The sequence below is a fragment of the Halictus rubicundus genome, chromosome 5 (genome assembly GCF_050948215.1).
Source record: "Halictus rubicundus isolate RS-2024b chromosome 5, iyHalRubi1_principal, whole genome shotgun sequence".
NCBI lineage: Eukaryota > Metazoa > Arthropoda > Insecta > Hymenoptera > Halictidae > Halictus > Halictus rubicundus.
In genome coordinates this window covers 21176155-21400884 of record NC_135153.1, presented here as the reverse complement: position 1 = coordinate 21400884, position 224730 = coordinate 21176155, and the positions used below count along the sequence as shown (strand labels likewise).

The 224730-nt window shown below is 43.6% G+C and overlaps 15 protein-coding genes across 44 annotated transcripts; 5 read left to right on the top strand and 10 right to left on the bottom strand.

Annotated features, from left to right (window-relative positions):
* Positions 1–28241: 28241 nt before the first annotated feature.
* Positions 28242–31365, top strand: Arfgap3 (ADP-ribosylation factor GTPase activating protein 3). Of its 2 annotated transcripts, XM_076788818.1 has the most exons (8): positions 28242–28401; positions 28722–28913; positions 29006–29137; positions 29232–29264; positions 29630–29932; positions 30106–30383; positions 30552–30918; positions 31006–31365. In XM_076788818.1, exons 1-8 carry the CDS (start codon positions 28327–28329, stop codon positions 31261–31263), a joined length of 1638 nt encoding a protein of 545 aa, XP_076644933.1. In that variant the 5' UTR covers positions 28242–28326; the 3' UTR covers positions 31264–31365. The 2 variants fall into 2 exon arrangements, with proteins under 2 accessions (XP_076644933.1, XP_076644935.1); XM_076788820.1 differs by lacking the exon at positions 29232–29264.
* Positions 31366–31406: 41 nt separating this feature from the next.
* On the bottom strand, positions 31407–34008 carry LOC143354578 (putative protein phosphatase 2C T23F11.1). Of its 8 annotated transcripts, none has more exons than XM_076788826.1 (6): positions 33880–34008; positions 33748–33788; positions 32832–33034; positions 32415–32620; positions 32116–32341; positions 31407–32043 (listed from the first exon to the last, which is right to left on the bottom strand). In XM_076788826.1, the coding sequence occupies exons 3-6, from the start codon at positions 33016–33018 to the stop codon at positions 31712–31714; spliced, it is 951 nt and encodes a 316-aa protein (XP_076644941.1). In that variant the 5' UTR covers positions 33019–33034; positions 33748–33788; positions 33880–34008; the 3' UTR covers positions 31407–31711. The 8 variants fall into 8 exon arrangements, with proteins under 8 accessions (XP_076644941.1, XP_076644944.1, XP_076644943.1 ...); XM_076788829.1 differs by having other exon boundaries at positions 32832–33025; XM_076788828.1 differs by lacking the exon at positions 33748–33788 and having other exon boundaries at positions 33880–33964.
* A 36-nt stretch (positions 34009–34044) lies between these two features.
* Positions 34045–36041, top strand: LOC143354577 (uncharacterized). Of its 2 annotated transcripts, none has more exons than XM_076788822.1 (5): positions 34045–34228; positions 34407–34621; positions 34687–34790; positions 34920–35254; positions 35392–36041. In XM_076788822.1, the coding sequence occupies exons 2-5, from the start codon at positions 34424–34426 to the stop codon at positions 35847–35849; spliced, it is 1095 nt and encodes a 364-aa protein (XP_076644937.1). In that variant the 5' UTR covers positions 34045–34228; positions 34407–34423; the 3' UTR covers positions 35850–36041. The 2 variants fall into 2 exon arrangements, with proteins under 2 accessions (XP_076644937.1, XP_076644936.1); XM_076788821.1 differs by having other exon boundaries at positions 34404–34621; positions 35392–36040.
* An 11932-nt stretch (positions 36042–47973) lies between these two features.
* Positions 47974–158093, bottom strand: Eip78c (Ecdysone-induced protein 78C). Of its 2 annotated transcripts, XM_076788794.1 has the most exons (8): positions 157782–158093; positions 152601–152683; positions 69131–69255; positions 54213–54354; positions 51664–52079; positions 50592–50891; positions 49592–49988; positions 47974–48323 (listed from the first exon to the last, which is right to left on the bottom strand). In XM_076788794.1, the coding sequence occupies exons 1-7, from the start codon at positions 157871–157873 to the stop codon at positions 49596–49598; spliced, it is 1551 nt and encodes a 516-aa protein (XP_076644909.1). In that variant the 5' UTR covers positions 157874–158093; the 3' UTR covers positions 47974–48323; positions 49592–49595. The 2 variants fall into 2 exon arrangements, with proteins under 2 accessions (XP_076644909.1, XP_076644908.1); XM_076788793.1 differs by lacking the exons at positions 152601–152683; positions 157782–158093 and adding an exon at positions 138041–138444.
* Positions 71198–72145, bottom strand: LOC143354601 (uncharacterized). The gene is made up of 2 exons (XM_076788853.1): positions 72112–72145; positions 71198–72037 (listed from the first exon to the last, which is right to left on the bottom strand). Exons 1-2 carry the CDS (start codon positions 72143–72145, stop codon positions 71553–71555), a joined length of 519 nt encoding a protein of 172 aa, XP_076644968.1. The 3' UTR covers positions 71198–71552.
* Positions 158094–159163: 1070 nt separating the features above from the next.
* Dhps (Deoxyhypusine synthase) lies at positions 159164–161529 on the bottom strand. Of its 2 annotated transcripts, none has more exons than XM_076788939.1 (8): positions 161428–161529; positions 160671–160894; positions 160306–160580; positions 160030–160248; positions 159766–159958; positions 159578–159681; positions 159391–159516; positions 159164–159316 (listed from the first exon to the last, which is right to left on the bottom strand). In XM_076788939.1, exons 2-8 carry the CDS (start codon positions 160783–160785, stop codon positions 159218–159220), a joined length of 1131 nt encoding a protein of 376 aa, XP_076645054.1. In that variant the 5' UTR covers positions 160786–160894; positions 161428–161529; the 3' UTR covers positions 159164–159217. The 2 variants fall into 2 exon arrangements, with proteins under 2 accessions (XP_076645054.1, XP_076645053.1); XM_076788938.1 differs by lacking the exon at positions 161428–161529 and adding an exon at positions 160999–161232.
* A 186-nt stretch (positions 161530–161715) lies between these two features.
* Positions 161716–166963, top strand: Mle (dosage compensation regulator mle). 4 transcript variants are annotated; one of them, XM_076788737.1, is made up of 10 exons: positions 161716–161918; positions 162009–162504; positions 162966–163012; positions 163083–163324; positions 163405–165064; positions 165132–165499; positions 165574–165843; positions 165920–166165; positions 166251–166675; positions 166744–166963. In XM_076788737.1, the coding sequence occupies exons 1-9, from the start codon at positions 161840–161842 to the stop codon at positions 166644–166646; spliced, it is 3804 nt and encodes a 1267-aa protein (XP_076644852.1). In that variant the 5' UTR covers positions 161716–161839; the 3' UTR covers positions 166647–166675; positions 166744–166963. The 4 variants fall into 4 exon arrangements, with proteins under 4 accessions (XP_076644852.1, XP_076644853.1, XP_076644851.1 ...); XM_076788738.1 differs by having other exon boundaries at positions 163420–165064; positions 166251–166963; XM_076788736.1 differs by having other exon boundaries at positions 161718–161918; positions 166251–166961.
* Positions 166964–167650: 687 nt separating this feature from the next.
* Positions 167651–180547, top strand: Syd (JNK-interacting protein syd). Of its 11 annotated transcripts, none has more exons than XM_076788745.1 (18): positions 167651–167941; positions 168714–169030; positions 169645–169819; positions 170340–170747; positions 170849–171043; positions 171126–171161; positions 171662–171679; positions 171785–171842; positions 171921–171977; positions 172085–172420; positions 172754–172933; positions 174298–174499; positions 174747–175636; positions 175720–175939; positions 176310–176595; positions 176672–176869; positions 177151–177240; positions 178720–180547. In XM_076788745.1, the coding sequence occupies exons 2-18, from the start codon at positions 168722–168724 to the stop codon at positions 178854–178856; spliced, it is 3795 nt and encodes a 1264-aa protein (XP_076644860.1). In that variant the 5' UTR covers positions 167651–167941; positions 168714–168721; the 3' UTR covers positions 178857–180547. The 11 variants fall into 11 exon arrangements, with proteins under 11 accessions (XP_076644860.1, XP_076644858.1, XP_076644857.1 ...); XM_076788743.1 differs by having other exon boundaries at positions 167651–168014; XM_076788742.1 differs by having other exon boundaries at positions 167651–168190.
* Positions 180548–180848: 301 nt separating this feature from the next.
* Positions 180849–184841, top strand: Eif3m (eukaryotic translation initiation factor 3 subunit M). Of its 2 annotated transcripts, XR_013082346.1 has the most exons (7): positions 180849–180971; positions 181209–181483; positions 182095–182313; positions 182387–182655; positions 182723–182866; positions 183156–183462; positions 183592–184841. XR_013082346.1 is itself a non-coding variant. In XM_076788796.1 (6 exons), the coding sequence occupies exons 1-6, from the start codon at positions 180927–180929 to the stop codon at positions 183377–183379; spliced, it is 1176 nt and encodes a 391-aa protein (XP_076644911.1). In that variant the 5' UTR covers positions 180849–180926; the 3' UTR covers positions 183380–184841. The 2 variants fall into 2 exon arrangements, 1 of the variants encoding a protein (XP_076644911.1); XM_076788796.1 differs by having other exon boundaries at positions 183156–184841.
* Pras40 (Proline-rich Akt substrate 40 kDa) lies at positions 184023–190102 on the bottom strand. Of its 2 annotated transcripts, XR_013082345.1 has the most exons (9): positions 188689–190102; positions 188269–188442; positions 188041–188164; positions 187656–187836; positions 187368–187575; positions 187137–187287; positions 186040–186179; positions 185345–185657; positions 184023–185222 (listed from the first exon to the last, which is right to left on the bottom strand). XR_013082345.1 is itself a non-coding variant. In XM_076788795.1 (8 exons), exons 1-8 carry the CDS (start codon positions 188809–188811, stop codon positions 185535–185537), a joined length of 1224 nt encoding a protein of 407 aa, XP_076644910.1. In that variant the 5' UTR covers positions 188812–190102; the 3' UTR covers positions 184023–185534. The 2 variants fall into 2 exon arrangements, 1 of the variants encoding a protein (XP_076644910.1); XM_076788795.1 differs by having other exon boundaries at positions 184023–185657.
* A 129-nt stretch (positions 190103–190231) lies between these two features.
* On the bottom strand, positions 190232–194639 carry Eas (ethanolamine kinase 1). Of its 3 annotated transcripts, none has more exons than XM_076788797.1 (7): positions 194334–194639; positions 192267–192397; positions 191691–191828; positions 191319–191584; positions 191030–191256; positions 190704–190926; positions 190232–190539 (listed from the first exon to the last, which is right to left on the bottom strand). In XM_076788797.1, the coding sequence occupies exons 2-7, from the start codon at positions 192384–192386 to the stop codon at positions 190473–190475; spliced, it is 1041 nt and encodes a 346-aa protein (XP_076644912.1). In that variant the 5' UTR covers positions 192387–192397; positions 194334–194639; the 3' UTR covers positions 190232–190472. The 3 variants fall into 3 exon arrangements, with proteins under 3 accessions (XP_076644912.1, XP_076644914.1, XP_076644913.1); XM_076788799.1 differs by lacking the exon at positions 194334–194639 and adding an exon at positions 193226–193244; XM_076788798.1 differs by lacking the exon at positions 194334–194639 and adding an exon at positions 192566–193039.
* A 7750-nt stretch (positions 194640–202389) lies between these two features.
* On the bottom strand, positions 202390–206695 carry LOC143354562 (uncharacterized). Its single transcript, XM_076788800.1, has 2 exons — positions 206407–206695; positions 202390–203127 (listed from the first exon to the last, which is right to left on the bottom strand). The coding sequence occupies exons 1-2, from the start codon at positions 206624–206626 to the stop codon at positions 202718–202720; spliced, it is 630 nt and encodes a 209-aa protein (XP_076644915.1). The 5' UTR covers positions 206627–206695; the 3' UTR covers positions 202390–202717.
* Positions 206696–208228: 1533 nt separating this feature from the next.
* Positions 208229–208754, bottom strand: LOC143354707 (uncharacterized; the record flags this gene model as incomplete). Its single annotated transcript, XM_076788973.1, has 2 exons — positions 208229–208332; positions 208399–208754. Coding segments are annotated over 2 exons (372 nt in total), but the record flags the coding sequence as incomplete, so codon positions are not given.
* A 4671-nt stretch (positions 208755–213425) lies between these two features.
* LOC143354569 (longitudinals lacking protein, isoforms F/I/K/T-like) lies at positions 213426–215184 on the bottom strand. The gene is made up of 2 exons (XM_076788808.1): positions 214109–215184; positions 213426–214035 (listed from the first exon to the last, which is right to left on the bottom strand). The coding sequence occupies exon 1, from the start codon at positions 214976–214978 to the stop codon at positions 214649–214651; it is 330 nt and encodes a 109-aa protein (XP_076644923.1). The 5' UTR covers positions 214979–215184; the 3' UTR covers positions 213426–214035; positions 214109–214648.
* Positions 215185–216903: 1719 nt separating this feature from the next.
* Positions 216904–218984, bottom strand: LOC143354566 (uncharacterized). 2 transcript variants are annotated; one of them, XR_013082347.1, is made up of 2 exons: positions 217542–218234; positions 216904–217025 (listed from the first exon to the last, which is right to left on the bottom strand). XR_013082347.1 is itself a non-coding variant. In XM_076788805.1 (2 exons), exons 1-2 carry the CDS (start codon positions 218919–218921, stop codon positions 216980–216982), a joined length of 180 nt encoding a protein of 59 aa, XP_076644920.1. In that variant the 5' UTR covers positions 218922–218984; the 3' UTR covers positions 216905–216979. The 2 variants fall into 2 exon arrangements, 1 of the variants encoding a protein (XP_076644920.1); XM_076788805.1 differs by lacking the exon at positions 217542–218234 and adding an exon at positions 218788–218984 and having other exon boundaries at positions 216905–217025.
* Positions 218985–224730: the final 5746 nt, after the last annotated feature.

Sequence of the window (224730 nt, the reverse complement as noted above, 5' to 3'; positions counted from 1 at the left end):
ACCCTAACCCTAACCCTAACCCTAACCCTAACCCTAACCCTAACCCTAACCCTAACCCTAACCCTAACCCTAACCCTAACCCTAACCCTAACCCTAACCCTAACCCTAACCCTAACCCTAACCCTAACCCTAACCCTAACCCTAACCCTAACCCTAACCCTAACCCTAACCCTAACCCTAACCCTAACCCTAACCCTAACCCTAACCCTAACCCTAACCCTAACCCTAACCCTAACCCTAACCCTAACCCTAACCCTAACCCTAACCCTAACCCTAACCCTAACCCTAACCCTAACCCTAACCCTAACCCTAACCCTAACCCTAACCCTAACCCTAACCCTAACCCTAACCCTAACCCTAACCCTAACCCTAACCCTAACCCTAACCCTAACCCTAACCCTAACCCTAACCCTAACCCTAACCCTAACCCTAACCCTAACCCTAACCCTAACCCTAACCCTAACCCTAACCCTAACCCTAACCCTAACCCTAACCCTAACCCTAACCCTAACCCTAACCCTAACCCTAACCCTAACCCTAACCCTAACCCTAACCCTAACCCTAACCCTAACCCTAACCCTAACCCTAACCCTAACCCTAACCCTAACCCTAACCCTAACCCTAACCCTAACCCTAACCCTAACCCTAACCCTAACCCTAACCCTAACCCTAACCCTAACCCTAACCCTAACCCTAACCCTAACCCTAACCCTAACCCTAACCCTAACCCTAACCCTAACCCTAACCCTAACCCTAACCCTAACCCTAACCCTAACCCTAACCCTAACCCTAACCCTAACCCTAACCCTAACCCTAACCCTAACCCTAACCCTAACCCTAACCCTAACCCTAACCCTAACCCTAACCCTAACCCTAACCCTAACCCTAACCCTAACCCTAACCCTAACCCTAACCCTAACCCTAACCCTAACCCTAACCCTAACCCTAACCCTAACCCTAACCCTAACCCTAACCCTAACCCTAACCCTAACCCTAACCCTAACCCTAACCCTAACCCTAACCCTAACCCTAACCCTAACCCTAACCCTAACCCTAACCCTAACCCTAACCCTAACCCTAACCCTAACCCTAACCCTAACCCTAACCCTAACCCTAACCCTAACCCTAACCCTAACCCTAACCCTAACCCTAACCCTAACCCTAACCCTAACCCTAACCCTAACCCTAACCCTAACCCTAACCCTAACCCTAACCCTAACCCTAACCCTAACCCTAACCCTAACCCTAACCCTAACCCTAACCCTAACCCTAACCCTAACCCTAACCCTAACCCTAACCCTAACCCTAACCCTAACCCTAACCCTAACCCTAACCCTAACCCTAACCCTAACCCTAACCCTAACCCTAACCCTAACCCTAACCCTAACCCTAACCCTAACCCTAACCCTAACCCTAACCCTAACCCTAACCCTAACCCTAACCCTAACCCTAACCCTAACCCTAACCCTAACCCTAACCCTAACCCTAACCCTAACCCTAACCCTAACCCTAACCCTAACCCTAACCCTAACCCTAACCCTAACCCTAACCCTAACCCTAACCCTAACCCTAACCCTAACCCTAACCCTAACCCTAACCCTAACCCTAACCCTAACCCTAACCCTAACCCTAACCCTAACCCTAACCCTAACCCTAACCCTAACCCTAACCCTAACCCTAACCCTAACCCTAACCCTAACCCTAACCCTAACCCTAACCCTAACCCTAACCCTAACCCTAACCCTAACCCTAACCCTAACCCTAACCCTAACCCTAACCCTAACCCTAACCCTAACCCTAACCCTAACCCTAACCCTAACCCTAACCCTAACCCTAACCCTAACCCTAACCCTAACCCTAACCCTAACCCTAACCCTAACCCTAACCCTAACCCTAACCCTAACCCTAACCCTAACCCTAACCCTAACCCTAACCCTAACCCTAACCCTAACCCTAACCCTAACCCTAACCCTAACCCTAACCCTAACCCTAACCCTAACCCTAACCCTAACCCTAACCCTAACCTCCTAACCCTAACCCTAACCCTAACCCTAACCCTAACCCTAACCCTAACCCTAACCCTAACCCTAACCCTAACCCTAACCCTAACCCTAACCCTAACCCTAACCCTAACCCTAACCCTAACCCTAACCCTAACCCTAACCCTAACCCTAACCCTAACCCTAACCCTAACCCTAACCCTAACCCTAACCCTAACCCTAACCCTAACCCTAACCCTAACCCTAACCCTAACCCTAACCCTAACCCTAACCCTAACCCTAACCCTAACCCTAACCCTAACCCTAACCCTAACCCTAACCCTAACCCTAACCCTAACCCTAACCCTAACCCTAACCCTAACCCTAACCCTAACCCTAACCCTAACCCTAACCCTAACCCTAACCCTAACCCTAACCCTAACCCTAACCCTAACCCTAACCCTAACCCTAACCCTAACCCTAACCCTAACCCTAACCCTAACCCTAACCCTAACCCTAACCCTAACCCTAACCCTAACCCTAACCCTAACCCTAACCCTAACCCTAACCCTAACCCTAACCCTAACCCTAACCCTAACCCTAACCCTAACCCTAACCCTAACCCTAACCCTAACCCTAACCCTAACCCTAACCCTAACCCTAACCCTAACCCTAACCCTAACCCTAACCCTAACCCTAACCCTAACCCTAACCCTAACCCTAACCCTAACCCTAACCCTAACCCTAACCCTAACCCTAACCCTAACCCTAACCCTAACCCTAACCCTAACCCTAACCCTAACCCTAACCCTAACCCTAACCCTAACCCTAACCCTAACCCTAACCCTAACCCTAACCCTAACCCTAACCCTAACCCTAACCCTAACCCTAACCCTAACCCTAACCCTAACCCTAACCCTAACCCTAACCCTAACCCTAACCCTAACCCTAACCCTAACCCTAACCCTAACCCTAACCCTAACCCTAACCCTAACCCTAACCCTAACCCTAACCCTAACCCTAACCCTAACCCTAACCCTAACCCTAACCCTAACCCTAACCCTAACCCTAACCCTAACCCTAACCCTAACCCTAACCCTAACCCTAACCCTAACCCTAACCCTAACCCTAACCCTAACCCTAACCCTAACCCTAACCCTAACCCTAACCCTAACCCTAACCCTAACCCTAACCCTAACCCTAACCCTAACCCTAACCCTAACCCTAACCCTAACCCTAACCCTAACCCTAACCCTAACCCTAACCCTAACCCTAACCCTAACCCTAACCCTAACCCTAACCCTAACCCTAACCCTAACCCTAACCCTAACCCTAACCCTAACCCTAACCCTAACCCTAACCCTAACCCTAACCCTAACCCTAACCCTAACCCTAACCCTAACCCTAACCCTAACCCTAACCCTAACCCTAACCCTAACCCTAACCCTAACCCTAACCCTAACCCTAACCCTAACCCTAACCCTAACCCTAACCCTAACCCTAACCCTAACCCTAACCCTAACCCTAACCCTAACCCTAACCCTAACCCTAACCCTAACCCTAACCCTAACCCTAACCCTAACCCTAACCCTAACCCTAACCCTAACCCTAACCCTAACCCTAACCCTAACCCTAACCCTAACCCTAACCCTAACCCTAACCCTAACCCTAACCCTAACCCTAACCCTAACCCTAACCCTAACCCTAACCCTAACCCTAACCCTAACCCTAACCCTAACCCTAACCCTAACCCTAACCCTAACCCTAACCCTAACCCTAACCCTAACCCTAACCCTAACCCTAACCCTAACCCTAACCCTAACCCTAACCCTAACCCTAACCCTAACCCTAACCCTAACCCTAACCCTAACCCTAACCCTAACCCTAACCCTAACCCTAACCCTAACCCTAACCCTAACCCTAACCCTAACCCTAACCCTAACCCTAACCCTAACCCTAACCCTAACCCTAACCCTAACCCTAACCCTAACCCTAACCCTAACCCTAACCCTAACCCTAACCCTAACCCTAACCCTAACCCTAACCCTAACCCTAACCCTAACCCTAACCCTAACCCTAACCCTAACCCTAACCCTAACCCTAACCCTAACCCTAACCCTAACCCTAACCCTAACCCTAACCCTAACCCTAACCCTAACCCTAACCCTAACCCTAACCCTAACCCTAACCCTAACCCTAACCCTAACCCTAACCCTAACCCTAACCCTAACCCTAACCCTAACCCTAACCCTAACCCTAACCCTAACCCTAACCCTAACCCTAACCCTAACCCTAACCCTAACCCTAACCCTAACCCTAACCCTAACCCTAACCCTAACCCTAACCCTAACCCTAACCCTAACCCTAACCCTAACCCTAACCCTAACCCTAACCCTAACCCTAACCCTAACCCTAACCCTAACCCTAACCCTAACCCTAACCCTAACCCTAACCCTAACCCTAACCCTAACCCTAACCCTAACCCTAACCCTAACCCTAACCCTAACCCTAACCCTAACCCTAACCCTAACCCTAACCCTAACCCTAACCCTAACCCTAACCCTAACCCTAACCCTAACCCTAACCCTAACCCTAACCCTAACCCTAACCCTAACCCTAACCCTAACCCTAACCCTAACCCTAACCCTAACCCTAACCCTAACCCTAACCCTAACCCTAACCCTAACCCTAACCCTAACCCTAACCCTAACCCTAACCCTAACCCTAACCCTAACCCTAACCCTAACCCTAACCCTAACCCTAACCCTAACCCTAACCCTAACCCTAACCCTAACCCTAACCCTAACCCTAACCCTAACCCTAACCCTAACCCTAACCCTAACCCTAACCCTAACCCTAACCCTAACCCTAACCCTAACCCTAACCCTAACCCTAACCCTAACCCTAACCCTAACCCTAACCCTAACCCTAACCCTAACCCTAACCCTAACCCTAACCCTAACCCTAACCCTAACCCTAACCCTAACCCTAACCCTAACCCTAACCCTAACCCTAACCCTAACCCTAACCCTAACCCTAACCCTAACCCTAACCCTAACCCTAACCCTAACCCTAACCCTAACCCTAACCCTAACCCTAACCCTAACCCTAACCCTAACCCTAACCCTAACCCTAACCCTAACCCTAACCCTAACCCTAACCCTAACCCTAACCCTAACCCTAACCCTAACCCTAACCCTAACCCTAACCCTAACCCTAACCCTAACCCTAACCCTAACCCTAACCCTAACCCTAACCCTAACCCTAACCCTAACCCTAACCCTAACCCTAACCCTAACCCTAACCCTAACCCTAACCCTAACCCTAACCCTAACCCTAACCCTAACCCTAACCCTAACCCTAACCCTAACCCTAACCCTAACCCTAACCCTAACCCTAACCCTAACCCTAACCCTAACCCTAACCCTAACCCTAACCCTAACCCTAACCCTAACCCTAACCCTAACCCTAACCCTAACCCTAACCCTAACCCTAACCCTAACCCTAACCCTAACCCTAACCCTAACCCTAACCCTAACCCTAACCCTAACCCTAACCCTAACCCTAACCCTAACCCTAACCCTAACCCTAACCCTAACCCTAACCCTAACCCTAACCCTAACCCTAACCCTAACCCTAACCCTAACCCTAACCCTAACCCTAACCCTAACCCTAACCCTAACCCTAACCCTAACCCTAACCCTAACCCTAACCCTAACCCTAACCCTAACCCTAACCCTAACCCTAACCCTAACCCTAACCCTAACCCTAACCCTAACCCTAACCCTAACCCTAACCCTAACCCTAACCCTAACCCTAACCCTAACCCTAACCCTAACCCTAACCCTAACCCTAACCCTAACCCTAACCCTAACCCTAACCCTAACCCTAACCCTAACCCTAACCCTAACCCTAACCCTAACCCTAACCCTAACCCTAACCCTAACCCTAACCCTAACCCTAACCCTAACCCTAACCCTAACCCTAACCCTAACCCTAACCCTAACCCTAACCCTAACCCTAACCCTAACCCTAACCCTAACCCTAACCCTAACCCTAACCCTAACCCTAACCCTAACCCTAACCCTAACCCTAACCCTAACCCTAACCCTAACCCTAACCCTAACCCTAACCCTAACCCTAACCCTAACCCTAACCCTAACCCTAACCCTAACCCTAACCCTAACCCTAACCCTAACCCTAACCCTAACCCTAACCCTAACCCTAACCCTAACCCTAACCCTAACCCTAACCCTAACCCTAACCCTAACCCTAACCCTAACCCTAACCCTAACCCTAACCCTAACCCTAACCCTAACCCTAACCCTAACCCTAACCCTAACCCTAACCCTAACCCTAACCCTAACCCTAACCCTAACCCTAACCCTAACCCTAACCCTAACCCTAACCCTAACCCTAACCCTAACCCTAACCCTAACCCTAACCCTAACCCTAACCCTAACCCTAACCCTAACCCTAACCCTAACCCTAACCCTAACCCTAACCCTAACCCTAACCCTAACCCTAACCCTAACCCTAACCCTAACCCTAACCCTAACCCTAACCCTAACCCTAACCCTAACCCTAACCCTAACCCTAACCCTAACCCTAACCCTAACCCTAACCCTAACCCTAACCCTAACCCTAACCCTAACCCTAACCCTAACCCTAACCCTAACCCTAACCCTAACCCTAACCCTAACCCTAACCCTAACCCTAACCCTAACCCTAACCCTAACCCTAACCCTAACCCTAACCCTAACCCTAACCCTAACCCTAACCCTAACCCTAACCCTAACCCTAACCCTAACCCTAACCCTAACCCTAACCCTAACCCTAACCCTAACCCTAACCCTAACCCTAACCCTAACCCTAACCCTAACCCTAACCCTAACCCTAACCCTAACCCTAACCCTAACCCTAACCCTAACCCTAACCCTAACCCTAACCCTAACCCTAACCCTAACCCTAACCCTAACCCTAACCCTAACCCTAACCCTAACCCTAACCCTAACCCTAACCCTAACCCTAACCCTAACCCTAACCCTAACCCTAACCCTAACCCTAACCCTAACCCTAACCCTAACCCTAACCCTAACCCTAACCCTAACCCTAACCCTAACCCTAACCCTAACCCTAACCCTAACCCTAACCCTAACCCTAACCCTAACCCTAACCCTAACCCTAACCCTAACCCTAACCCTAACCCTAACCCTAACCCTAACCCTAACCCTAACCCTAACCCTAACCCTAACCCTAACCCTAACCCTAACCCTAACCCTAACCCTAACCCTAACCCTAACCCTAACCCTAACCCTAACCCTAACCCTAACCCTAACCCTAACCCTAACCCTAACCCTAACCCTAACCCTAACCCTAACCCTAACCCTAACCCTAACCCTAACCCTAACCCTAACCCTAACCCTAACCCTAACCCTAACCCTAACCCTAACCCTAACCCTAACCCTAACCCTAACCCTAACCCTAACCCTAACCCTAACCCTAACCCTAACCCTAACCCTAACCCTAACCCTAACCCTAACCCTAACCCTAACCCTAACCCTAACCCTAACCCTAACCCTAACCCTAACCCTAACCCTAACCCTAACCCTAACCCTAACCCTAACCCTAACCCTAACCCTAACCCTAACCCTAACCCTAACCCTAACCCTAACCCTAACCCTAACCCTAACCCTAACCCTAACCCTAACCCTAACCCTAACCCTAACCCTAACCCTAACCCTAACCCTAACCCTAACCCTAACCCTAACCCTAACCCTAACCCTAACCCTAACCCTAACCCTAACCCTAACCCTAACCCTAACCCTAACCCTAACCCTAACCCTAACCCTAACCCTAACCCTAACCCTAACCCTAACCCTAACCCTAACCCTAACCCTAACCCTAACCCTAACCCTAACCCTAACCCTAACCCTAACCCTAACCCTAACCCTAACCCTAACCCTAACCCTAACCCTAACCCTAACCCTAACCCTAACCCTAACCCTAACCCTAACCCTAACCCTAACCCTAACCCTAACCCTAACCCTAACCCTAACCCTAACCCTAACCCTAACCCTAACCCTAACCCTAACCCTAACCCTAACCCTAACCCTAACCCTAACCCTAACCCTAACCCTAACCCTAACCCTAACCCTAACCCTAACCCTAACCCTAACCCTAACCCTAACCCTAACCCTAACCCTAACCCTAACCCTAACCCTAACCCTAACCCTAACCCTAACCCTAACCCTAACCCTAACCCTAACCCTAACCCTAACCCTAACCCTAACCCTAACCCTAACCCTAACCCTAACCCTAACCCTAACCCTAACCCTAACCCTAACCCTAACCCTAACCCTAACCCTAACCCTAACCCTAACCCTAACCCTAACCCTAACCCTAACCCTAACCCTAACCCTAACCCTAACCCTAACCCTAACCCTAACCCTAACCCTAACCCTAACCCTAACCCTAACCCTAACCCTAACCCTAACCCTAACCCTAACCCTAACCCTAACCCTAACCCTAACCCTAACCCTAACCCTAACCCTAACCCTAACCCTAACCCTAACCCTAACCCTAACCCTAACCCTAACCCTAACCCTAACCCTAACCCTAACCCTAACCCTAACCCTAACCCTAACCCTAACCCTAACCCTAACCCTAACCCTAACCCTAACCCTAACCCTAACCCTAACCCTAACCCTAACCCTAACCCTAACCCTAACCCTAACCCTAACCCTAACCCTAACCCTAACCCTAACCCTAACCCTAACCCTAACCCTAACCCTAACCCTAACCCTAACCCTAACCCTAACCCTAACCCTAACCCTAACCCTAACCCTAACCCTAACCCTAACCCTAACCCTAACCCTAACCCTAACCCTAACCCTAACCCTAACCCTAACCCTAACCCTAACCCTAACCCTAACCCTAACCCTAACCCTAACCCTAACCCTAACCCTAACCCTAACCCTAACCCTAACCCTAACCCTAACCCTAACCCTAACCCTAACCCTAACCCTAACCCTAACCCTAACCCTAACCCTAACCCTAACCCTAACCCTAACCCTAACCCTAACCCTAACCCTAACCCTAACCCTAACCCTAACCCTAACCCTAACCCTAACCCTAACCCTAACCCTAACCCTAACCCTAACCCTAACCCTAACCCTAACCCTAACCCTAACCCTAACCCTAACCCTAACCCTAACCCTAACCCTAACCCTAACCCTAACCCTAACCCTAACCCTAACCCTAACCCTAACCCTAACCCTAACCCTAACCCTAACCCTAACCCTAACCCTAACCCTAACCCTAACCCTAACCCTAACCCTAACCCTAACCCTAACCCTAACCCTAACCCTAACCCTAACCCTAACCCTAACCCTAACCCTAACCCTAACCCTAACCCTAACCCTAACCCTAACCCTAACCCTAACCCTAACCCTAACCCTAACCCTAACCCTAACCCTAACCCTAACCCTAACCCTAACCCTAACCCTAACCCTAACCCTAACCCTAACCCTAACCCTAACCCTAACCCTAACCCTAACCCTAACCCTAACCCTAACCCTAACCCTAACCCTAACCCTAACCCTAACCCTAACCCTAACCCTAACCCTAACCCTAACCCTAACCCTAACCCTAACCCTAACCCTAACCCTAACCCTAACCCTAACCCTAACCCTAACCCTAACCCTAACCCTAACCCTAACCCTAACCCTAACCCTAACCCTAACCCTAACCCTAACCCTAACCCTAACCCTAACCCTAACCCTAACCCTAACCCTAACCCTAACCCTAACCCTAACCCTAACCCTAACCCTAACCCTAACCCTAACCCTAACCCTAACCCTAACCCTAACCCTAACCCTAACCCTAACCCTAACCCTAACCCTAACCCTAACCCTAACCCTAACCCTAACCCTAACCCTAACCCTAACCCTAACCCTAACCCTAACCCTAACCCTAACCCTAACCCTAACCCTAACCCTAACCCTAACCCTAACCCTAACCCTAACCCTAACCCTAACCCTAACCCTAACCCTAACCCTAACCCTAACCCTAACCCTAACCCTAACCCTAACCCTAACCCTAACCCTAACCCTAACCCTAACCCTAACCCTAACCCTAACCCTAACCCTAACCCTAACCCTAACCCTAACCCTAACCCTAACCCTAACCCTAACCCTAACCCTAACCCTAACCCTAACCCTAACCCTAACCCTAACCCTAACCCTAACCCTAACCCTAACCCTAACCCTAACCCTAACCCTAACCCTAACCCTAACCCTAACCCTAACCCTAACCCTAACCCTAACCCTAACCCTAACCCTAACCCTAACCCTAACCCTAACCCTAACCCTAACCCTAACCCTAACCCTAACCCTAACCCTAACCCTAACCCTAACCCTAACCCTAACCCTAACCCTAACCCTAACCCTAACCCTAACCCTAACCCTAACCCTAACCCTAACCCTAACCCTAACCCTAACCCTAACCCTAACCCTAACCCTAACCCTAACCCTAACCCTAACCCTAACCCTAACCCTAACCCTAACCCTAACCCTAACCCTAACCCTAACCCTAACCCTAACCCTAACCCTAACCCTAACCCTAACCCTAACCCTAACCCTAACCCTAACCCTAACCCTAACCCTAACCCTAACCCTAACCCTAACCCTAACCCTAACCCTAACCCTAACCCTAACCCTAACCCTAACCCTAACCCTAACCCTAACCCTAACCCTAACCCTAACCCTAACCCTAACCCTAACCCTAACCCTAACCCTAACCCTAACCCTAACCCTAACCCTAACCCTAACCCTAACCCTAACCCTAACCCTAACCCTAACCCTAACCCTAACCCTAACCCTAACCCTAACCCTAACCCTAACCCTAACCCTAACCCTAACCCTAACCCTAACCCTAACCCTAACCCTAACCCTAACCCTAACCCTAACCCTAACCCTAACCCTAACCCTAACCCTAACCCTAACCCTAACCCTAACCCTAACCCTAACCCTAACCCTAACCCTAACCCTAACCCTAACCCTAACCCTAACCCTAACCCTAACCCTAACCCTAACCCTAACCCTAACCCTAACCCTAACCCTAACCCTAACCCTAACCCTAACCCTAACCCTAACCCTAACCCTAACCCTAACCCTAACCCTAACCCTAACCCTAACCCTAACCCTAACCCTAACCCTAACCCTAACCCTAACCCTAACCCTAACCCTAACCCTAACCCTAACCCTAACCCTAACCCTAACCCTAACCCTAACCCTAACCCTAACCCTAACCCTAACCCTAACCCTAACCCTAACCCTAACCCTAACCCTAACCCTAACCCTAACCCTAACCCTAACCCTAACCCTAACCCTAACCCTAACCCTAACCCTAACCCTAACCCTAACCCTAACCCTAACCCTAACCCTAACCCTAACCCTAACCCTAACCCTAACCCTAACCCTAACCCTAACCCTAACCCTAACCCTAACCCTAACCCTAACCCTAACCCTAACCCTAACCCTAACCCTAACCCTAACCCTAACCCTAACCCTAACCCTAACCCTAACCCTAACCCTAACCCTAACCCTAACCCTAACCCTAACCCTAACCCTAACCCTAACCCTAACCCTAACCCTAACCCTAACCCTAACCCTAACCCTAACCCTAACCCTAACCCTAACCCTAACCCTAACCCTAACCCTAACCCTAACCCTAACCCTAACCCTAACCCTAACCCTAACCCTAACCCTAACCCTAACCCTAACCCTAACCCTAACCCTAACCCTAACCCTAACCCTAACCCTAACCCTAACCCTAACCCTAACCCTAACCCTAACCCTAACCCTAACCCTAACCCTAACCCTAACCCTAACCCTAACCCTAACCCTAACCCTAACCCTAACCCTAACCCTAACCCTAACCCTAACCCTAACCCTAACCCTAACCCTAACCCTAACCCTAACCCTAACCCTAACCCTAACCCTAACCCTAACCCTAACCCTAACCCTAACCCTAACCCTAACCCTAACCCTAACCCTAACCCTAACCCTAACCCTAACCCTAACCCTAACCCTAACCCTAACCCTAACCCTAACCCTAACCCTAACCCTAACCCTAACCCTAACCCTAACCCTAACCCTAACCCTAACCCTAACCCTAACCCTAACCCTAACCCTAACCCTAACCCTAACCCTAACCCTAACCCTAACCCTAACCCTAACCCTAACCCTAACCCTAACCCTAACCCTAACCCTAACCCTAACCCTAACCCTAACCCTAACCCTAACCCTAACCCTAACCCTAACCCTAACCCTAACCCTAACCCTAACCCTAACCCTAACCCTAACCCTAACCCTAACCCTAACCCTAACCCTAACCCTAACCCTAACCCTAACCCTAACCCTAACCCTAACCCTAACCCTAACCCTAACCCTAACCCTAACCCTAACCCTAACCCTAACCCTAACCCTAACCCTAACCCTAACCCTAACCCTAACCCTAACCCTAACCCTAACCCTAACCCTAACCCTAACCCTAACCCTAACCCTAACCCTAACCCTAACCCTAACCCTAACCCTAACCCTAACCCTAACCCTAACCCTAACCCTAACCCTAACCCTAACCCTAACCCTAACCCTAACCCTAACCCTAACCCTAACCCTAACCCTAACCCTAACCCTAACCCTAACCCTAACCCTAACCCTAACCCTAACCCTAACCCTAACCCTAACCCTAACCCTAACCCTAACCCTAACCCTAACCCTAACCCTAACCCTAACCCTAACCCTAACCCTAACCCTAACCCTAACCCTAACCCTAACCCTAACCCTAACCCTAACCCTAACCCTAACCCTAACCCTAACCCTAACCCTAACCCTAACCCTAACCCTAACCCTAACCCTAACCCTAACCCTAACCCTAACCCTAACCCTAACCCTAACCCTAACCCTAACCCTAACCCTAACCCTAACCCTAACCCTAACCCTAACCCTAACCCTAACCCTAACCCTAACCCTAACCCTAACCCTAACCCTAACCCTAACCCTAACCCTAACCCTAACCCTAACCCTAACCCTAACCCTAACCCTAACCCTAACCCTAACCCTAACCCTAACCCTAACCCTAACCCTAACCCTAACCCTAACCCTAACCCTAACCCTAACCCTAACCCTAACCCTAACCCTAACCCTAACCCTAACCCTAACCCTAACCCTAACCCTAACCCTAACCCTAACCCTAACCCTAACCCTAACCCTAACCCTAACCCTAACCCTAACCCTAACCCTAACCCTAACCCTAACCCTAACCCTAACCCTAACCCTAACCCTAACCCTAACCCTAACCCTAACCCTAACCCTAACCCTAACCCTAACCCTAACCCTAACCCTAACCCTAACCCTAACCCTAACCCTAACCCTAACCCTAACCCTAACCCTAACCCTAACCCTAACCCTAACCCTAACCCTAACCCTAACCCTAACCCTAACCCTAACCCTAACCCTAACCCTAACCCTAACCCTAACCCTAACCCTAACCCTAACCCTAACCCTAACCCTAACCCTAACCCTAACCCTAACCCTAACCCTAACCCTAACCCTAACCCTAACCCTAACCCTAACCCTAACCCTAACCCTAACCCTAACCCTAACCCTAACCCTAACCCTAACCCTAACCCTAACCCTAACCCTAACCCTAACCCTAACCCTAACCCTAACCCTAACCCTAACCCTAACCCTAACCCTAACCCTAACCCTAACCCTAACCCTAACCCTAACCCTAACCCTAACCCTAACCCTAACCCTAACCCTAACCCTAACCCTAACCCTAACCCTAACCCTAACCCTAACCCTAACCCTAACCCTAACCCTAACCCTAACCCTAACCCTAACCCTAACCCTAACCCTAACCCTAACCCTAACCCTAACCCTAACCCTAACCCTAACCCTAACCCTAACCCTAACCCTAACCCTAACCCTAACCCTAACCCTAACCCTAACCCTAACCCTAACCCTAACCCTAACCCTAACCCTAACCCTAACCCTAACCCTAACCCTAACCCTAACCCTAACCCTAACCCTAACCCTAACCCTAACCCTAACCCTAACCCTAACCCTAACCCTAACCCTAACCCTAACCCTAACCCTAACCCTAACCCTAACCCTAACCCTAACCCTAACCCTAACCCTAACCCTAACCCTAACCCTAACCCTAACCCTAACCCTAACCCTAACCCTAACCCTAACCCTAACCCTAACCCTAACCCTAACCCTAACCCTAACCCTAACCCTAACCCTAACCCTAACCCTAACCCTAACCCTAACCCTAACCCTAACCCTAACCCTAACCCTAACCCTAACCCTAACCCTAACCCTAACCCTAACCCTAACCCTAACCCTAACCCTAACCCTAACCCTAACCCTAACCCTAACCCTAACCCTAACCCTAACCCTAACCCTAACCCTAACCCTAACCCTAACCCTAACCCTAACCCTAACCCTAACCCTAACCCTAACCCTAACCCTAACCCTAACCCTAACCCTAACCCTAACCCTAACCCTAACCCTAACCCTAACCCTAACCCTAACCCTAACCCTAACCCTAACCCTAACCCTAACCCTAACCCTAACCCTAACCCTAACCCTAACCCTAACCCTAACCCTAACCCTAACCCTAACCCTAACCCTAACCCTAACCCTAACCCTAACCCTAACCCTAACCCTAACCCTAACCCTAACCCTAACCCTAACCCTAACCCTAACCCTAACCCTAACCCTAACCCTAACCCTAACCCTAACCCTAACCCTAACCCTAACCCTAACCCTAACCCTAACCCTAACCCTAACCCTAACCCTAACCCTAACCCTAACCCTAACCCTAACCCTAACCCTAACCCTAACCCTAACCCTAACCCTAACCCTAACCCTAACCCTAACCCTAACCCTAACCCTAACCCTAACCCTAACCCTAACCCTAACCCTAACCCTAACCCTAACCCTAACCCTAACCCTAACCCTAACCCTAACCCTAACCCTAACCCTAACCCTAACCCTAACCCTAACCCTAACCCTAACCCTAACCCTAACCCTAACCCTAACCCTAACCCTAACCCTAACCCTAACCCTAACCCTAACCCTAACCCTAACCCTAACCCTAACCCTAACCCTAACCCTAACCCTAACCCTAACCCTAACCCTAACCCTAACCCTAACCCTAACCCTAACCCTAACCCTAACCCTAACCCTAACCCTAACCCTAACCCTAACCCTAACCCTAACCCTAACCCTAACCCTAACCCTAACCCTAACCCTAACCCTAACCCTAACCCTAACCCTAACCCTAACCCTAACCCTAACCCTAACCCTAACCCTAACCCTAACCCTAACCCTAACCCTAACCCTAACCCTAACCCTAACCCTAACCCTAACCCTAACCCTAACCCTAACCCTAACCCTAACCCTAACCCTAACCCTAACCCTAACCCTAACCCTAACCCTAACCCTAACCCTAACCCTAACCCTAACCCTAACCCTAACCCTAACCCTAACCCTAACCCTAACCCTAACCCTAACCCTAACCCTAACCCTAACCCTAACCCTAACCCTAACCCTAACCCTAACCCTAACCCTAACCCTAACCCTAACCCTAACCCTAACCCTAACCCTAACCCTAACCCTAACCCTAACCCTAACCCTAACCCTAACCCTAACCCTAACCCTAACCCTAACCCTAACCCTAACCCTAACCCTAACCCTAACCCTAACCCTAACCCTAACCCTAACCCTAACCCTAACCCTAACCCTAACCCTAACCCTAACCCTAACCCTAACCCTAACCCTAACCCTAACCCTAACCCTAACCCTAACCCTAACCCTAACCCTAACCCTAACCCTAACCCTAACCCTAACCCTAACCCTAACCCTAACCCTAACCCTAACCCTAACCCTAACCCTAACCCTAACCCTAACCCTAACCCTAACCCTAACCCTAACCCTAACCCTAACCCTAACCCTAACCCTAACCCTAACCCTAACCCTAACCCTAACCCTAACCCTAACCCTAACCCTAACCCTAACCCTAACCCTAACCCTAACCCTAACCCTAACCCTAACCCTAACCCTAACCCTAACCCTAACCCTAACCCTAACCCTAACCCTAACCCTAACCCTAACCCTAACCCTAACCCTAACCCTAACCCTAACCCTAACCCTAACCCTAACCCTAACCCTAACCCTAACCCTAACCCTAACCCTAACCCTAACCCTAACCCTAACCCTAACCCTAACCCTAACCCTAACCCTAACCCTAACCCTAACCCTAACCCTAACCCTAACCCTAACCCTAACCCTAACCCTAACCCTAACCCTAACCCTAACCCTAACCCTAACCCTAACCCTAACCCTAACCCTAACCCTAACCCTAACCCTAACCCTAACCCTAACCCTAACCCTAACCCTAACCCTAACCCTAACCCTAACCCTAACCCTAACCCTAACCCTAACCCTAACCCTAACCCTAACCCTAACCCTAACCCTAACCCTAACCCTAACCCTAACCCTAACCCTAACCCTAACCCTAACCCTAACCCTAACCCTAACCCTAACCCTAACCCTAACCCTAACCCTAACCCTAACCCTAACCCTAACCCTAACCCTAACCCTAACCCTAACCCTAACCCTAACCCTAACCCTAACCCTAACCCTAACCCTAACCCTAACCCTAACCCTAACCCTAACCCTAACCCTAACCCTAACCCTAACCCTAACCCTAACCCTAACCCTAACCCTAACCCTAACCCTAACCCTAACCCTAACCCTAACCCTAACCCTTTTTTTTTTTTTTTTTTTTTTTTTTTTTTTTTTTTTTTATCGTGAGGAAATGTTTTATACATACCCCGACTCCCTGGGGGAAGCCGGGGTTATGTGGGATTCTCCCCGGGGGGCGAGCCCCCGGAGACTACCCACTAAAACCTCACGCCCACCTAAGCTACACGGGAGGTGCCTGGATCACGCGAGTACTCAACAGGACACCTCCCAGCTATCATCATGCCCCGGGGGAGGGGTTAACCTCCCCCACTGCCTACGCTATAAGACCCCGGGCGGAGGGACCCGCCCGGTGTCCCCATCCCTGGAGCCTTCGGATTGGGCTTCCCGAGCCCCAGCTCGGTCCACCCACAGCTCCCGGAGTCCTCGTGCCCCGCTCGGGGCCAGTGTCCCGAAGGAACCAGCCTCGGCCAGAGCAAGAGGACGCCGCCACCGGAAGGAAGGGTCGTCGGAGGCGCGATCCGGCACGCCCCGACCCTTCCTTTCCCCAAAAAACCCCCCACGGTCCCCCTCCCCTATCGGGGGGAGGGGGGACCGACACCCCCCACCAACCGGGAAACTATCCCGGGGGGTGTCGGCCAATCACGGGGGGAGCTACGCTCCCCCCCGGGGGCCCGGGTCAGCTCACACCCCGGGCCCCCGAGTTCACCGCCCCCAGTTGTGGGGGCATAACAGGGCGCGGGGAGACTCCCCGCGCCAGCCCCACTCCGCCCCCCACAACCGGGGGCACACGTTGACGCGGGGGAGACCCCCGCGCCCTCCCTACCCTCTCCGCCCCCATCCGGGGGGGCACACGTCGGCGCGGGGGTCGTCCCCGCGCCCACACCCTCCTCGCGGAGCCCGGGTCCCGCTCCCGGGCCCGCTCGGCGGCCTCCTTCTGCTTCATAACATCCTCGCAGAAGGAGGCCACCGCCTTCCACGACCCCACGCTGCCGACCATGTGGTCGACCACGGTCGGCAGCGCGAGGTCCCACCCGCCCACTGCGGCTCGCAGGACACGGCGCGGCCCGGCCCAAGCAGGGCACTCCTCCAGAGTGTGCCGCGCCGTGTCCACATCTTCGCCGCAGTGGTGGCACTGCGTAGTCGGCTCCCGCCCCATTCTATGCAGGTACTCTCCGAAGCAACCGTGGCCGGAGAGCACCTGCGTGAGGCGGAAGGTCAACCTTCCCCGCCTCCCGCACCATATATGAAATATGGGCAGGAGGGCCCGGACAATCGGACGTGTGGAGGGCGTTAACAGCGCCCTCCACTCCGATAAACTTTCCGTCCGGGCCTGGCGATTCTGGCCCTCGAGCTCCTCCTCCTCCTCGCGCGTGAGTTCCACCCCCGGCGGGCGGCGGAAGGAGCGGGCGATGTGGTATAGCTTCGCCCGCTCCGCCGCCACCACAGTGAAGGGTGGAATCACGGCGAGGAGTCCCGCCGCCTCGGTGGAGATGGTGCGGTACCCCCGTATGACCCGCAAGGCCAGCCGCCGCCGCACTCTTTCTAAGAGTTTGCGGCTAGGCGTGCTGGCCTCGAGCGAGCGGTGCCATACGGGGGCCCCATACAGGGCTATAGACCGCACCACCTCCACATAGAGGCGGCGTACTTTCACATCCGGCCCCCCGACATTCGGCAGCAGCCGCGCCAATGCGGCTGCCGTCCTCTCTAGTCGGGGGGCGAGGAGCTCGAAGTGTCCATCAAATCGCCAGCGGCCGTCTATGATCAGGCCCAGGTACCTCATCCTGGGCCCGATCGCGACGGAGGTTTCAGCGACGCGAATCCGGAGATCCTGACCGCGGGGTAGCCGCCACTCCCGAGGCGAATGCAACCAAATCGCCTCGGTTTTTGTGGCGGCCACGGTCAACCCCATTCTCCGGATTCGCCCGATCACGCAGTCCAGGGCGGCCTCTCCGAGGTGCCTGGTCCTCCTCCAATCCTCCCCCTCGGCATAAACCAGGGTGTCATCCGCATAGCAGATGACACCCGTATCCGGGGGGAGGACAACCCGCAGCACCGCGTCGTACGCCAAGTTCCACAGGAGCGGTCCGAGGACCGACCCCTGTGGAACGCCGCGGTGCGTCTCCCTCGAGTGCACAGTACCATACCGGCCGGTAAATACCACCTCTCTGTCGCGGAGATAGTCGCCGACCACCTCCCGGAGATAAGGGGGCACCTGGAAATAGTCCAGCGCCCCCATTATCTCCGACCAGGGCAGGGCGTTGAAGGCGTTAGATATGTCTAACGACACCGCAATCAACACCCTGCCCCGAGCGACAGCCCGCTCACGGAGGAGGCGCAGACGCTCCAGGGCGTCTATAGTGGAGCGCCCCCTCCGGAACCCATACTGGCTGTCGCTCAGGTCGGGACCACCCCGCGACAGGTGCTCGACGAGGCGGGCGGCAATTATCCTTTCGAATAGTTTGCCCGCCTCGTCGAGTAAACAAACCGGCCGGTATGCAGAGGGAGACTCTGCGGGTTTCCCCTCCTTTTGGAGGAGAACCAGGCACGCCTCTTTCCACACCGTGGGGAAGACTCCCCGGCGCAGGCTCGCGTCCATGACGCTCCTGAACGCCGGGGCGAGGACCTCCATAGCTAAGGCCATTATACCACCGGGAACCCCATCGGGGCCAGGGGCCTTCTTGCCCCTGGCCCGGAGCTCCCGGACGGCCTGGTACAGCTCCCACTCGGTGACCCGGAATTCGTCCGACCATTCAATGGCCGGACCCGGGGCGCGTTCCCTCCCCCCCTCACTCAGGGGGAAGAGGGTATCCACTACGCGCCCCAGAAGTTCCGGGTCTAACCGCTCCGTGACCGGGGACGCCCAGGGGCGGAGCTTCCCAAGCACCGCCTTATACGGGCGTCCCCACGGATCCTCACGGAGGGTGAGCAGGAGCTCATCCCAGGCCTTGGCCTTAGCAGCGGCAATCGCACGCTTGAGGGCCACGGCCGCCGATCTGTACTCCCTGTACAGCTCGGCGACCCTCGGCTCCGCGTCGCCGCCCAGAAAATGGCGGCGACGGGCGCGGGCATACTGGCGGCGGGCTCGGCCGGCCGAACTGCGGAGTTCGGCCAGCTCCCCCGACCACCAGTAAACTGACTTTCTCGGGGGCTGAGCTCGGACCCGGGGCATCGCCACGTCACAGATCATCTGCAACGTGCCCCGGATCCAAGCCGCCCCCTCGTCTGCCTCGCGCTCCCTGGCCGAAGGCCAGGCGGAGCCGATAATCGCGGCCCTCAGGAGGTCCCCGTCCAGTCGTTTCAGCGCCCATCTGGGCGCTGACGGGGTGCCACGTCGGAGGGGCGTGTCCAATGGCGAGTCCGAGACCACAGCCACGTCCATCAGGACGTAGCTGTGGTCCGACAAGGTCTCTCCACTCCAGACCCGCCAATTGGACACACGGCGTGAGGCGGCGGCCGTCGCGAATGACACGTCCACTATGGACCAGCCATTCCACCTCACGCACGTAGGCACGGAGCCCCGGTTTAACAACCGGAGCTCCATCCCCTCCGCCCAGTCTTCCAGGACTCCGCCTCGGGCGTTGGTCCCGGGGTTACCCCAGGTGGAGGACCTCGCGTTGAGGTCCCCCAGGACCAACACTGGACCGGCTATATACGGGGCTATCATAAGCCCCAGCCGGTCCAGGAACATCCCTAATTCGGCGGAGTCGTAACTGGGTGAGCTGTAGCACCCCACGACCAGAAATCTTCCCCACTTTACCATAACCATCCCCCTGCCCCGTTCGACCACGGAGCAGGGGGGCACAGTCGCCGAGTGGCGACGCCACCATATCGCCACGGAGCCGTCATCGTCCCCGGACCAGTGTGGGTGGTCCGGGACTCTGTACGGCTCCGTGGCGACGGCCAGGCCAACCCCCCACTCCTCCAGGCATTGGACCATTAGGTCCTGCGCCTGGCGGCAGTGGTTGAGGTTGGCCTGGAGTACCGGGAGAGGGGACCAGCGCGGAATATGGGCCATTAATTGGCCTTCGCGCTGGTCCCCTCCTTAGCCGCCGGTGCGGGTGACGGGGGGTCTTTACCCCCCGCCCCGCTGGGGGCCGCCTCCACCTCCATCGACTCCCCCTCCCTAGGGGTTGGGGGAGTGGCCGCTTTTGCCACCGGGGTATCCGGTGGCGTAACAGGGGTGGGCGCCACACCGCCCGCCCCCTTTTTGCCCTTCTTGGCCTTTGGAGGCGGGGAGCACGCCTTGCTCCCCGCCTTGTGGCCCGCCGGTCTCCCCAAGGCCGCGCACACGACGCAGTGGGGCGGCGCCTTACAATCCACCGCCCGGTGGGTGGCGTCACCGCAGCGGTAGCAGTGACCGCTGCGGTCGACCTCCGCAGTGCACCGCTGCCGAACATGCCCCAGGGCAAGGCAGCGGAAGCACTGCAGCGGCCGAGCCGCCAGCACAACCACCTGGGCGGTGGACCACCCCACGCGCAATCTCCCGGCCTTTTCGATGGCCAGGGCCGCCACGGCCGGGCACTGCACCCATACGGTGCCGAGCCCGCTGGGGGGAGCCTTAAGCTCCCCTACCCTAACGGACTCGGCGGTGCAGCCCCCGGCTTTAGATACCGCCTCCACTACCTCCTGGGGGGTCACGGAAACCTCCAGGCCCGTGAGGCGGAATTCCGCCTTCAACCCTAACCCTAACCCTAACCCTAACCCTAACCCTAACCCTAACCCTAACCCTAACCCTAACCCTAACCCTAACCCTAACCCTAACCCTAACCCTAACCCTAACCCTAACCCTAACCCTAACCCTAACCCTAACCCTAACCCTAACCCTAACCCTAACCCTAACCCTAACCCTAACCCTAACCCTAACCCTAACCCTAACCCTAACCCTAACCCTAACCCTAACCCTAACCCTAACCCTAACCCTAACCCTAACCCTAACCCTAACCCTAACCCTAACCCTAACCCTAACCCTAACCCTAACCCTAACCCTAACCCTAACCCTAACCCTAACCCTAACCCTAACCCTAACCCTAACCCTAACCCTAACCCTAACCCTAACCCTAACCCTAACCCTAACCCTAACCCTAACCCTAACCCTAACCCTAACCCTAACCCTAACCCTAACCCTAACCCTAACCCTAACCCTAACCCTAACCCTAACCCTAACCCTAACCCTAACCCTAACCCTAACCCTAACCCTAACCCTAACCCTAACCCTAACCCTAACCCTAACCCTAACCCTAACCCTAACCCTAACCCTAACCCTAACCCTAACCCTAACCCTAACCCTAACCCTAACCCTAACCCTAACCCTAACCCTAACCCTAACCCTAACCCTAACCCTAACCCTAACCCTAACCCTAACCCTAACCCTAACCCTAACCCTAACCCTAACCCTAACCCTAACCCTAACCCTAACCCTAACCCTAACCCTAACCCTAACCCTAACCCTAACCCTAACCCTAACCCTAACCCTAACCCTAACCCTAACCCTAACCCTAACCCTAACCCTAACCCTAACCCTAACCCTAACCCTAACCCTAACCCTAACCCTAACCCTAACCCTAACCCTAACCCTAACCCTAACCCTAACCCTAACCCTAACCCTAACCCTAACCCTAACCCTAACCCTAACCCTAACCCTAACCCTAACCCTAACCCTAACCCTAACCCTAACCCTAACCCTAACCCTAACCCTAACCCTAACCCTAACCCTAACCCTAACCCTAACCCTAACCCTAACCCTAACCCTAACCCTAACCCTAACCCTAACCCTAACCCTAACCCTAACCCTAACCCTAACCCTAACCCTAACCCTAACCCTAACCCTAACCCTAACCCTAACCCTAACCCTAACCCTAACCCTAACCCTAACCCTAACCCTAACCCTAACCCTAACCCTAACCCTAACCCTAACCCTAACCCTAACCCTAACCCTAACCCTAACCCTAACCCTAACCCTAACCCTAACCCTAACCCTAACCCTAACCCTAACCCTAACCCTAACCCTAACCCTAACCCTAACCCTAACCCTAACCCTAACCCTAACCCTAACCCTAACCCTAACCCTAACCCTAACCCTAACCCTAACCCTAACCCTAACCCTAACCCTAACCCTAACCCTAACCCTAACCCTAACCCTAACCCTAACCCTAACCCTAACCCTAACCCTAACCCTAACCCTAACCCTAACCCTAACCCTAACCCTAACCCTAACCCTAACCCTAACCCTAACCCTAACCCTAACCCTAACCCTAACCCTAACCCTAACCCTAACCCTAACCCTAACCCTAACCCTAACCCTAACCCTAACCCTAACCCTAACCCTAACCCTAACCCTAACCCTAACCCTAACCCTAACCCTAACCCTAACCCTAACCCTAACCCTAACCCTAACCCTAACCCTAACCCTAACCCTAACCCTAACCCTAACCCTAACCCTAACCCTAACCCTAACCCTAACCCTAACCCTAACCCTAACCCTAACCCTAACCCTAACCCTAACCCTAACCCTAACCCTAACCCTAACCCTAACCCTAACCCTAACCCTAACCCTAACCCTAACCCTAACCCTAACCCTAACCCTAACCCTAACCCTTTTTTTTTTTTTTTTTTTTTCGTGAGGAAATGTTTTATACATACCCCGGCTCCCTGGGGGAAGCCGGGGTTATGTGGGATTCTCTCCGGGGGGCGAAGCCCCCGGAGACTACCCACTAAAACCTCACGCCCACCTAAGCTACAGGGGAGGTGCCTGGATCACGCGAGTACTCAACAGGACACCTCCCAGCTAATACATGCCACCCCGGGGGAGGGGGTTAGCCTCCCCCACTGCCTACTCTATAAGACCCCGGGCGGAGGGACCCGCCCGGTGTCCCCATCCCTGGAGCCTTCGGATTGGGCTTCCCGAGCCCCAGCTCGGTCCACCCACAGCTCCCGGAGTCCTCGTGCCCCGCTCGGGGCCGGTGTCCCGAAGGAACCAGCCCCGGCCAGAGCAAGAGGACGCCGCCACCGGAAGGAAGGGCCGTCGGAGGCGCGATCCGGCACGCCCCGACCGTTCCTTTCCCCAAAAACCCCCCACGGTCCCCCTCCCCTATCGGGGGGAGGGGGGACCGACACCCCCCACTAACCGGGAAACTATCCCGGGGGGTGTCGGCCAATCACGGGGGGAGCTACGCTCCCCCCGGGGGCCCGGGTCAGCTCGCACCCCGGGCCCCCAGGTTCGCAGCCCCCAATGGTGGGGGTATAACAGGGCGCGGGGAAACTCCCCGCGCCGCCTCCACTCCGCCCCCCACCACCGGAGGCACACGTTGGCTCGGGGGAGACCCCCGCGCCCTCCCAGCCGTCGCCGCCCCCCTCCTGGGGGCCACACGTCGGCGCGGGGGTCGTCCTCGCGCCCACACCCTCCTCGCGGAGCCCGGGTCCCGTTCCCGGGCCCGCTCGGCGGCCTCCTTCTGGGTCATTACAACCTCACAGAAGGAGGCCACCGCTCTCCACGACCCCTCGCTGTCGACCATGTGGTCGACCACGGTCGGCAGCGAGAGGTCCCACGCCCTAACCCTAACCCTAACCCTAACCCTAACCCTAACCCTAACCCTAACCCTAACCCTAACCCTAACCCTAACCCTAACCCTAACCCTAACCCTAACCCTAACCCTAACCCTAACCCTAACCCTAACCCTAACCCTAACCCTAACCCTAACCCTAACCCTAACCCTTTTTCCCTGGGTTCAGGTTAGTTTTGGAGGGTTAGGGGGGTTAGTTTTGGGAAGGTTAGGGTTAGTTTTGGAGGGTTAGGGTTAGTTTTTTTTTTTTTTGGGAGGTTGGGCTAGTTTAGGAGGGTTGGGGTTAGTTTTCGGAGGGTTAGGGTTAGGTTTTATTGGGTTAGGGTTACTTTTGGAGGGTTAGGGTTAGTTTTGGAGGGTTAGGGTTAGTTTTGGGAAGGTTAGGGTTAGGTTTTGGAGGGTTAGGGTTACTTTTGGAGGGTTAGGGTTAGTTTTTTGGAAGGTTGGGCTAGTTTAGGAGGGTTGGGGTTAGTTTTCGGAGGGTTAGGGTTAGGTTTTGGAGGGTTAGGGTTAGGTTTTGGAGGGTTAGGGTTACTTTTGGAGAGTTAGGGTTTGTTTTGGGAAGGTTAGGGTTAGTTTTGGAGGGTTAGGGTTAGTTTTTTGGAAGGTTGGGCTAGTTTAGGAGGGTTGGGGTTAGTTTTCGGAGGGTTAGGGTTAGGTTTTGGAGGGTTAGGGTTAGGTTTTGGTGGGTTAGGGTTACTTTTGGAGGGTTAGGGTTAGTTTTGGAGGGTTAGGGTTAGTTTTGGGAAGGTTAGGGTTAGGTTTTGTAGGGTTAGGGTTACTTTTGGAGGGTTAGGGTTACTTTTGGAGGGTTGGGGTTACTTTTGGTGGGTTAGGGTTACTTTTGGTGGGTTAGGGTTAGTTTTGGGAAGGTTAGGGTTAGTTTTTGGAAGGTTGGGCTAGTTTGGGATGGTTGGGGTTAGTTTTCGGAGGATTAGGGTTAGGTTTTGGTGGGTTAGGGTTAGTTTTCGTTGAGTTGGGGTTAGTTTTGGAGGGGTGGGGTTAGTTTTGGAGAGTTAGGGTTAGGGTTAGTTTTGGAAAGGTTGGGGTTAGGGTTTCGTAGGTTACGATTATGTTTTCCATGGTTATGGTTAGGTTTTCGATCATTAGGGTTAGATTTTCCGTGGTTAGGGTTAGGTTTTCCATGGTTAGGGTTAGGATTTCCAAGGTTAGAGTTAGGTTTTCGAGGGTTAGGGTTAGGGTGTCGGTGGTTAGGATTAACTTTTTAGGGTTAGGGTTAGGTTTTCGATAATTAGGGTTAACTTTTAGGATTAGGGATAGGTTTTAGGGCTAGTGTGAATGGTTAGGGTTAGGTTTATTGGAGGTACGGTTAGGTTTCCCCCCAGGAAGGGGGCGGAGAGGGTAGGGAGGGCGCGGGGGTCTCCCCCGCGCCAACGTGTGCCCCCGGTGGTGGGGGGCGGAGGGGGTCAGGCGCGGGGAGTTTCCCCGCGCCCTGTTATGCCCCCACAACTGGGGGCGGTGAACTTGGGGGCCCGGGGTGTGAGCTGACCCGGGCTCCCGGGGGGAGCATAGCTCCCCCCGTGATAGGCCGACACCCCCGGGTTATTTTCCCGATGTAGGGGGGTGTCGGTCCGTCCCTCCCCGATTGGAGAGGGGGATCCGTGGGGGGTTTGGGGAAAGGAAGGGTCGGGCGTGCCGGATCGCGCCTCCGACGGCCCTTCCTTCCGGTGGCGGCGTCTTCTTGCCTCGGCCGGGGCTGGTTCCTTCGGGATACCGGCCCCGAGCGGGGCACGAAGACTCCGGGAGCTGTGGGTGGACCGAGCTGGGGCTCGGGAAGCCCAATCCGAAGGCTCCAGGGATGGGGACACCGGGCGGGTCCCTCCGCCCGGGGTCTTATAGCGTAGGCAGTGGGGGAGGTTAACCCCTCCCCCGGGGCATGATGATAGCTGTGAGGTGTCCTGTGGAGTACTCGCGTGATCCAGGCACCTCCCATTTAGCTTAGGTGGGCGTGGGTTTTTAGTGGGTACCCCCTTGGGGACCCCCCCCCCCAAGGGCAGTCCACATAACCCCGACTCCCCCCAGGGAGTCGGGGTATGCGTAAAGCATTTTCCCACGAAAAAAAAAAAATAAAAAAAAAATTTTTTTTGCGGCTACGCATTGTCGATGCTAAACCAATACGTCACGGCGTAGGAGGTCGGAGGGAGTAAGAAAAAATTTCCAAAAAGTGCTTAGGAATAGCAGGAGGATGCTTTTTCTCGGAAACGAAGGATTTTAGGAGAAAAAAGGAAGGGGTCGAAAAGAAGGAGAAGGACGCACAGATCAATTTAAGACTTGTTTGGGAAGATTAGGCCCCTCCTCGGCGCGAAGTCGCTGCATCGCGGCGACTTTGCGCCTCGTCGGCTTCGCCGACTCGGCTTTTATCTCTCCTAGAAGCTAAAAAAAATTAATTGAGAAAAGCAGATTAGATTTCTAAACTGGAGGGGGTAATCCGGGGCGATTCAGTAAGCCGCACAGCGAGAAAAAGAGAAAAATATCTCAGACTCGACTTAAATGAAATAATAATATTAAAAGGTGGACCCTGAGAGGAAAGAGGGGGAGGGGGTTAAGGACTACTGCAGCTCCTAAACGCCCACCACCCTCGAATCGAGGTCAAAAACTAAGGCCAGTCGTAGGGAAAAAGCAGGATAGGTTTCTGGGGTTAAGGTTAGGTTTTAGAGCTAGGGTTTGCGGTTAGGTTTAAAGAAAAGGAAAAAAGATTTCGCAATCCGCAGGCCGTATAGACGTATAGACGAGTTAGGACTTGATTTAGGATTTGATTAGGATTGAAAATCTTTGCGAAAACGAATCCTATCCGGGGTTAGGTTTAAAACTAGCAATAATACGCAATAATATCCCGACCTCTCCGTCAAGGAGATATACGCTGCGCGTATACGTACAGAAACATTATTTTCACGTGTTGCTACTGTGACGTCGCCCTAATCGAAACAGGCGCCATCTCGGTAATAACTAGACATGATACCGCGCGTATTCGAACAGACACGTATTCTATAAGGATAATTTTTAAGAAAGCGCAGTTAGAAAATGTTATGTTAAGTTAAGAGGTCACTCGAGTAGGGAAAGCGAGACGCAAGGAATGCCAGCTGCAAGCGATAACGGAGCGGAACCACTTCTACTAGGACCAGGCCCGCTTAAGCGAAGGACAACGAGGAAAAACAGACCCGAGAGAAGACAGCTCTACAGCCTCCCTCAAGGACCCGGAAGACATAAATTAGTCACCCCCGAACAAGAGGCCACCTACGAAGACATCGAACGGCAATCGAAACGCACGTGGCATGCTACACGCGAGTAACCCCTCAGATTACGTCCCCTTGGGCCACTCCCTCGAGGCCTTACGCATTCTAGGCCCACGCAACTTAGGGGAGGAGACTACCCTTCTGATTGGACCTCACGACGCCCCACTATCAACGCATCCTGGAACCGGAGGTCCGATAAAAGGAACAGAGCAAAGGCCCTCGACACACTCGTTTTTGATCTCGAAAATCACTTTGTCGACCCATCAACATTATTTGAAATACAGTAAAGTTTTCCGACCAAGTTACGTTTATAACATTTTATATCCATTTTCCCTTCCCAGATAAAGCCGCGTTCGGGAGTTTAGTACCTTAGTACTTTGAGGCGTTTGAACTCATGCCGCGAAATTGATAGATTAACCGGTTGTGCCATCTGCAGACAAGTATCGTAATTTCGGGTCCCTAATACGTACATAACACTACAACCAAAGCTGATACAGAATGGAAGTATCTGAAAGTGCTCGATGGCGGCAAGGCAAATCCGCCGCGACTCTCCGAACACGCAGAGTCTAGAGAGGCAACTCTCTCTTGCCGCTCGCATGCGGTTAGAGCCGGCGACGCTAGCGCCACGGCAAGGTGCGGAAACGCATGTAGCCCCTACAACTGTCATAAGCAAGCGATCGCTAGGAATTGTATCGAGACTATTGCCACGCGTCCCAGAATACTTTGCGAGGCCGTTGACAACACGTCAAAAATGGCAGATCCAGCACCCAGTAAAAGTGATATTGAGGAAATTTTCAAAAGATTGCGAGCCATTCCCACAAATAAGGTTTGATTAATTATTCATCGCCTTATTTTACGATATCGAATCGCGATATAATGTTAAAATAGTTGCAAACACGGTTCACGATGATTTCGAAGGCATTCTCAATTTCATTTCCAACCTGTAATTTAGGGAAACTTTCGCGTCTTCGTTCAACTATGATGAATCATGTTTTCTCAACATACCTTCCGGAAAACTTCATATAAATTGCTAAACATTACGCTAGAAGTAATGTTAGAAATGTTAACAAAGACTGCACGACAACTGTTCGAGCTTGACTGCAATACATATTAAATTGCATTTTTATTACTTGGTTTTTCCTTTAGGCATGCTTCGACTGCAATGCAAAAAATCCAGCATGGGCCAGTGTAACATATGGCATTTTCTTGTGCATCGACTGCTCCGCAGTCCATCGAGGACTAGGTGTTCATTTGACATTCGTACGGTCTACTCAACTTGACACAAATTGGACATGGATACAGTTGAGGAACATGCAATTGGGTGGAAATGCAAATGCTGTCAGTTTTTGTCTTTTTTTGTTCAGACAATCGATTTATGCATTATATTATATACATTATATATTATATATTAATTTAATTATATGCTTTAGAGAAAATTTTTTGTACAACATAATTGTACAACAACCGATGCACAACAAAAGTATACTTCGCGTGCTGCTATGCAATATAGAGAGAAGCTGTCTCAAGCATCTGCTCAGGCCATGCAACGCTATGGGATAAAGGTATATTTCCAAAGATTTGTTTATTTACATATCCCCACAGAACATAGACTCTACTCAATCATATGTTTTGTAATTATGAATATGATAATTATAGGTGTTTCTTCCTTCAACAAAAAATAAGAAAATGGTGAGCTGTAAAATTATTTTCACAAAACAGTATCTCAAAGTGTTTCTAACAGTTGCTTTATATTTCATTTGTCAGAAAAAGAATAGTCTCTTGAGGTTGTTGAGTGGTCATATTTTACGTTTATTTGATAATAGTAAATAAATTGCACAGTTCATATACAATGTTGTTTGTTCACTAGCTACTATGTATTGTTGTACTTCACACTTGTCTTATCGCTATGAATTGCTTAAAAATCTCAGTATTATTGTGTATTTAACTCACCTAACATGTGTGTACTTTAAGTGAAACAAGGCATTCAAGTAATTATGTTACATTGTACTTTGCAAACAATTAACTGTCTTTTTTAAAGTACCATCTTCTTCCAGTTGCATTTACATGAAAATCCAGCTATGACATCGGAGGATCCTACTGAAGTTGACTTCTTCAAAGAACACGAAAATTTTGAGTTACATAGCAACGAGTCTTCAACACATATAGAAGGAAATTCAGTATCTCTTTCTAATTCTCTATCGGCCAATGATAACGTAGAAAAAAGTAATCAGAAAGGCACACTGGAAGTAGAATCGAATTCACTGGCACCTACAGTTAAATTATCTGATTCGATCAGAAACTCAGTACCAGAAAGGAAATCAACTATAGGAGTTAGAAAAATTCAGACCAAGAAACCTGTAAGTACATAAAATACCTTGTGCAAAATATTCTAAAATTAAATGGAACATTTTTCTTATAGTGTTCATTATTCTATAGTCTATGATATATATATATATATATAATTTCTAATTAACAGACTATCGATTATAAAAGTATTTATACATTCTATATTTTTTTTTTGGTGAAATAGTTAGGGAAGAGAACAGGAGGTTTGGGTGCTCAGAGAGTCAAAACGAATTTTGATGAATTAGAAAAAAGTGTTATCGAGGCAAATAAAGCATTGCAAGGGAAGGATTCTCAGAATAATGAAAATAAAGAGGAACACGAAGAAATTGCCACCCGTCTTGCCTACCGATATGAGCAGAATTTAAATGAACAAGCTAAAAAAGTAGAAGAAAGAGCAAAGCAGTTAGATCCAGCAAAAGCGACTCAAGCAGAGCGTCTTGGTATGGGATTCAACACACGAGGGTAATGATCGTTCTTTCTGCATAAACTTCTTTTCTTTCTTCTTCTATTTTTTTTCTTTTTTTTTTCTTTTTTATTATTATGAACTCTACTACTTTAAAATAAAAAGAAATACTACGTAATAACAAATTACTAGAAAATATGAAAGCATATATAATAAATACTTCACAGTGGTGCCAGTCATTCTGCACTTGCTGACATGCAAACGATAACACAGGAAACCTCATCGAAGACTGTAACCGCTTCTGAGCCGAGGATTGTCGATGTGGAACGAAGTCTTTTCGTCAGTTTAGACGAATTTTATGATGCCTTATCAATCCCATATAGTAGCAATAACAATAAGAAATCTCGCGGTGAAGAAGTTGTGGTAATAGCCGAGCCAGAACCACCGAAACGAGTGGGTCCACCGGGCCGATCAGGCAACAATAAAAGCGACAGTAAAACATCGACGCCGGAGTCGGAAGCGCAAAAGAAATTCGGTAGTGCCAAGGCTATTAGCTCGGATCAGTATTTTCAAGATAGCAAAGATGACGATTCCGTGAGTGAAATTGTCTTAACTGTAATCTTTTCTTCTCTTTGTGTTTCTGCGTGTACCAAATTAAGTTTTGTGTAATTCGAGCTACAGTGGGAACGTAAGAGCAATCTGCGTCGCTTCGAAGGTTCATCTAGTATTTCGTCGACCGACTACTTTGGCACAGGAAGTTCTACACCAACTTCTCCTACGTCTTCTTTGTCAATGCGTCTCAGTAGTGGAAGATCCGGGGTTGTGGATTTCGACGACGTCAGGGAAAGTGTACTCGAAGGAGTGAACAAAGTCGCGGACAGATTAAGCTCCCTGGCCAACGCGGCCGTTTCATCTTTACAGGACCGCTGTGGACTTTAAATGAGACCCTACTGCATTTTACTATAATTGTTATAATACTTATATCTGGACATTTTTGGTCCATTGTTCGAAATTGTAAATAAAAGCTTATAATTCAGCTTATTTTCTCTTCTCGTGTTTCTTAGCGGTAGAAATGAAATTGATGAGATTACGTTCGGAAAGCATTTAACGAATAGGCGTCGGCAAAGTTATTCAAGAGACTTTCTTATTGCATACAGGGCTTTAAGAAATTGTCACCTTTCGCGCATCTTTTTTGATAATACTTTTAACGTCTACTAGTTATTTGAACTTGTGAATAGACTTTTCCAAAGTGTTCGAAGAGAGATGGAAAAATCTCTTAAAGACCTTACGACTACGACAGAAAATGAAATGTAATTGTTTAATTATGGTGTGAAATGAAAGACAAGCTAATTTAGAAAATGATCGAATTGAGATATTAGCAATTTAACTACGGATCTGTACAGTCGATTTCCTTAAATCGGGAAATGAAATGAGAATATGGTTTCCCATGTAAGAAACAAACGATGATAACGGTCATATTATCGCAGCCAGTACCCATTAGAGTATCTGGAGCAAGACAATGTTTCACGAGCTCTTCGCAAATTTCTTCGGGATCCATTGTATCATTTTCCTGCGTCGTTCCAGGCTTGGGTTGCTTTAAGCGCGTCCTTACAAAATTGATTACTTCCTTACTTGTCATAACGTCCCAAATACCGTCACATGCCAAAACAACGAATTCCCAATCTTCCGTTATTTTAAATGGTTGAATTTCCGGGAAAGCTGTAGATAAACAATATTTAACCGTTTCAAATGGTTTTTGGTATGCGAGCCTTCGTTAACACGCGAGCCTACCAGTCACAATTTGTTCTTGTGGTGGTTTACGGTCATTTCTTTTGAACATAAAATCTCCAAGAGCTCGGGACAATGCAAGTTGACCATTGACTCTGTTAAACTCCACCCAACCACCAGCAGCTTCGATTCGTTCACGTTCATTTTTCAATGTAGGCTTATGGTCGCGACTTAAGGGAACTGTGCGGCCATTAACACTCGCAACTGCCCTACTATCACCTGCATTTGCCTGAAAAAATCCTTTAAATCACTAAGATGAAGATCCAACTTGAAAAGAAACAAATAGGTTACTGTAGACGTACACTATATATAACGTTGTCTTTAATCAAAAGAGCTATGACAGTGGTTCCTGCTTGCTCGTCCCTAAGCACTGTATCATTCAACATAGCTTCATCCAAGTCCAGAAAACCTTGTTGTATAGCTTGAACAATGTTACCAGTGTTATACTCGCTTCTCTTAGTTATGTATTCATGAAGATGTTTTCCAGCATGCTGTGCTATTGCAGCACCTATCAATATCAACCATTATCCTTTTGAGCTTGGAAGCAACTACAGTTATACCTATTTATTATAATTTCCAACTTATAGAAGGTGTAGAAAGATCTGAAATTTTCTCTTACAATAAATTTCCTTAGTTCATTTACAAAATAGATGTTCAAGCGAAGGGTGTTAATACATAACAAGCCTAAAATTTTTAGACTTTTACTTGCACGTCCTCACCTCCGTGACCGTCGTATACCGCAAAGAATGCGGTACCAGGATCGTCTGGTAATGAAAGTATGTGTACATGACAATCTTCCATTTTTGTACGCCACCCTTGCATACAAGCACTGCCAACTCGATAATTGCAATCTCTGCAGCATACCGACTTCTTTGTCGTCACAGGCTCGCTGAGTGTTTGACCCATTATGTTCCTGAAGATTCTAATGTTATTAGTAACACGATGTTATTCATTTAAAATATGCAGTACCTTTTGGAAAATACTACAAGTTGAACTAAAATTAATCATAAAATATCAATTATGTTTGCACAGCTTGCCTGATGTATTTACTAATGAAGCCACTTACAATACCTTGCTTTAAACGAGCAAACTTATGTTCAGAAACTATTATTTTTTTCAAGTATCCTTAAAGAACGTAATTTTTTACTTGTAAAATTCAATAATAGGATTATTAGATGCAATACGATAATGGTTTTGAGAGACAAAGTGTTGGTGACATCATATTACTTTTAATGTAGGAAGCTTTCAATAGATCTATTTGCAGAATACAATTGCAGAATCTGCAATCGCGTATACAATGGATTCTGGTTAATTGGGACAGCTGCCTAATTGGGAGAAATTATCTGGTTCCAATGTCTCCTAATTAACCGGAATCCACAGTATTTATATATGCACACAAATTCTACAGATACATGAATATAATGGAAATAATTAAAATCTAACGTCAAACATTGATGGTGATCTAACCTCCTGTAAAATTTCATACGCATCGCATCTTCCACTATACAAAGTTACGGAAATATCCTTTGAAAATTAATTTTTCTCATATATATATGTATGTATGTATACGTATAGTAGAAGCTATCATTAGCTCTTGATCTATTTACGTTATCTTAATTTGGCATCCGATCTCACCTTCGTGTGCTGTCAAACGAACATGGACAAACCTAACCTTCCTGCAGAATATTGAGTTTATTTTGCGAAGTGCACAAGATCTTGCAATTTCGATATTTAACACTAATTTTTTCTCGCGCGTTCCATATTTACCTATACGAAAGTTTGCTATTATATCTATCGTCGAAAATATATTTAAAAAGTTTTTTCCTCCGAGTACATTAACAGCTGATCAAACTACTATATACATATGGTGGTTCATTGATTTGGTGTACGGCGTACACCCAATTTAAATTAGTCTCACCAACACATGCAAAGGTATACAGTGTACTTGTGTATGGTTGGACAGCTGATTCTGGACACGTGTTTAACGAGTTTGTGCTAAATAAATCGAATAACTGCAAACAATAATAGTATGTTATTAAAAAAAGATATTGTACATATGTATGAAAATACAATGCCAATATAATGCTGAAAGTCAAGATAACAAAGTTAAGCGGCAGTAAGTATTATAAAAGGTTAAGATAATGTGTATTGCTCATATTTTATATCAAGACTTCTTTTACGTTTCGTGACAGAAATTTCTAACGAAATATATAATTATCTTATTTTTTAAAATACTAATGAAATTATCGTATCGTCATATTTGATGCTATTAATGATTTGTTTTGTTTAAGAAGGTAATATTTAAAACATTATGGGGCAAGATAAAAATTCAGACACAGATTCCGTTTCATTTGAACTTGAAAATCGTAAAGTGATAGGATGCAGAGATGTTTCATTTGATGAGGCGAAGAAAGATGAAAAAAGGTATAAATGTATTTTTCATGGTTGCGAGAAGGCTTTCGCTAGGCCGTCTAGACTAACTAGACACATTAGACTTCATACTGGAGAGGTAATTAGATTTTTGTACTTTTTCAAATATAAAGTGCTACTTTTTAAAACTTGTATCGTTTTTAGAAATGCTATAAATGCAATCATCCAGGATGCGACAAAGCTTACACAAATTCTTCTCATTTAAAACGTCATATGGAAACTCATAATCCAATTAAGAAGACATACCGGTAAAAAACATTCTCTCTCTGTCTCTCTGTCTCTCTATACATGTATTATAAGATTTTGCGTTTAAATGGTTTTTAGTTGTAATATTTTAATGTCTTTAATCAAAATAATTGACTTGACTTTGATTTAAGGTGTCCCGAGTGTCTACTATTTCTTAGCAATCAACATAATTTGAAGCGCCATTATAATTTAATGCACAGAGATCGAGACAAATTGACTTGCAAAGAATGCAATCTAACATTTACCAAAAAGTATCAGCTTGCAACACACATGTCAGTGCACACTGGAGAATTACATAAGTGTGACCAATGTAACAAAAGTTTTACAAACTTTAGAAAATACAAGAGGCATACCGCGAGTCATAATGGAGGAACAAAAACTTATGCTTGCACTGTGTCAGGATGTAGCGAAGTTTTTAACAAGTGGCATCAGTTCTGTGCTCATCAAAGAACACAGCATATAATTTGTAGGCACCTATTAACATTTTTATGTATTTCTTTACTTAATAACTTCTTTCGTGTACCGTTCTATGCACAAGGTTTATTAAAGTGTTTTTTATAGTGAAAGCCAATACCGTTGACTCGTTTTCTTCTTCGCTTACAGATCATAAGTGCAAGGATTGCGATAAAGTGTTCTTGAAGAAGTATCGTTTGAGAGCTCATTCTAAAATTCATGCGGAAGATAGAGCAATTTTTCCTTGTCCGTACAACGATTGTTTCAGAATATTCCATTTCAAAAATAATTTAGACACACACATACGAACCAATCACCTGGGACGAAAGTTTCAGTGTGACGTATGTAAGGTAGAAATTTCAACAAAAGCAAAATTAGCGGAACACATTCACAAATTACATATGTCTGAAAAGTTAATGAGAAGAACCAAGAAAGGACAGCGCAGAAAGCGAAAAGATGCTGGCACACGCAAGAGAAGCGCAGTATCTGCATTAGTAGGTGTTAATTTACCACCAAAAATCGAACAAATGTTATTAAAGAGAGAAAAAGATATACCATATATAGAGGAATTCGAACCAACAGTGCCTGATGTTAATCCTGACCAATGATATGCACACTTGATGATTTATCGACAATATTATGAGTAAAGATACGAAAATAAACGAATTTTTTATGGAATATTTATTCTTCAATTATTTAGAAATTTATTTGATATTTACTATCATTTTGCATTCTTTTGTTTCTTTTTTATCTGTAAATTTCCACTAAGTTTTGTTCATTTTTTGCAGCTGTTAGTTCAGTTTTATAGCATATAAATTATATACTATTGTATATTCAAATTTCTAAAGCAAAAATTTTGTTTAATTTTATATTGTAATTTCCTTAATTTTTCAAAGTCCAATCGAAGTGGTAGGTAAATCATTTACTGTTTCAAAATAAACAACACATTGCAATCAGACTAATTAATATATGCTTCAAAGTTTTACTCATTAATTTATTGAATATTCTACCCACCTGAGATTTTGATGACATTCTAGATGATAGGAAACAATTGAAACTACAAGGTTTTTTATATCTCTGAAGAAAATTGGATTTTTTTCTTTTTTATTCAATTTCGCTATAGAAAATAACATTCGCATGAAAAAACAGGAGTTACAGCGTGTAATAGTATGAATTCATTTCTACTATTCAGAATAGTGGAAAGATTTTGGCGAAGCAAGTCGCCGTATCTACATATCTTGTGTACGAGGTGTTTACTCGGCAAGCGAAGAAAGTTAGCTTTCTTGATCTTATGAAGAATTCATTTCGATTTACACGGTTTTAACATTCATTACTGGAACACTATAACAAATGCAAGTACAGATTTATCTACGTTATAGAATCTGATATTTTCCTTAAGAAAATATAAAGCAAAAGTCACATTGACTCTCCATTAGAGCGTTAATATTGTTGTATTTTCGAAATTCGAGTTTTCCGTGAACGTGTGAAGTACAAGTATAAATGAAAGCAAAGCACTTTAACAAAGTCTTAAGAAACTTTCTAATTTATTTTTACGTTTATAAAATCCTTACGAGAAGGAATAAAGTTTTCTTTATAATATGTACTTATATATTTATAAATTACTCCAGAAAAATATATTGTATTTCCCACAAAGGTCTGCAGTTTACTGTAGCTTTTTTTATATTAAAGACAAAAATTGAAGCTCCATTCCGTATCAACGAGGGAGTAACTTTATTCGTATTGCTTTGGAAGATGATAGACCCGGTGAACTACCTAATGTGAACTCTCTTTTTTTTTTTTTTTTTTCAATAACGTGATTCAGAGAAATCTCAAACATGTTTACACTAAATTCCTTTTTAATCTCGTTACTCTCATTTCTTGAGTTCTCACCTAATGTTTTTTATTCATTTCGACAATGTTAGAATACGTAATATTGTTGGAATAGAAGGTCAAAAAGTTCTTTAGAAATCAAATTTTAATAATTGAGAATTTTTCAATGAATCGTTCAGTAGCGATATTACATTGATTCCCGAGGCAAAAAGGTGTTTCCGTGATAATTTATCTTGATCCGTTTGAAATAAAATATTATTTGAAATGAAACGATTAAATTATCTATCGGTAGACCGGCAGTTGAAAGGCGTTAAGAAAGAATGAGAGGTGGCCGGTGCAATTATTTTCAAGACTTCTCTAAATCATGTTGTTTGATAGAAAAAGATCCATCGATAACGGGACACTTTAATCCTTATACAACTCTCCAAGAAATTGGGACATTTATATATTGAGAATTAAATTGGATCACAGTTGACATTCAATTCTGGAAAAATCTAGTTCTTAACTCTCGCGTACAATGTATAAATGTTATCCAATTAATTTGTATATTTCAGCAAGGATGATTACAATTCAAAACAAATGTCTATTTTCAAGTGAAATTGACCGGAACAGTGCACGAGAGTTAAGAGGATCGCGTTAGGTGGTTCATCTTGTATACGTACTTGATAATGCATTACAGTATATTCTCTCCGCAACTGTCGAAACGATCTCTACCGTGACTGTCAAAATTTGATCCCGACCGACACTGGAAGGGGATCTCCTTTGGAACCAGTCAAGGGATGAAGTCGGTGTTCGACGACCGAGCCAGCGATGGGTCGAGTATCGGTGAGAATAACGCAAGCGTTTTAACCAGAAAAACGAGACGAATACGATGGTAAAAGTTTTACTGACCAGAAACACGAAAAATGAAGAAATTCCGATTTTTGAATTTAAAAGGCTGAGCTGGCACGAGTCCTTTGATGTTTGCCATGCTTCTCTACGTTCGGCACGCTACGAAGATTATCGAACTCTTGTATAATTGTCGCTCGACAGACCCGACGGTGCGACAGTTGCGGAGAGAATTCTGTAGCAGGCTTCAAGATTGAAGACTCGCAAACCCGTCACTTGAGTACGACAGTTGATTCGTGCTCATTTATTGAACCATTTGAGTGCAGAGATGCAACAAGAGAAGGATTTTGGGCGAGATGGAGGGTTCGATGAGGAAAAAAAAAAAAAAGAAAAAGAAATGGTACCGTTATATTTTAACACTATTTAAAAAGTTTATTAACTGATACTGATCGAATAACAGTGAATCACGAACGATTTAATCTGTCTGGACGAGAAGACAACTGCTGGACGTGCGATATTAGCGATATTATAGTTGAACAACCATTCCACGCAGCTAGAAACGCAGGAGAAGTGTTCGTCGCGGTTCGGTGTCGGTTTCGGGAGGAGCACGGTGACAGTCCTCTGCACTCTGCACCCAAATGGCCGAGTATGTATATAGACTATCGTTGACAAACGTTGTCCGTGCGCGGTTTTCAACTGTCTGCGAATTCTCCCGTCAATATTATCGCTATTCGTTGCAAATCATATGCATGTATGTACACCCAGTGAGCAATTTGCTGTGAATTTGCCAGCAATACTTGTCGAGAAATTCATAGCAAATAGGGAGCAAATTCTGCTGAAAGCATGGCCTCGGCACCAAAATGACCGCCTTTTGCTCGCGTCGAAGTACGATTACAAACATTGACGAAAATTTGCTCGAAGCAGGTTTGACTAACTGGGACATACGTATATACGCAATTTCACGTTTAGAAAGCCTCATCGACGGTTTTCGACCTCGCAGACGAAGTCGGCTAACAGTGAACTTGGAAAAGTAGCGATTGGGTATCGGTTCGCGGTTTCGCAAAGACCCGAAACGGACAAAGCTTTGCCACGCAGGGAAGGCTATGAATTATTCATCGATTATTGCGACGATGTGCGTGAATAGAGGAGGACACAGTTGCTCGAAAAACTGAGCGTGCATGTATCAACAAGAAAACACCACGGAACGGTTGAAAGATCATTTATCCATCTTCAGAAAGTCAGTGAGAAAGGTAATAAGGTGTACAATGCTGTATTCTTTCTTCTTCGATATCGATAAACACACAGAGTTGAGCTTTTATTTCTAGACAATTAGTCTCGTGTTCTTGTACAGAAATATCGATTGTTTATTCTCCAGTTGATCATGTAAAAAATCGTTTAGGTCGTTATAAACTACACTTAAGATGTTTAACATTCGCAAATTAGCATTAGATACACAGTCTATGGTGAAAAGTCTTATAACACGTTTGCGGTAGATATATCTATATTATCTCGTCTAACAAGATCAAAAGTCGTTCTATTTAATATTGCGGACAATCGGAATCTCTTCTTGTTGTTAGTGCACACACAATTTTTCGGATAGCCGCGTGTTCCATCTTTCCGTATTTCTTTCTTTTTTTTTTCTTTCTCTCTTGGTAATCATAAAATGGCGAACATTTCGGACTATCCCCCTTCGGATCGCCATCGATTTGAACGAGATTCTTCCTTTTCGGTTACTCATTCTCCCTCAGCGGCGGACCGTTCATTTTGGAGCCCTCGGCTAACACTGTTTGGGGCCCTACACGATTAACCCAAATTAACTCAAGTACCAAAAATTTGTATATAATTTATTTTTTCTCAAGTTTTCAATTTAAATCGATTTATGTATTCTGTTTCTTTTTTTTTTTTTTGACCGCGAAGGGGACCCTGGGCTGCAGCCCGTAAAGTCCGCGGGTAGATCCGCCACTGTTTTCCCCTATTAATTTTGTTGAGTGTATGTATGTACAATAATACGAAACGATGAGAAAACAATTCGCGGCGCTACAATTAACTTTTACCTCGCACTTCACAACACGCTCAATTTATTATTTCTGAACCAAACATGTACGCGTGTGTAATATTATATACATAGCATTGATAAAAATAATTTGGGGTAACAAATATTCATTCGTGTATGTAGCGCGCATTAATTGAACGCGAAAAGCATTTCGTTGGAATTAATTCATAGCGGGAAATAGAGAAAACGCATTGGACCGCAAAGGATTAACTGTCGATCGAATCGCTAACGGATATCTCGGATGTGTCATCGACAGAAATGGGCAACAATTTTGTCCGCGCAAAACGTTTTGAATAATTTCGCTGTTGTGCGTCGCATTAAATGGAAATTCCGATCGCAGATTAAAACAACTTATTTTTCTCTTTTTGAATAATATTTATATTAACATTATTTCCGATTATTTGAAATGATCGGTGAAACAAAATTCTGCCCGTTTCTGGCAAATGCTTGAAAATGCGATTGGTGATTCATAGACTGCGGATTTATGACAAAAATATACCAAATACAAAACGGCCTAAAATGTTCGTAGAGTTTGAAGATACTCTTGTACCCTTTCCGACTTGTACAAATGATCAGGAAAAGCAATGAATTTTAAATTTCAATCATAACAATTTTTAATTTTTATTTATGTTTTTCTTTTCAGTCCGCAGTCTAGCGATCAAGTACGTTCACAAGGATAACGTTTATGCAAAATGGGAAGTATGTAATGAGCAGACTGCGGATGTCTGTGCAATTTGCAATTTTTATAGACGAATTTTAAGAAAGTGGAATCAAATCAAATCTTATTTTCAGTGGCGACAGCCTTTGTGGATGTGAAAACAATGAAAATTCTAGTAAATTCTTTCGAATTCGATGTTCTAGCATTCTTTGAAAATGTTTAGAATGCATCCGCAGTCTAGTAATGAGCGTCCGCGAGTCGCACGAAAATGTACACTGCTCGATATGCGATTGAACCAAGCAACGACAATAATAACGCGTTTATTACGGTTGGAGTACAAAGAATCTTGGTAGCTTCTTCGATTCGCCTGTGCCGCATGTTTTTACGAAATAGCGGAGATTAGAAAAATATTTTATATTCTTTCGTTTACTTAATGACGATGATAGCTTTTCGAACGGAGTTTGCCATGGGTTTTTTTTTTGCCGTGGTGTCGGGCACAGGCGGATCAAAGTTAAGAGTATTGTTGCGTCGGTGGAAGTAGTAGGCTCCAGCAAAAGTTCTGGTTTAGTATTACAATCTTTTACAGCCGCGAGGAGTTCATTGTTTCGTGATTGAACACAAAATGGCAATATTATTGTCGCATCTTGTTCAAGTGAACCAACGTTTCCCAATCCGTAGCTTAGAATGTTATGTTAACGAGTTCCTCGTCTTTGGAAATAGACTCTTAGTTTAGCACAATTTTCTCAGGAAGAACAAGCAGTCGTTTAATAAATAGTTACACGTTCGAAGGCAGTTTATAGGTCCACATTCAAGTTTTTCATCTTTCGCGAGCATTCTTACTTTCAAAGCACAGCTTAACACATTATCGGTAATATACGTTGCGTTCGTGTGAAACGAACGTTTTGATGGAAACAATTGTAACGGTTAATGAACATTTGAAAAATATACATATATATGTTGCTTTCAAGTTCATTCGTAGAGCTTAGGATTTATTCGAAGTGATTGGGAAACGCTGTACAATAGAACCTTCAGCACAAAAACGACGAATTTCATTCTGTGCACCTGTACGCACCTGTATTGCTGGTAAGAAGTATACATAGTGGACATACGATTTGCTAATCTTGGTTTCTTTGATTGTTAATCGATGAATGTTCATTTTGGAATTCAACTTGCACTTTTAATTTTATGGCAATGCTACTGTCTAAGTTGTATTCTTTAAATAAAACATAATTCGTTGAACAAATCATTTCCTGGCTTTAAACAGCTAAGAATTTGACACTGGTTTACAACAAATTTTCTCATGAAATAGTTGATTTCTCATTGAAGAGCAAAGCTACTGATCATTGTATGAAAAGAGATTATTTGTTACACGAATTTTGGTATTCAAATACACATTAACGCAATTTCATACTATTCCTTTGTTCAGAAGCTATTGGAAAACGATAGCAATTTGAAAAAGTACAAAGGATTCGATGAAGCTAACGTAGGCTACCGGATGGCAGACTTGAACAAAATTTTTCTTCCCACTTAAAAAGGACTTTCCACAATGAATATCATTGTTTAATTCTTGTTCTAATGAATCTACATAAATGAACAATTGTGAGCTGAAAAGTCTGAAAACAGTCAAGTTAAGCAACTCGCAGAATTCACTCTGTATATCGTATGATTTACACAAGTACGGTAGGAAAGATGCATGTGTGTATACATATGTGTGTGTGTGTTTGTGTGTGTCTTTGAATTTGTGTAACGTGTACGCGCAGTTAGCGAGCGTGAGCATATCGCAAAATTGTGTACGCGTCGATGTGAAATAGGGCCACGCTTATTATGCTGACAGAGAAAGAGAAACGGAAAGAAAGATAGATAGATAGATAGATATATATATATATATATATAGAGAGAGAGAGAGAGAGAGAGAGAGAGAGAGAGAGAGAGAGAGAGGGATTAACAAATAAATATAATTATACGTACATCACGCGCGGGCGTGCGCGCATTAAACTTAATCTCTAACAAATCGGTATCGTTTCTTTCTTTTCTTCTTTTATAAAACAATTAAAATGAAACATTTGTACTTTAGCAGTATAGAGCAGTCGTTTTGTCGTACTTATTTACCTTAATATCATTATCGTCGTTTATATTATTTTTATACATATATAGATAATATTATATTTTTTCTTCTCTTTTCGCATATTTTCCATTGTTTTTTCTTTCTAAAAGAACAATTTCCGCCTCGGTTGGCACGCCATCCATCGTCATCGTCATCGTCATCGTTCGGCATCTCGATATAATCTTGTCGTTACATATCTGTATATATGTAAGCTGTTCCGTAAAATGATCGATCAATCAGAAGAAAAACGGAGAACTCATCGTTGGGGATAAGACGATCCCTCGAATGTTTATAAAATTTCACTTTTGTTCTGTTTAAATCATTCATAGATCGGAAAATGTATAGTAGAACGAGATACCGATTTCGGGATTGTCTTACGCCCGGCCGGATGATCTTCCCGGTTGGCTGCTTTGCAATTTATAAAATGTCCGGTATAGATATAGTATCATGCAGTCGATATCTCGTCTATTATATATATATATATATATATATATATATATATATATATATATATATATACATGTATATATACATATATATAAAAAAAAGAAGGATACGTGTAACATTATGTGATAGAGCGTACGCGACGAGATACACGCTTGAGCACAACTTATCCATAAATATACAATCATAGAATCAATATCAAACAAAATCGTGATTATTGCAGAGTCCTGGCTCACGGGCGGAATACATATGTATATACATATATATTTTTATTTCATATACATGTATATACATACAACATGCACACGCACACGCACACACACGCGCGCTCTCTCGCGTATAAATATATATATATATATATATATATATATATATATATATATATATATATACACATATATATATATATACACATATACGCATTATTCACTACATATTTATCTCTGAAGAAACAAAAGACTGAAAGGAACCGCCACTTGCACGTTTGTAAGAAACGTGTCCCAGAAAAAAATATATATATATATGTATATATATATATATGCATATAAAAAAGATAAGTATCGAACGCGCAAAATCGCTGGACGAATGATAATATAAGCTCGACGTACAATAAAAACGTAACGCCGACCGATAAACCTCGACTATCAACGACAACGAAATAATAAAATAATTATAATAATAATTGTAATCATAGTACGGGGTACGATTAGCTCGAATAATATTAATAATAATGGTACATTGATATACGCAACGATTCCCACAGTATATGTACAGATATAATAGCACCATGACCGAAATATCTGAGGGCTAGAAAAATGATGTGGCGTTCCGGGACGGGGGAGGGGATGATGGAACGTAGGAGAACGGAAATGAGAATTGGCTCGAGGAGGGTGTCGAGAGTGTGAGCATCGGGAGGAAGGGGTGGATCTTGCGCTTCGGTCGGAACACGAGAGAAGGGAATGAAAGAAGCAGACGTACGATTCAGTTGAAAGAATGCTACGTCAATTGCCACTCTTACATATTTTTCGATTGCGCCGATCGATCGCTGCCGTGGTCCTTCCACCAGTCGACTACCGACCACCGATATGAAACACACGTGCCTTGCGATATTTCGAATCGCCTTGGACCAGTGTCGCCAGATCAGGGCAGGAGAAGGAGCACGAATTCAGGGGAATACGTTTATCCTCTCTTTCTCTGCCAGTACCAGATTAGTCACGTGACATTGTGACACATGCACGAAAGAGACGAAACGCGTCACGCGTTTGGACCGTGGCGGACGTGTGGGGGAATAAAACTTCTGGTACTCGAAAATAGTGCCAAAAGGATTCTCGGTTCGCATTCATCCATTTTTCGTTTTACACTTCCACCAATTCTGTCTTTTACATAATCTGGCATCTTAAAGGTACATCGAACAGATAGAGAAACAACAGTAGCTAAAACAGAAAATTAGTGAATTTTCATCCGAGGCACGTTCTACATACGTGATAAGACGAATTCACACTGTTTCGCTTTGGATGTGCAACGCGGATGATTCATCTACAGTGAAAGTGAAAGATGAAAGCTGGAGTATTTATGTTATTAACTGATTCAATCATCCGGGATGACCATCCAAAGGTCATCCAATTGATCATCCAAAAGGTCATTCTAAATGTCGCCTAGCAGCGATAGATCAGCGCGATCGAGCAGTCGTTATGTTACAATTAATAATCGTAATTAAGTATTTGGCCGTTTCGATTAACGTGTTCCATTCAACGTTCACAAGAATATTATAAAGTAACGCGATTGCTTTAACTCGGCGAATAAGTCGTGAGGACTAGAAATTTTGAAAAACGAATCGCAAATTCAAATATCACAGGAGGAAAATGTCGCGGCATTTCTTTTCTTTTGTTTTCGCTCTCCTGGCATCGCCATTTCTGTACCGAGCCGGTGAAGATTATTCGGACAGTCACTAGACTCGCTCGAATTACAGACTTTATACATATACACGAGCTGAAAACAGCTCATACATACATTACACAGAGTGACTCGATTTACATTTCATTGAAATTTTCCTCGCCGTACGTCTCGCGACGAAGAGAGCGAGAGAGAGAGAGAGAGAGAGAGAGAGAGAGAGAGAGAGAGAGAGAGAGAGAGAGAGAGAGAGAGAGAGAGAGAGACAGGCAAAGAGGAAGTAATAATAATTTAAACGATAGCGAGAAACAACTCGCTTCGCGTGCTTTCTATTTTCTCTTTCCTTATTCTTTTTTTCATCACGTCATTTCCTGGCACAGATCTGTTTTGGTAGATCGCACGAGAACCGAGAATTTTCGATCGACCGTTTTTCATCGAATCTTGTCACATTTTGCAAATTCTCAAACTTAGGGAACCACAAATTTTGGCCTTTTTTAATACAATCCTGCATATTTTGACGATAAAATGCGAAAAATTAAAGTTTTAACCGTAGGAATTTACCGATTCAAAAGTCATGCGTGTTTAAAGTTGACCGATTTCAATCGTTTTTGACAGCTAAGGCCACCGCCATGCTGAAATGTACTCATCGTCGCAGGTCGTCTAATGAGCGTAGTCGGGCAGGCTTCACTCAAGTTTGAACACGCATAACTTTCGAACCAGTGAATTTTTAGCGTTAGAACTTGGATTTTAGGCATTTTCTCGTAAAAATCTACAGGATTATATAAAAAAAAGTCCAAAATTTCTGATCCCTTAATTTAAAGTTTAGCCAACTACTCTCTCGTAGGACTTAAATTCGAGAAATGGGACGCTGCGCCATTCTATTTTCGCATACAGTAGTTCTGTTCGTTAGCAGGATTGTAGAGAGATGGCCTACCAGATGTAGATCTACGCTCGTTCAACACAATGCGTTTAATAACTATTCTTCTTGCATATAGATTTATAATCTTCATTTATATATATATATATATATATATATATATATATATATATATACATACATACATACATATATAGACTCATATATATATATTTATTTATTTATTTTTTATATTAAACGATGATATCCCTTCTTTGTTCAATATATTAATTAGGTATGATATGTTTATTCACAACTTGATGTGAGCGCTTAAAGTTGGAATTCTGTATTTCTTCCGTCGCCGGTAAGAGCTGCTACACTCTTACCTTTCTTTCGCTGAACGTTTCCCATCCACCCATCGACAGAATAAGTTAGCGAATGCACCGACGCGCGTTACGTTAACGTTAATTTAAGTACGCAGCTAGGATAAAACATTAATTTCTCTAGTGATAAACTTAGATTCTCTCGTAATTGTTCATTCCCCTCCCACCCCACCCACCCCACCCAATCGGACCTGTCCCCAAATCGACCAAAATCTCTCACGATGAATGTATATGTATAAGTATGTTACATATCGATACGCATTACATGCTAGTCATTGTCAGAGAGTTTTTTATTTAGCGTTCGAAGAGTTCGAAGAGTTCGAAACATGCTCACTTCAGGTTTCCCATTCAACAAAGTTCGCCGCGAAACGTTCCCTCGTCGATGATTTTTTCGTCGACGAACGAATTCAGATCGATCCGATAACAAATTACAACAACTCAACGCAACAAGTTTACTTCTACCGACCGTGCGCGCGGCCTTCCTTCTCTTTTTTATTGTTTTGACGGTCGAGTACCATGCATAGGCGGCAAGTTAATCATTCCCTGCGACGTCCCTCGTCATCGGGATGGCCGTGATTCGATTTGTTCACACGAATATTATTCAGCTAATAACGCAAAACAAAGTTGGCTCAACGGACTCGCAACTTTCCAGCTGTGCAGGGTCCTCGATTTTCATTTACACTACATTTAGAGAAATCTCAACGAAAGAATACAATATACATATTCTCTCCGATTCCGCGGAACACCCTGAAGCGATGCAACAATATCTATCAAGGTAATCCACTATACGCTACTTGTCAAGTAATAAAAATAGAGATTGCATAGATTGAGATTCGTAGCGGATGCATCTAAAGAGACACGATCCTATAAAGATTTATCATCCTCTTGAGCTTTATAGCGTGAAACATTCCCGTTTTTCTGTAATTGTATAATATCTGTATAATATGTATAAGTGTGATACGCGGCCGTGCCAGCGACTTATGGTCGCGCGCGCGCGCGTCCACTATTTCGTCGACCCGTGCTACTGGCACTGTAGGCGCGTCGCGTCGCCTCGCCTCGCCTCGCCTCGTATCGTGTCGGTTCACGGTCCTCCGGATCGAACCTGCGCGGATGGGGAACCCGGCGATTCTATGGACGAACGGAAAAATATGTTTCATCATCGGTTGCGATATGTCTGCGAGTTTGTGGCTGCCGGTCGTTCCCATCCGACTGGTCGCGAGCTAGCCGAGAACCGTCGCGACGCGCTCGCTCGCGCGCGCGCGCGCGGCCCGCAACGTTCGAGAGCCCTCTTTCATCTACGCCGGTCTTCCGTTCGAATTTCTGGAAAAGTTCGCCCCCACCCCCACCCCCTAGAAGAAAAGTTTCAACGAGGGTGCCGTAATAAACGGGACGACGCGGCGGTCCGCCAAGTGATCACGGTTTTGTGCTATCTTTTCTGCGCGGCGCGTGTTCGATCACTGCGCCGCTTTATTGCAACAACGATATGCGCGAGACTAATTTACACGAAACGAAAAGAAAATCGAGAAAAAAATGCTATCTCCTCGTCCTCGTCGACTGAGTATTTAAATGCTTCCTGATCTTTCGACCCCGTTCCGCGGCGAATAGTACAGATATGTTCGTTCGCGTCGTCGATGAAGGTCCTTTCTCGACGAAGCTCTTGCGGTTTTCGGATCCAAGGGATATTCCAAATGATCCTGCTCGCGGTGTAATCTCTTTCGTTACCATTGTTTTAACCGAGCGAACTTTTTACCGAGATCCCCGATCAGAAATCTGTACCGCCTCGCCGCGAAACGATCCGTCTTCCGTTCGCGTATCAACGGAACGAACGGTGCTGGATCCGGCGAGATCGATCCGCCCGAAATTGGTGACGGATCGACGATCCACACAGGCTCCTTTCTGCTACCGCGCACCATTCGCCAACCAGCGAAAACAGATCGTCCTCGAGGCACGTCCGAGCCGGGTTTGTGCGATGACTGCTGACAATCGGAGCGAGCCGTTCGTTTTCGTCGAATTAACTCGATGTACTCTGAAACATTCTTCAAAGCCGATCCACCCGATTAGAATGCTCCGACGATGTCGAGTGCGACGCGCCGAAATTTTTCGAAAAAGTCGGACAAGAATCAGTCTCATAATGATAACACACAAACACACACACACACACACACACACACACACTTTCAGCTCAATTTTTCCAGAAGCGGATGAAACGATTTCAGATTTTCTGCTGGGTAAGGTGGATCAGTTAACTGGATGATATGTAGCGAAAATTTTGGAAAAATTGCGTTTAGTTTGAATTACGCGAAACAGAGTAAAAGTTGTTTTTCACAGATTTTTCATTTAGACTTTAGACGAAAATTGAAAAATTTTTCAAATACAATTCAAAAATTTTTTTCACGATCGACGAAAATGCCATTGTACAGATCGAGATGAGACCTCCTCTTTACGACACCAGATAAATTGACACGAGAACCCGCATCTGATGGGTACGATTTTTTCTTTTCCACGATGACTTCTAGAATCGCGTTTCGGCCCACTGTGGCGGCAGCGGGATTGAATTGCAAATTTCGGACGGATTTCAGGGGCGTGGATGAAAATGCAAACACGAATTTATGGAGCGGGGTGTGTTCCAACTTGGAAAGTAAGTCGAGGTTGAAGTCGCTACGGGACTCGTGCCTCTGGCAACCTAGTTTTGCGTTTTGAGGGTTCGGCGGATCCGCCTGACGTAATTGACTCTGTTTACTAAAGTCGCCTGTAGAAGAGAGGAGATTAGCGAATCCGTGATACCGCAAGCTCCTCAGGAGTTTTCGAAACTCCGAGGAGACTTTTCGGTGCACGGTATCATCTTCCGCAACGTACAGACTGTATAAAAGGCTGGAGACTTTGATAATTTCCCAGGGACTCGAGCAGACTCGTCGAGGCAACTTGGACACTTTCTGTACGCGGAAACTCTTCATAGTGGGCCAAACGTCGAATCGAACTGATCAAAAATCACACCGATCGGGAACACCTTCTGACCGGTGAACTTGTATGGTGGGTCATTTCGAAGGGGAGACTTTAAATGATTAGAAAATTAATAAAACATTTCTTCTGACAGTTGCCTACTTGTATGCGAAAAAGTTTTACTGGGATAATATTATATAAAGAAAAAAGATAAAAAAAAAAAGGAAAAGGAAAAAGGAAAAAGGAAAAAGGAAAAGGGAAAAAGGAGAAGGAAAAGAAAAAAGAAAATCGGAAGATCACTTATTTTTGTGCTCGCTACAGAAGAATCGGCCCGTTGATAGGTAAAAGTATCGTAGAGAATCACCTGTTCACTGAAGATCCTCCTCGCATTTGGGAATGTCGAATATCTCGGCGAAGAGGGGCGGTAGTTTGAGCTTGGTCCAGTTTCTCCTGAACCAGTCGAGGAGATTCGCGTGTCTGGCACCCAGGGCTCTCAGCTCGGGTAGCCTCTGCGAGACGTTGGAGACGTTGGAACAGCCGCCCGCGGAGGTGGCCTCGCCAGGAACTGTGTGATTCCGTAACGCCTGCACCTTCAGCGCCTCCAGGAGACGATCCTGAAGCCTCTGCACCGCCTTGACGTCGTTCAAGCCTGGCCTTTCACCCAGAAGAACCGCGCCGGAGAAGAGACCCAACTCAGTGTCCGACAGTTGATGGCCGTTCAGCGCCGACGTGAATTGCATCAAGGCGGACACAAAGTCCGGCTGTTTTGTTTTTCGAACGATCAATTAAGTAATTGTCGGGGATTAGAAAGGGAGCTGGCCTACCGGGGATTTCGATAGCTGGGCTTTCATTGATTGACAACAGGATTCGGACGCAATCCGAAGGGAGTTTACACAAAGCTATCGTAGCGTAGCCGAAGGATTATAACAGTCGGTTCTACATATGTTTGCCCGTGACGATAGATCGATGCTAATATTAGGTTGTCGGACGAATATTAAGTTCGCGCTGATAATTTTATTGGTCTGCTATTTAGATTATCCTGTTAGCCACGGCGGTCGGTAGACTTTAATCGTTTCAAAAGGTCAAAGATTATTCGTCGACATCATCCGGTGGTTCTTCGAAACGTTCTCTACCGTTTGAAAGTTTTTCCACACATTTGTCTTATAAACGCATAAATTACAAGAGACAGCAAACCAGAGAAAGATTTGTTTGGTTTTCGTATACTGTTAACAGGACCAAAGTAACCTTTTAACGATTCTACTAAGATCCGCATTCTACCGAGCACGCGGTGGTTCACCCGGTATATTTACAGAGACTTTTATCCGTGTCATTGTTATTAATGTTTCGAATATGTTGATTCTCACCTCGTACATCAATTCCATTTGCTGCCTAGTGATATAGGTACCGTCCTCGAATGTCATCGAACTGTCGGTGGTCATCTTTGAGATATGGCTGAGCCAGACCTCGAAGAAACCAACCTTAATCAGGATCAGCTGATCATCTTGCGAAAGCTCGCAAAATCCTGGCACCCTTTTGGCAAACTCCACCACCCTTTGCACCGACGGCGTTATCCTGGTGGCGAACTGTTGCCACAGCCAGATCCTTTGCGACTCGACTGTCTCTGCCGTCGAGGATGCCGCCTCTGGATCCTCGGGACTGGCGGGCTGCGAAGAAGCACTCGCCTAATCAGCCGAATTACAAAAGAAACAGGCCAGTTTCTTGCTGCCAGTTCCAGTAGGACATCTCCGATAGGCAATCAATGAAATTTCGTTTAAAATCTAGCGGCGGATGCGACTCTGGTTGTGTGCTCCCTCCCTCCTTATCATTGTCGACAAGGAGGGATCATCAAAGGGACCCTATGACCTACATAGTTCGTTACCAATGCTGGGCACGTTTGCCTCGATTCAGGGGAAACCATCGTCGCGTCGCGTCGCGTCGCGTCGCGTCGTAGCGCCCACTGTCCCCTTCCGAGTAAGGGTAAGGACTCGCCTCGCCCCTGTCGCGTATTGCTACGAAGGTGGTAGGTAGCTGGTACGTACGGTGGGCCAACGAAGACACGTGACGCTAGCGAACACGACGGAGGTGCGCGCTGCACGTAACAGAGGAAGCCAGCTGGGGGAAGCAACAGTCTTTCAGGGGCCCCAACCAGCGTTGCCAGATTAGGACTTGTTTCCCCACTCTACGTAACTTTGTCCCCTCGACCGATATATGGTAATATCCATCCCCTGATCTGGTCCCAACGTCCCCAACGTCCCAACATCGTGCCCACGCCTGTACTATGGCTATAAGTTTTAAAATAACGCTGAAACAGTTCCGGCCAGGTTTTCGGAGGAAATGGCCCCCACTGTGCGTCGCGTCGTCGCAACCGCCGTGAATGTACACATCTTCGTCGCGTCGTGTCGGTTCTACATATAATGAATTTTTTCTGAAACTCACCGGTATCGTCATCGGTTTCCGAACGATACCCCTCGTCGATTCCTCGGTGAAGCCGCAGTGAGCGTGATGCGCCTGGGAAACTTGAAGTATCACGTCGTACACTGCCAACTGTTTCACGTCAGCGTCCGATTGATCCGCTTCGACCACCGCTGCCGGCGGCACGCAGGCTATTGTGTTTTGACTTTGACTGTTGTTGTTATTGTTCTGGCTAGTGTTGTTGTTGTTGTTGTTGTTGGTGGTGGTGTTATTGTTGTTGTTGTTGTTGTTGTTGTTGTTGTTGTTGTTATTGCTGCCAGCGCCGCGGGGTGTCAGTTGTTGCACACCCGTGGTCGTAGTCGTTGTTGTGGTGGTAGTGGGTACCGCGTCTTCGGGGCCCCGTTCTCTCGAGCGCTTCGGCACCCTGCCGTATCTTACGGCTACAACAAAATCGTTGGTTCTTGAAAATATAAACGTTTATTATTATTGGGACTAAACTTTACAAGTGCCCTCCCAACCTTTGAACAACTGTTTTACGTCGTTCTACAGTTTTCTTTCGATATAAGACGACGATGTTCCTTTCGATATAAGAAAGTCCTCTAGTTTTATCTCCTCTTCGTCTTTCAAAGTTGTCCGCCCGACACCGCTCACCGTTAGAACGAGAGGGTACGTCGTATTCTAACCTCTTCATCCGGAAGAATGTCAAGCCGAATAGGTACCCTGATCTCTCCGCTCCGCAATACGTCGGAAACCGCACCGGGCCATCGTCTTATATCAAAATAGAACTGTATTCAAGAAAAAAATCAATTTTTGTTTGAGATTCGATAAAATCGTTTATGAAAATACGGATTTGCGAGAATACAGGCAGAGTCCATGAACAATAATTTAGTAGCGAAGGATGCAGGCTAATTTAGAAAGCAACCTTTGGGATCGTGGCAGGATCGTTGTTGTTGCAATCTCTTTTGCCGATTATTCATCTTTTAGCGAATTTGTTTTGCGATCACATAAATTTCACGTTCAACTTTCGCTTATTAACATTCCCACGGTAAAGGTTAAATTATGCAGCGAACGCGTGAACTTTGTTCAAAGCGGGTATTAACAAGGAAATGGCGCGCGAGGTATAAAAAAAAATCGTGCGACGATGTTATAATGAAAAGAGAACGATGTTGGGCGATTAAGGCCGGCGCGGCGAACTTCCATTACCGTATACATCAAGAGCTTTCATCCACTCATTAATCATTTTCAACTGGAAACTTAAGCTCGTCCACTGTAGCGTCGAAGAAATTTCTAATTTTCTTGCTGCTTTCTGGCGTTGGCAGACTGTCACGCGAGTATCTGCGTTTTGCACAGTTCCCAAATTACACTTAAACTACACTCGAGGGAGAATTAAACCCACCATTTCTTTAAGAATCAATTCAATCTATTTCTTCTTGCCCAAATAAAAAGATTAGAGTATTTCAGAAAAGACAGAGTGTACGAGCGTTGAGTATATTTTTCGAGTTGCCAAACAGCAACAACTATTTTTACAATACCAGTTTCTAGATTATTCACGCTGTAATCCATACAGTGGGGGGGGGGGGGGGGGGACAAAAAAAGCGTTTCGACCAAAATTGAACCAAACTACTTGGACTTTGTTGGGATGAGAAGAATTTTTCTGCATACTATAATAGGATACATGTTTGCAGAATGCGCTTTTTTAAATGTTCAATAAAGGCCTCGAAAGATTGTAAAAAGCAACTGTTATTCTCCGTCGTCGTTCCGATTAATAATTTCTTCAATATTTCTCTGGCCTAGTAAATCTTTTAGTGTGACTTCGAAAAAGCTCCGGTCGTCTGGTCTGCTTTAAAAGAAAATGTATTCTCTTGTAAATGGTGTGTAAGAGTGCGGGTCACTGTACAAAAATCCGCAATGTTATATTACTCGTTCACTACTATTCTGCCGGCGACATAATCGCACAATTCGAAGATTAATGCACGACATCCTGCATCAGAGAATTATGCCGTCCGATAGGGCATGTTGTTCCCGGACAGTTTTACCCTCTACGGTGTAACGCACCCTTCTCGAAGCGGATCTGAAGGCTGTTAAAGCTTATTACGATTTCGCCGACAATACGAGCGGAAAGCTCCCCTGGAAAGCTGCCTATTACACACAGCCGCATATTGCACTGTGGAACTTTGACGTTTAATTATGCACGTAACTTTGCTTCAGTTTACTTTGCCCTCGCCGTACTCTACCGAGCCCGGAAGTTTCAGAAAGTAAAAGACACCGCGATTATTAACGCGAACGGGCGCGCTTACTTCCTCTGTCAAGAAGCGAGATGAAAAATTGTATACTTGTGCTGCATCGTCTAGTGATTTATTTTTCTGCTATCTTTTTTATTCTTCTTTTTTCTTTTTCTTTTTTTTTTTTTTACGAAATGTCGACGGTGTCGAAAATGTAATTTTAATTCATACAATGAATTAATTTAATTAATTTAGTTCGATAGATCAGAATTACGGTGCCAGGGTCCAAGGAAGGGTTACTATATCCGTGCATAAACAAATTTGCATTCTATGAAGATACTGGTTACTTACAGTCCCTGGACATGCCGACGGCTAGGCACTTCTTAAATCTGCAATACTGGCAGCGGTTCCGACTTAATCTGATGACCAGACACTTGCCGTCCCTCAGACACCTGTACTCTATCTGCTTCTGTATGCTTCTCCTGAAGAAGCCCTGCAAAAAGAAGAACAACGGTCGTGATTCTGATAACACACGTTTCTGTTCCATCTTAGGCAGATTACTTTTCTTTACTTCTGCAGTCGATTATAAGATGATTCGGAGAACTGGAGAACTGGATGAATAACGATGACTTCTGCAATCGGGATAATCGAGATAAGAAGAGTTTTTCGTTAGCAACTCCCTAACAAAATCGCGGAGAACATTTTCGCAAAGGAAAAAGTTAGTTGGAATGATCCGAGAAATCACCCCTCTCGAAGAAGCACAACTATTTTTGGGACACCCTGTGTATATCGCCCGGTTGTTTATCGCTTTCGCTTTCCCAAGCGGTCGCGTAACAGCCGATTAACACGGTAATTTCAACGCTTGGCGGTGGAACGTCCTCCGGACATCGCATCGGGACGTTACACCGGTCGTTACACCGGTTTCAATAGCGAAATAACCGCATCCGACGGAGAAGCGTCCGGGAAACGCTTGAAAAATTGCTGACGATTCACGCGCTCGAGCACGTTCCCAGCTTCAAAGTCACCCGGCGAGGCGTAGTTGCCTCAAAGGGGTTGATAAACCTTTGAAAAATCCCCATTCACCGGCCTCTCCGATTCCTTCTTATTCGATCGTTCGTTCCAGGGCGAAGGGAGAGGGGGTGTAAGAAAAGTCTCTTTTCGCCGAACGATATTACTTCCCATAAATCCGACAAACGTTACGCCGAGAAGTATCGAACGTTTGCTCACCAGGGTCCATCTGTTCCGACTCGATTGATTCTCATTCTATGAAGCACTTTCGGGGACGAATTAACCGCGCCGCACTTTCGATTATTTTTTCTGTCGATCTAGCCACGATCTGGACTCGAGAAATGGTTTCTTCCTGTGGGGACATGCCAGCCTGTGAGCTTAATAAAATGGAGTAAATCTAACATTTTCTTTTTCACAATATAAAGATACTGTAAAGAAAAAAGAATTTGTTCGGGAACATTAAGCAACATTTCAACTTTATTTTCATATTCTTTTTTTATCACATACAATTACAACATGTTGGAGCTGTATAACAAATTGTGTCCTTTGCAGTTTTCGGTTCCTGCTAGTATGTTATCACAGAATTGGTCAGCAAAAAATACTCGCGATAATTCCGACGGAGCGGCGCCTCGTCGGATGGTAATTGACTCACAATCCGAAATAAAAGGGCCATGCCCGGCTCTTGCAACGACGTTCCAGGCTTGGCTTAAAATTAATTACAAGAGATTCGCTTCCTCCTACTCGGCGCAGATAACGCGACGGTCCAATCTCTCGGCGCTGCCTAATGCACAGGATATCAGCGGGCGTGACTCCTGCAGCTATGGCAGCAAGCACGCGATCAGGGAGTCATCGGGACTGATTTTTTCCCACCTTCGTTCCGTTACCTCCTGCGCGCCGCTGATAACAAGCTACCGCTGCTGCTACTTTTCGTAACTATTGCGGATTATCGATTCTCGAAGAGTAGAAGGATTCGAGGACCACCCTCAGACTGGCGATGGAATTAAATATGCTCTCTTAGCTATCGTACAGCAAGGTAGCAAACCCAATTGGAAAGTATCATGATGGTTGAGAAATGTGCAATGGTTGAAAAAGTTTCGAAATTAATTCCTCCTTTAAACAAGTTCTGGCAACTTCAAGAGTGGTGAAGACAGAGTTCCTAACCTGGAAACTCTAGTTTAAAGTATATGTACGCAGTGACTGCCAAACATTTTCCGAAGTCTAGGGCAGGGCTGGGCACGTTAGCAGAGTCGAAAGAGCAGGGGAATTAACTCGAATTGAGAGGAATACGGTTACTCTCTCTCTCTCTTTTTCTCCCTCTCTCTCTCTCTCTCTCTCTCTCTCTCTCTCTCTCTCGTAGATGGGGAACGGTAGAGTGGGGAGACAATTGTTTGTCTCTATTGAGGCCGTCCCTATCATAGGGCCCACTGTCCCCCTCCAGTAGACGTCGTTACCATGGAGAAAGTACGCGCTTGACCAATCAGAGCGCGGCTAACGCCACGCTCTCCTGTAGCCGCGCTCTCATTGGTCCATGATTTTTGTTAATAACTCGCTAACCAAGCCGCGGAGAATATTTTCACAAAGGAAAAAGTTACTTCGAATCACCTCAGGAATCACCTCTTTCGAGAAAGTACAACATTTTTGGAACACCCTGTACACATATAAAAGTTTCGATACGAATACTCGTATCGAAGAGAGAACATTACGGGGGGACATTGAATTGATTGATCATTGCTAGCCGAGACTTAAGCTATTCACGGCTAGATATCTCGTAATTAACATAGTTATCGACGCATGCTTATCATCGAGCTCTCGTGCCGCCATATTAGGGCGCAGGCATAATTAAGCGGAACGTGATTTGAACGCAGTGGAAATTGTTCTTTGGAACAGACACCCAACGAGAAGATTCTTTTCACCGATTCTAGCCAGTTTTATGAGATTGTGTATGCATTATTTAAGACTGCGGATCTTTATGCAAAATAAACATTTTCTGCGTGAATTGCAAAATACTGGTGCCAAGCAAGCATTTCTTTCTTTCGTTGATGATTTGAATATGTTGAAAATAGTGTCAAGACATTCTTCGAATTTCATTTAAATCAACCGTTTTAAATTGCACATACCTATTTATTTTGGTCATAAACGCGCAAAATCCAAAGTCTATCGACCGTTCCGGTAATTCGAACGTTTTATTTACCGAACGTTTACATAAAATCGTGATAAACGAAAAGGTTTGATCGCATAAATCGGTAGGGATACGGGACTCTAGAAACGCTGCACTGCACAGTAATGGCTATACAGTACTATCTGGGTGCTTTCGAAAGCTCGTTTTTTCCCCTATCGATTCTCCCCGCAAACGACATTTTTACGAGCCCTAAATCCAGATTGTGACGCGGAGAATTATTCGCCGATCCTGCGAATATTCGGTACCCTTGAGATCGATATCACCTTCCAGCCACCTCCTTTCTGCCAAACTTTTTACTATAGCATATCATTCTGCATTCTGCTTGCTATACGCAGCGATGTTGAAAAGTATGTCGGAGATGTTCCGCAACAAATCCTCCTCCGATGCAGTAATATCTCCGTAACTGACGCATCGCTTCTGCCGAGCGACAGTTCTAGCAGAGTGAAACACAGAGGCGAACGTTCCAAGGGGAGAGCTCCTTTCAAACGAGAAAATCAAGGGCCAGTTTGTTGTGCAATTATTTTTCGAAGTGTGTACGAGAGCTGAAACCTTGAGATTTATTGCAACTAATGAATTAATGCTTTTGAAACGATTGCATTCCCCAACCTAAAGTATTCGCGAATATTCGAAGAAAACGCGTTGGCATCGATCCGAGTCTTGCAAACAATTCGTGGATATTCGGCGAAGCTGTTGGACGTTTGTACGAGGTCGAGTTAATTGTAACAGGTGAACAGCGGAAGGTAATATGCGGGGAATGTGGGCACGTACCACGCAGCGCGCACGTTACATCGAAATTAACCAACGGGGTTGCTGGCAGGCTGCTCGGGAAGGGTTGTGTTCCGTCGTGGGGGTCGGGGTTGACCTCGTTGCCGACGGCCAACGGGACGGCTCGTTTAGTAAGTGACGTATTATGATTAATGTGCTCAGCGTGGAAACGAGTCGGAACTTTCGTCCAGCGTCATTCTGCCAGTCTCGCTTTACCAACACACAAAAGCTCGATATAATTAATAGTAAAACTGCCGGACCCGGTAGAACGATGCTACGCAGATTTTCTATTTCGCGTGTTCAACTTTTATCATTTGATTTTATTTATTTATTTCATCGGTGCTCCGAGAAGTAATTTCGTTTTCCGTGTAGCCATGGCATTGCTTCTATCTGTAAAACGATCACAGCATAAAAAAAAAGAGTCTTTTCGTTTCCATGCTTTTTTGAAATTATTAATTATTACGGTTATGATTTTTCTATTACTTGGTCGATAAAGTTATGATAAATTACATACTATAATGTTGTTAAATTTAAAGCTAGCACATTATAATTTATTTTCTTAATCACTCGATCATGAGTGGAGTTTCATCAAACATTCAATGAAATATTCTTTAAAAGGTTAACGAGAGCTTATCTATTTTCACAATTTCTGTGATCTTTGTGCAAGCATGTTCGAAATGGATTATATTTCGGTCGATCCCAGCGAATTCTCGTGGTTATTTCCGGAGCAGAAATTCTGTCACGACCTAACTTTATTTTTCGCGTGTCCGAGGTATTATTAATTAGCGATTCGAATAATTTTGAGTAGCGGAACGTTACCAAGATCCAATCCTGTTATTTTAAGGGGGTATTTCTCTTCAGAGTCGTCAACTTTAGATAATTTAAGAGATAAAAATGGTTAGGTCACTATAGGTCAAGTTATGTCGCTTTTCACGACTTGCACGATATCTCAATAGTTGACCAATGTTCTTCAAATTTCACACACACACACACACACACACACACGCGCGCGCGCGCGCACGCACACCAAATAGGGATCCCTTTATCTTGTGAACTAGAGTTATGTGAAAAAGAAACTTTTTAACAAAATGCCAGTCGTATGCCTACTCATTGGATCGTTAGTCCCGGTGAACATTCCGAAAAAAGAATAAATGGCAGGCGAATCTATTTTCTGGCATGACTTTTTTCCAGCTCCATATATTGTGCATTGGGCGCGGCGCGGCGCGGCGCGGTGCGGCCTATTGGTAAACGTTGCGAGGCGCGAGGCGCGACGCGCGACGGCAAGATTCACCGACGACAGAAGAATTTTACGGGCTGGTGGTTCGACGATTTCGGCGATCCATTCACGTGCATCGTGACCCCGAATCGTGCCGCGAGGATCCCGGAGCGATCAACGGGAGCCCGATTGAGAGCATAAACGGGCGTAAATAGGTCGCGGATAAAACTGGCGAGCAGATGGAGTGCCGAATCAGAAGACAGAAAACCAGCGTTTTAACAGGATGACTCGTTCATTATCGGATTCGTCTCGAACGGTCGTTCGTGGCGCGGTTATCCATGTGCATGGCAAACTGGTAAGAGAGACGAAAGAAGAAAGGGAAACACGGAACATGGTACAGAGCGAGGATACGGGACTAAGCGAAATCTCCGTTCCCGATGACCTAGTTTCGGATTAATTCGACGGAAAATCGTTGCAGAATTCCTCCTCCTTCCGACAGTCGCCGATGGCGAATACGTATCACGCACGCTCGTTATTGGCCGCGTTTTTCTGTGACGTTTCAATCGGTACGGCTCGGCGCGGCGCGGCGCGGCGCGACGCGGCGAGTACAAAGTACAGAGAATTCCCAAGAGACCACGGTTTATCGGATTTCTTTTTGGACAGTTGGATAGAATGACAGACGGAAGGTGGCAACACGAGGTGCTGTTAAACAAACCAAATCTCATCAGTTTCCCTGCCCGTCGCGTCGGTGTCCGATGAGGCCTAATCGTTTCGCGAATCCGATAGTTCGGTGAGGTGCGGCGCGGCGCGAGTCACTACGAATTCGACTGCACGGGTCACTTCAAATGGGTTACTTATCCTTTACTTCTAGCTGGAATTTCAGAGTTTCCGAGGGTTTGTCTAAAATCTGGGGGTCTGCTCTTTCAGATAGGTGCCCTTAGAATCGCTGGGAATGTCGGAATCACAACGAATAACCCTCGAAATCTATTTCGGTAGTTCCGTGGTTGCTTCGCTTGACCCGATCAGTCCATTTTGGTCTTTACGGGATCGATAGTTTTCTAGATACGAATCACTCGATACATATATCGTCCGTCGTCTCGAGTCTTCTCTGCACTAATATTTGTCAGGCTCGGATTGATTTGTGCCTGGTCAAATGGATTCAACGGTCGATTCACATAAATCAAATCCGATACGTGATCTATATTTATGTATCGTGTGTTGAGACCGATGTCATCGTCGACTGTATTACGTTGTCATCTATGGCCAATCCATTCGTTAATACTCGGTGTTACACGTATAGTACAATATGAATCAGGATCAGACATAGGTATCGTGCCTTATGCATTCTTCATCTACATACATGGATTAGTAGTGTCTTCGTTGTTGACTCTCGACACAATTCCAGATAAAATAACACCGCTCAACACTGTTTTTCCGTTTTAATAAACAGTAGAGGATGCTTAATTACTATAATTTAATTAATGCACCGAGTCGTTTTTCTTCAAGTTGTTATAAACATTCGAACACGTTTAAGCAATCCTCGAAGAAAGTAGGATGCCTTCATCGCGGTAATTTACTCGAATTGACATTTCTCGATTGAAGCGCAAAAGAAACGTTAAAATTTGTTGGGCAGTGTAGTCGGAGCTACAGATTCTCGATTACTGCGGAGAACGAGCGAATAAATTCGAGGTTCTTTTACTTGCAGAAATATCGCCTGATTTGCCATCGGACAAATTTTACTCGAAGATAGCTCTATTTGCATCCTTAACGCTGGGTTCACGGAGCGCTGAAAGCGACTATCTTCTATTACTCTATAGAAAATAACGAAAATGTATTTATCGAAATTTTTAGCCATATCTAACAAAGAAATTTTGTTGAGTAATTCCTCGTGGATGCAACTTTGGCATCGGGATGGTCGCAAATTAAAAATATTAGAACCCGTCGCGTCGTTCTGACGGGTCCCGTAAACGTAGTGTTAATTATTCGTTATTACGTCTTTGAAATAACGAGGCAAGCGGATATATTTTTGACGTGCTTATTTAGATTCAACGGTTCTCCTGAAATAAAGTAGAACGAATATTGATCGCAGTCATAATTAATATGCGATTTATTCGTGTGGCGTACGTGTAATTTTACATAACGGTCTATCGTCACGTACATAACAGTTTCATCCCTAATTCGAATGTTGTAGTAGCCAGTTCAAGTCGTTAGCTTTTCATACGCGTTAGGTCTAATAAGGAGAGATCTGCGTTGATCTTGGAAAAATAGAGTTAAAATTATGTAAAAATAATTGCTTGAGATAGGTTTTACATAATCTGGCGGCACTGTATACAACACCGTGGTCAAAAGTAGGGCAATTTTTAGGCATTCAGTTTGGGGACTCTAGCTTTATGAATTGTCAACGAATTTGGATTATCTTTTTTTATTTAACAAATACGATATTTTAGAACATGTGTTCGAAATGACCACCTTTACTATAGAAGGAAATAAAAACATAAAACGCGGTAATTTGAAATCGCCAGCTATTTTCGACCACGATGGTATTTGTGTATGCCAATATACTTGGCCAGGGTAGTCGAAGGTCGCATCGCGGACGAACGAAAAAATCCGAAAGCAAAGTGTGAAAATCAGCCTCGGAAACGCAGCGCCGGATACGCGTATTCCAGTCCGCTGGCAGCGTGTAAGCGTATCGGTTTATTGGTCTATTACTGACGGGTATTAATTAACGAAAGCCATACGAGACAACGCGGGGAGGACGACGCGTATCCGCCGCGCCGCGCCGCGCCGGCCGGCCGGCCGGCTGATATCCTGAAACAGGGGCCGCGGCCGCGGCCGCCAGCCGTCCGCCGCACCGGTACCCCCGACGCGACAGTCAATAATACCAGCGCATTCTATACCGCGGCACGACCTCGGCTCGTTGCTAAAATCGATACACGCGACGATGTATCAGTTTGCACCTCGAACGGCGTCGTCGCCACGTCGTTGGCAAATAATAAGCACTTCCGCTCGACGTCTCGGCCGAAGCAGGAACTGCTCGTCCCTTGCTTGTCCTCGAACGGACGGGACACCGATACACGGCTCTCCTATTAAATTTCCACCTTACAAGTTGACCAGAGCCCAGAGCCCGGAATTCCCACAGTGCCCAGAGTACAGGAAAACACCTAATTCGGCTTGACATTGTTCTTGAGCGGGCCGAGAGCTTATGGGTCCCACAAAGTTGTCCGGCAGACCACTAAGTGGGACAACTTCAAAAATACAAGAGGGGATTTCCCTATTTCGGTTCAGACATCGACGCGTTATATCCGAATCAAACAGTATGTATTCTGAAAGCACGGTGCAAAAACTGCGACAGTCCTCCTGTAACGCGTTACCGATATCCTCAGAATATATAATATTATAATATAGGTACAGCGGATCCTACATTCCGTGGACAGCCGATAAGTAATTCTACACGCAAAAGTCAGTCGAAAGAGAAGAATAAAATTGGTTCATTTGGCGCTCCGTTTTCGCGTAAATCCTATTTGAAAATTCAGTGACTGCGCGCGCTTCTATACAGAAGCACAAATACACAATGTTAACGATCGGAATCGCGAGGATACAAAGTAAAAGCCAATTTTTTCGAAATTTTCTTCACCAGTGATTTATCGTAGTATATTAATTCGTCTAGCATGTCAAAGGATCTCGACTGTTTTAATTTGAAGAAGAACCATGTGATTTTTCAATGCGATCCAATACTTTTTGCCATGGGTTGTATAAATGTTTTGTGGAAGATGTTATTCGATAGACCAACATGGAGAACCACCGAATACAACAGAGAGCAAATCACGAAGAATATTTTGAACACAATTACACCATTACACGATAAAACTCGCTCGCGATACGAGATACACAGGTACTCGTCGAGCCGGAGGAATAATCTAAAACGAGTAGAGCAAACAGGATTGGTCGAACGGGTTCCGCAACTCGCAGATTATCCGCGTTAAATGTTCAACGAAGCGGGCACACGTTGATTACGTATTATCGCGGCCAGGTATATCAATTAATCCGCAGGAGAATTTCGACGGACGAGCCGGAAGCTGCAGCGTCGTGCGAGTAATAATAAATGAAACTGTAAAAGGGACAGCGTCCGCTGCCGGCCAGTAGAAAGGCTTACGTTTAATCGGACAGTTGGAGACGAGATTTTTCTGCTCGCCGCCGCGCCGCGCCGCGCCGCGCCGCAGTACGCCAGGAAGCCCGTTTTCTCGACAAAATTCCATACCTTAAAAAATATAAGGGGCTGTAGTTCGCGATGTAGTTGTGTTAGGCGATTCCTCGCCGATTTCAATCACCTTGAAATACATTGTCAAGCTCATCGTTCGGAGCGACCTTCCAGATCTTAGCAAAACCGTTAGGATAACTATAGCGACGCCATTTCAGGTTGTGACAATGAATAAATTTCGTTTTAAAGTGCTCGGTTATTCATTTTTTTTTTTTTTGTCGAGTGTTTGCGAACAAAGGGGTTTTCTTTGAATATATTCATGCAAGAAAATATGTATTAGGTTTGAAAACTGGCGACAGCCCTCGAAGTGCATGTTTACATCGATTAATTAATTGATGAATTAATTAATCCCGGTTAATTCGTTCCCGGCAATGTTATACAATTTAGCCGCGTTGGTGGCGGTTCGGCTCGATGTAATCAACAATCGCAGCAATATTGTATCAGCGATTCCGAAATATTTATATTTGTTGGCTGCAGTGGCGCGGGGCAAAGTAGGAACGTTGCGCGTTGGTTAATCATAATAATGGACCTTTTAATATTAATTGTATTGCTGGTCTCGTTCGTTGAAACGCGCTGCTATAAACACACCGTATTAAATAGGAGCGTTTACAGAAAATTAACGCGTTGCGTGCAACCGGTTACGTGTTACGTGTTAGACCGGTACGGTGAAACGATTTTTCTAGATCAGCGATACGGGCACAGTAGCGACGGCCTTCGTATGGTCAGACATGTGCGTTTCTTTCGTTCTCCTTCTGCAGCCAGACGAAAGTAAACGCGACTCTTGCTGTTTTTTAATCGACTGATAATTTATACATTAATTTCGCTTGTTCACCGGACAACTCGATGTTCCTTTCAAATGGAAGAAGCACAAATTAGTTCGCCAATGAAATTATTCATCTCGATATCATTCTACTTTTCTATTTTCTAGAAAACACCGTGACTGTTCGTCAAGTATATAGTTTAAGAGAAAGAGATCATTTAAATATTCCAAAGAAGCGAAACAGTGTGTTTTGTGTGTTTGAAAAAGATGTGGATCAAGCTTGTGTGGATTTAATGAAATGATTCTTCGATTAAACACAAATATAGATAAATTTGCAAATAGAACAAACATTTCTACGAAAAAACTATAGACAACGACGGGGATCTGTATAATTCGTAAGAACGCGGATAAATATAGTTGACAAATTTTCCAACGGTTCATCGGTCAGTTAAAAATGAATCCGTCGTTCCAAAAGAGCTCGCTTAATCGATTCGATGGTTTTGCTGTACCTATTAAAAATTCGAGAGGAAATCGAGACCGGCCCGAATACAGGGCCGATTGCAATTGGTCAAATCGAACGATGAATTTGTAAATGATTTCACCGGTGAATGTTCATTTTTCAGAATTTGTTTGTAGAGCAGGTTTAACGGGAATTTACGCGTGCTCGAATTCTGGCCCGAAAATTCGCCTGCGTGCTCGCTCCCGGTCTTTTAACTATGTAAAGCCTGCATTTTGACTCCGACCCCATGGCGGAAGCGCTTGCCTATGCATCCTTTAGTCGACTGTGGAGAAAGTTCAATATTTATTGAAAAGGACGCGGTGGGCGATGTGAATTTTTAGTGCAGAACTCGTTCGAGAAATTCCTGGAACAACTTTGAAAAGTATAAATTGATTTTCTTTTCAGCACGTTCGCCATTCGGCGTCACAAATGCGAGTTTTTCGAACGAAATTAATTTTGCACGCATTGTTAGCTGAAATCACAACGCACGGGCGTTGTATTGGAAAAATCGATCACCTCTCGTTGGTGCATTTTGTTCGCATATCGTGAACAGGCAAACTATACAAACGGTTTTGCGTAACCGTGTGAACAAAATATTCATAAGACTGTAATACAACTGTTTGTGGGTTACGGTTCGAAATGATAATTGTCTACGACGTAACAACAACATGGTAGATGACAAGTTTATACACTTTTTAAAGTTCAGCATACATAGTTGGTACGACAAACAACGAGCTATCCAATTTCAATCCAAATGACAGATTGTTGTATCAACCTGAACAAAACTAGATTATCTTGAATGTAGCGTACGATTTTTTAATAATTTTGAGAAATGAGAAAATGACTGTTACATGCAAAAATATCTTTTTCGCTAATAGGAAAAACCAACATTAAACCAACTTTACCATTTTTAAAAATTCCGAAAATTAAAATATTAAAAAAACTATATGCTGCATATAATCTGTTTTTCTTTAAGTTAGTACAACAATTTTTTAGTTTTTATATTTCGGTCACTTTTACCGCTGGGTGCAAGCTACCTAGGTTTTTCTGGACATGGGGTTAGACAATGTTATACAACTCTACGATTTTGTAATTTTATGTAAAAAGAAAAGATAAGAAAATGAAGCCAACATGTTGCTTAAAGCTCCTTAAAAAAATCTTTTTTCTTTTCTTCTTGACAGTATCTTTATATGCAAAAAGAAAAATGTAATTAGGCTCACAGGGTTGTGATACCTCCGTAATAATTTCTTGCGAGTTCAGTCATTGTCTACTGTTAATTAGTAGCTGTAGATTCTCATCTTATTTGTTTCGTTCCAAAGGAAAATTTGTTGAAACAACAATTTTGCCTGATTTCTAGATTGGAGCTATCCCCTAAGTTCAGCAACGTTTTCAAGTCCGTTAGTTCCGTGTTCGGGTTGGTTCGCTCGCTACCAATTCTCGGCTCAATTTCTCAGGTAAACAAAAACATGATCTCCTCGTTTCTTAGCTCGCAAACAGCTTCGCGAGCGGATCGTGCACGAGCGCGGCGCGGCGCGGCGCGACGAGACAAAAAGATGTGGAGACACGGGGAACAGCAAACGCGCATTCATTTTCCAGCCGGGAAATCAATTTGATCATATTGGAAAGAAACGAGTCGACGCGACGCGGATGCGGCGCGCGTTGCTGTCGCGGGACAGAGCGAGTAGGCGAGTAGGCGAGTAGGCGAGCTGGCGAGCTGGCGAGCGCCGATCTTAGTTAGTCCAGGTGCACGGTTGGCTGTCGGTGGGAGCGCGAGAATGTACGAATTCACCGTTAACTCCGGCCTGAGGGCTTCCGTGTTTCAATCCCAGCCGTGGAGCACCGGCGCGGCGGATGTGCATCTCGCAGCGGGATTAAGCCGCGTACATAGTGCTTTAAACTATCGCCGGATTTTAGCAGTTCAATGATGCAAAAATGAAATACAGTAGAATGGACTGACGCATAACGTGATCAAAACACCTGTTTGAACGAAAAGCGAGACCTGTACCCTGATTTGTTTTTCGGTAACAGCTCGTTCACAGAGCCGCGGAGAAGAGTTTCGCAAAGGTGACGGGTGACGGGGTAGGATGTACAACATTTTTGCGACACCCTGTACAGGCTGCGGAATTTATGCATTATTTCTGGAATATTCATTCCGAGATTTAAAGGCCTTTCTTAGGATTTCGTGTACTTATGAAAACAAAAATTGGTAGCTGCAATTTTGTACAGTGGAAACACTGAAGGAACATTACTTTTGTCCTGCTAACAGTATTAAATTGAAAAACAAAGTTTTATTTGGTTTCAGTACCTTATAATTGACAAAGACAATTTTGATTGTGCATGAAGATCCGCAGTCTATTGATTATAAAGGAACTTTGCGACGATTGATATGCGACGTTTCTTGATTAGGACGTTTTATAAGATTTGCTTTCGAAAATCGGACATTTATCTGCAACAACGTAAATAGATGATATTGGTAGGAAAACGAATAAAAAAAAATCAATAGGTACGAAGAATATTGAAGGAGCATTGGCGTAGACAAGTTGAAAGTAACCGAAGCCATTGACACAGGGGTCCAATGAAAGAGAAAAATTGTTTTCTCAACGGCGCGGCGCGGCGCTGGAACTTTCTCGGAGGAAGTGATGCGTCGAAGGCGATCTTGTTAGAGGAACAGTTCGAGATAAAGAAAAGTTTACGATTTATAATTATGCTTCCCGGCGTAGAAAGTTCTGTTCGAGTATCTCTTTCTCGTTGGGTCGCTGCACGGGCATGTGTCTGCTCACGATTTCATAGCCAAGTTCGTATAATCAGTTTTCCAACTTCGTGACTGCAAGGGAAATGTTAGTGCACTATTAAACAAGATGCATAAAGATGAAGATCGTAAATTAATTCCACCGACTCTGAAACCATCAACGTCTCCTTTTTAGTCGAGGATTTCAAGATCGTACTAAATAAATTGCCTTCAGAGTCCTAGCAGAAAGTTCCTTATCTCGTCCAACAGAGGATCACGTCTTTAAATCAATTTTAACAATCGCTGGGACGTTTACGACTGAATTGTATACACGTAGAATTAACGTTGAACAGTCACTTTTACTTGTTACGAGAAACTTTTTCCTCAACTTTTTATTAATCTCTGGTTAGCCGATACTTCCTTGTTCGGTATGATAATTGCTTATACGCATGTATGCAGTCTATTTACGTGTCCGTGAAACTCGGAAATACTGAAAAGACGTTTTTCCAAATTAAGCCAAAACGATTTTCCAATTTGCATAATAACTTATCGTTCCGAGTTGTTTGTGACTAAGTTACTTTTCTTTTTTTTTTATTATTACTATACTTTATTGTACCATATTATATTATTACACTTTGAAACGATTCTGTTATTAGGTAAAAGATTAAATCGAATAAATGTGTTATTAAATTTTGGTTATAGTTAAAGTTTAGGTGTATTTTCGAATAAATGTATGTATATCTGAGATGCGACGTTTCTTTCAGTAGACCTAAAAAGATCTAGGTCGGGCGAGGATTAGCGAGATACAGTCAATCAAGAAAGTCTCCGCATACCCTTTAAAACCGAGCAACTTTTTAGGAAGTGTCTCGAACTGACTATACAAGATGTGCAACAAATATATTAGGAAAATTGAGTTGCATACATAAACTTGAGTTGCAAGTAACACAGTTATAAAAAAAAACAATCTCCACTATTTTTCTCCACTTTTCAAACAAAATTATTGTGCACATGGGGTATTGTGCAAGTGGTTAACGAGTCGTTTAATGAGTGACTTTTTAATGAAAAACAAGTGAAATTGAGATAACAAAAATGTTAAGCAACCTAAATAGAATATAGTTTACACCAATATGGACGAGATGAGGCGAACGAGTTATTCGTTGAATTAAAAAAAAAGGAAAGAAAAGAAAAGAAAAGAAAAGAAAAGAAAAGAAGTGAAAAGTGTCTGAAAGGTGGAAGCGAATTTAATAGGCGAATTAATTCTTCATCCCCAATGATCGGGTTGGAGACTTTTCCGTTTGACTGTATGTTCTGAGATGTGGACGTTTCTTTTATTAGACCTAACAAGATTCGGGTGAAAATGGAGCCAGGTCGGTCGAGGATTAGCATCTATATTCGATGTCTTTGACCCCTGACTTCAAGAATGATAGCAGAAAAATTATTCTGACGCGTTTCAGCGCTATAGGCGCTTCAAAGCGGTTCAAGGCGCTTTTGCTTTAGATACATTGTTGGCGTCTATAGACACCCTTACGTTACGTATATGCAATGATTGCAACGAACTATGACACTAGGTTTAAATGAAAATGGTGGGTTCTAATATCTTTAATGTACCATTATTGAGATAGTACGGATCCATCCTCGAGGAATTGTTCAACAAAATTTCTTTGGATATACCTATATGGAACTATTGAAAAAATGGGAAATGTTACCAATATTAGTTTCTGAAAAATGTACGAAAAATTGCATCGCTCGCAGCGTGAAATTACACAGGGTGGAGGATTGTTTAAATATATCGTTGTTACCGTTCCTCCGTTACGTTTCATTACGTTTCATTACGTTTCATTACGTTTCATACTTACTTTGCAACCCTCGCAACTGGTCACGCCGTAATGGTAGCCGCTCGCCTTGTCGCCGCAAACTCTACAGGCCACGAAACTCTTTGCGGGCGTCGAACTGTTCGAATCGGCGGCCGCGTAGTGTTGTTCTGGAAAACAAAACAGGCGGCAGCGTTATGTAACGTGATCGTGATCCGTAGAACCAGGTAAACGTTGCGCTAAAACTCCCTTCTGTTTCCTTCCCGAAGCAAGAAACCCGTAAAGCAAAGGTCCGTTGGACAAAGAGCTCTTAAACAACGCGCGTCTTCGTTTTCCGCTCGTAAGTCGCATCGCACTGCGTTTCGAATGACTAGATTGCGGATTTTTATGCATTTACGCAGAAATTCACTGGTCGAAATGTAAAATGGATTAGATCAGTCATTTAGGAATGTCGGTGTGTGGTTTTCAGTGTATTAAAGCGATTAGGGGATCAAATCAAACTTTATTTTATTTTCGCTTCTCACAATCGATGCAGAAGATTTGTATTTTGCGTAGAGAGTCGCAGTCTAATAATTCGCACGAACCACGACCGTCCCTCGTGTCAATTTAATATATTTTTCAAATCGTTTATTCGTTCAAAAACTAATAACTTTTTTGAAATTGGACCGAACAAACGGTTTCAGTGTTTTTTTTTCTTTTTCTTTTGTTTTCTTTCTTTTCCCGAACAAAAAGTAAAGGTCACGGTTTTTAAGTGTTTTCTTCGTGTTTGTAATGAAAATTTAGGAGGTGCTTTTTGTAGATCCAAGTAAGTTATACACATGCACAACGTTGCGTCGAAATCGAGCAAGGTTGCTGAAATATCATTTGAAATATCATTCGTTCATCGGGTATACTAATATAATATAAACATATTCAAATATCATTTGAAGTGTAATAATTCATAAACTATTATTCTTATTTTTCAATAAAAGTATCGAAACAAGCGGTGAGAAATCAATTACTTCGAATGGTTACGTACTATTTTCGTACGAAATAAAATTTACCCCGGTCCGGCGCGGTAGCAAACAGCTGCAAAACCTCGAAAATTGAATTTTCTCCACCTTTCGAAAAACTGCAGAGTCGTGCATCGTGCAGCGGTCCGCTCATCGAAAGTCAACGAGCACAGTTCGGTCGGATAACCAGTAACCATTTCCGGCTCGCCGGTACACTGTTAATTATTCCCATCCGTTGCCCGTGTTCTCGAAAAGCGAGAAAAAATGAAACGAGACAAGAGAGACAGGGTGGGGGGAAGAGGGAAGCCGTCGTTCCCCGTAAACAGTCGCGTTCACGCAATTCCAATCGCCACGCAATTCCCTTCGCGATCCAACCGCGGCAGACGAGATCAGGGTCGAATAAAGCCATCGTTCCTCCTAACAACTTCAAAAAAGAAAAAAAAAGAAAGAAACAAAACCGGCGTAGCGCGCGCGTAGGTAACGGCACCGCGGATGAAAACGGTCACGCGTGGACGGATCACGCGGAGGAAGAGGGAAAAAGCTTAGGGCGAAAAAGCGGCGGGGAGCTTATCCAAATAGAGGGAAAGCCGATCGAGGAGATCGAGAAACGTGGAAAGACAGCGGAGGAAGGGGAGTGGGTCCCGGGAACCCAGAGGGCGATCGCGAGATTAGAAAACGATGAAGAAGAAGAAGAAGAAGAAGAAGAAGGAGAAGGAGAAGGAGAAGGAGAAGGAAAAGAAGAAGAAGAAGAGGAAAAAAGGCGGGGAGGTTCCACGGGCAAACCGAGGGAACACGTTCGGCCATGCGATCCATAATGCAACGACGGACGTGAAACACGGAGGAGGCAAGGAGGCTGCCTCGAGGAAGGGAAAAGACTGTGTAACTGCCTCGCCGGTGGTTCGTGTAACGGAAAGGCCGCGTCACCGTTACAGAAGCACGACACGGGAAAGAGAAGATGTTCGCGCAGAGCGGAGCAGAGCGAAGCAACGCGGCGCGGCGCACGGTGCCACAGAGTCGCCAGATCAGGGGAATTGCTTCGAACCGAACCGAACCGAACCGAACCGAACCGAACCGAACCGAACCGAACCGAACCGAAGGGAAAAGGTTACCCCCTCTCTGCCAGTACCGGATTTGTCACGCGACATTGTGACGCATGCACGATGGAGACAAAACGCGTCACGTGACCGGTTCGTGGCGGAACCGTGGGCGAATAGCGCGATAGAAGGGGAAGGGTAGAGTGGGAGGCAAGTCTTGATCTGGCGACTGGGGTCGAAGAGTTCGAGCAAGAGCAAGAGGATCGCAAAGAGTTACAATCTTTGTTCTGTTCCTTCGAATGTTCGCGACTCAACGACAAGGCGACGTTGTCGCTACGCTAGGAGTGGGCGTCAGCCGCGCTCCGATTGGTTCGCGTTTTTCGTTAATAACTCGAAAACGAAACGCTTCAGCGCGAAATGGCAAAGGAAAATGTGTGGTGCTTAGAACCACACCTCAGGAATCGCCGCTTTCAAGGTTCTCGATACTTTGGAGAACACCCTGTTTATTAAGCTTTTCCAACCACAGTGCAGTGAGAAGGATGGAGGACTAGCCGAGAGAAAAGATGACGAGAGTATAGGTGGAGTAGAGTGCGGTTGATTACGGTGTCTGGGAACGGGCACCAACAATATGGCGACCAACGTGATTTTATGACGCCCTTCAGTAGCGTGCTCGAGATCGATGAACGGTATTCCTTCGCCTCGCGAACCGATGACATTGACGAACTCGTCCAGGAGACGAGTCTGCATCCCCGTTACTTCTTCTTCACCTTCTTCCTCCTCCTCCTCCTCCTCCTCCTCCTCCTCCTCCTCCTCCTCCTCCTCCTCCTCCTCCTCCTCCTCCTCCTCCTCCTCCTCCTCCTCCTCCTCCTCCTCCTCCTCCTCCTCCTCCTCCTCCTGCGGCTGCTCTCTTTCCTTTGCCGGGCAAACTGTATCACCGGAAATGCGTCCGTACGATAAGAATGGCGACGCAAGCGGCTGCTGGTTTTTCCCAGCTTCGTACGCGCCGTTTCCACGATCGTTTCAGGTTTTCTCATCCTTCTTGTCACTCCATCGCAAAAAGTCAACGTAGATTACGCACAACGCTGGGGAAACGCGAAGCATTCGCCTCCAGGTTTCCTCGGATTGTGCGGATTTATAACGAATGCTTTGAGTTTTCCGCGTTTTTCTTACCGGCTCACCGCGACGCGACGCGCCGCGCCGCGCCGCTCCGTTCTACTAGATTTATTTATTCGGGACGGTCAATTTTATGGATGGATGTCTCTCCGTTCGAGTGGAGTTTCATGCCGTGTTACCTGTCCGCTTGTCCGGTGTAGAATTCGAGGAGCAGCCTGTATATTTTGCCTCGGCGTTCGTTCGCCGCAACAATGCTCCCCTCCAGCTTCTCGGGTCAAGTGTTTGACGAAACTCGCTGAATAATTACTGGTTCGCCGATAACCGATTCAACAATGCGTGAGACGCGCGTTCGCACGCCAATACATTGTAATTTATCGCGCTCCGGGATAGTGTGTAATTTCAAGGGACGAAGGCGGAAGCATCGTTGCGTAATGCCGTGCAACTGCTCTGCATTCTCCACGCTGCGGCGCGTTGCACCGAATTTTTTTCTCGATGCTGCTCTCCCCATGGGAGAATTCGTTAAGACCACGGCGCTCGACGCGGCGGCGCGGCGCGGCGTATTGAAAACTACGGCTTAAACTTAAACGGTCGCGCGCAAATAAGTTAGCCCGCGCTCCGATCTTCCTTGCTCCTCGGCTTTTCTCGTTTGTTTTATACTCTCGGACAACGAGATTGTTCGCGGGCCGTGCCGCATTCCATATAAACAGGTTCTAACTATAATGTTTTATTTGATTTTATGGAATTTTGTAATGGTGAACGTTCATAATGTTATTCGTCATTTTGATTCAGATGCTGTTTACATTGGCATGTCTGGTTAACTAGAAGAAATTACAGTTGAAAATCCAGATACAATCACAATGATCTTCATGCATAATCATCAGCTAATAAAGACTCTGCGTGATATTGCGAACATTGCGGTTGCGTGAGCCTAAAAATGGAAATTCGTGTTTCAGTATCTTAGATTAGAATCGACAGAATCGTACATACTCGAAACAAGATCTACTTTTAATTTTCCTTGCTTCGCTCACCGCAGTTACTTGTATGTACGTTCGCTCGATTCCTAAACGACTATACATATTTGCAAATACGTGTGCTTGTAATATTATGCTCGATTATGACTAAGCTTAAAGAACTACATACTTGTACGTACATATGTATTCAGAATTACATATGTATTCGTGTCCTTTTTAAGAGAAAAAGTGTAAAGGTTCCCGGGTCGACAACGGATTAGTTTAGAAGTTATTAATTTTCTGCCGACTCCCATAATGGGAACACTACGGCGCGGCGCCTTGAACGAAATTCTCGCTCGCCTAATCTCTCGAACCGGTGCGCTGCGTTATCTTATCCCGCGAGATTTTCCTCCTCGGAGCCGAATGAAATATCCGCGTCGCGGCGCGGCTGGCGCTCTCTCGCGTACATCGCGTCCATAAATTCGAAGCGTTCCCGCGAGGAGAAAGTTCCGCGCAGGCCGAGCGGAATTTACAAGCAGAAATAGAAACCGTGGCTGTATCCGTTCCGCGGTGTATCACCGCCGCGACCGTGGTGCAAGTGAAATGTTAAGCGGCCCATGATTACAAATAGAATATACGACGCGAACCCTAAAAGATTTACGGTCGCGTAGCGCTCGGCTAACCTCTGCCGGGCAATCGTCGCACGCTTGAAAGTGCCGCCTCGCGTTGCCTCGCGTCGCCTCGGGTTGCCTCGCGCTGCGACCAGCGGAAACCCGTGTGACGTGCTCGATTTGTGTCCCGCGCAGTGTCGCCAGATCAGGGGAAATCACTCGAATTCAGGGGAAAGAGTACCCTCTCTCTGCCAGTACCGGATTAGTCGCGTGACAGTGTGACGCGTGCACGACAGAGACAAAACGCGTCACGTGACCGGTCGGCGACGGAAGCGTCAGGGAATAGCGCTGTAGAAGGGGAAAATGGAGTAGGAGACAAGACTTGATCTGGCGACTATGGTCCCCCTAACGCCGCGGCTAAATGGAAAACGCTCTGCACACGGGAACGGGAACGGGAACGGGAACGGGAACGGGAACGGGAACGGGAACGGGAACGGGACGGGAACGGGAACGGGAACGGAAACGAACATCGCGTCTCTAACAAGACCAGTCGTTACTCAACCAAGACAAATACCCGCGGCTGCTTAGCCGCGTTTGCTCCTATGGAGCAATCAGAGCATCGCGTTGTGTCACACACATCAATCTTCCATTTTGAGAAGTGAAATTGTTACATCCCACTAAACTGTTTACAATTATTATTATTATTATTATTTGTATACTTAATCTTATTCCACGTCGCTAAATCATTGTACGTTTCGTGGCTTACACTGCTTTATAACTTTTCAAGGATTTTATTTCAAGGATTGTATCGGGACATTGCCGTAATTGTAACGATCGAACAATCGAGGGAAACCTATTCTCAAAGAAGGATGGAAAATAAAAATCGCCCAATACGGCCTAGCTCGAAAGTGCAAAGGCAGAGCCGAGGTTATCCCGATCTTCGGGGTCCGAGCGAGCTTTCGAACTCGACCACTCGAAACGCTCTTGAATGTACGCAAGCACTCTCGCGAAATTGATGTATCATATTCTCGGGAAACGGGAAACTTCTCCGCGCTGTTTGCCGAGCGTGTGTACCAGGGAAAATAATATTTCGCTGAAACGATCGACGGGACGGAAATCGCTGGATCCCCGATAATGCGACGCCCCATACCGCCATGTTTCGGCACGATTTTCTTCTTTCTACTTTGCCGGAAAGTTGGAAATGGGGCAGGCACATCGCTAGCGCTCTTCTACGGGTTGTTCGAAAAATGCGTTTGCTTGAAACTGGAGATTCCTGAGATGATTCGAAGTAACTTTTTTCTTTGCGAAAAAATGCTCCGCGGTTGTTTTTTCGAGTTACCAACGAAAACCACGGACCAATCGGAGCGCGGCTACAGCGGACGAATTCCGGCTCGGCCAATGCCAACGCAACGCTCCGCGTGGCCGCTGTCGCCGAGTGGGCGTCGACCGCGCTTCGATTGGTCCGTGTCTTTCGTTAATCGCTCGAAAACTAAACGCTCCAGCGCGAAATGGCAAAGGAAACTGTTGCCTGGAACCACCCCATCGGGAATCATCCGTTTCAGGGTTCTCGATACGCTTCGCGACACCCTGTAGAAATTACGTAAGAATGTGCGGAGCTCGCTGGGACGCGGAAAGAAATATTCCGAGGAACGAATGCTCGGCAAACAAAGGAAAATTCAACGAGAATAGAGAATTTCCAGGCGCCGCCATCGTTAAATCTGCTTCCATGTATCGAACGGGCGTAGCGCTATTAAGGTATACATACAATGTATATGTACCAGGTCAGAAGTTAATAGCCCTGCAGAGTGAAAAGAGGCGCTGAACCCCCAAGAAAATATATATTGTATTCTCCGGTTTCCTCGTTGCGCGAGGCTCACGCACAATCAATCAACGTTCCCGTGAAAAGCAAAACGTGGAAAATGGAAACACGCGTCTTGATTGACGGTTAACGTTAGCCGAGGGATTAGAAGAAACGTGGACAGGATTTCCTGGCTGCGAATCAACGCCTCGCTACATTCTAATTCATTGCATAACATTACCTGGCGAATTAGATACTGAAAACGTAATTTTAATACGCTAAATTCCGATTGCCGATATGATCGCACTTTCACAAGTCGGCGTGTTTTAAACTCGTTCGATATTATACAATTACGTATTACGTGTCGATCATTACGCGAATGGATTTCTTTCGTGCCGGTTCTGATCTTTCTTTTAGCGTGTCCAGGAAATATTATGTATATTCGAAGAGAGGACAATCTATTATTTTTACGTCACGATAAATAATCGAATAGTTCGTTTTGCTTATACCGTCATATTACGTGATACTTCGTATTTCGACAAAATTATTAAAAAGACGATAAACGTTATACTACCAAATATAAATAAAATCATAATGTAGATGCATAGTAGAATCTTCATAAAATATAATTCGATGTGATATTATCATTCGGTGTAACAATATTTTCAAGTGCTCGCAATTAGTCAGACATCAAAATTTATTTGAAAGAATTAGCTATTCAAGTTCCAAACAATTTTAATTTTTCATTCAATTAAACAGTTAAACTCGAAAGCGTTTCGCAGCGTTTTCCGCGACCGTTAAATATGATTCGTCGTTTGATCGAAAGTGTTTCACACCGCAAACAGTCGTGCCATTTCGCTCGTTAACTAGGATGACATGAAACTATTTATTGTTTCGCAAGTGTACGTTTACTCGATTTCGTTGTCGAAACGAGTACATATTTATCGTTGCATCGATCGAATTCTAATTCTTACGCATCTTTGGTCAACTAAAATGCCGCGCCGGGGCTATGTTTCGGTTGAAACTCCGTTGGCAGCCTATTAAAAGGGTTAATTAGCGCACCAACGAGCGTGACAAGTCGAAGACATCAGTCAGCATCGTACAATTCTCGTGGTCCGATTACGCAAGACGAAGTGAAAGCCGCTGCTCGACATTTCAGAGGGTGCGCCACAGAATATGTACTAGGAAACCACGAGGATTCGCAGAAGCTTGATTCATTTGTTCGAAATGATCCACGATAGAGTTCAGACGATTGGGTATATTCGCTAGAATTCCTACTTAAAAAGTAAATTTTCGAGGAAAGTTCAGTAAGAATTTTCAACGGTAAACCTACCAAGAGCAAAACATACGATAAAACGCCTTATAGAAATGGGAAGACTAATTTACTTCAACTTTAACACGGTTTTCATTGTAATATGTGGTTAACGTTGATCGGCTACCCTGCAACCACAAACATAAATAAAATCAAAGCAATTCGTTCAGCACTAGGTTTACGGAGCACCTAGGAGCGATTATTTTACATTAATTGAATTATCTTACTTTAAATCGGGTTTTAAGTCTTCAGAGATAATTCCGTGACCGACCATCGTGGGTGACCCGACAGATAAATGCGTTCAACTAAAAGTTGCAAAAATTGAGACTACGGACAGAATGTCGATGCAAACATATATGTATTGGGGAAACAGTGTCGGCGTAGACGTTGTCGAAGAAGTCACTGTCGGTCGAGCATAACCGTTTGATGCGTAACGAAACGAATCTTGTCGGCGCGCGACGCGACGATACCGCATCAGTCGTCGACTGATATCCAGTCCGCCGACTGGGAAACACGTAGGACACTTAAACGATGCTGTTTCGTACCCCTGCATCTCCTCCTCCTCCTCCTCCTCCTGCCCCCTCCTCTGTCTCCTCCTCCTCCCACCGCCCCTTCGGACGCAGACGAAACAGGCGCGTCTCTGCGAGACTCCGACGGAATTTATTCGACGCGTTTCCCGGCACTTAAGGATTTTACTGCCTGGACCCGGACGAGTGGCAGACGGGATTGGTCGTCGGACAGTAAAACGCGAGTCGACTCGCAGGTCAGACGTTACGGAAAATTTCTTCCCTTGCCGTGCCGTGCCGATTTTTTCCCGAGCGGGACATCTACCTGCAGAAGCTGTTTCTCTCAGGGCCCCGGACCTTCGCTGGTGTTTGCGCCAATTAAGAAGGGAGCTCGATGTGAACCGTCGAAAATGAACGAATTCTTGAAATATTAGAACTGGAGGCGGCTGGAACTAACTTTTCTTTTAATTTTAAGTCTGTTTTACTGCGCTCCAGTTAGCCAAACCCTGTACTTTGCGAGAAAAAGTCGGCCATTTTGATTTGACTTTTGGATGCGACTACAAACTGGTATTACATAAAATCAGTTATTTTTTACATTTTCATTGTGCAAGTATCCTAGCATCTCTCGTTGTAACATGTTTGCTTTATCATTTTGTAATAATATTGCACCGCTGAACACGAAACTGTATTCAATTAGCAATTTCACAGCGCAGCGTCGCGATTAGAGAAAAGCGTAGAAAATGCGGAAACTTTGTAGTCGGAATTTCACTTGAAATCCTCCCTTTAAATTTGTCTAAAGAATGGCACATTGAACGATTAACCGACTGTCGAAGCGGCAATCGTTGGAGGGCTAACGAAGCCGCGTTAACGAGGCGGCTTTCCCGAACCGGCTTTTCAAGAACACGAAAATGAAATTCTATTTAGCAGGTCCGAGACCATAGTACCGCGACCTTTCTCCATTGTTATCGCGTGGAAAAGTATTCCGCGTAAATGTTCCAATTACCGTGTGCATTTTGCTTTGTGCTCGAATGTCGTTATCCGAACACTGGTTACAATGAACGCTACGGTACCTGCAAACACCCCGCGCGCGTACGTATTAACGTGGAAATTTTATATCAAAGGGTGCACGATGTTCAAATTTCGTTCCTCCATCGTACAAACAGGGCAGGAACCATTGAGCTTGGACTCTGGAAAGCGCGGGAAAATATTTCGAATCGTTGATCAATTTTTATAATATTTTTATAACATTGTACCGAGTAAATTGCGATATAGCCGATTTATCAAGTCGGTTGGTCCGTTGATAAAAACGCTATTTTGGTTTAAAGTGTGTGCCATTTATTCGGCTGACCGTATGTCTCGTTTGTAACGATAAGATATCACTTTGAACAGAGCAGAAAAAGAATTGGTCAAAGGATTTGTCCGTAAGGACATTCGCAGATTTTCGGCTGTCAGTGATAACGCGAAAAATGAATAGTTGAGAGCACAACGAGACGCTCGGTGCACGTGTCCAGCTCCCTTCTGTACACGCGCAAGCAAAGGAATGGCCACCGCGCCGTTCCGTTTGTTTGCTTTTGAGCTCGATGGCTTTCACACGAGACAGTTTGCCGTTCTTTTGTTTGTCTCTTTGCTCGCCACCCTTCGCGTCTCGACTTTCCGTTTCTTCGCGTACCTGTTCCCGTTTATTTGGTCACTTTCCACGGTGGTTGTTTCCCACTACGTTTCCACCTATATTTGACGCAACGGAAGCGCTCCCGCCGACTTTCCATGCCTTTACTCGCTTCCTCGCTCGTTTCTCTTCTTCTCCGACGTGTACACTGTCATTCGACTGGTTTCTTGCCTCTCCATCCCCTTATGTAATTTTCTGCATCTCGGACGAGAATTCCTTTTCCCATTCTTTTATTTCTTTCAGAAAACCACCCTCGCCCCAACTCTTTTCGCTTCCGTGCACTTTTGTGTGTGGCTCGGAAAATATTCTGCGGTGCAAAGATGCTATCATTCTCTGAATGTTGTCAAGCTCTCTTGTCACGGTACTTGTTCTCGGCAACAAATTAGGGATGGTGCATTTAATTTAGCCGATTGTACCGACGGTTTTGCATTTACGGTGCTGTGAAAAGTCTTAGGCCACGGATAGATATAGATATACAACGGACGGATTCCAGCTGGGCCAATGCCAACGCCACACTCAGCGGGACCCGTCGCCGAGCCGAGCCGAGCCGAGCCGAGCCGAGCCGGAAGCCGTCCGCTGATCGGTCCGTGTTTTTCGTTAGTAAGAACTCGTTAACAAAGCCGCGGAAAACATTCAAGCAAACGAAAAGGTTGCTTCAAATCACTTCAGAAATCAAGGAAGTACAACATTTTTGTATAGGTACTCTCTCAAAACGGATCGATTTAACCCGTTGCCCTATAATATCGATCCAATAAATATCTATCTTATTAATTTCCATTGGACAGAAATAAAAATCTATTTTGGTTTTGTTAATTGTTTAACAGCTATTGGGGAACATGCGGACAATAGATATAAATTGTCTCCTCTTTTTCAGGAAATTACCAACTACGAAAAAGTTCTAACATCTGAAACTGTAAAATAAATCGTATTGCAACGGATTAACGAGATAAACGGAAGATAATTTTGCCCAATACCGAAAACTGAAAGCGTTAGTTTAAATAATAGGTTTATGTCGGTCGGAAATGTCGCTTTAAAATGGAAAGGTCGCGGCTGCGGTTGGATAGAAAGCATTTTCGCATCAATCAATGTCCGCGCGGTTCGTATCGGATATCCGACCGGATATATCAAAAATCCTCTTATAAGGGATAGATAACGAAAAATTTGTCTCGGTAATAGAGACCCGATCTAAACAGTTAATGCATACCATTCGTTCCTCCTGCCTCTTTCAATTCGCTGTTTCAGCGACGTAATATTAAGATATTATCTTAAGTTACTTTTAGCATGGACGGAATTCGTGACGGGATTTTCGAAGGAAATTCAAGGTTGTAGCAGTCCACCGTACAAATTGGCAGACTAATAGAATATCGAATGTTTGACGCGAGAAGAGGAGTATGCACACGTTAAAATTGCTAGGTTATCGAACAATTTGTCGACTGAAATCGGAAAAATTGCCCTCGCCGTATGTGACAATTTAATCAGCCGAAAAGATTAATATTAAAAACAAAAAGAAAAAAAATGACTGACTCGATTTTATTAGGCTTACCTTTGGTTGCGTACCCCCTGAACAAACAGTTTCGGTGCAAGCTCTCGAGTTCCGCCGCAAGCTAAACTGTCCTAAACTGTCCAGCGCCCCCCGGCTCTTTCATCTTTTCTCTTTGACTAACGCGGTTCCGCGTCGAATAGGATTTTCTCACCGGGAACAGCCGAAGCCGGCGCGCAGCGCCAGACCGGGTTCTATAATAATCCATCAAAGTAATAATAAATCGACGACAGTATCGGCGGGTCCGTTCGGCTTTGTTTCGAAATCAACGGTGCGGCGCGGTGCGGCGCGGCGCGGCGCGGCGCTGCGAGAGTCCAGCCGCTTTTGAATAAACGCTGCTATGGGATACCGACGGTATTATCGCGTCGGATGTTATCGATTTCTATCGTTGTGCGGGCTCGTTTCCTGCGTATTTAGCGGAGAATTCCGCGGGCAGACCTCCTCGCATGGGATCGCGTCGGCCATTATCCTCGCCGAAAGAATAACGTTGCGTTCGGAGCAACGATTTCCTTTTTCTTCCGCTTCACATTCGTAATTCTCTCGTACCTCTCGCCTTTTAATTCTTTCTATTCTTCTACCGTGTTTAGAGTATGGTAACAAGTAAATAATGAAATAACATTAATTAGATAAGAAAATAAAATTTGTAGTAAAATGGGGGAACTCGCGCGATCTATAGAAACACATAAACAAGTTTCTGCGTAACTGTTGCTCGGTAATTTGCCATCTCGAGGGATAAACATCAAACTGCTCGAAACTAGGAGATTTCATCAGGGACCTCTTTCACCGTCGAGTCGAGTCGAGTTGAGTCGAGTCCCTCTTTTCATTTTCTCCGGACGCAGCGCAATCCGAAAATGTCGTATTAAAATTTCTTTCAACGGCGGCGGAGTGCCTTAATAAACCGGACTGAAGTCGATTCGCCGTCTGCGCCACCGGAGTTTCATCACGTAAGTGCATCCTTTTCGCGGGCAAAATTAATAAACATTTTCTCGCGAGACACACATTTTCCGCGAAGAAAACCGTCCTCGTCTCCCCGAGACGCGCGCGGCCGCACGAGACACGGCGCGCCGCGCTTCAAATACCGAGAACCGTGCCGCCGCGCCGGTAGGATGCTAATTAATTAAGGGCCTGCGTAATTAATGGGCCCCTGATAGCACCGGTGCACGCTCATGGGAACATTTTCCGGGTATCGAATTCCTCTTCCGTATTAATTCTGTTGTGTAATTTGATTGCACACGTCGATTGCTGTAATCGCGCTTCGCGAGTTTCAAATTACCGGATTCGCGACTCTTTGTCCCGATTATTCGGCTCTCGTTTCGCGCAATTATACCTATCTGTCGCGGCCTGCCGTTCGTCGCAACAATTCGTCGACAACAAATTATTTTGTAACAAATTATACCGTGACTCCCATTCGGACAAAAACCCTTTCATTTTCATTAGTTTATTGCGAAATAGTGATATTAACGCAAGGAAGAATGTTAAGAAGAGGACAGAGGCAAGATAAAAAATGTAATTCGGGGAAAGCAAAGGTATGGTTATTTTGTACACATTTCCCCGCAGTCTCGACATCATAGTCCCAGTCCCGTCGCGTTTATCTGCCGCAGCAGAGAAACGTTCCGTACCTCTCATTCAGCCCACCTTTCGGCAATCTTATCCGCTTCGAATCCGCAATGTACTCCCATTATTTAATCAACGAAACGTCTCGTTAGCGATCTGGGTCACACACGAGCACGTTTCCCGGTCTTTCGCGAGGCAAAACGTAACTCTCTGCCGGGCTCGTTTCTGCTCCTCCTCGATGTGCTGCTCTCCTTCTCTCCTTCTCTCTCTCTCTCTCTCTCTCTCTCTCTCTCTCTCTCTCTGTCTCTGTTTCTCTCTCGCTCGGTCTTTCCTTCAATCTTCGCCCCGTTTCCGGAGTGTCTGGCGTCGTACGCGAGCACGCATCGCTGCTTCCCGACAATGGCTCGTCTTCGATGGCTTTCGTGTACGCGCAGATTAATGTCGCTGATAACGCACCGCGCCGCGAATACGCTTTCCCATTGTGACGGTGCGAGCCGCTATCGTCGGAACCGATCGAACCCCCGAAACAGCTTATCGCAGCGCTGCCTCCGTAGATGATCGCATTCGAAACGTCGATCGACGGAGCCATAGCTATCGATCGTCCAACCAGACGAGAGTACAGTTCACCAACAGAATTATTATTTGTGATTTAATATATGTAGGCACACGATGTCAACAAACTTTAAAAAATTCTACAAATGTCAAGGAAAAGAAACCCCTGTTTTTACTATATCTGGTCTAGTAGAATATGAACGATGATCTGCAAAAGTTACGCATGGTTTTACAAGACCCTATCCCCTATCAAAGTTCCATTAACATATGCGCACGTCGCGTCGCTTTGACATGCTTCCTGGTGATTTGCACTTCCCAGTTATTTTTTACAATAGTTTCGATAACCAGGAAATAATTCGTGGAAATACAACTAACGACCAATCATTTTCCCGTTATTCTAGACGATGAAAACATCGTGTATTAAACATTTTATTTTATTTTCCGTTTACTGTTCGCGACGCACTCTTTCTTTCGTTTTGTAGTGGGAAGGTTCTATTGTTAAGAATGCATTGGAATCTAGAATTACGACCGCAAGGAATCGAGGTAAATGTACGATGGGTCCGAAGTTAATGAGGCTGGCGACGCTGGCGACGGAATACGCTTAATACCGTTGTGGCGCTCCGAACAAAAAGGAAAAACGAATCAGTGACAAATGGCATTCACCCGCGAGTTCATAGTTAACGGTTGCCGCAATTACTTCAACGTAAACGTAACAGCGTACGTTTGTCCGCGTAACGGAACATGCAATTAGGTTTGGTAGTAATAATGGATGTTTAATTCAGCGAAACAAGGCACACCTGCGAGTTACTTCTGCGCATACTTTCGCACGAAACTCCGAGATAAACTCGAGGAACAAGAAACGTTCAACGTAATATTGCAAAGTCCGTTAGTAAACGTCCGTTGCATAGAATATACCGTCCGCGAAGCCGCGGAGAACATTTTCGTACAGGAAAAAATGACTTGAAATCACCTCGAGAGACACCTTTTTCAAGGAAACATTTTTCGATCATCGTGTAGCGATCTTTGAGACCGCACGTCTGCGGTAATATTTCGGCGTCTGTGATCGTAGGTTAATATTGTTTTCGTAGACATCGCAGAGTTACCATTTCTGTTAAAGATTATGCGATCCTTACCGAGTATGACGTATGCCTTGAATCTGATGCATCTGCTATGATCGGAAATCGAGCCTGCTACATTTAGCGGGTCGATATGTAACCGCACAGTACCAAATAGGATTGCTATCGATATAACACCGATGATGGGCAATTTATTCGCTAGCTGCAGTCCCCGCTCGCTAAATATCTTCCGTTCGATTAAATATTCTCGTACTTACCGCGAAATTACCCTCGATCTGTCAAATGTAAAAAAAAATGTAGTCCTTAGCAAGGCGTCTTATAGCGCCGCCGGTAGGCGTCGTTAATAAATAAATAACTCTACATACGTAGCGCGCACGGGAACAAATCAATACCGGCCTTTTCCGTACTCGCCGCGCTGCAATTTGCCTGAAAACGTTCGGTTTCGCATGTTGGCCCACTCCCCCCCCCCCCCCCCCCATTCCGCGCCACGGCGCGGTCGAGTTGTCTTTTATTCGAAACCGAGCGGGGAATTGATAATTTCGCGAGGATTGCCTGTAATTGTTGCGGAATAATTCGGCACTACGCCGCACACCACCCCCTTCCCCCTAGCCTCCAATAATACCATCATTATTACGACACACGCATCGATGAATGGCGTCCCCTGCATACAGCCGCAATTCATATTTAACGTCGCCGTTATTGTGGAACGTTAAATTAATTGTCGAACGATGTATCGACAGTCCGCTCGTGATATCGATCTCGCGAGATTGACACGTATTCACGTTTTCCATTTATATTCAGAAAACAGTGGAAGGAACTGGGTCGGCGCGACGACGATGACGACGACGACGACGACGACGACGACGACGACGACGAGAAAATACGGCAACGAAAAAGACGGCAGCTCGTTAAGCGGGATACGGGACCTCGAGGAAAGAACGATACTCGATGAAAACTGCCCAATTAATTCCTCGTTATTCGATCGTGTAATCCTTGGAAAATAATTCTCGCTTGCCTCTTACGAACCTCGTAATTGCCGTTAAATCGACCGAATCATTATTACACCCCATTTTTCGGTAATATCGTCGTTAGCGAGATAACGTCGAAAGAGCGTATCGGTTTAAGGGGCGGGCTTCTCGTGTAACTGCAGTGAGAACAAGTGTTTTTTAAGAATTTTTTCAGAATAACTATTGGACATGTAGGAGAGGAGATCTTTTGGGATATAGACAGATTGTCTTGAAGTAGAAGCGGTTCTTTCTTAGTTCAATGCTTCTTATTATTTACTGTACGATGCAGAGTTTTCTCGACGCGAGTCTCTATACTCGACCCCGTCGCTAGCTCGATGACTGGTTCCAAGGCGGAGTCAGCCCAGCTGTGGGGATAAAATGTTGTCAGTCAGGGTAGATAGGTGAGGGCCGGGACAGTTACAGAGAGAAATACTATCGTCTCGTCCACGGTGATATGTTTAGCGCGGAAGGGGGGCTTGGTTCGTTAACGAAATTTCAAACGAACGCGAACGGCGCACAATACCGTTCGATTCGAGCGGAGCGATCTGGAGCGCGCGGTGGCCTCGCGAAAAGCTTGACTTCGGCCGAACCAGACCTGGAATTGCTCGGAATGGCTCGTCGTCGTACCAGCACGTATCGGCACTAGAGGCATAGAGGCACACTCGCACACTGCACTTCTGCATGGCGAAGCGCTGTCGGGATAGAACGGGACGGAACGTTCGGATCGACGCGGACGGATGGACTGGCTGGCGGACACACAACCGGCTGGAATACGAATGCTGTGACCCGAGCAAATATATGCGATGCGCGCCACTTCCTTGTAAACAAGGGCTGCTAAATGCCGTCAAGTGGATCCACGGGCTCGGGTCGAGGCCGCGTTCGAAACTTCTCTGCGAACCTTCTGCCGCGAACGATGCACAGGACCGTTGCATTTCAATCGCGTCAATTTCACAAATATTTCATGGCCTCGTTTTCTTCGAACTTGTTCGAAGAATCTAGCCAAGCGATCGTCGTACGGTTCGATGTCAGAAAGTTGTTTCGATCTCACGGAGGAAAATTTTCTGATTAAAAATTAGTGCTCGAATCGTTTGAACGTTAGTGTAGTTTCTGCACGGTGACCGTCCGACTCTCTACTTGGCGAATAATTTCAGTGAATTCAACGATTCGGAATTTTCTGATACACATGTTCGAAAATGGCTGCGGAGTCGACTCTATAGTTGCGATAAAACGTTAATATCGGCACCGTGGGAAAGGATTCGGAGTATTAACGAAGCATTATCGTAATAAGCACTTCTGGGGATAGTTCGTTACCGGAGATTCCCGTTCCGCGGCCAGCCACATCTACGTACGTACCCGGAGAGACGTACGCCTCCCTGTAATGCCGATGTAATGCGATGCAGCACGACACGCAACGTATTTTGCTGTCTGCCGCTTTCACGATCTCCGTGGAAATTTTAGGAAATCACGGGATGTCGATCAAGCAAGTTTTTATTTAAATCTAGCTGTTTCTCAGCAGACAAACACCTATCCTTGGCATCGATCCCATTAAACGCGTTCGGAAAGAAAATAAATTGTTCGCTCGAATTTGTTCGAATTCAAATGGAAAATTTTTATTTTGCATAAAGATCCGCAGTCTAATAATTAAATAACGACGCGTGTCGCATGCTTCGTGTTCGTTCACTGGACAGAACACCGTACTCTCGTTGGAGAATCGAATATTGGCCAATTGAATATTGGTCGGGTCTGCCGAGCGACAGTTCTATCAGAGGTGCTACATTCTTTGTAGCGTGCCGAACAGAAGAGAAGCGATTAATGTATCGGACGAGGACATTTACGGTAGAGGTACAGGAATTCTTAACATCGATTGCCACACAAGTAATTATAATCGTAACTATATCGTGTTCGGGGTTGTTTTAGTCGAAAGAACGAGACGAGTGGGATGGTAAAAGTTTCATAAAAAGGAAAAGAAAAGAAGAGAAAAGAAAAGAAAAGAAAAGAAAAGAAAAGAAAAGAAAAGAAAAGAAAAGAAAAGAAAAAAATAATAGGTTTCGAGAAAACGCAGGCGCGGGATCGTCCCGTCGGATTAGTCGCGAAAATCCCGAGGTCAGGCGAGAGCCACCCGGTAAATGGTTCCACCTTCGGCGTGAGACCGGCCGAAGATATTCCTGAAGCGACCATATATCTTTGGAATTGCGTAACGTGCGCCGAGCACGTCGGAAAGAGAGAAAAAGGCGTCGCGCGAGAGAGGAGAAAGGGTGTGCGCGATGGGACAGAGACGGAGAGACCGAGAAAGTTGGAATCGCGGGATAGGTAGAGCGCGGCAGAGAAGATAGAGAAGGAAATTGCGCTTTGCAGCGCGGCACGGAGCGCGCTCGGCTCTCGTTGCAACGAGAGATTGGCCGTAGAAAGTGTGCATTGGGAAAGCGAACGGGCGAGCGCATAAACGCGACCATAAATTATTTGTCCCGCGGTCGCGTATGTGCGCGCCGCGTGTCCCTTTCCACTCGGCCGGGATTAGCTGGGCTCGTCCTTTAACGATCCCTAGCTCCTTATTAAGCCGAGCCCAGCGGATCCGGATCGAGCTCCGGCAGTTTCACCCGAACTCGCGGCAAGATCCAGATATCGATTACGGTGCGACGAGCCGTTCGGACGCAGACTCTAACTCGAGATAAACGTTCGTCGCTGGATCCTTATGCGATTCACCCGATGTATCTACAAATTTTTTAAAAAATCTGACACATTTAGCATATCGAACCACATATTCGAGAATTTTTTCCGATTTTTTAGTTGCAAACTCTGGTCGTGAAAAACGAAGAGCCCCCAAAAATTTGAGAAAAATACGGTATCGTCATCGACACCATCTCCAATTGTTTTGATATTTTTAGCTAGGATGCGTCATAGTTGAACAAAAGAAAAACTAATTTTTTCGACGTTTTCTCTATAAGAACCAATGTTATAATAAATATAGTTCGCTTAAGCGTGTGACGATCGCGTCGCGTCGCGTCGCTTCCGCGATTGATTCGGTAAAGAAGGGGGGTCCAAAGGAACCCAGGATCCCCGTGGAGAATGTGTCGCCGATTTTATCGATGTCCGAGATCGGCGTGTGGGCGATGGGCGGGAGGAAGAGATTATACGGGCAGCGAACAGGTGTTGTGCAACGAAAACGCGGAAATGCGATGTCGATAAACTCGTCTAAGCGAGAGAGGCCCAGACGCACGGACCGGCGTCGCCAGACTCTCACTTGCCCTCCTCTTTCTTCGCCGTCCGTTCCCCCTCGCAGCGTTACAGAAATATACCGGGAAAATTATGTCACTAATGCGCTGTGGATATATCTCTAGGCGTGGAAACGGCGCGGCGCGGCACGGCTGGAAGCATCCCCGCCGCTACGCTCCGGCTCGAGAACTTTGAGAAAACATCGCCGCAGCGCCAACCAAATAATTGCTGGAGGCTTCGGCGCGGCGCGGCGCGGCGCGGCGTCTAGTTCGGGATGCGCGAAACTTTTGTACCGAGAAACTATTGTTTGTTTTGGGAATAGCAATTTCTCCTATTCTTTTTTCCAAGTCATTCTTTCGACGCAGCTCAGTGTCAGAACGACAGGTCGTGTCATATACTGCCCTTTTCCAGCGAAAGATACCGCTGCTCGGCCGACAATTTTATGGTCTGCCGGACAAATTTATGGGACCCATAAACTCTCGTCGCACTCGAGAACAAAGCAAAGTCTAATATGTACCCTGATCCGAGAAACGGCAGAAGCCGAATCCAGGCCACTGCATCCCTTTCTCGGTACAAAACTGAGTACAGAACCGAGAAGTTGCCACAAATGGAAGCTTCAACGGCCAGAGTTCGCTGAGTTCAAAAATTATACGCGCCTAAAGTTGGCCGATTTCAAGCATTTTTGACGGGTCTAGAATGCCACCATATTGCTTTGCACTTACGCGTTATCCAATCGGCAAAGAAAAATTCATTTCATTCAATTCAGATAACACTATCAATTCGAATTACTACTCAAAAATGGCTGCTCCTACCCGCTTGTGCTGCCACCTAGGGGGTCAACTCGGTAGAAACCAATTATTATGATTTTGCTCGCAACAATTAGTTATAAACTTTCATTGGTCGCGAATTAAGGAACGGATTCGAAAAATGATTACCATACAGCCGATATCATATTCGATAGTTGAAAGTCACACGGCGACTGATATTAGTTACATGTCTTCTCCTTCCCGTTACGATACGCAGAATTATTTTTGCATGCATGCCACGATACGCGGAACACCTCGAGATTTCATAAGCATTTCTCCGTCGGAAAATAGGGAGCGGGTGGGGAGGGGGCGAGAAGAAGAAGAAGAAGAAGAAGAAGAAGAAGAAGAAGAAGAAGAAGAAGAAGAAGAAGAAGAAGAAGAAGAAGAAGGAGAAGGAGAAGGAGAAGGAGAAGGAGAAGAAGAAGAAGGAGAGAAAAAAGAAATTTTCGTAATCCTGGTGGTGGCACCACGCGTGTAGCAGGGAGTATCAAATTTTCGCTTCCAGATTTATAAAGAACGTTCAGTAAATGACTGCGCAATTTTTTATTCAGACGAAAGTTTTGCGCGGGAGAAACCGTTTATTAGAATTACCGTCGTTTCTGCTCGCAACTAGACTACGGATCTTCGTGCAAAATTGTGCGTATCAATTGTAAGAGACGGGAAAATCACGATCGCCGTTCTTTCTTCAAGTCCCTTTAACAAGACAAAAATACTGCAATTGCTTCTTACTTATCGTATTTGAGAAGTAAAAAAAGATAATGAAAATTCGTTGAGAATTCTCGAGTCTGTAAACTGATTGCCAGCTATTTTCGATCACGGTGTAAAGCATCGTTTGGCACAGAAGAAATTCCAACGTCAACAGACTGAAATGCTGCGAGTTTTTTGGTCACTGTTTTCGGATTAGTTTGACCCATTTTATGGTAATGGCCCGCTGTGCGACGTTCTTTCTTGTGGATACTCATCGAAATATCCCCGCGCGCACAGGCGTTTCTGAAACCGTGGCGAAAGTTCCCTCGGATCGGACAGCTTGAAACGCGTCCCGATCGTGACTCTCATCTCGCGAGCGTTTACGTTTACGTACATAGCTGTCTGCATACGTATGCGATATAGTATGCAGTATGCGCGTAGGGAGACCGGTGCTCGCGCGCATTAACGAGAAATCGATCGGTTTCTCAGCCGTGTATCGCGAGAGAGCTGAAAATCTTGCGGCACGATCGCGAATCAACGGTGAAATCGCACATAGAAATTCGTTTCTATCGCACAGCGAAGTATCATGACGTCCCGTGTGTCGTTTTAACGACGTTATTCAAGCACCCATTAACTTTCGAAGAAAAGAATTTTCAATTGCTTTCTCGAATCCTGGTCTCCAACGGTAAGGCATGTCTCGTCCAAGGATCGTCCGTTTACCGTATTTGCGGTCCAATATCAAACTGTGATACGTTCGACGACTGTCATTGCAAACGCTTAGGCCCGAGCGTAAGTAAGGGGTCGGATGAATCTAGGCAAAAATGCCCTTCAGCTTGTAATTGTATAGAATTACTTTTTCCAATTCAACTTTCCTCTATCCACCGTATTATTATGCGGCGCAGGAAAAGTTCACGGTTAAAAAATTTCAAATCGCTTCCACGATTAATTAGCACATCCGTTATCGCTCTCACCGACAAGAGCGTGTCGTAATTCGCGCGGCGAATCAAGCATCGCACCAGCCCTTACGTAAGCGACTTACCAGGCGTGTCTTAACAAATTACATAACAATTATCTCATAACTAAATTACATAAAAGCGAGCACGTCGAACACTTGGCTATCGCTCGCCAGTCTGCGGTAGAAAATGTTGAGACCAGCAATCGAGACCGACGCTCGCTCACAGTGGTCCAGAATCGTAAAGTAGCTGGACATAATTCGTATCTGTATCAACTGTTCGATACGTACGATAAAGAGGACAGTTTTGGGGGTTTGCCGGGCAACTTTACGGGTCCCATAAACTCTTGGCCCGGTCACGAACAATCTGAAACCGAGTAGGTACCGTCGTCCACGATACGTCGAAAGCCGTCCCAAGCCATCGTCGTGTATCGAAGGAAAACTGTATCTAATGTTTTCACGGTGAAAAGCACAGTAGCAGACTGTTACTTCGGCAATAGGTAAAAAATATATGAAAATTCTCGGATTTCACCCATTGCTCGAAATGGACCAATGTGCGATGACGGGGGGTAGACAAAGACGAGGGGACGGGAGCGTTTGCTTTTTGACGATTCGAATGCCAGTGGCAGGAATTCGAATCAGAATTCGAATGTGGGCCGCTGCGCCCGAATCAATTCCCCCTCGATCTGTAAACAACCGTTCAAACAATCCCGTTTCGTTTCGGTTCGCACGCGGACATCGGCAAAAAGAGGAGAGCGAAAAAAAGGCAAGCGAATATTCGCTGGGCCGGAAATCGAAGCGGAACGAGTCGATCCTATCCAAGTCGGAATGAAGAGAGTGGAGGTACATAGAGAGAGAGAGAGAGAGAGAGAGAGATAGAGAGATACTCAGAGGATAGTGGGACCCGCAAAATGTGATATACTATCGTCGAGAAACATGTGCAATTGGTCTACTGCTTACATGATATTCTAGTTTCCGTTCGCTACAGTATGCACAGCGAATGTACATAGATGGTATAGGAAAAATGCTGGCGATGCTCTATTACGCACCGCACAGTACTACACAGAGTAGCAAGACGCGTCAGCAATGGTTAAACCGCGCACGTCTGTACGCGGAGCGGGCGAATGTTTTTCCGCGTATACGCGCTTCTCGCGGCCCGGTCGACGACGTGAGACGTGAGAAACCAAGTGGCTCCGGGCTTCAGGTTCACTGCCACGAGCATTATTACGCAAGAATAACCTATCGTTCGTTCCTCCTGTTACGCCTTAATCGCGCTTAATTAATCGCCCTAATTGCCGACCTGCCAATTAAACGACCTCTGGTGTCGGCACGAGTTGTGCCCGCCGGATCAATTTTCTCGGGCTTATGCATATTCCAAAGGGAATCGGCTCTTCTCCGTTTCCTCGGCGAAGAATCGACTTGCCTTCCATTAAGAAAAGAAAAGAAAGAAAAAGGGAAGAAAGTTTTCGTAGTGGCGCGTAGAAGAATCAGAGAATGGCACGATGATCAAAGAATCGAGAGTGCCGCGCGCATGGTCCGTCGCGACGGTGTTCGCGTTCGCGTAATCTCCAAGATCCCGGAAACGGGAAACTGAAAGCGCGACGTGGGTCCCACGTTCGATTCAATGGAGACTTTAGCGCGACCTTAAGCCGTATACGCAAGTGCAACGACCTCCGTCCGCTAATTATTCTCATTAACGGAAAAGCTGGAATCCATGGTATTGCTAGGAATGCCGGGATCTCGAAGGCGGATACCTTTTATGTACACCGCGCTACGCCAGACACAATTGTAGTAGTTTTTACTACCTGCTGTTACGTTCAACCAACTACTGGGAATGTTATTTTAACGAACGGCCTTATTGAACACAGTCACACGCGCGCGCGCGCGCCCGGCTTAATACGTCGTCTATGATTGACTATTTAAGGGGAGAAGAACTGATGTAACGGGACAAAAAATCGATTTTTCTTTTTGCATAAATCCATAGTCGAAAGAACGTAAAAGACACCATTGTACAATTTATTAGTTAAACCTGTTTGTCCGGTCCAATGCATTAACCTTAACTGTATTGAATTCGAGAACAATCAATTTCCATATTTCTTATTGAGAAAACAAAGATCATTAGCACTATTTGCCTAATAAGTGAACAAACATTTTTAAGTGGCAATTTGAATTAATTAAATTTGCTAATTCCGAACGCGCCCCTATGAAAACTATCAGCTGTAATTTATCTCGCAACAAATTTATGTAAGAGGATGCAATTTATACTAACGTATGTAGATGTTGCGATAAAATTAGAAGGCTGTTTAGATTATCAAAGCAGAATTACGGGAAAATACCGTGGTTTGTGATTGACCGATTAATTAGTTGTCGACAGATTAATCGTTCCCTGCTAGTCTTGTTACTTCTTTTCGTAATAACGTTTTCCGGGTTGGAAACTCCAAATTGTTCGAGGATTCTTTAAAAAGGAAACGATAAAGCGAGACCGAGTTAGGGTTCGTATTCTGCCGACAGAGTTTGGTTATCCTGTTTTTGTATCTACCGTTGATATACCCTCAGGCGGCTCCGGACCGACTAGTATAACCCGACCCTTGACCGTCCTCGCTGGTTAACAGGTTAAGCACTTCCTCGAGAAACGAATCGGGACAAGTTTCCACGAGGAAGAAATATCCAGGAAGAGATAAATAATGGAGAGGGAAACGAACAACGTCGACGAAATAGAGTTAACAACGAGGAAAATGGGAAACATAAATGCGACTGGAAGTTCGCCCGGAGGCGGAACTTTAAAATCATAAAAGCTTTCGTCCGCGGTGCCTGAATCAAGCCAGAAAAAATCCAGAAATTCACGTGCCGCTGTCCAAGGAACCTGGTTTCGTTACTGTTCCACTCTCGAGTATCATCCTCGAGCTCGATACGCCAGCAGCGATGATTCTCTTTTTGCCTTTTCATTCGTTTCATACGAGTTCAATCTCCGAGCGCAAAAATGTTCATCCGATAGCTGGCAAGCACGACACGATCCAAAACCGATGGGAAATCGGCTATGCTGGATGCCCATGTTTAGTATCTTAGGAAACAACAGTTCGTTCGACTGGACTTGGTGCACGAACACCACCTCGTCTTACAAGTTTAAAAGTACTCTTGGAGACTACAGTTTCTACGTAAAATTGATGGGGAGGCTGATCTCCGTGGTACAGTTTTCTTTCGATACAAGACGATGGCTCGGGGCGGCCTTCGACGTATTACGGATGAGAGTGTCAATTCGGCATTGTTCTTGCGTGGGCTGAGAGTTTATGCGTCCCAGAGGGGGACTATATGTATAACAGATACGAATTATTGCAGATAATTCAAATATTTTCCAACAAACTGTAACGTCGAAAAATCGTCAGGAAAGTGTCGAATATAATCGGTGTCGAGCGGACAACTTCAAATAAGAAGAGAGGATACAGACTTTCTTGTTGCGAAAAGACATCGTCGTCTTATGTCGAAAGAAAACTGTAGAGGCTGTTGGGAAAAGTCCAACATTCTTGGATGTTACCAAGGGTTGACGAGTAAGTAAGAGGTTCAAAGGCGTCGTCCATCTAACAGCTACTAGCCAAATAAATGGTTGCTACTCTAACCGACTGTAAACATCATTTTCGCCAAATAACGTTCCGATGAGAGGTTCGGGGGAGGGGGTAGAGGGGGGGGGGTGGAAATCAAACTTCTTTGTAAACAGCGCGATTATTGGACAACATCGATAAATATCAGCTACGACACCGGGGGTCTCTGTGGGACGCTAACATCGAAATATCGATGATAAGGCGACAGTTTTGCATGAACGCATGACATTTGCGCTAGTTGGCGCTCGATGGCGGTGAATAAACGTTTAACAGGTGTAGTGGTTCATTCTACGTGTAATTGATTGAGTTGCGCGCCATAGTAATGATAGACAAATGTGCGGTTTGTCGATCGGTCGGTTGGAACGGTGATTGATGGTATTGTTATGTCATAGGCGTCGTTTGTAGACGTCACTTTCTTCGGAACCAATCGGGAATATACAGGGTGTATCGAAACATAACTTTAGGGATAGATTCGGCACGCTGTAATAAAAAAACATGTAAACGACTACATAAACGATTAAGTGCTTGTCAGAATAAATTTGAATGGGGCTGTATCGTCCATTGCCGTTTCCTTTGCAGCTACAATGGTTAGAGCACCTTTATAAACTTTTTCCTCGCTACTACTACTTTTCCCCTGTGTCGAATATGGTGCCAAATACGGTGCCCTTTCACACGTGCCGAGACATTTGTACCGTAAAAACATTTACAGTCTAAAGTCTACGATATCGGACAAAGTCGAAAATTAAAAAATATTACTTGACATTATATCTGTTAGTATGAGAAACAGAGAACGTTCTGATCCGTGACAATATATGTATATATAAGTACGTTGATCGCGAACGTCTACCTCCCAACCGACTCGGATCGAACCCGCAGAATCCGAGTCTTCGTTCTACCGTGATATATTATGTGCGGATATTTTGCCGGGTATTTCGCGAACACGGATGGCGTGGATTTATTAAAAGCCGTTTTCACGCGGCGGTACACGCGATCGGTGAAAGCGCCAAATACTAAGCGATAATAAAATGGCGAAGGCAAAGGTGCGCCGGAGTCGGGCACAATAAAACCAATAATCCCGCTTCACGCGGCCAATACAACTCGACGGATATTGCATCCCGTAATGTATGTAGCTAGAGGCACCGTGCGTTCGCCCCGACTAACAATGGATGCAGAACGAAGCCTCTAATTCCCTGTTTAATAGGGATTATAGCGACAGCCTCGTTTACTCCGTTCCGCGATTTTCGGCCGAGAGCGGAAGTTCGCGTCGTTCTCCGTAAGAACGGATTTAGCTTGCTGGTGCTTACACGTGCTCTCAAGTTTCAGGCTCGAAATTCTTGCAAATCGTCATTTCATTAAAATTCGAATTTTATCGATTACGTGATAAGTGGACACCCGATAATTATGCTTTTTTTGTTATAACAAGCATGGTCAAAGACAAAGCTGCAAAGACCTCGGAAGGATCGAACGGCGTCATTGTTTTCTAGGTACCTATTAAAATTAATAAAAGTGGAAATAAGTTTTCATCCAACTTTTGTTTCTTACAATTTGACAATCTTTCTTTTTGCATAAAGATCCGCAGTGTAGGAACAAGTTTTCGTAGGAACATAACGGTGATTACTTATACAATGACTATTTCCAAAAAGATTTATTTGCGAAATCTTGTATCACTGGTAACAAGAAAAATACTCGTTTCTATCTACATCTCTGAAAAATCGATTCTTCCCCAGCCCTGGTTATAGCTGGTCCACGTTAATGTCAATTCTATTGTATCGTCTAAATTTGATTTCGCAGTTAATGCGACCACGTTCGAGTAGATTGTGGAAGACACTGTCTCGATAATAAAATAACGGTTCCCTCTCTTACTGGAACAATTTCGCTTCTCCATTGATCGAAATAGCGGCGGTTTTGCCGTGCTTCCCACTCGAAATTCTCTGGTGTATTAGATAACCCGCGGCATCTGAAAAACTCGGGAGCTAAATGCACAATCTCTCTCGGTCGGTATTTATCGGTGGACTGCTCTATTCGCTCGAAATTCTTGAACAATCCATAAAGTACCGACACGGGCACCAAAATTCTCCTCGAAAATCATCGAATCCGATGCGAGGGAACATTTCACGCGGTCGAAGTAGAGAGTGCGGCCGAGAAACGAGAGGAAAAAAAGAGGAAATTATATCGAACCCGGCGAGGGAAGCCATTACGGCGATCTGCCCGAGCGAATTACAGATTCCTCGGGGTTCCCTGTGGAACCAGTTCGCCGTTCGCCGTTCGCCGTTCGAGAGAGAGAGAGAGAGAGAGAGAGAGAGAGAGAGAGAGAGAGAGAGAGAGAGAATTTATTCTTAGGCGGACGGTGTTGGCCCGCGCTCGCTCAAAATTCCTCGGCAAACCGGCGAGAGAGAGAGCCCCGCGGAAATTTTTATTCGGTTTCCAGTGGGCACGTTCCTCGGTCCTCTCCTCGATCACGTACCCGCCACTCTCTCGGGGCCCTGCTTTGCGTACATTCGAGACTCTGGTCTCGTCCCGAGTCAATTACTGGTTACTCGGTTACCCGCCGATGCGTGCTACGCCCAAGCGTGGAGGCACCGAGATCGCGGAGCAGAGCAGAGCAGAGCGGAGCCGAGTAAAGCGCGTCCAGGTTGTGACGCCGCACGCTGCAGCACGCCGAGTATCGTAATTCGCAATTTACCCGTGCATTCACCTTCGAATTCCCGTTATTCGCGTTCCGTATCGTCGTTCTACACTCGACACCCGTGGCACTGCTCCGGGCGACGCGTCGCGACGGGCGTGCACAGCCGCGCACGATCGCGCGGACTTTGTGGTTCGTTCGGTGATCCGTGCTTTTCCGGGATACACCGAGAGCTGCAGTTGTATTTCTCCGTGGCACGGCAGACAACAACCAGTTCGAGACCCATTTATACTACAGTGTGCTCTCTGTAACCGTCGAAAAGATCTCTACCGTAGTAACTGTCAAAATTGTATCCCCTGCGGGGAATCTTCCTTGGAACCAGTCGAGCGGTAAACATGCTCGACCGAGCCAACGAGGGGTCGACTATCGGCTAAACTCGCACTAATGCAAGCAAAGCGAAAGATGAATTATCATTTTTTTTTCTTCTGAAACTTTTACCATTGCATTCGTTTTGTTTTTCTGATTAAAATGATACTCAACACGATATAGTTACGATCATAATTACTCGTATAGCAAGCCAAGTTAAGAATTCGTGTACCTCTACCGTAAACGTCAAGTCCGAAACTTTAATCGCTTCTCCTCGGCAGAGCCGAAGATGCGACAGTTATGAAGATACTAGTGTAATCGTGTGATATAGCGATCCTTGAATTCCCCTTGAGTTGCCCCTCCCCGTAAGGAGAAGATCCTTGCGTTTCGAGTTTGAAAAGGGCTTGCAACGGGCCGATAGAAAAGTATCGGTGATTAATCGTCCGTCCTGGCCGCTCTCGCTCCTGTCTCCGATAAATTATCGATAAACGGTCCGAGTTATTGCACGCCTTATCCTTTTCCGCGTCCGACGATTGTTGCTGGCCGTCCAGCAATTAATTCTTAGCGATGCGGCGCTTTGTAATCGGTCCTTAATAGACGCGCCGGTATTTATCACCGCTTGGTTTATAATTAAACGCCGGCCGCGGGACGATCGGTTGCTTAATGCGAGCCGACGGGTCGCGTTGTATTTATTGCCGGCTATTCCGCGACGGGCATGGCTGTGACGCTATCGCAATCTGCCGCGACGAGAGGCGAGAGGCGAGAGGCGAGAGGCGAGAGGCGAGCGCGGATTTATGAAACTTCGGGGATGCTTTACGTACCCCGAAATTACGCTAGAGCCTCCCGTATCCGAACTCTCGTTATCCGAATACCCATAATACTCATAACCGAACGTTCTGTTATCCGAACAGCGTTTGGCACCGATGTTTGCATACAGGGTATTCACGGATCAACCGACCAGCGTTTTTCCTGTGAACGGTAAATGCTACGGAAAAAGTGAAGTACTGTTTCTTCTAAGCAACGTAGTAGCGCGTAGAGGTTTTTTCTAATCACGCCATTTTTTAAGAACGAGTGACCATTTTTGCGGCGACCTTCAACGGGTCCCGTACATTTAGCGTTCAACTAAATTTTCGAAAAATTTGAAGTCTAAAATCGGACGCATCGTATGCGACAAACTAGTAACAAACGCATGTCGCGGTGCCCCGCGCTGCAGCGTCCAGTGCGAAAAATAAGATTTAAAACATTTCCGTAGGCGAATAAACGTAAAGGGCGTTTAATGTATTTACTGGGAAAATATAAAAGCTTGTTAAACGGCCGGGATAATGAAATTGGACAAAAATAGTGAATTAGCACTTTAGTAAAAGGTAGACGCTTTACGAGCGAACCTCGAGCATTCCACGATATTTCTTGTCGAGGAATAAATTCAATATACTCGGTGGTTTCTTTTCAGCGATTCTCTTTTTCCGAGCGTCGAACGGATACGCGAGTTTCCACGTGGTTACATTTATTTAATTAGCGGCAATTTATCGACGCGTTAAATACGCTGCAACATTTGAACCGGAAAAATGCTATTTCAAAGACTAATCACAAATCGTGATACGCGCCAACACAACATAACAAATGAAACGCTCGCTGTCAGTGAATCATTAGATTCTTTGATTCTTGAATAGCAACTTTTAACGGAATCGAGAACGTTACGACTACATTTTAATTATTCTAATAGGCCTTTATGAAAAGTCCAATACCATTCTGTTGTTTTTTAGATCAATCATTTCATTGTCAAGTTCATTGTTTCAAGGTTAAAGAAATATAAAGAAATTCCGTGATAATTTCTACTTTATTCCCTTCGAAGGACCCCAGGTAATCCTTTTTAAAAAGCGCATACAAAATGTAGCCTACCGATGAGTAATTCGTTGTAAGAATATGGGGAAGCGATCATGAATATTGATGTCCATGTCTTACCGACTACGCGGCGCGGTGTTCTACGCAACTTTAAATTAAAAATACCGCGGTACATTTTAACGAAATCTTAGTCCTCCGAAATTTTGATTTGTGCAAATAATTTGTATACTCGTGCAAATTCACGTAATCATAGACCAGAGTTGGGCAGTAATCGATTGTCTTGTGATTATTTTTGTAATTACGAAAAATAATCATTGATCGATTAATCGTTTGGTATTAGGTCGTGGCTTATCGACATTTTTGAGAAATGCTAGAACGTAAAATTCGATTGAATTCAGTACGATTTTTATTTGTTTTCGATCTACAAAGCCTGTTCTAGTTAGAGCTGGGATTTCATTTCGTTCCACTTTCTTACAATTTCTCTAGAAAAATTCGGAATTGCATAAACAACCGCGGTCTAGCGATAATCCCACTTACCGCCCAACTCTGTCATAGACTTACCAGATCAGGGTTGTTGTTTATAGAGGATAACAAAGACAGAATTTCTTTCGTTGGCGAAGCCGAAACCGATGAAATCAATGCATAGAAAATACAGAATTTAAAGTGCGCTGAAAATCGCCCACGACAGACAATGTCCATGGCATTTCACCTCGGACAGTGTACCGGACGAACGCTTATTATTTATGCAGAGAACTCGATATTGCGTTAAGGTTTGAGCTCTCGGTTTAACAGCGCCATTGTTCGATTCCCTCCAGATAAACGTGCATTTTTCTCCCTCGACTCGTGCTGAACGTGTTCCCTTATCTTTCCCTTTGCGTTATATAACGGAGACAGACGGAGACAGACGGAGACAGACGGAGACAGACGGAGACAAACGGAGACAAAGAGCAACCGAGGGAGAGAGAGGGAGAGTTTTGATTCGCCTCGGAGAACCGCTCCAGCTTAGTCGAGGAGGATCGATCGAGATTCTGGCATAACGAGAGGGACTTTCTACTCGCGGAGTGGCGTACTGCTCGTAAAGTTCAGCAAGGTTCATATAATTTGCGCTTACCGTAGTACGACGATCGGTTCCGTAGCGCGAGGCGTTAAACAATCTCACAAGAGGACGATGCACGCCGTGAAAACGCTTTCTAATGCATCGCCACGGAAACAGGGGGACATTGTTTACGGCCTCCGGTGGATCGTAAACGTTCCGTAAAAACCGGCCCATTCCGCGCCAAAATGATCGCATTTTGTCGTCGTGACGGTCATAGCGATTTTATTCAAAACGATGTCGTGTTGTTTCGAATTTTTCTCGCGAAACGAGCTGCATCGAATAGCGCACAGAAAAATATATACATAAGTTCGCGGCCCGTAAAGCAGATGCCTAGGGAAGAGGCGTCGGGTCTATCGAGAAGAGGCGATGAGGAATAACCGACATTTTTGGGCCGATTCGGCGGGAGCAAGTGGACAGCCGCGAAATTATTCAGGACCCCTCGACCGCGTCTACATAATTGCTCGTTCGCGCGATCTCCCCCGGCGTTCGACCGTCGACCTGCATTTACATCGGTGCACCGATGTAACTGCTTTAATATCGATCTGGCATCGAGAGGTTCGCACCAGAGAAACTTTCCTAAGGCCGTGTCCGCGGCTCGGCGAAGTAACAAGTGCAGCATTCTGTAAACTGGCAGAACCTTTTCCTCGAATCGAACTTCCCAGCGAGGCTTCGTGTCTTTATCTACTTTCTTTATTTACATATCGACGATAATGGCGCCCTTCAGCCTCTCCTCCATATCTGCGTTATTCGTATTTGAAAATTAATCCGATAAATATATAACAATTCCTACGAAACACGAATAGAGACGGGGGAGCAGTACGCTGTCCATCTTCCACATTTATTCTTTGAAAGTATTCTTAGAGTTTCTATCTTGAAGAATTTATTAGTTAAGTGAAACTAGTTACAAATCCAATCGCTTCCAAATTATAACATTCGAAAATATCCACGGTATTCCCAGAAAACGAGGGCTAAAAATAAATCCGAGCAAACATTGATTTTCATCGGTATTTTACAAATAGAAAGAGCAATAAAGTGTGGAACGGGCGAGCTGTTTTATGCGCTTGAGTATAAACTTGATCAATTTTTGCTCAAGTTTATCATTAGCTTGTTCCCATATGAAAAGTCCGACTTGTAACGGTAACGTTATACAAAATAATAATAATAATTTTCTCCTAAATAAAATTTATCGATCAAAGTAAACATATTCTGTCGACAAAATTTTATTTTTTGGTTGCTCACGTTCTTCCTTTACTTTACAATACATCGATATAGAAATTGCTCCGACGATATAAATAATTTTTGTAAAAATAGTCGGAAAAATCCCCTACTTTGATACTTGTTACAACCCCCCCCCCCCCCTCACCCCCCATGACTAGTCGAATCTTTTCTTGATTTTTGTTCCAGTTTTCATACATGTCGTAGCACTGTGGCGGCACGGCGCCAAGATGCAGACGTAGACAGAAGAAAAATCGTATGAACGTAAAGCTTGGTTCACCGGTGGTGAATCGAATGACCGTCGTTCCGGCGAATGTGTTAAATAATGCAAGAGAGCAACAGGCGGTATAGTTCGGAAAAGGAAAACCCTTTATTTAGCGGATCCGCATCTATCGGCATGATCTGACTGCGTCGAGTCAGCCGGCAGCTTTGAAGCGGCGAGATTAATTGCGAACTTATTCCGCGCGTACACGCGGGTAGAATTCGCACCGTCCTTGTACGCGTCCCCGTGTCCGTGTCCGTGTCCGTGTCCGTGTCCGTGACCGTGTCCGCGTCCGCGTCCGCCTCGAAACTATACGCATAATTATCTAGCGTCAAAGGCGTTTTGAACGCGGCCCTCGAATACGACGCGACGGTAGTCTGTTATATTCGCAATTAATTCGCTCTCACATCTTTTCAGCACAATTCGTCTCGAAAGAGATTCTCACTGTGTCAGTGAACTTCAAACTACTGTTCCAAGCATTTGCCATTTCCAGTGGTAAGCGGTTGACAAGCGGCGCTGATTCGAACAAGTGTCAAACCAAAGAAGACGGATATGGCAACCTTTTAACCAGCATCGATTGTACCGAAGAGTCTTCTAAAAATTACTATTTTACAAAATTATTGTCTCCGAGTCGCCACGACGAACACATTTGAACATTTCATTTTGGGATTGTTATTTGATAGAAAACTGTTTAGCTTGATCGTAATGTAGAGCGTCAAGAAGCTTTTAGCAGAAAAGGTATTAATTCTGTTATGAAATTGTAATATAGAAACTTATTTCTTTCCGTTTCGTTTCATCGATTTGTGCTGTTCTATGAAAATTGAAGTTGCAACACTACTTGTGGGCGATGTACAAATATATTATGAATGTGGAATATACACAGAAGGACAGTTAAATATAACTGTATAAACTATGAAACTTATAACTGTGTAAAAGAATGTTCGCAAGTGAATTGTACCTGAAACTTCGTAGAACGCGCCATACCGTCTCATGCGTCTGACCATCGCTTACCTTTTCTACTTATTATGAATGACCGAACGAACGGTTAACATCCATTTTTTGTCACAATTTGAAACAAATTAATAAACGAAAGAAAATGGAACTTATTTGATTATATCGAAACCATGCTTTCACGAAGGCGAGCAAGAAAATCGAATTTTCATAGAAACCGATTTATTTACGAAATTCCAATAAGTAAATCAGAAAATTCTATGTTATTAGCGCATCGCTCGGCACAGCCACTAAAATTTGTTGACAAGCAGATTTATTCTCCCACGTAAAATTCGACTTTTCCGCAAACAAAGACAAATTATAGAATTTGTCCAGATTTTTTGCTTATCCTCGCAAGTGTAACAATACCCTGTCAATTGGAAATCAGCCAAGTGCGCGTGTACTCGATGAACCGGCGAACTTAATTTTCTCGAAAAGCGGTTTCAGCCACGATGCAAGCTTTATTCTACAGCTTTATGAGTAATTTTCGCGTGTAGAATAACCTCCTGTTGATTATGCCACCTGTATTTAGTTGGTAGCCAGCCAAGTGTGCGCGTACTCGACCAACCTCCAACTTAAATTTTCTCTTAAAAGCGGTCGTAAATCAGGCAATTTTATTTTATATTTTCGGCTAACTCTTTCGACGCGATTCCGGGCGAGATTAGGTGACTGTTTCGTATAACGTTATAAACGAGCTATTTACGTCTATTTTCAAACAAGTTATTTTTTTCTTTTATTCGTTTCTCTTTTCCTTTTTTTTTTCTTTTTATTAGTTTCATTAGTTTTATTAGTCTTTTTAGGTGATTTTTCCGTAGACAAACTTGTGGCGGCTACCCGTACGTTCGCCAGCAGATGGACAAATAGTAAGAAAGAGTAAGCTGTTGAATTGTTCTTTTTGTTTTCTGAAATACTCGGTGTTAACGAGAGAAACGCAGGACGAACGGACCGGGAACACCCTGTATAGGTGTAGACGAGACGAGCAAGGATTCGCGACGGTTGGATACCATGAGAAACGGCATCCGATCGAAGCTCGATCTCTGATCAGCCTTAATGAAATTAGCCGGCATCGGAGCGGAGGCACGGATGCGAGGCAGGGGAAGAGACACGAGAGGCGAGAGATTGGAAAAGACCGCGCGAGACAGATCCCGCAGGAAAGTTAGTTACTTTCCGTGGGCAGGCAGATACCTGATATCGGTATTAGCTCGGCCATAAAGCATTCCGCGGGCCCCGTCCACAAAGTGATTGCGATTGCGCCTCGGGCATTACAACGCGCAGATTTATGAACAGGGGGTTGCCTGGAACGTAAGTCAAATCCCCGCGGGACGCGTTCAACAGAAAATCGTTTGCACATACGGTGCCTCGGGCAACGCGCACCGCGCACCGCGCACCGCGCACCCCGTATTCTAACCATGCACTCGGTGTTCTCGATGAATCGTCAATTCTACGTGCTTCTCCCAAAATGGAGAAGATCTGTTTATCATGAAATGTATTGTCGATCGTTTGATGTCTGCTCGATTGTATAATAATTTTCCAACGAGTTTCGAGGCAAGCTAAATTTCATGTAAATGTGTGTGTGTCTTTGCTGATTTACAGTCAGCGTACAAAGTATTCGTACACCATTGAAAAACTTGATGAAAATTTTGGAAAATTCGGAAAAATAAGTGCCTTCGATGTAGGCCTTTTGGCTTTTAAAAATTATTTTAGTGTTCAGCGAACTTTGTTTTAACGAATTCATGTGAAAGGACGTTTCTTTCTTACGACAGTTTGACGGGTGATTTAACTTATTAAAAAAGAAAGTATTAGAAGCTCGACAACTCGAAAACTATCATAGTAGACATAGAAGAAAAGGGTACACATGAAAACGATAAGGAATAATAGGAGTTTTTCCAATATAATTCTGCACAATTGCGTATAAGATACTATAGATAATAATAGTAATACTTGTAATATTTGAGCGAGTTGAAAATTTAATTCATATTTGACTCGAGCCTGAGTTAAAGTTAATGCGGATTTGACGTTGCGATAGATCTGGATTCAGTCGATGTTAAGCTCGCATTGAACTGTGTTAGCGAGGAAGTTGATCTTATCTACTTTCAGAACTGGATTAGGACTAATTGCGAGGTGGATAGATTTTACGTCCGAGTTAGATCGAATTCTACGATAAGTGTAAGTGGGTCTGGTGAATTTGCATATGTATATAGTCGTTCGTTTGATATAATATTTACTCTACAAGTTGATATCAACCTGTAGAGACTCGAACGGAACCGGTTTCGGGTTGAAATCAGAATCAGACTGGGATGAACGTAGAACTCGAACGCGTTAAGTCTGTTTTCGATCTGGACGTATGTAAATGAAAAATTTCTTCTCGAAATTCTTCTTGATTTCCGACTGTTCGAGCCACTGATCTCTACCCAACAGATTTCGCTGTAACGGCGCGGCGCGGCAAGGCGTTGAGAACGGAACACGGTAGCTAGGAACGCACCGATTAAAAATCATTTTACGCTTTCTAAACGGTAATTGCAAAAGCGGGATTCTAAGGAGGGAAGAATGTTGGAGATGTTACAAAGCGAGCACCGCAATGCAGAGACACCACTGGAGGTTTCCGACGCGATGTTCGATGCGAAATTGTTCGTGTGCCAGAGAAGAAGTAAACTGGTTATTTGGCGCATCGATGTAGACAGCAAACAACTGGTCGCTACGGTGAATATGAAACGGATTGATTTCCAAAATTTCACTAGAAAATTTTTACGAAAAAATGTACTCCCTTGAAAGAGGCGTTTCTCGAGATGGTTCGTAATCGGTTTTTCATTTGCGAAAATCTGCTTCGTGGTTTTGTTAAGGCGACATTAACGAAAAACACGGACCAATCGGAGCGCGGCCAATGTCAGCGCCACGCTCTGCTGTAGCCGCGCTTCGAATGCTCCCTGTTTTTCGTCGATAACTCCTTAACGAAGCCTCCTTCTTAACGAGCGGATTATCGCCAAGGGCAAAGGTACCTGAAATGATCCGAGGAATCGCCTGCTTTCTCGATACTTTTCGGTACACCCTGTAGACTGTAGACGATCGCATGGAAGATTGAAAGCGTTCGACCAGCGCGTAATCCGAGATTAAATCCTAATGTCCAGCCGAGATTAAACTTTAGCGTCCGAACAGTCTGAAACGCAGCGGTTGATGCATCGTGGATTAAGTTTCAACAATTAAACGGCGAGCCGGCCATATCCGCGAAGATGAAAAATCCCGTAATCGAATCTCCATTCGTTCCGCTGGCAGATCGGCCCTGGCAGATCTTTCGTCTGCGTCGGGCTCTGTGTACAGCGTACGCCATCTTAAATTACACGTTCGCGGATAAAAGTATCCGCGCGACTACTCGGGGAGGTTAAATAAGCAGTTTACCAAGCTAATCGGCGCAACAGCTCCAGGACGCTTGGATTCCCTCCGCAAAAACATACTTCCGCGTGCGATCGGCAATGGCCGTTCGAAATTGCGCGATCCCAATAAAAGCCGCACGAACTTCTCGGCCGCTCTGTATGCACGCGCACGCAGTCCTACACTGTTGGGTTCGCGCGCACGCGAAACAGATCAGGTGTGTCTGTGCACGTGATCGTTCGTGTTCATTGCGCTTCGGTGCGCAACACGCGCGAACGCGCTAACATTTCCTTGTAATATCCGGATGAACATTTTTTTCCAGATCAAAATAAAATAGAGATAGGTACTATTAAACGCGTTAACTACCGCGTGGGTAAAATGAATAGCGAAACTCGATAAACGGCTCCACTCGGAAAATCTAACACGTTCAGAACCTCAATTTTCACCAAACTATTTAACGCTCCGACTTTTTCCAAAAATTCAATCTCTTCTGCTCGATGTGCTCGATTCTGTACGTAGAATGTAGTTTAAAATCTTCAAAATCAAATTGCAAATACATTTACCAACGCCGATGAACCTGCTACACCTAAACCTGTGTACGCTGCAGAGTTTCCATGGATAGAAGAGCTTTTCCTAACCCGGGACCTCGGACGGTTAGCACAGGAGCTCGCGCGTCAAAGTTCCTGCGAATCGGCCCCTGAAGTGAAATCACCCTAAAGTCCAAACGAAAGGATCGCGTCGGAAGGGGTTCGGGATAGTCGATAGAATTCGTAGAATTAATCCTCGGACTGAAACGCGCGCTCGGGCATTGTCGATCCGGCAGCGTTCGCGCAGTGTTCGCTCGACGAGTCTCGTCATCGATTGGTCGTCGCATCGCGCGTCGGTTCGATCGTCGATCCGGTCTGGCTTCGATCCCTCTTTCTCCGCTCTTCCTTATTCTTGCCTTTTTCTCTTTCTCCTGGGTGCATTGATCCCGGCAATCGCAGCCGCGTAATTAACTCGTTATATCTATCCCTTGCAACTCAGCATTACGTAACGCTTCTCTCTCTCTCTCTCTCTCTCTCTCCCTCTCTCTCTCTCTCTCTCTCTCTCTCTCTCTCCTCTCTCTCTCTCTCTCTCTCTCTCTCTCTCTCGCCATAAAGAGTCTCTCTTGTCTCTTACGGTTCGTCTCGCATCTTCCCCGTTAGCTCGACGCGTTCCTCCCTGCGTCGCGACGCTTCTCAAGCACACCGGAACGCTATCGTTCGCGTTTTTCCTCTCGCGCTACGCCGGATTCCTCGGACGTTTTAAATCTAGCGGAGAGCTCCTTTGTGCCGAGCCAAGTGCCACGGTCGCTGCCCGATTCCACTCTTTCTTTTCGCACCCTTCCGCTTTTCCTCCCTTTCGACGTCTCTCGCTTCTCGCTCGACCAGCCAGCGACTTTCCCTCGGCCCGAAGGGGATACAAGCGGAAGAGTGCCGGGGAAACGGGGGAAACGCTGACCGATCGCGACAATTTCCCTTCGGGGTGGAGCTGCTTCGTTTTGGGGATTCGGGAAACGGAAATGGACCGGTGGAACGGCTAGACACCCGATTCTCGGCTCGCTCGAGAACTAAGTCAAGCCGCGAAAAGTGATCGAAACGCGAAATACGACGAAAAACCGCGTTCCACCGTAAACCAATTCTCCCTGCACTCGTTAGCTCGTGCATTGGCCACCCTGTATAAACAGAAAGACGAAAGACGGCTGGGTAGAAAAAATAGTTGTTTACGCGACTACTTTCCGGCTAGATCGGTGATTCGTCCCGATTCACTGTGCGTCGATTGACAAGTCCGGGGTGATTATTCTAACATTCAGGATATCCCCGGCAATAAATCCTGATCCCTCGGCAATTTCTCCCCCGCGAGTCAGCTGTCCCTCCTTCAGGTGTTTCCTGGCTGTATCCCATGGTTTCTCTATACTTCACCTGGCAGGATTTACGTTCGATCACCGTCGGCATCGTCGTCGCCGGTTTTGTCGTTCGATGACCGGTCCCCGGTCCGCGGTCCCCGGTCCCCGGTCCCCGGTCCCCGGTCTCGGGGCTGGCTGCAGCTGCAGCTGCAGTTTCCTGGATCGCCGGGCACGCGGACGACGATCGCCGAGCAATCTCGGCCCTCTGCGCAAGCCTGTGTACGACTGTGTGCGCGGCCCGACCGGGGCACGTGTGCGCGTGGCCGCGTGTGCACATGTATACGTGTGCACGTACGCAAGCCGGTATGCGCACACACGCGCAACATGTAGAACCAGTCCGTGACGTCACGTGAAGGACCCACCGTGAACACGAGATCGTCCTGATTTCCGGGTTCGGCTCCCGTGCCACGAACGTGCGCCACGACGCGACGTCGATTTATTAAATCCAGCCTACGAGCAGGCTCTAGAGAAGCCTCACCGAATACCCGCGCGAGCCCGAGAGCCCGAGAGCCCGAGAGCCCGAGAGCCCGAACCCGCGCACATCCGATGGGACCACGGTCGAGTTAAGCTAAACGTTCATGCGTGTACCTGTCTACGACGATGATAAAGTCGTTAAGGGGATCGGAGGCGCGTTTAACACGCTCGATACTTGTTCGTACCGAGAAATTGCCGCCGGCAAGGGAAATCGCTCGAACGCGGCTGCTCTTCCGGTACAAGCCGCTACAAATGTTGGATACCGATGCGTTATGCTAGAGGATGTAGGTATGCGACATTGTGCCGCGTTTACTCAAACACGATACTCGAATCCAAATTTTCCCTTCTTTCACTTCTTCCCACCAGAACTTGATTCTTCCAGTTTAACGGTAAACCTACCATAACCGGACGACCGGTCTCTTATTTTACAATTACTGAAATTATGCAGATACCTTCGTGGGAAATTGTTGAAGAGACCTTTTTTTTTTGTTCAAGTAGGTATATAGTTCAAAATGGCGCAGAATCGGCATAAAACCACATCGATTCGATCAGCATTTCATGCAGATGGATAATAAAGAAAATGGTTTGCTAAGAATCGACGGTGTCGTAATTCGGTGTCATTTTTCGATTATCAAGATCGGTAAACAAAATAATATTTTCCTCGAAAAATCGGCCTACGATAGTTTGAAGTTTCATGCAGACAGGCAACCCGAACATTATCCGATCGTAGAAGTTGAGGGGTTAATGCTATCCACGGCAAAGGGGAACCAAGCGAAGGAGAATAAATCCATTAAGAGCCGTGGAAACAGAAATACCATGTCGGGAACGTACATTGTCTGCATAATAGACTGTACACAGTAAAATCACGGGAATAGCGTAATGCTTTCCCAGAAAACATCAAACAGTGTCAGAATCTTGAAATATTTCAGCCTATCGAGTAGAATCAAACCGTTATCCGGAGTTACGTTAATTAATCCTTGTTAACCTGTTTGACGTACCCCGCGTTACGTAAATCAGATAGAGCCCGATGAATCCAATTGAAAAATGAACTTTCACGGTAAGTATGCAACAATGTCGTGAACGCACGTTTTCCAATGCCGAATCCAATCTTCGTCGCGTCGCGCACGGTAGTCGATTTCGTAAATTGAACTGTATACAAATTCAACTATCTTTTCCAAGAAAAAACTAAAATTTACGCGACGTGAAGTTTCATATACACGGAGGTACTTAAAAAACAAAGAAAACTCCAATCAAATTTGATATAAACATTTAACATACAGAGATGGGAGAAATTGTTAAAATTAGAAAAAAATTATTTTACAGCTTGGAAGGCCTTGTAATACCGTACATATCCTATAAAAATCAAATTAATCGGTAAACTGCGGATTTTATGGATTTATGTAAAAGTTGATTTGCACGTTTCAAAACTGTAGAATAATTAAGATAATTCAAAATACCCTTAATCTTCGTGTTGTTTTAAAATGTACCTGCTTATTTTTGCCTTGAACGCGTCAAATCCGGTCGACTAATAAAGAAACGTGGATTTTAATATTCCCCACAATTTTTACTGAATTTTCCATTTTCAATTTGTTTTTCCATTTGTCAAAGGTTCGATTAATTTGATGTTGACAAGCGACGTTTAGTACCGTAAGGCCTTCCAAGCTGCAGAATAATTTTTCTGTAATACCAACGTAATTTACGTTCGCAACGCAACGGACACGTTTCCGAGCTCAAGATCCGTAGATGCGGAGCAGAAATAATCCGTGTCACGAGACCCGCTGTCACGGCTCTCCCATTGTGTTCCCGACGAATTAGGCTGAACGAAAGGGCTAAACGGCTAATTCGCAAGCTGTGAAAGCTCGACTTTATCACGGGAAGAGGTGAATCCGGCAACGGAGCAGCGACGTTCCTCGAGGCCGGTATTCAAAGAGCCCTTTTCGCCCGAGGAAATACCGCGGCACAAAGTGCCCGCCGTGTACAAAGTATCAGCGTATTAAGAGGGTTGCTCGGGGGTTGCTGCAGAGACGGAGGTGCGCGGAAAAAAAAGATGAAATCTGTGGAACGACGGACCAACTATCCCGTGACGAGGAACATACCCCTCGTTGACGAAACTTCGCTTAATTCGTACCGAAAAATTCCATTCGACGGTGGGGAGCTGTTTTTTTGTTTTCTTTTCTTTTAGATTTCATTGCACGAAAACACGAGGCAACGATGAAAACACCCGACATAGGATAAGGGACCCACTTATCGCGGAGGTACCAATTACTCTGCATATACTAATCATACTTCTTTTTCGAGCATAACGAATACTGAGAAAGAGATATTAAATTTTTTGAATATTGACTTTTGACTCTTCGCTTGAAATTCCTGAACTGTTTCGAATTGGCTTGATTCAGTTTTATCGTAAATGCATAAAATCCTCTCGATCTGCCCTAACCTGTCGGAGTTCAAATATGTTTAAATAATTTATTAAAAGAGAAAAAAAAAACACCTACATCTACTGAATTGCGTTTGTAAATTTCGATCGATTCGACGATTGCAAACTGTACATGAAATAATAAAAACAAATTGTAGCTGTAACTATTACGTTTAATGATTGTGCATTGAGAATCGTAGGATTTCAAACAGCGAAATGGTATCTGAAAAAATCGACGCAACAACATTGCTATGTGTTAGAAACGTTTTAAATATTCCACGAACCTCCGATGTTCCTAATATCTGACCGTACAAACCAGTAGTGTATGCACTGTGTAGTCGAGCTCGCTAACTGTTACACAATTAGCGAATGGAGCAAAGTAAAACGGTAGATACTACAAATACGGATCTTGCATTAGTTGAGCCAAGGAGTTATCATGCCATTAGCAATGATAGTCTCGAGCAACTTTCAAGGAAGCGGTACCAGAAATCAATTAGAGCATCGATCAGCCGAGCAAGTTCGCGCCAGAAAGTGTCTTGAATCGATTACTCAACTGGAAATCGTAGCGGTAGCGGCAGGCTCGTAGAAGATCGTGTGTCTATGGGAAAGTCTGCTGCTCCGTCTCTGTTTCTCAGCTATCCTAAAAGGAAAAAAAGGGACAGATCGGAGGGCTCACGCTCGTCGTGCCTGTACAAGAATTGACCTTTGCCCGCGCTAAGTACTTCGGATCCCGTGGAACGCCATACAACATCGGTATATCAGATCCGCGCATACGTATGCGAGAGTTGGTCGAAGCTCTCTCTCTCTCTCTCTCTCTCTCTCTCTTTTTCCCTGTGTGTGTGTGTACTCTGTACTCTGTACTGTGCACGGTTTCTAACCTCTGCCATTTCCCATAGATCCCCGGCAGCCACACCCATAGTATCCATAGTATCCAAGCGACGGAGCTTAACATTAAGCGCGTTATGCCGCATTTGCACCGGGCCGAAGAGACTCTCCGTTGAACAAAGAGAAAGACGGCAGCGCTTCAACTAACGTGTAGAGTCTGGAGACACCAAGAGGAAACCCTCCGCCGACAACCTCCGAGTTTCCGGCATTTTCCGAGTATTGCCGCGGCAGACTAAATTCCCCGCGACTGAATACAGTATTATCTCCGTAACTGTCGGGGACATCTCTACCGTAACTGTCCTCTCCACCACTGCGCTGGCCGGATCCCCCTTGAAACCGGTGAAGCGGTAAACACGCTCGATTCGTACACGCACACTGCGTTCTGGTAAGAATTTTTGTCTTTCTTTTTCTTTTTGGATCGTTTTACGTTTTTCATCCTCACAGCTACTCAAATCCTCGACGTTATCAAATTGTTTCTCCTTTGAACAGATCTCTGTAGATCCCCGAACAATTCTCAACTTTTTTGTGGCTAAAATCCAATTTTTCAATTATCATATTTTCAGTAACCGTTTTCCCTAAAATTTTGTTGAACCCTTTAAAGCTTTAAAATCCCAAATATTGTTCATTGTCGATAATTTTGCAACGAAGGGTAACGTTCTAAAGGGAAAATCCTGAAATCCAAAAATATATTGTTGCGAATACTCGTTACAAAAGATCAAATAACGGTTGGTCAGAGTCGATTGAATTTAATCGAAAAAATTCATTTTTGTGACTAATAAAATGAAACTATCGTTGATGATAATGTGTATCTATGTATACGAGAGTCAGGAGGGAAACGGTAGGAAAATGGCCATTTCAGCGAGTATGTCCAAAGATTCGAAGAGAAAGGCTTTCACCGACCAGTTGCCAAGAATTTGAACGATGCTGTGAGATGTATCGCATCGGCAGACGCTTTTAGAGAAATTTAAGCAGTTGAAACGGAGAAGGTATTTCATACAGAAACTGTATGTTGAATTTAAGAATGGAATTGTCCCACACTAGAATTCGTTCTCGATGAAATTCACTTAAGTTCGTTATCAACGATTTCACTTATATTTCTTTTGGTTTTTCATTTCTTAGAAACAGAGTTTGCAACTAAACAATCGAACGAAAAAATTTTCGAATATGCGGTTCGATATACTAAGTGTGTTAGATTCTTTTTTTAGAATTTTAGATGCGATTAAATAGGGAAAGTGGGGCAAATCTGGATTTTTCTTTGCTCCGTGTAACTACCCTTACAGACGTGGTATGGGACTGAAACTTTGGTGGAAAGGACGACCATTCTTGGATCCCAGTGTGCTGCGCATCCGTGAATATACAATCGACAATGAATAGTCGAAAAGAATCGTGCTCGATCAACTAATCATCGTAGTCCAACTGTCCCGGAACAGCTCATTAAACCTGGATTTATAGCAAAGTATGCGATATAAGTGCCCCGGCGCGGCGCGGCGGGCTCGCACTAAAATTTTAATGGGCAGCTTCCGTATACGTTCCCTGGTCTGCTAGATAAATTTGTCGGGGCTGGAGGTGCTATTACTAGATCTAGAAGCAGAAGTGCAAGAAATTAAGACTCGGTTGAAAAATATTCTATTATCGTCTCGATCACAGGAACAACGGGTAGCCGAAGGACCAGAGCGGAAGGAGGCGAGGATCCTGCCTCCGAGAGACCCGAGAGAGGCGTCGGGCGACGCGCGACGCGCGACGCGCTTCGAAATAACCATCTAATAATGCAATGCGGAACAAGTTATTCTGGGTAGCCGAGGCCCCCTCACTGGGTTAAGCCGAGTGTTTGCCCGCGTTTCTCTTTGCTTCCTTTTGCCTCAGCAGCAAAGATTGGGACAGGCCATGGATCACGACGTAAGCTCGCAGACGTCGCACGAGGACACTAATCACAGCCGAGACTGTCTGTACGTGTGCGGGCTCGTTTCGCTGAATGTACAGGGTACCGCGGCCGAACCGTACCAACTATACCGGAGCAGACCACACCGTTTTCAACTGTTTTTACAGAGCTTGCGTACGCTTCTCTTTATCTTTGGTAAACTAAACAACGTTTTACAACATCGCCGAATAGTGCGCTCGTTTACTACCGCGTTTTCAGCAAACGTACAGGGTGTCCCGAAGCGTATCGAGAACCCTGAAAGAGGTGATTCCCGAGATGATTCCGAGCACCATTTTCCTTTACCATTTCGCGCCGCAGCCTTTTCTTTTCGAGTTATTAATGAAAAACACGAACCAATCGGAGCGCGGCTGACTGTATTCATCGTACAGGTGGAACTATAGGGAGCACGTGGAATGGGACATTGTCGTTATTGGTCAAGATTAACCTTGACTTCCTCCTGCTATAACACGAAAAAGAATAGTTTCCGGAGAATTTTGTCGGGGCCTTCCCGTAGTTCTAGCGTGGAATCGTAAAACGCGAGAACATCGGGCAAGACAGCATCCTCGAGGAACGCGAGTAGGATTGATCCCGTGTTTCCCGCGTACGCGAGGCGGTTGCGTATCGTTATCGAGGGATCGTCGGCAGGACTGCGTCGGCTGCATCGGCTGCATCGAGTGCAATTCCGCGGCACACACCGTGTGTATGGATCCTCGCAGCCGTTCGCGGGCATGTCGCCGCCGCGCTGGTGTGCAGTGCACGCGGGCAAAGATAGAAAGCGTTGCACACCTGCACACCCTTGTTACAGGCCGCGTGGAAAAAGGAGGAAAAAGAGGAAAAAGGAAACGGAGGAAAGAGCGCGCAGCTTACTAGCCACGGAGAACGAGAAAGAGGCAGAGAGAGAGAGAGAGAGAGAGAGAGAGCAAGGGGGAGGTGGAAGACGAGGGTTAAATGGAAAAGGAAGGACAGGAACAGGGAGAGAGGGAGAGAATGCGTTACGTGAGCTCTTCGAGGAGTAAAAGCGGCAAGTGGCTTCTGCATTAGTACAAGATGATACGCTACTGAAATATACGTTCCTACGACGTAGAACGAATGGCAGAAATGGGATACCGGGCGTTTCTTAGATGGATACCTTGATGGATTCGCGTTTCCACCGCTGCTAATGTCGGGATACCTTATACGTCCACGGGAATACCGTGGAGCCGGACTGCGGAGACTTTGCGGCGGTAGCAACGCAACGGATCGGATCGGTCCAGATCCTCCGCTAATGGAGGAAGAGTGCACCGGGTACGCGGAGACTAATCGGTCTTGCGGGAGAGTTTGACAAGCGTCGGACCGCGGCTGCAGAAATGGTAAAAGTTCCAGGGTGTAGGGTTGCTGGGAATTCGATGGAACTTACTTTTGTGCGATGGATCGAGTCGGACGGACGCTTTAAACGGCGCGGCTCCCGTGATGTTCCATTAGCTGCTGCTCGAAGCGTTTATCGAATCAAAGTTTTATCGCACCGGCAACGGTTATTTCAGTAATTTCAGTAATGGCTGACCGATTGATCGAACGAATCGTTGCACAAAATAAATCGTTATTCGTTCCCCTGGCGGAACTGGCGGTTTTCTTGTAGACTTTCGGTCGCGAGGGTTGCACCGGGCATTTTCGCTAGAGGTCCGAATTTTGATCGTGTATTCAAGATACACGTGTAACGAGTATGTCCGATCCTTCTAGTTTTTAATACACGGCTACCCGGATATTTAGATGCACAGGTACTAAAGAGTGTGTATCGGTACATAGAGTGTACGATTTACCTAGACGCGTACTAAAATACCTACAGAATAGGGATCCTCAATTTTCACACGCCCCCTGAATCTCAGCCTCGATCCGTTTGACTGGCTAGCGACCGCATTCCCCTATTCTTCTTCGGTCAGTCATTCCGTCGTGAAAATGTTCGTAGGGACATTTCGCCGGTAGAAGGGACGCTTCGCGTACTTGCAGCTGATCCAAGGGTCTCGAAGGGTTACTCGAGGCAGCGTTTCATGGTCCTCCGCGGATTATTCGAGAACTTTGGTTGTCCTTGGAAGGCTACTGCTTCCACAGTCTTTATAGGACTGTTCTGTTCGGGAAGTTTGATTAGCTTTGGAGGAGTACGTTTGAGATTCGGTGGTCGCTGGAACGTCTTCGTGAATCCTCTGGTAATCTTTCAAGGACTGTTTTCACCGGACCATCTAAGCAGCCCTCGGAGGTCCTCCTAAGTCGGCTTCGGGGCTTCGTTGCAAAATTCCTTGCGACCGTGTGGAACGCACACATAAATGCCTGATTCCGCTCGAACTCCGCTCAAACTCCGCTCGAGCCAGTCCAAGTTGCTTTGCAACGTATTTTCTTTAATCCCTTACCAGACGCTGCGTCACGCATCACCGGATAGCAAGAGAGGAAAAGGGGAAGCAGAAGGGATCCAAGAACGAGGCACGGAAGACCGAGAGTAAAGGAGATATATAAGCGTTCTTCCGTGTTCGTGCGACCACTTACGGCTTATACCGATCGTATATGCATGCCTGACTGTAAACTCGCCACAGCAACGTTGTCTCTTTCCTTACGTAACCATATTCAGCCTCACCGTGGCGACTGGTCTCGATCCGACGCGACGTCACACAGTTGTCGCACGGTTTGTCGGCTGTTGATCGCCTGCGGCACGCAGTTTTCTTTCGATACACGATTAGAACATGTTTTTTCCGCGACAACAAAGTCTACCCCTCTACCCCTCTTCGTCTTTTCAAGTTGTCCGCTCGACACCGCTTGGTTAGTGCCAGACCACTTTGCGGGCCACCCGTAAACTCTCGGCCCACTCGAGAACAAGGCCGCAAAGGCGCCCTCGTCCGAAATACGGCGAAAGCCGTGCCGTGCCGAGCCATCCTCTTGTATCGAAAGAAAACTGTATGCTTCGGGAAAATAATATCGCTGTGTGGCTTCGCGACACGGCAAAGATTCATCCGTTTTGAATGGGTTTCGGACTTTTTCCCCCGCTAGATCATTGGATCGTGTGCGGTGGTTTCTTATCGAAACGATTCATCCAGCGCTGTGAAAGTCGCGGATTCGCTTGGTCGGATTGCGCAACGAATTGTCGCGGGCAGCCACTAATCCGCGAAACTAGTTTCTTTGTTAGACTGCTCGGCTAGCGAACCTCTATCTAGCCGCTTCACACTCCGGACAGGCTATCGGCGCCTCTCACGACGATCACGCTGAACAGCTTCGAATCCGAAAAACAGGATTTTCTACTATCGACGTCGACGCTGGTCGTCCGATTTTTCAATTTTCCATTGACATGCAACTTGGTGCAAAGTGTCGATCAGCGACCACCGTGCGTACTTGCAACCCCTCCTCCCTTAACGACTCCACTAGCAGGATTCCACTTTACCCTTTCTTCCGCCAGCACATCTAATCTGGCACGGCAACTTCTTTTCAGCGCGATCTTTTCATTTTCTTCGGGAATCTCCGAGTGGTCCTGCCAACTATGTCCCCGTCGACATCATCGGTTTCTCGAAACCTGTGGAAATCGTCTCGAAATCGAATTTCGTTTGGCACACGATCATGATGTTAATAAGTTTCGATGTTAATTGAAACGTTGAGTTGTAACGCACGACCCCGTCTCCCCCGTGTTACACCGATTTTGTTAAGGTTGTCGCGTGACGTGCTGTCGCGCCGTAACCGCTTAACTAGTTAAGCAAACTCTGAATAATTAATCCGTCCGCAAGTTCCGCGTGTTCTGCTCAATGTCAAACGGGAAATGTTCTTAGCACTTCGCGGTTCTGTGCCCGAGCTAGCTTTTATTTTATCGCAACAATGCTAGTGCGACATGTTCGCGCGTAGATGTAAACGATGTAGCGCGTGTAACGATCGATACTGTAGGCAGACAAGGTGATCGCCGCTTATCAATCATTTTTTTCAATCGGTAGAAACATTTATTCGAAAAAGAACAACAACTTTGAAGGAGGCAGCGTTTGAACGGGCACATTAATTGGGGCCACGCAAACATGGACGAGCACGTTAACCGAGGGCACACTAATTGGGACCTTGAACCCTTCTTATTTCAATTACATTATCGTGAAATGTTAACATTTTTCAACCTGAAAAAATATCCTAATAAACAGAAAGAGCTTGAGAATCGATACTGAACGGACGAGATTCAAATGAAACAATTCGTTAATTAATTCATGAATTCACAAGTTAGCTTAATGGCACAACTTTGGGTAAGTACCCTAAATCAAACTTTCGGCGAGGCAATACAACGAGTGGCAACGATCGATTTCACGGTGGTCACGAATGTATGGGCACGCAGCGCAAAGTGGTCGTTAACCACGAAAACTGGAAGAAAAATATTTAAAAACTATTTTCAAAATTGAAAATTCATTGATGATTCGTTAATATCTGGTACGCGAATCCCGTTGTACCCGATGGGACTTTCATTGGAAAAATCCACCATGATCGATGGTGAAGTTAAGTCGTAGACAAGAATGATACACAAAATTAACAGGTGTATTCGATTCTATTGTACGCGGACAATTGAAATTTTCAAGCCGCGCTTGATTTTTGTCCTACTTTTTCGTGAAATCGGTGCGGGTGCGGGTGCGAGTGCGGTGGAAGTTCAAAGAGATAAGCGATCGAAAGAAAGACGAAGACTCGGCTACGTTCGCTTGTTAGCCCGATAATAATGCATCGGGTGCATTGGCCAGTGACCAACGCTACGGCAGGTGCATGATTGACCGCTTTGCAACTGTCACGACCGCCGCGGATCCTAGCGTTTATCGTTTTCTGCTCGCCGACGCGACGGATTCGATGATTTCGCGTCGAGCGACGCGACGATGGGAAATGATTAACGATAGAGAGTTCTGCGCGTCTTTGCATGTTACATAATGCACGGGAATACATCGATGATATTGGTTGTTGAGGAAATTTTCGAACCGGCGACAATGCGCGGTTAATTCGATAGAGATCTGCAGAAAAGTTAAGAAACACGAAGATTCTTCGAAAATTACTTATTAGTACGATATCGATCGTCTTGGACGATGTTCTCGAACGAACGATAACGGGTTAATCAGGTTCGGAGGTGGTCCTAGGGCAAAGGGTTAAACTTGTCAGAAAGGCACCTCGGTCCGTGCATGTACTAACATGTGCGTTAAATTAGCAGCAGACCTCTGCGTCGCAGTCCAGCGTGGCGTACCAAGAATACTTGATTCGAGAACTACGTGATACGCCTGTGCAGGCTTTCGGTGATTGTGCGCGACAATTTGAACGAGCTCGCCTCCTCCTTTGTATTCCAAACGCCCCGCGAACCTGCCACCGATAACGCTGCGGACACGAAAGAATAGGGCTGTTCCACGACTGACAGTCGGTGCCAGAAAAGTGAAAGGAAATCGCGTTTCGCGACCCTCGAGGATCGAGCCTCGAGATTAACTACGAGATGTTTCGCGGTTTTCTGAATGCCGAACGGAAATCGTTTACCTGCTCGAGCAAAGTACATATATAATATCGGCTAGCAAACTCTAACTTTTCCTTCGACCGCGCTATTGCCCCACGCTTCGTAGTTCGATGGTGCGCGAGTGACTGCCACCGTCGCCAGATTAACTGACTCGTCTCTCGCTCCAGCCTTCTACATTCTTGATACATTTCAAGTTCGTCGAAAGGAATAATCCTCTAAATAATATGCAACGAAGGATGTCGGTGCGAACGAACCAGTCTCAAACCTGATTAAAGCGAAGATTGGGGTACAGAAATTTTGTTGGGGCCACGAGAAGCCCCACTATGTATGTTCGTGCCATCTTATAGAAAGCGACAAATACAAGAATAGCATCCAGTTTAAGTATTGCCTAGTGCGAGTGAATGCAGGTACATAAATAAATTCGCAACAACTTCAACCGGGTAAAAATAATCCCGCCCTCGCTCCACGAGGATTAATAAATTTGCGGTTAAGGTTAAAAACGACATCGCCCCGGAGTTTCTAGCCAGAACCGGTCGGAAAGTGTATTGGAAAGAATTTCGCTTTCCCGTAAAAAGATTAAGAGGAAAAAGAACCGAGTCCCGTGGGTCTCGTAAAGGGCTGACATAACACGCGAAGAGAGGACTCCGTGGCATCTATCATTGAAAAGTCGCAATCGAAGAACGCAAGCGGCGCGGCGCGGCGGCCGACAAAACGAATTCCTCGACGAAAACGGAAACGGGTCTACAATGGAAAGGAAACGATCTCACGTGGCGCGCGGAACGAGGATCGGCTACGACTACGGCTACGAGGGAATTCGCGTTTCCCTGACCGTCGTCGCGTCGCGTCGCGTCGCGTCGCGTCGGTCCGTTGAACCCTTTAATACATCAACGTCCGTCAAACGCCAAGACGGAAGAGAGCTGTCCGGTGTTGAGCCGCCGTTAAACACGCGGCTACCATCCCGCGAAACAGGACGGGGGTCCTCGACCGTCAAAGTGGACAGTGAACGTGCGCGAAAACCGGCGCGGCGATTCGCACGTCCTTCGAATTCAACGAAGCCGCCGCGCCGGCTTCTTATTCCGCGCGATGGTCCTCGCACGGAATCCAGAGTTCAACGTCTCTTTGACGAGCGTTCCCTACTCCTCGAACGGCGAACCGATTCGCGGCTATCGCATCGTCGCGTCGACGCGCGACGCTTAGAGTCCATCATTCCCCCCACACTGCTTCGGCGACGTGTCAACCGTCAGCGATTATTGAAATCGACAATTTCGAAACTGGTCGCGAGATTATTTTCTAACCAAGCTTTGCCACGTTACTGGTTCATAGAAAATATCTGCAAACTTTGACCATGGCACTCGTTAGCCCATATCTCTACCTACTACACCTGCATACAGTTCTCTTTCGATACAAAACAAGAAGCTCTCTACCCTCCTCCTTCCTTTGAAGCTGTCCGCTCGACAGTGCCAAAACGAGAGGGTATTCTATCCTTTTGCAACGAAAGATATCTCTCGTCACGCTCGACTCGAAGGCCGCAAAAGTACCTTCATCCGAAATACGACGAAAGAAGTTACGAGCCATCGTCTTACATGGAAAGAAAACTATATACCGTAGACTGATCGTAACTTGAGTGATTTTCAAGAAATTTTTTGAAAATAATAATTGGATAAAAAAGAATTATTGCATATATGTAACCAGGCCTTTCTGGGATGTAAACAGATAGTCTTGAAGTACAAGTGTCTTTCTTCTGGTTCGATTATTCGCCTAGATCGCCACGCAGGTCGAAGCATCGAAAAGGTATTATTGCGATCGTTGAGCGACCAGTGACCGCTGCTAAACGACAGTGACCCGACGGTAACAGAGAACGGATACCCGTGTTGTGTTGTGTTGTGTTGTGTTGTGTTGTTGTTGCGTTTGTACGCGATGAAGGATCGCTGCTGTTCGTAGGTGAAACTGCGTCGAATAACTTCCCGTTGATAATCATCGTGGGACAGGGTGGGGCAAATTTATGTGCGTCGGCTCGGTCCGAGTGCGTGCAGGTGGAAAATCAACGGGCCCCGAGGATACCATGAATTATATAACATGTGGCAATTTCAAAGCGATTGCAATGTCTGGACGCTTTGCAATTATGCGCGCCGTTCGTAAAATGTTTCGTGAGTTGCCGAGATCAAAACTTCTCAGCCAGAGGAGTTCTAAAAGCGCCTTGAAAAGAACCTTTTCAATAGGTTATCAATTTCTATACTTGTTATAACAAGCCCAGATACTTCAACGTAATTAACATTATATTTGCTTTTATAATTATTCGTTGTCAGACTGTAGATTTTTCTGCATCTTCCACCGAACCGTATCTAGTGAAATAGAAACTTTAACAAAGCCAGGATTTAATACCCATTTTTTCGAACAATAACGATTCTCGGAGGAACTAGCACAGAATTCCAATTCTCGTTAATTGATTCATAAAAACGTGGATCTCTGCAAAGATCATAATTATTCATTAGGGGGAGCTCTCCGAATACCAGGCACACAAGGTTCTTTTTAAATGTATGTACATGTATAGTTATTATTACATTAAAATTAATTAAGATTAAATAAACGAGTAATTGTGTGGTAAAGTGTCCACTATTTCGCGAAAAATCTAAAACAGAAAAAACCGCTAGGTCGAAGCCTAGTTTTATATGTCTTCGTTAAGCACATTTTTGGTTTTTGGTTTCAGATAAAAATTCTACAAATTCTAGTGATTATCGTTTTTCTGAAAAGCGTCGTACGTATCAGACGCAGAGAGAGATAGAGAGATAGATAGAGAGATAGAGAGATAGATAGAGAGAGAGGGAGAGAGAGGGAGAGATAGATAGATAGAGAGAGAGAGAGAGAGAGAGAGAGAGAGAGAGAGAGAGAGAGAGAAAGAGAGAGATAAGAAGGAACAGTGAGAGAGGGGGTGGGGTGAAGAGGAAGATAGCGAATTTGTGCGGGGGCAGGTTCGAGATGCGTTCAAGTGGGTGGAAAATCAAGGCCGGTGGGTGGCTCGACCGATAACTCACGTCGTTTGCTCGAGGACGAGAGGCGACCCTTCCCTTCCGATTTTTTTTTTTTTTTTTTCGACAGACCAAGCGTGAGAATTAACAGCCAGAAGTGACGCGATACCGTGTAATTTATGGGTCATCGTAACAGAAGTTCTAACTTCCCGTGGCGAGAGGGGCGAAATCATTGTTTTACGACCATCCGAATAAAAGGGTACCTGACATTTCGTAAACACGTTTCTCTTACATCGTTGCATATGAAATGTCCGATTCATAACAATAACTTTTCTCGAAATAAAACTTATTGAGCAAAGTAAGCATCATTGTGATCGTCATAATCTGTGAAAAACTGAGTTTTTCGATTATACTACGGTAACAATGTAGTTTTCTGGTCGATCACTCGTTTATTATTATCCTTTATCCTATTATTGTCCTTTAACCTCTTGGTTGAATACTTTCATAGAACCTACAGAATAACACCTCATCGATAGTTTAGGTGTCGGAGGCTACCCGAAATTTCGTCAGTGTTTAACATTCTCCTTTCGCGCGCTGTTCCCGATATGTAGGTATACCATTTTGTTCTTTACGCGGAAGTTCTTATTTAAGGAATAAATTTTGTTCCCTCTGTGGAACGCGCGCATGGAACTCGATGAAAACTGGATCTCCTTGACCTTCTGAATAAGAATGCTCGCTTAAATAGCGGCTCGAGGATCCTCGTTCTGTTTGTCAGGACGGATGCACCGCAGCGTCGACGTGAATTTATTAACCGACGACGACGCGCGAGGGAAGGCAGCTTTTTCGGCCTTGCATTCGACAAGCGTTTAACGAGAGAGAGAGAGAGAGAGAGAGAGAGAGAGAGAGAGAGAGAGAGAGCGACGCGTGTCATCACCGCTGTGTCGAGAATGGATGCCACAGGATTTGAATACATACCGCGCGCAGAATACACCCCGCGATGTCCTTTTCACCTAGCTATAAGTGCTTCGAGTTACTCGAGCCATTCCTCCCACTTGTGTATTTTCTCGTTCGCACTTTCCCGCCTGCAAGCTGCAAGTTGCTTGCGCAGCCCTGATCATTACTTTTCATCGGATAACTCTTCATCCATCACCGTCGCAACAGCTTTTCGTAGAGAAACAGAATTACCGTTAATATTTTCTCGCGGCAACGTCCCAGATTGTTGTGATCACCGGATTATTTGCACGTGTACTGTCTCGCGTATACATAGCGAGTCACAGTCATTTCCAAACACTTCTAAGAGGACAATAACTTTTGTAATATTGGACCGTATGACTTGGATTGTTTTCTGAGACATTACAACAACCGGAAACAAGTTGGAAAACAATTTTGGGAAAATGCTACAAGTTGACAACTTTTTTTACACGGGCCTATATTTAAGGCTCGCGGACTTACTGCTCCCGTTATGCTTAGACAAAGAGGATAGAAAATCTGTTCGCCAATATAGAATTGCAAACCGACCCCATTTATTCGAAATCTAATCTACAAGAAGTAGTGTTACAAACAAATCAGTTTGTTTCTGTTAAGCAATCTATTTTCATAGAAATAGATATTTACAATTGAAATAAGCCGTACAAGAATTGTAATCTAACTATAATTCTTACGTTCACATGGTTCACATCGGCAACGGTTTGTACTTTGTTCTCTACGACCTTCTTCCTTCCTATTTCGCATTATCACGCGTATACCAAAGACGTTCGCTCTTGAATAAATAAATACGTAACCGTCGTCTCGACATTAAGTATTAATCTCGCACAGCTTTCATCGTATTGACCCTTGTGCCCCGCTCGAGGCAGTTGGATCCCACGAGCGAACATCCCATTTGCTTTTTCACTCCTTCTGCGTTTAAAAAGGTTATCGCCTTTTAAAAACTGTCCGAAATTACAGTGATTCACTGTACGTGAAAGAGTAGTTCAAACGACACCGAAGTTTGTGAAATAAATGAAAATCGCACTAGATTCTGGAATTTTATATTCCAGCATTGTTTGAACATTTTCGGCAGTAATAATTGCATTCGCAGTTAACGTAATAACCAAGATGCTAAAAGAACCTTTTCAGATTCTAAAATAATTTCTTTTCTACTTTTGTCCGAGTTTTCTAGTCGACCAGAGTGTGGCGCGCTCCGTTTTCGCTCGCCGCGCCGTGCTCCATTTCGCGAAGACTGAAAACACCGGCTCGAACAGCTGTTTCAAGCTTAAAGGCAAGGTCGCAGCCTTAGTTACATCCGCGCGCGCGCTCGTTTTCTGCGGCTGTTGAGCCGCACGAGTGCGTGCGTGCGTGCGTGCGTGCGTGCGTGCGTCCGGGGTGCGTGTATTGTGGATCCGTGCACGCTCACGTGCGACGAGTGCAGTGCACCTCGCAATCTCGCAAACGCAACGGTCGCACACGGTCGAACACATCGCACACACCTCCGGGTTCCCCGTTGCAATTGCAACGAGTTGCGGGTTTGCGTCGAGCAGAAAGGCGTACGAGAGTGCGTCGCGTCGGTCTCGCCTGCACACCAGCTCGCGAGTACACAAGCTGGTGAAGGCTCTGCGGGCTCTGCGGGCTCTGCCAGCCCGATCGACCCACGTGTGCGCGCGCGCACAAACGCCTCGATACGCTCACCTATACACAGACAGACGCACGCACACGGCTACACCACCTGCGGATGACCATAAGACCGACCGTGTTCGTGTTCGTGTTCGTGTGCAAATCGCGCGAGCACCGCCGAACACGTTTTACACTCGCAGGGAGAGCCACCGTCGTGCCACCGCACATAACTATAGTTATGCAATCCACCAACTCGTATTCATGGTCAAGGCCTGCGTCCTTACCGCTAGATACGCGGAGAACACACGGACAGGGACATGGCCGTGGCTCGAGTTTACGCACACTCACCTCGGAGAATGTACAGGGTGTTAAAAAGTGCGGCTGCTGTGCTCGCATTGCTGGTGACGCGATTAGGGCGGAGGTTTTCCGTTCGCTCTCTCGGGGGTTCAATTCGGAGTCGCGATCAGGCTTAGGCGTTATCGAAATCAATTATTTCAAACATAATCTTTAAGATAATAATAACCAATTATTTTGTACATTTTCAATGTAGTTCCTCAAGCAAAATAACTATTATACGGACTGTACCACTAGCTACAGCACACTCTGTATAGCATCAAGGTTGAAGCGTATGCATGCGTATGCTTCAAGTATTCCATTTTTATCTTCAAATCCAATAAACCTATATCGTACACGAATATACGAAATAACAATGACGCGTTTTGTATTTGAATAGCCTGTCGCCAAAATTTCTTTAAGAAATACAACAATTATGCAACAACCTAGTAACCTCGGTATCCCTAGTAAGTCAAGTCGCCCTCGTGACTGAAATATTTCTTCGATTTCACTAATTACTTGGATATCCATAGATCCTTGGACAGAGCGATACAAATTGATTAGATACATATATCGATTTGGAAAAAGTCTTGACGAGAGAACGTCGCTGAATGTTCTGTCACTTGACGCGAGCGTGTTGCAGTCGAAAGAACAAGGGACGTTATCGAATCCGCGCGGGACTACTCGCGGCGCTGAGGATCTCTGCCGGTGGACCGGTATGCGAAACCGGATCCCCCGGAAACGCTAATGGGATGAGATCGAAAATCCGATCTCGGTTTGCTCGTTTTGGGAAAGAGGTTCGTGTTTCGTGTTTCGTGTTTCGGGCCGCGAGTGACCGCCCGAGCAACTTCGTTCCGCGCCGCGCCGCGGCTGAAAACTCCGATAAACCCGCGCGTGTAATCGTTTCGATGTTTGCGCGAAACCTGTATCCGTGTAACTTGCAAGAGACACGAACCGCGAACCGGTATCCCCTTTCGAGGGAAGCAGCCGCGAAACGAGACTAGAGTTATCGCCCGGCACACCGCGAGAGGCGTCTCCAGCCGTTTTTGTCGCGTCTTTGCAAATGTCTTCGTCGCGTCGCGTCGCGTCGCGTCGGGGCGACACAGCGAGCGGGTACCGTCAAATAGCTGGACGAAAATCCAAAAATTTCATATCATGAAATGTCATCTTCAAGTTAGATTTACATACTCGGTAGTTTATACTCGTCTGATGCTTATTAGTTTCTTCGTAGGTGGACGCGTCGAGGACTTGTGAAGCTCAACTTTGATTTTTTAAATCTCTACGTATAAATATTAACCTATCTATGCCGAAAAATAGTTAGTTTAGAAGTTATTTTAATTGAAATATTACCGGTTGACGGATAATGACAACGGCAACGGAAGAAACAGTAATAAAAGCGGGAGCAGTGATTTAATATAACCGAGTTGCAGGAAGTGAATATTATTAGCATTCGCTCACTAGCATTCAGTGTGTGCATGTCTCTCTCTCTCTCTCTCTCTCTCTCTCTCGCTCTCGCTCTCTCAACACATACGGATTCGGTGGAAGTCGGTCCAATCTGGACGGCCACGTGTGTCGCGGTTACGCGCAAAAAACAAGTGTACGACAGACCGGACTACAAGCAAGAAAGGAAATAATCACTGCCGATGCGCATTTAACGCGTTGTCGGCCGCGTATATGCATACAAGGGACACGTAATGTGTGTGACGTAACGTACGTTCGTGCACGCACACTTCGGCGGGGAATGCTCGCGCGTGATCACCTCGGCGCGACGTGCTTGCTCGAACAAGTTTTGTGAACGCAACGAAATCGCGAAAGAACTTTCACCCTTCCGATAACGTGCTCGAGGTGCAAGAATGATATCGATTCCGAGGATAACACAGTTTTCGGGAAAAACAAGTTCGAGGACTTCCTACGAAACGTTATATACAGCCGTTTAAAATTGCAGCCAAGTATTATCCAGTATTGATGATACAACCGTGGAGAGTATCAAGTGTAAATTAGAAGAGCAATGTATTAGAAAAAGCACATAGAAAAAAGTAAAAATAGAAGAGAGTGCGCTGGCCTATTCAAAGGGTTTGGAGTCAACGATTGAGAAAGGAGAAAGGAGAAAGGAGAAAGGAGAAAGGAGAAAGGAGAGCGAATTTTGAAATTGCAAGGACGCTGTTCGGTGAGATGGGTAACGGTCGTACCGTAGTCCCGAAAACGGGTGAACGGCTATCAGAAAGCAGAAAGTTGACGGGCCATCCTGGTCGAGGCTCTCCAACTTGGTCTGTTCGCTTCCTATCGGCCTTGTCATTTCCTTCGACCATGAGCAGAGAAAACGAAGCCATCGAGAGTGGTTGACTCGGCTCGGAGCGTTGGCACGTAGGGAATCGCGTGTGAATTATTAAGAGTCGCGCAGAGGCGTGTGGTAAATACTCCTTGGTCCGTCTTTCTCGCTCCCTGTTCACCATTTCGCTGCTCCTTAATCGTGCCTCTTTGTCCCTCCTCGCTCCACCGCGCGTCCCTTTTGCTCTTTCCCCTTCCTCTTCCGCGCTGTACGCGTCTCCGTTTATACGCGTGTCTCTCTCTAGATCACCGCGATGCCGGTTCTTGTCCCCCTCTCTCTTTTTCTCTCTTGTTCGCTCTCCCTCTCTTCGTCGTCGTCGGTTCTCGCTCGAACGTGCACGCGGATGCTTCTCGTTCTCCGTTGCACCTCAAGAGCAATGAACTTTCGGTAGGGTATATCATCGGTGAAGCGATGCTACCAACATGTGCGCGCGCGTGTTCGTGCGTGTGCGTGCGAGTGCATGCGTATGCGTGCGTGTGCGTGCACGAGTGTGCCACGGGTACCATCGCACCTTTTTCTTTTCCTTTATTTTTCGCAGCGTGTACGCGTTGAATAAAATAAAATCACGGGATGCACACCCTGGAATCGGTGCACGCGAGCGACCCGGGCACGTGCACGCGATACACACGACGACCCTAGGCAACCCGACGCGACGCGACGCGACGCTGCGGACGCATCTCCTGTTGTGAAACGATTGACCTTCCGGGTACATTTTAACGAGATAGGCCGCGCGGTAATAATAGCCAAGGCTAGGGCTTTCGCGGACCGTAATTGAAAAGCAAATTTTATTCCTTGCCTAGATACTACGCCGGGCGAGCGACGCCAATCTACTCGCGGCCGCTAGCTTCTTCCTAGCCCGGGACCCGGGACCCGGGAACCGGGAACCGGGAACCGGGAACCGGGAACCGGAACTCGGGACTCATCCTCACCGCTTTGTTTTGGACCCGCGATCACCCCCCCCCCCCCTCCTTTTTTCAATATCGGTCTCCCTTTAGGAAGCCAGACTTCCACTGACTACGATAGCACAACAAAACCAACTAAACGAGAAGGCCCTATTCGTAACACTTATGCGTATATGTATACCAGACACAAGTCGGTACGCGGACTCGCTATTGTGCAACAAGTATAGTTCTCGGAACAATATTCAATTATGCACGTACATGTATCTAATACAGCCTAATCGCGTACTTGAATCTTTAGGAAAACGGGAAATCGTTACACAAAATCACACTAATCTTAGAGCCCGAGGGTAATGGGATTGGGATGGATAATAATTATGACCGTTTGCGTATCTCGGATCTCTCTCATTAGAACTTTCTTTAAAAAAGTACCTACCACATGCAATAAATTCGAATGTAGCCGATGAGAAAGTTCTGGAAGTTTTTCAAACTTTTTCTGCTTTAAAGACACGCGACACAAGATAAACATAAACAGAGAGTATTGTCCTTCCAGTACTTCCAATCGGAACACCGTGGGTCGTGTTGTGGCTAGTGTTGACATTTGTTCCAAGTGTACCAAGTGTCGGTAAACAGGCGAAAGTTTCCAAATACCGAGAAGGAAGTTGGTTTGCTCATTGTAGGTGGTGATACATACAGAGAACGCGCAATGCGACGTCCCGCTGTGAAACCAGGTGAGGCGTTCGCAGGCGTGAATTCGCGGGCGGATCATAGATTGCGGGACAATGATCGGCGGATGAGCGACGGTGAATGGAAAGCCGCAATGCCCCGATGAAAAATCGGAAAATATTAGTAGCGGTTGCCTCGGCGAGCGCTCGGACTCTCGTGCCAGTACCGGACACGTACCGGGTGCAATGTACCTGGATGAGTCACACGGTAACACGGAGCGCGCACTCGCGCAGTCGCACACACGCGCACTCGCTCACACTCGTCCACGCACATGCGTCTGCACGCGCGATTCGCGGCCGTGTGTGCGCGCATCTCGCCTCTCTCTCTCTCTCTCTCTCTCTCTCTCTCTCTCTCTCTCTCTCTCTCTCGCCATCTCTCGCCTTTTCTTCGGCTACACTCCCGGGCCGATCCTCGTCGCTTCGAGGAAGCGAGAAAGAAACGGGTAGGCACGGTACACGGCCGACAGAGACCGGGCAACCGGGTACCGAGCGAGATGGAAGATAAAAATCCAATCATTTCGACCGGTTTTGCATCGTGCCGACGAGCATAATGGAATACCGCGTCACTTTTTGCCGGTGCACGGAATATTTCCTCGCGTTAATATCCGCGCGCTCTGCCCTCTCGCCTCCTCCTCGCCGAGCACCGCGTATACCCGCGCGTACTCGCGCGCCAAGTACGTACCAAATCGCGGCGCGGAACACGAACGAGGCGTTCTTACGTGACTGGCGCCTGCCAGAGTGATCTTCCACTGGATGGATATTCTTGTGTAACATGTCCAAAAAATTCCTTTTTCTTTTGAAAAATATTTTGAAAGAATGGTAGCAATTGCTAGGAATTAGGAGAGAAAATAAGAAAGGGCCACCTTTTTCAATGTAAACGCTTATCACACTTTTGTCTATGATTCGACAAAACTCATAAAAATCGGTTTTTACAAAGAAAAAACTGAAATCGCGATCAAGTCCATATTTCCATAAAAACCGGGAAGTCTAGTTTTCGTCGACAGTAGAGTCGGTCTGTCACGAGCAGACACGCGAGTAGAATCCGAACCAACCGTACAGGTACTCTGAAAACTTTTCAAACTGCAGGCAATTGTACTTTACAACGTTTCTTCGCATACAAAATGTTCTGCTGCCATTCGAATATTCCGTAATCATAATATTTACAGTTTACCGCGTAGCAGCAAATAATCGGGGTTTGTGCACGATTCCCAATTGCACCGGCGACGATCCTCGCCTCCGGTCACCCGGTAGGCGAATAATTACACCGGGGCTACTAATTATACAGCGAAACGGAAATATCGTTCTGGCGCCGTTTATAGCGCGAACGCAAACAGAAGTACCAACGAACCCGGATAATTTATAGGTGCCGCGTAATTTCGTTAGTTAACCGATCGTCCAGTAATCGGGAACTGTGGGAACTGCGGGAATTGTGTTTGACAACCGGTTTCTTCGGTTTCTGACCTAGTGTGAACCTCAAGGGTCATTGTGTTGTACGCGAATGAAATTACGTTGACACACGCTTTCGTGTGATATATATATAATAATACAAAAAAATAGCATTTCGTTCAAAAAATTGAAGGTCACCCTCGTTACCAATAAAATCGTGCCAACACAAGAAAATTAGGTTAAACTTCACCTTAACAACCCAGAAAGTTTTCACTTTTTACCATGTATAGTCTTGTACATCTTGACGAGAATATGTCAAAAATCGAAGTGTTAAGGCGGGCCAGGAATTCCCTGATTCAAAAGTTATGCGTTCTTAAAGTTGAGCAATTACACTTTGCTCTGGGACAAGCTGTCATCGAACAGTAATTAAAATATAGAGAACGATATACGGGAGGTCAAAGAAAATGTATAATCCAAGCTTACTGTAGCGTGAACACCCTGTATATTATATCTGTAAGTTCTTAGCAAGAATAAATCTGAAAATGGTCCTAGTGACTTTTCCGGGTGGAACCGAGGTTGGCACACCTAAGCGCGCCGCGCCGCTCGGCAGTCCAGCAAAAAATTCGGAAACGTATCGAACAGGTAAACACCATACGGAGACAAGAAACGTGTATCTGGCCGCATGAATATTAATAAGCACGTTAAACCGACACACAGCTACGACGTACTTATATTACTCTCGGAAGTGGCCAGCAATTATTCAAACTGTACGACCACGCCAGGAGACTCAACTCCCTTAAATAACCGCGCGTTTATGCGAAAGCTTCCTATTCTTCGAAAGTGATTAACATTCGTGAAGAATTAGCAGCCCCAAGGAAGTCCGAGCATCCACGGCGAAATTGCTTCAACGTGGAATTATTTGTGCCGTTTCTAACAGTATAGCCAGAAATGCCATTTAAAAGTGCAATTCTAATTGCATTGATAACAAGAATTCAAAAAAATCAAGTACATATGTATAACTTGGGTTTTCATAGAAAAAATTGGTCGAATAAATTGGTTTTTATTTTTTTGTTTTTTTTTTTTTTTTGTTTTTAACCCTAACCCTAACCCTAGCTAAAAATGTGAAAAAAATTACATATAGTGTTGATGACGATACCTTATCATTCAATGAATTTCGAGGATGGTCGCACTTACGTTTCACTTAAGTGAAATCTGTATTTTTCCGATTTCTTTCTGGTCTTTCATTTTCCAAAACCAAAGTTTGCAACTAAAAAATTGAAGAAATTCTCGAATATGTGGTTTGCTATGCTAACTGTGTCAGATTTTTTTACAATTTTTAGATGCGATTACATGGGGAAAATGGGGGGAAACTGGGTTTCGCTATGCTCCCCGTAACTACCCTTACAGACGCGGTGCAGGACTGAAGTTTGGTAGATAGTGTCCTTTCTGGGTAAGCTACCGAACGAGCCATTTCCGGTTCAAATTCCTTTTTAGTTAGACTCTTTTCAGGCATTGTCAAGCCACATTCCATATTCTACATAGAATACATTTAGGTTTCATTTCCCACAGAATTGCATTTCTGAATCTCTAATTGAATGCAATTCAAAATCTCCTAAATTGCAAATGTTACCATCCCGCTAGTTTGCTGTTCTAAATCCTCGGCTCACCGAGCAACTCGCATCCTAGTCCAAAATGCCTCGAAACTGCAACTATTTATAGTCGACAAATACCAAAATTAGAAATCATATTCACTGGAAAATTCATGCAACGAACGAGAACTGGTAATGTAAAATGCCAGGACAAGCCGACATTGGAGTGCAACAATCGTATTCGCATTTAGAGAATTCAACAAAATTCAAGTGGAAATATCTGTTAAACTAACAATTTTTCAACGTGCACAGGTTAATAGTTTTTCCTAGAGAACGGGGCGAGCTGCATCGAAAAGTGCATAGAGAAATATGCGTTTCTGTATTAAAAAATGAGGGTGGAAATGAGCCTGGAAATCTCCGAAACTCTTTCACCTAAAAATAAATTGTTCTTGCCAGATCGTAGACCCGTTGATACTAAAAAACTTTGGTTGATGAAGTGAAGTTCCTTGAAGTATTTTGAAAAACAGCGCAGGCAATGGTGTACTGGACCAGCCTGTATAGCAGACGAATCGCTGCGCGAACGGGACACGGAGGCAAAGCAGGAAGCAGGAGGGACAGAGTGAAATGGAAGGCGGTCAGCGAAGTATATTAAGTGACTTTTAAAACGGGGTTGCGTAATCCTTTGGATTTAGTTTACTTTCGTCAGTGTCGATGCCACGCACGTAGCGTGACCGTGGCACTGAACCAGCGGCACGAACTTTCTCGTGGCCTTCGTTCCAGGAAGACGATTTACGTGACACGAGCTGGACGCCAATGACTGCAAACGGTCATCGTCGGTTCCACGTTCGAGCGACGCCTCCCTTCTCGTCAAATCGTCGCGGATACGTGCCTCTCGAACAACGCGTCGTGTCGCGTCGCCACGGTTCCTCTAACGCCCGAGTCCCGCCGCGCCGCGCCGGCTATCGAGTTGCTCGAACATGAATTGTCCGGAACGTATCGGTGAAAGGATTACGTAATGCCGTAAAAATATCAGAACTGGTTCCTCGAACGGGCGCGGTTCGTAATGTAACATATTACACACCGGGTTTTTTTTTTTTTTTGATCCTTTCGTTTCCTGTTACGATCTTCGAACCTCCATCGCGATTTTTATGTAACCCCCGAACACGTAACCGCCGTGCTACCAATCATTGGACGGTTCCTTCCGCGAAAATCATTCGAAAACGCCGATATCAAATGAATTACAATTACAGATCACAATTTCATCGATCGAAAACCTGACGTAAGAGTTTAAAGGCACCAAGAGAACAAAGGCACTATTTATTTCTTCACAGGAACATAAATATTTATTTCTTCGTTAACAGAAATAAAAAGATTTTTCCCACAGAAATGTACCAATCTTTTTTCTAACGCCTTATGCTATTTTTTCGGCCCATACAGAATTACAACAGATAATCTCCTAATTGCCAGTTAAGAGCATTATACCCAAAATTGTTTGACATCGCTCAGCGAAGATCGATATAGATTTCTCATTAGCAACCGTCAAACTCGTAATCTCGTTCGATCCACATTTCAGTTCGAACGAAACTGAACTGTTCGGCCCCGACTCGAAAACAGGTCGCGCGGCACTTTTTCTAATTCATAATCGTCTTTCCTCGCTGGATCCCGATTATACGGTCCGATTCGGCCAATTAAGGCCAATCCTTTCATTGGCGGAGCAACAAAACGTCGTGGAAAGGCTCGACAAAGGGACAACCATTAATATCCCCGTTCCGCGTTTCCGTTGCTCCGCGAGACTTCTGATAAACACGGACCGGATTAGCCGAGTAAAAATATCATTTTACTAATCAATTTATGGCCAGTTTAATTCTTTCGGGAGAGATCGTATACGGTAAAACGAAAGTAAACGTATTTTCTTTCAAAATTAAAAAACATGGTTTCGAGAAACGCGCGCATTATATAATAAGTGATAAGAACTAAACTAGAAAAAAACCGCTTGTCCTTCAAGACTATCTGCTTGCCCAGATCCGAAAAAGTCCTATTTCCCTATACCAAATAGTTATTCCGAAAATAATTCTTAAAAATCAATTGTGTCGTTACACGAGAAGCCCCTCCCCCCTTAAGTAAATTTTTGAGGGATGAACGAAAAGTTCATTGTTCCCGGCGGGGTGTTGAAGGGGCTGGGTTCTCTGGGCGAAAGTTTTTCGAGATTCGGCGAACGAATTACGCGGATGGAGGGCCACGGAAATGAACTGCAGCCAGCGCGGCCCGTTGTCCCGTGAATTCCCCAGCGGAGTTCCTTCTGCGGGTTCCAAGGAAATTTCGCCGCGTAGAAGTTATCGACGAGGCGTGACACGAGCGAACTTCGGGGACGATGATTCTCGAGCGGTGATCCTAGCCAATGGAATCAAGCTCGCCGTGTGCCAACATCTTGGTGGGACCCCCCCCCCCCCCCCCCCCAAGAGGCTCCGTAGTCCTGGACCGAGAGACCCGAGCGAGCCAGACCTTGACCGCATCAGAGATTGAAATTCAAAGTTGGATTTTCGGGAGCTGGGATCAGATCGACGTCGCGGACCTTTTAGACGAATGTATAATTTATACGGCGACCTGGCTAGGACCATTTCCGTCGCTAGGCGACGGAAAACTGATGCTTGTTTGTGTCCGGATGCTTGCCCTCTGGTTATCCGACGACCGCCGCGCCGTTTTGCTCGACTTTGCAATGAAGAACGGAAGCGGCTCGTGTGAAACGAATCAACGCCAACATTTGTCTTTTTTTGTTTTAGTAGTTAGTTTATAGTCGCATCAAAATCATAGGCTGATTATCCATTAATGGCGTCTGAAAATGTTTAAAAAATGCCAGAATATAAAATTCGACAGAATTTACAACGATTTTTATTTATTTCAGATCTATGAAGGCTACTACCACTAAAAACAAGACTTCGTTTGATTCCATTTTCTTAAAATTTGACTACACATACTGAAAATTGCATGAACATCCGCAGTGTAGTTATTGGTAGATTTCGGATTTTAGGTAGTTATGACAAAAGTGAGACTTTAAAACATGAAAAAGATTAAAAAACGTTAAGAGTATTTATTTATTGTTTATTCCAGCCTCAAGGCCAAGGAATGGACTTTGTTTAGAATTTCCAAATGCTTCATCCACACTCGCTCTTTCATTCTTCGCACACATACAATTTATTCTGCCCCTTCTGCAACTTCTAAACTAATCTTTTTTCGGCATACATAGGTTAATACCTTTTGAAGTTTATATTATATTTATTTCGAACGTGGTGAACAGCAGCACACTCTTGAAGGATACGAGTAACTACGAATTCGACATTGCAAGTGAAACATCTTGGTGTTGCTTTGCCGGAACGATATTCTCGATTCGGTCTTTCTGTATTCGTTGACCTTGAGAATGTTTAAGGAAAGGAGGATTCTTGGACGCTCTACTTAGAAAATATTTGTTTGTCGGCGCATCTTCGAGATCGGTGTCGAAAAATCGTTTTCCTAGAGATGTGATTGCAAAGCAAGATATTTGAAATAATTCGTACTATTTTCAATAAATTTTGTTTATATATTTCATATATCTTCCGCGTATATATTTCACATTGTATTTTGCATATATAAATTGTCATATTTGGACGTATAGAATCCACAGGCTAGGTTCCAGCGACCTAACATTAAACAGCGACCTAATTTCCTAGCCTTTCGTTAATCAGCGTTCGAGCAGTAGATTTCTCTAAAACGATAACGGATCTCTATTATGCTTCGAAGATGAAACGTTTCCCGCTCGCAGACTCTAGATTCGAGTTGAAATGTCAGCCAGGTTCGCTCCCTTTGCGAACAGAGTGGCAAAAGACGGAAGGGAGCAAAAGGGAAGGGGAGAGACGAAGCTGGACTCGGATCGCGGATACCCGGGTGGGTCTCGATCCCGATATTTCCTCCAGACAATGGGCTACCAGGGAAAGAAAACTCGATTGAAAGAGAAATCGGTTGGGCCGGTGGTAGCCGCGCTATAGATTTATATTGTGACCCGTGGCGCGGCTAGTATTGTGCGGGTCTCCGAGACGAATTGCGAATATTGCAAAACGCTCGACGACCTTTCCAATTTGTAGCGTAACCTTTAAGAGCCTTCGCGAAAGCTGCTCTTCCCTTCCCGGCGAACAGTGGAAGATTGAACGGCGCGGCGGGCGAGCGCGGCACACGGTTGCGAATCGCTATCGCAAAGTGGAAAAACAATGTCGTTCAGACAATCGAAAGTTTCGCGCGCCGTGGAATATCCGTTCGAGAGGGGCATCGAGGCTTCCCGAGTTTTTATAGTCGATCGAGAATCATGGGTTCCCTTAACTTTCATAATAATAACCACCGTGTACTGTTTCGGACTTGAAGAATTCGTTAGTTAGGGTCAGTACGCAACGAATTTGTGCGCAAAATTTTTGACAGATTTTTTGAACCCATACCGCTGACAACAATAAATGCATATTTAAAATTTGACTTTTTCGTAGTGTCGCCAGATTCATATACATATACATATACATATACATATACATATACATATACATATACATATACATATATACATATACTCTTGCCCCTCTACGACGCCGTTCCCCCATTTTCCCCCACGCATCCGCCACGGACCGGTCACGTGACGTGAGGCGCGCACCCGATTCGCGTCGCGTCCGCGTCTGCGTCGTGACTGACCCGATTACGGCGGAGAGAGGGTAGCTGTACGCCCCTCGACGTCGATTCGAGTCAATTCCCCTGACCTGGCGACACTGCTTTCTCGCATTCTACCTAACAAAAATATCGGATTCTCGCGGCGACGAGAATCATAACCGACGCGCGACGGTATTTTAACCAATGCCCAAACGTAAACACCTTTTTACGCCGCTTTCCTTTTCGTACACTTTTCCTCGCGTCGAATTCTTGATTTCGAAACAACTTTCTCGCACTCTTTGCTACGGAGATACGTCGCGTAGCAAATATTCGCAACTTTGACAGACTGAATTCCACCTCGACCAGTTTGTCAAAAGCAAACTATCCCGCGGACGATCGTCCCGACGATGCCCGTATTCCGCGCACGTACATACGTAGAACGCGGAGATCGGTGCCTCCGCACGCCCACGCATTCACCCAACGTCCAGCAATAATATCGAAATCTGTTTCCAATAACACCAAATACTAGCCCCCCTGCTTCTGCACCCGCGGCCGTCAACCGGAAAATTGAATCAATCAATTACACCTTTCCTGGTTCCGTAATGAAATGCCAGCCACGCTTTTTACTCTGTCCGCTTTCATAACGGCCCGTTCACGTTTTAAATCCGAACATGTTACTAAACTCGGCAACACGTAACAATAACACGGAAACGTTGCGCCATTCGAAGTAGCATTTCTTGCCGCGCGCTCAAAACCCGTCGCACAATAAAACGATATACTTGAAAGCAAATACGGAACAATCTATGGCAATCTATGGTAATCTATGGACAGGGTTCGAAAAAAAGAAAATCACAAAATGAGAAACTCTAGAAGTAAAAAACCGTGAACTGTTCCAGAACTTTTAGTTGGTTAAAGAATTGCCCAAAAATTGTTTACATAACACTTTGTCTACCGAAACCCGTTTAATAAGATTTCCATAAATTGTGTTTTTAATAGGTGTTTCAATAGGAGTTCCAATTTATGTTATTTTATGTAACAATTTCAAATGAAATTATTAGATTACGTTACCGATTTGTTGGTTCACGATTGCGATTGCTGTTGCCGTTGAAGTATCTATTCAAAAATCCTTAGCCATGGACCACGGACTTTCGGAAATGTCCAAATCTATAATCCGTTTCTCGAGAGTAGAAACACACCGGTTATCGTAATAGCTGTTTAACCCGCTCCAGCTGTTTCGAGCTGAAAGTACGTGCGAAAGGAAAACAGGGTGGACAGCTATTGTCCGACTTTGTCCGAAAACCAGTCTTTTGCTGACAATCAGTTTCGCAAACACAATGTAGCGTAGACGTTTCGGAACACGTTCTTCATTCCCAGCAGCCGGCAGGGGGGAAAAAAGTAAAGCGAAAAAGGGACATATATGTATGTGTGATCACGTTTTCGAAAAACCGAACCAAGTCTCGCTTCGACCTGACAAAAGGAGCGAGAACGGTGAACAAAATCAAAATCAAAATCAAAAGAAAAGAATAGAAAAGAAAAGAAAAGAAAAGAAAAGAAAAGAAAAGAAAAGAAAAGAAAAGGAAAGAAAAGAAATGAAATGAAATGAAATGAAATGAAATGAAATGAAATGAAATGAAATGAAATGAAATGAAATGAAATGAAATAAATGAAACAAACCTTGCTTAATGACGATGCCAGAGGGCACTTGGACTATCGGTAGAGCAGCGTTCGGGGGATTAACGGGGATGGTGCCGGGTGTCCCTGGTGGCGGGGATGCGCTGGCACTACCAACGGATCCGGGATCGCTGAATCCCTGTGTGCTGTTCTCCTCCGGTCCGTCGAAGAAGCTCAGATTGAACTCACTACCGGCGTCGAACGACACTTCCGGCGTAAGGGTATCCGGCGCCGGGGCGCTACCCAAACCCGCGCTCAGCGACTGGTCGATTTTGAAAACGTCCATTGTACGGAGAGAAAATGACGCCGGCGATGGTGCACCTCGGTACCAACTGCGGTCACCATTCGCGTACACGCCGCACTACTGATTGCCGATTTCAATCTTGGTCCGCTCGGTTACTCGTAACTGATTGTTATTCGAACGACAACAACGACGACGAGTAACTTCTCCGATGATACGTGCTCGCACGGTCCTGAAAAAAATCTAACTAATGACTCCTTTCGAACAACGATGCCCCGAAGGAAAGCACTGCGAACCCACCGCGAACTCCCGAACAATCGTTACGGCGCGGCGCGTCGAGTCTTCTTTGCTCGATAGAGGATAGAGTATCGGTTATCCATTAGATCCGCAGCGTCGCACGACAGTCTCGAAAGCGTTTCCTCGAGACCTCTTGCTAGCTATCCACGAATCGCGTGTCACATCCGTACACGTACTCGTTTATCTACGACCGGTGGAAGATCCAGTCCACGACGCGATGCACATCCACCTTCGACTCCGTTACCTTTTCATATCGTGCACCGAGCCAACAAAGGGGTCGCGCTCGCTCGCGACGAACTCGCTCCTCGGGACCGTTTTCATCGGTCCTGGCACCACGGTTTTCGAGCAGCTCCCGCGTTCCTTCGTGGGCCGGGGTCACCTCACCGCCAGGACAATTCTCTTCAAGATATCCGAGCCAAGATGGTCCCCCGATGCCACGGTTCCGCGGAAGCGTTCCTCTCGAACGGAGCAAGCTGGTTCGTCGAGGTCGATGACCCCCCGAGGTTTGCTGCTCCCCCCGGTGGATTCTCAATGAAATTGTACGCGCGGCCAAACGATTTCGGCACGTCTCGTCGGACCAGCCTGTTGTTCCGCGTCAGGTAGTCTGAGCAGTCTTCGGGACGCGTCCGGCGGCACCGTATTGCTCCGATTCATACGGTCCCTCGTTGTTCCCAGACACCGGGGACCGGGGCCCGGGGGCAATGGTTCTCGGTGACCTTGAGCCGCGCGCGTCGCTCGATCTCGATACGATTACGCGTGTCGCACACTCTATTACTGGCCCGAGCGACGCAACGTTTTTTTCTATCTGTTCGATGCCGATCGCGAGGAATCCTCTTCGACGCGTCCGACGACGGAGTTTCTTGCGAAACTTTCGCGAATAACGAACGCCACCCGGAACTTTTCTTTTCTATCGATTCCGGAGAACGCGTGGATCGCGAGCGGCGTATCGGCTCAAGGCGAACCGTTAGGGAGGACACGACGACGATCGAAAGCAATGGATCGATCCTTCGGAGTAGACCGGGACGAACGTACTGGCGGACTGGTGGGGTGGGGTGGGGCTGCCAAGCGAAAAAAAGAGACAAAATAAAAATTCACACTTCACTGACACCGTGTCACAACCTCGTGCCGTAGGATACCCGTCTCGTTAGCTCCGTGTTCGCCGCGGGCTGCGAAAATCCGTGGGATCGCGATCTTCGAAAGAGGTTCAGCATTGTTCGAGACGATCTCGTCGTCTTGCCGCGCGGGCATGTTCTCATCGGCGTCTCGTTATCTTCCCTCGTCTTTTCCTCGTTCTTCTTCTCCGGGTTTCCGCTTCGAAAATAAAAACGTCCGGCAACAGGGTTCAACCCATTATTTTGTTTTTTGCACGAGGTCTGGTCGCCGCACTCCGCTTTTCCTTGCTTCTTTCTTTCTTTCTTACCTTCTTTCTTTCTTTCTTTCTTTCTTTCTTTCTTTCTTTCTTTCTTTCTTTCTTTCTTTCGATCCTTGTGTTTCTACGTTTCACATCAGGTTTTCCTCTTTCTCTCCCTCCGTTTCTCCGTCTCCCTTGCTCCCTTGGTTCGCGTCAAACTCGCGTTTACCTCTTTCTCCTTATCCACCTCGCTCAACGGTGCAAGGGGACGTTCTTACGGGAGAAACTTTTTTCGTGTAACGCAAGCGCGACATTTCCCGGCGATTTTCAGTGGATCTGTGGTGCCCTCGCTTACCGCGCTACCCATCGCTGAAAGACAAATCAAAACGAAAGGAAAATCAGAAACAAAAGGGGATATAATGCGCGGTACCGGACGCGACCGTATGGAAAGGAAAGGGAAAAGAGCATGCAGAAACCTTTCTTTGATCTATTTAGCGGATCTCCGTTCGAGAGGATTTTCTTTACGAGCACACAATGTTGATTGTTAATGGTTTTACGTTGAAAGTTACTTCCATTGCGCTCTATTCCCGCTGTTTGTTAGTTACATAGTATCATTGAAAGATTAGAAGCGACAATCAGAGGATTAGGTCAATTGTGTTTGCTGAATATAAACACTTTGTTAACACTAGGTTTACACTAATATCTTCCTAATATTCTAATATTTGTAATATTTTTAATTTACGAACATCGAGATTTGTAAAGATGAGCAGGAATTATTCGACAAATTTGTTTCTTTGGATTCATATTATAAAACGAATGGCTGGAAATTTCGGATAGATTAACTCGTATATTGTTTTCGTACAACAATGTAAAATCATCGCTTTTAGTGCCTCGTAAACCTAGTGTTAACGACGTAATTGGTGTCCCAGAAAGACTTTAACACTATCCGTACCACGACCGCTCGAATGACCGGTTTCACATTTAATTGTTGAAATTATAAAGATGCTTCCGTCGGAAATTATTAAATAAATTTCTTGTCATTTTTATAAAACAACTAATAGTTAATAATATAAACAACAAATAGTGTTAAACACTATTGTGTTGGAACGGAATTCGTAGCGTTTCTAAATTAAAATTCAATGATAAAATTAAGATATACATTCATAGATTTACTCGATAACCCATTTTCCATTGTGTTTTATTACTTTTTGCTAATTTTTGAGGTAACTTATACTATAAATGAATATATTAATTTTATCTTTGAATTTTAATTGAAAAATTGTACTGTAAGTCCTATACTTCTATGGATTTCAGAAAAATGTCTGCTGTGATACTTTTTATCGAACATTAGATATTTTGGTGTCAACTCTGTGATTAATTTCCTTAAAAGATAAAATCTGGTAGTCAATGGTAATGGTGCCAAGGTATTACTATGTAGGTCCACCGTGATTTACAGCCTCGCCATCTTGCTACAAGTCGTTCCACTCCTCAACGACAGACGAAAGAGCCAAGTGAAACGAACCGATCGAATCTGATCAAGATATTGTAGAATAGCCGAATCACGGAGTAGCCTAAACCGGTGAAAAAAAATATCACTGATTGCAGAACGATCTAGTGTTCCCAGTGTGTCCGATCGGATCGTTCGCAAACCGATTGCCGAACATCGCCGAAGACGTCTCGGTATCTGTTATGTTTTCCGCGTACCGAGAGAAACGGGAACGAGAGCCTGGCGAGCGGCGAGCGGCGAGCAGCGAGCAGCGAACATCGAAAGAGAGGAAAAGATCGCGAAAGGAAGAGGACAACGTGCCCGAGTGGAACACGAGGAGGAGAGTGAGAAAAAGCGAATGTCATTGCCGTAATCTTCGGACGTTGACTTCCTCCTGGCTCGTCCCACCTTCCTCTTGGTCGCTAACCCCCTCCAACAACGCGTCCTACCCCCACTCCTTCTTCAGCCTCTCCTTCTTACCTGTGCGTTCTCCTTCGCAATTTCCTTACCTGTATCTCTCTTCCTCTGTTCCTACTCCCCTCCCCTCCTACACCCCTCTCTCTTTCTCTCTCAATGTATTTTTTTGTTTTCCTCTCTTTCCCGGAGGTTCGTTACGCGGCGACTCTCGTAAGTCTCAAATATTTTGCTCGGCGAGCGCGCACGCGAAACTTTTCGATCGACGATCGACGATTTTCATAAATACCGGGCCGTGAGCACCGAGGGAGACGTTATTATGAAATACATTGTACCCGACGCGAAGTCTGACACAATCGCCGCGGAACCACGCTTTGAATTCCGAATGAGGTAGCCACTGACGCGACCGGGCGTAGAATTCATTAAACATTTCAGGGCTGCCGGTGAAGGTCCGCGACGACGCACCGCACAATCGGTTGGAAACTCCTTTTTTCCTGGCCAAAATCGAAGTTTCCGAGTTGTATATTAGGAAAACATTTTTGTGCGCATCGGCTGGTTGCTTCGATGCTTCAAAATACAAAATGTTAGCCATTTCAGACAACTGCAAGATTTAATAGCTATTAGCACCCTTTAACCATTCAATTTTTTAGAAAATGAAGTGGATATCTTCATTAGATTCTGAGGAAACAGCTAGTAATACTTTAGTTTATGCCTCTTGTATGATAAACCTATAGATTACAATAGTATTTCCTGATTGATACACTTCATAAAATTTGCATTCTGAAATCGGTCATTTCATATGCGAAGCAGCATCGCCAGACGAGGGGAGGGAGCACGAATTGAGGGGAAAAAGTTACCCTTTTTCTCTCTCTCTCTCCCTCTCTCTCTCTCTCTCTCTCTCTCTCTCTCTCTCTCTCTCTCTCTCTCTGTGAGTACCGGAGTATGTACGACACAGACGAAACGCGTCACGTGACCGGGCCACGGCGGAAACGTTGGGGAATAGCGCGGTAAAAGGGGAAATTAGAGTAAGGGAACAAGTCTTGACCTGGCTTTTCTCCCCCCCCCCCCTTTCTGTTTGATTTAGATTTTGCGTAACTTTGGCATTGTTACGTGAACCGGGCGGTGCTCGGTTCGTAACTGAGAAATCCTCGAAGTCGGATCCGTTATGTAAAAGTTTTTCTCGCCGTAGAGTGATTTCGATGCTCCGATCAGGTTGGTAATCGGTGAAATGAAAGCGGATGAAGCGAATCGTCGATGCCTACACTCGTACCAGCTCCCGCGATGTTTTGTTCGCATGGAATTGAAATGAATGTTCGCGGAGTTTCGCGAACGCGTCTAGCTTCGACCCGCAACGCGACACGGCTGTATCTCCTAAAAGGCATTGTCTGAACTCTACGTTTTGAACACAGGTAGTATCTTTGGTTCTAGATATTTGTTTGCATTTTTTTAAGCGTTTCTCATGTAACGTGAACCAATGTGGAACAAAATATTTAATCGTTTCTATCTATTTATACTATACTTCTATCTATTTATTAAGAACCCTACGACCTTTCGTTCCAACCCAGCATTTCCATCTCCCTATACCATTTCCGCCAACGGCGTCGCTTTTTTCCGCAAACGAAATTGCCTGACTCTCCGGCTGTTAATTGAAACACCTCGAGGAAGTTCATTCCAACCGAACACACCGCATCGTATCGTGGCATTACGACTGCTTCGCAGCTAGGTAGGCGTCTTGGCGAATAGTCTTTTCGACTCTGTCGGCTCGCGCGCGCTGGTCAAAAGGGTGAAATCACGCGAGCAATGATTCAAAGTCGGAGAGAGTGAGAGAGGGAGAGAGAGAGGGGAGGAGAGAGAGGGGGGGTGTGTATCCCGTAGCAGGATATACATTACCCGCGGTATAATCCGGCGCGGATGATTTATAAATCGAGTGAATCATGATTTGGCACGAGGGAAAAACGGTAATCGGGAATTAGCATTTGCATAGGCACGGGACGGGCCACGGCAAAGCCCGTTGCGGATCGCTCGCGCTCGCGAAATTACGCGGCTCGCGAAGCTACGGGCCGAACGGCGCGGCGTGGCGCGGCGGTTTCGCGGCCCCGGAGACGGTCATTTGTCTCCTGCAACGCCTGCCGGGTTCCGCGTTCCATCCACGTCACAACTCAGTGCGTTCACCTTGCCGCGAGTTATCAAAATCGGATCCAAGGCGATAGCCATCGCGCTTTAGCGATGGGACCGAACGCGGCGACGAAATACCACTCCCGTCCATAAGCAGACCAGGGTAGAAATATTTGAAAAACTATTGGAGATAGTTGATGAAACACTCGTCTTTGTACGAAACAATATTTCAAGATTTAGTCGACGTCGTAGAGATAATAACATGTATCGAAAATAGTTATCTATGTTTTTATTGATTTTTGTTTATCAAGCTTCTCAGCGTTTTATAAAGAGTGTACGTTCGATTTGAGAAAATACAACCATAAAGGCTGTTGCAAAACGAATGATGGACGCGATCGTGTTGAACGTGAATGGAAAGAAAAATTTTTTTAGACTAGTTTGAGGTGATCAATCTAATCTCTCACGCGTCTAATCGATTGGTTGCTGCGGTGTTAGAAAGTTGACTCGAGCTATTACTTCTAAAGCAAAACATTTAATGTTTACCTGCTATCTATTGGGTTAGCGTGCAGCCACAACTTACGTATCGACGCAACAAACATAATTTCTTGATTCGAAAAGAATGATTTCACCGGGAAGATTTATTTCACGAAAATAGAATTCATTGTTCAAACTGTGACCTCGTTCTCACAATAAATGCAATTCGTTCGTCGGGAACACTCTTCCTAAAAAAGACATTGAGCGTATTCTAGACATTGTTCCGGTCTTGCTAATTTCCATACATAAGTCAATTATTTGTCCCTGTTTTCTTTTTTTTTTTTTAATTTCTTTTTTATGTTTACGAAAACTTATTCAACCCACAGATTATGTTGATCGATATTCGCGAGCGTATGCGATGCCTGGTCCCATCGCTAGCTGACACGTATTCTTGGATCTCGATCGCGCCACGTGCTCGGGCCCGTGGAAAACTAGGCGAAATAAATTTATAGTTCCCACTCCCCCTCGCCCCTCCTTTTCGTTCACGTTCTTAATCGTTCCGCGACCGGCCACCAAACTGTTCGTCTTCCGGAAATTCCTTCACCCAGGGAGATTGAAATATCTCGTCTTTTGTCGCCGCGATCGACGTAGTTTAATACTTCCTGGTGGTTCTGCGTGATATACGTTGCCGTTGCGCAAGAATTATATAACGTGTTCAAGAATTCTGGATGAAAACTCCGCACACTCGCGGAACTGGTGAAAACCAGCAGAAAAAAAGAACTTGGTTAATTCATGCCAACCAGAGGACAAAATTATTCTAGAACACATGGATCGTGATCGAATGATCCTTCGATCCTGGCAAGTTAAAGTAACCCTACCAGGATTGCACTATATCCTACGAGCGTGCCACACGGATCCAGGATTTCTGGAACGAGTCGGCGACTATAATGCGCCGCAAATCCACGAACTACGCAAGAACAGATAAACGCCAAAGATCCATAGATGATTTTTGTGTTCTAGCTTCTCGCCCTGTTGCTTCGGCATGTCGACGGCCGGTTCTCGCGCGACACCGAGATCCTCCTCGTTTCGCCGGACAATCGAAAACACGGTGCACGGACAGGCTTTAGCAACTTCATCGAGAGAATTATTCGCGGCGCGGCGAGGCGAGGCGAGGCGACTCTCGTTCGGGATAAAGGGAAGAAAGGCACGAGCGAACGAGCGAGCCACGCTCGACGCGTTTTACCTGCACGGTTCGCCGCTGAAAACACGCCGGCATCCAGCCGGGCGTTTCTCGATCGCAGTTTTCAGCGGATTTAAACGGCCGGCCTTAAGGATCGAGCCCCGTCCTTCCAGGACAACAGGAGGATGATGCGACCAGACACCGGTCGCGGAGAATGACGAGGCCAGAAATCCGCGAAGCGTGACCGGTTCCCGCTTCGAAGCGCTGTTCACGGCTGGGCTCGTTCACCACTAAACAGAATCCCTTGATCCTCCCGAGTCCGCCGACGACGAAACTCGAACTCGAACTCGAACTCGAACGGAACGATCGCCAGGATCGCGCGTCGCGGTCACAGGACGCGCGAGAGGACACGATATCGCGGTCGAATCGATGCACATCGGTCCCTCCGAGGTTCCACTTGGATCACCTCGATCCGACACATTGAACGTCACTCCAGCCCCGTAACGATCCTATTCCATTCGGATCATTGTCCGTGCACGCGAGGAGTCGCGTGTGACGTCGAGGAGGACGACGACACCGATGACGAGGAGGAACGTCGATCGTCGTCACCGACCTGCTCGCTCGTGGTCGAACCCGGAATCGCGGCCACCGGCGCGGCGCGCCTCTTCGCTGCGATCGATGGATCGGCGAGTGTCTTCCTGCGTCCCGCCAACCGCGGGATACAAACAGAATCCACGGCAAACGTGCTGGTGCAGCGGGAACGGCGAGACGACGACGACGACGATGACGACGACGACGACGACGGTGGCCGACGGTGACAGCCGCGCGCGAATATCTCGAAAAACAAAGCGAACAGGGATGCGAGGGCTCGATCGGCGAAAGGGGATGGTACCGGGCAAATAGCCGCGAGCTGCCCTATTACGATCACGTGCGTTTGTCACGAGTCGCGGTGGTGTATACTCGCGAGCTAACTCGCTCGCTCTCGCGCGAGTGACGAGAGCGAGTCCTGTCTGTGTGTTTCTCGATGCTCCGTCTTCGTCGCCCGCGAACCATCTCTCTCTCTCTCTCTCCCTCTTTCTCTCTTTCTCTCTCTCTCTCTCTCTCTCTCTCTCTCTCTCTTCTCTCTCTCTCTCTCTCTCTCTCTCTCTCTCTCTCTCCTTCTTTCGCACGCGCCCTGCGACTTTCCAACTCGTTCGCTCTATCGCCGTGTTCCTCTAGTTTCCTTCCACCCAAACCCTCTCTCTGTCTCTCCCATCCTCCCTCTTTCTCTCTCACTTTCTTTCCCGCTCGCGACCCAACCGCGTTATCTGTCTTTATCCACCGCTGAAGTCATCCTTGTTGCGCGGCCGCTCCACCGAGAGAGCGCGAGCGCGAGCGCGCGCGCGCGGCCGAGAGAGAGTCTTACCTGTGAGGTAAGTAAAACCATCGTTCCGTCGTACGGGTTACGGCATTGCGCGGCTCCGTAGCGCCCCGCGCTCTTCCATTACGCGGGGTTCCGCGGACTGCCGTGCAGCGAGGTAGGGGAAGAGAGCGGGATTGCGAGGTAGGGAAAGAGAGCGAGAGTGCGAGAGAGCGAGTAAAAGGGCGGAGGAGGTGGTGGGCGCCAAGGGAAAGAAGAGGTGGTAACGATGGTAATGCAGCAACAGGGGTAAAGAGAGAAGGTTCATACACAGGGGAATGAGAGACAGGAAGAACAGGCGGACCGGGGAAAAAGAGCAAGAGAGTGAGAGAGAGAGAGAGAGAGAGAGAGAGAGAGAGAGAGAGAGAGAGAGAGAGAGAGAGGACGAAGAATTAAATGACTGGGTCGGAGGTAAGTTCTGGAGATGGTAGGGGCTGTGGTATCGAGGGGACTGAGGGGGTGAGGCACGATACCACGTAGGGGTAGAGAGGGGACGCTGAAGTTGGAGGTGAGCCGTGTCGTTTGTACGGTCCGGTGGGGGTAGCGTGGACCATGGGCACGCTGGTAGGGAGTCGAACCAAGAGGGAGGAGGAGGTGGAGGTGGTTGTGGCGGTGGTGGTGGCGGAGGAGGAGGTGGAGAAGGGGGGCAGTAGGAAACCATGGAACCCGGGGTGGGGGACACGAGTGGACCAACTGGGTTCGCCAGCAACCCGCGGTTCATTGACCGAGAAGTGCCGGGAGAGCCGAACGGTCGGCCGTGTTCGACCCGCTGCTAAAACAGAATTTGTACCGGCACTTTATGCGTCTCATCTACGCGACTCGAGAAACGGACAGAGACGATGGAACGTGTCGACGCGACGGGGCGGGGACACCGGGGGAGATGATGCACGCGAGAAAGAGACGCGAAGAGGGAAACACGCGGGGAAAATTTCTTGATGCACGGAAAGAGTCGTGGCGACCGAACGAGCCGCGCGGTTGCGGAGGGAGATGCATGTGCACGATTGCTCGCGCGACGTAGCGCGGCGAGAACGCCGGGATGGGACGGTTACACGGGGTTGGAAGAATTTCGGTAGTGGAGGACGAGCGAGGAAGGGTGACGAACGCGGCGACGAGGAGAGCGGTGGTTACGATCCCGGTCGCGCTCGCAAATTCTGACGATTCAATTAGGCGAACTTGCACGACGACAACGACAACGACAACGACAACGGCAACGGCAACGACATCGACAACGACAACGACGAGAAGGACGAGGCCCCATCGTCATTTCCTGGTATCTCGATTCGGTTTTAATCGTCTCGCGCGAGAGGAGACGCACGCAGGGAACACGGGGCGCAGTCGTTAGCCCGAACCCAGTAGTGCTAGCGCGGCGCGTCGTCGAACGTAATTACACCGACGTAACGATTGAGCGAGTTAACGCCAAGTTGGTCGAGTTACGTTCGTTTCGTCGTTAACACCGTCGCCGTCGAGAGGACGGGTTTGATAGACTGGCGCGCGCGAACACGCTTCGCCGGAGATGCGGCTCGCGTCGCTAATCTCGGGTATTACAAGTATCGACGAGATAGATGCATTATATTCGACGCTATCCACTCCATTATATCACGGTTGAAACCATAAGACAGAGATATCTTTGGTGGCGGTGCGCGCGTAGATCGGCACACGAGCTCGTGTCGCCGGTTGTACCGGCACGGAAGAGATCCCTGGTAGAGCCCGATCGATCGACGATAGACCATTACATCGATGTTATCGCGAGCAAGGATCATGGTGGAAAGTCCCGGTGGTATCGACCGGAGCGATCGAGTTCGGCCGATCGGTTCGATGACTTATCTCGTTTCAGCGAGGATCGTGCGTTTCCTGATCGAGACCGACCGGCCGGATCGAAGAAGATGGCCGACGGGACGCGTTCACGGGAAAGGGATCAAGTCCCCGTGTAAGTAAGTCTGTCGACTGCCGGTGACCACCACACGGCCGCACACTTGTCGGGAAAGGAGATGCGCAACTCGGTGTAATGAACCTGGGAAACCGGTTACATTCGCGCGTGTATGTATATATACAGATCGGTTCGGCCTGTACTTACGTTACATTACGCGGACTCTGCTGGTAACCCGCAATCCAACGATCGGCCGCCGCAACGGACTGTCGACGAAAACCTCGAGGAGGCTCTTGTGTGTTGTCGATGCGCGACAGCATTCGAAAAGCATTTCGATCGGTGTCGTTCGAACGACCCCCGGCCCGACCGGCACGAGTTCCTAGGAACGGGTACCTAGTGACTCGCGCCGCCAATTAAGAGTAATCAAGTTTCACCGGTGAAATTTACTCGCTCGCGTACGATCGGGTATCCTGGTATCGCAAGGGTTACTTCGAGACTCTACCTCCCAGCTTCCACTACACTCCGTTGACGCGACAAGGATGCGAACAACGGCACCCGGTGTGTTGGTTCAACCCTTATCAGAATTATCAACCGGACCGGCTAGGGGAGCGGCTAGCCGCGACTTTACATTGAGATCGGATTGCTCAAAGCTAGTACAATTGTTCGAGTACGCGCATGCTAATAGGGGAGACTATAATTCATTATTTTTTCCCAAGGCGATGCGTCGCTCGATGCGAACTTTTGATCGACCAGGTCTGTCCGGAAATCTTGTTTGCGTTATAGTTTTGTTCCCACACAAGGCGAACGCTCGGGACCGGCTTTCGCCGTATTTCGGATCAGAAGTACGCGGCTTCGCTTTCTTGCCGAGCAGCGGAAGAAAACTATGTGTAGACGTAACTTTTAGCAATAACAAAAAAGTACCGATTCGAGGAGGCCACGGTTACGGGAATGTCTCCGTAAGGCTAAAATTCGAGCTGCCGAGAATTGTTGGGTAATCGAGTAAGCTCGATCGAGCAAGTTTTGTTAAAACAAGATGATGCAGACTTATGAGACTTTATTAGTTACGGAAACGGAAGGAACGATCATTAAATTTTCGGACGTCTATACGACAGTTCAGAAAACGCCTTTACGCTTGAATAATATTTGTTAGATCATATTTGAACCGATCGATAGTTTGTAAAAATATACACTAGTCAGTTTTGAAAACCAGAGATTCGATTACGGAACATCATTCCACAAAGTTTCAAGCATATTAACCCCCCGGCACTGTAACATCGATGCGATGAAGATTTCGAACAAAATCAACTAAATATATATGTTATTAATTTCCATTGAAGGCGACATATTTGTTTCTTCGAAGTGGCCGACCAGCATGCAAAATAAGTTTCCTCGCTGAGAAATAGAGAAGAGACGATGTCACAAGTGTGTTACGCAATTTCGAGCATCCATTTTCTCGCTCTCCGGCGGCGCTCTCGCTACGTTCATCCCCTGCATACCAGGGTAACTATTGAAAAAATAATAACTAAGCAGCGCATCCGGCGCAGTCGCTAAATCCACTTTATTCATATTCAATTACGCTATCTACATTTGCGTACCGAAATAAATTCCACAAACTCCTCGAGACTCGCAGCCGCAAAGGGAAACAGCAATCCAAGGGGGCGGGGGAGGGGGGGGCGGAGGAACGGTCGTGGAACGCGGAGGAGAGGTAAAAATCCATTCTAAGCACGACATCGCATTTCCCACGAGATCGAAACAAATAAATTTCAAATGAATCGATCCACCGCCGCGCCGCGATGCGCGATGCGCCGCGATGAGCCGCACCGTCAACCGTCCGCAATCGTTGCCCTCGCTCCTCGCCGAGAAAACAAGAACCCTCGCCTCGTTTCTCAATTAGAGCGCGTTCGTCCGGAATCGGTGATTTTCGAAAACTCCGTGTCCGGGCCGGGACCGCGTGGATCCCTTGAATGGGCGATGTTTCATTGTCAAGTAGAAAAGGTTGGATACTCGAGGTGGCGTTAAAAGCGGTCTTCGGGAAGGAAAAAATGTTGGGATTCAATTACCGCGAGGAGGGGCAAGGGGGCAGGGGGCAGGGGGCAGGGGGAAGGGGATGAAACGACGGAGAACGGAACTTCCGGTCGCCGGGATCTTCCGGCTCGGCGTAAACCGTTCCGGCATAAAAGGAAGGGTAAAGAAAGGGAGGCGATAGGAGGGTCGTGCGGGTTGGGAAAGGAAGCTCAGGGGAAAACGGTACACGTTCGCGGGTGCAGGGGGGGATAGGAGGGGCATGGGGGACGCGAGAGGTTGGAACGGAACGAGGGGTTCGGGGTTTAGCGCGAGAAGTAGCAGAGCTAGGATAGCAGAAGGGGAAAGGTAAGAGGGGGTCGGGGGAGGTTGAAGAAAACACATAATAGGGTGGGGCGCTTTGCTGCCGCTTTTGAATCGATCCAACACCGGCTACAGCTGGGGTCTCATCCCACTGGGTTTTGGTCAGCGGTTCTCATTCTCCCTCTCCCCGATTTTACTCCCACCCAGTTTGCGCGGCATCTTCTTTCGTCGTCCCGCGAAAGATTATCGCGGATGTACACGTACGTACGTACACACGTATATAGTGGAACGACGGAGTTGCGATTGGATTTAGATTAACGCCAGCTTTGACAGTGTCGAGAGACCAAAAGCTCCCCCGGGGGTAAACTGGGTCGTGGGTTGGGGCTTGTACCGAGCAATGTACGTGTCGAGCACGGATGAGCGAGCTTCGAGGACACTTGTTAGCCCGCCCAGCGAAAATACACACGGCCGATTATTAATTCGTTATCGTTCCATCGGGCACCGCGACTCCTCGTTCACTCTACGAGAAATCAAAATCGCGTATTATAATCTGACACGTTATTAGCGCGCGGACATGCCGGAGGAGGATATCGACTTCTGTCGAGCATTCCTCGATCAGCTCGCGAACGATAGACCGATGATCGTTGGCAGCGCGCTGCCGCGCCGCGCCGCGCCGCTTCGGCGACATCGTCCGCGGCCCGTGTTCGCAATCGCAATCGGAAACGGTGAATACGCGGGAACGAAAACTAATGCGATGGGAACAACGTTCGACACGCATCTCCAACATCGCAACGTAATTCGCTGATCTAAGGTTTCATCCGGCCGGCTGATAAGCTTGAATCGGGAACTGAGTTTTCAGCGTAAACCAGAGGTCCACCTAAGCGGTTTTATTCCATGATCCTGCGTTCCCTACTACCTTCTGGTTGCAACTGGTCTGTGCTTCGAACTCGCGTCCCTACGGAAAAGCTAAAAACTATCGCCCAACGGAAAAACAAAAAGCCCGACTCGAGTCATCGAGCACCCTAGGCGCCTCGCATCAAGAAATACGAACTCTAACGTCCGACACCGGCGCGCGGCACGGCGTAACTCGTTAGACACAAAGAGATCGAACAGCATCCCAAGCACCCTTGCCCTTGCCCTTGCCCTTGCCCTTGCCCTTGCGCATTGCTCTACTTTTCTGGAAAAAAAATCAGCTTCCAGCGTGAACTAATAGCCAGGCCCAATTTGATCGCGACACGAAACCAGGGACTTGTTTGAATAATATAGCCGGGACAAGCGGAACAAGCAACGTGTCGCTCGCTGTTCATTCGACAAGGTCAGCGTGGTCGCGAGCTTAAATTCGACAAGGTCAGCGTGGTCGCGAGCTTAAATTCGACCGGAGACCCGGACGAGATCATTTATAATAAAGACTCACCGTTGTTGTTGCGCAGGATAGAACCAGGACTCGTCGCCTCGAGAGGGCTGCTGGGTTCTTCCGTGCTCGGCTCCCTCTTCACGCTGAAATGGAAACATCTATTATGTATTCAATCGAAGGGGGAGGAACGGGTGGAGGGACGGGCGTTGTAAGGGCGGCAGGGGGGAGGGGGAGGTGGAACAGAGTGGAAATCAGCCGAAAGTAGTCCAAGATCGACACGAACCGAGTTCTCGACCCAGGGTCGCGCAGTCCTCCGAATCATTTTGTTCGCGGATGCCTCCTTATCGTATGCGGCTCTGTTTGCGCGTAGGGTAGATCCTTTGACTGCGGCCCTGGCTCGATCCAAGCAATCAGGGTTGACCCAGTTTACAGTTCAATTTGCACCGAGAAAGCGCGTTTGGCTGAAACCGGCCGAAATGGGGAATGGACCGGGTGAGGGAGGGGCTGAGGGACGGAAAAAAAAATCGAAGATTAATTGGTTCGGGTCTAATCATTCGCTCTCAGGACATAACGCGACGCACGGTGGAACGAATGGGCATTCTAGGCGGAAAAAATTCATACGTCGTTTGATCTTATTCGTAATGAATTTCATTGCTATGTTAGGCCTTGAAATAAGGCTTTTACAACGATACGACCGTTGAAATAGTTTTGCACTTTAACGTTGACTTTTTCATCCTAATACAACGACTTCGACTACACTGAATTGTATATTTAATTAATGTACGTGTGTAACATATGTTTAATAAGTATTTTAACTGTACCAACTTATCCATGAAACATATAATACAAGACTGCCCGGTGCTCAAAGAACTTGGGAAAATAGTGAAAATCCTCCGTCGCAACAAAGAATGCTTGAACAAGGAACAAAAATATTAGTGATCGCCTGTCTAGATTATGCCTAAGAATACCCCCTGGGATACGCCTATCTATTATGTTCGTTCACTTTTGCGATTATACGTGTAAAGGGAATGTTCGTTTTTAGCATTGTTCGCACAGTGTCGAAACTGTTATCACTCTTTGCGCACAACGGAACAATATGGATCGATACGTTGAAACAAGTTTTTCAAGTGCCAGCGCTGACCATGATTTTAACTGGTACACCGAAAAATAATTTTTTCTAACGACGTCGCAGTTAATATTCGGACAACTTTTAAAACGACTAACATTTCTTTTTCTGTGGTAAACTAATTGATCCAACTTCCGAAGAAAATCCAGGTCGTATGGTTCGGTTTTAAAAAGAGTTATCCTTTTTTCAAAAGTATCCAAATATTACTGTAGCTCGGTGTACGTGATTTTGATCACACTGGAGGCACCCCGAACGTATACGATCTTCTGATTCTAGCGTGTGTTCGTAGAGCTCTTTAGAATGCGGGTTAAGGTCGAGAGCTCGTAGTAGCCAAACCGTGTTTTCCAACCACCCTCCCTCTTTTTCTACTAATTCGTCAGCGCCTCTACACTCTGAACACGTGCTGACATTAAAACTGTAAGAGTATGTAACTTCCGAGTGCTGTGCACTGGTTACCTGATTCTTTATTCATTTCTAATGAAAATAGCATGGACAAACATTTTTTGTTTCGCTGATTTATTCGTTCGGTCCTGGTTCTGTTATTACGAAAGACGAACCGATACGGTTGCGGCAAACCTTATTTTGCACGTAATTAAACAACTCGATACCGAATCGTATTAAAAATTCCAAAAATATTTCATAAATCTGATTTTTGTCGTCGCGACAACGGTCAAGTTCACGATATAGGATATGCCATCGAGACGTAACACAGTTTTCAGTCGCGGGCAGTTTTCCTCTGAAAACCCAGATCCGGGTCCCATCCAGATCAACACGTGGCGACTAATCGACGTACTACATATTCGTAGAGAGTAAAAGACGCTACAAAATGGAGATGACGATCTTGAAAATGAAAATGAAAATGAAAATGAACATGAAAAGCGTGAACGACCAAAATATTCATTTTGCTTATCGATAAATCGGACATTTCATATGCAACAACCTGATAATTGTATAAGACGGCCGGGAGTCGTCGGATCGGAAAATTCTTCGCGCAAATATTCTCCTGGGGTGTTTGAGGTTCCTTCAAAGGCGATCGAAGGTCCATCAATAACCGATAGATCCGAGAGGATGGGACACGGATCGACACCTTCGGCATCTGGAAGGGAACTCCGCTCCCTCTATGAATAGATATCCTATTTCGGAAACCGAAGTACGTATTATCGAGCGGCAAACTTTCTACCGCGACGATGACCGAAACAATCGGTCCATCAGTCGCATCACCTCGCAACAGGATTGAGCATGTTTCATTTCAAACAAGATAGCAAATAATCGTTTCAAATAACGAATTATCTGAAATTCTTTGGTATTTCTATTCTAAACATAACATAAAAGATTTATTTTCATTTCCCGTTTAAGTCGAATAGATTATTTCCAAATAATTTTTCATTTCAATTACATTGTTCAAATAAAATAATAAATAATCTCATCTGCAGAAAAGGTTATGGAAGGAATGAAATTCATTGTTCAATTTAATTGTTCAAATTTGGCTGCATTCGCTTTTGGAAACTGTTCTTTTAGAAATTATAGGAACGGATTAATCGTAAATGTTAGAATTTATGTGTACCGTATTATGTTTATTCGTGCAACCTTGAATTACCACAAGGTCATTTCAAAGACGTATGATGAACTTGTCTTTTTTTTCTTTCTCTGTACTTTCATAATATCGAAAAAAAATATGGCATTCCGTTTGAGAAACAGGACGTGACCTTGCAGTAACCTTGAAAAGATAAAGATAAAAATTGTTCTTGTCTCACAGCGAAATTCTACAAAAACTCCCTCTACGTCTGTGCCCTGTCACGTACCGTTTACCGTGAGACACCCTGTATAAAATTCTCCGATCCAGTTCTGAACCAGCGTCTTTTTTTTCTCTCGAGTCTAACAAGGAATCTGGCGCAAAATCTAGATAAATCTTGCGATGCCGTTTCGCTGCATCCTCCGCTAAGGAAACGGTTATCGTAGTCTATGCTAATAAAGCATAATAATAGAGAACCGTAACGAGCGATTGCTACACTTTTTAAGAGAATGTGCGAGGACAAAGAATCTTCCGCGAGACATCTGTGGCAAAAATATACGCGCGGAAAGGAAAAGAAATCGGCGACGTCGTAAACGCACTTGTTGCAACTGTTATTTTCAATGAAAGTAAAGACAGAATTCGCGAAAACAGAGAAACCAATTAATATCGTAATAAAACCGTGTATCGACGGAAAGCGGATGACGATTCCACGGGAATACGAATTTGCGCGAACGTTTGATCTGCAACAATGCCAAGGGAATTAGCATGCTTTTTAATCGGAAATAATAATTTGTTTCGAAAGAAAATCAATCAGCAGGCCTTGGTAGCATTACGTTTCACCACTTGTATTTTTAACCCGGCTGAATAAAAAGCAAGGTTGGAACGCTGGGGCGAGACGCGATGCTCTTAAAGTTTGCATTATTAAATGACATCCGTACAATTGCATTCAGTGTTGGAAACACGAGCACCGTACGAACAAACCTTCTTAGAATGTCTATTCTTAGGGGGCACTGTGTTATTGCTCACCAGTAGTATATCATCGGAACGGTGGAAACTACAATAAATATACTAGAACAAAATGAAAATAATCATTTCCCTGCGGTACACGAATTTGATTGCACATTCATTCAAAATAATGCGAGGAAAATAAAAATGGACAAGTAATAAAATGAAATGTATATTAGAGTTGCAATAAATAAATAAATTCCATAAATATTTAGAAACGGCGACAACTCCCCTCCTTCCTACTCTAACGCTTTAGCTTCACTGTACTGCGACTTCTCGACAGACTACATATTGCACTTTGCCTACAACCGTCATCTCGTAGATGATTTAATCTTGGCTTCGAGGCAATTATCTGAACCGAGATGTGTCTATAAGCATGTATGGTCGAAGACTTGAACCGTTTCTAATCCTCGTCGCTATACATAGTGTATGCGAAATCGTGGTACAAGCGGTAAGCGAATCTGTTGTACTTGCAAAAACAAGTCGAAAAGAAGGAATAACGTCGTTTCTTCGTTTGACGCTTTATTTTCGAGAGAATTCAGTTTCGAGCGAGCCGTTGGGTTCGCGTGCCCTAGTATTTGCCGGAAGTCGAACCGGTAGCTCATGAACAGTCACATTAGCCAAATTTGCTATTTAATAGCAGGCTTGGGCCAATCATTTGTTAAAATAATATATTATCTTATGTGGCTACGTATCATTTGAAACAGTGATATGTTAGTTTATTTGATCAGCCGAATCGTTTTTCGAAAATGATTTCAAATGAAATTCAAACAATTTTACACCTTTCGTTCGATCAAATAATTCATATCCTCGAAAACTCAATTTACCTGGTGTACTGAAAAACAATTTCAAACGCAGAGAACGCAGCTGAACTTTAATCGTGAAGCTGCAAAAATTAGCATATCTATATTCTTCGGGTGAAATTATTTATTATTTCATTTATTTATTGCTTAATTGAAATAAAAAAATTATTTGAAAATAATCTGCTGGATTTAAACGGCTAATGAAAGTTAATTTTTCATGTTATTTTGTGAAATAGTTCGTTACTTGAAGTGATTATGCATTATTTTGTTTCGAATAGAATTTTCCAGCTCGATTTTCACGAAAACAAGAAACTGTTATTCCCTTTTTCGACCTGTTTCTGCACATAGAATCACCACCCGGCCGCTTCTACCATGATTTCGGAAACACCCTCTACAGAAGATAACAAAGTAACTAAACCTTGAATGAAAAATAATTGCGAATAAATTCAAGTCTCGCGAAGACTCACGGTGATTTTTCTCCCCGATTGGTATGAGTATCTTATGTCCCACTCTCCGTAATTGTCCCGGTTTTTAAAAGATATACGCTTCCCCTATGTCTCCCCCCCCCCTCTCTCTCTCTCTCTCTCTCGAAGCAAATATTGCAAACATCTCAAAGTATTTTAGAAACGGCCGTGCAAGAGAACAGCATTCGATAGAGAAGAGAAAACTCACTCCCGCGAACACTTGCGGGTAACAACTGTTGAACGATTCTTACTGGGATTATCCCGACGTTTCGTCTTCCGGATTCAAATTCAGCGCCCTGTAACCGTCATCGTGAGATTTCTAATCCTTACCTGATGAAAGTTGAGTCCGCTGCAGGACTGGAGGGTCTTGGTGAGGAACTCGCGGTGGAGGCGGTATTGGTTTCCTCCACGTCCATCATCATTCATACCGACGATGACGGATCGGTTCGAACGTTAAAGGTAACGAAGAATTATTTGAGCAACGAGAATGAGAACGGGAGTAACGGCGAGTGGAGGTTGGTTGATTTGTCTGGCCCGCCGGCCCTCTCGACGACCAATTCCACGGGGACAGAAACCATAAAGTATGGGGAGCTTGACAAAGGGGTTGGGGGTTGATTTCGTGCGCCCGTCCACGAGCGCGGACTTACGGAAAACAACTGACAGCCGACCTTACCCCCACCGTTAACAACCATCGTGAGGCGCCTGGAAACCTGCGCCGCCGACACCTGCCGCACAACAAAATTGCCATGGCGCAGGCGCTGCGCTGTCAAATCGCCGCTAGAACCGCAACCGTTCGAACACCACGCGACTAATGAAATACTATCGATACAGTATTCTCTCGGTAACTGTCGAATCTTCCGGTCCGCTGCGCCACGGTTCTAGAAAAGGTAGGGTAGGGAACCCAATTACTTGTACTTATTTTTCAAGCATAATGAATATTAAAAAGAAAGATATTAAATGTGGTTCGTTAAAATTAGTTAATATATATATATATATGTTATACAGCTCTTTTTTTTCTCTTTTTCTTTTTTTAATATTCATTATGCTTGAAAAATAAGTATAATTGATATAGGCACAGTAATTGGGTCCCCTAGCCTACTACATTCTTTGTAGTGTGAGGAACGTAGAGAAGGATAGCGATTGAAAAAAGAAAGAGGGACCGAAGTTCGACGCTTCGACTCTCTGCCTCTCTTTCTTTTCCATTTGCCGTCCGCTTTCACGCCCGAAACTTTAATGCCTTATTCATTACCTAATTGAGTAATTAGAATCGTAATTATATCGTGTTGAATGTTACTTTAGTCAGAGAAAAGAGACGAATGCGATGGTGATCGTTTCATAAACAAGCAATCTTAAATTAGAAAAGTTACAATCTTTTGCTTCGCTTGCAGTAATAGTTGTAGTTGACGGCGCTCCATCGCTGTGACGACAGATTCTCGAAACAGAAAAATTTCCACCCTGAAGAACGTGTTGTATAGAGGTTAATGTGCAGCTAATATATTTCAACTTCGACTTCGGAACTTCGAATGCTTCGAACTGTTCGAACCAGAACCAGATGCTCTGGTTCTGGTCTGGTGAACCAGAGTCCCCACGACCCCACCGCTCCCACTCTACCCTTCCCCTTCTACGACGCTATTCTCCCACGCCGGGCCGATAGGGCCCGGTCACAATGTCACGTGACTAATCCGGTACTGGCAGAGATTGCAAGGAAATGTAAGTGAAGAAATAGTTCTTTCGTTATCAGTTACACGTTTCTATTTTCTATTTTGTTAAACATCTGACACAGTCTTTTCTTTTGTGGAATGATAATGCCGAGCGAATGTTTCGCCTACAAGTAATGGAAAGACCAGCGTTGCTTCTCCACAAATCTAGAGGATTAATAGTAGTGATTAGATGTTTACTGTACTTGAAATATTTCATTTCAATCAAAGTATGCACTCACTTTTACTGGCTTCGCGTCAACTCGAATTTTTCCCCATGAAACGGCTTCGTCCGGACGAGCACCACTATCGCTTCCATCAAACTCTGACGACGTATTTATGAATACAGCGTAGTCAGCACCATTTCTCTAAAATAAAATTTATTTTCGACCGATTGACGATAAATTTTTATTTTGATTTCCGTATTACCATTAAATTTGCGTTACAAATATGATGTTTTATAACACCGCCGCCTATTACAATCATTCCGCTCTTGACTGCCTTCATAGCCATTGTGTTTAGTCGTCTTAGATCTTACATAGAATTGTAAAGATGTAATATCTTATTTCTTGGCTAGAGTGTAAAAGAAAAAAAAAAAGTAAAATTTCGTATAATACCTGATACTATGTCTATCACTAAACCTGGATTTCTGAAAGAATGAAAATACATCATATCGCCAAGGCTTCCATCTGTTAGAGCTGGACTAAAAACAGGAATTTTATTTTTTGTAGCCCAATAATAAATTGAAGCTTCATTGTTAATTTCTTCACCCAATCTGGCTATCACTTTGGATGGTGTCCAAAGGGTACCCTACAATTAAAATTTTCAATTAATCAATATCGACAAAATAAATACCTGCCTTCTTACTTTTAAATATGTACTTTCTCTTTTTGTTCAGTTAGCATTGCGTCTAGTTTAGGCATAACCCAGTCCTCGAACAAACAATAATTATCATTAGGAACTAATAAATTCCCTATTCTATTAATACCACGTTCTCTAAGATGTTTCCCATCCAAGTTAAAATCTCCGATGTACGTAGGTGCCAAACATTTTATTAAATCTTCTTCTACGCCACCTGCTGTAGTAACGATGCAGTCAACCTACAAGATACATATCATTTTAAATTGTAAACAATCATTTTCAATATCTATACTGACCATTTTATGTTGTACAAGAAACCTTATAGTATCTCGAATTCCACAAGAAGCCATATTAGACGTGTACCCTAAAAATACAGTACACGAAGACTTTCTCCTTATAAATTCATCATCCTCTAAATTATCAATTTCTTCATCTTTAAGAGGAATATTTCTAGCATTTATCATTCGCTGAATTTCATCCACTGCTAATCCAAAATTTCTTGCTTGAAATCCAGAAGTTTTATAAGATTGAAGTAAAGCATGATAGTCAATTCCTTTATTCCAATCATAGCCTAAAAGAAGCAATTATTTGTAACTCTTGGTTTTTAGATGGATGCTTAAATTATATGTTATTTTCATATTACATATAAACAAGTGAAAACCTTTTACTGTAGGGGTTCCTATTGGAAGGTCGGAGCTATGAACTAATACAGCATTTCTTACAATTTCTGGTATATTATCCTGCGAATTTTCGTTGACACCATTCATCTTTAGCATAATCTTATTTTAACTCTTCCTTAATTCTTTGCGTTGCACTGTACATATATACTATACGTTTTCACACATCATACGTATTTATGTAGTATTTACATACAGACAGGTTAACCTAAAATGTTAATCTTGGGTTTATTACTATTTTAGATACTGATAAAGTACACATTGTTAAAAATAATTATAATAGATATCTAGTACGTTATTTACTACACGCACATTGTATAGTTGCATTGAAATAATCAATATTTTTTCAACTATTGTCGCATATCATATTCCTAAGCAAGATACGAATCAACTGTATAATTGTATAGCGATTTCGTTAATAAAAAAGCAAAGTATTAAATCTATAAAGTATGTTATGAAAATTAGTTTCTCATGTAGCGATAAAAGTAGTACATCTTATATTAAATAATCAATCATTCATATAAAATAAATCAACATGTTGTACACACACAAATACATATATGTATGTATTTATATGTAGGCATGTGTTTCGATGTAGGAGGTTCGATTCCGATTCGATTCTTCAGAAAATCGATTCTTTGGTCAAAAAGATCGGTCTTTTGAATCGATTCTTTACACCTCGATGTTTTGGGAGAATCGATGATCGCGAGAAAAATGAAAAGAATCGACCTTTTTACTGACCTAGCGATGTTTATTTTTTGAGATCAGTGATAGTTGGTGATAGTTCCAGGTTCCCAGGATCAATCAAATCCAACACCCACGTTTAGCCTGGATCAGATCCATCAGCATTCGACCAATCCGTGTAACGCAACCTGGCTCTAGAGCTCCGCGGACGTGAGACAAAAAATACATTGGATGATTGGTCTACTCTTATACTTCGTCTGTGGTGCTACATATAAGATTCGTCGGTACTTCCGGTTCCGGTGGACGCCATATACAAGAAGTACTGTTGTTTGTATCAGTAGATTCAAGTATAGATTGCAGTACATATGTAGATTGAGTTGAGTTGGCGTGGATTTAGGTTATATGTACGGATTTTGCTGATCAAATCACAATATTTGTAGTATTTTAATTTTAGTATCGAAATCTGAAAATGGGTGACATAAAATCTTTTTTTCACCAATGGTGCGCAAAAAATAGCAAGGAGCCACAATTTGACGTGAGACCAACAGGTATTTTGAGTTCTTCGTGTGAGATTTACGTTTACGTAATTAGATCTACATATGTGTGTGTGTGTTTAATTAATTTTTCTACTTACTCAGGACCAAAACACCGACAACGATTTCTGTGTGAATTACGCGTATCTGGATTTGATTATGTGGGTGCAGGGAACTCGACTAACAAAAAAGATGCTCAGGGCAATGCAGCCAGAGATTACGTTAATTATTTAGTTCGTACAGGACATGTGAATGGCAATGATGTTCCAAAGGATGCAGGCACTACACAACCACGAGATACTGGACCCATTAATCCAGAGCCTTACGGACCATCGAAATCTGTATTTCAAGATGGGATGGGACCCAATGATATAGGTCAAGCGTACAGAGCTTATAACGAACATGGTCAAGGCAATTATACTTATATGGATAGAATAGCAGATCAGAAAAAGGTTGAAGATGCAGAAGATGTTGATGTAAATTCTGGAATACATGGGAATTGGACTATAGAAAATGCTAAATCAAAACTTCATCAATTTATGCAATCTAACAAAATGAACGTTGATTACAAATATACCGCGCTTGGCCCAGATCATACGAGGTATGGGTTGTTTCAATGTAGCTGTTTATTTTTGCACTGGATCGGATTTATCACTACTAGAAACATGACGTTCCAAGTCTGATCATATTAAGACTTTTCCAACGAAAAATGAAGCAATCGCATGAGTGATTTTTCTACCATTTGAAATTGATCAAGACCATTCTGGAGTACACTATTTAATTGTCTTCGATGCTGGTACAAGAGAAAAAAATTGCTTTCTCTTGTGCACAGATAAAGATAATGTTTAACCAAAACTTTTATTGAAATAATTCAGTAACGGTTTTGGTGCGATCGATCATACAAACTTATTACAATGTGCTCCAATGTGGTCTTGGATATTTTCAAGTGGTAAGTTTGAATTTATGTTATCATCGTTATTTAAACAGTATACTATAATCAACCATATATATATATATTTATATATGAAATATTAATAATAAAATTATGCATTTGTTTCTTAGGAGTTTTATGGCTGAAATGACGTTTTATGTCAAACAACTCGGGAGAAGTATGTTGTTACATTTAAATATTTATTAGGATTTATTTATCGCAACAAATATTAATATACAAAACTTTAGATGTTACTGGACGCGAAACTGGTTCGAATAAGCAAACAGCTTCCAAAAGTTGTGCTCTATCTCTTGTACGTCAATTGTACCATCTTGGTGTCATCGAAGCATTTAGTGGTACTCTAAAGAAAAATAAAGATGCAGAACAAATAAAACCGTATCCAGTGAAAATTTCACCAGAAGTGGAAAGGCAAATTCACGATGTTTTGTCAAGCTTAAACGTAAAACCTGTTTCGGTGGAATTATATAAGGTATTTTTCTATGTATTGTAGTTCACAAAAGATTAATGTTTAATATTAAATGTTAATATTTGTATGAATTTATTCTACAGCAAGAAGCCGCGAAGCAAGAAGCCGTGAAGCAAGAAGAAAATAGTCAACCTATGCCAGCTGTATCTTTAGTGACTAATCAAGTGTTGGATGATTTCATTTCTTCTGTGCCCCAACCTGCTGGAGTAGTGAGCTGGTCTCCACCGCAGCAAAATTGGAATCCTTGGACTGGCTGTAATATAGATGAAGGGCCGTTAGCTACAATGACATTAGAACAGCTATCGGACGATTTGCAACACGCACAACGTGAAAGACTCCAGCAAGACGACAATTTACAAAAGAGCATCAAGGACAGATCTTCGTTACCTGTTTTCACGATGAAAAACGAAATAATGAACGCTATTCACGAGAATCCGATAATCATTATTCGTGGTAACACAGGTTGTGGTAAAACAACGCAAGTGTGTCAGTTTATTTTGGACGATTATATTGCATCAGGCCAAGGTGCATTTTGTAGTGTTGCAATTACACAGCCTCGAAGGATATCTGCTGTGTCTGTAGCCGATCGAGTTGCTATAGAAAGATGCGAAACTTTAGGACAATCTATTGGATATTCCGTACGATTTGAATCTTGCTTACCAAGACCTTACGGTAGTATAATGTTCTGCACCGTTGGTGTACTTTTGAGGAAACTAGAAGGCGGATTGAGAGGCGTATCGCACGTTATAGTCGACGAAATTCACGAACGGGATGTTAATTCAGACTTCATCATGGTCGTTCTTCGCGACATGATTCACATGTACCCAGATTTGCGAATTATTCTAATGTCTGCTACAATCGACACAACTTTGTTCAGTAATTATTTCAATAATTGTCCAGTGATAGAAATACCGGGCAGAGCCTATCCTGTTCAACAATATTTCTTAGAAGATTGTGTACAATTAACGAATTTTGTACCGCCTATGGACACAAAAAAACGCAAAAATCGAGATTCGGACGATTTACCAACGGATGGGGAACCAGACGAGAATTTGAATAAAGTAGTCGGTAACGATTATTCTATACAAACGAAAAATGCTATGGCACAACTTAGCGAGAAGGAAATAAGTTTTGAGCTTATAGAGGCTCTGTTAAAGTACGTCAAAGACAAAGGTATTCCTGGCGCTGTGTTGATCTTCTTACCTGGTTGGAATTTAATATTTGCATTAATGAAACATCTGCAACAACATCCTATTTACGGAGGATCGGGTTACGTAATTATACCATTGCACTCTCAATTACCCAGAGAAGACCAACGCAAAGTATTTGATCCAGTATCACAAGGGATTACAAAAATTATTCTAGCCACAAATATTGCTGAAACATCGATTACTATTAACGATGTAGTCTATGTAATAGATTCCTGCAAAGCTAAAATGAAGCTATTCACTTCTCATAATAATATGACGAATTACGCTACAGTTTGGGCCAGTAAAACAAATTTGGAACAGCGGAAGGGTCGAGCAGGTCGCGTGAGACCTGGATTTTGTTTCCATCTATGTTCTAGAGCACGTTTCAATAAAATGGACGAACATATGACCCCAGAAATGTTTAGGACACCTTTACACGAGTTAGCATTAAGTATTAAATTGTTACGATTAGGTAGTATCGGAAAGTTCTTGTCGAAAGCGATTGAACCACCACCGATAGATGCTGTAATAGAAGCAGAGGTGATATTACGTGGTATGTTTCATATTTTAAAAGATGCGGATTTCAAACTGTAAAATAACTGCTGTGATCTTTGTTTTAGAAATGAAATGTTTGGACGAAAACGATGAGCTGACACCACTTGGTAAAATATTGGCCCGTTTACCTATAGAACCACGTTTAGGAAAAATGATGATTCTCGGATGTATTTTCCGTGTGGGTGACGCTTTGTCTACAATGGCAGCAAATAGTACAACGTTTCCAGAAGTGTATAACATGGGTCCTGACACCAAACGATTAACTACCCAACAGAAATGGTTCGCTGGTGCAAGATATAGCGACCATGTGGCGATGTTACATGCATTCCAAGCTTGGGAAGAAGCTAGGGGTGGAGGAGAATATGCGGAGCAAGCATTCTGTGATTCAAAAAATTTGAGTTTGCCTACATTGAGGGTCACGTGGGAAGCTAAGGTAGGTTTTCAAACTTATCGTGTACTTGTAAACTTCTTGGAAAATAATCTGTCTGTAACGTGTTTCCTTTGCAGAATCAGTTACAAGCACTTTTACAAAGTGCTGGTTTCCCAGAGGAAACTCTATGCCCGACACCGTTAAATTATCAAGCCGGGGCCGACGTGCGCCTCGACACTGTAACAGCTTTATTATGCATGGGTCTTTATCCAAACGTTTGCTATCACAAAGAAAAAAGGAAGGTTCTTACTACCGAATCTAAAGCAGCTTTGATCCATAAAACGTCAGTAAATTGCAGTAATTTCGAGCAAAACTTTCCGTTTCCATTCTTTGTATTTGGAGAGAAGGTAAAATAAGATATTCATTTAGATTGATTTATAAATTATACTCGGACGTTAACGTTCGTTCAATTTCTCTCCGTAGATTCGTACAAGAGCAGTCTCTTGTAAACAGCTAACTATGGTATCTCCGATTCATTTGCTACTATTTGGTTCCCGGAAAGTTGAATACGTCGACGGCGTAGTAAAACTGGATAATTGGATTAATTTAGATATGAATCCAAATCATGCAGCTGCGATAGTCGCTTTGCGGCCTGCATTGGAAAGTCTCGTTGTGAAAGCAGCGAAAGAACCGGAGACTATTTTAGAATTAACTGCTAGTGAAGAAAAAGTATTGTTCAATTATGATATTCCTGAAACTAAGTTTACAATTTCAAACTGTCGCAAATCAATGAATATTTCATGATATTTTACAGGTACTCGGTTTAATCAAGACATTATGCGGAATGAATACGTGCCGTTATGAACTGGATCAGATTACGGGTGGTGGTTTTCAATCGCGGAGGCCGCCAAGGGGGCACTCGACTGGTTTCTGTTCAGACGTAACCCCTCCAAAAATGATGCGGGGAAGAGGTAGTTTTCGTGGAACACCTCGCTTTGGCAATGGAGGTGGTGGTAATTTCAGCAATGAAGGTGGCTATGGCAATGGCGGCGCCGGTGGCGGTGGCGGTGGCGGTGGAGCTTTCCCAAGAAATAACAATTTCGCCGGTTTTCGCGGTGGTGCGAATAGAGGTTACGGAACCTATAATTCGCGAGGAAGAGATGTCGGAAACTGGGGTGGAAGAGGAGGTGGTTTCCGCGGTCGTTATTAACGTTGGGTTTGAATAACCCTTCGTTTAAGGCTAGTAAAAATGGACTGTAACATGTAATCGATGTATTAAATGTAAATGTATATTATTTTTCGATTAGGAATGCAGTAGTTACTCCAATAGCGCTTTTGCTTTTAATATCTGGAAGAAAATGCAACAACTGTGGGGATATATTGTATTTTTTCTTAAGGAGAGATTTCTTTTGACAGTGAGTTTTAGTTGGTCTATCGACTTGAATACGTCAAAAGTTAATTAGCTCATTCGAATGTTTATGCACAGGACACGAAACATCAAAGCTACTGGGTGATCTGCAACAACTGAAAATGAGAAATTTTATATCTTTTTCGTTACATTTACATTCTCTCTGACTGTATTATATACATGTATACATACATATGTGTGTAGTATGATCAGTCTAATCTCTATTAAGTGGATGCGTTACTTATTCTTTAACAGTACTACCTTGCAGTAATACTGTTCATTTATAAATAATTTATCGTCTTTGATCGTATGATGCACGAGTTAAGTAAACGAAATTAAGATCTCTCCCTTTTACCTAAAGATGATTATTGTGCAAGTGAATACTGTATTATCCTAATATAAATTTATGCTTTATTGTATCGACATACTCTAATATCACATTTTTCAAGTAAACCATCAATTGTATTACTCCTATAAGTAATAGTATAAATAAAGCTTTACATATTATAGAATGGTTTTCTTTTCATGCGTTGAATATACGTGACTACGTAATCACTAAAGTCCAATAGTGTGTCTACTTGATGAGCAATGCGAGAAGATAGTTGATTATAGGGTCAACTTAAAATGTGCCACGTAGATTACGAATCTACTAACAATAAGAGATAAGGCGCAGTTCTGTGATTATCCAATAGATCCACGGAAATGGAAACGCAATGGAGGTACGGCCATCTACTGGGCGTAGAGGAAATGGAAATAAGTTTCCGTATCTCGATGGTTTCGTAGCTCTATTCGTGAACACGTCAAAAGTGTCAAGAGTTAACGTATATACTTACTTACTTACGTCCGTAGCATTGGTCGGTAGAAGATCGTGGAAAAAAATGGCGAAAGTCTATGCGTAAAGTCGATCGTCAACAGAGTTGACAGAAACTAATGAAATCGGCTAATGTCAAACGTGACAGGCGTGATGTACGAAAAATGTTCACTCTAGTCCGCGCCGACCTGGTGCGTTTCGTGTGATCAGGTGGATTGCTTTGCACAGGCTCTCGAAATTAAGTGCGAAAGCGACTTGGAGGAAAAACGGGAACCAAGAAATTTAGGTGGTTGCGAAACGTCACAGATCACAACACAACACAACACAACTCGGAACGGAACGGAACGGGCCACTTCAAGGCAAGACGTTCCATTTCGTTCTCAGCGAAGGTTCCGAAACGTAAAAAATAGTGATAATGCGAACGACTGTGTATCACCGAGCTCGGAAGTTTTTCGCGATGGTGTCGCGATGACCTGAATCAACCTTCTCTCTCCCTAATTGTGTATCCTGATTTTGAATCGTGTCTTGTGGCAAGGTTATGTGCAGTTATGCGTCTGACATTTGGATCCCTTCCGAACTTTTTTGAAGGCGGATCGTTTCGCCGTATTTGGCAATTAGTGCGACCTCAAATCACGATTAATCTCGAGTTCTTGCTGAAAGAGCAATTTTCGTTTTTCACGATGCCCTGCCGTTCGAATCTCTCGTAAAAGAATTCTCGAAATACTATTCGAAGTAAAGTCGAAGTTCTTGTAGCTGCTTAGAGTTGAGTGCAATAACATCGTTTCTATGTACATACATATATTTTCATAACGCGATCGAAGAAACACCGCTCGCTCGCATTTGCAATACGATTCTTAGCCTTTTTCTACTGTTGGGCAATAATGTTTCTGACGTGTTACAGTTACTATGTGATATTCATTTCTTTTTTGGCAAAATGCCTAAAAACTAGCTTCAAATATATTCAGTTGCATTGCTTAAATTGAGAAATAGAGTATGCGTTTATACTAATTGAATCAAATAAATTGCATAGGTTTTTATATTAAATTGTTGTGTTGCAGGCGTAGAAATGAGTCAAATAGAAATGGATCAAGAAACAGTGTATGGAACGCACGAGGACAGCCATGTGGTCATGTCGGAGAAAGTACAGACCCTGGCTGGCAGTATTTATCAAGAATTCGAGAAAATGATAGCTCGTTACGACGAAGATGTAGTGAAAGATTTAATGCCGCTCCTAGTCAATGTTCTAGAATGTCTAGACATATCTTATACCGAAAATCAAGAACGCGAAGTCGAATTAGAATTATTAAGAGAAGACAATGAGCAATTGGTTACACAGTATGAAAGGGAAAAACAGCTGAGAAAAACATCTGATCAGGTATGAGGATTTTATCTTCTATACCCTATACACGGCCTGGGTAGGTTTATCTCAATCGTGACAAAACCGTCCCCGCCGTAGCATCCACTGTCCCCCCCCCCTTTCAGCAAACGTTGCTACCATGAAGAAAGAACGAGTTTCGTCTTACAAGACGCGAGTAGTTACAAAGGTATCGTTGATGTCTCATAATGTGGTACTCGGAAAGAATGCGGAAGGAATTCGCAAAGAAACTGTCTGATTGGTCAGGTGCAGACAGACGAGTCACATGCGTCTCACTATTCGCTGAGAAGATTACCTGGATTAGAGAAGACTACTACTTCAGGTGTATCGCATCGCGTAACAGTGAGCTTTGCACCCTTTTCCTCTGTGCCATCCTAGGTCCTACGTTACGAGACAGCGACAATACTTACAATGGGGCAACAAAAATACGAGGCACCAGCGAACGCGGCGAAAGTGCGCGCTGCATGAAAGAGAGGTTGGTGGGGGGGGGGGGGCAAGCGATTGAAGGTTCCCAAACGTACCCAGGCCCACTCTACACTATGTATATGTAGTAGATTTTTAAGAAGAAGTAATAATTATTAGAAAAATGTAACACCTATCTCTTCTCCAACTAGAAACTGCTTGAGCTTGAAGATGCTGCAGAAGACGAAAGAAAAGACCTTTTATTAAGAATTGATAGCTTGGAATCAATAGTAAGGATGTTGGAATTGAAGACGAAGAATTCACACGATCACGGTACAAATGTCAATGGCTCTACCAGTCCATTCCTTCACAGAACATCCCTCTACAGTAGAGTAGAATGATTTTTTTTGTTTTATGTTTATTTAATTGTTTAGCTGGTTAAATTTGATTGGACATACTGGGGAAATAGATTTCTTGCATGCCTATTATAAGTCTTCTTATTTTTAAACGCTTTATTTATCTGGCTACTTAATGTGGTGGTTGGTTTGTTATTGTATTATTTCTTTGTTTTATTGTTTAAGGTATTCCTTAAATATCTTATTCTATTATCCAGACTGAAGTATGTTTATATTTACTTAATTTTATTTAGACTTACAATTAGAGTGTGTTCTGTCATAATTAATCCTTACAATTAAATTAATATACAGTAATGAACAAAAGTTTAAAATGACTATACGGTTTTGATGGGTTAACACATTTTATTATCAATACATTTGATTTTGGCTAAACGTAAGACCAATTGAAACTTGCTGGCTACTTAGCACAATATGGTATTAGTTAGCTTGTCATCGTAAACTTTAGTTCGCTACTGTATTAGATATGGAATTCAATTTTTGTGTTTGTCTAGTTGTTCGTCTTGAAGAAAAAGAGGCAGAGTTAAAGCGAGATTATACCCGGCTGCATGAAAGATACACAGAGCTATTTAAAACCCACGTAGATTATATGGAAAGGACGAAGATGTTAGTTGGAAGCACAGAGAGATTAGAAAATGCGACTAGTGGTCGTGGCCCATCCCGTTTACCATCTCTTGGAATGGCTCATATGTCTAGAAGTTCTGGACCATTGAGTTATGGTTTTCAGAGTTTAGAAGCCAGTATGAATGAGGAAGAAATTCAGGAAGAGAGCCCGCCAAATGCTGCTAACTTGAGAACTGAAATGTTAGATAGCAGTAGCGAAGCTGCTATAGAAACTTCTGATAAAAGTCAATTAACGGATAAACCAGCACAAGAGAATAAAACAACAGCAATTTCTAGGCGTACGTTATAATTCTTAACTGTTTCACGTTTTTAATTCAATGCTTACCAACATTCGTCTTTTAACAACAATAATATATGTTTTTATTTATTTTAAACATAGACGAAAGTCCGGAAACAGAAGCACCTCCAACGTTAATTACACCAACATCACCATCAATAGAGAAACTAACTACAATGCCAAGCGGAAGGAGTAGAACTGAAAGAGAACAACGAAGTGGCAATACATTATATCAGGAACTTAGTTTTCAGGATGCTGATGCCTTGGGTGAAATGGATGAAGGGGCAGACATTACAGGTAATCTATTTTGATACGTGTTTACGAAATAGCTTGGTTTGAATCTTTTTTTGTAACTAATACTTCATCCTTAAACTCTTAGGTAGTTGGGTTCATCCTGGAGAATATGCGTCGTCGGGTATGTCTCACAAAATAACCAAAATTTATTTAAATATATCATGGTTTATTAATTTTTCGAATTCTAACTCTAACTAATATGTGTACATAGAAGACCATATCTCATACACATGCCATGTATATGGTCATTGATAAAACATGCATGTCTCATCTTGTACTATCTGCGGGGTTCCTAAAAATTCTGGAAATTCTTCTATAAATTGACATAATTCTCTACATTCTTGCGATTGATTTTTTACTTATATTCGAACTCTGAAGTGTCATTAACGAATCTCGCAAGACAAATTAGCAGGGCATAGGAAAATATTGTAATTATTTGCATGTTCTAATTCAGCATAACTTATTTACTTAGAGATTACTTTATTATATAATCAAATTATTTTTAAGTCATATTAAATATGAAATACTAATGCATTCTGTGTTTCGTTGTTTTCGTTTACATCTCTGCTCGGCGTGGCCACGTTTTGATTAAATAATCGCATGTCATAATAAACCCTTCAGTCAGTGACAACTTTTTCGGTAAGATATTACTACCTTTGCTTTGAAAATTACTTAAAAATGCTCTTACGTCAATTATATTTCTAATGAATTTGGAGTCATTAAACAAAAAATATGTTTCATTAGGAATGGGTAAAGAAGTGGAGAACCTTATTATGGAAAATAATGAACTTTTGGCCACAAAGTAAATATTCGATGAATATTTTATCGATATGTATATCGTTTTGTGTCCCGCACTTACTTGAACTTTTTTATTTTCTAGGAATGCGCTCAATATTGTTAAGGATGACTTAATCATTAAAGTAGATGAGCTTACGAGGTAAACTATGGTTGTATTTTCTAATAGTAATTTTTACTGTTTTGCGATATAACAGTATACGTGATGTGTCTGCATTAAATTACATTCGAGGGGATTGTATTTTTCAGTGAGCAGGAAATATTGCGTGAAGAAGTTCGAGGTTTGCAACAAGCCAGGGAACGTTTACGCCAAAAAGTTATTGCTCTTGAAGAAGAATTGAAAAAAGTTAAAGAAGAGGCCGAGGCAGCAGCGAAAGCGGCCAAGAGCGACGATGAGGAAGACGTGCCTTTGGCACAAAGAAAGAGGTTCACCAGAGTGGAGATGGCTAGGGTGCTTATGGAAAGAAATCAGTACAAGGAAAATTTAATGGAGCTTCAAGAAGCGGTTAGATGGACAGAAATGATAAGAGCTAGCAAGACTGACCCTTCCAATATATCAGGGGGAAAAGGTTCGGTGTGGAAGTTGTTAGTATCATTTATATTAAAATGAAACTTAATATTAAAATAACACAAACGGGGACAAAGTTAAACGGACACCCTTTAAAAACTAATAACTTTTTTAAAAATTCGACCAAACAACTTGAGTTTTGTTTATTAGATGTTGGAAGAATTAGTTTACTAAGTAATGTGCAAAAATGATAAAAAAAAAAGAAGTGAAAGTCATGATTTCTAACTGTTTTATCTGCGTTCATAAGGAAAATTTAAAACAGTGGAGTATTCACTTAATTTTGTCCTCGAATATAGCTGATTTGGTCCTTGAAGTAAATCATAATTTGTTTTCGATCTTTCCGTCTGTAGTTTTAGTAGTCTCTTCACGTCAACTGCGGACCGAGGGACTCTGGTTCGAGGACCACATACATTATCTCAAATTAGGTACAGCGCGCCAACAAATCAAGTTGTTCCAGTACTACCCTTGGACACCATGCGTAGACGTACGTTGAAAGGTCGCCATGAGATTTTCGACCAGGGAGACACCATGTGAGAAATCAATCAAATTCTATACACGCACTTAGATATTATATTATCAGTTTGATACTGAAAACCTGCCAAATTTCTCTCTATCATTTAAAATTAAAAACTCGTTTCTTTATCGTGTAGCTCTCTTTTTAACACCAGTATGATACTGTGATTATTCTATTTACTATGAAAAATTCTATCTTCTATGAGTATTGTGACACAAGTTCGATGCGTAAATTAATTTTATTATTTTAACTGGAGTCGTTCAGAAGACAGAAAATGAGAAAGGATTTTATAATTTCCACGGGACAGAGTGCGATATCTTGATTTTCAAATAATCTTTGAATCGACGTCATCTTTGCAGATTAGAGTCCCCTTTGGTCAGTTGGGATCCATAATCTTTTGTCGCGACTCTCAATTAGTCTTGATCGCTCTTAAGAGATGTGAGTCAATTCTAAATAATTCTTTGCCTGAGCGATTTGCAAATGTGATGGTTGTTTAACAAATTCTTGTTACGATTCCCACCTCACCTGCCAATCTTTTTTAATCAAAGAAACGACTATGGGTGTATTTAAATATAATTAGGAATCCTGATGAGATGCACACAGACACATAATTTTCCTCTTTTTGACAATCTTGCTCTCAAATAGTATATCCATTTTTAGTCCTATTTTTCATACATATGGAAAATTGTAAATTATTTGTATATGTATATTGAAACGATGTGTTTCTAATAATTATATATATATATATATATATATGAATTGCCGTAATCGTTAAATATTTGATTACAGTAAATACAATTTAGTGAAGTAAATTGTCTGTTATTGCAAAGTCAAGCTTGAAAAGCAATAGTTTTGTAGATAAAAGTTTGTACATTTTTGAAAAAAATAATGATACATGATCATCATTGATCAACAAATAAACGAAGTTTTGACGTATTATAAACATGGCTTTTATTTCACTCTTGCTCTGCGCTTTAATGTTTTGTTCGGGTTACAACTTTGCCTCTCCTTCACGGTGTTGTCAAGAGATACCTGGTATTTCTGGTTTTCGGTTGGGTGCTTATTGGCTAGCAGGTAAATCTGTTCTGCTCTATGTCTAACATTCCGCTTCTAAACCTTGGAAATAAGTACGTGTATCAATGTGCAAGTTGTAACGAAGCTGAACATTAGATACATTGGAAAGAACAGTCAATTTAAGTCTTTGTATTGATTCAAGAATATGTCCAGTGATCGAGGAACTCTTCGTAGGAACAAATGGTTGAACAAACAACACAGAGCGTTCAGTAAATCTTACTAACTTCTATAATTAAACATTCTACTTTTGATAGTATCTGTTCTATAAAATTAGGCAATTAATTTATATGTAACACATTTTTTCAGATCTTCCAAAAAACTCGTAGCCAGACGCGCAAACGAACGAAGAGAACAATATCGGCAGGTTCGCGCACATGTTAGAAAAGAAGATGGTCGATTACAAGCTTATGGATGGAGTTTACCGGGAAAACCAAGCGCACCTGTTAGACAACCTGTTCCTGTGCCGGTCTATTGTAGACCCTTACAAGAATCAGAACCTGGCATGAAGGTAAATGTCATATGTATCTTGCTATATTTAAGGATTTATGGGGATGTAGTGGCTAGCTGTTCGCTCGAAAGGAACGTTTAGCGTGCAGATGTTTAGCAAGATTTATGAAGCTATTTTCTGTATTTTTAACCTTCCGAACAATTACATAAGTGTTCTCAGAAATTTTCTGCAGACTTATAGACTATGATACCTTTTTGAACAAGTAACAAGTAGTTTGTCGTAATTAGCTTCATCTTCGATTCCATAGATATGGTGTGGTGCTGGTGTAAATTTAAGTGGAGGTAAAACACGTGACGGTGGTTGTATGATCGGAGGCAGCGTGTTCTATGCAGCCGAAGCTCAAGAAGTAAGTACCAATTCGAAGAACGAAGCTGAGGATGCTGTTGAACATTTGGATAAAGAGCTTCAGGAGAATGAAAACCAGAGGTTGGAGGCAGAACGTTTAGAGCAACAACTTAGCTCTTTAGTTTGGATTTGTACGTGGACTCAGAACATCAGAATGATGGCTAAAGTGACTGTGATAGATGCTAATAATCCAGCCGAAATTTTGGAAGTTTTTAACGTTTGCCAAGGACATTTACTTTGCATCGCGAGTGTACCTGGAGCCAAAGAGAGTGATTATGCTCAATCAGCCAACGAAGATCCGGTTCGAACTGCCAATGGAGTACCGGATAACGACGACTATGGGGTAAACGTTAGTGCAAATGTCCAACAGAACGATCCGAAAAGAAAACAAGACGTCCAGGAATCTCCTGAGAAAAATGATTCGGATAGTGTCTTCGTAGACCAGAATAACGAAAACATTGAAAGATCTGATAACGTTAATCAGAATGCTACAACCGAGCCACAAAGTTTGGAAAGCGTGGACAGTGAAACAATGAATCTCGGGAAAGTGCAGTTTTTGAAAGCTAATGGAGAGGTACCATCCGTGCAAGCGGGAGAACAGCAGGATAGTATGAACGAGGAGAACCAAACAAATGAATCTGAAGAAGACACTCCGATAGAAAAAATGTCTTCGATACAACCGACTATGTGGCTCGGAGCTCAAAACGGTGCAGTGTTTGTTCATTCGGCTGTAGCTAATTGGTCAGTTTGTTTACATTCTGTGAAGTTGAAGGATGCTGCACTAGCTATTGTGTATGTATACGTTGACATAGCTGGTACTCGACGTAATTTTATAATGATTATATAAAAAAAGCCGTATTTATTTATTACCGTAGACACGTTCAAGGCCGAGTTTTGGTCGCTCTTGCCGATGGAAGTGTAGCATTATTTAGGAGGGGTGCGGATGGTCAATGGGATCTGTCTCAGTACCACGTGATCACTTTGGGTAGCCCACAACATTCAATCAGGTGCATGACCGCTGTTAGTGGCAAAACTGTATGGTGCGGATATAGGAATAAGATTCACGTAATAGATCCAGTTTCGATGACCGTTGAGGTACACATATTCAACTTGACATAATAATTTGATATATTCTCGCGCACGAGAAGATAGCACAAATTTCGGAAGAGGGGCAACAGAGGATCTCCGAGAACCCACTCTTAATACTAGGAACTAGAGTAATAGGGACGTAGGGTTTTGGAGGAACAGTGGGACGTCGTGACCGCGTCGCTCTATTCCAGTCATACTGAATAGGTTTGTTTGTTTCCTTCGTCAGACGACTCGGGCTATTGCAAAATACTTGTAACGCGCAGTAAGGATATCAGGTAGTGGATCGTAGATACCTACAAGTTTCTCTGTACCATCTTCTCGTGGACGAAGAATACGCATGCATACGTACAATACATTAATTACATTATACTTCCAGTGTACCGTAGATGCTCACCCACGTCGAGAATCTCAAGTGAGACAATTAGCTTGGCTGGGCGAAGGTGTGTGGGTCAGCATTCGACTAGACTCAACATTACGACTTTACCACGCGCATACTTACCAACATCTTCAAGACGTCGATATCGAGCCTTACGTTAGCAAAATGCTTGGGACTGGGAAACTCGGTTTTTCTTTTGTAAGAATTACCGCGTTACTTATTTCCTCGAATAGACTGTGGATTGGTACAGGAAATGGAGTGATCATTTCAGTTCCTTTATCCGAAAGTAAGCAGAAAATAATTCTTCTTTTATTTCAATTCTCCAATCTAATACGTATCCGTAAAATACTCGTATGATACAGATGCTGGTGGTTCGATGGCAGTATCTAGAATCCAAGCTGTGACTGGTAAAAATGACGCGCCAGGAGTTGGTGTTAGAGTCTTTGCATCTGACCGTGGAGTTACGCCTGGAAGTTTTATACCGTATTGTAGTATGGCTCATGCACAACTGAGCTTTCATGGGCATAGAGATTCGGTGAAAATGTTTGTTGCGGTACCCGGTGAGTCATCAATTGCAACGACAAAGAAATACATCTTTGTTTCTTTCACGTCTTAACACGTCGACCGCCGTATGAATTTTTCGCGACAGTCAACGTGTTAACACTCGATGCTCAATTATTTTTACTTTCCAATCACACCTATTCACGATTGTGTTTCGTACACTCGTTATATTTGTCTCTAATCCTAACCATCTCCAATTGATTATTGGATAATTAGTAATTATCAGAATGTTATTCGTCGAGCAGTTTTACTTATGGAATCTCTTTTGAAATTTCTATAGGTCACGGCGGTCAAAGTGCGTTGTCAGATGGTTCGCAACCAGCCATGCTGGTCCTTTCGGGAGGGGAAGGTTATATAGATTTCAGAGTCGGTAGGTATCATACGAACGTGAAGATTCTTGAAATATCAACTGTGTAATAACACAGTTCCATTAATCATCTGCTCGAAATCTTTAACAGCATGGAAGATTGAGTCTATTAAATGCAGTTTTTATTCAAAGAATATTATTGATCCGTAATCTTTGTTTCATGAATGTTAAAGAAAAACGAACAACGAAATTATTATTTCATGCGATTATGATACTTCCAGCAGATGAGGCGGAAGACGAGAGTGACGTGGCTACACATCTAATTGTATGGCAGTTGGTCAGGTACGCCCCCAGAGAGAATCGAAAAGCGGTTAATGGGTGTTTTCGTCAATTCACATAAGCATTTGTACGACTGAATGGATCAATTGTATCTGTTATTGATCACTGAAACTATGTACTAACTGATTGAGAGTATGTTTCTATGCACGGTGTAATGAGATTCAACTAACAAGTCCACAAGTAGATAGATACTCTAACCTGACGTACAAAGGAATTTTACATTTTGTTTCTAGTTTCCTGTCAAAGAGTATGTCATCAATTGTATCCACGCGAATCTATAAAATATTCAATTACAATTCATTGCTATCAGGTTAAAAGAGCAAAATTTCTTGCAATTGTTTGCTTTTCTGTACAGCGCTTCTACAAACTTGTATCTTTATAATCTCTATTAATACAATGAATACTGTGTCTGCACCTCCCGTTCCTTAAAGCAATTGTACACCGTACCATTATCTGCTTTCTTCATTCTCTGGGGGTCGGGAATTTCCAGCTGACATTTATCGTACTGTACAAACGGCAGTCGACAATCGCACTTCTTCTTTTAATCGTTCAAATCGTTTCGAACTGATTCTTAGAGAAAACGACATCCGAATATGTCTTTTATAGGGATGCTAGTGAAAATTAAAATTCATCCTACTCTACATATTGTAAATAGGATTACCAGACATTCAAACGTTGCCCAGACAGTTCTGGATCTGTAATTGCGTCAAAAGTTATGTCCGAGACTAAAAAAAAGGCTGATATTCTTGGTCGTGAAACATGGATAAGAATAAATTATACCAATAATTCAGTATACAATAGAAGCAAAAAAAGGAAAAATTTTTATTTATCACACAGCAGTGTATAACTTACGAGTTGTAGATTTTCTTAACATTGAAATTGACTCATCGAGGACAAAGATTTTTAAAAACATTAAAAATATTTTGTATATCAAAGTCTTAAACATAGGAAACAAAGAAAATATCTACTGTTCTGTTGTTATTTGAATAATTAAATTATTTGTTTGCAACTTTAGGAATTAGGTGCGCGAGTTCCATGTTTGCTAATATTTTGCCAACACATTCTTCCTCAAAGAGTGAATTTTTCTTGTCTTAGAAGTGTCTTAGATTGTTCTTGGTAAAATATGGTAACCCTAATCAGAAATCAGAAATCAGAAATCAGAAATATTACCAATTTATTGATGGTCTACTACTGTTTGTTTAGGTGATGGGGATGAAACAGAGGAGAGCATTGAACGGTCCAACAGTGTCATCGCCGCGAATACTGAAGAACACGGCGAACAGAGCCATCTGATCGTGTGGCAGGTACAAAATCCTGTACCAGTGCCAATAAACGGCTAATCTAGAAACATTGAAAGCACGCTGATCCCGGTGTATGATCCAGCTTTTTGAGGCATCCGAGTGGTTCACGTTGCGCGTTTTCCGGTCATCGAGAAACCCGACGCACTAGTTCTGAGTGACGTACGTCGAACTCTGTCTATTCGGTTCCATTAGCACTAGCAATTGTATCGAGTCACTGCGAACAAATCGACAAGTAACGGAAATATTCTATAATAACGAAAAACAAAGAGCTACACTATCTCAAAGTGCTAGGAGATTATTTTCAATGTTACTTGCACGGCGGATATCCGTGTGCCAATGTTTTCTCGACGGTTTCTCGCGATATTCAGAAAGAAACCACCGAGTTCGTTAGTCGAGGAAATGTTTTTTTCTTTTTCTTTTTTAAATTAAATGACATAATTAGAATCTCTTAACTCAAAGCTTGTAATCCTTAGCTTCTATTTAAACGCGTCATTTAAAAATACCTATCGGCATACTAATTCTTTCTTGCGCAAGGATAACAACGTAATCTATCAGAAAGAATTATTCGAACGATCCTGTATGCATCGGTACGCATTGCTGAACGTACGGTTTTGACATTTTTCACTCGGAAACGATTACGTCCACGGAGACGTACGTATTCGCGTCCTGTACGCTAAATCGTCTTGGAGTCGATCGATCCTCTTTAAATAATGCTGAAAATAAATAGCGTTTATATTGCCGCCGATCAATGTGATAACCGATAAAGATACGGGGCGATAAATTGTCAATGCTGCCGTGACGTTTGCTATCCCAACCGTTAATAATATCTTGAGCACCATCGACAGAAGACTTTTTATGCAGAAGTTCGATATGCAACTCGACTCGGGCAGCGTTTAGGCATAATATATTGTACATTGTTTCGGTTAGAGAATATATTATTTTCCAGACCTAAATGGTTTAATTCGCGTCCAGTATATACATATATGAAATGTAATATATTTTTTATGTTCTGCTAACAATCCGTAACATCGCGTGTAAAACACGTGCGCCAGCTTTCTTCGGACTTTGTCGACGGTCTCAGAGAATGAATTTTTATTCGTGTACATAATTAATCGTGAGATGTTTATAGCGCGACGTGTAGACAGGTTTAATTTATATTATTCTCAATAAATTCAATCTCTTTTGTCAATGAACGAAATAGAAACTATTTCACGGTGGTGCAGAGCACACGATAAGAGTACGTCTATTTCTTGTCACTGACCGCTGCAACTTTACTTTCATCGTCAACACGCATACATACATACATGCATACATACATAGATACAGACACAAATACAAATACAGACACACACACACATACACATGCACATACACACCCCACGAACCATTTCAACTACCAAAGACGAGGAGCGACCTTTAATTGTATTCTTTGTACAATTTTCAGCGAGAATGGTTTTAAAGTTGCGTGTTTAGACCGATGTAGTAGCGAATTTTGACTAGATACAGACTTCTTGCATTCGGGATTACGAGGGAGTCGCCGACACATTACGAAATTTTTGTAAATTTCCTATGTTTAGCGTCAGAATGATGATATCCAAGGTGTGTGTGTGTACGATGTGTAAGGGCTGCGCATATTATTGTGCGAGCTCGCTTTTGGCGTCGAGCTCGGAATTGTACCTGGCTCAGATGAAACTGCAATGGCGTTAATAAAGAAAGTTGCGAAACAAGAACTTATGCATTTTAGTGTCCCACATTTATCATATATACATATATATATATATTATGTGACCTATTGCGTAATTTATTGTGGAACATAGAAACATTCATATTTTTCGAGAGAATACTCATTCCATGTAATTCTTATCCGATCAAAATTGAAATTTATAGAAATCTAAGTTCCTAATTTTTACTTTCCCTTTGTCTCTGCAACATTTCATATTTCAAATTTCCCTCCTATTTGTATTACCAATACTGCAAAAGTATTATAGTGCTCCCTTTTATACATACATAGTTGGTAGCCTTGCAAAAACTAATAACGTATGACGCCTAGTTCACATCGGTCTCTACGATTGAAACATTACCTGCCGAAACGTGACAGTAATTACCAAAATGCAGGTTCCACCGATTTTTATGGAATTGCCGTTGGAGGACCAGGTACAACATAACTGCATTACATTAAACAATCAAATATCGTCATTGTCGCTTTTAATATGTTATAATGCATCATAAGTTTGTTCGTTAACGTTCGCGTATCCATCTGTTCCGTATAGGTTATAATCGGTTCTCTAATAATCAATTCTGTTTTGTCAGCTTTCTTTATTCTTGTTCTGTGTTAATGTATCTCTGTACTCTTACGTTAGTGTGTTCTTGCAATTACTTATTTGTCTCTAGGCGCAAGAACTGCGAGTGTATTTCAAAAGTTTGGGTGCTGAGATCAGCGAAGAAAAATCTCCCAAAGGTATCGAGGATGATTTACACAAAATTATAGGCGTCTGCGAAGCTTGTTTTAAAGAGGGAAATGAAAACGAAATAGAAACGGTTTTGAACGATATTGTCTCTATTATGATAGTAATTCCTACAGAACGAGCAGAAAATTTAATATTAGCATTCTGCGAGAAATTAACGAAAGCACCCGGTTACAAACTTGGTTTTGTATGCTTAAAAGCGTAAGTTAATGCGAATAATATTAATAGTTTGATATAGCAAATGGCAAGCAGCAAATACAGTCTTGTTCCGATATAGGGCCAAGGCTTGGAACTGGCTTTCGGCGTGTATCGGATCAGGTATACTATTTGGCTTGACTTTGTTCTCGAATGTGATTACATACCTCCATACGTAGCAAAAATACGAAAAAATCTTTCAGATGAAAGTTATAAGATATTACGGGGTATGTATCATGATGATAATTATTTGACCTTGACCCTATTCTTTTAGCCTATATTGAGACAAATTTAATATATAGTATGTGCACATGTATTTTCCATAAACCGTTGTCGAGTTCTTAACTGTGAAAGTTTACATGCCACCGAAGTTAGCATTACCTGATCTACGCGGCAAGGAAGATACTTGGTCTTTGATCTGATGTTCTTTATTTATTGATCTTCAGTTGTACTAATGACATCAAGGTAACAGATAAAAAAATATAAGATTTGATGTATCCTGTAATATGAGAGAATTTCCATCTGAAACATTTTTTCGTATTTTTGCTACTTACGGAATAACCATGTGAGGACACATAAAACGGACATACTGTATAGATATAACTCTTCTTTTATAGATTATGGCTATTATTCCAATCACTTCCTGATGAATCTCCGATGAGGTATCATGTCTATTACCATATAGTTCAAATTGCTTGCAATGTTGATCAAGTGAAAGCAGTGTATGGTGGTATTCAGCAACTGAAACAACAATTTGCATCGTTCCCACCATCTAATGAACAAATGCAGAAATTGCTTAGATTACTACACGAAGTACTTTTAAGATGTAAGCAGGGGTAAGTTGTATTGTATTTAAAAATAAACTATAATAAAATCAGTACGTTCAATTTGAAAAAACTAAAATTACAGAGAACAAGCTGCTGCAGTTATGGTGGAGCTTTTAGGGACCTATACAGCAGAAAATGCTTCTGCAGCTAGAGAAGATGCGCAACGTTGTATTTTAGCTGCATTAGCTGATCCCAACACATTTTTGCTTGATCCTCTGTTAGCATTGAAACCAGTAAAATTCTTGGAAGGAGAACTTATTCATGATCTACTTCTTGTATTTGTGAAAGACAAACTACCTGGATACTTGCATTTTTATCAACACCACAAGGAATTTGTCGAGCATCAATTAGGTACACATTTCAATTATAAAGTATAATTGTACATCAAATAAATGAAAAATAATTATTCGTCTTTTAGGATTAAATCATGAACAAAATATGAAGAAAATGAGATTGTTAACATTTATGCAACTGGCAGAAACTAATCCTGAAATGTCTTTTGATACAATACAGGAGGAATTGCAAATTAATGAGGACGAAGTAGAAAGTTTCATTATTGATGGTGAGTCCATAAAATCTGAATATGTACTTGGAAGATGTTAAGCATCCCTGTATTATAAATGTTACTTGCTTACCCTGTATAAATAAACCCAATCTTCTAATTTAATTAGAAAAATGAAGATATATATCTATACAGGGAAAATGAAAAGGATCAGTACTGACTTGGTAAACAATCACTTTTACCAAGTTATCGAGTTATTCGACATCTACAATCTGCAATACAATTTAATTTTCATAGAATTTTGTTAAAATGTCCAACCTCGCAATCAAATAAGATATTAATGTTTCAGTATTGAAAACAAAATTTGTTCGAGCGCGTATGGATCAAGCCGGTCGCAAAGTACTTATTTCAAGTACTATGCTTAGAACATTTGCTCGACCACAATGGATGCAACTACGTGATTTACTTGCAGCTTGGAAAGCAAACTTAACTGCTGTGCAAGAAGGAATGAAATCTGTAGCTGCAGCACAAATGGAATTGGCTGCGAAAAATAAAGCTGTAATTAACCATTGATGTCATCATAGTGTATATGAAATTTATGAATAACATATACAAAGATCAACTGAATACTGAAATCTATTCATTTCTTTTAATTGGTACGAAACTTCAATTGAATAAATAAATGTATCGCGTAAATGCAGTATTATGTTTATAATTGAATTAATTACTTAAAATTATAGTACATGATTAGTTTCGAAATTTGTAATACTTACGTGACATTCTAGGATTATATAATACAGCTCTTGACATTTAATTGAAACAGCTGGTAATGTTATTCTGCGGTAACTTCCTCAAAAACAATTGAACATTTAAAGGTACAGTGGAATAAAACGGTCAAAAGTGCCCGTGCAGCAAATTGAACGGCCGATGTGCCATTCGAAGGGCATCAAGAAAAAAACATCTTGTGTTAAAATATTTTTTAACCCTATATCTCGTCCGGGTGGGTAATCATCGGGTAAAATTAGAAAATCCGTTTTTGTCCTACGTAAATACTGTAGTCATATGCAAAAATTCAAACAGATATAAAATATATATAGCTACAAAGGATTTTTTACATATTAAATATGTTTTTATACATGTTTGTACGTAAAATAAAAATATTGAGACTAAGTTATTTCTATGACATAAATGTATTTTAAAATAAACATCGGTGATGTGATTATGAAATTTTTATTTTCTTCTTTTCATATAGCAACATTTTATTCTCATTAATCAATTTTATAGATGACATAAAGCTTTATCGTAGGAGCATTTTTTAGATTTTACAATTCGACGAATAGAACGTTGATATACAATTTCATAATTTTGCATTACATGATTAGAAAAGCCATATATTCTTTTTGTACTAATTCGCTTCATTGTTTGTTTCTAATATGTAATTTGTTGTTTAGCACGTGATACTGTTGATTCGTACAAAAATTACAAAGTCTAAAAAACTAATGGTATAAATCTATAAAAAAAAAAAGAAAAGTAACACAGCGTGTGGCTTGATGCGAATTCAAACTGTATAAGTAAAGTAAGACTATCTATTGTAATTTGTATTGGTGCTTAAAGTTCTTTTCACAGAAACGTACGTAAATGCGTTGATTCATTATACACGGTTTACATACATTTCTGTATTTTCGCCTCGCACATTCATTTACAAAAATAATGTATAAATGAAAGTGTCTCTCGTAAACATAATATCTATTTCTTGCGATATAATTTTAATATTACTGGAGATTAAACTAAAAATTTGTGAACTGGACAAAAGTAAGATGCAAAATACACTTGACAGATACGGAATTATTAAACTGTTTTCAAAACATATGAAATACTGTTCTTGACACTAAAAAGAAATCGATATTTGTAAGTTGCGTAACATAATGCTGAAACTCTAAACATTTTTTTAAGACTATGCATTTAGGCAATTATGTTAAAGGTAGTTTAATGTAAATAATAATAATAATAAAAAAAAAACAATTCTACACAAAAACTGTGATCCTTCCTTGATTTAATAAAACAAAATGAATAGTTTAATATTAAAAAAATGTAGAGAAAGAACAATGCAATGTATTCATTTGTTATGTACTAACATGAGTGCAGTCTATAACAGTAATTCATTATCAAGGTTATTGGCGTAACTTATGACGAGTTTGTCTAAATCTAGTGATAATAGTACATTGTAAAAATAACAATTATTGTAAAATTATCATTTCAATAGCTTAGTTTCTATTTGATACATAAGAAACTTTCTTTCTCTTCCTTATTTTGTTTCTAGTACGATGTTACTTCAGATATGGCATCACAAATCTCACGTTGCACTGATTTTCGAAATCTAAATAATTCGTGAAATTATACATTATATATGATCGATCTGTAATAAATGTATAGCATATTTATAATATAGCCTCACGTATACATAGATATAAAAATCTTCTCATTTCATGAAGAAACTCAACAATCTGACGAAGCCACGACTTCAATTCAATTTTTTACCTTAGAATGTATACAAAATATGCGCGAAATGTCAATACTTCTATACACTTCTATGTTTATTCTGTCTTTGCATACATCAATCTCTTGTAGAATTCGCTGAAAGACGACAAATTACGAATAATAGGTACTTTATGGTACTTTATGTTATTTTCTTAACATAATATCTCTCTTTTTTTCAATTGTTTTCAAGTCAGATTTGGGTAGAGAAGCGAGGACGTGGCAAATCTCCAAACACTGTATCACCATGAACGCTCTTAGCTAGAGCTTTAATTGAGGCTCGAATATTATGTGGATCGTGAGGATCTCTCGATAACTGAAAACATCGTATCAATTGATTTAGTAAAGCTTACTGTTACATAATATACAGTAGAAGCTTTATTATCGGAACACCTATTATCTACAACGCTCTGTTATCTATATAGTACATAATATCTCAATATGATATTTACATTCGATAATATTCACAAGTGTATATCAAACATGATAAATGCAACATTGTTTTATTATTATTATTATTATTCGTTGTTATTTTATTATGCATTTTCATTGTTTAGTCTAAAATACATAAAGTTTAATATAGAAAATATAGTCGAGGCCGATAATAGAGGTTCTATTGCACATATGTATACAGGTGTTTAATTATAACAAAACTTATAACTAAATAATAGGAAAATAGGTCAATGATACATTCATACCTGATCATCGTCCTCGTCTTGAACAGTTCTACGCACAAATGAAGGAAATGATGGAACAGTAACCGGTAATGATTTAGCCAATGTAGAATGTCCTCCCCTTTGTCCTCTGGGCATGTGAATACCTTCGTCTTGACCTGAATCTGAACGCACCAGTAACGACTTTCTAAGTTCTTATAATAATTAAGAAGATACTACTCCTCTGTCCGGAAATTAATGATAGTGATTTTTTCAAAAATCGTTTGTTAAAAAGAAAACTTGCAAATAAATATTATCTTCCTCAAAGTATGACCCTTTGGAGCTTTCTTCCATTCGTTGAAGCAATGAAAAGTCATTTTCCATCAATCGGTGACGGCTTTCTGAATGTTCTCAACAGGGAAATGATTTCGGACTGAACCACGGAAGGAAGAAGACCACGGTTGGAAGCGATGTGTGCGCACCGAAAGTTCATACTTTCGGCGAGATAATGTTAATTCGTAATCTTTTTTTTTTTTCAATAAACGATTTTTGAAAAAATCATTCTCATTACTTTCTGGATAGAGCAGTATGTACCGACCATCGAAATTGAAGATTCGCTAAAGCTTACACCGCGAGGACGTTACAAAGACAGGAAAAAATGGAGACTTCGGTTCCTCAAAGTTAGCACGGTAAATTGTCACTCGATTTTTCTCACGGAAATACAACAATTTAAATGTCTACAAATTTACATTTAAGATCTAGTCATTCTTCAATTTTGATCATTGATATACAGGGTGTAGCAAAAAGATTTACCGAATTTCTCTCAGCTTTTGTTCCGTCGCTAATGAGACGAGGTGGGTGACCTTGGACGGGTACCATTATTAAAAACAATGAATCTGTGATCGCGACACGAAAAGCTTTCTACGTCGGGATCACAGATTTGCTGGTTTTAACAAACGCTTCAATAACGGGCACACGACGGATGTCCGTCCAAGGCGTGGTAATGACTGAAAATGGTAAACTATATGCTATTGAAAAACCCCACCACCACCCATCTCGACTTATCAGCAACGGAACAAAAGCTGAGAGAAATTCGGTAGATCTTTTTGCGACAGCCTGTATAAATGAAATATTTAAGTTACCATCTGTATCAGATCCTTCTTCTGAAGATTGGACATGATCAGTGTTATGAGTGTCTTCCATACCTTCCAGTGGAAATAAAGCCTCTGCATCAAAACTAACAGGTTCCTTAGTATATATGTATAATCGATCCTTTTTCTCTAAATTACCATTCTATAAAATATTCATTAAAGTTTTTATGTAATACACTTGGAATAAAAAACTTCTTAAAATATATAATACAGCATACTTACAACAACAGGAGTAGGAGAATATTTAGCACCTTCATGCTTAACATTAGGACCACTGAGAATTTTTGTTTCACTTGATATTACTTTCGACGATGTGTTCGTCATATTAGTTGTAGAGGTAGATAAACTGGTTGTAAAACTATCTGGAGTTGTAGGAGGTGTTTCTATATTATTTGTTAATCTATTATTATCATCTCCTTTGGAAATTAACCTGGAAAATATAGGAATATAATGTAACATAATACCGTATAAATACTATTACTATGCGATCGTGTATAACACGTGTAAGACCTTGTTAATATTCTATGCTCGTTATGAGCTCGTTCACGAAACTGTTCTAATAATTGATACTGCTCTGCTGTAAAAGCGCGAATTTTATCTTCTATTTCTGTAGATCTTCGTTGGACTGCTTCCTCGAGTTGCTGTTGGAGACCACCCAAAGCTACTTGTATATTATTGGGTAATTGTGATACTAGATAGATAAAATGAAATATATAATAATCGTTTACTGATTTAACAATATTTAAAATACGCCTTTGTTCTTCCAAACGCTTATTTCAACCGCAGAAAATAAATTACAGGTTTTGCGCTTCAAATTAGCTTTTTGACAGGTTTTAATCATCCTTTTGTAACTGCAAGTGCAAAACCTGTAGCCCATTAAAATTTAGGTACTTACCTGAAAATTTAGTAGGCTGCTGTAGGTAATCTAGCTCCTCCAAAGTATTAGGGGCGATAACTATTCTAAATACTGGACTATAATCTGGACCAGACTTTAACTTATTTATTTCTTCGGGTGAAGTCTGGAATAAGAAGAACCATGTAGAATACGTAAAGTAAATTAGCCTAAATAATACTAATTAATTAACACTTCTTATTTATGGAATGTGTATACATATATACTCACAACAATGTCATTATTAATAAGAACTAAAGCAGCACCGTAGTCTCTATGCACAGCGTGTGTGTACATCGAGCAATTGTAACACCGGTGAATAACCCACGATCCCAGATTTCTTATCTCCACTAAACCTGGCTGCTCTTTAGTGATGCCTTCAAGCTCCGATATCGTTGCTAAATTCTGTCTCACAACAAATAGAATATATCTTTACTAAACAAATTCTAATCTCTGATAACATTAAAATTCCGCATATCGTTAAACAAATATTGCTTATTTTATCTTTCTAGTATAATTTTATCAACTGTATTTATGTAGTAACATTTAAAAATCAATTGATTCTTGTCGGAATAATTATAAAATTACGATTATTATCGTGTATTACAAAATACGGACGAAAATGATAAAGCTTATTGAATAAAAGCTGACCTGACGAAAGAAACCGTCGGTTTGTTCTTGAGATGTCAGTTCAATATCATCGATGTTGACCTTTTGCAGTTCAGTGCCCCTGGATTTTATGGACACGTTCAAACATTTGCATACAATATGCATCTTACACAATCAGTGCACAACGTTTTCTAAAAGAAACTTTGAATATCGATACACCGTCTCACGACGCCGGGACTCGTACACACTACTATATACACACACAGTTCACTTGATTTTTCTCCCTGAGATGTATACGATATGCTAAAAAGATTCAACCTTTCTCGAACTATTGTATATACCTGTACTTTCAATTTTTCCAGATAAGAGTCGACCGACAATCTCCGCCAAGTAAATTCGAACGAAACAATCGAAACTATGTATACACAACAATATAGTTTGACTTAGGAAGTAGACGATTGTCGTAGCATTATACGTTTCGCGGTATTGTTTAATTTCGAATAATATATATATATATATATATATATATATATATATGTGTGTGTGTGTGTGTGTGTGTGTGTGTGTGTATGTACTGTGTTTATACGAACGTTTAAAACACCTTATTGAGGAGGTATTTATATAGTTTCAAGCGGAACATAGATTTCGTATATGGATTTATTGGTGGTCAATTCCGGTTGGCATTCGACCCGTTCCGTCTATTAATTGGTTCGCTATTGACAGATACGCGCTCTCGTCACGATGCCAAGCGTAAACGAATCACTGCGAATCACCGAAAAACTCTGTCGCTTTGTCGATTATTAGTTCGTTTTCAGCGTCTACGGTGGCAGTTTTGAATATCAATGTTTCAGAATTCCGAATAAATCGATCAAAATAACGGTCAGATACGGCGGATCTCTACATTTCTTAGATACCGTACACGTATTTACAAGTATTTCGGAAAATCTCCGAAAAGCCTCTACTAAAAATAAACACTGATTTATATGTAGGTGCGTGCAGATGCGTACGTGATCACCCCAGACAAAAACATACTTGCTAGTCAATTGACCGACTTCACCATATGACATCGGTTCTCACCGTCACCGTATATGTACGAGTGTAATTTCTATATGTATACGTACATGTGGCACACATAATCACAAGTTTATTTAAAATTGCACCTGTTGAATAGAATCACTGTTTCGTATGTCGGAAAATTCTCATTATATTTTCTAATTGCACACTGTCCGACAGATTTGACGATCTATCAAACAAATAATACTACAATATGTTCTAACAATATCTAGCTTGATCGAGCTATGAATTTTAATATGCATGTGCGAAACTCATAGTAATTTCAACGTTTATTTTTAACTATTTTGATGTATTGAAACATTCTATTGTTATTTCTAAATGTAGGAAAATGAATATACATACATGTGCAATATATGTATGTATATTAAATTGTTGAAAATATATGTAAGGATATTATAGGTTCTACAAAAACATAGTTCTATTTATAATACAGAGACTCCTGTTCTTTTTTTAAACATTATATTCTGAAGATAATACTTTTTACATATAATTTATTCTTTATTAATGATGTATATATATATATATGTACATAATCTACATAAAACAATTTGAATATGATAAGTTTACGATCTTAACGGAGTCATATATATGTATATATTTTTTCTGTAAAATATCCATTTGTACATAACAGAATATAAAATAATATTATAATGCAACTATGGGAATGTAGGTACGATAACATGTATCTGTAGATGTAAATACAATGATCTTTTGGAATGTTAATTCAATAAAAACAACAAATTTGTTTAATTTCATAATTTCATACTTAAAAAGTCTTCTTTCTGCTTGAAATATTCATTAAATCGTATTGCAGCATACCTATAAAGTATTATACTTAATAATGTATATAATTATTCTGTATATTTTATAGCATAATAAAAGCACGTAAAAAAGTTTTAGTTGAAATCACACAAAGCTTTCTGAAGCAAGCAGCTGTTACCTATGTATGTGTACTATATATGTATTAATATACGTATACTTACTCTAAGAAGTCAAAGTCAATTGTCGAATGTTCGCTCTGTATAAGTCCCCAACAACCCCAAAAGAAGTGTGACAAAAGAACAAATTTATTTACTTGCATATACAGTAAATTAATTTCATTTTCAGGTACATAGTTTACATTATTGTACTCCTGAAGATATATACTTAGCCAAGTTTTTTGTAAGTTTTCTTCAGGATACAAAGAGTAGTCAGGATTATCGATACCTAAAACAAAATTGATCTATTTCGAACATAACACTTACGTATCTTGGGTAAAAACGACAAATATTTTGTTCAAAATAAGATTTGAAAGACATGTTTAGATTACCAGCAAATTCTGCAAAATGATTAGCTATGTCGAACGGCTGATAGTTATAGGCAGTATATTCAAAATCAATGAAAGTAACAATGTTCTCTTCTTGATTGTAAAGCACATTTCCTAAAAGTAAATCATTGTGAGCAAATACTACGTTGCTGTTCAAGCTTGTAAGAGTCTCCTTTAATAGCTGATAATTCTCTTTCAATACAGCAATTGGTTTTATTAATTTCTCAAACCTGAAAGTCAATAAAATCAATAAATACATAAATGAAAAAGGAAACAAAATTTAGTACGCTACCTTGTTTGTTTAGTGCCATCAGGAAAATTTTTCGGCATAATGTCCATAAACTTTTCTAGTTTGCTCCATATACATGCTTCTTTGGGTATTTCATCGCTATCAGGTTTAAGTTTATGCATTTGTGCCATTCTTTTAGCAATTAAACTAAATACATCAGGTTTTCTTACCATTTCTGTTGTAAGTGTAACACCTTCGATAAATTGATAAGCCAAACCATTATTAAATGTTGCATAAATGGAATGTGTGAAGCCTGCCTTATTTAATATCTGAAAATACATGGCAGTTCTAGTAAAAGTATACGTATATGTTCTTTGTATATAGCTTCATTCTTTTCATTAATACTCTGATATATTTTGCAAAACGCTTACTCACTCGAATATTTCTGGTTTCATCTTTACGATTAATAAGCAGTTCTGTTTTATGTCCATAAACCCTGACCAAAACCATTTCGTTATAATGTCCAGAATACCATACTCCTATGAGTTTATTTGTTATACCATCGTTAAATATCTGAAAATAAAATTGAGCATACTTATTACGTATACAGTTTAATTTTTTTTTTATTGTTATAGATGATTGTATATTCAAATCTTATTTAATTTATTTGCTAGAAAGATTTCATATACATAATCGTATTTTCTTTCCTGACTTAATCTTAAGTAGTAGTATTGAATGGATATAGTATTTGTTATCATAATCGTTACAACTAGAGATTTAAACTTAAGAAAAACAAACTTGCTATCAATAGATAAAGTCAAAGGCCAGATAAGTAATCCATTAACAGTTTTATTATGGTAATCTTTACTGTGAATAGTGTTCATACATTAAATAAATACATAAATGCAGTTTATATGCTATTCAAATGTTTAAAACAAGCGTGTCAGAGTATGTAATCAATTAGTATGCAAGTGTAAAAAAATATTGCAAATATTATAAAAATTTCATTACCTTAAATTGTAAATTATCCACTGGCCATGCTGGTCTTATTTTCTTAATAATTTCTACGGCACCGTCAACAATTTCATCTTCGTGTATTGTTACATCAAGATGAGGTTCTATCTGATCCATAATTATGTTATCTATCAACAATCAAAAAATACTTATCATTCTCACAATCATATGTTTCACGAACAGATTCACAAACAGATGTTTATCAGTTTTACAAGCTGTTATAAAATCATATGTGGAAAATACATTATCTATTGTAATCGATAACACGTATGATTCAGTAAAGTAATAAAATATACCGGATGATTTATGTGTTGTACGTGCACGAGGGCTGTGCTATGGAGAAGATCCAATGTAAGTGAGACAATTTGATGGAAATGATGACATCACATATATCTACTGATAATGATTGAGGACACTTCTAGCAATTGGTGGCTAGGGTAATACAAAAGCCTTGAAATTGTTAATATTTAATTCCATTGAAATTTCAGCTTCAGTGGAAATTATTTATTCTAGTTTCAATCTATTAAACAGTTTTCTGTGAAAAAGAGGAAATCTCCTCTTTGGTAAAAATAATAAACAAATACATGGACCAGTCATTGTTATATTTCTTTTACTAATATTTTATTTATTATATGAATTACAACACTTATATAGTTCACCTATTCACGTTTTGAATTAACAAACATTTAATATTATACAATTCTATACAAATTGTAACAACTGTAAAGTATGCATAATAGTTAACAGTAACATATGTATGTAGCATGTTCATAGAAATGTATTTATTAAAAACAAAGTAATGTATACTTTGACATCGAATACTTGTGCTCCATGAATCTCTTACAAGCTATTTAGACATTTACGAATAAAATTAATATACAGAACACATAAAAAGCTCATTCGACGAAATTACGTTAACTTATTTATATTATGAAAGGTAGATTAAAACAACGCACCACTTTTATCCTTTTTTTTTAAAGCCGACGAATATATGGGGGCTGTTAGTAGAGAAAAGTTGTAGAATTGTAGAGGTTGACTAGCGCTTAATTTAATTTATGATAGAAATTTGATACATACGAAACATAATGCGTAAATAAAAAATGCAAATATTTCCCGTCATAACATACAGCACGAGAATTCCATAACTCTATATATTCATTTTGAATTTCAATATCACATTTCATTCATAAACCACAAGTATAGACAATAATTGTATGTGCACACATTTGAAGTCAGAAATGTCCCTATAGCAGAAATTTAATTTTACGCTTAAAATTATTCTTTATCATCCCCTTTTACACGAAGTTACAAATGTAATTATTGTAAATTCTTTTATGCGAGAGCTTTTATGAGAGCTGGGTTCGAGTTGCATTCACGAAATTTTTGTCACAGAACTGTAGACTCTATGTACATATGTACAGTGTTGTAACCATAGATGAGGTTTTGTAGATGTACATAGACCAATTACCTAACGTATGTAGTTTTCTGTCACACGCTCGTGAGGCTGTAGAGCACAGATAACTTCGAGAAAATAAATTTGAAAGATAGTTTTAATTATATTGTTAAAATTTTACTGACATTTAGGGAAACTAGATTTTCGCGCACGTTTAGACCTGCTTGGCAAGGAAGAAGATTTGAAATGATGAAGACTGAAAATTATCATGCGAAGCAGTGGAATAGGCCTAGGAGATATCACTAACAAAAAAAAAAAAAAGAAAAAACACATTGACAATAGTACCTCATGGGCGATGAGGGGAGGGAATCAATTGATACGAGAGTCGCTCTAATACGCCACGCGCAGTTCATATGGTACGGGCCTGAGGTGGCTCGAGAACCACGAGAACTTGGAACGTGACGGGGAGCGAGACGCTCACAGGAGGGCGTAGCCTTCGAAATTGCCTCGAGGTTTGCTATTGATTAAGCGAAGCCTGATTTCAAATTTAAAAGTCGTTTGTTGTTTGCTTTGAAATTACAGATGTGGGCACGGATTGCCAAAAAACTGCGAAACAATTTGGTGTCTCTGAAGAGACTCGATACAGAAAATATTTTACTTTTCCAACCCACCTGATAAAAGCAGCAAGAAATAAGTTACTGTCAAACGTTATACTGTGGTCTTATCGTGCAGTCTTGCGTTTGCTTTCTGGACGTTCGAACGAAACTGCCAGAGAAATAAATGTGTGAAATAAATATGTTCTTCTCTCTTCACATGGTGGTTCATGCCCGGCCGACAACCGTGACCTACATTGCCGACATCGGTGAAAGGTAACTCCACTTACCAGCCGAACTTGTGGAATAACTTTGTTCGGAGGTTCTGCTGATTTACGTCGCCTAGCGACAGCGACACGACGTTAGAACTGGATTACGATATTGCCGACACCGACCGTTGCGCCCGTTGACCGTCGCGCAAAATATCTGGGGAATTATTCGAAGAAATGTTTATGCCGAAGATTGACATTCCAGCAATGTTTTGGAATTGAAGAATGCGATAATCAGTGCCAGTAACGAAGTCCGCGAAGAAATTTTTCGCTAGCTCATTGACAGCTTTTCAGATAGAATTTTGCAACTGATAAGAAAAAAGGTGGTCCTATGAATGATTCAAATTCTTTATATTTGACTTGTACCGACATGGTGTTAGAGGTGTTGCTCGAGTAGTTTTACTTTGTTCAAATGTTTAATACTGTAAACACTCTTTATAATATTCTATGTTGTATTTAGTCTTGTTGATTCGCAGTTCGCAGTCATTAGCTCGGTATGTATTATTATCGATTTACATTAGTTTATTGAAAACAATACCGATTGCCCAAGTCTCACCGCGAGGAGGTTTCTGCGAGTGGAGACCCAAGGAAGACAGGTAGAACACAAACGTATCGGTACAACTTCTGTTTTCTGTTTTATGCAAATTCTTTCGAAGGTACATGTCTTTTGTTAAGTAAACGCAATTCACTTATCTTGCACGGTATCCCATTGTGTAGTCTGAATAAACCGTAGGCTTTCAACACAGCTAGACGCCGCGTCTCTCTTCTTCTGTGTCTAAAAAACGTACTTTCCGCTTATCTCGCGAACTATACTAACTGTACATAGTTTTGTTCGTGCTACGGACATTAAAGGAACTGTAAAGCTTACAATAGATACAACTTAATCGCCTAATTACTTAAACAATACACTATCTTCTACCATCACCCGTGAGACGTCATCTAATTGATACGCAGGTTTCGAATCGTTTCGAAACGTTTATGGCAGAACTGTTCAGCGTCTGTCACACGCATTGTCACAGCTACGTGGCCTTGTGATACGGCCTACCTCCACCCACTCCACTAAATCGCTTGCCCGTAGCTGTGCCCACGGGCATCGGCAGGCGCCCTTCTTGCCCGCTAATAGGCACGTTAAGCAGCTCTGGTTTATGGTAATATTGTAAAATTCATAGGAATACAAAAAATTTCATAAAAAATTCAACGATATGATATTCAAAAGGTTGAAAGTCGTGCGTGGTATTGGTACAGCTCGCATAATTTTTAATAGAGTTTTTATGACAACTTTATGAGAGTTCAATATAGATACTAAAGCGTATCAACTGGGTGATGTCTTTTGCCAAACACTTAAGTTACTTTAAACGTAGCGAAGAATGCCGTTCGTTTTTATGATACCGTCGCGGCGCCGCGCCGGTCTCGATGCTACCACTTCTAAACAGTGTCGCCGGATGAGGGGAGGGAACACAAATTCAGGGAAAAAGGTTAGCCTCTCTCAGAGACGAAACGCGTCACGTGACCGAGCCGCGACGGAAGCGTGGGGGAATAGCGCGGTACACGGGGAAGTTAGAGTGGGGGCACAAGTCTTTATCTGGCGACACTGCTTATAAAATCTCGAACGAACGCTTACAGTCGTATACAGTTGTACTTGCGATAAAGATAATAGGAGCAGCCATTCGGGTGCTCATTCTCGTCTTATAGATGAAAATCTTTGTCTCGCTACAAAACACACAAACTAAGGACTCATACAAATTATAATTTCCCGTTAACAGTTCAACATCTTCTCATAGTTGAAATATTAGCACTCGATAGGGGGAGTACTTAAAAGCGTAACACTTTAACACTGCAAGGACCAGATGATTCGAAATGAATTTGACAGGGTTTCTCATTTTCGTAACGCACGTCGATATACTCTGTCAACGCATAAAATTTCCAGTTTCCTTATATTATAATTTCATTTGTATTATTGGAACATTGTTTAGATAGAGTATAGCTTAAAATGATATGGTTGCTCTCATTAGGTAGAAACACTGGCCCATCTAGTGTTAAACGTTACATACATGGTGTTCCTAAAATATTGTACTTCCTTGAAAAGGGTGATTCCTGAGGTTATTTAAAGTAACCTTTTCCTTTGGAAAATCTTCTCCGCGGCTTTATCAAAGTGCTTATTAATTCGGCTACAGCGGATGGACTCCAGCTCGGCCAATGCAAACGCCAATTCTCTGCTGTAGCCGCGTTCTTATTGGTCCGTGTTTTTCATTAACAATCCCTTAACAAAGCCACAGAAAGAGAACATTTTCGTGAAAGAAAAGTTTACCTGAAACGACCTCAGGAATCAGCCCTTTCGAGGAAATAGAAAATTTTTCGGACACCCTGTATATTCGCTTACATATACATTACATTACACTATCATCCTCGTAGGAAAGTATGAATTCTTTATTATTGCGTTGACCTCACGAACGTAAAAACTAGAGCGTATCTTTGGCACAATTAAGAGGTATTTGCAGTTCTGAAACATCTCCTTGTTTGATAATTAATTAATCGACATTACTAAATCGTTGATTCTTTTGCGGCTATTAACACATTGTATACGAAAAACGTACCAGTACGCGTTTCGTATAGGTAAATATTGCGGATAGAAATGCGGACACGTATTCCTCTCTGCAAAAAAGGTATTCCCTAAAATAATGGTCTTTCGGTGATGCGAAAAGATTATCAATCAAGAGAACGATTTGTGGTGAAGAACTAGAAAAGGTGAAATGAAAATTCTTCGTATACATATTAGTAGTTAGAGCGATTTTTTAAAATCTTTTTCAAATGCAGTCAAATCGTCAAAAACTGCAAAACGGGATAAGAAATTGATAGTTTATCGAAAATAATGAAACAAGTGAAGAAACTCGGTGGACAAAAGTAAGTTTAATTCTACATTTTTCGCGATTACAATTTTGATATTCAAACATTTTTTTAGTTTGATTACTAAGGACCTCTGTTACTGTCTATGCATGTATAGTGCAGCTTACAGCCCGTTTGGTATATTTGCAATTAACCGGTTGCCGTACGATTATCTTCGTAGTTGCAATAATCAGATCTTCTTCGTTTGTAAGAATTTCAAAGAAGTGGGAGGAAAATATATATTTATTATACGTCTACATTTAGTTTAATGCCTAAATATTGCTTACGAAAGAATAGAATTCTATTTCATTTGAAAAGAAAGGCATAACATTCGTAATTAATAGATTTTGTTTGAAGTGTTCCAAAGTTTCTACAAAATAATACTTTCTGGTACGAGTACTTAAGGGAATAACTTAAAATCGCCGAAAAATTTTCAGTGTAATTGGGATCTGAAGATTGTGCTGGGCACTCGAGTTTTTCAATCCTTTTTTCCCCCAAAAAAATTGGATGTCACCATTGAAGTTAAGACTCGTATACGGAAATTTCAATTTTAAACTTTCTTTTATCCGCCACTGTAATTCATCACCACTGTGAACATTTATCGGGACATATTGTTATACTTTAAGCACCGGGTTACAAAAGGTTGAGACGGATTCGTTGGCTTTCGCCTGACCACTTCTGTACATACGCATCCATTTCCAGCCCGTATACGTACATACATACATTCATACATTCATACATACAAACATACATACGTATTTATGTATGTAAATTCGTAAGTATATTTATATCATCTATGCTCGGTGTACAATTATGATTTACACGCTAATATATAGTTTATTAATACCGCATTACTTTGGCATAAACTGGACAACTACACTGATCATAAACATCGAAAATACTTTAGTCTCGAACCATGTGTCCTTTCGACATTGGTCAATATCGAAATTGCTAACTTCTTTCAGATTACATACATACGTAATTATGTACGTACGTTCTTAACGTATATACAAGCTGAGCAGAAAAATAATGTATTTCCATGATGAACGCTCTTACGAAATGGCACTATTCATTTTTTAACGCGTTGTTAAAACTATCAACCAAACTATCGAAGAAAATAAGGTGTTCTGTACATTTCATGTAAAAATAGCTCATTGTTCACAATCTTCATGAATATTGGTCTGCCGGTTAACGTGTTCATAATTTTATTTCGAAGAATCTCATCCACGTGTTGAACTGATGAATATTCATCCGTGCCAGCATTTCCACTCTTTCTTCAAATGCCCTATTACATATACTTTGTAATTTTATAAAATTACCCTTCGATTCAAGGATGCTCGCAATGTTAAATGGTGGTCAGAAAAAAAAGGTCTAAAAGACGAATTTGACAACATAGCAAGATAACTCAAAGCAAAGAAAACTCTTCTCGTCAAAATCTACAGGATTACATAGAAAAAGTTCAACATTTCTGGTTTTCTGAAGTAACGTTTAGCCGTTTATTCTATAACTTTGTAAAACTATCGACACAAATGAACTTTCTTTATTGTTTTAATCATTTCTCCAACCACCATTGTAATTCACGAAAGAGTCAAATAAGTACGTACAACGATATCAAAGTTGACTTATCGATTAATTCACGAACTTTTACGTGCGTGGTTCCGCAACGTATGTACACAACACATTGAAAAGAACTAAGGAAATCGAGTAATTCGTCTCCATCTCGAAGAACATTAAACATACGCAAAATACAAGGGTGATTCGGTACATATTAGCACGTCGTTATTTCCGCTGTATTAGTTTTTTTAGTTCCTGTTTTGGAGATTTCAAGGTCGTCGTTCTTCATGAAAAAGCATTAACATGTGCATATGTCTCTTAAATGATTAATATCTCTTAAATTATTAATTTTTCTATATAAATAGGTCAATACTTTTTAGGAAGATGAAGGTCACCTTCACCTTCTTCTCGAAAACTCCTCCAGTTGGAAAACAAAAGTACAAGTATTCTCGTCATATTGTAGACCTCGTTATACTCAAAAGCTTTGGTTAACAAAGTGTTCTGATATTTTCAAAAACAGCGGATCTAATATGTACTGGACCACCCGGTATGTCGAGCAACAAAAATATAATATCTTTTTTCCCATGTTTAACAGAGATCCCTTCCTTTTGTAATGGACCGAGATCGTGAAGAAATAAATAAATATACAAATAAATACTGGAACAAATGAGATAAAGAAACGAATCGAATGAAGAAACAACCGGGGAGAATGTTTCAGTTTCGTAGCTCGAACGCGCAGTTCGTGTAAAGATGGATTCTCTGGTGGTCCCGCAGGTGATGCCGGTGTTTGAACCGTTTTTTGCACCAGGTGCATTGAAATCTCGGTCCGACGCCGCATTCGAGCCGCAGATGCCTGGTTAGGTTGCATTTGTGCGAGTACGTGCGGCCACATTTCGGGCACAAGAATGGCGGTCCGTCTTCCAAATCCTTCAGCATCTTCCAAACTGTAACATCATGGTCGAGGTGTCAGTGAAATCGTCTCGATTGTCCAGTCGAAAGGACAAGGGCGAATATGTATAGGTAAAGCATGTACCACGGCAACGTAACATTGAAAACAAAAAAGTAAGACATACGAGGACCTTATTACATCGAGCCATGCTATCGTCAAACAAAATTCGATCGCGTTTGTTCGAATTCTAGCTGACCCGAACCAAATTTAAATTGCGGAGGTTCTCGGCGGTTTTCTCGGAACATTTCTCACAGGTCATACCTAACATGCAGTTATGTACTAACATATCTCTACGAAATAAGCATGTCTTCTATATTTCTAAATTCAGAGTACAGTAGGACTTTGATTATCCAAACTAAACAGGGGAGCGTCACCGTTCGAATAATTAGAACAGCCACTCGGTTATAATGTTAGACTCTATTTTTATTGACTTGTATAATAAATGGTGTTGCGTGGGAAGCGTCTTAGATTGAGCCAGTTTTTGGCAAAATTTTATTCGGATAACGGATAACGAATAAGAGTAACGAATCAGATTTTTCTTAAAGAAAAAAAAAAAAAGAAAAGAACGAAGTGCAGTTTGTTCGTTTTTAGAAAATTTGAGTAAATTCAAAAGTAATAAACTATTATTCGTATGATTATTTGAATAATTTTGCAATCGATATTCGAATAAAATATTCGAACGATGAAATGAATTCGATTAAATGGAGAGAAAACTTGTCTCGAATAATGAATAATTATTCTCCGAAGAAAATATTCGATTAAAAGGAATTTATTCGAATAATTATTTTAGATAAATATTTATTCGGAACAGTTCGAATAATGCCCAACGTCGGATAATCGAGGTTCTACAGTAAATGTGTTTAATCGATGTGAACACATATTCATTTAACGTTTGATGTAGGCATTACATGCCGGCATAGTCGCCAGATCAAGCAAGACTTGTCCCCCCACTCTAATTTCCCCTTCTACCGCCTTTTTTCCCTTGAATTCGAGTCAATTTCCCTGATTTGACGACTGTGCATGCCGGGCGCTTTGACGATTCGATTGAGAAAAGAGATCGAGTTGTGTTGAATGTTATCTTGTAAAATAGAAAATATTTATTTTAAACGTTTTACAATTGCGTATACGTGTTTCTAGTTGTTCTAATCTACATATGTATGTACGCATTGTACACTCTCGTTTGTAAACATAAATGTATACTTTATGAATATAGTCTTCTCGGACTCTGATTTACTGGCACTAGGTTCTCTAATTATGCGTTCGAGGGAAGTATATTACGATACGGGTACGCATAAGTCTTCGTACTCGGCCATATTGTAAGTCATCACAGCTTTTATTACACCATTGGACAACAAGTGTACGTCGAACGAGAATGGACCGACTTTATACACATAGAATGTTTATTCGTGCACTCTCAAATGTAAACTAGACGATCGTAATCGGTAAACGTGAAATAACAATGGCAGTGAGTCAGTCTATATGTGGTAGCAAAAAAGTAAACGAGTTCCAAAGATGAGCGAAACTTTTTACCGAATCTTTTTACCGGAATAACGTAGAATGAAGATTCTAACGTTGTGCTTTTCTCACGAGTTCGCTTGTTTTTGAAAGTTGTTTTTTTTTTGTCTAGAGAAAAATTCTGCTCAACTCTGTTCACTTTCGAGATCTCTGTCTTCAAGGCGCGAATAGACATGCTCGTGAAACATGTAAAAGTAGAATGAGAACAGTATTATTAATTGTAGATTAAACTTTGAACACAAACTCAACATGTTGCTGAGCGATAACAAAACTTATAGAATGGACTTAGGTCCACGAGAATACTCGCCTTAAGTTAAATAGTAAAACGCTGATAACACCATGGTTCGATAACAATATGAATAGATTAGACGATTGCAAAAGTTCGTGACCGTTTTTCAGGGACCTCAACGTCTTCTTTCAAGAAAAATCGCGCAGTTTCGTCAAAAGAGTTATTGTAGAAAATTCTGGTGACCATACAAGCGATTAAGAAAAACCGCTTACTTTAAAATCTCATTGATCGAGATCATTTCCAAATCGGGCACGAACTTCCGCAGTCATCCAACAATAACGGTTAACGACAAGATTACGCTATAAAACATCGGAAGCACCTGCAAGCATCGATTAAGAATCTAAATATAACTAGATTTATTTAACAAGAAATAAAATTAAAATCCGTCGACTTATTTTCGAAACTACACATATTGCGCTTCTAACGATCAAACGTAATTCTTTGGAAGGCAACTTCGTAAGAAAAAAAAAAAAAGAAAAACAAATCAATTGTAATTCTTCGAAACATCATCGCGTCGTATATACAGATTATCACATAATTAAACGATTAAATTTGAAGAGAAACACTTCAATGTGTATCACTTGCGCTTCTCGATCAATCACGCCAATGTATTAATTGCAATGGAGGACTCTTTGAGCATTACTTGCATTAAAAAAAAAAGAAACATTTGTACGGAGTATCTGGGTAACTATCAGTTTTTTTTTCTCAAACACCCTCATAGTTTTTTTTTTTATTCAGAATTCAATTCTCTTTTTAACCGCAAGATTAAAATTCACCCTTTCCAATAACGCAGTGTCGCCAGATCAAGACGCGTGCCCTCGCTCTAACTTCCCGTTTTACCGCGCTATTCTATTATAGACACTGGTTTGAGGAGCCCCAACCGTGCCCAGGCCTGCCATACAAGTTTCGTTTACCAAATTTCAATTTTTTCTTTTCATCTACCAAATGATAAGTAATTTAGGTGGCACAGTTAGCAAATGAAGCCTGCGTTTAAAACGATAATTTAGGACTTTTGATGAGTCCTCATGTGTAAATTCAGGTTGTGTTTGTGCTTCGACTTCTTATGGCACACAGGACACTCGAACCGTGGCTCGACACCGCACTCGAACTTAATGTGCCTGTTCAACGAATGAAGCCTCAGATAGGCGTTCCCGCATCGCGGACAGGCGTACTCGGAAGAATCGCGAGCCTCGACGATCGTTTGATTTCCGGCGGTGTCGTCTATATTCTTTTCGAGCTTCTTCTCTGTCGCGGATGAGTCCATGTGGCAGCTGTCGGTGTCTGGATCCTTGTCGGAACCCTCGAGCTCCGTGGCCGCGTTCTCCGCCATCTGTTTCTTCGCCATCATCCGCAGATAAAGTGTCTGGTACTGATAGTACCATTCGATCGCTGCACCTGGCAAGTACTTCTGGTCTAGAAAACAAACAACAGGGTCAGTATCGTTCCGTTCGGTCCTGCGAGACGCTTCCAATGATTTTGCGACGATGGTTACACACGGTGTTAGCTGGTCTAGGTGAGGAAAGACGTGTTGGTGACAACGTGACAACTGACAAAGCACAGATCGGGCTACACTCAACCGGTTCACAATGAAAGCGATCGCATGGATGATTCGACTACCAAGAGCTTTCCTCCAGAGTTTCAAGCTTCGACGGACGTAGTCCCGAGGCTTTTGCTGTACCGAAAGTTCCTATGTTGTTAATACTGGTGAGGTTAGTTTAGGATTTTAAATGTACACGTAACCAATGCCTGGCTGATAAATGTCAGAAGGATATTGTAGATGTTTTCGGATCGAGGCGGACCCTTTTCAAAAATATAATCCCGGATTCGGTTAGAACGTTCGACTCTGTTGACGCAGTAAACAGCAATCAAATGTAAGAAAAAGTAGGGACACAAAGGAATAGAACTGGAGATGCAAGTACTCGTTTATTCAAGACCACGATGTTCACAGTATGAGTGCTTTCAAATTCTAGCTCTAAGGACGCCAGCGTGTCCGCCATCTTTGTTTATTGCACCCCTCAAGTGGCCCGGTTTTTCATGGAAGGAAAAGCATCGGTGTTGTCCACACGCCTTCGTTCAAATTTTCGTTACGATTCAATAGTTGATTCTGAGATTCAATCATTAAACCGTAAAGTTTTCAGTTGATTCGTTTTATTCCATAAAAAAGAACAGCATGGTCTTCGGTTCGGATACAATCGTTCGGTAAGACTGCAGACCTGCCGAACAAGTTGGTCGTGAGCACCGTTGCCAGACGGGCTTGCGTTCCCCTCAAAATGCTTCCCCTTCCTCGTAGTAGAAATAATCTGAGACGTCACGTGCCTGATGTGCAGAGAGTAGCGAGAGGGGAATGTAATGCTCGCTCCGGAGAGGGGAGCGTCCAGGCTGTACACTGGCAACGGTGGTTCTCCTTCCCCGACTCGCGTGCTAGGTTGAACCACTCCCACCAATCTACTCGACGGCGATGTCGCCAGATTAATCTCGTGCACGTGTCACAATGTGTCACGCGACTAATCCGATAATGACAGAGCGAGGGTAACTGTATTCCCCTCAATTTCCCCGATCTGGCGACACAGCTTAACTCCAAGCGGGATCCCCCGGCGGCGGTGGGGATAAAATTTTGACAGTTCCGGTTGAGACCTTGGCGACAGTTACGGAGAGAACACCGTAGCTCTTTCTCTTTTTCTTTCGTAGGAAGACTGAATGTCCCAAGTGAGGGCACGTGGACTTATACTAATGTATCAGTTAGCGGGGGAGCCGAATGACTGGGAGTAGAATCGTAAAGCAGCGGCGGGGAAGTTCGGCAGTCCTGGGTAAGAGTATCGATAACAATAGTAGGAATGAAACGTTGCGGGTACAATCAACTACTAACAGAAACTAGTGAAAATAGAGTCAATATTCGTTAGAAAATATAACGATAAATCGCGGTTTACAAACTCCTTTCTCACGAATCAGGTATCGAGGCTTACAACGTACGTAGAAATCGATTATAAATAGTTACTGCATTTTGTTACTGGATCATCAAGTGCTCGATATCCCCGTGCGCAATCTCTCGAGTGTGTGTCGCTTTTGTTCGGTATCAACCCTCGTGCTTATCCTAATATGAGCAAAAATTGAATGAAAGAAACACTGTTGCTCCGAAGCTTTGGACCACTTGGAATGACAGATTTCAGTGTGTCAAATTGATTAAAAGCAAAATAAAGTAATATTCTCGAAAACGCAAAATTTACTTTTTCATCGAACAAAAAACTTTCAAGTAACCCCAAGTGTTTCAGTCATAGTGCGTTCAATTCAAATTAATTAGAGTATTTTTAAGTGTAGGGTAAACGTAGGAGCGATGCCACTGGCAAATCAACGCCACATTTGTGTAGGTAGGTATCTTCCGAATAAGATTCCCCCTGATCGCTTCGATTGTGTTTTATTTTCATATTACTCGAGTGCCCATGAAAACAAAAAAAAAAAAAAAAAAAAAAAAAAAAAGAAAGAAAGAAAGAAAGAAAGAAAAAGAAAAAGAAAAACAATACCATCTGTAAAGAAAACAAAGTTGTTAATGGATTTTAATGAGAAAGCGTGGCGTCTCTCCTACGTTTTCCCTGTCTAGAGTGATACAGTCTTATTGCGGTTTCGCGAATACGAACCTAATCGTTGGTTCGTTCCTTGGTAATCAAAGGATCGAGGAATCGTATCGAGTATTTCAATACCAGTTTCTTTTGAGGAACATCGCCGATCGTCCGAACAGACATGGAAGATTTTTGTTTTTTCTGCATACAATGCAGATTACACTATCCAAGAAGGATCAATTTTTGAAATCCCGACATACGAATATTAATCTTTTCTGTACAATATTCTTTCTATAAATTCGTTTTCCCTAGAAAGTAATTTTTAATCTCTAAGAGAAGAAAAATAATTCGCCAAGGCCAACATTGTTCACAAAATATCAGTAACTACACCTGAACAATTTTTACACAGTTTTGTAACTGGTCGAAGCGTATCGTGCAACACGGTTAAATACGAATGGCCCACGTCAGTCATCTTGCGGAGAACTTGATCGCGAAGCACGGCTCTCACGTTTTTAATTCGGTATAAAAAGATAGAGTAATTATTTCGAAAAGGGTCCTCCTCGCCACCTATTTCGATGACCTTTAAATATGTCGTCAAGGTCGTTACACTGAATTATTTTTTCTTCTTTGTTTTTTAGATATTCAGAAAAAACTGTTGGTTCTATTACAGCGAATTCCGCGATTTTAAACGAATTTTGGTTAGGTCTCGGTGAGGTTTGGGATGGGGGCTGGCTCCGTTCCTTCCCGCCTTAAAACACGTGTTCCGTCAATGAAAAAGGGCGGAGCGAGTAGCTGTGGCGAGTATCCGTAGTTTTTTGTACCGTAAATATCTCGAAAACGAAGACCGAGCAACGGTAACGGTGTAGGAGGTACAGGGAAAAGTTGTTCGGAATGATAACCTTGACAACACGTATTTCAAGATCATCGAAATTGGCGAGGCGGAGCCTATTCTAAATAATTAGCAAAGATAGCGAGATATGTTTAACGGATTTTAGGTAACTTGTGACGGCCCTGGTAGTGTTCGTTCAATTTGTACTGATGGTAGAACTTTTTCGGGCAGAGCGTGCAACAGAATTTCTTCTCCTTGTTACCACACTCGACTCTCTGATGCCTGAGCAAGCTATCCCGCCATTTATACCTCTTCCCGCAACCGAAACAAACGTTGATCGCGCCACTGTCGTTGCGCGAGCTCTTCCCTTCCGATTGGTGGTGCGGCTGGCCCCCGCCGCCGGAACCGGAACCGGAACCGGAACCGGAACCGGAAACGTATTGCTGCAAACTCGACGAAGCGGCGTACGGCAGCTGCAACATGGAGAACGTATCTGAAATCGAAAGAAAGAAAGGCGGCGTTTAGTCATTATTCCCTGAACTGTTCTCTCGTCTATGCAAATACGCGAGGTTCGTTAGAATCTTACTGATCGCGAGGGAAAATCGTGTCGTTTTTACCGACGGAAACGCGCGACGTGCGAAAGCAGAGTAACACGACAGTATCAAATTTCATTTCTCCCTCGAGGTTACAATTAGATCTGAGGAAACTTGTGCCGGTGAGAAGCGTTCCCTTGCATCCGGGGATCTAAATAAGGTTAATACCGAATGATAAACTATCAAATCAATTTTATTCGACGGAAACAAAAGCACGGGTCAAACCAAAAAGATTTATTTCGACATCTTTTCTTCTCTGTATTCTGAAATGTTCTTGAGTTTGCGAACAATTTGAACTGTAACGAACAAAAATTTACTATATCATTGTTAAACAATGACAAACGTATGAATGTTCAACGTGAGAAAGAAGACTACAATGGAGAGTCTATTGTAACAGATTAATCATCGTAGCGATCGTAAAGTACAATCATCGGAAATTCCGTGGGCCCCAACGTGATAACGATAAGTATGCCACATACGAGTTTAACGAAAAATTTGTTTAAAACTGTTTCAGAGTAGTCTGAACGAACCTAAGCTTACCTGAACATCCGCGGATGTTCTGGTACGCTTCGAATAAAAAAAAAAAAAAAAAAAAAAAAGAAAAAACAAACAAAAAAGAAGAAAAAAGAAAAGAAGAAACAAGAGACATTTGTTTCATTGTTGCTTGTGGATAAGGTCAACGTGGCGGTCTAACTCGTAACGCCGATTGTATCGTTTTCCACACTGGTTGCACGCGTGCCGTTTCTTGTTCTCGCCGCACTCGGTCGACCGATGTCTTCTCAGATTGCTACTGTATTTGTAAGACTTCCCGCATTCGCATTGATAGATGTCCGCCGGTTGAGGGATTAACAAGATTTCGCGGGTTGGCATCCGATCCGTATTGTACCATGCTCCTGAAAAATTGAGATTCTTAAATAACGTTGGAACGCCTCGCAAACCAAGCGATAAATTACACGCGCAACGAACTACACATTGAAATACTTTTGTTAGTCAGAATCGATTTATTTCCTATCTTGACCGGAGGGTAATAAAATACAAAACAAACGAGTCCTTCGAGTTTGTCGACATTGGTCAACAACATTTATCTTCGTAAGTATAATAGTTCGATAATTGCCACAGAACTGTGATTTCTATGTACATCTGCAACAACGGAACGGATTATTACCCAGTCGGCCAAATCTGCTTCGAGCAAATTTTGATCAATGTTTGTATTGATACTTGCCGAACAAAAGGCGGTCATTTTGGTGCCAAGACCATGCTCGGAGCAGAATTTGGTCCCTATTTGCTATGAATTTACCAGCAAAACTTGTCGACAAATTCCGAGCCTAATACGGAAACACATGGGAATTTCTCCACTAGTTTTGGTAGCAAATTGCTTGGTCAACCTTTTTGATGAACGTGAATTGTGAAAGAGCTGGATCACACGTTACCGAGTTATAACAATTAGATTACCTTCGCATTTGTTTACATATCATCTCAATTCGTACTGGTACATAAGTCAGCAACAACAGTCATTTCGTCAACAAAACATGTACTGGCCCTGCCATTCAAACATTCGATAATTCGCAATTCGCAGTCCGAGAATTAATTTGCAAGTACGTTCGATTCTAATCGTCTTCCTCCATTTTAGATACTAATGAAACTGAAAATTTGATTGAAAAAGTTGTCTCGCGCAGTCAATCGTTCCGAGTTTCTATGCAGTATTTACATTCTATGGTGCGCGACTATGTGATTTTTTAGTTCGTATCGGTACTTGAACTTCTTATCGCACACGTGACAGGAGAATCTCTTTTCTTTGTTCCCGCAGTCGACCCTCTTGTGCCTCTTTAAGCTGTCCAGCCATTTGTACTCTCTTCCACAGTCGGTGCATAGATAGTTAGTTTGTTGAACGTGCAGATAAGGATCTGTTGCGAAAGGATCATTCTCCGTTTGTTGCGGTTCCGTCAAGTCCCGTATACGCCTGCACAACCTACTGTAGGGCAAGCTCTCTTCGCCTCTGCGACGCTCCTTCTTCTCTAAGATCCTCGCAGCATCGTATATTCCCGTGTTATCAACACCTGCAGGAGAAGCAAAAAGGGTAACGATAATGCGTCACGAAATGATGCACGACTCAAAATTAGCTAATCAAACATTCTGATTAATTCTACAGGAATGGCTGGAATAATGTAAAACACGGTTCGCATAGTGCCAACTTCAAGCTTCGGATTTAATGAACGTACACGCACACACACACGCGCACACACACACACGCACACGCACACACACACACAGGGGGGAGGGGTTGCTGGTGGTGATATGCTAGTGGTGTTATCGATCCCTATAACCCATAACTGGAGCCTTTAACGAGCAAGGAATTACGCGGAGCGAAATGAAACTATTCTGGAAGATATACTTTTTTCCGTGTATTTTTTCATACAAACGAATAATTGGTACGAACGATACGGACGCGAACGTACGCGATGAAAAAAACGCGAGCCTTCGCGTGCCTTCGCGTGCCCTCGATTGGTACGCAACGAATAATAGGTACGCTACGATTAATTGGTAATATAAACGAGTTCAGTTTGATTTCGCACAAGATCACGATAGCCCCAGAATAATAAGACCAGAAAATACGAAAGTAGTTCACGAAATCGGTTTGCTACCAACATCCAAGTATGCAACATCATCAAGTTCGACATTATCCCTTTCGTGGCCAACACGACATATGTACGTCTCACTCGATTATTTAAACAAATGTCGTTTTCAATTTTCAACACTGCGCTAGAGGCGCTCATTTTATTATCATAATTGAGCACGAAACTGACGTTTTTACAGTTTAGAATTACGAATAATGCGATTGGACAACAAAATGAGTTTCTTTTTCGAATGAAAATGTATCGCTAAAAAGATAATAATTATGAGTATATTGGCAGTTAGCTGATACCGAAGACCGTCTTGAAATTTTCGAAATAAATACAATAATTGTTTCGTAAAATCTGGTTTTCACATTTCAAAGGTAAGGATAATTCCCAGTACTAACAAAAATTATGTTTTAATGTATCGAAGTGGTTTTAAGTAGCATTTACTGCGTAGGAGGAAGTTGCTTTTATGACATGAAAGTACAAAAATATATTAATGATAATACGGGTGGAAGTATACTAGAGAGACACCTGCAATCATACTGGTCTGTTATGTATTTAGTTTTACAAATACGAGGACCGCGGATCTTCATGCAAAATAAAAATGTTCTAGTTGAATTACAATGAAACTGGAGTGAAATAAACATTTATGTTCTTCCTTAACACGTTTAACCGATAGAAAATACTTAATATAACGGAATTTTTAAATTACTTAAATGTCTTTAACTGTTTACACCTACTCATTGTTGTCACGAATGCATAAACTCCGCAGTCTAATGATGTTACATAAGAACTGTGTACCAGAGGCGATTCACGCGCTTAACGCTGGGATAATTAATTTCTACAGAAATAACAAAGGGTATAGCCGAATAAAATGGTCAAAACTGCCCTTGGATCAAATTAACCCTTTCGCTACGGCAGTCCGCTCCGCCGAAGTGACGCCACTGAACGGGGCACCGCGCCGAAAAGTGTGCACGATGAACGTCGGTAGTCTTTTCGGTGTTTACAGGTTGCCGGATATAGACGGCACCCGTAGCGAAAGGGTTAAAAGGCTAATGGGCCATTCGATAGGGCATCAAGACAAACCATGCTGTGCAACATTTGAACAATTTGATTTGGGAGGGTAGTTATGGGGAAAAATGAAAAAGATTAGTTTTTGGCCTATTTTCCCTACTGCGGCATATGTGAAAATTCAGAAAAAAAATCTAACAGATGTCAAACACCCGGATACATATGGTATACTGTAATTCCATGTATTCCGTATGTATATCAGCGTCGTTAAACATTTATCGATTCACAACATTAATTCGGACCAAGGTCATTGTCGACCATCTTATCCGGCTATAACCTTTGAGAAAAGAATAATTCAGTCACGAAAGGGTTCAAACGCTTAATGATTGAGATTGAACGGAGATTGAACGGAGATGATCCGTATCGGGATTTAAGAGCCGGCGTGTTGCTTCGCTCAAAGGCTGGTTTCTTTGTCGCCACAGACGAGTCTCTGGTGTCTTCTGAGGGTGTCCAGTCTCTTGTAGCCCTTGCCGCACTGACTGCAATAGAATTTCTGCCGGTGCAGCCACTCGACCTCTTCTTGGAGCTTTTCTAACGAAGCGTCGCATTTGGTTTGATGCCGTTTCAAACTGTCCATCCTCGTGTAAGCCCTGCCGCAACCGTCGCACCGGAACTGCTGATGACTCTTGGCGATCTTCTGCGCCATATTGGTCTCGACGGTGTTCAAGATGGACGAGTCGCAGAGGAGATAGCTCATCGGCAGCTCCCCGTGGAACGAGACTTCGCAAATGTCGTCGTCTTGATCCTTCTCCGCGTTGCTCTCCGTGCTCTCGCCTGCAAAGACGCGTCATTCTGTTAAAACGGACGAGATCAGCGAAACAGGCGAGGAGCGAAGGCTCTGCGAATAGCGAGAAGCATGCACACTGCCAAAGTGACCTCGCGCTTGCGTTGCTTTCGGGCAAAGTCGAGGCTATCTAGCTGATTAAGTTTGTTCAAAAACAAAAAACAAAAGACCAAAAAAAAAAAAAAAAAAAAATAAAAAAGAAAAAGAAAAAGAAAGGAAAAAGAGAATCGTTGTTAGTCGTATTACAATTAATTTGTTTGCGGGAGGCTGGGTTTTCTAGCTCACAAGCAGAGACCGAAGAGACTCATTCAATTTACGAAACGTTCAAATATGCGTTTTTATTTGATTCCAGTTTACGATATTCGTTGAGATACATTCCGTATGGACGTACAGCAATTTCTTGTTCCACATTTGATCGATGTTCTTTTATTTTTGCGTTTCGTTGGAGTAAATTCTTACGATAGGATAACAATCGAATACTCTGTACCAGGTCTGGGCACGGTTGGGACCCCTCCACGGTGGCAACCCCCACCAACCTCTCTCTCATACAGCGCGCACCTTCGTCGCGTTCGCTGGTGTCTTCCTTGCTCCACCGTGTGTACGTATTTTCGTAGCAATACGCGACAGGCGAGGCGCGTCCTTTCTCCATGGTAACGTTGCTTACTGCAAGGGGACGCACAATCGTGGCAAACGCAGAGTCGTTAGATCATCCGGGGGAATTGACTCGAATCGAGGGGAAAAAGTTACCCCTCTCTCTCTCTCTCTCTCTCTCTGTCAGTATCGGAGAACGTTAGTCACGTGACCGGGCCGCAGCGCGGCGAAAGCGTAGAAGGGAAAATTAGAGTGGGGAAACAAGTCTTGATCTGGCGACTCTGGGCGAACATGCCTAGCCCTGCTCTGTACGCTACACCGGTGCTTGTTTAAACAGCACGCAACGCTGAGTTGCATTTTCGCCTCTGGGAGGATAACAAATGTCGACGTAATCTGTAAGCGTGTCGGTACATTAACAAGAACATTTTGATATTATCGAATTAGCAACTCCTGCAACATCTTATTTGCAAGAGAATACATTTGCAGTTTTTCTCGTGGAAGTTTCATCCCGTAGAAACTACGATGTTTGTTATAAACTTGTTTTGGATTACGTATATTATAGTTACAGTATATCTTCGCGTTTCGTTCAGACGTACAAACTCCACAGTTTACAATGTGAAAAGAGAATTGAGAACGCTGTCAACTACAGCTTCGAACGACTCGTACTTTTATACATTGATTTACAACAACTTATAAAATTATCTGTATTTTATAATATACTAACTTATCCAACAAACACGTAAACGTTCGAATTCCAGCACCCAAAAGGCAGGTTTTACAAATATAACTGAAGCCCGATGTACACTTGTCAACGCTACAACTATCCACTTACCGCTGTAAACGGTCAATGAACAACTCTAATAGATTTTCCATACAAAGCAAGAAAGAAAAAATGAACGAGACTGAACGAGAAAATCCTTGAAAACTGCTTACAATCTTTTTTTAACAGATATTTACCGTACATTAGGATTTAAGTGTGTATCAAGCTTGCGATAACGATCTTCAAAAGAAAGAAAGAAAAAAAAGAAGAAAAAAAAAAATAGAAGAAAAAAAAGAAAGATCAGAAAAATCTAGAAATCGTTCGATAGCGACGATTCATTGCATCGTCAGTCGCGGACTGGACGTCGCGAGGAGCGCCGAATGCATCGACTTCACGTGGGAGATAAAAGACAACGGTTTCACGAACTTTTTGCCGCAGAAACGACAGAACAGTCTCTCCCCTTTCACTTTGCAATAATTCTTCTCGTGACGTCGCAGGCTGTCGAGGCGGGAGAAGCTTTTGCCGCACTCTTCGCAGATCACCGTCTTCACAGACTTCTTCCGTTCCTCCACTTCCGGCGAGTCGTAGCTGCTGGCAACGAACTCGAACAGGGTCTGCGAGGCATCATGGTCCGTTTTCAGGTACCAATCGACCGCCTCCGCTTGATTCCCTGCGAAGAACGAACAGCTCGCGTTAACGTATACGAAAAATGGCGAGGTGAGACGAGTCGGGGGAAGAACATGCAGCGAGGACATGAATCGAGGGGAATACAGTTCCCCCCCCCCTCTCTCGCTCTCTCTGCCAGTACCGGATTAGTCACGTGACATTGTGACACATGCACGAGAGAGACGAGACGTCTCGTGTGACCGGGCCGTGGCGGAAGCGTGGGGGAATAGCGTCGTAGAAAGGGGAACGGTAGAGTGGGGAGACGAGCCTTAATCTGGCGACTCTGGCCACGATATGAAATTGCTCGCTATGGTTATTGAAATTCAATTTGTTTAACGTCTGGACGGAACATTGAACACCTACTGGAAAGAGGAATAGATAAAGTTTGTTCATAGGTTTCCGGGAATTTATTGAGAAAGTGTCAAACTTTTGTGTACGTTTATTTATTTCGACCGGTGTTATCAGCTAATCAGCGAGGAGCGCTCATGAATTTGTAAAGCAAGTTTCTTTAATACAGATCTTTTTGCACGATACACTACTGCTAAAATACATCGTAAGTGGTATAAATAAGTTATAAATATCACACGAATGATAAAGTGTAGTATAGCTGGACACAAAAAAGTGGGGAAAAAAAGGAATGAACGACTCAGGGGCAAAATATGTTACGCACACAATCATGGCCAAAACTGAAATTTCAGAAAAAGAAGTACATAATACCGTAGAATGTACCCTTTCCATGTCGACGTATTTCCAATGTAAACGAATATAAAAATTGTACTTATTTTTACAAAAATTGTACTGTCTCCAAAAAAATCGACAACATGAAAATTGTATGCTACTCTTGGAACCATACAACTTTCATTTCAACCATTTTTTCATACACGAAATAGTTTCAAAGTAATTTAGGTGACACGGTTAGCTGGATCACCCTGTATATTACTATAAAATGAATTCCTCAATCTGGACAAGAAATTCTGTCACCCGTATACAGTGCGTGTACTAAATATTCATAAACTGTTTAAAATCAAATAACGTTTTCAGAATTGGACCAAACAACTTGAGTTTTTTTTTTTTTTTGAGATGTTCGAAGGGTTAGTTTACTGGGTAAATGTGGGTAATGTGTATATAATTTTGTCTTATATTGCTATTGTTATCTTTACTTTTTTCTTTCCAATTCCGCCTAACAGAGATTTAAAAAACAAATTATTCACGCATTACCGGGTAAACTAATCGTAACGTCTGAAAAAAGTTCAGTTTGGTCCATTTTTAAAAAAAGTTATTCGTTTCTATAGGTGTAGGTGTAGTTCGTACACACGTACTAATTGTAAGACCGGCACGACAACGTGGCGATCGTCGGTTTACCATACATACATATTAGTCTAATGAGAGACTCGCGATCGATTAAAATTGGAGAATCCGTTGCGAGAAATGGAACGGAACGGAACGGAACGGAACGGAACGGAACGAATTAATTGATCCAGGTGGCCAACGGATCTTTCTGCGCTGGATTTTCGTATTCGCCGGTTGCAGCGTGCTTCGTGTTGCAATGATTGGTCAGCTCGTATCTTCGGTAAAATTTTCTGCGGCATATGCGACAGCAGTGCTTGGGCAGCTTCCCGCACTCGAGTCTCTGATGTCTGCGCAGATTCGCCATCCACTTGTAACCTTTACCGCACTCGCCGCACATGTAGTTTTGCAACGCTAGGGAACGAATTCGAGACACCCGAGCCTTGTAGAGCATCGGACTCGGCTGGAAATTCTTCGTATCCACGAACTCCATGGGGCCCATGCCCTCCATCGTGGCTGGGCCGACTGGAATGCGACAAAAATCGGTTACTGCGATACCACTGCCACAGAGTCTCGTTAACTTAACAGAAATTTCAAAGTCACTACGAAGGATGAGAAAATGTTCTATAGAAGGTACTGCTGATACTACGAAATACACGCACGCACACAGATATAGGTGGAGGAAAGAATGAAAACGCGAATACTCGTGGTCGCCAGATTAAGACTTGTCGCCCACTCCGCCCATCCCCTACTACGAAGCTATTCCCCCATTTTCCGGCGGGTAAGCATTCCCACGCTTCCGCCACGGATCGGTCACGTGACACGATGCGCGCACCCAATTCGCCTAATCCGGTAATGCTAGAGAACGGGCAATAAAGCATACAGTTCCCCTCGATTCGAGCGAATTCCCCTGATCTGGCGACACTGCGAATACTACTCTCGGAGAGGACGAAGAAGAGATTTTGTCTACCGTTCGATAGCTTAGTGCACGCCCGCATCGACATATGTAATGGGTCATTGCAAAAGTCCATACTAATTTCAGGAAAAATGTTGATTTTGCTTCAACGTAATCTGGTCTAGGATTTTTCCAGATGCCTGGAAGGAAATTATGAGCACCATAATGCTTCGGGGGTCGCGCTAATTCGACGATTACTACGATTTCGGACTACCGGACTAGATCCTTTTTGGTACTAAGGTAGCAAGGTCCCTCGATGCTAAGATGCGGTGACTCGTGTAATTTACAACGGCGTTCATGATCAATAATTTTATTAAATTGTTGAACATTGGGAAAAATACAATTTTTCGGGATCTGGCCACACAATTTGCACACACGGAAGTCATAAAATGAATATCAACGTTAATGTTAAAAAAAAACACACACACACGGAACTCCTGAACGACTAACCCCTTAATTCTGAAACGCTTTATTCGAAGTAACGTAAAACGAATATTCTTTTGTTTTTCATTGTGTCATAATTGGGATTACGAGCTCGCGTCAAGAGCAGTTAACTAATTATCGAAACGATTTCACTACATTTAGTTAGAAATTTTGCATGATTGCTAACTTTCATACAGAAAATACCTGAATGTCTCGGAGAAATAATTCTAATTCACGGTACAGTAGTATTTCCGTAACTGTCGCATCGTCGGGTCTGCCGAGCGACAGTTTTAGCAGATGTGCTACAGTCTTTGTTGTGTGCCGAACGTAGAGAAGGCTAGCGATTGAAGAAGAAAGAGGGATCGTAGGGTTCGACGCTTCGACTCTCTGCCTCTCTTTCTTTTCCGTTCGCCGATCTCTTTCGCGCTCGAAACTTTAATCACTTAACTTTACTTTAGTCATACGAGCAATTAGAATCGTATCTATATCGCGTTTGGTGTCATTCTAGCCAGAGAGGAGAGACGCGAGATGGTAAAAGTTTTTATAAAAAAAAAAAAAAGAAAGAAGAAAAAGAAAAAAAGAAAATAAAATAGAATAAAAAATTATGTTATTAGCAATCTTTTGCTTCGCTTGCATCAGCGTAAGTCTCACCGATACTCTCGACCCCTCGCTGGCTCGGTTGTCGAGCGTGTTCACCGCTTGACACGTTCCTAGGAGGATCCCCCGAATGGTGGGGGATACTATTTCGACGGTTACGGTAGAGAGGTTCGCGACAGTTACGGAGATAATCGACTCGACATATTCAATAAAATCCGTCCACGGTTAAGGGGTTAATTTCGAAGTGGTCTCTAATCGGTAAGTGGTCTCTAGAGCAGGTCCGAGTGGTGAGCCAGCAAGTGTTCCTTGAGCCTGTCGCGTCGGTAAAATTTCCTCTCGCAGAACTTGCACTCGTTCGTCGCCTCCTTATTGCCGCACTGCAGCAGATGTCGACGCAAGCTATACATCCACGCGTACGACTTGCCGCATAGACTGCAGGTGAAGAGCTGCTTCTTATTCGGATCGTTCGCTGCGCCCTGGTAATAGTACGGGTCGTTGTAATTCCCTTCCTTCGGCAGAAGATCATCCACCGGTAGATTATGGTAATTGTCTAACGTGCTCCACGTATTCTTCGATAGTAGACCTGTCGAATGAACATACTCGTGAACGAACAGAAACAGATGCAGAGAAAAATATCTGGGCGACAAATCGTCAATTTGAAAATGAACAGTGGGGGTAAACGGACTATGTATCGACGAATTCGACTTGAATGTTTGTTTAGATTCGAGATTACGGTGTAAGGGGAAAGTGTTGATCGAATGAGAATCCTTGATTCGATATATTATGGTTAGCTTAACGATATCGAGTTTAATGTGTTACATTGCTCGTTGAATGTCGTTTATTTCTAGGTACATAAAAAGCACAAGTACCAAGAGATTCCTGGTATGCGTTTTATTCGTTGGAAAAGGAACGCTTGTACTTTGTAAAAAAGTATATAAACAATTGATCGTAAATGCTTCTTAGAGTTTAACACAATCTGTGTACTACAATTACCTTCGATGGTAACCACGCGAACGCATACTTCTATAAACCCGATATAAATTAGTAAAGATCGATCGAGCCTGGGGGAGATGCGTGACGAGAACTTTTCAAACTGTACTGTCACACAAGTTTCGTCTTCGTTAGCTTCATCGTGTTATCCCTGTCGGATGCTGCGCCAAGACATAACAACTTCGTATCGTGGACAGTACAATTTTAAGGCGTTTACAACTAAAAATGGCGCAGGTCCTAAAGTATACACGATGTTCTTAAAACGGAAAGTACTACTAATGTTTTAGTGTACACAGGGTGTCTCGGTAAAGTCACCGAATTGGTTTTAACACTTTCATTTAGCTTTACAAGAATCTCGAAATAAAAGAAGTGAAAGTGGCAAAGTAAATTTCAGCACGGTGTGGTTTCGCATACATCTTGTCAACACGTTGAACGCGATATCGATACATGTATTTCTTTCAGGCCTTTCGCGTGAAAACAAAATGTCTTTCAAACAAAACAAAAGGAAAAACTGAACTGAAACATCCTGTACCGTTGTCAAGCTTTACACTCCGTTTCGTTTAACGTACGTGTTAATTTCGAAAGCACGGGTCCGTGTGTTGTTCGCGAATGTTGCTCTTAAACGAACACGTGGCCTAACAAAGTAGATATGCAGGGTGAGGCACCTAAGACAAGTCACGCAAATAATTCACATAATTTTGCAAACACGAAGGAATGTTTGAAACAAAATCCCGAACAAAGTCTCGACTAAAGTTCTTTGCATTTCGAACAAGTTTCGTTTTACTTCGTTAACACGTTGTCTGTGATCGTGGTCACGAAGGACTGCCGGCATCAAACAAATCAAAACAATGTGCAACGAGACTGATACTTGTCAATACCATCAAATACAAACTGTTAAACAGTCTACGTTCACGTCTACGTTCGATCAGTGGCATTGAACGATTATAGTCTTCGAGTTCACCTCGAAGAAGATACAGTTAGAAGTATTGAAATCTCGTTCGGGCGACTTGTCTCGGGTGAGCGCAGACTCGAGACCCGTTTCGATAGTTGGAGCCGCGTGGACGCAAAGCGTGAGTCGACGCGACGCGACGCGACGCGACGCGACACGGCGTAATTGCGAAGATAATCGCTACTCCGGCTTGTCGCCGAGAACGGGCGAGTCGCGGCACTTTTGCATTATGTGTCGCAGCTTCTTCTGGCATCCGACGATGTGCGAGTTTAAGACGAATCTGTGCTTGAACCTCCGGTCGCAGATCGGGCAAACCTCGCAAGGGGCAACGCCGCACTCGAGCCGCTTGTGTCGGCTTAACGAGGTGGTCGCCTTGTACGTTTTCCCGCACCTGTTGCACACGTACTTCGCCTCGCTGTCCTTCGAATCCTTCCCCCTTTGGATTCTGTTCGGCTTGTAAGCTGTCTCGGTGTAACAGAGCTGGTTCCACAGCGCGTCGCTGTTGTCGCGCGGCTGATGAATGTCTTGCGAAAGCAGCATAGTCGCCAGAAGCCCTGAAACGAGAGGATTTCGACGTTAGACGCCAGCCTTCTTCCTCTTTTCGCCTTTTCGCCTTTTCGCCTTTTCGCCGTTCCCCGCGACGGCGCGGCGGGGAAGAGGAAATTTACAAAATGTTCTCCATTATCGGAGAATTAGCACGTGTAGAATTGTCACGTTCCTGAAACTATTACTCCTCTCGTTTTTCGTTCGTTACCAATGCTACGTATCCACACGAGTGTTCTTCCTCGGAACTCTGTCTTTGTCGGAACCACTGCGGAACAATGGCTGTCGGAAAGTTCAACACAGGGGTGTACAAGAATTATATGTCACCACTACTATAGCGGGATTCCGTGTCTCTGGATCGGTGGAGGTCTGCTACGAAATTGTCCTTGACCCTTCTTCTCAAGGTCAACCTGGGTCTCAACCGAACCGTTCTCTTGAAAAACAAATTTGTTCAACGGCCAGTCTCGCAATAGTTGGCACACACTTTAAATCGGAATAACCTTTTCTATACGTTTTTTATTTTTATACGTGGTCAATTTCGCGGCCCATTTTTTTAATAGCGATCCAGATGTACAGAATCCCGTTATACGATAGTCGTGACATAATTTTGATACACCCCGTACAGCACGATAGCGGTGCAAGAGCAACACTCTACGGTGAACACGTAGCATTAAACGGAGGATCGCGAATAGATAAGGGGGTAGAGGTTAAATTAGCAGAAGAAGAGCAGCCGGGTAAGCAATAGACTATGTTATACAGAATATGCCAGTTCTAGCGAGAGTATGATTTCTTGCGTCGATGAGATATTGTCTTGCAGTTTCTCAGTCGAAAGAATCCGCTTCTTCGTTCCTTGTTCAATCGTGCGATCGGAGAAACGATCGTTTCATGGTAAGAAAACGTTTTTATTCAAAAGTGAAAATATTTGTACAATTGTGATTTTCTCGTGATCGGTCCGTATTTTCGAGCCAACAAACCTCTCGATACCTGTCGTTGTCTCGATAGCTCCGAATATTTTTCTATTGTCCTAACACACATTCACTGGAACTACCGTCGAAGGTACCGTCATAAAATTGCACTCGAGTCGCTTCCTCAGTCTTGATCGTCGTCGCATTGCCTCGGAACGCTAATACGTCCGTTTTCTTCTACAGGAAGCGAAGTGGTGGGTCAATTTGAACCTGTACGTGAATTTCTTCTTGCAAATCGGACAGCTCTGCCTCGGTTCCACTCCGCACACGAGCCTCTGATGCCTCTTCAACGATGTTTCCAACTGGTAACACTTGCCGCATCTGGTGCACTCGTGAAGCACAGGGTTTCTCCAGCAGGGCAGGCTCTGAATATTCGCCACCGTACGCCTCGGCACTGGAAAGACAATAGAGAAACATAAGAGAAGTCGACAATGGGAGAGACGCTTACATATATCGAGCGCGTGCATTAGCACGTACTCTCCTATTAGGAGAGAACTGGTATCAAAGGGGGGACATTTTCGTGAAGGACAACAGAGCTACGTAACTAAGGAGCCATTCTAGTGGTTCTGATTGGTGTTATTCGAAAAGTCAGTTATCTTCTCTTTTTAGAAAGTATATTTTGTCGAATAAGATAACATTCGCAATATTTCTTTAATTTAGCTCTATACAAAAAAGTTACAGTACTATTGAATTTTCTCTTAAGGGGGTATGCAACCCTGTAAGCCTAATAAAATGGAGTAAATCTAACAGTTGCTTTTCGTAAACGTTTACAAAAATTCAGCAAATTGCAATATCAAGAAAATCGTACGCTGCATTAAAGATAATCTATTTTTGTTTAACTTAATACTACAATTTTTTTTTGTATTACCGCTGGTTGCAGGCTATCAAGGTTTTGCTGGACATGGAGTTAGGTAATGTTATACGACTCCACCATTTTGTAATTTTATGGAATAAAAAAAAAAAGGAAAATAAAGTTAAAATATTGCTTAAAAAATGTTAGATGTTGCAGGATTGCATACCTCGTTAAGTTACATTATGGTCATTCTATAACCGGATGTTCAGCATGTTGCTAACAATAAGAAATAATTATCAAATACCCAAATAAAAAACTCGTTTTATTATAGAACCTAACATAATGCTTGAGATAACAGCTACGTTAAATGATCCAATGGACGTCCTATTCATAATGTTTTGTGTACGGCATTCATCAACTATATTACAAGGAAACTACACTATCTGGCTTTCGCGGAAACTATACGAACACTGTGTGTAAAATATTTCATTAATAAATAGTATGACCAGTTTGAGGAATATCATCGCATTTTAGTATTAAATACGCATTGTACTCGACGAAGCGATATCGGCGGACACGAATGAAATTTTTAGAGGAAGTAGTTCTTACAAAAATATTTGACACGTGGTTCTTTTTATTGCCCATCAGTCATATTTGGATTGGTCGCAAAGAACAGATTAACAAGAAGAGTTGCGTATGTTTGAATAATCAATTTTGTCACGGATGTCGTATTGGATATGTTTGTTAGTTGAAATATAAAATACGGATAAATCATAGTTTTGATTTTCCCATTATAAAAGAAAAAACCTTAGAGTTGAACTTTCTTGGCATTTTGTATGCATATCCAAGCCTATAGATGTAAAATAATAATGAAACAGGTAGGAAAGTATCACGATCTTTTGAATAATTATATCTGAATGACTTTCACGCTTAGGATCTCATCTTCGTGTTTCGTTACAGACTCGGATAAACAAGTTGAAAAAGATGACTTTTACTTTTTTCCTCGCAACTCCCAATGTAGCAACGCGGGTGTATGTATCTGGGAAGTATGTGTTCAAGATTTGCTTATTTCCGGGCGCAGTTCAATTATCACTTTAGGTGACAAGGGTTATTTGTAAACATGGTGTACGCATCTCCTATGCGACAGCCATCGATGTTTGTATTTGAACTTCCGGCCGCAAATCGAACATGTGAATGTCGGTTCTTTGCCGCATTCCACCCGGATATGATTCCTCAGCGCAGCGCGGCTCAGATACCGTTTGTTGCATCGACGGCAAATCCACACCTCCTGCAAGGTGCCTGCAAAAAAGAAGCGTTTCGCAATGGTTAGGGACACGGCTCCGCACTAGTAGCAATCGTTATCGTTCATTCTCGTTAGCTCTCGTCGCAAGCCACGCACACGCAGAAACACACGTGAATTTCTCAGGGGTCCACACGACATGACTAGACAGCGGATTTGACGCGGATTTATCGCAAAAATAGGGTGCAATTCGAAAGAGTACAAAGGTCCGAAAGAATATTTTTCAAGTTATTAAAGAATTAAGTGAAATTCTGTGCTTGGTACCAGTATCTCGCAATCGATGTAATTTAAAAACAATACGATCTTTCGTTTCAACCCGGTATAATAATCTGTCGGTGAGAAAAGTATGTCTGCGAAAGTGTATGTCGGTAAACATTGTCGAGGAAATCGGTCATGTCGTACGGACCCATTTGCCAGCACCTCGGGGAATGAGACGCTTTTGCTACTTGGATCGTTGTCATAAATTTTTTATTGCCTTTCTGATAGCCGTCGTGTACATTTCTGGAAGCCCTACATGTACAAAATGTGTAACAAAATATCTGCTTTCTACAATACGAATTGTTCGCTAGTTATCTATTGTTTCAGTCGCTTCTACTAAAATACCCCCCTTCTGTAAAAATATCTTGTGGCTTTTGTTCGATTACGATGCACGTAAAGAATTCTATCAGTCTTTCTTGTCTTCGGTGCGTTTCCACAGCCTTCAGTTTGTCGTTTAAGCTGTTCAGTTTTCACAATGACGGTTCTCCTAGTCGTTTTCTGATTAATCTACGGTTTACGCTCACAGCGGCGGATCCAGACGTGGGCTTTACGGGCTGCAACCTAGGGCCCCGTTCGGTCAAAGGGCCTCCTTTGCGTTAAACAAACAAAACAAAAAAAAACAAAAACAAAATAATAATAATACAACTAAAAACAATTTAAATTAAAAACTTAAGGACAAATAAATTATATACAAATTTTTTAAAAATTGGTTTGGCCACCAAACAATGTTAGCCCAGGGCCCCAAAATTAACGGTCCGCCGCTGTGCATTAATTCTCGGGACCACGTACACTTGGATAGCGCCAGCAAATGTTATCTTTCATCGAATCGGACTGTCCAACATGTTAAACTCTTCGTAAGCGATGAAATTATGGCATTTTGACGAGTTTGATTCACATTTCGGTAAATATGCTACTGTTGATCGTACTAGAAATGGCTGTAGACTTATGTATATTTTATGGCACTAAACTCGGCGATTCGACAGAAATTAAAACTCAACCATTGATAAACGTGTTTTCATCCAAGTGAATATAACCCCATAAATGTACAATGTTGGTCAATGAATACTGCTGTTACCAGTGGTGTGAAATCATAGGAGAACAACGTTAAATATTAAATTACAGTTTAAAGCTCCGTTACATAAATTTAATGAATCCTCCCAAAGGGAATGCTTGGTTTACCGACTTGTAACAAGTAGACAGCGGATCATTACGCAAAATAAAATCTTTGAAATTTGTTTCTTCCTTGATATGCATAATGGATTGAAAATAATGCAACAGTATTTCTAGATTTTTCCAATGTTTGTACAGTTTTAAATTACACCTACTCATTTTTGTCGTGAATGCACGAAATCCGCTGTCTACTCATAACTCACAGCTCTACTCGAAATCAAGGCCTTATACAAGGTGAGTATGTATAAAAGGAAGTGTGCGTACGAGGAACCTTCCCTCTTAGGTGACGAGTCGTGGCTCGGTATTCCTAGGATTAATATAGAACCTAACAAAATACAGTAAAAAATCTCTTACGTAAAATAATGATCAGTCGAATGGAAGAAAAAGGCGAACGCGATGGCGCGCGCGATTTGGTATCGTAACAACACGATTCATTGTCGAGTCATTGTTCGAGAAGCAACGGTTCGGTTTGCTTCCGATTATTGAAACTGTCTTGTGTGCAAGTTCGACGCAAGGTGCGACTGTAGTCTGTGTTTGTACTTGAATTGCCTGCCGCAAAGAACGCAGGCGAACGCGGGCGCTTTCCCGCAGAGCCGAAGGTGGGTGTACATGGAGGATTTCCTTGAGTAGACCTTGCCGCAGACTCTGCACGGAAAAACCGATTCCTCGCCGGGGTAACCTGCAACACAAATTATGGAGTCGTGCGTGCGTGCAAAAGACGACGGTCTACGATTACGATTACATTGCAGGCCTGGGTAACTTCTTCCCCGCCGTCGCTTCACCACCCCCACTACTGGCCACTTTGTATTACCCTATCGCAGTGTCGCCAGACGAGGGGAAAAAGTAACCCTCTCTCTCTCTCTCTCTCTCTCTCTCTCTCTCTCTCTCTCTCTCTCTCTCTCTGCCAGTACCGGAGTATGCACGATAGAGACGAAACGCGTCACGTGACCGAGCCGCCGCAGAAGCTTGGGGTATAGTGCGGCAGAAGGGGAAATTAGAGTGGGAGCACAAGCCTCGATCTGGGGACGATGTTTCCTAGCCAGCCCTTCTTCCACACTTGGTAAAAGCACGGTGCAGGAGTGGGAGGGGGACTCGCGCGTGGCTCGCGAGCCACCAGTTGTCCAGGCCTTGTTCAAATCGTCTCGAGTCATTTGTGTCGAGTGAAATCGTCGACAGATAAATGTTAAATATGGAGAAAGGTTTATCAGACAACATCGCATTTATTCAATCAAAGTGTTTCCGTTCTCTTTTATTTGTACTCGTATTGTTCGTATGCGTTGCTTAACTACGTAATGAAACGGCAGTCTCGTGGAACACCTT

What these genes read in the sequence shown, in the direction of transcription:
- Arfgap3 (XM_076788818.1), top strand. Translation starts at nt 28,327, where the DNA reads ATGGCAGATCCAGCACCCAGTAAAAGTGATATTGAGGAAATTTTCAAA. An exon ending in AAATTCAGACCAAGAAACCT is followed by an intron (nt 29,933 to 30,105) that starts GTAAGTACATAA and finishes TTGGTGAAATAG; the next exon opens with TTAGGGAAGAGAACAGGAGG. An exon ending in ATAGCAAAGATGACGATTCC is followed by an intron (nt 30,919 to 31,005) that starts GTGAGTGAAATT and finishes TTCGAGCTACAG; the next exon opens with TGGGAACGTAAGAGCAATCT.
- LOC143354578 (XM_076788823.1), bottom strand. Translation starts at nt 33,602, where the DNA reads ATGCGTATGAAATTTTACAGGAG. An exon ending in CGTATGAAATTTTACAGGAG is followed by an intron (nt 33,035 to 33,579) that starts GTTAGATCACCA and finishes TAATAACATTAG; the next exon opens with AATCTTCAGGAACATAATGG. An exon ending in GGTATACGACGGTCACGGAG is followed by an intron (nt 32,621 to 32,831) that starts GTGAGGACGTGC and finishes TGATATTGATAG; the next exon opens with GTGCTGCAATAGCACAGCAT.
- LOC143354577 (XM_076788822.1), top strand. Translation starts at nt 34,424, where the DNA reads ATGGGGCAAGATAAAAATTCAGACACAGATTCCGTTTCATTTGAACTT. An exon ending in TTAGACTTCATACTGGAGAG is followed by an intron (nt 34,622 to 34,686) that starts GTAATTAGATTT and finishes TATCGTTTTTAG; the next exon opens with AAATGCTATAAATGCAATCA. An exon ending in CCAATTAAGAAGACATACCG is followed by an intron (nt 34,791 to 34,919) that starts GTAAAAAACATT and finishes CTTTGATTTAAG; the next exon opens with GTGTCCCGAGTGTCTACTAT.
- LOC143354601 (XM_076788853.1), bottom strand. Translation starts at nt 72,145, where the DNA reads ATGAGAAAACCTGAAACGATCGTGGAAACGGCGC. An exon ending in AACGATCGTGGAAACGGCGC is followed by an intron (nt 72,038 to 72,111) that starts GTACGAAGCTGG and finishes CCGGTGATACAG; the next exon opens with TTTGCCCGGCAAAGGAAAGA.
- Eip78c (XM_076788793.1), bottom strand. Translation starts at nt 138,323, where the DNA reads ATGGACGTTTTCAAAATCGACCAGTCGCTGAGCGCGGGTTTGGGTAGC. An exon ending in TGGCATCGTCATTAAGCAAG is followed by an intron (nt 69,256 to 138,040) that starts GTTTGTTTCATT and finishes TTTGTTTTCCAG; the next exon opens with AACAACACTACGCGGCCGCC. An exon ending in CGTCGGCATGTCCAGGGACT is followed by an intron (nt 52,080 to 54,212) that starts GTAAGTAACCAG and finishes ATTTTGTTGTAG; the next exon opens with CCGTAAGATACGGCAGGGTG.
- Dhps (XM_076788939.1), bottom strand. Translation starts at nt 160,785, where the DNA reads ATGCTAAAGATGAATGGTGTCAACGAAAATTCGCAGGATAATATACCA. An exon ending in AGGAACCCCTACAGTAAAAG is followed by an intron (nt 160,581 to 160,670) that starts GTTTTCACTTGT and finishes TGCTTCTTTTAG; the next exon opens with GCTATGATTGGAATAAAGGA. An exon ending in TAACTGAACAAAAAGAGAAA is followed by an intron (nt 159,959 to 160,029) that starts GTACATATTTAA and finishes TTTTAATTGTAG; the next exon opens with GGTACCCTTTGGACACCATC.
- Mle (XM_076788737.1), top strand. Translation starts at nt 161,840, where the DNA reads ATGGGTGACATAAAATCTTTTTTTCACCAATGGTGCGCAAAAAATAGC. An exon ending in AGCAGAGGTGATATTACGTG is followed by an intron (nt 165,065 to 165,131) that starts GTATGTTTCATA and finishes TCTTTGTTTTAG; the next exon opens with AAATGAAATGTTTGGACGAA. An exon ending in TAACTGCTAGTGAAGAAAAA is followed by an intron (nt 166,166 to 166,250) that starts GTATTGTTCAAT and finishes GATATTTTACAG; the next exon opens with GTACTCGGTTTAATCAAGAC.
- Syd (XM_076788745.1), top strand. Translation starts at nt 168,722, where the DNA reads ATGAGTCAAATAGAAATGGATCAAGAAACAGTGTATGGAACGCACGAG. An exon ending in TCACAGAACATCCCTCTACA is followed by an intron (nt 169,820 to 170,339) that starts GTAGAGTAGAAT and finishes GTGTTTGTCTAG; the next exon opens with TTGTTCGTCTTGAAGAAAAA. An exon ending in AATGAACTTTTGGCCACAAA is followed by an intron (nt 171,843 to 171,920) that starts GTAAATATTCGA and finishes TTTATTTTCTAG; the next exon opens with GAATGCGCTCAATATTGTTA.
- Eif3m (XM_076788796.1), top strand. Translation starts at nt 180,927, where the DNA reads ATGCAGGTTCCACCGATTTTTATGGAATTGCCGTTGGAGGACCAG. An exon ending in GGTTTTGTATGCTTAAAAGC is followed by an intron (nt 181,484 to 182,094) that starts GTAAGTTAATGC and finishes CTTCTTTTATAG; the next exon opens with ATTATGGCTATTATTCCAAT. An exon ending in CTTTTAAGATGTAAGCAGGG is followed by an intron (nt 182,314 to 182,386) that starts GTAAGTTGTATT and finishes CTAAAATTACAG; the next exon opens with AGAACAAGCTGCTGCAGTTA.
- Pras40 (XM_076788795.1), bottom strand. Translation starts at nt 188,811, where the DNA reads ATGCATATTGTATGCAAATGTTTGAACGTGTCCATAAAATCCAGGGGC. An exon ending in GCAGCCTACTAAATTTTCAG is followed by an intron (nt 187,837 to 188,040) that starts GTAAGTACCTAA and finishes TTATCTATCTAG; the next exon opens with TATCACAATTACCCAATAAT. An exon ending in AAGACGAGGACGATGATCAG is followed by an intron (nt 185,658 to 186,039) that starts GTATGAATGTAT and finishes CGATGTTTTCAG; the next exon opens with TTATCGAGAGATCCTCACGA.
- Eas (XM_076788797.1), bottom strand. Translation starts at nt 192,386, where the DNA reads ATGGATCAGATAGAACCTCATCTTGATGTAACAATACACGAAGATGAA. An exon ending in GATGGCACTAAACAAACAAG is followed by an intron (nt 191,257 to 191,318) that starts GTAGCGTACTAA and finishes ATTGACTTTCAG; the next exon opens with GTTTGAGAAATTAATAAAAC. An exon ending in TCATTTTGCAGAATTTGCTG is followed by an intron (nt 190,927 to 191,029) that starts GTAATCTAAACA and finishes ATTTTGTTTTAG; the next exon opens with GTATCGATAATCCTGACTAC.
- LOC143354562 (XM_076788800.1), bottom strand. Translation starts at nt 206,626, where the DNA reads ATGACTAAACGCCGCCTTTCTTTCTTTCGATTTCAGATACGTTCTCCA. An exon ending in TGTTTCGGTTGCGGGAAGAG is followed by an intron (nt 203,128 to 206,406) that starts GTATAAATGGCG and finishes TTTGTTTTCTAG; the next exon opens with ACCAGAAGTACTTGCCAGGT.
- LOC143354569 (XM_076788808.1), bottom strand. Translation starts at nt 214,978, where the DNA reads ATGGAGGGCATGGGCCCCATGGAGTTCGTGGATACGAAGAATTTCCAG.
- LOC143354566 (XM_076788805.1), bottom strand. Translation starts at nt 218,921, where the DNA reads ATGCTGCTTTCGCAAGACATTCATCAGCCGCGCGACAACAGCGACGCG. An exon ending in TCGAAGGACAGCGAGGCGAA is followed by an intron (nt 217,026 to 218,787) that starts GTACGTGTGCAA and finishes TTCATTCGACAG; the next exon opens with GTCTACTATCGAAGAATACG.